The sequence below is a fragment of the Coturnix japonica genome, chromosome 6 (assembly GCF_054131305.1).
Source record: "Coturnix japonica strain WE chromosome 6, WE-NBRP24, whole genome shotgun sequence".
Taxonomy (NCBI): Eukaryota; Metazoa; Chordata; class Aves; order Galliformes; family Phasianidae; genus Coturnix; species Coturnix japonica.
Window position 1 is genome coordinate 34,505,222 of NC_140668.1, and position 250,336 is coordinate 34,755,557.

Genomic DNA, 250,336 nt, shown 5'->3' on the forward strand with positions numbered 1-250,336 from the left:
TCGGCAGCACGTGTCGGTCGAGCCCACCTGTCGTGGTCGCTCGAGACGCGGAGCTCCAATTTTAGCTCTTTTCGTCGTCCGTCGGGCTGTGAAATCCGGACCCGAACCCAACGCAGTTCTTCACCCGTGGCGCCCTTTTTTCCTTATCACGTCGAGGGTCACCATTTGTTGGAAGTAACCGCGGGAGACAAGTCTCATGCTATCATGGTCAACAAGCCTCGTTTATTAGGTGTTACAGCATCTTATTTATACAATCAGTAATAAGTTCATGCATATTGCAAAAGTAAAGCTCAGGATTGGTGAATTAGACATTACTTCATCTGACCTTTGTGGTTAGTCTTATAGATACTTTTTCTTTGCAGCTTTGTCTACACCTTGCTACACATCTTGCTTTTCCCTTAGGCCGTCCTTGCTTCTAGATACATATTTCATCTTTAGCTACATACCCTGTCTTTTCACATACTGATTTCTTCTCAGCTGCCTAGCCCGTGATCGTCCCTAGGATAAACCGTCTTTGTCTTTAATCACGTTCATTCTTTTACAATTTAACTAGTGGAATCTCTTCATGTCCTTTCTCATGAAGCCATTCTGCATAAACACTCTCCACAGTCTACAGCTGAGAGCGAAGTCAAATGTGTGATAGCTGGGGTAAGGGAGCAACATACATCGTTCCTCGACTGATTATTATTTTTTTGAATGAATGGAATGGTCAAGGAAAGCGCAGGGATTTATAGCACCTATTCATCATCTCAGTTTTTAACCAAGTTCAGCACAGAATAGATAATAATCACCACCATCTGATGGCTGTTGAAGCCATGAAATGAATACTGGTCCTAGAATTCCTGCAGCCCTAAAACTTATTAAAAGAATTTGGACAGATAATCACAGTGTGATAAAATGAAGCTATTCAGAATTCTGGAAATGCAGAAATGGTTTGCTGATTTGTCATATGTAATTGTCTGAAATAAATTTGTATGCATTTTTCTAAAGATATTAAACAGTTTGGTTAACTCGGTAATGATCAGAGCTAGGTGAGAATAAGGGCTGTCTTAGAGGGACAGGATAAACTGGATAATAAAGACATTATCCCTGGCAACTCTTTTAACTTTTGGCTACTGTGAATATCAGGAAAGAAAGAAAACCTGTCCCCACAACGAAGTATGAAATAGCTTGGACTGATGGTCTGATATTATAATTACTAAGTTCTGCCTTCAGTTCTGCAAATCCATTTTTGGTATAACTTTATGAATCTAAATAATCCTCTGAGGATCTGGGGTTGACTTGTATAAGTGAGACTGAACACGTGTGGTTAACGTACACATTGAACAATTTTCTTGTTTTTCTTGTTCCTCTATGTATGCGTATGCATGTATCTTCAACTGAATTACTTTCAGCATGGTCTGCCAGTACTTGATTTCAGATCATATTCTTCACACGTTTGAATTTTCAAGTCTGGGTGAACTGAAGGATATAGTATATAGCCTCTATGTAGTGGTCCATCCCATATTTGCCATAGGTGTGTTCTCTCTTATAAGCAAAGGGAAACCACAGAAGAACAATTCCTTGGCTTCTAGGAACAGAAACTGAATGCACAGGGCCCAAATAGGGTTTATATTGATCTGGCAGAATATGAAAAAGTAGGGACAGAAAATGAAGTAAGAAGGTTAGTTGCTCTGAACTGTGTGGTGTGTGGTTAAATTGTGGTCGGACGTTGCAATAAGTTACACAGAGTGACTGTATTCCAAGTAGCCCTCCAAGGGTGGCTATTCAGAATGGCTCTGAGTCACCTGCTTTTGTTGGTGCTGCTTCAAGCAGGGGTTTGGGCTGAACAAGCACTAGAGGTCCCTTCCAAACTCCATTCTTCTATGTTTTTTAAAATTGCAATAACTGTGGTTGAACAAAATTTTCCAGGTATAAAACACTCGTGTTCTTGGTGCTTTAGGTTCTGATCTGTTACAGTTTTTTCTGATGGTCTCTGAAGGTGCAGTGTTACACTCAGCTGTGCTGGGTAGGTATCCTCAGAACTCTGTTTTAGAGTCTAAGCTTTTTGCTGCGAGGATCAATTTTCATCAGTTTTATCAGCAATGTAGCCAGATAAAGATACAACCTTCTCTGTGTTAAAACCGAGGGATGGTAATCAGTGTCTCACTTGGGACTACCCTGTAGGCAAACTGGAACTCAGTGTCGTCAGCAAATAAAATTCACATGGCTGCAATTACATGTGAGTGTATTCAGATAACACATGTAAAAAGGATGTGCAGTTTGACCTACTCTCCCACATTCCACCTCTGTGTAATATATCTTAGAATAGAAATTGCAAAGGGCTCTGTCTGATACTCACCAACTGTGCCATCTGATGTGCTCTCTAAATGAATGCTTGTATTCTTCTCCACAATGCACAGTGTAGCAGGACCTCCAGCCTATGCCTAATCTAGTAGTCTGAGGTCAGAGTATTTGCCTATAAACCGTCTTTTTCAGTGAGGTGATTTATCATGACAGCCGTGCTCTTTAGTCAAGGGAGCACTTGACAGAAAGAATTACCCTCTAGAGAGTGGACAGCATTCTTTCTGCTGCTCTCCTGGGGCATTCCCAGCCTACCAGCAGAGTTCAGTTTGTGACAGGAAGGAATGTGGTTACAGTGCAGTACTTTAATCTTTTCATCTTCTCAGTGATCTTCCTGTAATCTAAACATGGAAGGGTGTGTTACTGGTGCTTGGAACAGGAGGAAAATCAAAGGTCATGTTATCTGTATTTTTTGTCTAATTAATGAGGTCTGAGGGTAACATACAGCTGTTTTGCAAATAGTAAAGAAGAGAGAAATGCTGTGGCTAAATGCCAAATTGAAATTAGTAACAAATTCCCTGAAGTGTGATGTTCTTCAATTCTTTGTCACTTAAGGAAAAAACAGAAATGGACAAAGACAAGGCTCCCCTGAGATCTTTAGGAAACCAATGGAAAAGTTACAGTATGATTTTACAGGGCAGAGATATTCTAACCCAGTTTACAAGCATTTATACTTAGTGGTCTAGTAAGAATCTAAGTTCTGCCTTTTTTTTCCCTTTAATTCAGACTCTCAAGCCACATTTTCTATTTTTGTGCAAGCAACTTATATTAAGATGAACTGTGAATAATTCTGAAGGCCAAGAACATAATGTAGCCCTTAATTCTACAATTTTTCATTTATACCCTAGCTTGAAGGTTCTGTTTATTTCCATTGTGAAAATACTGAAGCTGCAGCATTCTGGCCTCGTGCACTGTCTCTCCCTGGGATCTCATTTTGACTGCTGCCTTGAGTTTTCAGACATTGTGCGATTTCTCTTTGAAGCAGGTCGAGTTTCAAGGCTTTTTTTTTTTTTTTTTTTTTTGTGTGTGTGTGTGTAAGAAAGCACACTTTTCATCAGGGCCCAAAGGACACAGATTTCTTGATGTATTCTTTCTTCCAGATCCAGTGAGTGAATAGAAATGAATTGACTGGGAAACTGTTGGTTCCTGAATATTAAGTATTGGTGTGGTGGAACCTTCTGCAGGTTTCTACCTTGACAGCTAACTTCCAAGGACCCCATCTTTGCAATAGGAAAAACTTCCTATTCATGTTATATTAGACAGCAGTATAGCTTGTGATATTGCATGTCCAGCTAGATCCATTGTGCAGTACTGGACCACTGGACAAGACATGTTGGCTCAGTACATTAGACTTTCAGTCCAGTTCTGTTTCAGTAACCTGTCTCAGTAATGGCTTTCTACTGTATTACTTTGGAGAGCTAAAAGCCAGTTATCCTTGGGTTGCTTGATAAATCACTTTATCCAAGATACCATTAATAATAAGCTAAAGTCAGACTTAATTGAGTATATTCCCTGTTGGGTGTCTGTTAAATATAAAAGGTTAAAGCAAGGCATAGAGGACATTTTCATTTTGTATGTGAGAGAATCGTACAGGTTATCTACAGTCTTTTTTCTTTTCTGTCTTTTTGTGTCATTAGATTTCAAAGTGAATGAGCCAAGTTTGGTTCTCAAATGGACAGTGTTGGAAGGTTTTTAGTTTAGTGCATGGCTTATTCTACTTCAAAATTTTTCTGAAGTTTTTTTGTCTGTTTTTTCCTAGCTATGGGAAGCTGAGCTGACTAGACAGTTCATTAAATTACTCTGAGAGAGTGAGGTTTTGTGGTCAGCTCCCACATGTCTGTGAGTTTCCCATGTGACAAGCATTCAGTATATTTCTTCTTGATTATGTGTTTGTATTCTTGTGACTTTTTTTTTTTTTAAAAGCTGTTGCAGTAGCCATCCATCAATGGTGTTTTGTAGCATCTAAATAAAGCACAGACATGTTTTAATCCCAGTCATAAGGATATGGACAAAAAGGTTTAATCAACATGCAGAAGTACACAAGGGGAATCAGTACCAAAGCCTGAAAGCTGACCTTGACCTTAGTCTGAAGGCCTCAAACATACTTCGGTATCTCTTCTGTAATTACAAAGAAAGAAAACACAAAAGGACACTAAATATTTCCTCAAGTATTATTAAGAGTAAATCACATATTGAATAACACTAGTTAAACGTGTACCAGGATTTAGGATTTATTTATTTATTTGCAAGTCAGCATCCTTTTGCATATCCTCTTATATATCACTAAATCTGTACAACAAATTGTTTAGCAGTGAGCTTTCCTAATAATTCCAGGCTGTGCTGAAGCTTGTGAAAATTTTCATCCTGAGTTAGCAGAGAGGAGTCAAAGTATTATTATGTGTGAAGTAAATGATAGAGGTTTTCATCCTCTTCTCCTGTTTAACTCAGACTATAATGTTAGCTTCATGAGTAAGAATATGGCTGGTGGCTCCAGACACTGATGATGCATTTATTTCAAGTCACAAGAGCCAAGAAACTGCAAGTCCAAAACCCCAGTGGGATATTCTTTCATCCTAACTACTTGTGCAGTGTCTCTCTTTAGATACTAGTGACCTTGGGTCTCCCATTGGGGCCTTTCTAGCTGACAGTAGCAAGCCATATAGTTTATATAAAAAACTCTAACAGAAAAAAAGCGTGGGGGGCTGGCTGTGAAGAAAGCACATACTTTTTCCTTTCTTGAAAGCTCATGGCCCTTAAAAGTTGTTTAAAAAGAAGTCACAGTATAAAAGATTTGTTAAAGAATGTGATTGTTTGTTAGATAAATTGACAGAAAGTGGTACATTAGTGATAAATTTCAATGGACAAGAAACTTTGTGATGAAAAGACAAAAACAAGTTAGCACTGCTGACATTAACGTTCAACTGAGTACAGTGTTTTGTGAGTCATGTAACGTAATTGCTTTGCTAAGTTTAACCTTGACAACTTAAAAGACTAAAATTTTGTTTTAAACAAGATTTTAAATCTAAGGAGAAAATCTAAGAACAACCTGATCCAAATTCACTCTATATACTGTTAGCTTCATGCTGTTTGTTTCAGCATTATTTTTGTAACAGAATCTCTATCAAAAATTTTTCTCCTCATGGAGAAAAAAAAAAAAAAAAAGAAAAAAAAAAGGCTGATTGTTTCCTAGCAGAGCATAAAAGAGATATTGCTGTATTTTCTATTAGAACCACAACAGTTTGCTCAGAGGACAGTAAATTTTGTTCATGCTGTGTAGACATCTTGAACCAGCTGACAAGTCCAACAGCTTGGATTCTCTTGGAGGTGAGATTTCAGTGGCTCCAAATGAAAATGTAGAAGCAAGACTGAGGGACACTTAAATGAAAGCGACTTGGATGAGTGACAAACACAAATCAATCAACTTTATTATGCCCTGTTTCTCTATATAGAACCTCAGGGCCAGGAAGGCAGTGTGCATGACAGGTATATCCAAAAATTTCAACAAATCTACTGCCTTCAGCTCTTCTGTGTTACTACCCAATGCAAACATTGCCAGTAAATGGAATGTCATGTCTGACTCACTTGTGGCACATTCTGGGAAAGAAAAGGCATTACCCTGGCACCAATTGTCTAATTTTAATCTGATTTTTGCATATGGTGGCATTTCAATTTTGTGTTTAAATGCAACACTTGTTGTTTCTGGCACCATCCATGCACCTATTTGGGAATTATGGTTGGTGAAGAGAAGGCTGGAAATAGGAAAGACAATGAGAGTGACAGAGGTCTTAGTTGGGTACTGAATGAATTGCCTTGGCAATTGTATGGTATGAATGACTGGGCTAAGGAGTTTCAGGTGAAAAGGTGCAAGGAAAGTAGTGAATGTTAAGATTTTGCTAGATACCAGGAAACACAGGAAACAAAGGAAATACGGCTCAAGCGAGGTATAGGTTTCTCAGATATCTATATAGTTCTTAACTCAGTAAAATTCATGCCAGTCAGCTATTTCTTGAATACATTTCCTTCAAAATCCAACACCTTTTTCAGTTCAGAGCCATGTTAGCAAATCATGGTTTGACTCCCAAACAATACTTGTTTTGCTTTACTCTACAAAACTGTAAAACTTTCCTCCTCATTGGACATCTACAACTTGAGTCAGAATTATGTTCTAACCAGTATGACCCAGACTTGAAATTAACAGAAACAAAAGCTCCTGGGAGGTCCTTAACATTAAGACAGCATGAATTTCCTGAAATATACTTCATAAACTTTTCATCAGTTTGTGCAGAGGTCTTCTGCGTATGACAGAAAACATTCTACATCTCTTTACTATGTGTTGAGTTAATCTGTACAGTATAACTTAGGTATTTCCTTAGGCAGTACAAATTAAGTTATATTCTGGATTTGTATCAGATTGCTTTTGCTCTTTTGTTTAAGCAGGGAATAGTTATTTATATGGGATCGTGGTGGTTTTTTAGTCCTTTTCTACTGTGGCAAAGATGTGTCCTTTGAAGACCTCCATGGTGATTCATTTCAGGCTTTGGTACAAAAAAAAACAATAAATCTGTTGAGTTTCAGCCAGTTGCAGTGAATTTCATTTTATAATACTGTGCTGTCATTCTGTAGTTGCAACGCTATAACAGTGGGATGTTCCATAAAATTAAGTACTCTATTATCTATCTGGGAAAAAAAAAGAGCACTGCTTTTCCTCACTTTCCTTTTGAAAACAAACAAAAAACCCACTGTATACTAAAAGATAGTGTAAGTCATATCTTATACTTATTTCAGGAATGCCTGTTTGTTCTCCTTTGATTCTAAATAAATCTGTACATTTAAATAGTCCCTAAAAGACTTTGGCTTTTCTCTTCTGTTTAGCATACAGACTTAGCCCTGTGGTGGGCAAATAATCTTTTTTTTTTTTTTTTTTATGTGATAAATCTGCAGGCCCTTCACAACAAAAGATCTTCTCAAGCAGCAGGGACAATCCTTTAAGTTGAGAAACAGTATGTCAATAAAGGTCAGTGTGACAATGTGATTTATTGAAATACTGTGCTGCTCCTAGCAGTTAGTATTTTATATTATATGATACTCGGCAGGTATTTTTATTCATATTTAGGTTCCCCACTGAAAACTTGTTCAACCTGTTTTATTATTTATTGTTGCCTTTTAGAGATGAAAGAAACCAATTTATTCAGCTTTCATAATGATTCCTAACAGGTACAAAGAAGTTAAGAACTAACAGGAAAAATCAATTGGTTAATAAAATACTTAATTGACTAAATGCTTCTTCCGAGAGGCCTTGAATGCAGACTGTGCAGAACCAAAGGATGTTGGTTTAATTAAAATAGGATCTCACTGCAGAAAAGCTTTCTCTGCTGAGAAGGTTTTCAAATTTGAGTGTTCTTGTTCTTGTTTTTTTTTTATATTTTATAAATGCAGCATACCCAGGTACCATAATTAGATCTCTTCATGATTTTTAGTATCCTTTTTTCTCTGTTTTCCTTTTATGATGATGACATATGGCAAAATTAAAGTGAAAGCATATCTAAACATAGAACGATCTGTCAACATGTTCGCATCCCAAATTACTTTAAAGATAAATGTATCAGTCATTGCTGAATAAAATCTCCCAGTTTTGTCTTGTTCTGTTGTACTGGCTGGTGTTTTTTCAAATGGGATCGATGGTGCCATTGCTTATGAAATTCCTGAGTTTTGAAAAGGCAACCGGAGGTAGGAAGCCATTTCTTAACCTCTTCTGAAATCCTAGCAGATGAGTGCCAGAAATTATGTCCAGGCTCAGAAATGTTTGGTGCTGCATGTCTTTCACAGATACTCAATGCCTACAGCTCATTGTAGTGTAATCATTACTCTGCAGGCTGCTTAAGCATCTGAGCTCCTGGTACGTATAACTTAATTTTTAAGCATATTTTTGACAGTGGTATTCAAGAGACGGACACCAATAAAACCTTGAAGCATACTTAATGATAGTCAGACAGATTTTGTGAGAAGATGTTACACTATAGCTCCATAATTCATTCTTCTAATGTCCAATGAATCTTGCATTTGCTCTTGAGTCCAATAGGAAGATAAGGGATATAAGGCTAGGATATATAATAGTTGTGTAAGATCCTTCCCTTGGCTAACCATGCCCATTTCTACTTTAGCATCAGCAATCTGCTCACTTTGAAAACTGACCATATTTCTCTGTGATGAGTGCTGAGGTGGCTAGACCAAGCTTTGACAGGAAAAGGCCGTGATGAGGAAAGTCAGGCTGAAGTTATGGGGCTGATGAAATTACTGAGGTGATATTCAAGTAGTATATACAGTCAGTGGTACAAGAGGATTGTCAGTGCAAGATTTTAACTCTCTGGTTACAATTCCTTATCCATACTATTCTCTAATACAATTGTGATATAACTTTCAATTTATTAAGAGCTAAGTTAAAAAATATCAATGTGTTATTCAGTATATTACCTTCACTTGTACTTTAAGCTAATGTAATGGCTTGGGAACTGTTTGTCTGATGAGAAGGTATATGTTTGCTTCTGCTATAAGGGGCCCTTTCAGAATTGAAAGGTGAAGTAAACACTAGCGTTAGATCATCACTAAAGCTCCTGTGTCAGAGCACTTCATTTGTACAGCCATAAACATGGATTTATGCTAAAATGTCACTTTGCACTGTAATGGCTGAAGGCTGAGCATACATTTCCTCCTGCTGTGGGAGTGGTAAACGGTGGCAGAGGAGCAGAGTGCAGCTGGTGAAGTAACTTCTAAAGCCATTAGAGGAGGATTTGTTAGAGCTTGAATGTCTAGCCATTCAGCACTGTGATAGCCACCATTGTAGCACCTAATGCTTTTGTGGGTTGTGGTTCTGTAACAATGACAAGAAGTCAATACTAATTTTCATTTTACTGCTCTAAAAAGTACAGTGAAAAACGGCTGTTAAAAGAATTTCTAAGGAGATCCATTCAAATCTTTCCTCATGAAAACTGAAATCATGACAGGCTCTGTTGGACATGGTGCTTTGTTGCAGTTAAGCTACTCTGGCCCCAAAACTGAAAACAGTACTAAGCCTGAGATGTTAAACGCAAAAAATCTTTTGCTTGTCCCAGTGGCTTCATTGTCCACAAAATACATACACCTACATTCCAGCACGTTACTGGAAAGGTTGCTTCTCCCTTGTAAAATTTAGATCCCAAACAAACAGCTTAAGTTTTCATGTTGGATAATTGGACTCTACCTGCATTTTAAACAAAAAATCCTGGTCCTTTTATAAACTGCTTGAGTTGGGAGGCATGCAGAGCTTTTGCTGAAAGAAATGCATTAATCCTTTTAAGTTTGATAAAAGGTTCTTTCATACTATACTGTATAGTTTCCTGCTGTGGGACCACATTTGTGTAGAATTTCCATTTGTGGGGAAAGAAAGACACAGACTCTTTTTAATGGCTTGAAGGAAAGACTGGTAAGGGAAAATAATACAAACTTGAACTTAAAATTGATCACGATTCAGGGGAGTTTTATTACATTAATTGGAGTTAATGGACACGGTCTGTCCCTTTTCTTTGAACTCCCTCAGTGTGCTCCTAGGAGCTGTGGGTGATAACCTTGTCTTTGAGGCTGGCATTGCAGCAAGTCCAAAACTGATCTGTACAAGGATATGCAAGGCCCCATTTTCCCTATTCCACTGCTGTGTTCACTGCAGATGTTAATCCCGTATCTGATGATGACAGTGTAAGACATCACAATAATCCACTGCTGAGCAAGTGAAATAAATAACTAGTATCATGTGTTTAACCCCCCCACACTGGCCTGGATTTATTTTGTCAGCTCTGATATTTTGTTGTTATGACCAGCCTAGCTCTGGACGGTTCTCTGCAATGTAGTGTTCAATAGCCTTGTCTTACTGTATGCCACACATCAATAGCATCTAGTGTCAAACTACTTAGATTGCAGCTGTCCATTGATTGGGTATTATTAGCTTTTTTATTTTTCTATCTTGTTTTATTTAGTGTTTTTCACTTTTAACAGCCCAGCAGAATAAAATATTTTGACCATCCCTTTGAACAAGGGATTGTGTGTAGAGCAGCTACAGTAAATATGGTACTGATCTTCTGGTACTCCTGCTCGGAAGCCTTTGTGCTGCATATTGTGCTTGCATTCAAATCCAAACTCAATCTAATTAAACCTAGTACCAAAAAAAAACATACTCAAAACTTTTACAACTACACTTTTTATGCTATTAACTTAGCTAAAACAAAAAACGAAGTTGTTATAGCGCAACCAGGGTGCTTCCCTCTTGCAACACTCCTTTTGCTTTTGAGATGTTTAACAGTAGGCAGTATGTAAAAATGCTCAGAGATACACCAATTGAAATGCTGGGAACTGGTCCTGGCCACAAGGACCAGTCTGACAGTAAGTAAAGCAGTAAATCCTGAGCATGAATTTATTGATGAAATCTCATTTCTTTGAGTACTGCAGAAAGCTCAAATGCCTGTTGTTTCCAAGTATTTTGCAATCAGTTCCTTCAACCAAAGTCTATGAAACGTTCCCCGGCAATACAGAATTTTTAATTTTGTTATATAAGTAGTAATAAATTCATGTGAGCTGCTGGATACTATGCAGAAATAGTATGGGGGAAAAAGAAAAAAAAAAAGAATGTTTAAATAAGGTTAGTGTTTGAGAAAGGCGACATTACAGTCTATAATGACAGTGTTAAGAGTTTAAAACTGTAAAGGGCCCTGCAAGTGAATCTTGCCCAATACACATTTCAGGCTTTTTCAGATATCCTCAGATGATCAATAAGTAAATAAGTCTTCATTCCACTAAAAGGTAGAATTGCATGGAAAGATTTTCAAGGTGTCTCGTCGTACATTAAAAGCCAATAAAGCAGAAATATTCATAGAGAGTATTTTATAAACACCTGTCTCGTCAAAAATCCATGAAATCCACCTAACACAGGCATGCTCTTTTGCTGTTATGAGAAACATTAATTCTCCACAGATATTAATCATATCAACTTACATTTTTGGGGTGTTAAATTCAGGCCTTAACATCCCCAATAAATGTAGTCCTTTGGAGGCAATATCAGTAGACTGCTGGCCTTATCATTTCGATTGCAATGTTCTAGCTAGAGCTAGTTTGAGCATTTTTCCTTTACATATTGTCAGTGACTTTGGCAAAATAAAATTAAAAAATATGCATGAAAAGGTCCATTTTATCAAAATGTGATCCATTGGGGAACCTGAATGAATTTCCAAAGCAATAAGCTAGTTTGGTATTTAAAGGGTTTTTTTTATTATTTAAACCTTCAGGGATATGCATTTTTGCACCATTCATTGAACTGCAGGTGCAATTTATTTAATAGGCACACATTTTAGCGGGCAACTTATGCCACCAGAAAAGGATTTCAAGCCTCAGCCAAGTGGAAAATATATCCCAAGGTATGTGTGTTGCCTAGTAAAAGTAGAACATTTAAATAGTGAAGATACAAGCTGACTGTGAAAGCACCTTCCACTAATATAAAACTATGCAGTTCTAAAATGATGCTGACAACCCCCACAAACCCTTAAATAGCCATTTCCAAGCTGGCAGATCTAAATTGCAGGAAAACAAAGTAATCACTCAAGGAATTCTTTGCAAATTTAAACAGTTCCTTGTTGTTACTTTGTGTGCTGGAGCTTCACAAACAATAATTCAGTCTTAGAAGCCATTTTCCTATCTGATTTCTGTATCAAATTCTTTCCCTGTAAAAGTAAGTACTCTGTCAGTAATAAAAATAAAATGTTGATAGGTAATGCAAAGCACAAACAAGAAACTTGCCTTTTGAAAAGCTAGCTTAAGGAATACGATGTGCTAGTGTGTATCTTATTTATACATAAAATGGGGAGGTTTTTTTATTCTTGTATGGCTTCTGGCTCCACTGTCACTGTCTGAATGGCACCTTTACTGGGATCTATTTGTCCAAAGGACCAGTTCAAGGTTAGTGCTCCATGTGAGACACGGATGTGCTTGCAGAAGGCAAGGGTTTGTGTTGCCTCTCCACAAAAGGTGACAGAGAGTGTCTCTTCAAAATGGAAGGGGTTTCCCCTGAGTGAAAGAACCCTTGCAGAAGCTAATTCAACCTTGTACTTATGGCAGTTTTACAGATATTGCTTAACCATGGTACGTATCTAGAAAAGCAATGCTTATAAGCATTGTAATCCAGGATAAGAATTAGAATTTGGTTGGACAAGATACACAGCAATAATTAGATTGCAGTGTGGACAAACTGAAGTTCACAAAATCCAAGAGGTCTTTAGATGTCCTTCTGGCAAAGAAGCTGAACCCTGGCATGAAGATCATTGTGGTGACTATCTGGGTCTGAAAGTAGAAGCCATCTCTATATGAAGTATCAGTGTTTCTTGCACCTCAACAATGACATTTCCTTGGTGAAGCTGTTCAGTGTATTACCAGTTCTAAAGCTGGAGTGTTACTTGCTTCACCCACACAACTGAAGACCTGCTGGTGTCTTCATTCAGGCTGGAATTTCACTCCTTGTGTGAAGAGGAGAAGTTATCACACAAGTATTACACAGTATTTTGGAATGTCAACGTAATTTAACATTCCTAGTAAGGGGTATATTCAGGATTACCTTAATTCATGCAAGTGTATTGGAGGTATTGTTACATATTGAAAAGCCTCATATATTCACATTGGTAGTTGACAGGACCAGCTGTATGATTAATGGAAATAAAACTGGTTAAAACATTGAACTGGGATCAGCTGTGCTGGAGCACTACCAGGGTTACAATTACTAGGGCAATAAGCAGGAAACAAGAAGAAAGTGTCATAACTGAAAATATGTCCTGAGAAAATGTAAGAGTTGCTACAATCAGTGTCTTACAGGAGCTGGCTCTTGTAATTGCTAAAAGCACATGATCTGGGCTTGAGCAACTATCTGAAAATAATTAGGAATAAAGTAAAATATACAGAAAGCACAGAAGCTGTGCTTTCTGGAGCCTCACAGACGATGAGAATCCACTTGTGTCTGACAAAGAAAGAATTTTGTATACACTCTTTAACATTGTAATTTACTGACTTGTAACATAACCTGGACTTCAAAGTACCAGATAAATAACCAGGCATATGGCATAATTTGGTAACTTTGAGCTAATTTTTCAGAAAGCTGTGTGTATTCACTTTTTGTAGTAAGAAAAGGACAAAGTGTTCTGGAAGCTCCATTGTTCTTAAGCCCTGTGTGAGGCTGGGCATCTACCCAGTTTAACTGCAACAGCTAATAACAGTAATGTCATGATGACTCTGTCCATTTCAATAATCTCTTGCATTCCTGGCTGCTTTCAAAAGATTGTTTGTCAGAAATCTCACACTGCCAAAAAGATGAAAAACAGGGAAGAAGTGGTGGAAGCATTTTATGGTACTGCCTTCAGCCCTCTATTGTTGAAAGGATTTTTCTTGCAGTTTATGTCAGTTGGAGTTAGAAGTATGTTTTAATTCTGCCCTTGAGATGCGGTGCAAGTACTGATGATAGCAAATATTCATCTCTGGCAAACATTTCAATGAACTGAGGGACTGGCAATTTATTAAAGCTAATTTTCAAAGTCACTTCCAAATCTCTACCCATTCATTCAACAAAATATGTAGTAGTTTAAGATAAGTATTGATACAAAAATCCTTTTAGTATTATTGCTGTTTTCGCTGGGGGACAGTATAATGAAATAAATGGATTTTTAAAGATGTGCATTACAAAGAGTATGGTAGCATTGGTGGAGTAGCCTAAAAATAAATGTTTTATTGGTTGGCAAATCACAGTTCTGCCAAAGACTAACAGTAAAGGGACAGTTTAATAAATGAATAATGCTGACTAACTGCATCTCCTGATCTCTTTTCAATAGCTTTCAAATGTTGTTGGGCAAGATTTTATAATGGGGCTCAAGGCAATACTGTCTCTTTGTCTGGAATTTAGCCGGTCTGTACTGAAGATGATACTGTAGGTATATGAGCTGTTGGTATTTCATCTAGGATCTCTGTGGGTGACCTAAACAGCCATGCAGAGCTCAGGACAAGAAAATTGTTTGAAGTATGTATCTAGATCCTCACAAAGGTTTCAGAATCCAGGCTGAATTCAGAGCTGTCATTGCTAAGCTATGATTGACCCTCGGACTTCTGAGTTTAAAACTGTCTCAGGTATATATATTACATTACAGTACATTTCATTCTAGGTTATGATACAGGAATGACTGTCAAGCATTAGAGAAGCTATATGCTTGAAAGGTTTTTTTCAGCTGAGATCATGTGCTGGAAAGAAATTTGTTTTATTGCTGCATTGCTTTGCTGGAAGGGCCAGTACTTAAAAATCTGTCATCAATTTGGAACGAACAGAAATGAGAGTATTAGTTCTCCATTTGATGCTTGAAGAGCCATTTTAAGCCCCTTTTTTGACAAAGATGCTTGTAGAAACCCATGGAGATGATAGTAAGAGTGATGATAAAATGGCATTTTTATATAAATTGAGATACAACTTGACATGATCCATGTGGCCATCTTTATTCAAAGCCAAGAATGGCAGTAAAAAATGGGATGCTGAAAATGCGTAGTGAAAAATAAAACAGTAAGAAACTTCTGATAAGTGTATGATTTCTCACCCATGATGGCAAACCTAAGTTTATAAATTTTTCTCCTGCAGCTGACGCTTAAGTGGTCTGGCTGATAGTAAGGGAAGTTGGGTCCAATTGTTCCTTCACTTGAAATCACGTAATTCAGAATCACTGGAACCAATGAACCTGCTTAAAATTGCACTCATTTTCAGAATTACTTTTTGGAAAGTCACAATCCGAACATTACCATCTTAAGCCACTAATATCCATTATAAAGCCTCCTAGTTAAATAGCAGGCAGTCATCAGTATAACCATTCTGTGTATATTTCTATTGACACTCTACAGAATTTTTTTCAGCAAGTGAATTTAAACAAAGCATATATTGCCACGGTTGTTGTTGCCTTTTTTGGCTACTGAGAGATGTGGTAGTGGTTCATCTCAAATGAGAACAAAAGAACCATCACCTTAGTATCTTATCTCTTATCTTTCAAAAGGGATAAATATACTTACCTCTTCTTATTTTTTATTTTTTTTTTAAATGGATGTTCTTTCTGGGGATATAATTACCATCTCACTGAACTCTCCTTGGCATGTCTCTTGAACTTGTGCATCACATGAGGTAACACAAAGTGTCACCTGAACGATTGTGAGGCTGTACTGTGTGACATTCGAAACTGAGAAGGTTGAAGATGCATGGCTGAGTTTTTTATTTCTTGTCCTTTGGAAAAAGGAACAAAAATCAATTTACAAGAAACAAATATTTTCTTGCACAGTGAGGACACATCTGGCTTTAATGTGGGCAGCTGGCCAAACAGCAGCTACAAGCTGAGATTTATAGCTGCACTTTAATTTCCTTGAGTAGCATGCACACAGATTTCCTTGTATGAGCACAGATTCTGTTCCTGTGGGGTACTGTGGTTTAGTTAATTGGGCATGACTTTTGAAGGCAAGTGAGCTGGTCTAGTTCTGATTCTGAGACTTAACTACCTCACTGGGAAAGCAGCTTTGTTTTCATGTGTCTAAACTGGAGGTGGTAATATCAGTGTTCTTTATCTATACATGAGCAGTTAAAGTATTACTATCAAATGACTGTATGCAGTAATTTCAGTGTAGATGCAACTTTCTTTGAGTATGGCTAATTATTATCCTAGTGTCAGACTGTGATTCTTCTCGTTTACATTCACAGGCTCTGTCATTTTCTAGCTGTATTTGGAGGCTCTCACTCAGCTTCTATTAAACTCCATTTTCAAGTAGATTCAAACAGTAAACCTTGTAATACTTTGAAAGCAATCTGGTCTTGACTGGGATTTGGACAGCTAAGCAGGTGTGTTTTCTACTAGGGTGGAGTATAGTATTGTGGCTGTACTCTGTGGTGCCCAGGAGCTGCACTGCAAAGTGTTGCTTTCTCAAACAGTGGAACAGTTCTCAGTATCTTTAGCACCTCTAGTAGTATTTGCATAGAGACAATCAGAACTGGCTGATTGATTCTCCTGCTTTGATGTTGTTCAGAAAAGGCTTTGCTAATTAGGCCCACTTAAGCATTTTCATCAAGATTTATTTTTTTTCTAATAAGAATTTTGTTTTTCTTTTATCGATATCTTTCTGAAAGCTGCCCACCTTCCATATAAGACAAATTGTCACATAACTACACTCTCGTTGCTGAAGGCAATACCAACTAATCCATTGCCAAAATTAATATAGCTGTTACACTGACTAACTGGCTCAATCACAAATGTTCTTTGCAGAGATTTAGCATGTTTCTGCATGATTCAGACCTTTCTTGACAGTACATTCCAAGAGGTTTGTGTACGTGACAACTTTTGTTGGTTTAAAATCTGCCTTTCCAGGAATGTAATCCATTGTTTTCATAAGTGTTATAATTTCCTAAACCTGTATGCTTAATCGAAAAAGAAGTTGAACTGGGATAAATGGTGTTGTCAACTCCTCAATTCTTAAGTAAGTTTAATGCTCACTATTGTCATTGGTATTCAATATCACTAGATATTTTACCTTGAATAATTACTGATGGACATTGATTTTGTCTTTGCTCTTCACTGCACTGCAAAATTAATGTAAAAGTCAGAGTCAAATGAGTCCCAGTGGTATCCTCCTCTCTGCTGAGTACATTTCAGATACTGAAGAACTAGCAACCAGATCAAATGTACAATATCTTGTATTGCAACAATTAATGGATATGAATAGTTTTCATAGGGGGGATTCAGGTTACCTTTGTATCAACTTTAGAGGTTAGACTCCTGAAATAGATGGAGGGGTTAATGTATGGTACTTTATGAACAGATTTATTCTCATCTTTATGTTCATTTAAATACTGTACTCCTATCTTTCTTTCTGTGGATGATTGAGTTACTTGTAAAGTGTTAACAAATGCTGACTTTTAAGTTTAGGGTCAAAAAAATATTATGTACTATGTTTTTCTAATATTAACAATGTTTTTTGGCAAAGCACTACTTCCTCTATTTTTTTTTTCTCTTGAGTCTACAGTGTTAGGTGTTCGTAGACTTCGTTTATGTCACAGTAACATCATGCAGTACAATATCTATGGTGGCCACGAGTCCAAGATTAGCCATGTGGATACTGCAGCTAAACACATTATGAAAAATAAATGTGTAATTGAGAAAATAATTTGTTTAACAGCTTTAAAGTTGAAGTTGCGGTATATATGTATGCTATGGGACAAATTTCTGCTTTCCTTCTCTGCTGTAGAGGTGAATGGATCAGAATTATATCAACTGCAAGAGGTTTCCTGAGAGCAGACCAAAATGCCTTAGGGGAATCAAAGAGCAGCAATCCTTTGCAGAACTCTTTGCAGCTGCTTTGTAAAGAGCACCTGTTGTCAGAAGCTAATAAATATTCAGGGATAGGTACAAAGGGGTGCATGTGTGCAAAGCAGCTACTCTGCCTCATGTCTACCCAGATTCTCCAGGGAGAACTAAAAGTAGACAGGCTGCTTAGAACTGATTCTTGGTATTGCCAGCTACAACAGGTCAAAAATTATAAATCACCTCCCCAAAGACTTGAGATTTAGAAAGAAGAAAGATTTTTGTTCTTTACTTTGTCAACATATCAAAGTATGTGGTAATTTCAACCTGAACAATTGATTTTTAGGGCATACCAAAGTGCATACAAAAAGACATTTCAGAAAAATCTAAGCCTTCTGACTTCACAGTCCTCACTCCAAAACGTACACTAGGAAGATAAGTTGCTTGGGCCTGGAAAGAAAACAAAAGAAAGAAAACAAAACAAACAACAACAAAAAAACAAGTAGAGAAGAAAAGATATGGGGTTCAGTACTGCAGCTCTTGCAGCAGGTAGTCTCTGATTCTGCTCTTCCTGGCTTCATGGTGCTCAGAAATTTTCTTTGCTACTATCAAAGGAGCATTCCTTACACAAAAGCAATGACTCAGGATGGAGCAAAGACTCTTGCAAGGACTTTTGTCCAGCACAGGAGGCAGCCTTCGTTGTGAGCAAGCCTCTTTTGCAGGAAAAATTCAATTCAGTAAAAGAACTCAGATGTTTTCAGTTCAGACACATTTTTGTAGACTTGATTAAAAAATTTATTGAAATCCTGGTCCTAGGAGATTAGTGCACTTCAGTGTGAGATTATCAAGACGTGCTCCAGCAGAAAACATCCTGCCTGCAGGAAGTACAGTGAGCATTAAAAAGAATGCATGGGATATAAACTCTGTTTTCAAACTTGACTTGTTCTTGAAAACCCCCTACTAATATGAGGAGACAGGATATTTCTGTCACTGAACTCTGCCTACTGCCTGCACAGAGGAGAGAGAGCTCAGTGTAGCACCATGCCCAGCTTTCAAAGTTTCATTGATTCTCTTATCTTTTTCTTTTCTTTTTTTTTTTTTTCTTTTTTCTTTTTGTAAGTTTTCAAACTTCCCTAGAAATAAATGATTGGAAAGTTAGTGATATGTGCAAAGAACATTTTTTCAATTAGTGATGCCCATTAGCTAAATGAGTATGAAGGGCTGATATTTTTCCCCCTGAATTAGCAGGTACACATATGGAATTTGGGTTATAAATCATTACTTAATAATTTACTAGAAAATAAATATGACATAAAAGATAATTAGAGATTTGTACCACTTGCCTTCACCTTAATTATGAATGAGGGATATTTGGCATTGGCTGCAGGACTGTTAAATTTTGTTATATTGAGATGGGTCTGGAAAAGGAAGATACAGCAAAGTCATTTTATGAAAGAATATAGCTTCTGGCAGAGTGGTCTTAGTACATCATTGCAGGAGAGGTATCCAACAGTTATGATCTTAAAATCTAAATGCATTGTGCTGGAACAAGAATGGGAACAGGTTTGTTTTGCTATTTCAGTAATGACCTATTGCCTGGCTCACAGAAACACATATGCCAGCCAATTTCATTGGAACAAAATTAATATTATATCTCCATGCTGTAATAATAGTTAACTTTGGCAGAGCAGAAACAGTTGGATATGCTTTCCTGTTCTAGGATTTGCTGGAGATACCTGAAGATGTGTTGTGTTCTAATCATTTAAATTCACAATGCTTTTGAATAGAGAGTCATATAATTAAAACAAAAACAAAAACAAAAACAAACACATACAAAAACGTAGTATGAAACGCAACTTTTTTTCCTCACCTAAGCTTTGCTAACTTTAAAACAGGGGATAGATTTTCAGTCCTGTTCTGTTCTTTTTGGTATGATTAAGTTGCCAGATAAAGATTATTCTTGCATAGGTGGTGCTTTATAAAAGCATTAGAGTTAACATTACACTTTCTCTATTATTAGTCTCTACTCTTTTCAGAGGAGGGGTTACACAGGGTACATATCAGCAAACTCTACAAGCTTGTTGTACCCCAAAAAACTCTGGTGATGAAATGACTTCATTGCTGACTTACTGATGGAAGAAACTAGAGCAGCCTTCATCCTAAATTATCTTTCAAAACCCAAGCAACCCTACCTCCTCCAATGACTGGTGACTACAAAGGAACAGAGGTGCCAGGAGTCTGGTTGGGTGGTAGTAGGATTTCCAGCTGTGCTGTTCCACTTTATATAAACTAATACAGGTATGCTGTACACTTACAGTCCAAAATTTGACATTATGCATTGTCTAGGATGAACACAAATAAGACTGATGCATCTGCAGTGGTCTCTATACTTCCTATAGCTAATACGTGTGAAACGTAGAAAAATCGACTCTTTCTGTATGGTTCATTGTTCACTAATACGTTGCCTGCTTTCTTTAGTTTGGGAGACTTCATAGTCAGCACTGCTTCTTCAGCTTTGCACATTCATGGCTATGCTTCTCCAGTTGAACAGTTCTTGACAAACATAGCCAACTTCAATAAAGTGTCAGTCATTTCAGATATTGTCTTTCGTGTAGTGTCAGAACTTTGAAGTGAACCTACTGAATTGGGAGACACTGGGAGATGTGAAGAAGAAGTACGCTGGGCTACCTTTCACTCTTACTTCAGAAGAAATAGGCCACTGAGCTCTGATTTATCTGCAGTCTTCTAAAGAGCTTTGGATTAAACCCTTACAGGCTGTTTTAGAGTGTATTTGTCTGGAAAAAAGACAAGCTGGCCACCATCTGAAAAGATTCAGAAGAGCCTTTCTGCTGGCTGAAGATGAAGAATTTTCTTCTCTGATTTGGACACTGTGAAGGTGGTTTGGTGCCCAGCATGAACCAGGATCAATCATTACTTTAATGGCATCAAGCTGGATGGAGAATGGTGATACTGTGCACAAGTTCTTGAAAATGCATTATTTCCACCAGTCTTTGATTCATTTTGCTTTTCCTGATGTTTTTATTTATTAGTTGAACTGATTTTCAGTCTTCATTCTTATAGAACAGTCAGACTTGGATAAGAAAAAGATGAAAAACACATGAAAATGAAAAACAAGTGGAATGTCAGTGACATTCTGGCAGTTCTGGAGTATCCCTTGATGGTTTTACAAAGGTGTCAAGTAAGAGTAGTGGCAGGATTGAGCCATGACAGTTCTGCCTGTCAGGACAGATAGTGTTTTTAGAAGTGATAGAAATGATAGATGATCTGCTTCTCATGCAATCTGATATCATAACAGTAGCGGTGAATAATCCCTAGGTTTTGCCATTAATTGAAGAAATAGCTTCCTGTATTTATGAATACTCTTTCCCATCAAAATGCAAGTTAATATTTTACTATTGTGAAACAATAAGCTGTGAACCCAACTTTATTGTAAGAGACAGATATACTTAAAAAAAAAAAAAAAAAAAAAAAAAAAAAAAAGACACAATTGTCTGCTAAGGCAAGCAATAGTAATATTGACAAGCAACAGACAGTGAAGTTCCAGCTCTGTTTTCATTGCAGCTAAAAAAAAAAAATATTACTTATATATTTCTCAGTGACTGAACTTGCAAGTATAATTTATAATAGTTCCAAAGGATGAATACTTGAAGGCTACAAGGAACTCCTGACAGGTTACAGGTCTCAGTTTAGGCAAGATACTTAGGTATGCAGACTAATTTTAAGTATGCTAGTAGTCCCATTTTTTTCAGCTGGTGATGACTATGAAGCACATGCTTGAGTGACTTGCAGGATTAAGGTTTCAAGGCAGCTCAAGAGTTTAAAAGAAACTTCAAAACTCGGTTATGATCTCAAATTTTAATGTTCTTTCCAAATCCAACTATATTTATGATCACTTTCAAGTTTTTTCTCTCATTGCCAATGAGACATCAGAGTGATAAAAATATATCTTTTTTGAAAGGGACCTGAGCAAACATAGGCTTTTTGAGATGTAGATTGAATATATGATCTTTCTACTTCCACTTGCAGCCCCATAGCTCCCAGAAGATATTGCTGGTTCATAGGAGTTCTTTTAAGAAGAATTTAAAGAATCTGTTTTGGGGTTTTCCCTATGTTGTGTGGCTATCACTGAGGCACAGGAAGATTTCAGGTCTTTGTCATTTTCCTTGAGGAGATCGAACAACTGCTATGTAAACAGTGGTGGTTTTGTTCTAACTTCTTTGTTGCTCTGACTTCTTGGTATTGATTTCCACAAAACAAGAGCTGATAAACCCTGCATATTTGTGCATCTGCAGTCATCATTAATTTGCTTTAATTTGCTACATTTGGCATGTATAAGTGGATATAAATTTGTCTAAATAATTCAAAAAATTCCTACTCATAGGAATAGGTAATCTGTGCTTTTTAGTTGTCTGCATGAAAAGTTCTAATGCATGTTATGTGCAGTTCTGTATAGGTGTGATTGTACAGCTCTTGTTTGCCTTGGTGCCTGAGCCCTTATTTTCAGTTTTAATGTCTGTATGTCCACTTTGCTTGTGTTTGCTATGTACCAACTACATACACATATACTTAGCTTTGGATGTAGGTCTCAAAATGTATGTCAGTAAACATCCTAGGAGTATTCAGCATAAAAGGTTTTCCTTGGGGGAAAGCATGTGCTCACTGATAGGGTAAGAGACACTTGGATGTGTGATGTGTGTCTCACAGTAACAAACCAGGTTGCAATTCCCTCACTTGTACTGATAATCAATTACTTGTGTGAATACCACTATTGTCTAAGGATCCAAAGCATACCAACATTGCATCTCCAAGTACAGCATGCTTCCTCTGTGGCTTCACAGATTCATATCCTTTCTGCATTCTCAACCTGCCAGAGGCTTCTTTATTACCTCTAGATACGCTCATTAACACTGTTGTCCAGGTGGTCCTGTAGTGACTTACCATCTTGGACTCTTTTCACTGTGCCTGTTTCTCTAGGAAAGTGTGATAGCAGACTTTGTCACCCCAGCCTTTCAACTTCCATGTTTCTTCATTTCCCCCAGTCTTCAATTTATCCTGAATTTTTATCTCCTTCCCTTGCACGACATGACTCTTGTATCTCCTCTTTACCCTTGCTGCCAGTTTGCTTCTCATTATACAAGGTGTACAAAACAATGGACTTAAAAAGAAATAAAAATAAACAAAAAACCTCTAATATCAGCATGGTGATCTGGAAAGAGCTAAGATGTATTGGTCAGCATTCTCTATAAATCTTTGCTTCCTTTTTTCTTCTATTTTGCTTTCTTGCTTTTTTTTTTTTTTTTTTTTCCTTTTCTTTGCTGTTTCTTCCTTTTTTTCCTTTGTCTTCTGTCTTTGTTATTATATTTCATACTGTATGATCCCAATTGTTTCTGACATAAAATAATAACATGGGACATTAGTTGGTGTTGCAGCCTTCGATTTCTCTTTCAGTAAACTTATACCTTGTGTTTCTGACAGTAACCTACAGAAGCAGCTGGAGTATATGTTCTTAACAGGCAGAGCATATGTTTTTGCGTGTAATGACCAGCCTTCCTTTTATATTCCCTTCAGCACTGTGCATTTGCAACAAGTAATAAAAGGAGGATGGGAAAACCCATTCTATATTATTTGAAGTGCTGAAACACAAAAGTAGTAACTATCTGATTTGCCATCAGTAAGAAAGGGCTGCCAAAAAGACCAGGGCAGAAAATGATATATCCAATGATTTTTCCATTTCTGCATTGCTAAAAAGGATGCACAGTTACTGCTTAGTCCTAGCTTATGATCTCTTGCCAGTACCAGCTGATTTTCTGAAATGGAGGATAAGAGATGCTGACAGCTGTGCCCTGTACAGAAACTGCCAAACTGCAGCACAATCTTGTCAGGCTGCCATGTGGCTTTAGGCCAGGCAAGATACTGATGACACATATAATGAGATACTAAAAGAACTAGCACGTATCATAGATTCTAAGGAGAACTGGCAGAGCATAGGGATGGCCTTATGTTCCTAAACACCGTATACTGTAGTACTAGAAGGCTAGATCTTTATTATAATTACATTTCTGGATCTGAAAAGGAGAAGAGCGTGAAATGTTGTACCCCAGGTAAAATGAAAGGAACAGTGAGTTACACCAGTGTGATCATGATACAGTGACACCTGGCTATGATTTGTGAGTAGGGAAAATTGGCTGTGGAAAAGACAAGCTGTGGAGGGAACAAAGTGAAGGGTACAGGGACATGACAAAACAGCAGAAGCGTAGATTCAAGACACCAGAGTTAAAGCAAGGGGAAAACAGAAATTGCTGTTCTGAAGTGGATCTTGCCATCTAACCAGTGCCATAAGAAGGAATGAAGCAGAATGTGTTTTGGCCCATAAGGAGGAATGAAAACTTGCAAATGCTAACCGCATCTACTGATATCATTTATTAGAAAAAGCTCAGTTTTCTGTTTATATTCAATCTACATTGAGCCAAGTATATTTGCAGTTAGCCAACATTAACTTGGAGTCCTCTACTGTGCCCAAAAGGAGAGGATTTTATCTGCTACTATCCTTGCTTTGTTGATAGTCGTACCTGCTCCCCTTCCCCAAACACACAAAAATCTCATTCTAAAATGTCTTGGTGGCATATGTCAGTATGACAGGATACTAAGACAACATGCTTCATTTTATACCCTGGCTGTTTGGGTCTTTACTCTTAGGATTCTCCTGCAATATGCTTCCCTGGAGTGTTTTAATTTCTTACTGTCTCTTCAAGTCTGGATTCCTGCCTAGTTCCAGAAATTTATCTCTGAAACTTTACCATCTCCTGAGAGACCTACAAGAATTGTACGTGTACTACCAGTGTTGTAACCCCTGCGGTACAAGAGACTGAATTGGCTGTACTACAGCTCCTAGAAGAGAAAAAAAATGGAAACCCTGACTATATTCTCATTGGCAGGGGACCAGAAGACTTGGCAATGCTACTCAATCCAATGGGAAATACTCATGAAGGGAGCACTCATCTATTATAACTGAGTTTGTCTGAGCTGGAAAGAGGTTTAAATGCCATGGATTTCTTTCTGCTTTGAGAAGTTCAGTATCTATTCCTCATAGACATCTTGCACATATGCCAAAAAGTTACAAAGTAATCCAATCTCATGTCCCCTGTAATGTTTCTATTTCCCTGCTTCAAAAATCTGTACTGCATCTGGTAGGAGGAAACAGATCCAGAAAGCGTGCTGGATTTTCAGTTCCGCAGAGAACACTGTTTTTAGAAGATCTAGAAGTTTACCCCCAAGAAGTTTATTGCCAGAACAGATGTTTTTTTGTCTAATGATGCATTGATGCCACCTGCTCCTTCTGTTTTAATGCTACTTTGCTTGTCATGGCTAAGTTCAGATTATGTAATGTATTCATGGATAAATAAGCATTCCCATTGCAAGCCCTTTGCTCCCCTACTTCTCCGTCTTGGGCTAGGTTATTTTCAATAAGCTTTGACTGAGCTACTGAAGATGCCACATTTGTAGGGAATGTGAGCAAAGACTTCTTGCATTTCTGCATGATTTTCCTTTTATTATAAATAGGACTCACATGATTTTTGTTCTGTCAATGGAGCATATTAACATATTTCTCTGCTGGTGCCATCACCAATAAATGATGATATTTACATCAATAGGCTTATTACCTCTACTATACTGTGCCTGTGCAGCAGCTTCTTCTGTACAAGTGAAAACATATCCTGGGGTGACACATACTGTACATGAGCAGTGGAATCTTCCAGATGAAACTTCCTTTTGGACTCATGCCTTACTTCAGTAGACTCCTTAAGGCAGCTAGTACTGATGAAAGGAATAAAATTTCAGACTTGATGGAGAACTATTGTGAGGCTTACAGCTCCTATTCTGCATGGAATAAAATTGCCCAAACAGGACCTGTCTTTTTTTAAGTTTCCTTACTTTTACTTCCTTACTTTTTTTTTTTTTTTTTTTTTTTTTTTTGAGGCTGGCTGTAAATTTACCACCTCAATCAGCAAGGTTTTAAGCTTGGTTATTTTCTGCACAGTTATGGAAACAGTTAATGCATTTAATATTAATCATCCAGTCTGAAGGGCACTGTTTTCCAGAAGAGTAAAGAACAGAGGTGATAGATGAAGAAGATAAGCAGCAGGAGATGATGGTTGGGCTTAGCTCTGTGTGAAATGAGCACATCTGGCCACAGACTGAACTGCTGCAGCAATTCAAAAGAAATCTTTTGCTGTGATATTAAGCTATCTTTCATATAAAGCTATGAAAAGAAACATTAGAGGTACTACCCTGTATGTCTAACTTAGATGTCAACCAAAATACAGACGCATAAGATCAGAAAAATATTTGCTAGTAGAGGTTATTTGTTCCAGCCTCCTGCTTGGCGTGGGGCTGCTGCTATCACTCAGACAGGACAGCTGCAGGATTTTCTGGGCAAATGCTAAAGCCTCAACAGATGATAATTTTCTGGATAACTTTTTGGATAACTTGTTCCAAAGCTGCAGCACCCTTAGTGAGAAAATTTCTATTAATCTCTAGTTGTATCCTCCTACATTGCAGTTTGTGGCTGTTATCTCCTGTTTTTACCATCTAACACTGGTAGCAGGTTTGTGCCCATTGTCTTTGTAATTTCCTTGTAAATATTTGTAGGTTATAATAGTTGCAGGTCCTCTTTTATGGAATGTAATGTGTATCCAGCTGAAACAAAACAGGTTTTGGAAACTGACCCTCTATTCACAAACTAATAAACCTTCTATTTAAAATAATAGCTTTAATTCCTGTTGCCTCATGCTAGGAGCCCACTAACAAACTTGAGAGACTTTGAGAATGGGCAATAGAAGCTGTAAGTAGATTAACAGATTATGAGTACTAAATGTGCATTGCTTGGTGAAAGAGAATGACTAAGGGGCGATATAGTAATTTTCTTACAGAGAAAAGAAAGAATAGAAAAGCAAGTTGGTGTCAACTATAATGTTACGTGTTAAATTATTTCAGGTTATTTAAATCTCATGTAGCTGATATTTCTGAAATTTACAGGGCATCAAATAGTTTATAGCCATACATCTCCAGAAAAATATCAGGTTTAGAATGATGCTAGATAGCAAGCTTCGTTCATTAGGAAGGAGAAAAGTGAACTGCACTACTCAAGTCTGGACATAATGACAGCATGAACAAGAGTCTTGGCATCTGCATGTGAGAGCACACATTTTAATCTGATCACATCCCTGAAGTGGTAATAAGATATCTTGATGATGTGTCAAATGTCAGCCCTCAAGCTCAGTTCTTCATTGAACAGTACATCTAGGTGTCTGACCAAGCAGACAAGTGCCACCAATTGAAATGGCAATGTGAGAAGCATTTTTGAGTAGGTGATGAGAGCTAAGCTAAGCAGAAAGACATCAGACTTACAAAATTAAATCTACAGAAGTTAAAGGACATACCTAATTGAAGTTCCCACAGTCAGATAATGCTAATGTGAAAGTGTCTGGCATGGGCAACTACATCACTTGCCTTTCTCCTAACAATGACTGTTGAGAACAAAAGGCTTCAAATTGCATGAGAAAGCAGTGCTTTTCAGTATAAAAGCAGGGTGCTGAGGCCATTGCAGTAGGTAAGACCAGGAACACTAATGTTCTTCAGGATAATTAATGTAAACCTCTCTCTACTTCTTCAAACTGCAGCCATCCCCTATCAGCAATAACTCTTGCTTGCAGGTCTACTATAGAAGAAACTTATCTATTCTGAAATGGTGCTCCAGACCCTTTGTGTAAATGAGGAATAAGTACTTTAAAATGATGTAAGTAAAAAAACTATATTATGCCATGAGAAGAGCTAGAGCAAGGTTGAAAGAGCAACTGAAGGAAAAGCAGAGTAACAACTATGTAATGTTTGGTTTCATAGCCCCAGCTTTACTTAAATATATTTTGTTTATATGATATATGAGTATGCATATAAAATGGTAAAATATTTATCATAATGCACCAATGGTATACAAATCAGGGATATACTTTTACAATGGTGATAAGAAGTTATTATGGATGTTGAGTGTTTATGCATACATACATCACTTTTGATGTATAAACATGAAGCAGACCTGATTTTAAGAGGGGTAATAAAAAAAACATAGCTTAGCTAGTTGAGAACACAAAGAGCATGAAATGATTTAACAGGGTCCTCAAAAGTAAAGTAACGTGCTGCTTGCAAAAACATTCAAGTTGTGTTTAATATGTTGGACCTCTTGAGACTTTGGTTTTACTGCAGATGTTACCTTGCCAGTTAATAGACTATAGAAATGCTAAGCTGGTCAACAAGAAATTTCTGTTTCAAACCATGGTCTCATTTTTTGAGTGGATGGGATACACTGTCTTCTTAGGTGGAGAGATAAGTTGGGGAGGCAGCACTGATCATCCATACAAGTAGACTTCAAGTGAAATGGGAATATATAGATGATGGTTAAAGGTTTATGCATGATACTGTTGCAAGAGAAGATGTGCTCTTGTGCTGCTTTTAGGTAGGGCAGCTTTCAGGGTTTGTAGTAGTTTGTCTCATGAAAGGAGCGTACTGCAGGCACAAGGAGTATTACAGAAGAGACCTACAGATGAGTCACAGGTTGATTTATTGGCTGAGCATTGATTAGGAAATCCAGTTTTCTATGTGAACTTACAAATTGCTTCCACACTTGCTTCTTTTATGAAGATAATATTTTACTTGTGCTTCTGAAATGGACTAGCTGTCCTGTGAAATACTTCAATAAAAAGAATACTTATACAGTTGGAATTACACTGTGATATGTCAGAATCTAGGCATGCTGCCTGTCTAACAACATGTGTCAGAGTGGAATTGGCTGGATGAAACAGTTTCATACAGCTGAAGTAAAACAATAAGCTGCTTATGGCCAGAGCAGCTGAGCAATTCACCTGAATAAGAGCAAAATCTCATTAAGTAGAGATGGCTAAGAACAGAGAGAGCACAGACCATGTCACCTGGGCTTAGAGGACTAACACACCAATTTTGATCTGTCAGCTGACTTTTGCTTTGTTACTAAGATATCTAACTTCAGACAGAGGGGCAGCCTACAAATGGCTTCAAAAGTGGTGTAGTTATGCTAGAGCTTGTCTGTCTAGGCTAGTACATTCTGCTGTAAAGTAAGAGCTGCACTATACTGTGCCACACAGACGTACCCAACAAAAGCAGAGAAGCCTGATATTCCTATAAGACGAGGCATCATTCCCTATCTCCCTTAACCCCCCTGAGTTTGGCCCAGACATGCATAGTTTATAGTATTAATTTTCTTCAATGATTTGGGGAAAAATGAAAATTAGTTTTTTTATTTGTTTGAAAGGTGCAATAGTAGAGTTTAAAGTTGCAGACATTTATTTAAAATCAGATGGCTGATTTCTATCCAAACTACTCTATTGTTCTATACCATGCTAGCTGTATTTCAGAGGTTGTATTCATGTATAACATAAGAAATACGGTGATACCTTCTGAAAGAAAATGCTCTATAAAGTGTGAATTGATATCAAACATCAAAATGAACTCTCTTTTTACGGCAAAACCTTAAACCCTGACAAATACAGTCTTGCAGCTGAACCAGTGGCAGTTCCTTCACCGCTGTAATGGTGGCAACAGGTGATGAAATAGAAAAATGTAATGTGAAATTTATCATAAAACATAAAGCAGATAGGAAGAAGATAACCTGCAAGAACAGTTTTCAAAAATTTAGCACACTACTAAATGATTTGGGTCCTTCCATCTCCCTATCTTTCTAATAGTAGTCTCAGTAGAGAAAAGGAATATTTTCATCACTGGTCTGCTCTAAGCATAAATGGAAGATCACTGTTTGTAAGTAAATGCTGTCCTATCTTTCGATTTTAAGTGCAATGAATAGAATAGATAAACATCAAATGAAAATAAGGGGCTCATCTTTTTTCAGTATGGGAGCTAAAGCTGTAGAGCAGATTCTGCATGAGGTAAAAGGCTTTAGCTGTCAAAGATTTCTGACTTCCCACAATTCCTCTCACATTTCCCAAGGTTAAATGCATTGCCTCTAGGCAGCTGCTTAGAATGATAAAAGGGGCACTACAGGACAGCAGTGCTCTTTGTAATGTTAATAAACCTTGATTTTGATATCAGATGCAACCCTGGGAAAACCTGCCAGTTTTAGACTTAAAAATCTAACGCTATTTAGCAGAAGTTCATGTAAAGAAGTATTAGTTTGGGAATGATGATGGGCTAGTTTGAGTGACATATGAAAGCAACAAATACACTCTCTTCTCTTTCTTGTCAAATCTTACTTTTGTTTACCAAGAACAAAAGGAATTGCCCAAGTGCTAATTAAACTGAATGCCATATTAAAATGCACTGTGAAGTTTCCTACATAAATTCAGCTTTTGAGGCTAACTGTCAGAAGAGCTCAAATTCCCCCCAAAATGACAGGAGTGTGGTTTTCCCTGCTCTAGCTAACTTGGTCTAAACTCAGACTACAGCCAAATTAAAGGGAGTTTTCTTGTGCTGGTTAGCTAATAAACCTCTGACAAGTGAGCATGGAAACAATTTGTGCAATAAAGGTGAAGTGGTAGGAAAGTTGATTGGATAACTTTCAGAAATCACATGAACTTAATGAAAGTCTTATTTTCCTAATGTTCTACTAAAAATAGCAAATATCTAATGTCATACTACTATCATTAGCTAGATATTTCCAAATCAACAATAAATGCATAAGATAAAACTTCAGGGGAGTATCTCAGATGAAGTAAAATGAGACATATTTATGATCAAAGCAGCTGTAAATGAGCAATGCATTTTGGTCGTGTGGAGTTTGTCAAAATGGAACTCCAGCTTATCCTCACAAAGAAACTCTGCCTCTTTGAATCCATGACAAAACTCCCACCGACTTGAAAGAGGTTTGGATTTCACCCACTAACTTGTGCTGAAATCTGAACAAAAGAACAAAGGTCTCTCTCAGTTCATGTGATGTGAAGCTCTGTATTCTCCGCCTTCAAATTCACCAGCCAAGACCCATTCCCATAATGGGTGCCAAAGAACAGTGCCCCAAAATTGCAAAGATAACATATTAAAGAAATCCAAAACCGTTAGTAGTGCTCATTGTTAGCTGAAGTCATCATATTACCTTATAGCTACCATCCTGTTCCCCTTTTCAGTTATTCCCCATGTATGTCTGGGATATCTGAGACACTGCTGCACTTATCAGGTAACAAAAACTTAGGAAGTTCACTGCCTGTTTAGAACCCAGCCACGAACCCTGTGAATACCTCCTGAAAGTGAAGTGCAGGTGAGCTGTGTGTGCAGCTGTAATACTGGGCCTCAGAGTGTAAATAGGGTTTTATTTTTATGTTGATGGGTCTCATTTGCCTGGTTGGGATGGTGCTTTCTGAAAAATGTGGTTCTTGGCTTTTCATCCAAAAATACTTCAAATTGTTTTTGTGTGACTCTTCATTGTTCACTTATGGAGATATTTAAGTAATATGTGTTGAAATATACAACACAGAAAAATAAATCTTTAAAAATATTTTTTTGGTTGAGGAAGTTCCTGCCATAATAAGTTTCCTTCCTAAGGAAATAGTCAACAATAGAAAGAGAATGAAGGAAAACACTGCTCAGATTATGAGACATGCTTTCTGATTTGTCTTTCTACAATACTGAAATATTTCTCTCTGCTTGTCTTATGAATCTTCACAAAAGAAAGGAGCAATGGGGGAGGACCAAATATTCTGTAAACATTCTTAAAATATTTTCTCAAAACAAAATTCTGCTTTATTGTTTTCATTTGAAAAGCAGAGAAAACATTTAAAAAATCAAGCAGTTACTGCCTATGATAGGAGATTAGATTTATAAACCAGGTTATTTTCCTTTTAACCACAGCACTGAATATGACTTCATTTAATTGATAGTTTCATTGGATATATGTGGCAGTCCATTAAGGCAGTGTGTATTAGCTCCAGGTATGTATTAAGTATGTATCCAAAAATTGCTTAATCAAAATTTGTAGCATGCCTTCTTTAGAGAAACATTAGTCTGGGCTTTTCTATCTACTTCCTAGCACACGGAGAGATAGTGAGTTAGCCAGGAAGAGTAAACCATGTCTTGCATGGTTGGTGGTCTTTTTTAATGAAATCCATCAGGCAGAACTCAGTGTTACCACAACTTGATCTGATGTTCTTATTCAGGGATTGTTCTGGAATTCCCCTTTTGTTACTTCTACTACTTACCACTAATTTTCTCATCCATCACTACATGGATGTGGGTTTTGTTATTTTTGGTTTTATTTTGAAAACCTATTTTTCTTTTTCATTGGCATGTAGATTCAACTGCCTTTTTGGGGCTTCCCTCAGAATTGCCCATGGTTACTCTCTCCTTACTCCATTGGCATCCCTCTGTCAATACAGCAAGTCAGCACCTGGGAACTCACATGGAACTTTAATAAGAAAATAGTACTAGATGCCAACAAACACATAGAAATTAATGGCTCTTATTTGTTTCTGTGGAAGCTACAACAGATACAAGGAGCACAATAACACTGTTTGGTAGAGCAAATTCTCAGCTACAAAATGCCATTCTTCAGCATAGTCACAGCCATTTACTTGCATGCCTTGCTGATAAAGATCTGCATGGCCTTACAGACTGTGCCTTGTCTTTCACATCTCTGCCACCACTGCTGAAACACACCACCGACTGCACCACTATACTCTTGTCCATTCTTTAGTCTCTATAAACATTCAGCAAGTGTCGATTAATGTCAGTGGGGCAATTTTGCTACACAAGGAGTACAATTTCACACCTTTGTTTCATGGGTGATTCCATGTCAGACGCCATTTTGTCAGGCTTCCCCTCCGCTGCCATCTGTCCCATGGCAACAAAATGGAATGAAATACTGATGACAATGTTAAGCCTCTACTGCCAAAGCACCATCATTTGCCTCTGATGTCATAGGCCAACATAATAAAATAGGAGGCATTACTTGCAGAGCAGCCCTCGTGTTTTAAAATGAAAGCTCCTTTGTATTCTGGAAAACCTGGAGCTTTGCTGCATGTGAAGCTTATGCTCTCATCTCAAACTGTTTTCTAGTGTTGTAACAGCAGGACCCTCTGATTGAAGTTGTTGTGTTGTTTACACTTATCACAGAACAGCTTTTAAAGCATGATCAGTGCAGTAGTGTTGCCTCTCCTTGGCAATATCCACAGGTGAACTGCTCTTTAACAGCTTTTATGTCTCAAAAATATCAAAGCATCTTCCTCAGCACCCAGCAGTTTTCACTGAGCACCACATTTTTATATTACTGTGAAATGCTTTTTATGAGTGTCTCTATATATGTATGTATATGCATTTTGGGATGACTTCATATTTTTCTTCTTGAGTTTTGCAGAGTTTGTCACTGGAAGAGAGCTTTTATTTTCTAGGCAATATTAGAATAACGAGTATCTACAGTTTCATTACCCCATGTGGAAGATAACAGAGAGAATAAAACAAACCCCTTCTCTAAGAGTACAACAGTCCAGGGTAATGTAAGATGACTCTCTCCATACAAAAAGAACGAGGCATAAAAGTGAGATGATTGTGGTGCAATTTAAAGACAAACTGGGTAACGTTTAGATATGTAGGAAAACCTGCAGACATCAAAATAGAGGGAATACCAAAATCTAAATTATTTGTAAATAAAAATTAGGAATAGCTCAATTTTGATACAAAGGCATGCAGGACATTTCCACTTATAGAAATAGAGGCCTGCCTCTTCAAATGCAGTGTGATTAAATGTGGTGGCAGATTATTATTTCTTGTTTTAGTTCACTACTGCTATGCCTGTCTGGACCTCTGTGTAATGTGAAGCTTGGCCTCACTCAGCTCAGGCAAGGCTTGCAGGGTGCTGCAGTGAGAATTTAGGTCAGAATGTAAGATTTAGGAATGATCAAGTCTGAGCTAGAGCCTCAAGGTAATGTGCTATTTCTCCAAGCAAAATCTCTTTTCTTATGAATTAATGGTTTGTCTGGTCACCATCGATCTTTCTTCAGCTGATCTTCTCTTCATTGATCTTTTCTCAGCAAGAGAAATGCCAGCCAGCTGCTACACTGATCTCAGAGCTGAGTATAAATAGTGTCTCATAGTCTCTCTTTGAGGGTATTCAGTAGTCTTTTCCTTCAGCATTTGTACATCTGTCTTTTTTATGTAGAATAGTCCCTGAGTATTGTCATTGATTTCAGCAAAGTTATATTAAAATATCTGATACTTAGTTCTGATATTTTAAAGGGAAAAGGAGTGAGTGTCCAGTGTTACCCCAAGTATCTGCACCACGCTGTTATTTTAATGTGGTCTTTAGTTTCCTAGCTGTGTCAGACTATTTAGTAGGATGTTGTGGGGGAAGCCCTGAGCTGTTGCAAGTTCAAGGCAGTTATTTACTGAGCAAAGATCTCTCACTGATGAATCTTAAGGCTCTTTTGAGTATTCCAATAGGAACAAAGCACAACACCAGATATTTATCCACATACACATTTTTTCCTCATAAACTGAAAAAAACTAGAACAAATTTACACAATATTTTCTTTCCTTTCTAAAAAGATACTTTGCTTTTAGGAGAACTTTTAAAAATTATCTTCACGTGCTGTATTTTTGTGTTTATTGGATTTGAAATGTGGATGTGTGGAGGGCTACCATATGTAACACCAGTTACTAAGACAAAGTTACAATTGTTCATACATCTGAACTCTGTTTGACCATCAAAGGAAGAAAAAATGGTACAAAGTACCATTATAAGAGATCTCAATTTTTCTCTGCCATTCCAACCTTAGTACTTTAGTGCAGAGATAGCTCCATCAATCATTTAAAACCACTGACCATACCTTGCACCAGCTATCAGCCATAGTTCATACCGAGCTTTCTGTGTGCTCCAAATAGCTTTACATTTTATGTGGAAAGCTGGGTTGAAAATTTATAGTTACTTTCCTTCTGACACCTGGATTTCCCACCTGGAAAATAAACTCCTTTAACTACTTTAAATCTTCATGAATTTCTTGCTGCCTAGATCTCAAAGGGCTAGATCGTGACTGCGACTGCAAGCCCATGCCATGAAGTAATAATCCTATTCCACTGTGTGTGAGTCTATCTGATTCATAGGCCCCAGACACAAAGCAATAAGCAGGCGCTGTATCCCCATTTAAACCCAAGTTCTCTAAAACAGTTTGGAATCTAAAAACTCAGTTTTAAAGGGAGTTTAATGCCCAAATGCATCTGAGAGTCTGAGCTCCGCAGTCTGCCCCAAGCTGTCTAAGTGGGAACAAGAGGAAAATGCAGCTGAGTTTGTTAACATCTGTTTTAGCCAAATCAGGGGTTGTAATTAATACAGACCAGCAAGAAACTATTTGTTTCCTATTATTCACAATGAAACCATTTGTTCTCTTGTTTTCAACTGTTTTGTGGGTTATTTAGTTTCAGGCTCAGAGGGCAGTGTTTCTACCTTAGAGCACCTATCTATCTTGTGTGTAGCACTGTGAATGCTACTAGATCCATGGCAGCCCTCACTCGTACAGCTGTATATAGCTACATAGCAATCTTGAAAACGGTTTTGTTTAGAAGCTCCAGTGTTTGTCACCAAACTAAGCTAACTATCAGCATACAAAAAACCTCACAGACATCAGCGTGGGGGATGTGCAGACAAAAAAGTGCAAGGAGCCAGTCAGAACCAGTGAAATGGGGAAAAAGTTTCTTCAATAAAAAGCTGCAGATACCTCTGCATTTAAGTTTTTTTGTGCCTTATCCATTTCGGATTTGATGCTTGCACTGGCCCATTCTCAGCATTTAAGTGGAGGAGCTTGGCTCCCCAGCCCCTTCCATCTTTGAAGGCCAGCAGTTTTCATTTCCATGCCTAGGAACTCCTCTCACATTTGCAGAAGAACTGTAACAGAGACAGAAGGTTTCAGTGATGTTTTCAGAGCTTCCCTGATATACTGAGTGAACAAAAAATGGAGATTTTCAATTTGGAATAACAAGGTGTCTTAATCATCTCCATTGAAAGGCCATAAATCCAGCATGATCATTACCAAGAATTGATCAAAACAACTAGTTAGGTATTTGTTGATGCCTGCCACGTGCTTTGAGGATTTAAAACAGTGCTTCCAGAAGTACCTTCTCCAAATTTAAAGTATCATTTTGTAATGGCTTTAGACTCAAGGTGCATCGTTAAGTTCAGTTGAAAGTAAGCTCAGACCTAATACACTGGGCTGCTATCTCTAATGCAGTTTACCTACAGCTTCATGCCACTGAAGTTAAAAATAAACTGCAGCTATTCTACTTACTGAAATATCAGTTCAACATGTCATGGGGCTTATTAACAGACTGAATGTTCTTCATGCCTTAATGCTAGGGCATGACTCTGATGTAAAAATGAAATTGAACTATTTAAATTGACTTGGATACTTATTAAGGAGAGGGTTTCATTTAATTCCCTTTTCTGTTTTTTCTCTCCTTTATAGTAGCAGCCATCTGGGCTTGATGGGAGGTAGGGCAATGACAAGTCTATTCTGTGAAAAACACTGTAATTTTTAAAGCACTATTACCAAATGAGACTCAATATGCAGAGTGTGTAAGTGAAAAGTGATTTGCCTTGTAGAAAAAGAAATGCCCCCTAACTGTATGGTATAGGGATCTTATGACTCTAATTGGAAAACTCACATTTGTAGACATTTGCAAGTTGAACAGGTGAAAATATAACTGGTGATAACCAAGGACTAATTATCTCAGCTGGGAATTAGCCATCAGGTGTTCTGAGTCAAATAAAACGGGAGGGGACAGTTGCAATAGAACTGTACCTTTTTGGCGTTAAAAGAACTGGGGGAGGTGGATTTTTTGTGGGATTGAAAAAAATTTTTTATGTTGAAACAAATACTCTGTAGGCTAATAATGTGGGTAACTGCAGTGGTTCTGTTTCTTAAAGAATTTCGGAACTTGGACTGAGAGAAACTGAAGGAAATAACATTGTAGAGACGTATGATTTGGTTGCTAAATAATTTCTTTTTGTTTGCTTGTGAGCTCTGCTAAACTGAGCGTAGGTTAGCAGTTTCTAGAGCTAAAACGATTGCTTAAAATCATTATCTATCTTTCTAGATAGAAATGTGCTCTGTGGTAGAAATCTATGGTGAAGAAAGATTAAGTTATTACAGATTTATAGAGAAACCAGAGATAGATTTGAGAACTAACCAGTGGAAAATACACAGATACCCTGAGTTGTGTGTAGGCGGGCATACCTTCTACAGATTTCAAAAATTCATAATTGGATGCAATATACATAAAATGCACTCTATTAATTCCACCTTGCTTCTAACTTCCTTTGTTTTAATGCTTATTGTAAAACTTAAATCCTAATGAGTAGGGCTGAAACAAAATAGGGCCCTGGAGGTTAACAGAAAAAAATGATGAAAAAGCAAATGAGCTATAACAAACTGGTTCCTGAGCACATCACCTTTTTCCTTCTTTCTTACCATCAACACAGTTTTATTATTCCTTTATTTTCTTTTTCTGGCACAATATGTGAACAAAAGTGACGGCACATTAAAAATATCAAATTCTGAAGGCAAACAGTACCTTAAATTGGAATTTCAGTCTTTGACATTGGAAACAAACATACAAGACAATTGTTAGTATTCTGCCTTGTGCAGATAAAGACTTAGACTACTGGCAAATTCTTCTGAGAGACATGCCTGATAAGATTATAAATTAGGTTCTAGAGAGAAACTGCACTTAAAGAGAGATTTAATTGTTTGCCAATAAAAATCTTATATTGCATGGAGATTTCAGAGCTCATTTTAACAGTTGTTACTATTCAAATGCCTTGTTTTAACAGTTTGGGGTTTTGTTTGTTTGTCTTGGTTTAATGAATTCATTGTTCTAGCTCAAAACTTCACTGTTCTTCTGACTTTTGTATCTGGTTTAAGATTTTGCTTTCTTTGACTATGTACTTATTGCCATACAATAGAGAGTATGTTATGTGCAAGTAAACATCTTTTTGACTTGTTAGACTTAAACAGAGCATGTGTGTGAACATCTAAAACTGGGTGCCGATGTTTGCCTGCCACACACTGTTCAGCATCTTGTTGGTAGCTTGTTTGACTACTTGTCTGCACAAACACTGATGTTAATTCTCAGTATGTGCACAGGTAATTGGCAAAATGTCTGAATAGAAAGATGGCAATACATAAGAATGTATTAAACTCTGTTCTCATATAGAGGTACCTTGGCAAGATACCACGTCATTTCAACTAATTCTAAACAAGAGCAAAAAACGTGAATGAATCTGTGTTAGAAATCTGGAAAACATTCTGAAACATTTTTGAGTTAATGTTTGGGCAAATTTAGTGATGTATCCAGTGACCTTTAGCTAAACCATTCACTTTTAACAATATGATTTTTGATGCTCGATAAAAAATATTTGCTAAATTTTCCCCGCCTGAAGTAACAGTTGGTAACATATACGTGATCTTCAGGATGTATGAATGTACAAGCACAGGGAACACAAGTGCCCCTTTATTGGAGTTTAACATAGGGGACTTTTCTGAATCTTATTAAAGCAATGAAACGGCTGTCAGATCTTTTTATCAGATCAACTGCAAATGCCAATTCCTTAGGGCTCATATACCACAGGTAGCTATCAATTTAGCTCATAAATATAATTTCCATATACATTCACTGATCAGCATTGGTAATCCATCGAAACCTCTCTGTCTGTAAAGTCACAGTAAATGACTAGGTGGGTTTCTGCTAAGACATTAGCCCGAGTCTCTTCACGTCGTCACTTCGTCCTTACAGTTGCTATATATTTAACCTTCTGTTTCTAACAAACATCATCCTTTGCATAAGAGGGCTGTTGGACGTGCTTTTTTTTTTTGTTTTTTGCTGACACATTTGTGCTGTGCTGCTTTATTTATGCATCATCAAAGTATGGCACTGCCCAAAAGGTGAACAACCTCTCTCCCCTTTAACTCATTTCCTGAGCAGACCAATATCATCTAACTTCAAACTCTGACAAATGTAAATTGAGGTCTGGGAAATTAGAAAAGTGCTGAACTAGAGCATACAGAGAAGTGTGACATTCTCTTGTTATGAATAACAATCTAATATCATTTCTCCTATAATGAAAAACTTGGATGTTGGATATACTTCTCTTGTTTGTGATGTACATATTCAAACTGTCCTAATGCTCTTAATGCACAGAAGACTTTCACACCCTGAACTCTATTAATGCTACATGTGTTTGTCCCAAAGTAGTGAGAACAGACACTTTGCAAGGTTAAACTGATGGTCATAACATTCTTTTGAAGTTTCTTGCTGTTGCTTATAGTATGAACTACTCAGGTGGTGGCCATGTAGTTACTGGGGTATCACACTCCAATATATTTTCAGTGTTGGAAAAAAAAAAGCACAAGCTTCTCACAAGGAAGCTTACTAGAAGAAGAGACTTCCAGAGTCTTCAAATATAGCAGTTTCTTTCTGAGTTAGTAGATTTGTAGGAGATAATGAGAGGGGAGTTGCATCTTATATCCATTTCTGAGGATTCCTAATAACTTTTCAAATAGTTTTTCCCGTTGATTGTATGTGTTTGTGTCTTGATCATTGAGGAAGTATCTTTGTATTTGATTTGTTTTAATTTATCATATGTTTTGCAAGCATGCTCTGTAATGGTTGTAATTAGCTCAAGCTGAGCAGAAAAGTAAAATAAATGTTAAAGTAACCACTCTCATCTTTTTTTAGTCAGTTTTTTTCTGCTTCACTTCGCCTGAAAATGGACTGACTTTCACTTGGAGTTTATTAGAGATTACTAAGATATAATGAAATTTAAGTTCAGTTTATTGACAGCTCAAAACAGGAAAACACAAAAGAATCCAAATTATTTTGGTCTTATTTCTTATATCTTTGCACACTTCTGGTACAGAACTGATTAGTGCTATGCTCACACCAGCAAAACTTGCTGATAGAGCAGTCTCTTGTTTACTATAAGAAATGCAATTGACCATAACATGTAGATTAAGTAATTAAACACCCAGTATATGGTTCTGATTCTGGGAATACTTAAGCATGTCTGTAATTTGGTATGCATGAGAAGTCCTCCTGACTCTAGAGATACTACTCCCTTAAGTAAAGTTACATCTGGGAGATGTTTTGAAATGCATTCATTTAAAAGAATGAGGTGGATTTGCAAGGAAGTGGAATTGCCCACACACAGTATGTCTGCAGAGCCACAGACTGTTTGCAACTGTCACTCACTCATCTACACGCAGTTAGAATCTCTTCTCTCATAGACAGGTGGCTTCCATTTGGCCTTTCAGAGCATCCCATCAGTGGTCTGTGCTAGGCAGGATTGCAGGTGACTCAACACAACAGTGTTGTAACGTGAGCTGTATCATCTTTTGATGCTCTGGATTTTGGTCTTCAATGGGAAACAACAATAAATTCACGGAGCTTTACAGCCTCTGCCAAATGTGACATCTTTCAGAGTATAACATGCTGAAAAGCTTGCACAATCTGTGCCAACTGCATGATTTAGCTGCTATAAAATCCCTCTGAATCAAAACCATTTTGAAATAAAGAAGAACCAGCCTGAGAATTTCATTGCACTGTTGGATATCCACTCAAAGATCAATCACCTGTCCTCATTCTGTATTCCTGCTGTATTTTCCAGCTTAATCTTTTCTGCAGCTTAGCTATTTCATTAAGGCTGGAATTTTAAAAGTCTAGCAATCACATGCAGAGGCAGAGAGTGAGGAGTGAGAAGTGTTGAATCTGGAAAAGGCAATCTCTTTCTTTTCTTGTTTCTGTGAGACTTTATAATACTTAGATATACTGAATTCAAGCACTCTGTGGTTTGGCATCCTAATGTTCCTGAATTCCATCCTGCTCTGAGATGAGTTTGGTGTAGAAAAATATAGTTAGCTGTGAGAGAACAAGTTAGTTTTCCCTGATTCTCTAGAGTTTTCTCTTCCATATACCATTTATATAGCACTCCTCGTTGTAACACCTGTGTATGTCAGAGTGATCCATTGCTAAGATCTCTTAATCGTGTTGTCTTGCTTTGTAGCCACCGGGGAAAGAAAGAGTATGACTTAGTTCAAAATAGTGTGGCTTAGTTTTGGTTTGATTTGTGTTTCTTCCTAGTTATTGTAAATAAATGTACTGCCATATGTTTGTTGAATGAGACAATGTCAAAGAAATGTAGTTTGTATTAAAAGAAAGTAATGGTGAGAACAACAGTGGTATAAACTATCTGTGAGGGGTCAGGTAGTCTCTCTAAAAAGAGAGAAAGACATAAACTTATTTTACAAAGAGCCAGAAGGAAAAAGATGTTGCATGGTCTCTCTGGGACTTGAAGTTCCTGAATTTCAGATCATGTACACACTGAAAGGAGGCAGGAGACCTCAGGGGAGAGGAGAGGGATGCTCTCAAAGGGACTGAGAAACTGGAGGCGTGGGGGGTCCCTAAATCTCTAACATTTCTTCAGCAAGCATATGAAGCAATAGTATGGTGTGGATCAAGGACATTAATACTCTGCCTCTGCTCAGGCATGGCAGATATGTGTGTCCCATTGGGATATGGCTAAAAAAAAAATATCTGAATTACAAAGAAACACTACCTGTGGGAATTAATTAATCAATAGTGTATCAACAAAGGACTTAGTGTATAGGAAAGATGCTTGTCTGTTACACTGTTGCTTTGAAAGGGTGTCTCAACAGCACAGCGATGCATAATATTTGAGACATGAGAAAGCATTATATTTGTTATATTAATTTGTTGGTTCACTCTGTGAAACATTTATAAAAAGCCAGTCTGGAACAGCCTATTAAAATGATAAATTATCATTGCAACGTCTGATCAAAAATTCAGTAAGTTAATTAATGCTTCTTTGTCTTAATAGCTTATATAATGAGAGGGAAGTTTGCTAAATTAAGCATAGGAAAAAAATTGGTCACCGATTTCATGTAGGTTAGGTTCATGTATTCAGAAGTTGTTAAGAGATCTAATAACATGGAAAAGTACCTGTGTAAATTGTTCACGTGCATGTTTGTATGTGTGCGTGAAATTCTGATGCAAGTCTTCTGAGGTCCTATGACTGTGATTTTGTCTGCTAGCAGCAGTTACCTGAATTATTTGTCATCACCTGTTTAGAATATTTGATTGCAAATTTACATAGAAAAAGCAACAGCCTATAATGAGGGTATAAATCACCTTGGAATAGTGCCTTGACTAGAATGAAAGTGAATATCCCCTTGTATTCAACCTGAGAGCATACTAACAGTGGTGCATGTTTAATTTTAGGCCATGTAATTAAAATCAATTTGAAGAACTAATGTTCCAGCAAGTAGAATAATGTCTTGAGAGAGAATTAAGGAAAAAATATTTTCTTCTTCTTCATGATGAAGTGTTTCATTTTGACTACCCACTTTTTCTAAAATTTTCCTAAGTCTGTCTTGAGTATTTCTGAGGAACTAATTGTTCCTTTCCTCTTCATTAAACATATGTGCTGTTTAAAGCATAAAGTGTTCTCTCATTTTAGGCCACAGTGGAGAGAAAACATAAGTGACTAACATCAGTTAGTGGCAATAGATATCTACTCAGAAGCATTTATTATAAAAAGCCAAGGATGCATTTCTATTGAGATAGGTGCAACAGTAAACAACATTTGGAAAGCACAGTGTCAAGGGCAGACTATTTGCTTATTTATCCTTGTGCACCTCCTGCAACATCAGAACAAATCAGCTTCCCACTGACGTAAGGGGAGAATGAGTTGACATCAAGCATAGCCTGAGTGTGAGCCTGTGCTTCCAGTATGTTTGATCTTCTCCTGAAATACAGCTTCCATGGGAAGACTCACTGACTAAAAAATTGTGGTACAGACAATGATGATGATGTCACACATTTCTGGGGTTGCTAAGAGGAAAAGGAAAAACTTGTTACTATCATTTTGGTTGATGTTTCAGAAATGACTTTCACTTGCTTCCCACAGAATCTGGGAAGGTTTGTTGCAATACAGCTCATCACCGCATGTCTAGCAGGTTTTTGTTTGTTAATTTGGCTTCATTGCTACAGTTCAGCCTCAGGGCTAAAGCAAAGCATGTAAGTGGTTTAGGTACAGAGCTTTTAGAAATCTAAACACCAAAGCAACACTTAACTTCAAAAAGATGAGAAAGTGTGCAGCTACTCATAAATAACAATTCATTGACTAATTGAAACACATTATGGTCAAAATTTAGGCTGCATATCTAATTTGCTCTGATTTGTAATGTCATTCTGCTTTTACTCGCGTTGTGTTGATTACAAGAAAACATATGTATAAGGAAAAATGCCTAAGTTCTTCATTTAATCAAATCTGTCAGAAAATTCAGTGAAATGTTTAGCAAGATTCATTACAAGGAGCTCTGGCTGGGTTTGCCTCTGCTTCTCCTCACTGGGATCTTCCTGAGGCTGAGGCTGCTGCTGCTCTGCATGGGTGGATGAGGGACTTCACATGGGACTTCTATTCCTTACTCCTTATAATTGTGTCCATCTCTTAAACATTTTAAAAAATGTCTCCCTTTTGTTCATATTGAGCTGCTTTACAGGCTACTGTACTCCACTGGCACAGAATTTTTCTAGCTTTCTTTTTCATTTGCATTAGCTCTATCCCTCAATGAGGTTGCAGTGGTGTTGCTGTGCAGGGCTGTGCAGAGCCTGCCATAGCAGGTGGTGCACTGAGAGGGCACAGGAACATGGTGTGGGTTTGGGAGCAGGCTTGTCAGTCACAAACAGAGGGCAAAGGGGAGCAGGTAGAGCATCCCTCTGAATATGTAGGATGGCAAAGGTTATAGATATCTCTCCTTTGGTTTCTGATCCACTGTCTAAGACTTGTAGACATGGAGTTGCTCTGAGTTCAAACCAAAAACTGTTATTTTCTTCAGATTTGAAACCTGCAAGGCTCTGGTTAGAAGCAAATCCAAGCAGTTTTGGTGAAGGCTGAGCTTAGATTAAACCTTCCTTCTCCCGCTGGAGAGGGTTGTGAGGAGAAATAAAGTGAAAGACTTCACCAGCTGCCTTAGTGGATCAGTGGTTAAAGGTTTCCCTGTGGCCGATGTGGCTTTGTGTGTTGAACATTTTCATGCAGTATGGTCAAGTGGAATTACTGCTGCTGGTTTTACCTTGATTATCAGTCTTAGCAATTTCATAGGACCAGTTTTCTTTACTTTTTCTACTAGGTTTGGAATAGGTCTTAATCCAGATGCAGAAGTACTGTTTGTTTCTAAGCACTGCTAAGATTGTACTGTAAGCATTTCCTTACAGTACAATTTTAAATCTCTCTTTACAGATTTCTTTCTCCCTCATTTTCCCCCTCTAATAAAAAGAATAGGTACATTTTGTTCTGTCTCTTAATGGCTGTTTTTAGTCTGAGTATTTATGGCCTTTACAGGAGCAGAGTTAATGCTATATGATGTCAATATTCTTCCAACATAGTTATGCAGCCGCCTTACATTTATGACCTTTTCCCCCCCATAATTAGTTCCAGCTGAAATTAGATTCAGTGAGAGCCTAGCTCCAATTACAGCCAAATCTGAATAAAACTGATTCCACTGTGGTTGTCTGGAGGGAAAAAAAAAAGAAAAAAAAAAAAAAAAAAAAAGAAAAGAAAAAACCCTTTCCAGTTTCAATGTAGCTAACTAAGTCTCACATCTCAGCAGTACGTCTGCACTTAATAGAAGTGAAAAGGGCTTAAGGGCCAGCCCTGTAGAGAGCTGAAAATTCTCAGCACTGCCAGCCATGCTGGGCAAAAGACCCTTCAGTTCTTCATGCAGCCTCTTGCCTGTTGTTTTTCCAGCCTTACTCATGGAAGGACATGCCTTAATATACATTGCTCTACATCTCCTTTAGCTGAGGTGAGCAGAAGATGCTGCACAGCACTTGCATTTGTGCAAAAGATTTTTGCTTCAGTATGTGATGTAACTTAGGACTGGATTCACAGTCCATGTCCTTAGTGCAGGTGTGGGCTGCAGCCCATGCCTGGAGCTCCTGCTCCTGGTGAAGGTGGATTTAGATGGACATGGGGAAGAAACAAAGAAGTTCTCTGAGTAGTTCTCTGAGCTTCCTTCCTTCCTTTGTGAAGAAGCAGGATATGTGGGGACAAGAATAAAAACATAAGCTACAGAACCCCGCAGTGTAGACATAGCCAGTGGGATTTTGTCTCCTACAAGCCAAGTTGGATCTGGATATTAAGACTTTGAATGCAGACAGTAATGTCCAGAACAACTATCATACAAATAGTACAGTCTTCAGACCAAACATAAGCTTTGCAAGTGCAGACTGCCAGTAAGAATTATGTGAGAAATGCAAGGAGCTGCTTTGAATTCAAAGCTGTGTTTTGTATTAACCAATTGCATCAAAAATAACATGAAGCCTTTCTGCCATTATCTGAGATATTTAAGTGGGATTAAATGTTTGTTTACCTCATATGTGTTTGCAGCAAAGTTTATACTTTTATCACCTCCAGATTGGATTACTATAATCCTTTATTTGCACATTATCCTCGGGTTTTTTCTTTATCTTTTTCTTTTTTTTCTTTTTACTTTTTGGCAGCTGGGTCAGCTCAGAAAACCAAAAATTGATTTCTGGCACCCAGAGGAGTAAATTACCTCTTATCTGCTCTGAAATCATTGTCATATTGGGTTCTGATTCCAATCCAAATTGATCTTCAAATTAGATTTTGGATCGATAATAGCCTTATAATGGAATGACACTGTTAAGGTTCCTACCAGCTGCTGTGACCCATAGAAACTGATGAAAGAATCTCATCCTAGTGTATAATCTTAGAAAAATTAATGCACATCCAGTTCCATTAACTCGCTGCTACCTTTTCCATCAGGGCAGTAATGTGCATAGGGTCAGTACTGCCTTTAGCTACATTCGCACAGCCAATTCACCAGTTCAGCTGTGGCTTCCTGGTCCTATCCAGAAAGCTTTGTCGGTTTTGGCAAGGGATAAATGTTGTGTTTGTAATCCTGAGCCTTCAATTCCAATTAAGTGCCTTCTGAGATGTAGTAAAATGGCCCTGCAACATCAGCTGAAATGAATCTAGGGATTAATTAAATTTTTACATTAAAAAGTGACAATTTAAGTGGTAGCGATAAATATTTTAGTGAAGGGAAATAAGATCCAACCTCCTCCAAAGCCCTTCCAAGGAGCAGGAATTGTTACAAAAATGCAATTTCCCCCGAAGCTTTTCCAGACACTTAGCATTTCAGGAGTGATTTATCAGGAAATATGTGTGGGTTATTTTGAGGCTGTTATGATTATACCATTTGATGAGATTTTTTTTTTCATTTCTTTTCTGCACTGGAAACTTTAAAGTGAGAGAGACAGTCTAGAGATAGCCTGTGATTTGTTTAATTAACTTGCTTTCTTTTTATGGATGGTTGCTTGCAAGGCTGCTCTTTCACTTGGTGATTGTTTTTTGTTATTAATGATTTCAGACAGAGCTCTTCATGTATCAAATGCAAGATTTTGCAAAGCTGGTGAAGGAACCACACCAAAGTTTCCCCACCCCCCTCACCCCTTCTTCTTTTGCACAACTTATGTTTGTTTTCTGAGGTGCTACTCTCCGTGCTCTGCTCTGGATGTTGTTAGCACCTTAGGTTAAAAGAAATAAAACTAAATTAAAAAAAGCTTTCATTTCAAACTTGCAGATGGGTATTTGTTTTGCAAAGATGCCAAGAAACATTTTATGCTTTTAAAATTTATGCTTATATGTTATGTATTTTAATAATGTTCCTGATCTAAAATAAGATGGAGGGGCAACACAGGAGAATACATTTTACTGTCTTCTATACTCATGTGATATAGACAGTATTACCTCAGAGTTTCTTCCTGTTAGATCATTGTAGGAGAGTCTCTATGATATGCAGGAGAGGAGAATAGAAAAAAGTAGGAGGGAAGAAGGAAAGAGCCTATTTGGTTTTTCTGTGACTTGGGGAACCAGGAGGACTACAGGTTTTCAATAATGTAGGTGCTGATCAACAGCTGATAAATGTGTGAAATAAATGTTTTGGATTTATTTTATTTTTTTTAACCAAGAGTAACTGAAAACAATTATTCAAGTGAGCTCCTCTTGTTAGAACCATCCCATGAAGGCTCAAGACCCATTCTAATTGCCTCTTTTCACCTTCCGTACAAGTCCATAGTTACACAGCCGCTTTAGTCTGACTTAAATCCATGCCACAACTGAAAAAAACAATCTAACAAATTCCTTCCTCATTCTTCTCATTCTCAGGGGCTTTTCTTCTGCTGGAATTAATTAATTAATGCAGCCATATCATGACTCAAATAAAAGACATCTTTTATTTTCAGAAAAATCAACTCCGGTCCAGGTCTGCATGAGCAATTATGTGTTAGAATTGAGAAGAAGGAACAAGAAGATGAATGAGGCAGGACTGCATCTTTAATGGTAAGTAAACTTTTTTCGAAGTAGACATGATATATCTGAAGTTTAGATTTTCCCTACTGAATGAAGGCAAAGATGAAGGAAGTGCTGTTTGTACTTACCACAGTGTGTACATGTCCAGAAGGCACTGATGGCAACAGTAGTTAGTGTAAGAAGAAATGGTGTTTTAGGACCAGTACAGCTTGTTAGAATCATGGTAGGAATTTTTCACATTGCCTCTCTTCGGAGGTAAGTACTGTATTCTTAAATATTTACTTCCCTCTCAGCTTTATAGGAATTTGTCTCAGTAAGGCCTTAGGATCTCTGTGTGCAATGTATGCTGAGTGATATTTTCTTCTACCATCATACCTTTGAGTATTTTAACCATTGCACTTATCTCTTCTCCTAAAAATCTGTCCCTTAATCTTGTTAACTCAGTATATATGGGTTACAATTTTCAGGCTAAAGGAGGGAAAGAAAATACAAAAATGAGAGCGTAGGGACCATTCCAGGAAAATAGGAATGGTCAGCTGTTTTTATCTTTCCCTTCTGAAGAGAACGAGGTAAATGATTTCTGACAAGAATTCTTAATAGTAAAAGTTTGTTTTAAAACCACATCAAATTGTGTGGCTCTCTTGAGAAGTTAAGTCTCTTATCTCTTCTCATACGGCTGAATCACTCTGTTGTGTCTCTAGATTCTGGGCTTAAACATTTCTTTATTATGTGAGTGTGGAAGATCTGAATCTCAGCTGGTTTCTCATTGAAATGCATTATAAAATCTTATGTAAATTTGTGAATGTTCCTTGCATTTACAGGGATCCAGGGTCCCATTAAAATAAATAGAATACCCCAATAACTGTTGTACTGACACTCAAAACATCTGTTCCGTGATGTATTGTAGAGCTTGTGCTGGGGAGTTATTTAATAAAATTGTCTTGAATATGGAAACTAGCATAGAGGGTGAAAGTAATATTATTTTAGAGGCATCTAGAAGCCTTACATTCCTTGCTGCTGCTGGTAAAGAGGATTAAATTGTCTGAAATAGTAAAGAAGATGACAAGAATAAACTGGGACTGAAAACAAAGTACCTGGGCATTTGTGCTCAGGCAGTAATTTGAGGCAAAACTTCTAGGATACCAAATTTCACAAAATTTCAATGATTGAGGAAAGAGTAACAAAGCTTTATTTTTAATATACATATAAAATGTATTTTAATGGGACAAATGACCACTGACTGGACCAGTAATGTTTCACAATCCAGAAGATCTTAGAAACCTCTGAACTGTTGCTTGTTATTGTCATATTTCAGCATTAATTTATGTGTCTTTTGTCTACATTTATCCCATTATCTTAAAAAATCCTAGGTAAACCACTCTGCCAAAGTCTCAAGTAGAACACACATACAACTTGTTGCAGCTTGTAATAGCTTGGTCTGTGCCAACTCTTAACCAAATCTAGTTGATTTTACCTGCTGCACAGTCAGACTTCTGTTATATTTTGGGTCCAGTTTGTGCAGTGAAAACCATTCACATTCATTTTATGCTCTAGCTTTGTAAAAGTATTTTGTTACTAAATTCTAGGAATTTAATAAAATAATTATGTTGGTTGTGATTGCCTGAATTGAGGTATTTGAAGGAATGTTTTCAGATAAATAGGAGGAGAGACATATTTAATGATGTTTCATTTCCTTTGAGTGTCACTTTCCAACAAAGTGGTGGTTGTATTTCATTGTTTGTAGAGTGAAAGAGTATAATTTTCCATTTTGAAATTGCTTTTTGTTTTGTATGTCAGTTTAACAGATTGTTAGTTCAAATTGAAGACAAATTTGCTCAGAAATTAGTGGATTTCTTTCATTTTTAAATTCTTAAAATTATAATTTAGATTAGAAGGAAATGATATGCTGGAAAAGCGTGCCCAGTTCAAAACAGTGAATGTCTGTGAAAATAGCAGATGTTTTTTTTTAACATAGTTCATGAACTTGTATTATTCAACTTTGTTCCAACTGTCTGGTTTCTGTTTTTGTTTATTTTCAGCCATATCACTGTGCATAAATATGCGTAGGTATGGCATGAACTAGACTTAAACCTGTGCACAGCATCCTTTATTTATTTATAGCTAATTTATGGCCTGTTATTAGTGTATGCATTATAGAAGACCGGGAGAAACAGGAACAAAGTGCATGTGTGGCCTTGGGCTTTCAAATCAAGCTCATGGTAAACTCCAGAACATCTGGATATTTGTAAACAATCCATGGCAACATACCTTAGTAACAAAACTGAGCATTTCAGATGTCTACTATGTTTTCTGCAGTGTGTGATTCCAAATGTGTCATCAAAATATCATTCCAAACACTATTAGAAAGAAAACTTGAACTGATGCCCAAGGTATACAAAGTTCTTGCATTTGTGGTTTTCCTTACAAAACGTATTAACTGCCTTTGTTTTCATAAAAGCAATGCTGAAAGGTTACATACAGTTCTGTGTTCCTGAGAGTCAGAATGGAAAGAAAAAAAATCTAATTATTGTAATTATATGACTGAAAAAGAGAGGTCTGGCATACTCAGGGACTTAAAAGAAGGGAAGAAAACACCATGCAGAGCAGAAATTTGTTCTTCAGATTCAGAAGCAGGCTTAAAAGGAGGCTGCAATCAAAATGGAGGGCAATCAGAAAGTAACTTAATAGTTTATAATTATGCTTGCTTGTTGATCAACTTCATATTTCTTCTGCGATTCAGTGAATCATGCTATGAAAAGAAAATGTATGGTTGGAATAAATATCCCCCTTTACACAGATAAAGGACAGGGATAGGCAAGAACTTCACTCTAATGCATGAAGACATTATAAAAATTCTGTGGAATTATTAGCTTTGCCTCACCAATAATTTGATTACTGTCTTGGTGGCAGTTAGGAAAATAAAGCTTTAAAATCCAGATTCTAGACTGTAAATTACATTTTTGAATCACCCATTTGAATTAATTATGCTTTTATCAAAATAGGCCGTAAATAACAGTTGGGGCTGCCAGATGTGTGTATTTGAAAAAAATATGCTTCAGTTTTGATGGGTTTAGTACTGAAGAAATGTGCACTAATCATTGCTTTGAACCAATATGTGTTTTTAAAAATGAAAACAAAAATGTCTGGAGAAAATAAAGAAAAAATGCCCAGAACTGAGAATGGATGACTGCCACAAGGAGAGTTTATGAGAACCCCAACCCAGAAACTAGCCAGAAACTTGCTATGAACTTGAAGGACCTTTTCCTTAAAAAGAAACTTAAATCTCAAATATTTTTTCTACCTGTATCCAAACAAAAAATTTAGAATGAATTTAGAATCCTTTGTTTGGAGTACCCTAATCACTTTCAAGATTGCCTACTGAGCTACACTGTATGTACATCTACATTTGGTGTACATACTTCCCAAAACTTAAAATTACTTTTGCAGCAATATCAGTACAGCAAAAAGTTCAAAATTTTACAGCCAAAGGGAATTTTACACAGTATTTTAATGCTTAAGCATAATGATAAGTTACAACCATAAGCGTGGCTGGTAGAATGCAAAACGTGGTCAAATAGTTGTTCTGAAATTATACATTTTAATGTTTCTGGTGTCATAAGTCTTCCTTTAGTCATTTTCTACCTGATTTCCTGCAGCTTTCTCACAAATGCGTATCTATTGACAGTTATATTTGCTTTTAAGTAGAGTCAAGGAAAAAGAAAAATACTGCATGAAAACGTATCATTATTTGCTATATTTTTGTTAATGAGTTGCATTGGGCATGCAGGCAAGTTAAAAGATAAGCTGGTAAACTTTTTAAATTACTGGTAACACTGCCAAATTGACTAACTGCTGGTGGTTAATCACACTGATAGCAAGACCATTCTAGATGTCAAAACAAGATCTTTAGTATCAATACCAGTATTGGCAGTAGTGCTTTATTTGTGTAATGATCTATTAAACTTTGTTTTTTTTTTTCAATGAAATAAGAAATGGAAGAGAAATGTCAAGTTCTGACAATGACCTACTAGCTTGACATATAACATATCTCCGGCCTTGTTACTTGCACTTCCAAATCCTCCCTTATTTGATTTCAGACAAAGTATTTTCTTCATTCCCCACTGGCAGGATGACAAAAACAGTTTTACATTTTCATGTCATTCCTTCTATCAGAGTCCCAAATTAAAATGCTTACCATACTGTTAATGTCATAGAAGGCTAAGCCAGAAGACATGTTTTAAAGTAAGTGCTCTCTGATTTCAAAAGCTGTCACGTTCTGCTCATGAAGGGAGGGAGAGGTGACCAAATTCATAAATCTCCCCTGGTTAGATTATGGTGAAACTGACACTCAAGGTCCAAACACAGTCATCAATTTTAATGAAAATTTCTGTACTACAATTATCTTAAAAGTATTGGCATCCTTGCAGTTGTATCTACCTAAGCTGTGCAGCTAAACTATGTGACTTCATAACAAATTGAAATGAGCGTAACAACTTTAAGAGGGGAAAAGAAAGAATAAGAGATTAAGCGACTGTTGGCAAATCATTCTGAGCCAGATCTCCAAAGGGACTTGGATGTTGCGTTGGCTACTAGGACACAGTGCATAACTGACATATATACACAGAATAAGGCAACCCAGAATGGCCATTGGCACAGATATCGCATCTATGGGTAAGTTGTCTAATACAGCAAAAAAAACCTCAAAAAAGCTAAAAAGAGAAAACTGAAAGCTATCAGACATAGGCACTAAGTGTTTATCTATGAAGTAAATCTACAGATCAGTGTGTCACCTTCAGGCATCTCTTTTTTCAAAATCTAAAGGTGGACAGTATGATGCCCACCATCAAATTCCTTACCCTGTTTTAGATTCTCTTCCAGAGGTGAATCTTGACTCTATGCCTCTTTTTATCTATCAAAAATGGAAGCACAACTTCCTAACAGCACAAGGGAAAATGCTGCATATATTTCTAAATCTATCTGACTCTTAAGACGTGAAGTGAAATGTGGTTATGAGGTAATTGCAAGATTTTTCAACTCCAAGATTTATTTTCAATTTCATTTGAAAAACATAGCTATGGCTTACATACTAACATTAAGCGGCCCTTTTTAGTGTTCTGACTAAGACTAAAACCAATGCTCTGTCTTCTCTGCTCCCCAACTTTGCCCTTTGAAGTGTGAAGGATGAGTATTACTCTCAGTGGAGTCCAAACTGGAGACATTTTTCTAATTTTGTTAGGCACTTTGCTCACAATAATTAGGAAAAATGTTTGAACCATTTCTAATAAATCAAGTTTCCAACTTTATAAGAAGCATTCACAATATTTTAAGCACTGCTTCATTTCAGTGATTTTTCAAGTCTACGTGCTCCATGCTTTGTGCTTAGCATACACCTGCAGATTAAGTGGATAAAAGATGAAGTGGATATCAGTTCTAAATCAAAAGAAGGTTAATACTTTAAAAATGTAACATAGCAGTGATGCTGTGCTTATTCTATTCACTTGGGCCTGCTGAAATCCTTTTGCATGTATTAGAAGATAATGCTATTTTTTTTTTTTATTTTCCACATAAAAGTCTTCTTATGAACAAAAGAAGTGATGGTATTTTATTGCCTGAATGTTTGTTTGTCTGTATTAGAGTCTTGCTCTGTTCTAGCAAGTCCAAATACTATGTGTAAAAGTAAAAAGAAAAAGTGAACATAAACCAGTGGTTATTTACTTGAAGATAATCTGTGTTTCAGCAAGCATTTGGAAAAATAATTGTATTTAATCCTAAAGATGCACATTGGAAAGTTTTGAAATGCATAATGTGCAGTTATCCCCTTCATGAAAGCCGTAGTATAGGAGAAGCAATCACAAGCTATAAGTATTTGATTTAAGGTCTGAGATTCACAGCCGGACATCTGGAATCTCTATACAGCTTATTGTTCGTTTATACAAATCCTAATAATCATTGACAACTAATTCCCAGTTACTTCTCACCCCCATTGAATCCTATTGCTATTTCATTTATTTTGTTGTGCTTCATGGAAGAGAGGTCTTGTTTATCAGACTTTCCTCAGTGGCTTTTACAATATTTCCATTCATTTTCATGTTAAATAGGAAATTTTGAAATGGCTGCCAAAGCAAGACATCAAGCTGGAAGTGCACTGAAGATGATTTCCAGTGCTTGTATCTATTGCAGAGACAGATATATCTGTGCTGTAGCTCAGAAAGACAGAGATCTGTGATTAGCTGGCTACAAAGAGTATACACTGTCTCAGAAAGAAATCACCTCATATGGTGGTAACAGCATTTTTTCATAGTAGAATTCCAATGCTTTCATAGGAAATATATCATTTTTCTAGGGAGTACATGTGAGTTTTTTGTTTGTGTTTTTGTTGTTGTTATTTGTAATTTCACATTATGTCTTACATCTGTCTCTGAAATGAGAATGTGAGCTCCAACGAATGGTTAAAAACATTGTATGCCTAACTTTGCTTGACAGCCCATTCATCAAAATCAAGAATTTCCTTAAATCTTGCTGGAATCTTTTAGAGGAGACTTGATTAAGGACGTTGTGAAATACCATAAACAAGAGCAAATCTTCTAATCAATAAGAGATGCTTCATCATGCACTCTTGTTCCAGACAGTATTTGTATGGATCAGTCATTCTCTCCCACTGAATTTGTTGTTGTCTAAACTAATAGAAATGATTCATTTCCCAAACACAACTGTGATGTCTGAATACTCATGTAATGGGAGATTTTGCATTGCGTGGGCATTAAGGACTGATATTATCTGAAACAAACAACTCAAATAAGGAAAACTCTAAAATCAGAGAATGACAAGACTCACATGCACCATGAACTTTTTCTTTCTGCCTTGTCTTTGGCAGTGTATTTGTTGTTACTTTGTCATTAAAAAGTGCCATAAACAATTACATGCTGTGAGTGAAAATGCAAAGGCCATGAGCAAAAGTCAGTGTTTACTCTTACAGCTCTTTAGAGACCCTAGGTATTCCTGTAAGGCTTTAAGAACTAAAGTAAATGAGCTAAAGTTTAGGCAGTGAACCTTGCACTAAAAGCCTACTTGAGCATATTAATTAGAGGCTGCCTGTGTTCTAATGGTAGTTATTTTTCTTGTTTTACCTGTCTATAGAATAATTTGTGCTTTATACACTCTACAGTCTGGAAGCATGCTAGGGGACCAGCAGACTGGTTTGGAGGAATCCAAAAAAGCCAATACACCTAACTTCACCACACTCAGAATGTACTGGGTCTCTGCCAATCAACCAAGGTTAGACATCATTTTAAACTGTTTCCTTAGGTCACTTGTGCCTTTTGCAGGGTTCATTTATAACTGTGAGTTTTATAAATCAATACATACTTTCCTGAATAGGGGTCAAAACAGCAGTTGTGATCTCTTGGGACCTAGAAAAATTAAGTTGTCATTTGCTGTCCTCTGTGAAGAGAACAGAAACCAGTCTGAAGCAACTGCTGCAGTTTCAGCATTCTCAGAATGTAACCACTAGTTATCTATGGGAATATGAGTAGGAAGTTGAACCAGCTCCTTTGATTAGTGATTTCAATTTAAGATTTGGCAGGAGAGCAAGATAGTCCATTGGAAAACTCAAGAGGTTGACATTCACCCAGAATGCGTGAGAATTACTCATTCAGTTAGTGGAAGCCAGGATTGATTGACTGACTGATGATATTCCATTTTGTGTGCCCTGCTAATTAGCTCATTCAGTTTTCTCAAGATAATTAGCAAGCTGTAGCCAATATTGACAGTGTTGGTGTATTGAATTGTATATACTTTTTCTCATGCAGGACATCTGTATTTGTCATGTATCCCAAAAGATGGATAAAATGTGAGGAGGCTATACAGGCAAATTGAACCAGCTCTTTAGCTCATAATAACAGGCTTAGCTCTAAATGTGAACATATTTAATTATACTGATGGAAGCTCTTGGGAAACAGATTATGAAGTCAGAGAATGAGGTAAAAGTGTGTCCTGGGCAAATTTCTTTTATTAACCCATGCATGTGTACATCACTGTCCTGTTGAACTGCAGTTATTTGAAGTACAAGTCAGAGGTTTTACACAAACAAAATACAGTGGTTTTAAGAATTTGCCTGTCTTTATGAGGGATATGGCTTAAAGGACATATAGTTAGGTAATTTTTTATATGGCAGTTTATCAGTAGAGAGTTGAGACTGCAGACAGGTGACAAGAGAATATGAAGACGTGAATACATTTTATGTTTAGTGTTTGTTTCTGTTTAAGATTTGTTGGTGTCACTTTATAGTAGATACATATTAAATAGTTTGCACCATATGATCTGAACAAACTGATTACATACTCTTCATTTTAGTTCCTGACAATGTGTTTCAGAACTAGAGTCAAAACAGATCAGGAAACATGCAAGACATACAGAAGCAAAATACCGTAGTCATAATAATAAAATTTCATTTGTTAATGAGTTGCTACTCTATAGAATGAAGGCAAGGTAATCTGAGTAACTTCCAGAGGGACTTATTTGCCCTTCTTGCAAACTTTTTGTTGAAGTCATAGCAATTTTTTACTACTACTTTTCCTTTGTGATTTCAATGAATGTAACAACATCCCATAAATTCAGGCCTCGGAACACAAATAGATTCACCAGACATCCTCATTACTTCAGCATACATATCCATGGTTGAAATGCACAGTGCCTTATCAATTGGTTTAAGTCATTTCATTCAAACCATATAGCAAAACTCCAAAAGAGTAGAAAAATGCTGTAAGAATTGGATCTGTTTGGGTTGTTCTTTATTATGAAGGGTTCCAATCTTTAGTAGCCTTTGTGTAATTTACCTGTTGTCTTATCTGCTCCCTCTTCTCAGATATTTAGGTTCATACGTCTGATATCTTATTTTGCTTTGAAATTGTATTGTAGGCTGTAGCATCTTGTTTACTGGCAACACAGCGTACTTGTGCAATAGAAATATTTCAGGGTTTATCTTCAATCTTTCTGGCAATGAGATGATGCAAACTTGAAATGTGCCAGGTGTCACAATTCTTTTAGTACATCTTTTTAGCTGCAGTAGCTACTGTAGATTTAACATAAGGGAAATGCCTACCATAGTGGAACTTCCTTTGAGATTGCATTTGTCCATAGAAACTGAGTTGACAGCTCAAAGTACTTACCTTCCAAATGGCATCTTGCAGAGTTGATGTAAACTAACTTGAAGACCTAGCAGCATGAGCAATAAGGTTGGTCAGGACTGTCTGTCTCCCAGGTGATGTCTCATGTTTTCCAAGGGATCCTCTAGTCACGGTGGTTGCCACATTTGGTACAGCACTAACCCCCTTTTGTAAACAAAATCTCTGTTCTGATTGTAGATTGAGGTTAGCATATTGTTGTCTTTTTTTTTTTTTTTTTTTTTTCCTGCAAGTTGCAATATTTCCACAACTGCTGGAATATATAATCAAACATCTATTAGAAAATATATTTACTATACATATGTGACTAAGTTTGAGTTTCCCTTAATCTTTCGATAGAATCTGCAGGTAATATAACAAAGTCAGTGAAATGTCAGTGTATTTTTGGACATCCTCTTTCTTATGTTTTCTTTAGTTTTTCTTTAGATCCTCTTTCAGCTTTGTACAAGCTGAAGAAACTTGGTTGTTACTATGAAATAGTACAAGATAATTAGATTATATTAAGACTAAATATTAGCTGTTGTAACTGTACTATTCTGTATGTATGATTATGAACACTTGTTTTTGTTTTTCAGAAAATCTGAAATATTTTTGCTAAAACTATGGTACGTTTTTGTTTGTTCGTTTTGTTTTGTTGTTTTGTTGTTTTTTTGACACTGAAAGAGAATCACTAAGTGTGATAATTTTCAATACTTCATGTGGGTTTATAATTGATATTTCTGGAACACTGATGTTCCCAAAACTTTTTATTCTACTCATTAATCCATAACGAATGGTTCTTGCTATCTTTTCATCATCTGTCTTCTTTAAATGTTGCCATATTCTTGGATATGTTATGATATATGAATGATTCAAAGAAACTGATGCCAGGCTGCCCTCTAGACATAGAAACTGGCTCAGTGAATGAATATGAAGTGATTGCTCAAATAGAAGCAGTTGCAAGAAGGAGTAAGTATTATTCTGTTCATCTCATTGCTACTTGCCAGGGAACAAACTTGGTTGGAAATGAAACTGAGACATCACAATCACTGCTGTATGGGCTTTTAAGCCTGACTATCCATGTTCTACCTGGATGTTTCCATCATGATGGTTCCTACTACTCTTACGTTTACAGAGGATGAGCAGCAATTTATTCACTTTCACATGAAGATGAGATAAATTTGTAAGCCTGAAAGCAATTAAAGAGTTAAGCAATCAACACAAGTTTATTGTTATTATATAAAATTACTGAAGGCTTGAGAGGGGAGGCTAACTTTTGGGAATAGTCTTACAGAATGTATTAGTTAATACAGTAAACAATAGCTTAAAATAGATATCTAGGAAATATTTGATCCTTCATTAAAACTATGGAGAACAAAGGAGCTCTTGTAACAAAATTATTTCTTATTTTGGGCTCCCCCCTACATTTCATCAGCACTTCAAAGCCAAAACGTTGCTTTTAACAACAACTGCTGCCTCCCCAAGAATTTTTACAGATGTTATATGAGAGGGTAACAGCCGTTCTATATCCTGTGACTCCTTCTGTTGCTTTTGAATGGCAAGCACAAGACCTAAATGCCAAGTCACAAAAAAAAAATAAAAATAAAAAAAAATGTCTAGCAGGAGCAGCTGGCTGCTTGGCAGATGCATCATCACAGCAGCTTTGAAGCTGCCCATGGGTCTGTCACATTTTAGATACCAAGAGACTATCTTGGCTTCTTTGTCCTTTATAGATGCCATTTTCTATTAAACATTCTTTGGTTCTTGGAATTTTTGATGTTGTACTCACAACAGCTCTTACTTTGTGAATAGAGACTCAAAAGTTACATTTCTTTGCAGAAAATGGGACTTCCTTTAAGAGAAAGCTCCTATAGAGCAGAAATGTTGATGTAAGATTATATGCATAAAGTAAAATATTCAGGAAATGGAATATTCATATGAAAATAATTGCTGAGATCTCCATATTAAGTTAAGCTTTTCAGAAAAGCTTAAAATTATGAAATACTTCACAAAGTGGAGAGAAATAGAAGTTGTTTGTGGAAGATCACAAATTCAGAAGCCGTGAAAAAGAGTAGGTTGAAAGCATAGATGATTTCATGGGGTGCTAGGCTATTAATTTGACTAAAGAGTTAATACCAAGTTTACCATATAGGTTCAGTTGACTTAATTTCAAGGTATATGCACAACTAATAGTGGGCATTGTTGATGAAACAAAGAAAGATTGCTCCATCAGAGTTTGACCCCTACAGATTAACTGTGATTAATCCTGCCTGTCCATATGTGAACTCACAAGCCCATTTTGAGACTGATTTGGCCTGCTTCAGTAGATTCCCAGCATTGCCATCTGAATGTTCCAGAAACTCAGACTGAGGTCTGTATAATAGGGTTAAACTTTACACAGGTAAAGAGCTTTACTGAATGCTCTTTCTGGAGTGGAGGTAGAAATTGGGAAATCACGTGATAAAATGGTATTTCTTTGAAAGGAAAAGCAGTGATAACAGTAACATGACAGAAGGGTTCATGACCAGTGATGCAGCTGAGAGCAAATGCTTTATATAGTGCCTATGAATTAGGCCAGAGTAGAATTCATCTACCTTTACTTTTGTATCCCTGGTCCTCCCTCTAGTGACTTACCCCATCCATATACTGATAGGTATGTTATAAAAGAATATGCAAGGAACACAATAGGTGAAACTTAGATATAAGGAGGTCACCTTTCTTAGGAAAGAAGCCAGCTGAAATAAAAGAAGCTGGCTTTTTCTCTGTGTATTATTTCTTTAGCTGATGAGTGCTGTTTTAAGGATATGCTTTACTCTACTGTAATATAAATGGGAATTTCTGTACCCTTGTCTCCTGGTTTTGGGTGGTAACAGTCCTCATTTTACCTGAGGCTAAGGAAAAGTCAAAGGGGAAATTTAGGTTCCTTTCTATTTTTTTTTCACACAGACAAAAAAGAATGATGAGATAAAACACTGCCTGTGTTAATAGATAGATAATAGGTGATAAAATAGATAACAAAGAACTTCGTCCTTCATAAAATGACGACATGTACACTTTGAATCCAGATTTCTACCTTGCTTATGTCGAGCTTTTTGTGAAACTTTGGTTATTTGGTATTTGTTTTTGTACTGGATTTTCCAATCTTTGTCTCAGTTCTTTTTGTCTCTAACTGGTTACTTGAAGATGTTCCAAAAAAGGAATATTAAGCCACCATGTTGTACTGAATTCAGATGGAGTTACTCACTCAGACACAAATCCCATTGAAGAGACTCATAGAGAGATTTCTGTGGCTCTGACAATTGGAAATTACCAGAATAACTTACAATTCCACATGCTTTATGTTAGAGAAAAGGTTGCATGTTAAGAGGAGGGTGGGTGGAATCTTTGGCAGATCAAGGAGGGACATATGATGTGTTTTCACTTCTGTTCATTTTTGCTGCTCCTGTTTCTTAGGCTGCTGAAATTGAATCTTGATCACTGCTAATAGTGAAAGAGTGACTGGTGTTTTGTTTGAAATGACATCCAGGAAAGCCTGTTAACTGCTGTTTAAATCTCTGCATAGATTCATAGGGTTATAGAAGGTTTTGGGTTGGAAGGGGCCTTTGAGATCATCTACTTCCAAATCTCCTGTTATAGGCAGAGACACTTCCCACTGGACCAGGTTGCTCAAAGTCCCATCCAGTCTGGCCTCGAGCACATCCAGAGAAGGGACATCCAGTTTCTCTGGGCAACATATTACGGTGTCTCACCACCCTCACAATAATGGATTAGTCATACCACTGCTGAAGTTGTGATCTATAGGCAATGATTCTTTCGATTTCAGTTTAATTTGCATCTTCTTTCCAAAAGTGCATGGCAAAATGGAATTGGCTTGATTGCCCATGATCTACACAGTAGAGGTGAAAAGTTTTCAGTTTGAAATTGTTATTTAAATGTAAGCCACTATAATGTTTTTTTCCTTGTGATTGACATTTATGAATGACATTCAAAGGAGCTTAGTTTAGGTTCATTGTGTTATAACAATATAACCTTATTTATGAATGACAAGCATTGTCATTGGCAATACTCATAATTTGATGCTGTTTTTTTAAATGTTTAAGTACAGGAAACTATGTTGACTGCTAGCAGAAATTTGGCTTAGTTGATATGTTTCTTCATATTCTCTTGTAGCTCTGAAAGTGTTTTTAAAATACCACAGCTTGTAAGATTTGCAAGTACTGTTGTTCGGCGTTTGTGCCACAGATTTTGTATTTGCTTTCACAATCTGAGGTCAGAGGAGCTCCATCAGTGTCATAAAGGTACGGAAGGATGTGAGTTTTGTGCCTTTGTCCTATGCTTAATTTTTTTTAATAAACATATATCCACATTTCTAGAGTACAGTTAGTCACCAGCAGAGAAGCAGTCAGTATCACCTCAATAATAAGGAATTCTGCAGGTATTCAAACAAGGCTGCAAAGAGTACCAGCAGAAGGAAGTAGACTGCATACACAAAACAGTGAAAATGTTCTCTCAGTTACGTATTATTAAAAACTTTTCAGAAATCAGACTGTCTGCTATAGTTGTACATTGACTCTCAGGAGGTTCTGCTGTACAAGAATTCTGAGTTTATATTAGGAGTCCTAAATTTCTACCTAAGCTCTAGGCGAAAGTCTCTCTATGAGATATATGATTTCTATTGTAGATGAACACTGGAACCCTTTATAAAGCACAGTTTATAACTAACCTGCTTGCCTTGAAAGCAGAATTTTGAGAGCTTTCTCTTCAGATGTATAAGACAGTCTCTTCTGCGTGTTACTCTCCCTAGGAGTTCCTTTCTTTCTGCAGCAGGAAAAAAAAAGAAATGAAGCAACTTATTCATATTCATGATCCTTTCTGTTCTCATTGTTTTGTTTTCTTTCACTTGTATCCTATTAATATTTGTAATAGAGTACAGTAGTGTCTGCATGTAGCTTATTACTACAGATGAATGGAAGCTGAGTATATTATAGTAGTGAAAACAGTTAAGTACTGTAACTACTTAACTGAGCTTAGGAGGCATTCTTAGTTTACCTGCATTTCTTTGACAGCAGATAGACTGAAGAACAAAAGTGAAATTTTGGCTTTTTTTTTTTTTTTCTGTTAAAAAAAATATAATAATGCTGCTTCTTTTGTTGATGTTGTTACTATTTTTTATTCTACCTGTCAGTATGAATCCTAGTGTCAGTGAAAACTTGATTTAGACTGTGAAATATGAAATTATAATCAGGTGGTTGTAGACTGCTATTTTTTTTTTCCTCCAGTGAAAAGTGATGCTGTGAGTCTGTGATGCTTATATAAAACCATGATGGCGAGCCATTTCTAACTTCATTGCACCAGAGAAAGCTTTCCAAGAATAGCACATTGTGTTTAGTATAACTTTAGAATTCTGTAAGTCTTTTGTTTAATCTTTGTCTAAATTAGAAGAAATGGAATGAACTCCTAAGATTTTCTATGGAATGGAATGAAATTTAATAAGTGCCTGATAGTTATTTGATTGTGATTCACAGAACTTTCATTTTACAGGCTTAAACAATACAGACCTCAAAAGGACTGTCATTCAGACTAGGCAGGGGCAGGGAAATAAAATAATTTATTCTATTTCACTACAGTCCTTTTTTTTCTTGCTAAATCCATAATAGAAGTCAAAATGAAGTCCTGAAGTATTCTCAGATCAATTCTCTGTTTGGAGATAGTGGATTCATGTCTGGAACATTTTGGAGGAGAAAATGTAAAACCAGACATCTAAATGTCTTTCACATTGACAACCTTGACAGACTGTATGAATTTGGAGCAGAAAAGAGCTATGAGATCGTATGATGTGGGATGTTTCTCAGGGGACCACCTGGTGAATTTTGAAGGTCCCCAGAACAGACTGTGGGTTACCCAGAACTGCAGGAGGTCTTCCTATCCACTCAAGCAGAAAGTGAATGTTTTGAAATGATGTGTCCAATTATTTCAGCTTGATGCACAACAAAATAAGAAGACAATAAGCCTGATCTCTTCAAAAGTTTTCATTTGCCTTTTAAAGCTGCTTTTCTCACAGGCTTATGTAGATGCCATCTCGATTATTAAAGCACAATTGTATTAGTGATGAGGTACTTCTCTCGATTAGTTTTGACACACTGTGATTTTATATCTTCAAGTACACCTATCTTTGCCTCCTGATGGATTTTTCTGTGTCCTTGTTTCTTACCTAAGCCATGTTTTCTTTTTATATTTGTATAATGCATTGTTTGGTGTTTCAGTTTTAATCATAGTTATATATTTCTGTTTATTTGCCTTACACTAATATATGAATGTCAAGGCTCCATGACATTACATGCAGTAAAATATATTAAGTATCTTTAAATCATTTACAGGCACTGCTGCAATGTCACTGTGCATACAAGACCTTCATTCAATAACAATGAATGCTTTATTTTCTGTTTGTAGTAAAAGAAATGAAAGAAAATGCAAGAAGAATGAAAAATAAGTGGAAAGTGTTTCTTTTAAGTAGAGATTTAATTGGAAGTAGTGACTGGGTACTTGATAACTTACTGACTTGTAATAGATGAATATCAAAGAATATTGTGAGGACATGTGGGCATCCTCATAATGCAAAACTACCCAAAGTCTAGCTGATCTAATGCCCAGTCTCTGATAGTGGTTTGACCTCTCCTACAGTTAGGACAGTAGATGCATTTTTTTGGTCTACATTAGCAATAGCTGCTTGAAATAAAATTTAATTACTACTTAGCCTACTACTACTGAGGAATCTGCTTTTAAAAGTGATCTAGATAGTTCTGAATGTTTTTTAGTGCCAAATGATATGTACCAATAAATACAAAGAAAAATTTTCTGAAGCACCAATTGACCTTCTTATCATTATGTCCTGCATGTGCCAACATATCTTTGGAAATGTGAAGTTTGGTAACTTCATTACCAGTGACTGTGCTGGAAAACAGCAACATTAGAAAATGGGTATGGAAGGAATCTGAAGTGGTCTTCTTGTGCCATCGCTGTTCTTAAATTTGCAGTTCTAGAGGCTGCATTGCCTGGGCTTGTTCATTGAAGTACTTCTCTAGCCCTTTTTGTGAGACTGGTATTTTTCTCCATTTCAGTTGTTTGTTTTGTGGCAACTTCAGCCCATCATTTATTTTCCTACTCTGTATGGAAAATAATTGTATCCTTTTTTCCACACGAAATGTTTACTCATGTTTTCAAAGACGGTTTCTGTATTGCTGTCCTTCAATGCCCTTTTTCTCTAGGCTTAATCCTTCTTGCAACCTTCCCTCACAGATTATTATAGATCTTAGATCACTAAGGTGCTTTTGCAAATATTACCTTGTGTCCTATGAAAGTAGTATTCAGCTACCTTTGTATTCGTCTATTGTCTTATCATTTTCAGTTTATTGATGTTAAAGTATAAATGGTGCTGAAAGTAGCCAACTAGTTAGTAGTGAGAAAAATAATCTACAATCGGTGAAACAATGTACTGAGCAAAAATGGTACAGTTTGTCTAACCAACTCTAGGTTTTTATAGCCACAGTGACTGCAGTAACATACAGCCTGTATGTTCCATTACTGAGTAGAGATACAGGGTGGGCATTGAAATAACAAAAAGAAATGGAAGAGAGATTTACTAAAGTGTATGACAACCAACAACTCAGATGTTCTCGGCAGGAACTGCTGCAAGAATATTGCTTTTGTGAACCTAACCAAGAAAGAATGACAGTAACACAGTGTTACAGTGCTGAAAGCCTGGCTGATGGTGGCAGTGGTTCTTTATGGGATGAGAGGAAATATTGTCTTTTTTAAGTAGTGTTTTAGTAAATGTTTACATGATTGGAATGTGGATTTCTTTTGCTAGCTTTCTCTTGCCTTAAATCTGTTTTACCAGCCCAGAAATTCTATAGTCTCTCAAGTAAAACTGGAAATTGTTTTCTTTATGCTATGGAACTATATTGCTTGTGAAGGTACTTCAGAGAACAGTTTCTAATTCAAGATTTAAGAAGATCTTTCTATAGACTGTTCTGTTTTAAAGGATTTCTTTGCCTCATCTCTCTTACAACACTTTGAATGTATTCTTCACTTGTCAAAAACTTGTCTTCACCTCTTTGAGTCATGCTGCATCTGCTTATTTCCAGGGCTGTGCTGTTAGTTTGTCTGTGGTTCTTCTTAGCAAAATGAGAATGCCAGCCTATAATTCCCCAGAATTCTACTTATTTGTATTTCATATGCCTCTGTAGGCTTCCAAGTGGCCTGAATTTTGGGCAGCTGATTGTAAACAGCAGTAAGTTTTTTTAACATTTATATGAAAATCAACCATTTATTTTCATACTCAGTTAGGAGGTAATCAAAGTCTAAAATTTAGCAACATGTGGAGTTTTACTGTACTTGACAAAAACATGTATCCAGAAGTGAATCAAAGAAATGCTTAATAATAGTGTGTCTTGTAAGACTGTTTTCTCACTTAAGAATCTACTCACGTAAAAACTCAATCCTACGTAGTTAGCAAGTTGACAACCAGTATCACTGTAGCCCATTGTATTTTGAATCAAATTCAGAAGTCTCAGTGTTCTGAAGATGAAACTCAGTTCTCCTTTTCAGTGTATTCTTATAGAATTGTGTGTTCAGTTGTTATATTCATCAAAATATACTCTACATTAGATCTGTAAATATGCACATCCAATTGCCAATAACATTAGTAGGAATTGCACCTGTATTCGTACAAGAAAACAAATTCCTTTTTTTACTTCAGGTTTCTTATTTCTTAACAATGGTAATAATAATGCTTTGAGGGCAGTATTACTTTAAGAACAGAGTCCGTTTAATTTGCTTGGACTTTGAAATCTTCGGGTAGAGAATAATTGCCTGACACATAGCTCCTATGAGGTGAATTTAAATGAAAGACATTTTCCAAGCTGCAAAGCAAGATTACTAAATACCTGATTAGAAGATTTGTGTCACTAGTACTGCTTCATTATGAGAACTCTTGCCTTTCACAGTCCACAGTCTGGTGCCTATTAGAACACAGAACAAGCTGTATCTTCTTAACTGATATAAAATGGTATATAGATCGGTAGCGACCTATGTTTTAGCTGTACCAGAAAGCCACAGTGTAGGAAGGCAATGTCTGTGTCAAGGTCCTGGGAAAACACAGCAGAAGTGAAAGACTGTTACAACCAGCTTCCCTTTTCAGTTCAGTATGAGTATATCTTAGTTGTTCTTTTTTTTTTCTTTCCTTTATCCCTAAAAACACAGGAAATAAACTACTAAAATAAACTAGCAGGCGACTCCAGTTTTCAGATAAAGGAAAAGAAAAATTGCCAAATGTAAATTGCAGAGTAGAAAGTGATTTTTGCAAAGGAAAATGGCTCTTGCTTGTGGGATCATCTGTTAAGTTCCCTCATTTACTCTTGCTTCTCTATTTATATTGCAGTCTACCAATTTACCAAATAATTTTTATTGTCTGCTTCTGTGGTTATTCTTGTGGTCAGTCACCAAGTGTTTCAGATATGTAAGGCTGAGAGAACACCATCCTGAGCCTTGCGACAATCAAGACTGCCCAAAATTCAGGATTATCAATAAATTATCTGACTCAACATCCACATCTGATGGTAACTGTTTAGAAGTGAGGTTTAATTCCTCTTTCAGTAGAGCTGAGGCCAAAGAGTTGCAGTCAACTAATGAAACTGCAAATGAAAAGTTAATTAGTGATCACTTTTGAGCAATCAAATGTGATTTTGCTCTCCATAGAGCTGTGCTAATTTACAGTGAAAAAGACTGCTTTACAACAGCATATACAATTCATTTCTGATCATCTCTGAAGAATCTCAGTCGAGTGTTTCTCTGCATATATTTTGACAGAAAACTGGCTAATTAACATGAACTATAAGAGATTTTTATGCCTGAATCTCTTTCCTAGTTTTCTTTTGAACCTTTTTTTTTTTTTATAGGGTTAAAGAAAGCTGTGTTATATCAGAATGTAGAATTGTTATTTTCTTTTCATTGTTACATTTTTTTGTATTGTGACATTATACAGCAACCTCATTATATTCAGCTCTACAATGTGTTGCTCAGCCATGAGTTGATGACTTTTTGGAGCACGGAGTGAGTTTAATTTCTCTTCCTGAGGAAGATGCATCCTGCTACACTGATTATTTTCTGGACTTTAAAAGGTGCAGCTTTACAAAATATTCTATAGCTCCTACTCAGGGAGAAAATGACTTAATGAAAGACTGCAGCAAATGCTGTTCTGGGTTAGAGAATACCTTTCACTTCTCTAACCTACTCTGATAATTCTTTTCAATGAATAACTCCAAAAACCTCTGATATTTAAGTATCATAACAGTGTCATTCACAGTATGTTGTCTTGACGTTCATCTGTATTTCTTCTCTCATCTGGATTGTGTTCTTTTACTATGAATTCTTATGAATTGGGTTGGCCCTGTTAAATGACACTGCTAAAAACAATCCAAAACAGATGCTGTAGAGTCCCACTCTTTTCTCCTGCTTGTAACAGTTACTTGTACATACCCTTGACAGTGTCACATTCCCAGCTCACAAACTGCTGGCGTCCTCATACTGAGAGGGGTCTGGTGAAAAAATGAGACAACTTCTTAAAATCATGTCTGGATTTTGCAAGTTGGAAGTGATCTGCAGTGATGCTAATAGCAGTAATATGAGAAGAAATTGATACCAAATATACTAGCGTATCCAAAATGCAGATGTTCTCAAAAAACGTATTTGTGGTTGGACTACAGACATTTAATCTTTTTACGATATTTGAAATGCTACTGAATCACAGATTTTTATTTTATTTTATTTTATTTTTTTGTGCATATGTTGAATTATAGAGCTGTTTGCTAATTTGTTTTAATAGCTGGCAAGAAGCTTACTACAGAAGCAGCAGACCAGGAGACTGCAGGCTCTTGTTTTCATTGCCTGGGGCTATTCAAAAGGACATAGTTGAACCATTTAACATACTCATGGGATCAGTATCTGTCATGTTCCCAAGAGGAGTTTTCATTGACAAAGAAATGAAAATTCAAACAAAGTACGGAGTAGCTCTATTTAATAGCATTTTAATTTCCAAATTTACTTAGAAAGTGACAGCATTTATCAAAACTACTTCAGTGCTTTTGCTCTTCTCTGTTCTTCAAGGAAGTGGAATATCTTCCTTGCACAGCACTTCAGCGTTTGTATTTAAGGCAACAGAATAACATATTTCAAACCTGGCAATGCTGCGGGGTGTTTTTTAAAGCTGTTCACCGTTTGATCGGGAAATTGTCAGCTGAAGAAGGATTTGGAAAATAGCCTTCATATATTAAAGCGTGGGCTTGCTTACAGATCCAAAACCATTATAAGAAATTCCTCAGTGAATGAGTTTATTACGTCAGTGAGACAAGGCAGGAGGTATGGTTCTGCTTAGCACCACTATGGGTGTCAGAATTTACCCCTCGAGGAAATCTAGATTTCCCTAATAATGTAATGCCTTGAGAAAATATTTCAGTTATATCCTAAGGTATGTCCTAAAGTATATCAGTAATATCTGTGATGTTACAGAAATGATATTATGATGTTTGTTATGATGCCAAAGTATGCCTATAATTTCTATCACAATTTATTATGAAATGTGACAGATAAAAAACTTTCCTTCCCACACTGTAAGTGCAAGGTGACTTACTTCTCATATTTTTTAATACATGCTTATTTTTGTAAAGAATCCTTAGCATGTGTTCCTTTGTGAACTGTGGTTCTTGTTCTTTCCTTCCTGTGTGTCGTGGCTCTGTAGTATCACAGATAGTGATGCTCAAACACAATGTGTGAATAATACAGTACAGGCCTGAAAAGCCTGACAGGCTTTGTAAGAAGTTCATAAAGCTTACAGTGGACATATACTTCCAGGCTTCAGCAGTTCTAATAAGTATTCATCACAAGCAATGTTGACTGTGTCTTTGGATTTCTAGAACAACTCTCTATTACAGAAGAAATGTTCTGTGTTACAAAAGTATCTTCTTATTCTTGCTTCTTTCAGAAGTCAGCCAGTTTTTATTCTTGCTCTGTGGAATACATTTGTCTGAGCTGCTCCCATGAATTTACTACAACTATTTCTAAGAAGAAAGGCCTTTTTTAGGGTTATCTTCTGCATGTACCCTGTCACATACAGATGCGTTACTTACAGGTCCATATCTATTCAAAACTGTAGAAATATTGACATGTTTACGTTTTTATCTTACAGTACAATCAGTGGAACTTATCCAATTATGCTGGCTCAGAGCGCATCATTTTCTGTGGTCAGAATGCAAGATTTTTGAAAACTGCAGTGTGTTAAAATATATCAATAACCATTTTAAACAGAGAGAAATTTGTACATTTAATTTGTTTTAAAGTGATCTAAAGAACCAAAGACAATTTAAAGAAAAAGTCATTTGGAAGCATCAGTGACTTAATGAATACCATTGTAAGTTATGTGCCATTACTGAACAGAGTGAAAATACTTAACTGTACTTCTCTGTGCACTGGAAACCATTCAGTTAGTATCTGATATGCTGAGATTTGACTTAGCAAGTTAAAATAATTTTAGATAATTTTAAATTATTTTAAATTCTAATTTTTCTTTAAAAAGTTATTGAGACAAAATGCAATTTCAAAGGAAAATCTAATATTTAAATTAATATGTGTTCAGTTTAAAATCTATTAATGAGTTCCACTAGTGACTGTGTGCTCAGAAAGCATGCCAAGATACCAAACTTGAAGGAATATTGTTCTATGGAATAAGGCAAACTGTAATCACTGATATACATCTGAAGAATAACAGAAAATCATGTCATCTGCTTCCCCTCTGTTCTGAACGTGAAGGGAGGAATTAAGTCCTACTCTGCTACTACAGATCAGTTACTGAACCCTTAGAGGAGACTTGGTAATTAAATTAATATCTTAGATGCTATTTTGTTCAATATATTTCTACTTTTATTCCTTAATCTTTCAATCTGTCATTAAGTATTTAAGGATATTTTAAGTCTCTACTTTGAAAATTTAAGCCGATTTCTTTTACAAATGATGTTAAGCACTCAGAGAGAGCACAGTAAGCTATGGAGAGTGTGGGATGTATCATTTCTCAGCATGTCAAAGGGACTGAAACCCACCCTTTGATACCAGTTCTTTTTCCACTTAGCACCTCTCTGTTTTAAACTTCATCTGTAAAATGGTGCCAAGTAACACTTCTGACAGAGGATTGTAGAGAGAAAGTTAATAAACATTGCAGAGATGATCTAATTATTCACAGGATTTTATCAAATGCTGATTTTGAGGCATGAAGACCTTAGCATTTCTTCAGTTCTGTATTCATAACTGATAATATTTCCCTCACTCAAACCACGACTGGCACAGAACTATTGAGGTGCTTTTTGTTAACAACAAAACCTTCATCTGTCATACCAAGCCTTATATTTGTTAAGAAGTTTTACAGCTCTTATGAAAATTTACTTTTCTACACTTAATGTACTATGCAGAAGCAAACGCTAAGTCAGGTTACATCATTTGGAAGTATAAGGAGTTTCCTCTGCTTGAGGTCAGATTTCTGCTCTTATCAGTAGTCCAGGAAAGCCAAGGGTTTGGCTATTGCCACTGTTATTTGGCCAAGAGATAACAAGACAGCACACAATGAGTTATGATCAATACTACAACTCCTAGACCATCAGTACCACACAGGATGAAATGTCCCCAGTTACATGCATGCAGGGAAAATCCAGGTGTTTGTCAAGTAGAGGCTTCTGTCTGTACTTTGCCTGCCTTGGTGAAGGGCATCAGCTTCATATTTTGAACATTATTGATTTAAAGACTGTTTCTTCTCTGTTTGCCTCCACTTTTATGCCTTCCTCCTCTTCAGCCTTTCTGGACAAAGCACATACTGAGCGTATACCAAATATTTTCATCTTTGTTGCTGTTAACAATTTATTTATTTTTGGGAATGACCCAATGGTCTACAGATGTTAGAACTATGATACAACTTTTCACCATAAATTATCACGTATCTATCTTAGAAACCCAGTTTTTATCCTAACATAGCGTAGCAAGAGGTAGATTTGTCTAGTAAAAAGCAGACATTTTCTGGTACTATTATCTCTTGTTTCCCTAACATACAATTAATTGCCCATCTCATTGCAGATTTATAAATTTGTGTCCTTTTAGTATTCATATATATGCTTTTCTTTTCCTCTTGCATTGCCCCATAAAAATCAGGCATGCAGAGTTGTTGTACTGGGTCTCCATGTACAGCCTCATTGACAACCACAGTGCTGTAGGCATTTGAACTCAGGATTAGTGCCTTTGAGAAGGCTGATTGGATTCTATCTGTACTTTCCCCTCTATGTTATTTTATTTTTTAATATGAAAATTCAGTGGAACTTAAAATTTTTGTATTTCACAAAGTACAATCTTGGCAGATTATGAACGTGGAAAAAACCCTATTACAGTATCTGAAACAAATGTACCAGCATTTCTCTGTACTTCTCTGATGCTGACTGAACACAGTCAAAATTCCTTGTCTATAGTGTTTCCACCTGAGAAGTAGTTCATAGGTACAGGGGTAACAAAATCACTGAATATTTAATTTTAAATATATACTCAGTCAGTTGAAGGAAACTATTACCTTAGAACAGCACACTTCAAACATTAATCATAATTACTAATCACACCTATTTTTTTTCTTCTGTAAAGTTGAATTTTAATCCAGGCTTAGATTGTCACATTAACATCTATTTAGTGCATATGGCAAAGTAGGTCTACACTACAGCATTCTGCAACAAATAAGTGGTTTGCAATCTGATTTAATTTAGTTTCATGGCATTAAGTCATTCTGATTTTTTCTTAAAAAGAAACATTATTAGAAAAATAAGTGGTTTCAAGGTTATAGAAATCTCTCTTTCTCAATTGCTTGAGAAGGCCTTTGCTGGGAGTTAACTGACAATTACAGATTCTTAGGATTTCTCTAGTTCTTGAATGTGTTTGTTACGTACCATTAGTCACCAGGTGAAGCCCGTCAGTAATGGCAATACCCTTCAGCAATAGCTGAGAAGAATTTAACACTGATTGATGGCAGGTCACCCGGAATTGGTTGGCAGAATTTCCAATTTTCTGTTGGGAATTTGCTTATTTCTCGAAGTCTATTCCCATTTTTACAAGTGGACAGCTAGCTGAGATTATACATTATTATGTGTCCAACTATAAAATTGTGATGGATAGTGTCACACATTTAAATAGAGCTAAACATTTCATCTAAGGTTGATTTTAAGAAAAAGAAAGGGCTAAGTAACTTGAAAACGTAAGCTGTAACTTATCTTTGGCTTTCATTTGTTCATCTAGATTCAGAACAACAGCACTGCATATTAACTAGTTTTAAACAGAAAATTACTTGCTTTGTTATCATTCTTTATAGTCTTGAAAGGGTTATGATATCTTTGTTGTAAACAATTTTCTGTTTCTAAGCTTTATCCAGGGACTGACTGACTGAGCAGATTAATGTTTTACTTTCACTTATGGGACCTGGGTTAAAATTCTGGCAAAACTGCATTGACAGAAAATCAAAGGCCATTCTGCAAAGCCTTCCCACAGTTCTTCTTTTAAATCATGAGGGAGAGCAGCCAATAACAACTAGTCATTTCTTGTTTCCAGAGGGATGCATGTTAAAAGCAAGTTACAGGCTTTTAATTCTATTCGCATACAACATGTATTATCTTTTTGAAACCTAGCTGAACTGTTTTGGAACCAAAAAAACAACAAAAAAACTTATACCCTACCAATAATCCAAAGAAAATAATGATCATAGGAATAAAAGCTGATGCTGTAACTCGAATAAGGAGATACAATATATGTTGATGACATTAGTGAAATAGAAATGGCTACAGATTTAATTCTTAAAGCAACAGTTTAAGACTGGCATGATAAAAATGAATCTGGCAGTGTGGAACCTTGAGCTTTTTCTTAGACGACCAGGTCCTTGTACAGTGCACAAGAGCTAAATGCATTGAGGTGGGATTCAGGATGAGAAATGTGATGACTGGGCATCTATTCAGTTAGCCATTGTACTGAGGATGACAGTGGGCAACTTTACCTTCACATGTTAAGAATCATAATTTCATGTGCCTACTTGCTGACATATTTAAACTTGATTTCTTTCCTACATTGTGAAATGGCTTTCAAAAGATGTGGTAGGAATGACCTTCTCCTGTTCTTAAGCAGTCTCTATCTTGGTCATTAGGGTTTCTTGGAAGGTAAAAAATGTAAGAATTCAGCTCATCAGGCAGAAACTCTCCACTTCTTAGAGGGTGCCTATTACTGAATTGAGTATGAACCACCTCTTGGACTGCATCTGCCAAAAAAAAAAAAAAATAGTCATCATTTCACTTTTATTCTATAGCATATTGCCATACAGTCTGCATACTCTGAATCTGCCAGTAGACTTGAGTGCCTCAGAAAATCTCAGGCGCTCTGTTTCTGAAACTCAGGAGCAAGCAGGCATTGCTGAGCACAAAGGTGCCTTAGCTGTGTAAACATTGGGGTAAGTGGTCTCTCACACTAAGGTTACAGATTTCTGTAGTTTACAAACAAGGCTTCCGAGGTGAAATCTGTGGGTACTGAAGGTAAAGTAGTCCTCCTCTTTATGAACTTCAGTGCTTTTGAAGCACGTTTTTAGAAGCTACTTCAAGCGCACAGGAAAATGCCAGAAAATGGAAATTTGGCAGCATTACTTCAGAGACTTTTGCATTCCAAAATTTAATTAGATCTGCTCACCTAGGACTGTTGGAAATATGTTTACTGCTTATAGATCTTTCTATCTTATGAACTCCTATTATGAAGAAGCTATTAAATATCATATAATGTCAGACTCAAAACTCTATCCTGCTTGGAGAAGCCGAATATATTATTTACTGTTTTGTTGTAAGTTATACTGTTAAGTTGCACAAACAATTAGTGCCTTTTTTCATGAGCTGAAAATGCATTTATGATCTGTTTTTATTTTCAGTCTACACAGTTTGCAATAGATATTAACCTATTTTATAATACTGAAAATTAGCTGTTCCAGGATTCTTTTGACTACCTAAAGTAGATCCTAAACAAGCATCCTGATTATTTTTTTTTAATCCTCTGAAAGTAGAAGAGACTAAATATCTTTCTGCAATATTTGTAGTCATACAAGCATCGCTTTATTTTCTCAGACCTAAAAGCCAATACTTGCATAAATATGTGATGCTTTTTATCAGAAGCATTGGTGCACATCAGTGAGAACTTTCCACCACCTTGAAAATGACTTTTAGAATATTTCATTAGCAGACTGTCTTTCAGAACTCAAGTTGACATTCATGTTTCTTCACACCAGTCTTTCATCCACAAAACTCTTTGTTCTGCTGAACAGTTTCGAGACAATATGGGCAATCAAAAAAGCAAAGGCTTATGACCTATCTGCATCTTCCATTCCAACATTTGATCAGCCTTATTCAAATCTCATCTTTTAATACTCCTTTGAGAACTTTCTGAGAATTTTATTTCCTTTCTTTCATTATGATTATATTATTTCAAAACCTTCAAACTTAATGAAATGGTAGCTCTATATAAAGTGAGAGGCGGACGCCATTGGTGGCTACACATTTATCCATTTTCATCTCTTTCAATAGCCTACGTGAAAAGAATCTGAAATCTAGAATAGTGGAAAATCTCTTTTATATGTATATTTCACAGTCTGAGAGATTTGTAGTTACCTTTGCAGTTGTACATTTTCTTCTTAAAAGTAAGGCACAGGAGTCAGTTCCTTAGCAGTTACAGGGAACTGGAGAGCTGCCTGAAACCCCTGTAACTATGGAATGAAATACAAATGTATGTATTTAGAAAGACAAAATGTCTTTATCACCAATCATTAACTCTAGCTAAAATAAAGTGACATGATGCTTCTTCAAATCTTCAGATTTTGCAACTTCCTACTTTGTCAGCTGCCTGCATATTCATCTGTGTCAGTGAGCATTTGCTTTCCAAGTGGATTACTGGATGCAAACGCTCTGTGCCTGCTTAAGTAGGTTTTCACTCCAGAAAATCACCTAACGAAAAATCTGAAGAATCAAATTATGTGGTTGGTTTAGGAAGGTAACCCACGGCTGAACAAAAAAAGACCAAAAACAAAGGAGAACAAAAAACTTCAAACAGATACCTTTAAGTTAATGCTGGCCTCTCTGTTTCTTTCTGAGTACACCAGTCACCTTGGTTCTACAGCTTGTGGCAATAACAGTTAAGTATCCTTTTTTTCCACGTGACTGTTCTAAAAAAAGTAATTATTATATTGTTCATATTAAATTCTGCACAGTAAGGCTAATTCTCTGGAATTTATTATTGTTTTGGCTCCTGCTCTCAGATGCAAAGCTTTGCTTCTGTATGAGCCAGACTGGATTCTCAGCTGGTGAAACTTTATGACTCAGCTGGTAGTGAACTGATGGAGTCTTTTCCATCACACAGGCTTCATCAGCAACTACTTTTTTTCTTAGATTTTATCCTATAATGGAGAAAATAATGTATGCGTATCATCTGACAGAAAAAGTTTTATGTACCTCAAAAGTTCAGCTGCTGATGAGTGGAATCTTCTGTCAGTAGTTGCATTTCACTACCAGGTAAAATCTTTTCTGTTAGCAGGCAGATAAAATCTGCTTTGGCAGTATCTGTGCTTCTCCGCAGGTAAAATGTTCTCCATCAGCAACTATACTTTCCACTCAGATATAATTTTCTCTGTCAGAAGTTGTCCCCCTGTGGTAAAACTTTAGAAGCCATTTCAAAAATCTCTAGCTCCCGTTGACACAAAATATTAAAAACATGATAACATTCCCTATGTAGTTAATACTTCAAAATATTGTTAAATTAAACATTTAGGCTTCTGCCAATATTGTTCTTGATGTCAAACTTCAAATGCAATCACATTATTTTGTTATTTTATTTTCCCCCCTTTTCTACACATAAACACACATTTTATCGCTGACATAAATAAATATACCACAGGTTATACTGAATGTAATTATTTCTGTCTTTGTGATCATGAAGAGTTTTTCTGTGGAAGTCCTCTGTCCTTTCTTATTCCTGTATTATTGATGATCATTTCTTTGTTTTCATTGCCAAGATTATTTGTAGAATATGGTAACGCTTGCTTCCTTTGTCAGTCACTGATTACTGATCACACCTCAATTTCTGTCCATCTCATACAATGAATAAGGAAATGCATCACTGTTACTTCTACTTAATACATTAGTTGATTTTAAGAAACATTTTAGGGAAATAAAGGGTTTAAATAGAGGTGAAACAGCCCCTAGAACTGTAACAGCTAACAGGCTGATAAGTAGTTGCAAAGTGTCTCCAGTATATTAAACAGGTTAAACAAATTGAATGAATTACCACATCACTGACTCCCATGTCACTACTGAAGTAATAAATGCCATTTAAAGTAATGTGTACACACCAATATGTAAACTGAATAGACATTGTCATCTGTGATCTGCAAGACATTGCCAGGACAGCCAGCTTTGTTTTCTGAAACAGTAGAATACCTCTCCAAGTGCATAGTATAATTCAGACTCAAGTATGAACGATGGAAACTTAACAACTTTCTTCTACTTGCCATTCTTCATTTAACTTGCAGGATATTTATCTGCTGGTGATGAAGTCTGTCAAACTGGAATTGTTTGTAACCTGTTGTTAATTTGGTGGTAGCCAATGTCAAATGTCATGAAACAACTCACTGCTACAAAGCTTATTGCTTATTTGCATTTCCATCAGATATAAGACAACAATACTGACAACAATCATTGTATAGTTAACAGTAGTATCTGTGGATGGAGTTCTTCACAATTAAGCATGCTGAGTAGCATTTGAAGCATGCTGCGTAATGTAGAATACTAAGTGTTCTAAATCTTCTAATTAATATAGCCTCCTGTGGCTAGGGACCTTGGGTTAGTGCCCTTTTTCATTTCTATAGAATCTTTAATAGCAAAACAAAACAAAACAAAACAAAAGTAGAAACACAAAAATACATTTTCTATGAGTTATTTGGGCTGAAATAATTAATGGACATACTGAAGAAAATATATTTGGAAGTCGGTCCTTCCCATAAATGTCTACATAGGACGATTGTTTCTCTCTTCATGTTAGAACTTGATGATCCTTGAGGTCCTTTCCAACCCAAGCCATTCTCTGATTCTGTGAGTTTGGCCTGGAAGCTTAGAAACTGCTCTTTCATCCTGCTCTTTCACTGGCTCAGAAATATGATCTGATCATTACATACCAATATCATTAAAGTTTTATTTGGTGAGCACAGCCTTGATTACTTAGCTTCAGTGCTAGAAAGTTAAATGTTAGACCATGTCACTACACTGCTGAAAATTAAGAACAAGGAAGTTATTCTAGTACTTCTATCACAGAATAAACTAAATGTAGGAATAAAGTATTTCTAAAGTACTAAGTATAATGCCTTGCTTCATGCTGAAAAATGAAGCTTTCCTCCCCGCCCTCCTCCCCCCAGAAAAACACCTTTTGTAGTAGTAAAGAAGGGAAATGAAGGGCACAGTGAAGAAAAGAATTTCTAAGAATGTTACATTATGACAGTAAAATATTCTTCTTCATAGAATATTAACCAGATTTGCGCAAAAAATTAAACTGTATATTTTTTCCCTCTGCCCAAATGTTAAATCTGTTTCATCCAGAACTCTTAAAAGTGAAGGTAGACTAGCAATATTTAAGAGGAAATAAACACCTCATTCTCAACATAATGTGTCTTTACAAACTTCAAAATGAAACAATGAAAGATCACTGCTTACTTTGGACAAACTGACAATAGAACACATTGACTAAGACATTACAGAATTACAATGGAATACTTAGAAACTAAATGAGTAGATTGTCCCTAGTGTATTATCATGTAACAAGCTTATTAAATATCACTATTTTAACAATTAATAGAAACCTGTCTTGCTGCAGGCTATTTTGATAACTGTTAATTAAGTATCTGCACATTCCTTACAAAGTCCATGTGCCACTAAGAATGGGATTAGGCATTTCTTGCTTATGTAATTTTGAGCTAATTACATTACTACTAGATTTATCTTCTAAATGCTTAGTGAGTTCTCTTTTAACAATCATCTTATATTTAATTAAAAAGCAGTATCTGGCTTACTAAATTTGAATTAAATGCTTGCTGGAGACACTAAATTAGAAAGTGTTAGTAGCTTTTTACTAGTGAATAAAGGACTTTACAGAAATGTTCACAACTCAGGATAGTTATTGAGAAATCAAATACATAGACTGAGATTTTCAAAAGACTTTGACTTCCATGGGCTCTTTAGAAAATTCTTGAAAGAGAAGGGGACACTGGCTGCTGCTCTGCTACTTCTTAATCAAAACTGAATTGTCAAAAATATATATGGAAGGCACATGGAACTTAAATGGAAAAGAGCATTTCCTTTTATAAGAGTAAAAAAAGGAAGAGCTGCAACAATGGAAGTAATGGTTTTGAATACTTATTTATGAACAGTCTCTAAATTTGTGTTCTTACACCAATAAGAATGAAAAATGAATCCTAATTAAATTTTGTCTTTTTCAAAGAATATTAGCTTTATTATCATTGTATGTGATTAGACTTTAACAAAATATTTAAGATGTAAAGCTGGAGCATCCCAAATTGTCCACACCAACTTACTTTTCCTGCTTTTCCTTCACCGATCTGAATTTTAAGGAGTGTGTTGTTCATATGAAACTTATGTTATATCATATGAAAATTCCCTGCCTATATATATTCATGACAAGTTCTTTGTGCTCAGGCACTGTCTTGAAAAGTCATAGTATTTTTTGAATATGAAGAGCTTAATTGGAAGAGTAGAATACCAGAGAACCATAGAATCTTTGTAGCTGAGAAGTGTAAAGAAATTGAAAATAAGAGGCTGAAAAGAACCAGGTAGAACCATCTTATTATTATATAGTCTATACACTGTGATACAATTGGACCCCAATGCATCTTGTTTTATCTTTCACATGTGTACTAGACAAATCATTTTCTTGTTCTTCCTTGCTGTTGACTTTTGCATATGCTTTTATTCTGCCTTACTCTTCTCTGTTAGGCTAAAGTACCCCAATTCATTTAATTTTCCTGATAAGTCATGTCCTCAGTATTCCTATTAATCTTTTTGTTCTACTTTAGTTCTTGCCATACTGCCACCCTGTGCCCAATAAAATACTCTAACTAACAACTTAGCCTTACTGATACAGTCAGAAACAGTAGTGGCATCTTACAGTCTATACTCATCCTTGTATGGCATGCTTTTTATAACAGCATGTTGTTATTGATTTGTGTTCAGATGGTGATCCAGTAAATACACCTATATCTCCTGCAGAACTTTTGCTCAGATACGTGATTCCTATCTTGCACGACACTCTTACTCCTACTTCTGTACAGAGGTTTGTTCTTATCCCTCAGCAACTGTTCTTTGCACTTCTGGAGTATTTCTCCAGTTTGATATTTTCATTTTTATTCTTTCCTTGTCCTCCAGCATATTTGCTGTCCCTTCCACCCCAGTTTTAACTGCAAATTTAATGCCTGCTCCATTATCCAAGTCATTTGAAATTATTTAATGATATCTGGCACAAAGCAGATTGCTATGGAGACTCACCTGAAATATCCTTTCAGTAAGACCATGAAATTCATAACTAATCTAAAGCAAAAGTTTTCATTCTGTTTCTCCTCCTCCTATAAGAAATCACAACTATAAGATGCTTCTACAGGTTTAGAAAATGTTCTGTGAAGCAGTGTTTGAAGCTTTAAGGAAACCATAATGAACATGTAATGTTCTGGTGTATTGCCTTTGTCAATATCTTTTCCTTTTTTCTTTTGAATGTTATTACTACAAGGAAGAAAGGAACTGCTGCCTTCTAACTGCCTCTAGCAGTACCACCTGTAACAGCAATAGCATTCTTAAAGAAAAGAGGCTGACACAATGTGGCATATCTGCCTCATTCTTATGTTTATTTCTTCAGTGTGGTTATAGCTTAGGCCTTGGTAATATGAATTTCTTTTGCAATAAGTTTCTTGTAAGGAAGCTGCACAAATTTAATACAGATTTGTGAAGGCTGTATTAAATGCAGAGTTGTGCTTAGAGTCCTATTTCATAAAGATGGACACAAAACACGTCTATGAAACATTAAACTGATAATGAAACCAGATTATACTCAGCAAATAACACTGAGTTTATTCAAGCAAAATTATTTGTACTTAAACTTTGAATGAGTGGCTTTGAGTGGCTAACCTAAACCTATGCTAATCAGGTGTATCTATTAATGTAAATGTTAGTATGATTTTGTCCCAGTCTTGCAGCTGAATGCAGGAGTTACTCCAATGGTGTACCATTAAAGACAAGCATTATCTCAACTACAAGGTGAAGATAAGAAAAGGCTCTCTATATTTTCTTTATTTCTGCCTAGCTGTGCATGTGTTTTCAGTCTTTCAACAGTATTCTCTCCATCTGATTTATATCCTCACTTTAAGTGTTCTCACAGGTCATGAATTGTTCACATTTCATGTTAACACAGATAACTACTATCTCTCAAAGTCCTGTTTGTTTTATCTCTATGCTTGTGCATTTCAGTGCTACCTTTCATTATTTAATTTTAAGGTATTTCTACCCCTACAATTACAAGTGTGTGTAGTCTGTCTACATTCTTAACAAACCTAAAGTAGGATTCAGTGTGAACCATCTTATTCTTAGGTAGTTCACTCCTTAAATGAAATCCAGAATTCACAGGTGAGGCACTTAATAAATAAAACCTCTCTGGAAGAATTAGGTACCTCCTAATGGAATCCAAAGTATTTTGCTAAGGAGAAGTAAGCTACTGAAGGACAGTATATACCTGCTTAAAGATTTGCAGCTAACAATGGCCGTGGTTGAGCAAATGAGATACCAGCCCTGTCATGGAACTATGGGAAAGTATCTGTTTCACAAGCAGAATACACCTTCTGAACACAGATGCTTCACTTCTCTCAGAAGATTTAGGATCACTCAACCCTTGTCTGTTTCTGTGTTGCTGTAGTGTTAATGTGAGATTTCAGGTACAGTGCTATCAATCCACCACAAAACTGTGTAAATATGGAATGGTTTGATAAAATATGATATCAAGACTGATTTTTTTTTTGTTTGATTTCTTCAGTTTGTCACCGTAGGATTTGATATTAGCATGTGTTTTCCTCTTTTTGTTATAATACACTTCAGCCATCAGGAACTGTAGTAACATTTACAGACATTACTTATGTCAGCATAAGAATATTTACTGGACTGGACTTTTCATGAGACTGTCTCTCTACTTAAGAATGATTTGTCCTGAGTTACAATCAACTGTTAGCACATCTTTTTATTACAAGCTTTCAAACTGTGGTGCTTGTTCAGCTTTGCTTTTGACTGATTGATTATGAAAGTGCTGATAATAAGCTGAATCTCAATTTCCCTTTCTAGAAAAATAACAGGAACTTAGTGTAAGGAAACCCAGTTCTGCCATCAAACTGCTGACATGCTGTATTGCTTTGCTTATGACTTTCACTACAGTCATGCCTGTCAGTTCATCTACTTTAGAGAAGTCTGACATGTCTGTGACAAAGAGATATTTCATATATCGTTTGTTGTGAAAATCCCAGTCATGATTCTGTCTGGGTCTTGGCTACAAAAGCCACTGTTTCTTGGGTTGTGTTTTGTTAAGTATCTCATCCATTCACCAGACATCAAATATTGTTATTAATCTTAGTTCGTCTTCCTTTACCTTCCAGATAGCAGATTTTGTTCTAGATAAGTGTGTTCCTGAAAGAGGCATTGTATTTGGCTGTGTGAAAGCAGTATTGTGAATTTCCCACCTGTTTGTTGGAAACAGTTTGTATGTCTAAACAATTAAAGTAACTCTGATGCTGCACTTGGGTGCTCAAGTGTTTGAGCTCAGTGATGGATCACAGCACATGTAAATCTTTGTCTATGGTTCCTTCCTGAATTCTTTCCAAGCCCTGACTTGAACCTTGCACATAATTTACATGGACAATGTTGAATTTTCTGTATCTGCTATGCTTACAGTCCTGTTCTGCTCAGGATAAGCATCCAGACAAACAGAACCTGATTTCTTTCTAGACATGCTTGTTTCTGAAGATAATTCTTGAGGTTTCACTAGCAAAACTGAGGGCTTGGAGGAGTGATTAGCAGTATTGTCATGAAAGCCCTTGTGAAGCTATGAGTTATACTGTGTTCTCTTACAGTTTTATCTCAATCATATTTTTTCTTTGCTCATTTTATTGATTCATTCTCATAAACACATGAAGCCGCATTAAGAACCTGAGTGCACAGTGTTGTCTATTCTATCTTCATGCTACGAAGTAGTTTCCCTTCTAGGAGAACTGCTAGTCTTTTCCTCCTTGCCATAGAGAGCCTGTCCCTCTGCTGGTGTGTGGAGGGATTGCTGTTCACCTAGTATAGCTAGTAGCTGTCTGTAGAGAATAATTGGTTTTGTTAAATCAAGCAGGCTTATGTAGAAGTAAGTATTTGACAATTTTCTCAGCTTAGTATTCTGTTTAAATTACTTGGACCTTTGCAAATTCGCAGCTTGCCTGGTATGACTGCCTTGATATTTACTCAGCAATGACGGGGCTGTTTTGTTTTCCTTTGTTTTGTTTTTCCTCATTTGCTTTATTGCTCCCAATATTTTGGGGTTTTGTTTGTTTTAGTGCAATGGGTGTTCTGCAAGACAGGTGTTGTACAGTCTGAATTGTTCTATTTATTTCCAGGTGTAACATCCTTGGAAGACATCCCAGTCTTTCAGACACAGCTTAGTAATCTTTAGGAGTTTTTCTGTAGAGATACCATAGAGAATTTCCTGTTGTGAGTTTTTTGTGTTTTGCTCATTTGTGTAATTTATTAATTTTTTTTCTCCAGGTTTATAAGTTCACTTAGTTCAGCTGGTAGTTGTGTCTCATGTATTTTTACAATCTATGTACTTTTTTTTGGTATTCTGATTATGATTTGCATTATTCTCATATCATTATGGTTGTGCAGAACTAAAATTTTAATTTGGTTCAGCTTAGTGCAATTTTGCCTTTTCTGTTTTATTTCTTTATTTAAGGCTCAGTCAGTCTTTACAGGCCAGCAGAGTCTCCAGTGTTCTACTGTCTCATCGGCATTTAGCTTTCTGGCTGTTTCTGTGCCTGCCCTTGAATCTTATGCTAGCTTGAGCTTTATAAAGCATTTATTTGTTTTTGTGCTGCATTAATGTTGGACATGCCAAGTCTCATCCCCTGAGTCACTGCCTACTTCCTTATAAGAGATGTCTTTGTACTTTGCTTTTTTCTTTTTTCTTTTTTTTTTTTTTTTATCTGCAACCTTTGACATAATGTGTTCTCTTGCTACAATTACTGCTTATGACCTCATATGGAAGGCATTTTCCATTATCATATTTTTGCTCTGCAGTATCAGTAGGTCTTCTTTTGCATTTTGTTTATTTCCTCTTTGTGAATTTGCTTTTGCACTTATAGTTATGGCATATCTTCTTCTGTATTTTCATGTTTTCTCTGTGCCCTGGTGGTGAACTTTCTTTATGCCTGCGCTGTGCGGCATTTTGGATGGGACGCTGTATCTGTTTCAATTTATAGAAACAGAGTTAACACAAGGTCTGTGATTATTCTGATTTGAGTGCATAGTCATTCCTTAATACTAGTGCATCATAACATATGAAATATGTTTTATTGTGATGCCTATGCTTGAATTAGCCCTGCTATGCATAGTAGCTGATGTGCATTGAAAAATTACGCTCACAGATGATGCTCCAACACTTTTTGCAGAGTCTCTTGTAGGATTTTACACAGCCTTCTCAATCTGCAGCTGCTGTTGTTTAACTACGTGACGTTATTAAAAGATGTGATAGCATTTGTCTCTGACAGCTCAGAGTTACAGTAGCTCATAGTTTACTTCCATTTTTATCCAGATCCACTGCAATTTAGTAATTTTCTCAAAGTGATCACAAAAAATGTGCAATTGCACAACATATTTCCCTTGTCTTTCCTTGCATATCAGCTGCAGTAATGGTGACAGTTCTCTTTTTAGTTTAGGAAGGTTTTTCAAATATTCATGATTTCATATTTCACAGGTTTGTTGCAAATAACTCATTTCTGGTCCTAGATTCTGTTTTTTTGGCAAGAGAAAGAAAGCCACGTCAATACAACATGTAGTCTTCATTCTTTTATTCCTATATTAAGTCAGTTTCTTACATTTTCTAGACTTAATCCTATGCATGAAACATTTATCAACCTATTCACCTCTAAATGCTCATCTGTGAAACTATCATAACAATGAGGAAATATCACAGCATATATTATGGTGACTAGTATGTAGACTTTATCACGAATTCTGATGTTAGTAAGGAAAGGTCACGGGGAACAGATATATATTTTTTTAACTAGTAACACTTCAAATTCGTACAAATACCTGTCATTTTCTGTGAAAATTCTTTTTTTTTTTTTTTAAATAGTGTGTGTCTCAGTAGATATATCTGAGAGTATGGCAGATCTAAATCACTGGAAAATATAGCCACAGATTTCTGAAGAAAACATATTCTATGTTTTCTTCTTAATCCATATGGCTTGGATTAAAAGTCATTTTCAATATCCTAATGTTGTACAACTGGTATTATATCTTTCATTCAGCTTTACTTTTTGTGATAGACTGAAAAATAAAACAATTAGCAAAGCCAAAAAAAAAAAAAAAAAAGTTGCGATTCTTTTATTTATCATAATAATCTGCAATCTTTGGAGAGCTAATTTGTGTCTTGCTAGACAAAGATGGAAACTTTTAGGAATCATTCTCTCTATTTCCTTCCCTTAGGCAGTATAAAAAGGTGAAACATTTCTTCAGATATTGTTGGGTTGGGTCTCAATTGCCTGTAACTATGCATGGATGGCTGAGTATTTAATTCCCAGTCTCTGCAAGTTATTTTCCTGTTATCCTGACATGTAAATGAAAATTAAGTGTTTGTTGTAACATTTGTGTTTCGGTTCTCTATTGACTTTTCTGTGGCTTGCAAAATGACAAATGAAATGGTAACATATCTTAGCAGCCCTACTGAGAGGAAGGAATCAGTGTGACAGGTCAGTGTGGAGCACTTCAGCCCCATCTAAGGGAACTACTTGTGTTTTGTCATCTGAGGTAAGCAACAGATCTCTGATAGGCTTTATAAGAGTTGTCATTTCTAGGCAATCTAAAATAAATTACATGGTGTACCCTTGATAGAAGTTCTCCTAGATGGTTGATTTTCCTTTCCTTGGGCAAACAGTGTAATATATATAGATGAAAGGGTAGTCAAAAATGCAAATTTGCAGTCTGGACCCACAGATGTAGAAAGCTGATAATGAAACCTTGTGAAGTTGCTGAAAGTGTTATCATCAATTTCAGTGGAGGTGGCATTCCATTCTGTGCCTTTGTCATCCAAATATGTTGACCATTATGTATAGCAGTATCACTGGAACATATAATGCAGCATATGTAATAGTAAGAGAAGGTTAAGAGAAGGAAGTTAGCATATGCTAACCTCTTCTGCAATTTCTATTCTACAGTTCTGATATTTTCAATAGTTTTGTTCAAGAAATATACTGTACTACCTCCTGCTCTGCTGGTAGAGGACTGGATGATATCATGCATTTGTTTGTGATCAGCAGCACGTATTTTCTTAGCAATATTAGCACAACCTGTTGCAAACAGAATTTTAGAATCCTAAAGTTGGAAGGGACCCCTGAAGGCCATTCAGTCCAACTCCTCTGCAATGAACATGGATACCACAGCTAGATCAGATTGCCTTATTAATTGAAATAAAATCTTTTAAATTCTTGTTTTAGTCTCTTTTAAATATCACAGATTTCTAATCCGAAAACTGGAAGTTATTTATTAGATCAGAGTCTGTTTCCCAGTCTAGTGAGTCAGCTGGTAAATCCAGTTCATCACTAGGAAAGACTTCCTCAGCTTGTTCTCAAAAACTTTTGGCGAAGAAGTTATTTGGGGCTGCTTGCAGTTATCATAGTTCCTTTGACATCTAAGTTAAGTTTTCTTTGCTGAAAATTAAGCCTATTTCTTCTTGCATAAAGTCCAGTTTACATAGAGAACAGATCTCTATCTCCTTTGTAATAGACTTTTACATTCTAAACACATTAATCATGTCACCCTGCATCTTTTTTTTTTTTTCTTATTTGAGCAAATCAAATTACTTTAACCTTTCATCTTAAGTCATGTTTTCAAAAATCCTTGTAATTTTTGTTACTATCCTCTAGTGTCTTTATAATTTGTCTGATGTCACCTACTGTGAAGACAAGGTATTCTGGATGAGATTTCCTATGGACTATAGAGTGCAATAATTATCTCCCTGGTGTTCTGTATGAGTGCCTTATAATTACATATTGGAGTTACATTTGTCTTCTTCTTTTTAGTCCGAAGTGTTATTTTGGTCAGCCTTAAACAATTCATGGCCTGCTGTAACCTCATTCTCTTATTTCTCCATTTTGTAATTACAATTTTGTTTCACCTTCCTATGTATAATACTTTGTGCTGATCTTTACTGAATCTCATCTTGCTGATTTCAGGCTGTCTGTCCAATTTAGTAAGGTCAAAATCCTTAGGAATTCTGATCCTGTCATCTAAAATGCTATGCATTATTCACAGTTATTCAGTGTACTCTGACTTCCTTTACACTATGGTGTCAATGAATATATTGAATTGTGCTAGACATAGAGCAAACCTCTTTAAATTCAGACTTTTGTTTATTGTAACTTCCAATTCTGTATACCCTTTCTTACGCATTTGCAAACTTGTTGGATTAAGAACATTTTTTTGCAGGTTTCTTTGGTTTTCTTTCTTCATGATCCAGATTTTCTTTAGCTCTGGAAGAGGGTTGTTCATCCCATAAGTGTGTGTTTCTGCACTTGCTGTGTGTGGGAGTGAGCTGCTCACAGATGCCAAGGGGACCTTTGCTGCCCTGCCATCTCTACTATCAGCCAGCACATCACAAGCTTCTGTGGCACATCAGCTAGGTTGGCTAGCTGATTTGCCCTCCCTTCTTCTAATGTCACTGAGACATCCGCAGTTACATGCAACAGTTAAGATAAAAAAAGAAAGCCATGTGCTGGCAGGGACAATCACTGTGTGTTGTTATCATCACTGCATGCATTTTCTGCAGGATGTTCCTCAGTATACTTTGATTTCATGATGCCACAAATCAGTGTAAAACTGAATCAAATTTCTTCTGAAGCACTTAAGAAAAATAAAGCAAGTGACTTATCTCCCCTTCTCCCATTCTATCCTTATACACAGAAAAGCCTGTGTTCTCATTCCTTTTTGCACTTCAGCTTTCCTGAGGCATTGGGAACCAAAGTATTGTATTTCCATGGGAACACAACCTGAAGTTGCTTTTCCTTCTGTATCTCTCATTGTCTTCTCCTGAGGCTTCTTCTATTCTATTGCAGCCCCAAGATGTTGGAATAGTTTGACTACAGCCCTGAGTATGTAGGTGATTATTCACTGCTGTTTGTGGAGACATCTGGAGGACGTATACCTGTATTTAGTCAGGGAAGCCTTGCCTTAAGCTGGAAAATAAATGGACAGGATAGGAAAAAAGAATTCAGCTCTTCCTATTTAAAAGGATTAAGTACGAGATATTTTATAGACATTTGGGCACTTAAAGAGTCAAATGGCTGCTGTGATGCCAAGTAGGATTTTCAAATGTATGAAGGTGTTCATTTCCTACACAAAGTGCTCACGGCTATTTATTTCCTTGGGCATGTAGGTACTTATTAAATCTGTCTTGAAGGGACCTGCCTGAAGCCACACATACATCCTGTGACAAGGCAGAGACATAAGTTCAGATCTCATGTATTCTTGTAATGAATCACCACATGGTTTGCTTGAAAAATGATGGAAATCTGAGCTTATTCAAAGTTTTCTTTATGTAGTATTTCATTTTATTTGTCTTTGCAGTTATAACCTGTTCATCTAGAAGTGCCTTAAACATCTGTGAGATGAATGCCAAGGATTTCTGCTTCCTTCCTCAATTCTTCCTTTCCTAATGATTTATGTATTTTAAAAAAGGGATAAAATACTGAATTTTACTTTTTTTTTTTTTTTTTTTCTGAAAGCAATGAGATCTGTGGTCATTTAATCTCTCCTGGGAAGAAGCTTCAGAATGTGTCTTCCCAGTCTGATAAATATTTTTTTCGGGTAGAAAGCAATATATTTGTATGAATAAAGAATTTCAGAGAAAGAAGAACAAAACTATTAGAAGCTGCAGATTAATCTACTTCTCTTACAGGTTTTTTATTATACAGTAGGCACTTCCTCAACTCAGCATAGGGAGAAAGCTTGATGTTAAGTGCTATTAAATGCTTCACCGTAAATATTCACAGTACAGAACAAGCATCAAATATAGCAAATGGGTGACAGCCCTGAGTTTAATACTCAGATCTTTACATTCACTGTACTTTCTCCCATATTACACAGTGTTCTTCCTTGGAGCCTCTAAGCAACTCCCATTAAGGAACCTGTTGTAAATGAGATACTGTTTGCCAGAAACTTGCTTTTTCTTATGATCTTATCAAGTGGCAAGGTTTGACCATTTCCTCTATGTTTTCTCTCTCTCTCTTATTTTTTGTTTTGTTTTGTTTCGTTTTTTAGTATATACAAGATGCTTTCCTTGTAGGCAGAATCAGAATGTTCCAGTGATTAAACAGGGAGCTGCTCTGTAGTATGTTGTGATTCTTGTTCCAGGCTTTCTTAAGAATTTTGTGCTCTTTGCTGTGCCTGTGCTTTTAAACATAGCTGAAAACACCATGCTATTTTATTCATCTCTTATATTGCAAACAAAAAGGATGAAATTGAAGTTAATTAGGCTATCATTCTGAGTAGTCAGATCTATGAAAGGAAAGGCTATGATTAAAGTTCTTATCAAGAATCCAAGATGAATGAAACATGAACAAGAGCAAAGATCTATGAGAAAACAATAAACAAGCAACTAAGATTAAGGCTAAAATCTGAAATTTCTTTCGCCTTTAACTACACTTGCTAAGTCTGTAACTGGGCTCCATGTCCCTGTAAGGAGGCTACCAACTTGGTGGCAACATCAGCAAAATGCGAGCTGTGGGAAAAGCTCAGTTGCAACAGTTTGTAGTCTGGCATATTAACTTAACCCACCGTCTGTTTCAGTTTATGTTAATATACTAGGTTGTGAACTGCAATGTCAAAAGAGCAGACAAACCACCTGCTTTGCTCCCTTTGCTCTGGGGGAAGTAATCTCCAGCAGAAGGACAGGGTTGACAGCAGAGATAGTAACCTCTTTGACCAAGAGAAATAAATCTAAACTGAATCACAGTTCAGAGCCCAGACAGTACCAGGCTACTTATAGACAGTGAGCTTGCACTTAGAACAGCTGCCATGCAGAAAAGAAACAAAATCTCTAGACTGTGTGTTTGTTCAGCTCCCTTAGTAGTGCCCAAGAGGAAAAAAAGAAAAAAAAAGAAAAAAAAAAAAAAAGAAAAAAGGAAAAAAAAATAAAAGCTATAAATAAACTTGTGTAATAAATTTAAGAAAAACAAAAACAAAACAAAACTTATATGACCACAGAATCTCAATCTGAACAACTTTATTGCTCAAATATCTCACAAAATAAAAGGGAAAAGAAGTCATTTCAGATGTTGTTCTCAAAGGCTTAAGACAGCTGAAGATTTCACAGAAAGTGTTGATTTAGCTTCAAGTTACATCTGTCTACCTTTGAAATTCCCCTGAGAAGCTGTAAAAACTACAGTGGAAAAAAAAATATCTGGGAAAATACTTTTAAGATTGTAAATGGTTGAAAAATAAGGTATCAACCTCTTTTTTTAGACCTCTGTTTATAAATAAAACATAAATTGATTTTTAAAGTATGACTGTCAAATGCTAAAACATACCTGAAATAAACACTCGATACACTTCGTTAGAATGCCGCCATAGCACACAGAAGAAGTAGAGTTGTATTGCTGGCATATCAAGATGGTCCCACTGGCTACAGGTATACCTAGTGCTATCCTATACTGCACAGAAAATTCTGATTTTGATTGTGTGCTATTGATTGTAAGTGCAAGAATGACTGGCATCCTGCTTCCATTGCAATAGATGGAGGATAACCAGGTCAGTGGAGTTACAGCACATAAGGAAGAGAAAAAAAGACAGGGCCGTGGTTAGAAAAGAAGTTATTAGTGACATAACAATAAATGAACTTCTCCTTTTTTTTCATGATTTTCTTTTGGATGTGTTTCTGTGCTGTGGTTTTGTTTTGTTTCCTAGAAAATGCAAATTAAAAAGAAACAAAACAATTTATATTATTTTGAGTGTTTCTCCATCTACCAGGTGAATTTATATACCTCAGAAACTAATATGACTCTTTGATGGGAATTGCTTATTTTCTGTTGACAGCCTTTTAGTGAAAAAGATAGAAATCAGATTGAATTTCGACGGTGAGAAATTGAGAGCTTGTTCTACCAGCAGGAGTCTCAGGGCCTCTAATTTTACCTCTGTGAGCAAAGATGAACCAAGAATATCAGCAACCTACTTTTCTGCCTGAGAAAGAAAACAGCATCCTAAAAGTCACACAGACAATCTGAAACTGAGATTTGCCAAACTTCAGTGATATTACCTTGTTTAAAATACAGCAATACATAAACATAGCAGAGGCACTGGACTTTATTATTTAGGACTCAACAGTGTTTCAACTTACAGTGAAATAAAATAGACCGGAACTTTCATATGCACATCTTCTCTTGCTCACATAATTAAGGGTCAAGGGCTGCTCTCTCTCATGATCCTAAATCTCAGTCACACATCAATCTTGTCACCACTGAGAGTTACACCACACAGCACTGGAACGTGATATTGGTGCTTGGAGAGCAGAGTATTTCTGCTGGCTGCTACTGTCTTTGATAAGACCTTTAGGTTATCTATATCAAATGAATGCCTTTAATTAATTTAATGTCTCCATATGAATACTTCTATTGATTTCAGCTTCTTAAAAATAAAATAACATGATTAAAGCATAAATAACAGAATGTTTTGACCTATTCCCAGAGTGGTTTTCTGTTTTGTCCATTTACACACTGTCTGTTGTGTAGTCCAAAAGTATGTTTTGTCATTGTAATGTATCCTCATAATGCTTCTTCCTATGCAGCATCATCAGAAGACATATCAGGCTGTTTTTTTTTCATCACTTCTCGTATTATCTCGTGTTCTAATGCTATTACTTCACGCACAGTTCTTGTCACGTTTTTGCTGTATCACCATTCATCTGTATTATATTGTTTTACTTCCTTTCATCTTGTGGTTTTCTGTCAAATTATTGTGTTACCTGGCTTGGTTGCTTTGCACTATGTTTCCACCAGAAAATAATAATAATAATAATAATAATAATATATTCTAATCTTCTCACTGATTTATGATCAAACAGTGTCATTTTACCTTGCAGTGGGGAGTTAATCTTGTGTTGGTATAAAAAAAGGCAGTTTTTGTTATAAGAAAAATCTTGAGAAAAGTAAAATAGTAATCTCAAGTACCGTACAGCAAGGAGAAGCATAGGGATTTCTCTTTCTTTCACCATTTCTATTCTAAAAATTTCAACAGAGCTTAGCTACTTTCAAAAAGCCTTTATGTAATTCAGGTGTAAAGTTTTCAGAAGTGAGTGAGCTGCACAATGGTGAATCAAATAAAGATCTGTGGCTGCTGCCACTTGTGCTGCCCAGGGAATATGGAGGAAATCTAATTCTGGATCATAATTGTGCCTAAATGTGACTTTGAACAGACCAACCCTGTCAAAGCCAGAGCTGCTGTCAATATATTAGGTGGCTATGAATCTGTATATAATTAAACGTTATGTAAAGTACCATGGAAGTCAGCAAATGAAATATCTAGGATTATAGTGACAGATGAAAATGTTACTGTCCTTTGTTCTTTGTCCCATCCTTCTGCAGAATTTTTTCCCTGCAATAAAGGGGAGTGAATGTCCACATGGTAGTGTGCCTACTTCTTTGGTTATGTGTCTTATGAGCTGCAGCGATTTGAGTTGTGCTTGTTAAGGAGGTTCCCTTCTTCACCTTTCCTGGATGGCCAAACAAAAATCAATGTGCTCCTTCTGGATTTAAATGTACACTAAAATACTGCAGCTGAGAAATTAGGCAGACTACTTATTTTATTCATTATAAATCAGTAGTCTCTGGAAGACAAAAGGCGGATCTATTAGATCCAGCCATAGAGATGACTGGGACAGATTTTGAGAACCAGAAAACTGACCATGATGGAGTGGAGCAACTGGCAAAGCTGAGCAACCAACCCATGGTCTTCTGGTGTTGTAGGGACATAAGTTTTAAATCAGAGAAGCAGTAGCAGCTTAAGTCACCCATAGAAGGTTTCTCCAAGACTTACTGGCTGATGTCACTATTCTTCCTCTGCCATACTCTCCGAGATGGAGGCATCTCTGAAGGAAATCTGGAATTGCTCAGTATCAGCTTCCATGGTACCTCTCCAAGCAACAGCAGCAGAAAATTGGGTTCCAAATTTACAAACTTAGTACACTAACTTAAATCAAAGTCAGCCTTGTTCTGCGGACAGGTTTTCCCATGTTCTCACACCTCTACTTTTAATTAAAATGCTGACAATCAGGGATAAGGGGAACAAAATACAAAGGTAATCATGTACAGAAAAACATATTTCACCAGAGCATAAGCTATTAGCACTTTCTCGGCTATCTGATCATCTGACAGGCTTAAGGGTAAAAGTGATGTGAATTTCAAATCTCTGGCTGTTCCCTGAGGAGGCTTTGTCTCATACAGTTTGTTGTGAAGTGAGACACTGGAATGAGAAAATGAAGGAAAGGAAAAGACGTAGTGCAGTGGGGTGTATAAATGTATAAACTGGGCCAAATTCAACTCTATTTTAGTGCCACTGACTTCAGTGCTTTTGAACTGTCCCAAAGTAGCATAATACTCCACCTAAAATAGCATTTTTCTTGTCTGTATGCATACTCTGTAGGACTCATTTCATTCATTTTAATTTTGAGCAGATGAGAGTTTTCACCAAAGTCAAAACAATTACAACTAGCAGGGGTACTGGAACTAGATGATCTTAAAGGCCCCTTCCAACCCAAACCATTCTATGACTGTAGATACTTGCCAAAATCCCTCTTAATTGGGACCTCGATGGAGTTAACTTTTTTTCAGATGCTTATAGAATGCCTCAACACATTACAGAACTTTCTTTTTTTACTAAGACACTCCAAACCAGCTATGTACTTCCTCTCCCAGGTCACTTCTGCATGCTTCAGAACTGTGTATAACTTCTGGATTTTTTTCTCTTTCACATAGAAATATTCCTGTCACTGAACTAGCCAACCTGGTTACTGGGTATTGGCATCCCTTGCAAGGGCCTGTGCCCTGTTGCTTTCTGTCACTTGTCTTCTGCTTGTGCAAGAGCATAGAAATTACTTTATACACAGGGAAGTAGCAGCCTGAAAAACAGAATGAGAATTACTGTTAGAATAAAGACACTTAGGAGAAAACAATATTATAAAATATGAGTGTGTCATGCAGTTGACTGAATATACTACAGCTTTTAATAAACTTTTCAAAGGCACTGAGAAGTAGAAAGGTCAAAAAGAGGAAGGATTTTGCAATAGTTCTCTATGTATTTATAGCGAACTACCAAGCATGGGGTAGCATGAACTCCTTCAGTAACAGAATTGAATACAATTGTAGGTTTTTATTGCTCTGGAAGTTTCTTACACCTAGTCCAAGTATATGATGCTTGCATCATCCAGAGAGTATATCAATCTAAATTGAGCTTAGGTCAGCTTTAATTGCAGTTTTTATGTTTGCTCCCTGCCCTAATGTCACTAGTTAACTACGATTTTCTCCACGTGGAAGTAATTTCTACATGTTCATTCCTGAAGCAAATTGAAACAATGTATTAGCCAATTTTTTTTTTATTGTTATTATTTTTTTCTTAGGCTACCTGCAGTCTGGCTACCTTTCATTACATCTGTAAAAGTAACCTGGTAATTCCAAGCAGACACATTCAGGATTGATCTTACTATAACTTTCTGTTCTTTGTTACTGTGCAGATTTGGATATGCTACTGGCTCTTGACCCCAAATCTTTGCTGCTGAGTTAATTGCATATGGTTCAGAGTAAAAACTGCTACATATCTCTTCTGCACATCAAATGTGCGAAATGCACTGCTTACAACACACTGCCATTCTTTTCTTGCCTCAGTCCCATCCAAAGCTTGTTTACAGTGAATTATGTAAACTGTACATTGATCTCTCCTAGGTTCACACGGGAGTGTGTATCGTTTCCACTTCAAGCATATCTCTATAACATCTTGTTTTGCAAAAGATATATTAGATAAAGACAAAAGTTACTTTCATTAGGCTTGTCCTTTCATGACATAGTCTGCACAGTGTCAAATGAGGAAGCTCAAGAGACTGATAGGTTAGTTCTAACTTAGTCTCTAAGTAGGACAGCTTCCTTTCTTTTTTTTTATAATATTCATCATTTTTCATGCCCTGCAGTTTAGGATCTGTCTTTGGAAGGAGGGTGGGTGGGATGAACTCTTCTAAAGGCTGGCATATCAAGTGGTATTTATCATAAAATATCTCAGGTATATGGCATTTATGGCTGTAATTTAATTATACCTAATAGGTTTCCCTAACTGTGATATTGACTATTTTATAGGAATCAGAATAAGCCTTTTGATCATCCGTGGATACAGCTTCACTAATAGGCATAAATCAAAATGTCTTAGATCAACTTTGTACCCCTAAGGCATAATGTAAATGATGAAGGGATGGGACTTCATTTTGTCATATTCTCTTCAAATATCAAGTTATATTAAAGAAAACACTTTTCTCAATCACAGGTGCGTGTAGGAAGAATGAGTGACAACTTGATGTCATCACTTTGATAAGTCTACTCCCTTGGCATTTTTAGATGTACTTTCATAAATGAGCTTCAATTTGTCTTGCACATAGTGGAGCTGTATCTCAGTGTCTGCAAAACTGTACTTAAAAATGTGCTTACTTCTCCATAATTCACAAAGGAGAGGGGAAGGTAAAGAAAAAAATTCCTCATACATTTTGCTTGAGGCCAATGGGAAATGTGCATATTTGTTCCTAAAAGTCAAAGCAGTGCAGGGAGGAAGGCAAACATGAAGCCTGTGCTGTTCCACCATCAATTTGGCAATTTTTATATTACATTTTTACGTGCACTACTCAGGGGATGATCCTGCAATACCAGGATCTCTCTGCCTACCAGAAGAAAAAGGCAAGAATAGAATATTTAATAGCTAAAGTATTATGTGTAGCAAGGTGCATGTCATTGCAAGCTTACGTCAAGCTCAAATACATGCGTTGTCTCATACAAATGTACAATCTGGATTTCATTGAAATGGGATATTTCAAAACTGTACTGCTTAGTTGAAAAAAAAACGAAGTATTTTGACAATGTGATTATAGGACCATCTTTCAAGACTAAGGAAAGATAAGTAATACAGCATTACCTTTATGCTTATATATATATGTGATATACATATATAAATACGGTAACTCAAGGTTGATCTTCATCTGATGTAGCTTGTCATCATCAATTTGACATTTTGCTGGCTTTGGAGGTTTTACATCCACAGAGAATTTGCCCCATTCAGACTTTCAAATGACCAAATATGGCAGATTTTATAGCACCTATAGAATCAGACACATCATTTCTCAGTCATTTGAATCTGACAACAGTTGCCTTCCATTATTGCATCTTTGAATTGTAATCTGACATTTAACCTAGCTGGAAATGTATTGCCTCATTTACTTTTTGTGTTCTTCCTTCTTCCATTTTCTTCTAAATAACCTTTTTCTTTAGATGATTTTCATGAAATTGCCACTAAAAAGAGTCCTGTTTGAGCTGCCTCATTTGAGAACTGTAAGATAGTGAAAGACATCTAAAGATGTCATTGTAACACATGAAAAACACTTCAGCTAGCACATAAACACTATCAAATAGAATTCAAACTGAAGTTATAAGCTAAGCTGAAATGATATTTTGTTAATAATTGTCAAATATTCCACAAATAGCACAATTCTAAATAGCACTATTCTGAGCAATGAGAGCAGTGCATAACATACTGAATTTTTAAACAGAGCTGAACAAAATATAGATTTTCTATTCAGGAAATGTGGATATTTTGAAGTTCAGTTTTGTTCAGAAGTGGAACAAATAACTTTAATACAAAAGGAAAATTCTAAATAGCATCTTCAAAAAGTGCATTTCAAACTCAAAGTTTAGGCTTAAAATTGTCTTTTTATTTTTGTTATTTTGATGTCATATTCTGGTGAAAGAAGTGGCAATATGGAAGATTTGCTACAAGAGCATTACCAGAGACTTAGCTGATTGGTACAGTAGAGTAGGAGCTGTTTTCATTAACATTTTATAGGGTAGAGTATTAAATTTTCCACTGATAGATCATGAAACTGCAAATAAATATACAGAACATTTAAAGTGGATTATGTTGAAAGAAGTAATCAAATTTGATAAATTATTAGAAACTTCCAGTAAGGAATTTTAATGAATGTTATTGAGCAATTTTAATAAGCAATAAAATAAGAGAAGCTCAATTTCTCTGAAAAAGTATTTTCCAACAGAAGATTGTTTTGTCGGAAATATATTAAACCAATTCATTTGTTTATAATACAAGAATTCTTTATATTCAGTCTCCTTCATGCAGACAATGCATTGCTGTTACAATATCCCCCATCATCTTTGGCAAATACTTTACTCAGCAATCCTGCTTCCAAAGCTATTGCATGTCCTGTTGTGTTACCCTGTGATACAGTGACGATGTACCTCTCATTTTCCTTGAGTCAACTAAGTTACAGATGAGACAGTTCCACTCACAATGAGTTTGCAGCTCAGCTAGTTGAGACGGAGAGGAGAATTACATATAAGACAGTATAAGAAAAGCAAAACTGAATCACTTGGCACTTTGTCCAATACCACTTCTAGATATCCATTTCTGTTTTAATCCATTTTTGTAAATGACTTTTTTTTTTAAATTTATTTGATTTCCTATACATGCAAGAAACTTATCTTTTCTGTGTGGGTTGTCAAGATCTGAAGTACAATTACACAAGGGAACAATATAGGAGTCAACAAGCTTGGTCTTTTATGCAGACATTGTGTTGCCCAGAAGGGTCTCTGATCTAAGAATGCAGGCAGGAAAGCAGGAGAGAAGGCATTATGTAATTTCTTTTAGGTGTGACTAGAAACAGAAGACAATGTTTAAAGGTTTTTCATTTAAGATTAAGGAGGGAAAGAAAGCACAACAAAAAATCTTGTGAGATTTTGTTTCCCAGGACTGTTCTGGATAAGGACACTTTCACATGCCTGCAAACCAGCGCACACCCAGGCACTCTGTTGGCTCAGAGCTACGCTTCCAGATACCACAGGGCCATTTCCTTGGCAAACTGTCACAAAAGATTCTTTTCTTGCTTTTCTTCCTTTTTTTTTTTTCTTTTTTTCATGATAGCCCAAATTGAATACTTGCATTGTCTTGTATCTGTCATGTTAGCTTTTTAGATAGTACATGTTATATTCTATACTCCAGTGGCCTGCTGTCCTTCTGTAAGAGTCTGCAAGGTTTATCAAGTGCCTCTAATGGTGGTGGCCTGAGGGAAAACAGTATAAAGTTTGCCTTTTACATTTCTTCTCCACTTTAAAAATACGGAAGATATTAATAGTACAAAGAACAGCTCCCCACTGCTTTGATCTCTACAACACTGCTGCTCTTTCAGCCTTCATATCTCTACTGCTGCCATGTTATATTACTATTTTCATTATTGTTATTTCCAGCCCATAGTCCTTACTCTTTTCCAGTCTTATTGCCTGCTTTAACCCCTACCAATCTTCCCTGGAGGAGACAGAATGGGGAGAGGACTGGATGTGCTTCAGCAGGATCCCTTGAGAGTTGTGAGTGATTGAGGAGCTGTATCAAACCCCCTGGGACCTGTGGGCAGATTTATTTTCAAAGATAGCTGTTGATCAAAAAAGGGCATAAGCTGCTATCCCTTTCTGGAATAGCCTCAAAGCAAATGTGCCTCAGAGACATATTCTCTGCTTTCTTCTCCTTTGCTTCAGGGCAGAGTAATTTGCTGTAAACCAAAGGTGGCAACAAATTACACTACCAGTGATGCTAGGTCACTTTGTCTGCCTATCATGTAAGATAGAAGAGAAAGCACAGCAATAACTCCTGTGGCTTCTCAGGGTATGCAGGAGTATCACGCTATAAAACTCACTGATCTTGCATACCTATGTTCCATGTTGTTGACATTTGAGGTGAAGAAGGGAGGAATCTTAATTTTATTTGTCCCTGACTCAGCATGAAATCAAAGTCATTATCAAGTTTGAAATGTCCAGTTTTTGTGACAGCTTACTAGAAGTTCTGCTGTTTTCTGCTTTCTTGATTAAAAGAGCAGCCAGTAGGAAGACATAGACCTGTTTTGAATTCTGCTGCTGTATGGTTAACACTAATTTCAGTATCATAGAAAGCATTACATATGGTGTTTCTATTCACAAATGATTACAGTTTATGGTAAATCAGAGTGAGATGTGAGGTCCTGGTTCTTTCTGCATTGTATGTGCCTTTGCATACAGATTCACACCATTTGCAAACAATATGACATCCTGGCATTAGACACATTATGCAAAGTCAATTATGAAGAAAAGTAGGTTTCTCTTTTTAATTAAATAAATCCATATATAAATAAAATAAAGCAGTAGAACAGGCAAATCTTTCCACTGTTCCTAATTAAGATGTTATTTGGGGGGAAAAAGCAAATATAATACAAAGTAGAATATGTCTTCTCATTTAAAAATACTTTATATACACAATGAACAACTTAAAATGTTGTCTCATTTCTTTATGGAATGCTGGGCATAATATAAGAGAAAATGAACAATGTTACCTAAAGAACAGAGTGCTTGACTGGATGCAGCAGCCCTTGGGTCTGCCCAGGGTTTTGGATTTGCTCGGGTTATTGTCTGTAATGGTGGTAGCTGCATCAGTAGATAAAAGCTCCCGGAGATCCATCTATAAATTGCATTGAAGTTAGGTGTAATTATTATTGTTTTGTAAGGAAATAAATCTTTCACTGTCTATGGTGCAAGTAGTTGCACATACAATGAAAGGTGAAAACAAAATTCTTTGCCAGTGGCTGACTGCTGAGAAACCTTATCTAAGGAAAATGAAGTCGTGTCAGATAGGTGGAGGACTCTCCCAAGCTATTAATTCATTTTGAATAATTCATTAGGTAACACTCTTAAACTCTGATAGTCCCAGGTAAATCCCAGAGAGGAGTTTTGTGGTCCCTCAGCCATGCTCTTTATCCAAGGCATTGTGGCTTACATATTAAGAGGATGTGTAGGATGTGTGTGTTTTTTAAGAGATATTTATTCTGGAGCTTGTAATTAATGCACAATGTCTAATTCTGTGGTGAGGGTGATTGTGTATGGTAATAGAGTGCATTCTGTGTAGAATGGCATAGGAGACTGTTGCATGACTTCTGTTGATAAGTTAATGTGTCTTTGCCGATTTAAAAGGGATACTATACTTTTTGCTTGGCACCCACAACTCTGGAGTTAAATGCAGTATTTGAGGCCAGCTGATAATACCCCTCTAAACAGGTGAGCAATGCGAGACTCACCTATACCTGAAGTAAACTGATATATATCCACAGAAATCAATCACTTCATATGCATTGTGAGCCAAGTGTTAGCAAAAATCTTACTGTGTAGCAATGAGAGAAGATCAGTCTTTCAAAATGCAAAAGAAAGATGCGAATACAAAAACCTGTTGAACAACGTGAGGTGCCTTCTGAACTTAGAGAGATTAATATGCTGCAACCAGATTGCCCAAAAGTACTTACACTTTCTCCCTTTCATATTATTATGGGAAAACTAAATAACTTGCAGTCACTATTTTTCCTAACTTCTGATTTAAAGTAAAATGGTCATTGAATTAAATTTAACAAATAGATCTTTTTAAAAATTAATTAATAAACTTCCTTATTTCTCAGCTATCTAAGTTCATAGCCTTTACTTAATGATGATGCACTTGATTAAGTAAAATGAAAGAAAAATGAAAGTTCTTTTAGACATGAAAATGAATAATGAGTTTAGACTTAATCCAAAAGCAATTTAACTTTAAACATTCATATGAAATTAAATGAGCCATTGAATTTGCTATATAAGCAAGCATTAATCTTATCAATCTATGAAGTCCAGAATGTTATATAGTGACTCATTAATTTCAAAGCCTAATACAAGGCCTGTTTAATGCCTGCAGTCTATTAAAAAGTCCGATCCTCCAATATAACTGCTTTTTGATAAAAGTTTAAACCCCAATTCATATTTTTATTGCTTTGATCATTTAATAATCTGCTATGACAAGATTATGATTTTCAAAATCCCAGTTGTATGTTTCCTAAGTGTGAAGAATATCTGCTCCAAGTTTGAACTTTAGCACAAAGTATTTATCAGAAAATTTAAGAATGTAAACAGTTGTGATACTGGTGTGCACATCTTTGCTGTAACAAACAAAAAAGCAGACTTGCTCTTACCAGACATTATTTAGACTAGCAGTCTTACCAGTATTTTGAATACTTTGTCCAGTATGTTAGGGAGAGTTGTGGCACAAAAGAACCCCTTCTTACTCAAAATATTTATAAAAGAAAAACACAACTACTATAATGAGAGATGTTCTTGATGTTTTATTTTTAAGTGTTATATACATGTTGACGGTAGCCTCCTGTGCATGCATTGATTCAGGACAGAAGTTTTACTTACTTTACATTTGTTCAGAACAGTACGAGTCATGCCAATCTGAAAAAAAATAAAAATAAAAATAAATAAAAAATAAAAATAAAAAAAAAAAGCTACTGAAAACTGCCCTTTTCTCTTAATGAGATGATTCAATAACAGAATTTAATGACACCGTACATTAACTGCTGTCATGGAAGGTCATGGTTTCAAATTTCTTGTTTCTAATCAGTAGTTGCTCATACTAAAACCAATCAGAGGGAAAGGTTGATATTTAAATATGTTTATGTTACTAAACAGGTGTTTCTTTTTGACATACTATACCTAATTCCACCTAATTTTCACAAGTCTAAGGTCAATGAGAAATTACTCTTCTCAAAATAAGGCAAAAGCAGTTCTGATATAGCTGTTAAATGTAAAAAATAATAAGCAGCTTGCTGAATACAATTTTCTTGCTGTGTACAACAAGCATAAATTTTAGAAATATTTGCCAAATTCAAGCATTTTTTTGGTGTGTGGGAGTATCCTTCCATTGCCTGTACTGCCTTCTTTGACTTTTATATCTTCTCGCAGAAGTCTGTGAAAAATGTATCTGTTAGTGCTGTGTCCTTGTTCAAATAAGTGATTGTTATTAACTTTTACGAGTCTCAACATTTGGTCCTGCGCGCTAATTAGAAATGCAAAGGCATGAGCAGTTTATTCGTGCAAACTCATGAAGCTCATTGGAGCATTTCCCGATTTACACTGCAGAGTGTATTGAAGTCTGCCCTGCTAAGTGGGAATACATTCCTTTCCAAATATATTTGCTAGCAGAACAAAGATATCATGTATTAGAGGACAGAAGGGAAAAAGGACAGGCTGCTAGCACATTTTTGTTTTACGGTACTACAGTTTTAAGGAGAAGCAATGCTATACTCAAGTGATTACTCAAGCAGTAGCTGAACTCAAGTACTTGCATATGTAATAACAAAATCACTGATTTTCCTACAAATATTCATGTCAGGATGATGCGAAACAGACTTCAGATGTCTTTACTTCCTTACAAACCCAGTAAGTTTAGGTGAATGGAAACTGCTCTTCCAGCCATAGAAAAAGGAGGTAATGGGTTTGTTCCTTTGAACAGTACCCTGCAGAGGAGAGGGAGGCATAAAGTACCTTAACGAGAGGAAGTAGCTGGAAGCCTTTAGGTTCTGTTAGCTCTCATCACCAGGGATGGCTCCAATCAGCTGTGCTGCCTCTTGTAATCTTAGCCAGGATTATGCTGGAAGCAATCTGAGTTGAAACCAACTGTCTGACAGTAAATCTAAAAGGGACTTTTGCCTCTGATTTCCAAGAGGGCTTATATCAGGAACTAACTGATCTTTAAGTTTCACCTGAGATTTTTTGATTGTTTATTGAAAAATGACTTTGAAATTTTATTGGGAAGTACATTTTCATCATAACTAAATGCTTTTAAAGATGTTTAATGTTGTTGATACTATGAATCATCTGTTGGTAAAGCACTTTCTGATTTATCCTGCTTTCGAACTTTCTAACAAAATATTTTAATTTTTCCTTGTTAATGTAATTTTTCCTTGCAAATGGGGCTCTTGTTTAAAAAGTGTAAAAAAGGCATAAACCACCTTGACAATGTTTATCTTCAGAAAAACTCTAGTGTAAAAACAGTAGCAGGACGTAGGGTTGGATTTTGTTTTAGGCATTTGGATTCTTGACTCAGAACCTAAGTGTAATACAGGTCACTAGGAACTGGTGTTATTCTCATCTCACTTTGATGATTGTAAATGGAGAGTAGTAACATGTAACCAGCAGGTGATGTAGTGCAACCAAGTAATAAGTGAAAAAGAATTTTTGTATTTAAATTTGCATTCAAGATTTTGATTTGGAGTCTGTAAAAATATCTTGGTCTAGAATTTCTGTTTTGGGTAGTGGCACCATTCCTTTTGCTACTTCTGGTTCCCAAAACAAATACCAGATCTGTATGTTATTCTCATCTGTCTAAGGTAGGCTGGTATTACTATAGTCTGAATACTGTACTTAAACTGCAAAAATGCCTTCTTCTCAAGAATAGGTTGTATCAGCAAGGCTATGCAATGAATCCTGTTTTCTGGAGGGGTTGTGCAAAATACTGGTTGCAATTTGCCTGTGGCATTGAGCTGAGTCTTTTACATACAAAGGAACTGTAAACTTATTAAAAACGTGCAGTTTTATCATTTTATAATCTTTCAGCTCCCAGAAAACTGAGTGTAGTTCAAACAGTACATCTCTCAGGATTGTAACCCTGGGGCTTTACTATTCATTTGCTTGTTCTTTGTCAGTTTTTTCTGTTTCAGGGGTGGGTAGGCCATTACTTACATGGTTTGTATCCTCTTGTTCTGAAAAATTATTCAAAGCAGAGCTAAAAGCCCAAATCCTGTTCTTTCCAGTGACTCTCGGTGATGCTTTATCTGCATCTCAGAGAATGAGGGAAAGAACCTGTCTGGGAGGAACTGTAAGAGGACTTTTGCTCCAGACTCTAAATTCAGACCAAGACTGTTGGAAAATACCCTGTGGAGACTCCCACAGTTCTATCTGACTCCTGTTACAGCATTTAATTATCCTTGTTATGATGATTCTTATCCTATCTTGACAGAATAGTTTATGAACATTTCAGCTATGTCTTAATGTTTCTAAAACTATGTCAGTAACTAAGAAGTGCCTCAAAAATACGAGTCACAAACAATGGAACAGAGTTCCCTGCTACCTCCTGTGGAATTCTGAATAGTAATACATACCAGGAAAAAAGTACCATCACATCACCAAAACCAAGTTCAGGACCCAGTCTGTCATTTTCAGATTCCAAGACATCAGTCACTGCCCATCTACATTTCTTTATTGTGAATGATCGTAAAGGGGGTGATTCTTTTCCCTCATGACCTGAACTACTACATAAACTACAGAAGCAGGATAAGTAGCTAATAGAAATTTTTCCTCATCAGATGCCACAGCAAGAAAACTTTTCTTTTCTTTTTTTTTTTTTTTTATAGTTCTAACTATTAGGATTATTTGTTAAAACAGTAATTTTCAAACATATTCCTATTACTTTCTGTAAATGTATTTGCATAGCATGTAAATTTGATAGGTGAATTTGGGGAGTTTGCTCTGCTGTACAAAAAAAAAAAAAAAAAAAAAAAAAAAAAGAGCATTTTAGGAAAACACTAAAATGAGAGATTTTTCTAAAATAATTGATTTCTAGTCCAATAATTGAACTCACCTAATAATTATCTTGAATACAGGAGGTAAGGCTTGGTAACTGTCTATTATAGTTGATAATACAAAAAGCTTAATAGAAGATGGTCTTTCTAACAGGAAAGTGAGAATTATAAGCACTAAAACCCAGCATGGGATGTAATTATCATGAGACAATAATATCCTTGGATATTTTGCTATACAGCTGCTGAATGCTCCCATAAATATGTATATTTCATAATAACCACACCCCTACAAGTTGCATGATTGATACTAAGTTTTCACTTATTTTTCTTTGGTTTACATTGTGATTCATCATCTTAGTACATTACTTTGGACTGGAGTGTTGTAGCCATGAGATACTAGAGTTCTATCTAAGAGATGCTAATTGCTTTGTTTCTGATGGGTGATATTTAGATCAACACATCCATTTTCAAGGAAGTAAAATGTTAGTGGGCGTCACAGTGGGATAAAGTGAATCAATCCCTTCTGAAGAATAAGCAATAAATCAGAGTTTAGAACTGTGGTAGTACTGATGCTGTCTCTCATTTCTTATTTCATTAGTTATATTGCCAATATGAATAAGTTAATTCTCTTCGAAAAACAACAAATAAAGTGGCATTTTTTCTTATTTTAGTTCCCAAACTATAGCATGACTAGCGGGTACAGAAGTCCATCATGATTTTTTAGGAGGCATAGAGCAACATGAAGACCTTTTAAGAGGAGTATAGTATGGACATTACCCTTGTATACATCACCTGTCATCCTTTGTCTCATTTATTTATTATGTTTTGTCCCATCTGACCTACCTCTTTCAATGTTACACCATTCTTTGTATTCACAGAACACTCCAGGCTTTCCCTTCACGTGCATTTGCCTAAAGAAGTGGCAGTGAGGAACAGATTGTATATTTTATTTTTTTGCATGGTAAGGACTAAATTGAAATATTTAGCTTCTCTAAGAGAATTTATCCCAGAGTTTCTTCTAAGAAAGGAGATTCTTCAATCTGAGTACAGATTATTCAGACTTTTAGCCTGGTCATCCTTTCAGTACTAAAAGAAAGGACATGTATATTATTTTTAGCAAAAGTCACCCAAGGCAAGGTGGAGACACAGCTTACTTTAATAGCAGACAAGTGATGTGTAGCTTGTGAAGAGACATTTCATGATTTTTGCTTGAGGTGTTTTTTTTCTTTCAGATGAAGTACTACTAGCAGTCCAGAAATTTGTCTTCTTTGTTTCTTAAGCTGGAGCCAGAACTTAAGGCAGAGCCAAACCATAGATCTAGTCCTAGGCACTATAGGACAAGGTTGCTGAATAACACAATTATTTGGGACAACACTGTTTCCCAGATTACTGCACACAGGACTAAAAGAAGCTGCTTTAAGAATATTCTCTTTATTCCATGCTACTGATTTTTCTTCCACTGAGAATCTGACCTGCCAGATACCTAACATCTGCAATTAGGGCACAAAATTCCAACAGTATTATGTCACAATAGGTATAATTACAGCTGAGTTCAAGTACCTGCTGTCACATTTGTTGCTTTGTGCATGTTAATTGGTTAACCTACTCATGGCTGGTCAAATTCTTTCCTAGATCAAAAGGTACACTGAAACACTTAGTAGCATATTTATAAATGGTCTTTGTTAATACAGCATCAGTAACTCAACTATTCTTAGAGAAAAAAAAAAAAAAGAAAAAGAAAAAAGAAAAAAAAAATTATCTTACTGTTAATTAAAAACATTATAGAATAACAGCTATCAACTCAGATGTTAACTAGCAAATTCCCTACTAAGTATGTCCATTATTTAAACTAAAGAAATTCAAAAGTTCATTAACCATATGTTTTTTGTGCTGGTTTAAAGTGTTTGGGAAGATTAGGTGGCCGCCATCCTAGTGCACATATAAAACTGTGGTATAGTAGTACATAATCTTTGTAGATTATGTAATTCCTTGGGTTATAAAAGAGCTCAGAATGCAAATAAAGAAAGCATTTTATAGATTATCACAATGATATACAGTACATTAATGAGCTATGTGGAAAATTATTTACAGTGGACAACCTCCAGCTTTCATTGTATATCCATAAAATCCATAGCATTCTCTTAATGAAGGCTTAATTCAAAATAGGGCAGCTGATGGAGTTATTTAGTCACAAGTTTAGTCACTGTAGTGGAATCAGTGATGTACACAGACATGTAATGCTGGGTGTAGCATCTGGCCAGTATCTCCCATGCATGACTTCAGTCACTGTCTCTCAACCTGAATTGTTGAAGCTATGCTTGTAATTTTACCCCTGTTAAAATTTTTTGTTATGTACATAAATATACTGGGAAGGAGAAACACTTGAAAATCATCTCCAGGTCTTTACTGCTCATTCTGTTATTATTTGCTGTTGTGTCATTTTCTAAACTTCGCATTTCCAAGTTCTTCCCATCTATTACTAGTTTCAGCTAGCATCACATCACATACCTATAGCAAATACCGAATGAACTGTTCAGAGTATTACAACAGGTCCACAAGAATAATGGTGCTCACCTCAAAAAGTGCTGCACTTTCTCATAATATACAACTTTGTCAGGCTCAAGTACGTATTCAGTTCCATGGCCTGTTGAAATTCTTGAAGGTAGCATGTAGCAATGTTAATTTCATTTCTATTTTAAAGGACAAAAAGTTAACAGAATAGACTAAATAAATGTTATACACAAAAATGTCTCACTGTGCAATTTGAGGAAATGTTCCAGCTGTCAATTTATCAACACCACTGAAAAAATGTATATTCTGGATAAGGGCGGTAGACATAAGTGACTTAATGGGGACTCTGAGAAGTTACATTTGCACTCTGGGGTTGTTACACTGATGGAATGTGTTCATTTCCAGCTGGGAAAAGAAAGAAAAAGAAGAAAAAACAGTAAATAATTATAAAGGGAAACAACAAAAGTTCGGGTTTTTAGGACAATACATTTGTTCCGTCTACATGTAGACAATCCATCAGCTTGGAAATTACACAGCTGTGAACAAAGGCAGCAATTTCTCAACAATGACATTCACCTATTGTCTTCCAGAAATTTACCTCAAGCACATACTTTAAAAGAAAGCAGTGGTACATTGCTCATATGTTCTTTGCATTACTTTGACAAACATTGTATCATATTTAATGGCAAAATGCACATGTAAACATGTACAAAAGATTGTCAGCTGCTCTCTTTGTTGAACGATTAGGTAGTTTGTACTTGTCAGGGCTTTCTGCCACTATCCTCAATCATACCTTTCCCACCTTGCCAGTTCTAACATAGTGGTGTGCCTGGGCTAGATAATAGGAGCCATGGGAGTGAGTATATAAAGCCAGGAAATCAAAGGCAGATGTTAAATACAAATTGTACCAATCAAATGGAGGTTACAAAGGAGTGGAATTCATTCCTGTATTTCTGTTTGAAGACGTGTCAAATTCAGGATGTGGTAGAAAGAGCATCTTCATTAGGTCTTACTGTCATCAGCTGCCCTGTATTTAATCCTTTCCATGCTGCCTTAGTTTCAGCTGGGATGGCGTAGTTTTCTTTGGAGTGTTGATAACACACTGATGTGCTGTTAAGTTTGCTGCTGCTAAGCAGTGTTATACTGAGCCAAGGCAGTTCTCATCATAGGGCCCAAGGAAGGCACTTTCTGATTCACTTATGTCATTTTTCCCATGTAGCTCTAACCAGCCAGTCAAACTACAAAATATTCCATATTTCATAGCTGAAAAGGTTAGAGAGAGTGCATATTTTTCAGATGGGTCCCAAAAACTTCCTGCTAAGACTTGTTTAGTGTGGTAGGGGAAATTTTAAGGGTCAGTTCTGTTCCGGAGCTGCACATATACCTGTACTGCTTTCCTGGTGGGCTTTTACAAGCTGTATTGTATACTGGCTACTTAAGCAGCTCTCATTTCTATGTATATTTCTTGAGCTACGTGGGTTAGCAGGAGGCTTTGCCTACCCAACATGTAACATGGTGTCCAACTTGGCATTTACTAGTTTGCTGGTTTGTCTTCTTTTGTTCTAATACTGCTGTTTTTGCAGTGGGTTATTAGAATATTAATCAGAATATTATTTCCCTATGAAATTTAATTACTTTATTTCAGCAAAGAGTCATAACTGAGCTGACATAGCTGACTTTTTACTCAGTGATTGAATTAGTGCAGTCTTTAAGGGGCTGGTTTAAAGACCAACAAAGTCAATAAAAAGATGGGCATTACACCTAAACAAGCCAAACAGTGAACTGTGCAAACCAAAATATTGTTAAACCGTTATATGTTTTAGTGATTCCACCTGTTTTGTTTACTATATTTCTGGGAATTCTAATTGAGCCTGAGAAAGCTGGATTAAAAACCAACAGCTTTTTGGCTGAAGTACATTAAAAATGTAGGAGTTTTGCTTAACCTGAAGAGTTAGCCTTAATGTTGAACAAAAGGGCTTGGCTTTAAAAGCGTGAAAATAAAAGAAAAATGAATTATGACTGTCAGCAGTATTTACCAAGCATAATGCCACTTGGGCACTATGTAATAGAAGAAAGCCTAAGCTGTTCTACATGTGTAGGACTATAAAAGAAAGATTATTGTTTTTTCATAGCATTACATTGCACCCAGAACTTGAATTAGTGCTCCTTTAGTGGTAATAAAAAGAAATTGTAAATCCAATTGGTTTTGGTAATATGAATGTTGCCAATAAAGCACTTTTCTTCTATTAAAACACTTACTAAACAAATGAAAGGAAAACACTTTTCCAGAATGACCATAACAGGAATCTGATTTTGAACCCTCTTACAATAACTTTGCCAAAATGCAGTTTAGTAATGCCTGTTCTGAATCTACCTTGATTCTCCACAAGCTCCAATTATTTCAGTGGAAGCATCTCAGGCTTTCCTCCTTATACAAGTCCAAAATCAAGTGAGACAGAGAATTTTAGATCTTTATTCAAAGCTATTTCGAAGTCAATGAGATTCCACCCCTTGACATAAAGCAACCCAAATAGTTTCAAAATTGGTTTTAATGCCAGTTACGCCAAGCATATGCCTACTTAACTTCACTGTTTTCAAATACTTTACTGAGATTAAGCTATTACTGTTAAAAAGCCTATGATGTTCTTTACATCAGAAAATTTTACACCAAAATCTTAACAGTAAAAAGTAAAGATTTTCATCAGTTCAAAATATGTCATGCCACACATGGAGGGAGGTGTAATATTGGCCCAGCTTCAGGAGAAACTGAGTGAAGCTAATGCTGTGCATTTTTTCAGCTTCTGTAAACAACACCTACACATGTAACCTTGATTCTTTGGGCAACTGCATATCTTACCTCTCTAAAGCTTTTGTAGCTTTTCTAGTAAAGAATCTGTAGATAATGAGGTGGGTAACATTTTCTTCCGTGTATGAATGTTCTTCCTTGTAATTTGATGAAGGTAAACATTAGGTTGACCTATCTAAGAGAAAAGAATGAGACCTTCATAACCTCTTCTCCATCTGCCGGTATAACTTCTCTTGACTTTAGAAGCTTTTGTTGCACAGGAAACTTGGGATTTGTCCTCAAACAACAAATTGTTCTCTGTTGAATGCCAATTAATGATACTAGTATTGTAATAACATATATTCAAATTTTTTAAATTTCAAATATGTCATGCTGGTGATTCAAGATTTACCAGGCAGATAGTTTAAAGAAACTACTTTGTATGCAGTGATTCATTTAAATTATAAGTACACATTACTCTATATTTCATTTTTAACAAGATCTTCATCCACTCAGAGAAATACCAGACAGCTCAGGTTGGAAAAATGATTCATCTGGCATATGCAAAGATGGACTCAGTGTAGTCGGGGATTCATAATCAGAGCAGAAGCATATTAAGGGTAGGTGTCATATTCCTTGATGTCTGCAAAAACTGTCAGAAGCCTGCATGCATTATGGGCTCTTTTTTTTTTGTTACATTACAATCTTGCAATTCCCAAAGTAATTTATGTGCATATACAGGTCTGGTTCCTGAGGTCTTTACTCAGGTAAGCCTTGTGGATTTCTGCAGAAGCTTACCTAAATAAGGGCTTCCAGACACAATCACTGAAAATGAAAGGAAAAAATATATGCACTTAATATCTTTTACAGTAAATAATTACTTAGGGTTTTCAGTGTTAAAGATATTGTTTTTCGAACTATATGCACTACTGGAATATCAAAACAGGATCTGGCCAAGCAATATTTGTGCTACCTTAGCACTGCTATTAATATGCACTACAGAGATAAGTGGTATAGCTTCCATTTCTTTGCTTTCCCAATTTTTATGCTACATCTCAGCAGAGCTTCACTCAGAAAGCACTAAGATGAAAGGTATTTGTCTTAATCTTTGATAATATGGTCCTAATGTTGCAAGTTTACAGAAGTCTAAAGCATTAAAGGGAGATTTGAAAAGTATTCAGCCTCCAAGTAGTGTTGCTGGGCTCCTGGTGGGGTTTTCAACTGTTCAGAGAAGCCTAGCACTCAATGGTTTTGACAAAAAGCCAGTCTTCACTGATTTCTTACTCTTTCCAAAAGCCACGTTCATCCCTGCAGCTTCCAGTTGATGGTAGGGTAGGTTCTGTACTTTCTCCACTGGGAGGGATAAAGGAACAGAGTGGGCTGACTACAAGAAATTCCAGCTGCAAGTTTAGCAGCACCTAATAACATGCAGCATTAATTGCGCATCAGGTTAAGAAAGTAGCTTGTTATCTCAGTTGTACCAATAATAGTTATTGTTGTTTTCTTTTTTTTTTTTTTTTTTCTTTTTTTTTTTTTTAAAAGCAGAATCTGTGTTATATTTTCAGTTGTCACAGAGAGGGATCAGGGCCAAAATTAATACAAACCTCCTTTGGCTGGGGTAGCAGTGTTAGAAGAGTGGCCACAAAAGCAATAGTAATCACTTTGGGTTTTTTTGAAGAGGTTATTGAAATAATATATTATAATGTATGTTTTAAATACAGATCCCAAAAGCTTTAAAATTCTGATCCTGATTAAGTTCAGGCCTAATATTCTCAGTCATAGTTGCTCTAGTTAATATAGTTCCTGGTTTTCCTGTCAATGCTTTCGATGTAGCTGGCAAGACATATACTCATCCATGTGTATCAGTGTCTCACTGTTCAAGTTAATGACCTATGCCAATTTTCATTAGCTGAGGATGATTTTTCACAAGTAAAAGCTTACCTGGTATTTTAATTGATTCAAAACCCTCCTAGGAGAGAACTAACAACAAACTCATACGGTATCCTGCTACCCTTGGGCAAAGCTTCCCAATTCTCCCTCTCCAGTTTGCTGTTCAGCCATGTGCAGTCTGGCCTTAAATTGGCAGTGCAATCCTCATTTTTCCAAATTGGAGGACTTCTGAAATCAGCAGCTTCTGTCTATGTTGACAGTAACAGACATGATCTATAAATAACACTTAGGCTCTCTTTTAAAACATATATATTTTCAGATGATGTACAAAGAACTGCGTGTTGCCATTCTTCTTGTGCCTGCCAGGAGTTCAGCATTACCTAGACAGACAAAAAGCAAGAGGCAATGGAGGCAGTGTGAGCTCATGGCAGCTGTCCTGTGTATGTCTGTGTACTACTTTTGGTAGGAAGTATTTACAGAGCCAGACACAAATTTAATGCAAAAACTGCACAGACAAAGAAATAGAAATTCAGCAATACTGAAGGAGAACCAGATGCGTTTTCCACTCAGGATGTATTTAAGATGCAGGTAGCAGTGCAGTATTAAGATACTCAATTAGGTTTGAAAAGCTGTGAGTCAGATACCAGAAACTAGTTTTGACTGCAATGAATAGTTTTCTAAAGAGTAAATTAATCTTGTAAGGAAGATAACGTATGTACCTTTGCATCACAAAGCAGCCACAGTGTGAATGTGTATGTTTCCCATGACAAGAACTGTTATCTCTTTCTGTGATTTGTATGAACGTAAATGACAGAACAAATATACTGTAAACTTATAGATCTACTGGTCTTTATCTATCTATCTACATCTCTCTCTTTCTTTCCTCTCCTACAAGAATAACTCCACAATGCATGCAGTCTTGCAGAAGAGCTGTAGTATAATTTCCTTGTTTTACAATTATTAACACACGAGACAATCATTGATTTATGTATGAGAATGATGCAGAACAGTCAGAAAGTACATGCCTGAAAAATCCAGATGGTGTTCATATTTTGGTAGGTGTGAGTCCCTGTTTAGACCCATACTGAATTGATTCAAGATATGTCCAAAGCACGTACATAATTCATTCTTCTTCATCTTACATCTTCAGCTGCTGAGTGACTTGTCAGTTTTTATTCTTGGTCAATATATCAGGAATAATGATATTCAGTGCACAAGATTAAAACACGATAAATGATATTTAATGATAATTTTAAAAAATGTGGATACAGCTTTGATTCCAATCTGTTCTGTTTTAGCTTTTGGCAATAAAATGCTATTTTAGCTTAGGATTCCTCTTCTGAAACAAATATCCTTATTCATCTTCACTTCTATTGGCATCACCAAGAACAAATTCAATGGCTAATGCAAAAAGTTTGTTAAAATGAAGTTATTTAAAAATATACCAGGTAGAGATATACATTAGAAAATCAGTCCCTTGTCAAAGCCTTTTGTTGAAAACCACCATGCCACAGCAACTCCAGAGTCATTTACAGCGAGTAGTGCTGCTGCACATCTGACACAGCTGGCTCCGTACCAGTCCTTCTTGTCACTTGGTAAAAGAGACATTTTCTGGTATCTGAGTTCAGTTATAGGACAGAGAGTCTTAGGCTCCACCCCAGGTAGGTGGTAATCTTTTCGGGTTTGCCATAGGTTAAATAGCAAGAGGACTTCATTAAAAAGTCTTGCATCTGCAGGCTGCCTCTGAGCCTGCTCAGAAATTTTCTCAGCAGACTGAGGACATTCAGGCTTCATCAAAGAAATCAATATAATTTCATAGTGTAAGCAGAAATTCTCAAAAATCCATATAGCTTTCTGCATGAACATTTAGGAAACTCTTAATGATCCATTTGTGATTCTTCCTGATTGATTTAGTTTAGTTTTGGCAGAAGATTTTGCTCACTTCTGTTACTGAATACCTACTCTCCATATTACACTTTGTGGGACATCTGTTAACATGATTGCTAGCAAGATATGTTCGTTTTTCAGTGTCAGTTTTTCAGGGAAAGGTTGGATGCTTGAAAATTATTTTTATTTTAAGTCTTTCTAAGGAAGTACAAATTAATGTGAAATCAGATGAGGAAATAAAGAGGAGTGAAGGAAAGTGAAGTTAAATGTGCTCACAGTAGATTTTCTTTTTCTAGCAAATAAAGGTGACAGCTACGAAGGGAATAGCTCTGGGATGTGATACCTACAGGCTGTGTTGCAATACCTGCATGTACATGAGCACACAGAGATCATCTTGAGCAGCCTGAATAAAGACCAGGCTGATCTGCAGCCTCTATGACTGACTTCAGTTTGTGCTATTTATATACCATTCTTTCATTCTCAACAATGCTTTGGCTGGAACCAGAAAGGACAGAACTACTGGCAGACTGGCCCCTTGCCTAGTGTGCTGTGACTGACATATAATCTGTCACTCCCCATCATCTGTGGGGTGGTGATAGGAAAATAATGCTCCTCAGTTTGCCTTAGATCACACATTACTCTCCTGAATACAGCTCCCTAAAGCTGTGAAATGGCCTTTAGGAAGTGTCTTTGTTCATTTTTTATATAGGAGAATGGGAATAAATGATAAACAGGCTGGAGGGAAGGAAAGCAAAACACACATTAGAGACCTGATGAGAGAAATTGGCTATGACTGAGATTTCAGTGTGATCCGATGACCTTTTTGTGAAGAATACCCATGGCACATATCAGAAGCATATAGGGTGCAAGAGCTGGGTTGTGTACTGACTAGGTCACTGGCTGTGAATGGTGATTCCCAAGCTTTAACTCTGCTTTAACCAGCCATGTTCAGTACATCCCTGGGAAATCTCCTTCTATTTCCCAGCTCTTTAGAATATAAAACACCAACTGTGACTTCCCTCTAGCAAACTTGTGCGGCATTACAGGGTCCCACTTTCATCTGATGACTTGGGAGTAGCAGTAATGCAAACACTGTAACAGTAGTAGTGTAATGTAATGAATAACTGTACCTTAGTTACACAGACCTTCTGCTAAACTTAGAATTTCTGAATGAGTTAAGGATCATAGTTTTTTGAAGAAAAAGGACAGTAAATATTTTTTCTTAGTACATTTTATTTTGATGATTTGTTTACATTCATTTTATGCTCTGAAAACTCTCTAAGATTTACACAGATAACAGATTAAACTTCTTCTGCCTCAGTCCTCCTGCACCCTCAGGTTCCCAGGCACCAGTCCTTGCTTCATGGTTTGCATGCAGTGAAGTTGCTGATGCTCTTTGCAATATTATAATGTTCTCCCTGAGGTCTAACCTTGCTGCCTCGAATGACATTTATGTAAATTGTCACCAGAAGTTTAGGGCACATCTCTTTTCTTCTTTAATAACATGTCATACTGATGTGGCTTTGTTTGTATTTCATAAAGAGATGCTTGATTAAAGAGGCCAAAATTAATCTAGATTGATATTCACTGGACTTTTTGTAGTGACATTGAAGTATGACTCCCCCATATTTTGCATTTTAATTTGCTTTTTGATAAACTTTCCACCTCCACAATCTTAGTGACCCTTCTTAAGGCTTGCCAAACATATAACTGAATATAGTCCTTCAGTCCTTCTACCACTTCTCTCTCCTACCAAGTTGGAATGCTACAGGGTGAAAATATGAGACGATGCCCTATTTGCACCAATCTACTGAAGCAAATGCTCTGTAGGTGCCAGCTCCCTTCTTCCCTTTACAAACACAGCTGCTTTGCCATGGACTGTAATGGAAGCAAAATCAAGACCATTCCCATTTTATTCATGCAGATAAACACTGTGTCTACTGAAAACCTATCTCAATTAATCATGTTTTATTTTGCAAATCCTCTGAGCTGCTTTCACATTCTTTACTGTTCTCCCTGTGCAGTTAGGAAATATATTTTATCTCAGATTTCTACTGGCACAGACATCAAAGCACTGACCCATGAAGCCCAATGTAGCAGGTTGTTTCTTTTGTATCACAATAAAAGACCCTAATTTATTCTCAGTTTATCTACTAGGATAGAAGAAAATACAAAGGCTAGAGCTACCTGGGTGCTATCCAAAAATGTGACTGATTTTACTCAGGTCAATATTCAGAAGCAGTGCTTCAGATACTGTTATTTTATGGTCAACATTTCTATAACCCTGCACAGAGCTGTAGTATCTCAGATGGTAAAAACAATTTCCAAGATAACCAACACCTTGTCATAAAAGCAGAGCTCCACAGGGTGGCCAAGAAAAGAATAAATTCCACATTAAAACGGTTTTGAATTATCAAAAATATTCCGCAGAAATAAAACGGCCTTAGAATAGAGTTGTAAACATTTTGGAAATTATTTATCTTCCTTAATTTTCTAGAAACCTTGAATTGCTGCTGTTCGCAGATAGAGAAGGCAGTACTTCACTATAAGTTTGAACTTATGTGTCTTTTCCTTTTGTTTGCATTCAAAAAAACTCTAGTTGCTTGCTAAAATTCTTTCTCTGTTCCCTTAGTTTTAAGGGTCAATCTGTCCTTCGTGCCATCAGTCCTTTCAAATACTGGCATTCCCATATTCCTCCAGGAATCCTCAAGTACTCTTTTCACTACCATTATCACATGTGAGGTAGAAGGACATATGCTCTTACTCTGAACATATAGATGGCTGCAGTAATTCATAGCAACAAAACTCATCTTGAAGAGTGCGAAAATAGCTGAATAGTTCGATGATAATGTTCCAGTAGCTAGCGTGCAGGAGTATGCAGCATTTAATCCATTATTTGCAGGATAAATCAAATAACTTGTTGGATATTTCATTGTAAAGGTCTTCTTTTGTGTACAGATCTTCACACATAGCTCTTAGCACTATTTATGGATTATCTGAGGCTACTAACCACCTCTGAGTAAGGTAATGAGTGAATGATAGAAATTCCTACACTACTGAGCTCATGTATGACAGAAATAGGGTCAGCTAGGTTACTGTAGAAGGTTCCTTTTGAAAGAGAAATACTGGTTGTAGATTCAGGATGGAAAAGAAGCTACCTACATTAAGTTATACATTTTCTCAAGCTCCTTTTATTTGAAGAAAAAGACAAAGCCCAGCTCTTTCCAGACTCATCAAGGCAAAGGTCCACCAATTGTCACTGGAACCCAGTGGTTTGTATGGAGCTGCTTCTCATGGAGGATGATTTTCTTTCAAGTCCAAAAGAATAATTTGGAATTTTATCTTCTTTTGGAAATGGAAATAGAGGAAGTGATTTTGCTTACAGATCTATGTACCAAGTGTTGGCCTGCTTATTCAGGACTTTTCTATGCTTTACATTTTTCTCCCTGCATATGGTTAACCTTTCATATCCACAAGAGAGCATCTGTACCTACCATGGAACACAGCTTTTCTCACCCTGGGATTTGTTCCCATGGATGTCACAGGACATGATTGCTCCTGATATACAGCTTTCAGCAAGGACCACCCACATTCTCCATTTGGGCGATGCATCATCATTCACTTTGACAATTTCATCATAATCACATGGGCTGAAAGCGAATATAACTCTCTTGGTGTCAGAATTTGAACTGTATCACACCTGCAGCGATAGATATAACTTAGTTTTTTGCAGTTGTAGGTCTGAACAACAGATTCACAGCACTCACACAAGGACAATGCTGACTGGATGTGCTGCTGAAGCATTGTGAACAACAGTCTGTCATACTCTATTATTTCCTAATGGGGATGTTTTAATTGCATATTTCATATTTATGACCCTATAAAGAATAATTTTGACATTAACATCTGAATATGATTGTCTAAAAGACAAAAGCAGCAGTGACAAATACTGATATAAATCAAACCAACTGATTTTCAATTTCTAATTAAAGATGACACTGAAAGCTCAAGATAAGAGGCATATGGAGAGAAACACATTTCTTTGCAAGGGAAACCAAAACCATATGGGGAAAAAGTGCAAAGATATCAAACTAAAATCTGAACTTCTTGGCATCTGAAATGTCAGTAAAGGGAATCCTAAACTGATCATCTTCCTATAAAAATCATTTATTAGTCTCTATCACAAGCCAATGAGTAAGATGTGAGACATCTCAAGCTGTTCAGAACAACTGGGATTTGATTGTAAGTAACCTAGGAAGCAATAGTTTTACCAATTGAGACCGTAAGACAGATGGCATGAATATATTTAAAGATGGGGACAAAACTGATGTGACACCCAGCTGGATTCCTGAAATGAACAATGTGAGTCACAGATTTGTTATCGGATGAAAAGGACTTAATTCAGAAAAAAAAGGGGTGCCGGTGAAGCCAGTGGTCTCCAGATGCTGTGGATGGGGAAGATAGACTGCTACTCCTGGAATCAGCCCCACCATCTGCAGTCCCAATAATCAAAACTTTTAACTACTCCCTTTGTGCAAATAAGCCTTGAAATAGGTATGGCTTTCATCACAATACAAAGGGTCTTTAAAATATTCACAGAGGACCAATAAGAGGCAACCTAGCTATGGGCTGCTGATGCAACTGTTATATTCTAGGCCATTTCACAAGTCAAATATTGGGAATTGCCTTATTAAAGTGCTAGTGAAAGGAGAGAAATTTTAAAGGTTTTTAGAGGCTTTAAATGATCTTGTGTAATACTGCAGTCTTAACTTGCCTGTTTGTAAGGAGCTTATACAACCTCAGAGCCTTATTTCTCTTGCGCTTCAGCATAAAACTATTTGCAATATTCAGATTCACTTTTGCTGTGTTTATTGTATTATCAACTTCTTGTTTATGTGAGATGGAAGATGAAATGGTTAGTGCTCCTCCTTGTTTGCTGGGCAGGAAACAACTCTGTCTGTAACCCAGTGTCTCAGTTCCTTCCTCTTAACATTCCTTTCTCTCTAAGGGCCCTTATTTTTTGCTTTAATGATGGTTTAGCCTGCAGCTTTAAAAATGATTTAACTTCACGTTTAGATTAGCTCCCATAAACCTGATTTTTAAAGGGACTTGATTATCTTTTTCATTTGTAACTATGATTTTGTTATGATATCTGAGGATGCAGATTTTGCCAACTCAAAGCCTAAGGACCTAAGAAAAAGAAGACTGGAACAGAATGGCCAGGATACTGGGCTAAAGATAGAGGTAACTGAAAACTGTAATGTAGTATGCAGGAAATCAAATGGACCCAGCTGCCTTAACTCCTATGAGTAGCAAGAAAGGGTAAGAATTTGGTTGTTGTAGTAAAACTTTATCTTTCACCAATGTATGATTTTTAATAAACCCTAAATATATATTTTTGCATAACTACAACAGATTTTTCAGTAGTGTACTCTGAAGCAGCCTTCAGAGTAGAGGACTGAAAACCAGATGCTTGCTGTATTTGCTCTATTTTGCCAAAGGAGGTTTCTGCTATAGGAAGGTAACTATCTTAAAACAGAACATCTAACTGAATGCAAATTTAGCATTAGGCTACTTGACATCTTAGCTCTGCAGTGTTGACCCAAGTCCTGTGTTTGTTCACATTCCAGTTTACTTAATGACATGCTGTGGGACACTTTAAGAGATATCTATAGTTTTATTCCCTCTCATTGTTTGAATCTAGTCTCTGTTGCAAAAAATGGCCTACATCCTACCACTTTATGAGGTTATGACACTGTATTTGTAAACATTTAATGGCATTCAAGGCATGAAAGATAGCACAATTACCATGGCTAATTACTTACAAGTATCAACAGTGAACATTCTTAAACAAGCACTCCAACAGAGCTCAGGGCACTTTTAGAAGAGAGAATGAAGAAGGAAAAGTTAAGTAGAAGTTATCCATTGCTTTTATTATGTGCTAAAAAAGAGTTTCTATTTATTGCTCAAGCAGTTAAGCAGACTGGCGTCACTCCACTTGTAACATGACAAGTTCATAGCCTGAGGTAGAAAGTCTGCATCATACCATTCTGTTATATCTTACCAGAATAGTCTTAATGACCTGGCATCCCAGATAAAACACATCCAACTCTCTTTTTCCTCATTTTAGTTCTCAGCAATTCCAGGGTCAGTGTTATGTAATCTGATGGGTGAATAAGCATCTGTGAAAGAGTTTGATATGTGTCATCCTCAGTGTGGCTGGAATCAATCTCTGCCAGCTCCTCCTGGGGCACTACAGTAGAGTAATTTAGTAAATCTAAGTCACACTCATGGCTAACAACTTTTAACGATGAGAGAAAAAAACACCTCTTTTTTTTTGTTTTCTGAAAACCGAGGTGTGCCAGGGAGGGGGCAGTGATTGCCCTGGATGTGATAATGGCAATTATTTGATGGTGCTAGGTGTTACTTCTAAGCTGACAGATCTCTAGAAACATTGAGGTTAGGGCTTTGAAGACGGATTTCATAAGAAAAAGGCACTTCAATGATCCAGGACTTTTTTTCTTTACAAGATGAAATCCAGATGAAGCCCCAGATGAAGGCACATCATCATGTTAATGTAATTACAGAGAAATAAGGACTTGCAAGGGATTGTGTCAGATGTTTTAGAAATCACACCGAAGGAGTGAGAACAGGAGAGGTTAACATTTCCTTGTACTATTCTACATTAAAACCTGACAGAATCAGAAGAAAGTGACACTATTTAGTATGCCAAATAGTATTATATTTCCACAGACCCATCACGGCAAGATAAATCCTGAAAGCCAGTACAGATGGGGAAGGTACAAATCTCTCCAGGACCCTTTTTTTAAATCTGGGTAAATTCTCTGCTTTTAAATTGTATCATGGACAGGAATATAATTCATATTGTTTTTACAATTTTGACCTCAGTCTTGTACAAATTAATTTACGTTTATTACTTATTTAGGTTTCTTTCTGAATTAGAGCAGTGGTATCACAGTGGAAGGGAAGCAGGTTAAATGCTGTTGTTACAATTAGTACAAACAGTATAAGGAAGAACTGAAAATTAAAACCTTAAAGACTTTAAACTAGCACGCAAAGAAAGACCTTACTTGTTGAGAAACAAATTCAGGCTATAGGATGAGAAGATAAACTGTGCTAAATGCCCACATGCAGCATGAACCTATCAGATGCAATGTGTTTCTTCCAGTTCATTAGGAGATGAAGGTTGAGCTGAGAATTTGCATTGCTGAAAACAAAAGATTTAAAGGCAGAAACTGGAAACTTTATTGGGAGATACTGAGACTGTAGTCAGTCAGTTTGTAATGGGAGAATACTGGAAGCTCCTGGAGGACTGCATAGAATCTACAGAGGGCTGGATGTGAACCAGGGACTGAAACTCTGAAGAGCTGCCAGCAAAAATAAATCAAAAGCAAAAGACAACCATTCTTGTCGGAGCCTTTCATTAAAATATTGGCAGCTGCTGATGCATAACAAAAGCTCTGCTTGTGCTGTTAGATATTAGAGCTGAAAACCAAGGAGGCAAATGTTCTCTTCAATTGCAGTGCAGGAGTAAATGGCTCCCAGCCAACACAAAACACCTAGAAAAAGAAAAATTTCAACATCGTTCTGTTAAATTATGCTAAAATTATATTTCTCCATTTTATCAAGCAGCTATGCTTCCCAGTTTCTAGATTGTGTGCATGGATTTTTATGCCTCTCAAAAGTTCCCTTTTTAGCTTTTATTCTTAAATTGTTGTCTAGCTTCCTGTACAGCTTGTAGGAACCCTCTCTGCTATAATGATTACTTACCATGTGAAACTGGTGGTAACTGCAGTGTGGAAACAGGGTGGGCTTGGCACCTACAGCAGGAATTCAGCCTCTTCATTCTACTTGAAATACAGGGAAATGTTAAGTTTATTTAATGACCTTTACTGGCCTTAGTATTTGCAGATGTCTTTTAAGTGTTATCTTAACACTGGTATTCTTAGCCTTGCAATGTATGGCTTTGGGAATTTACAATATGCCTCTGATATTTTATATTCTTAAGTATTTGGCACAGATGAGTCTGGATTTATCTCTGCGTGATTTTTCATCAGGAAGTAACAGAAGGTTATAAAATAAAATAAAAACTAACATGGATTTTTCAAGATGAAAAATACTTCTCTTAACAAAATTGTAGGAAAATGTAAAGAGTTAGTTTTCTTTTAGACATTACTAATTCTTGCATTATGGTTTTATGAGATCATTTCCTGCCCTGACCTGTTAAGGAAACAGAATGCAAAAGCCTTCTCATACTTATTCTCTGCTCCTTTTGTATTAGGTCTCCAAATCATGGTAACTTAATGTTTCAGATAGACAGGGACCCCCTCCATGTCAGCAGAATACCTTTCCATTTTATTCTACTTCTCAGAAGTGTGGGAAAAAATCAGTTTTACAGTGATGTCAGCTGGTTTGTGCTAGGGGAAGAGGACTGGCAGCAGCAAGTAAGACTGTGGCAAGTAAGCAGGGAAGAGGACTGGGAATGTTGCCCATAAGGTTTAGGGATTTTATTTCAGGAAAGCTGGAGGACAGAGGTCTCTCAGAATAATTGTTACTAGTGAAAGTCGTGTAAAGGGGTCCTCAGTTCCCGCCTTCTTTCTTTTTTTCCTTTTTCTTTTTTCCATTTCTCTCCCCATAAAAGGTTTAAAAGGAAGCAGCTTTACATCAGAGCACTATTTAAAGTGTTTGCTAGGTTTCTGGAAAGGAAGGATGCCAAGCTTGGAAAGAATATGGCAAAGTGGGACTTTCTGTGGCAGCTGCAGTGAAGCTGGGAGCTGCAGGAGGTGGCTGCCAGTACTGGCAGGGAACCTGGCCTCTACCTGGAACAATACATCCCATGCATGTGCCATAGCAGTGCAGCATCAGCTGTAGCAATTGAGGTTGATTCAGGCAGCTGCAATGTCCTCTGCTGCTTTGAGTCTGTTTTCCTTGTACCTGGACCAGTACTGCTGAGAACTGCCAGAGGCCTCCATCTCTGAATCGGGTCTCTTGTGAGGTCAGGCATTTTCCTTCAGCCTCACCCAAAAGTGTTTGAAGCCAACTTCATCTTGTTCTATTTCATTTCAGATCATCTTTGTTTTTCTTTTAATTCTCAGATAAAAAATAAAGAAGTGAAAGTGAGATTATGTACAATTTAAAGAAAACAAGCAGTTTCATTATTCACATATATTACTAAAACATCAGCTAAGATATTGAAATTATGATATTTTAATGACATCTGCAGTATTTACTTTGACATAGAATGTCAGAAAGCATCCTATAAATGATTCACAGTTTTTCTCTCCAGAAATCAAACATTCTTTTCCATAGATTGCTGATCCTGAATATTTTAATTCCTAATAGAAAAATTTCATACAAGTGGTTTTCATTCAACACTTTTGACAGGATGTCTCATGAGATGCTCTTGTAAAAACAAAGCTGTCAAAGCATAAGAGGGAAGGTCCTCTTCTGTATTTAAAAAATGGTTAAAAGACAAGGGTAAGAATAAATAGAGAAGCTTTCCATTGAAGGGGGGTTACTAGCAGGCCTTGAGCTTCTGTTTGTACTAATCTACATTATCATAGATCCTGGAGAGGATGTTCATGTTTATTGGCAATAGGGAAATAATCAGAATATTCAGGTCAAAACTGAAAAGCTTGGGTGATGCAGATCATGGAAGCTCATAAAATCATGCATAATACAAGGGAAAAGTATTGCAGATTACTGTTTTACAAGATTGGAAAACAGGAAAATAACTGGGTGATTATTTCAACAGAAAGAGGAAGTCCTTTTTCACAAGCTGTATAATTCATTTCTGGAACTCATTGCTACGGGGTTTTTAGAAATATAAAATTAGATGTAAATTAAGGGCAAACTTATTAATGGCTATTGAAAATACACTGAGTAAAAGTGACATCATTCAGGTTTGTTACAGTGACTGAACTGTTGAGCACAGAGAGGACACCATTTTGCTGCACAGTCTTGTTTTTTGTACTCTCTCCATATTCATCCTGAATGCAAGTGGACTAGGTGGACTTTACATTTAATCCAGTAAAATAGCTTTTAATATCTGTTGAAGTGTGCAGCAGAGAATAACTTATCATTGTTTTTTCATCATTTGGATTTTTTCGATGTATCACACATCAGCCAGGTCTGTCAGTGTATGCTGATTAACTCCTGGTGAGCTAGGGAAGCAAATCAAACCTTTCTATTCGCAAACGTGTACATATCTGCAGAAGAGACAAGCAGTCACAGATACGGATATCAATTTCATGGTAGTGCCCTTTATTCCACTTTCTGAGCTAATTATTATGATCTCATAGAATTGACAAAGAAAGATTGGATTTTAAAGAGCCAAAAAACTAGTGTCCTAAAATCAATCACATGTGGAAAATAAAAAGTGCAGAAGGAACTATTTCCTGATGTGTCTTCATCTCTGTCGATGAAAACAAGATTGAGGCATTAGTGACTGAAAGTGTGCTGTTTTGTACATGATGTTTACCCCTTAGATCTTACTTTTCTCTTCTGTGGCAATATATGTTTCTGTGATCTTATTTTTAAATGGCTTTCTGGAAATTGTATTTAGGGAGAATTAACTTTGATGATCATCCTCTGAGTTAGGGATTACAGTAAAGGGATTTTTTCTGTGGTTCAAAGATGATGCTGTATTTGCCACTGCAGTGATTTTGTTTTTGTCTACCTTCTGCAGTACTAGCCAACATTTACAGGTGAAGCAAACCCATCCACTAACCCTTGAGACCTTGAAATGTAAAGGCATTTGGGAGAGTTCCAGGGGCTAGGAGCAATGAAGCCAAATGCTCAAAAAATGGCTTAGAAATAGGAGATACTGGAAAAGAAAAGGACTCTGCCAACCTTGCAAATGACTGGATATTTAGCCTGAACTTAGAGATTTTCTGGTTAGGGTGTTATTGGGTTTTTTGTGTTTATTTTTGCTTGGTTGGTTGGTTGGTTGGTTGTGGTTTTGCTTGACTGTGGAGTTTTGTTGTTTGTTGTTGTTGTTGTTGTTTTCTTTGTGTCTGATTTTATCAGTAATTTCCATGTATGGATTCCTGAATGTGCAGCTAATGTTACTGGCTTTGCCGCACTCCTTTCTGACAGCCTTCTGTAGTAACATTTCCAGTGTCCTTTGCAGAAACAGGTTGTTTGGGGCAAAATCAGAAAGGTGTCTGTTGGAGGGCTGGTCGGAGAGCTGCCCATATAATAACAACCTGGGCTGCAGATTCAATGCAGACGGTGTGGGCTGGCAGCAGCAAGGCTGCTCCCTGTTGTGTGGTTTGAAGCATGCACTACAGAAACAGGCTTGAAGGAGAGCAGGAGGCAAGGACAGCCCCCCACATCCTGTCCCAGTCTCTAGGTGTATTTTCCTCCTTTCTTTTGTTACACAAAGTTTACCTCATTTTCTTCAGTTTAATTAAATCCTTTTCTTTGTGTAGCTGTCAAAATCTGTCTTTGTAGCTTCAAGAGAATGAAAATCACTGGCTAAAAAACCCTTTGTAGCTTCCAATTGTAAATAGATCGGCTGATTGTGTTTGATTCCTCTCAGGTCTTGTGTTTGTTGCAGCCTTATATAAGGTTGGCCACTGTGTGTTGAGGAGGTTCACACACTGAAATCCTAATTTCCCTTCTGATTATGATTGAACAAATATTAAGCATATCAGTGCTTCAAACAGAGCATTATCAGCCAAGCTAGGCCTGTTTTCATCAATCAGTTTAGCCACCTACTGCTTTGCAATTTCATCCTAATTCTGCGGAAAGGAGCTGTCATTGTTTGAAATCAAGTGACCCTCACTGCTGGTGAAGGTCATGTGGGGGCTGGTACAGCAAAATGAATGTTAATGTAGTGTTTGGGGGGGTTTTACTTGCCTCAAACCAGGAAACTGAACAAAATATTATACCATGAATAGTTCACAGAAAACAAAGGGGAGAAGAGATGACAAGATGAAATGGCAAGTCCGAAATCACTGGGCAGTGACATTTCCAGGTTTCCTGACGTTCTGCCCTGAACCACCTGCTTCCCTATTCCTGCCAGTGATGTTATTCTTATTAATGGTATTACGAGTGTGATTATTGTAATTATTTTTAGTCTGTGCTGCTGTGTGCGTGACAATATTTCATTTGAGAAGAAAAAAAAAAAAAGTGAATTATTTAAGCAGATATTTAATTGGGACTTATGGTGACATAGAAACTCCAACAATTATCTACAGTATATGTGGATACATGCAGCCTTCAGCAGAAGAGAATGGGCCTATCCCCAAATTATTCCATCTGGCAGAGTCAGTACCTGCTGTAGTTCACACATGAATAGCATCAATTTGCATGTAAATAGAGGCCTACATGCTTCCGTGGAGCTAAAAGCTGTATTTCAACATTTCACAGTGGAATTAGGCAGTGGGCACATCACTACATGATGGTTCAACCTTGTAGTGACGTGCCAGCTAAAATCATTTTAAATGCTCTTCTCCATATTTCCCGGTAGGATTATTTATTGAAGTAGTGTGTAAGAGCTCAGAAGAATCCTCTATTGAAATGCTGCCAGCTCCCGGCTACGATTCTGACACTGATGTTGTCAACCAAGATTAAGCATTGGTCTTAATGAATGCTGACAGTCATGTTTCTTAGGTATGGTCCTCTACTTCCTTTCAGCAAAGAACCAAAATAGAAAGGCCAGACATGAAGAGAAAGATTTAGTAGCTGGGATGTTTACCTGCTCCTTGTGTGGTTATTACATTTCTCCTTCTTTCTCTGAGAGATGTGGCACTAGGAATTAAGGTGTTCGCATCAAGATTTAACAGCAAATGATCCTGTGAGTTTTAGATAAATGAAATGCATGGGCTGTGTTACTCCAGCAATGTTTACAGAGAAGCTGAGTAATTCTAAACTGAGTATGCAGAATGAAACCAGATCTTCTTCCATTTTGTTGAATCACTATTTTATTTTAGAGACTGTTTAATAGCTACTTCTTTCTTGCCCACATAAAGCTCTTATATTTATCTTTTGACCCTTTTCTAATGTACAGAACTGTGCCAGCCCCAACATGATTTTGTTTGGCTCAGAGAGCATGTACTGTTCCTGAATCCTAGTGATATTGAGGAATACAGATGCTTACCTGAGATTCCATTCCAGTACCTGAACACTCATGTGCTTTCAAAGTTGTCTGCTTTATTTAAATCTCTTTTTTGGGACATCCATAGTCTAGAAAGCTCCTTTGTCTATAATTGCTTTCCTCTGTCATTGTACAAATGCTGCTGTGCTGCATAAGGAAGGTGACACTGTTAAATTCAATAACATCTCCTTCATGTGAAAATCCCCTTGAGCAAAGCCTCGTGACCAACTTCTCCAGTTACTGAATATGAAAAAAAGGCATGTGGATAGTTACAGAGACTGTTCTTATGGAAGCAGAGGGCTACAACTTATCCCTGGGGTAAAGATCAAGGCGAACTGTTTCTGTGCTAGAGGGGGCAGGCAGGGCCATTGCCCCAAATGCCAGCAGTGAGGCGGTCATATCCTTCTAAGACAAAAGGGCAGACAAAGAAGATAGCAGTCAGGAGCACATCTATTCGGCTTGACTGGCAGGGTGGGACTGAATGTGCAGAGGGATCAGTCTGCAGGAACTCATGCAGCGTTTCCACCTTTTCCTGCACTGGAAAACTTGAAGCACATCTGAGGCACCAAGGATGTGTTTCCTTTTGACATTGAAGTGTCAAATCTGAGCTATCTCTGTTTTTCCAGTGAATGTAAGTGACTCTATTTACTGGTGTTCTTCAGCCTCATGCCTCTTTTAGTGCACACACAGCTAAGAGAATGTCAGGCTGTTCCCTGAAAAAAAAGTCTCTCTTAGGTGATGGAAAGTGTTGTTTTTTCAATTTCTTTCTTTCAATGTCTTTTCCCATCATTTTATGGTCAAACTCACTAAGATTTTATAAATCTGATCTTTCTCACCTGACAGAGAGGCTTAGGGCTGTTGCACTTCATAAATCTATTGTTATATATTTTTAAAAATATTTCTTAATGCAACCTTTTAAACACATTTTTAAATCACTGCCTCTTCACAGGTAGGGTGTATATTTCTATTCAGAAAATAAATCTCATCACGAAATGCAAGAAATAGGGAACAGAGGTTACATCTTTGTGCTGAGTGTCCTACTATCTTCCATAGCTCTGACGGCAAGATTTCCAGGACTGACCCTAACAAGCCGAAGCGGCATCAGCTTTTACCACTAGAGCATGCCCACCCTGCATATGGAAGATTACAGCTCTTGCAAAGTTAGCAGTATTTTTGGTAGCTTGAATGTCAAAAGCAGCCTACTTGTACTGCAAGTGCCGTGCATGCGTTTGATGGCCACAGGCTGTAGGTGTTCCTGTCTTGCTGTTAGGTCCAGGTAAGTAGATTAAGATCACACAGAGCTTTATCTGAATAGTGTAACCAAGTATATAATTGACAGGTCTGGCACTGACCCTTCTTGGCATACCTTCAGAAATCAAGGATTTGAAAAGTACAGTAGCATGCTGGCAATTTGCTTGATAGTTTTCCAGCTCCCACTCTATTCTACTCCAAAGACCTCTTTAGTCTAAGGGAGTCTCAGCAGCACAGTCATGGCTCATTTCTAGCTAGATTGCACCAGTGGCACAGTGTATAGCAGGCTCTAACAGAACTGAGCCTCTTTATTGATGCAGTACAGTAGCCTTGGAGTCTTGTTATCTTCCACTGAAATTTAATCAGAATTTCAGTGTTTCTAGTCTACTTCTAGTACCCAACAGTCAAAAGAAATAGAAAGAAGCAGATTTAACTGCTGCTTTTTCTTGCTTTTAGATTGGGTGTTTTCAGTTGTGTTGACTATTAGGAACCACTCAATTTCCTGTCAGTGAGAGAACAACCCCTTTTGAAAATTCCACTATAATATTATGACCATACAATGAAACCGAACCTACATGAAACAATGTATAAGAGTAAATGCAGTAGCAGTGTGTTAGGACAAATATGACAGGGCAAAAAGATACTAAAAATTGCTTGGAGACTGCATAATTTTAGAAACTTACTTTCCTAGGTCTCTTCAGAAATATTAAGCTTCATGTTTAGACATTCTTTCTTGTTATTTTGATTATTTTATTTCTTTGATCCCACATCTACTCATATTCTGGTGGCCACAGAAACATAAATGCATAAACTTCCCTTGAATTTAGGAGGGAAGACTAGTACCCGCAGGGTGCTGCAGGCTGCACAAAAGGGTAATGGTTTGTCTAAACTAAGTAGGCATAGTTTCAGCTTTGTATCTAACTTCACTGAAGCCTTAATGAATCATCGCTGAGATAACCACCTACTTTCCACCATTATTGAATATAAATGCTGCTGATTGGTTCAGGTTCTGGCTTGAGGGATATACTGAGTCATGTGTAACTGCCTGTCCTTACTGATATCTTCACTGACTACAAATCCATGCCCCACAGCTACCAGTTTTCACTTCCCTCAGCAAGTCTCATTGTGGCACTCCATAGAGGCATAAACACACTAGCAAACCCCAAAAATCTTCTGCCCTCCTAACCATTACTTCTCTAAGGAGAGGAAAAAGGTGTTGTGTGTAGCCAAACGGATATTTATATCTGTCTGTATACCTCACCTGGAGCCTGTCAGAAATGAACCAGTAGAGCATATCAGGTTAAGAGTGGAGGGGGGCTGTCTTAAGTGCTACTACCAATAGGCAGTTATCTCTTGTACTAGTCCTGGTGCACAAGTACGTACTTGTGACTGGTATAGAGTGCCATACATCTTTGGGGACACCTTGAGAAACAAATACCCCACCTGCAAAGCTGCTACTGTTCCTGTTTACTGTCACTGCCAATTGCTTTCAGAAGATAAATAGATCAATAAAATATCCTTATCGACACTTATCTTACGAGAATGCTATCAGGTTTTCATATTAACAAGGCACCTTCAGATGCAGGACAATTATTGACAGCTCCTTAATATATATCTTGGAGGCAAGCTCCTGGTCCTTACTTTGTTTTGTTTAAATATACCGTACTATTGCTGAGCCAGGCTATTTTCACAAAGAAATGAGTTGTATCTTTATAGCAGGTGCTGTTAAAGAGGATTATAAATAGACTTTAGACTACAGACTATAGGTTTGCTTTACAGTTGAAAAAAAATATCAATCACCTGGCTGAGACTTAATCCTAACATCTCACCTTCCTAACAGATTTTAAAGGTCACAGATGTACAGAAATGTTCAGCTTAATCTTAAATGCATTGACTTGTCTGGCAGAAGCTTTTTAGGATCTTTTCCTTTTTATTTTCTGCCAGCTATTTAAAATGTGAAAGAAGTGTCACTTATAACTAAAGAGTGGATCTTTAAGAGAAGGCAGAGAGTATCAGAGATCAGACTTGAATCTCAGAAAGGTCTCTGCAGCTCTGCTCTGCTTTTCAGTCAATCTGATTCGTAATGTTTGCAGATTGCACTAGTTCACCCCTACTCCCCCAAACGGGTTATCAGCAATCAGCTACATGCTGGGGACAGAGAACAACCTCAAATGAGCTCTAGCCTAAAAATAGCCATTTTCAAATTAAAATCTTGAATCAGAAGGGAGAATGGGTTGCAGCTGGGACATCTTTTATTTGCTTATGTCACCAATGGCAAACATCTACTAGAAAAACAAAAATCTCTCCCCCACCCTGGAGTTGTTGGGATTCAGCTTATTGAACACATTTTATTTTGCAGTGATATAGCAGAAATACACATTAAACTGCAAGATGATTTCAGATGCCTGCCAGTGAAATAAATATAGGACCATTTTCAGTTTATATTTATCTAGACACTTAACTGCAGTTCATGTTCAAATTTACTCACAAAACCTAGGTAAAGAATATACCCATTCGAGCACCTGAAGTTGATTCAGTTCTTCTCTGTAGGGATGTAGCTCTCCCTGCTGATAGGAAGGCCAAGGATAACATTCCTAAGTTCGATGTATTATTTTCAAAATGTTTCCATTGAGGCACACAGGATAAATCTGAGATGTTTTCATGTTCCTTCTCTTGTTCTTTTTGTCTTTTTCACTCCTCCTTCCAACCTTTTGTTCACTTTTTCAATTCCATCAAGTATCTCAACAATTTGTGAAAAGACCCAAAAGGGAACTACTTCACCTTTTGTAGATAGTGGTCCTCCTATTGACAGATTTCTTTCACTAGTCATAAGGGAAGAAATATGTATCTCATAGAGTGAAGACAGAATTCTTGTCAAGAGTTAAGGCCAGGGGTATATAGAAGTGCTACATCACAGCAACATAAGTTTATTTTCACATCATAGAAGGATTAAGTTCTAGCATTATGAAATGGAATGGAAGATGGTTTATTAGGCTTCATGCCTGTACTCATAAGCATTATATGTTGGAAAGAAGCTGAATGCTTTCCTGAAAGGTGTGCTATAATTTAGAAACAACTTACGGGATCTAAAGGCTGCTTACATAGAAGGAAACAATAATTCTTTTGATAGCAGTATTTACTGTATGAAGTTCATAGTCAGCTCCTTCTCTTTGATTTAAAGTCCATGGATCCTGGCACTTCAGCTCGTGTTCTTCAGACTTTGGTGAGGTTGCATTAGTTTTCTTACCTGTAAGACTTGCTCAAGACTTTAGAAAATGATATCTGATATCTTGTGCTACATTTATTTTAAAGACTCTGTAACTCTGCATGTTGCAAAGATTTATCTCACTGTCTTTATCCAGAATTTGCTCTCCCTACCCAGTGTTATTTTAATGGTAGCATCATGTAGTCGGTTGGAGTCCAAATGAAAATATTCAGAGCCAAAATATATCCCATTTAAAACCAAATTATGGAGTGTAAAGTAACAACAGACAGATTTGTGGTGGTATTGGTCTGTCTATTTATCTAGGACTGTGATAGAGTTATCAAAATGCTGTTCAGAAGTTAGGCTTGTTCAGTGTCAGAGATGGGGTGTCACCATTGAAATTATTTTTTACACGTTATTACCCAAACACAATGTCACTTAAACCATTGGAATGCAAAAATAATGGTGAAATGATCATGTGGACATTGTCATGGATGGTCCATCTGCCTAACTGGAGAATTAACTAAGAACAAGCTGTAGTTTGGGGGTTGGATTAGTAGTTTGGGTTGGGTTTGGATTTGTGTTTTCATTGAGAAAATCCAGCTCCCTTGAAAAATAAAGCCAGACTGGGAGAGTCACTCACTGGGCAAAACAGTGGCTGCTAAACAACGATCTCCTTGACTTAAAAAGATCCATCTAAGAAATAGGAGATCAGCCCTGACATTGAGTAGATGCAGTCACAGAAGTCAGTGAGGAGACAAGGGCAATTAGTGCTGTGTCTACCATGCTTTACCAGAGGAGTATTTACAATACATACATAAACAAGTAGTTGCTTAGATTCCCTCAATTTCTGTAGTGGCCTCCTGGCTCTGCTAGTTCCTGGTACGCTTGTGGAATAAAAACGGATATAGCCTTGAGCTGCCATCAGTTGACATTACATTTGTAGAACTGGCATTTGCTTTGCAAAACAAAAACAACACTGCAGTGCCCTTAGTTTCAAAATTACCCTTATAATCCTTCTAGCATGCCTGGGTTGAACATGGAAGAAAAGCTCCTTTTCAGACTTCTGTCGTATATTATTGTGTATTGATTTCCATAGCTGCTAATCTAGTAAGTGATAAGTCTATGTATTGGCTCAGGAAGGATTGATGCTGTCAACGAAAGGAGAAAAACACTTGGATTGAAGCTTAGTCTTCTGGTCATGATGCAAGCTTTGTGGCTATTGTTTGCTGGTTATATTACACATAATTAACCAACCGTTCTGCAATAAGATGTGATACTTTCTGCAGGAACAAAGTCTTTAAACCTCAGATGAGAATCTAAGAAAAAATAAAAACAACTTATTCCTTGTAAATTTTAGCTTGTTCTATAACCCTGACTGCACTGAAATGCATAATTAATACCCCTTTTTTCTGTTTTTCTTCTCAGCTGGAGTGGTAACTTTAACACAAACCCCTTTCTGTGAAATGACCTGCCCCTAGAAGGGAGCAAGGTGAAAGATAAGGATGGTGTTTAAGGAATACATGTGTAACAGTGAATTTTTCTCCTTATCTGACAAGTTGGGCTTGCATATTTAGTGATTTAGTAATGGACCACTCGTGGTGATCAACATTTTTAAAGCCTTCTTTTGAAGCCATTTTTTAACTCCATAAATGCATATTGACTTCTGTAATGTAATTAGACATTTTGTTAAAAAATAGTTACAATTTGCATAGTCTTACATACTGCTGGGTTAGACCATTACTCATCCCAGTACATGGTGGAACAAGTACCCAAGTTTTCAGTTCCATTCCTGGCCCAGAAATGTTTTGAGTAGTCCTTTAATAAACTTCTCAGTTTCTTTAGACTCTGTTCCCCAGTTGGAGATAATAGCACATCCTACAACCAAGTTTGTTCACTCTGAGGAACAATAAGCTAGATGACTGCCTGAAACTTAGCTATGAGGGTCTTCAACAGATAAAGGCATGTGCTAACTTATCCACTTAACACAGTCAAATTCTAGACCCATGGCAGTGGATCTTAAGGCAGATTTTAACATTTTTGGTCTAATCCTAAGCATTTCACTTCTTTCCAATGACTGGTGATAAAGGTGATATGGGAAGAAGAAAGGAGGTCAAAATGGGACAGGTCTCTGCAGGAGGTAAGAGGAGAGAGCCCGTTGCTGCGCAGTCCTGCATAGTTCTGGCTGCAAACTCAGAGTGCTAGAGGCCTGCAGCTCCTGCAATCAGTAATACATTGCAGTGGAGGAGAGGGAGGAATGGCTGGAAGATGCAGCAGCATTATTACATAGGTTAATATAGAAATGATGATGGTGCTGAGGCAGATCCTTATGCAGACTCTGACAGGAGTCAGCCTAAGATGCTGTGTTTATTACAAGGGAAGGAATTTCTGTGCTTCAAGGAGCAGGTGCTCTGTTGATAACACTGTTTACTGAGTGCCATCTGAGTGTGCAGGACAGGTTTTCTAAACGTGAAAAGAGTGTGAAAAATGCTTAATAAACCAACCAGCTGAGTGGAAAGAACTACAAAATGTAAGACAGATTAGTTAACAGTAAACTGTGCATTAGCTAGTGGAGTGATGCATGATTCTGTTAAAGTGATACAGATAATGGACATCTCTGTTGTAGCAAAGTGGCTTTTTGCAAATCCTGACGCAGCTGGAGTCAATATCAGAAGTCCTGCGGCCTGCAATAATTCTTGGATCATGCCTGAAAGACTAATGCTATCGAATCTCTTTTAACTTTGCATTACAATAGTGTCGTATTATGTAGAGGAAGAGAACGATCTCATTTGCGCACTTAGAGAAATCACTAAAGTTAATTGGCCCATTAAACAATTAATTCAATAAGTGGGTGTTACACAATAGCATTCAGGTTATATAAGGTAAATTGTCTAATGCATAAACAGTGGTCCAAAATAAGTGTTCGTATACAAGGACTCCAAAAGAATGAGAAATTGCATAAAAAGTATACAGGTTTAGAGAGACCTCTAGTGTTCCTTAACAGAAGGAAAGGTATTCTACAGTGCTGTTCTTCCAATAATCAGAAGTACTCAGGATACAAATCATCCATTCTATTAAATCTGATTTACCAATTCTATGGTCCTTCTTTTAATGCATTGTATAAAAAACGTTATACATTTGCTAGTATATAAACATTAGCCTGAACTCATATTTCTGCAATGCTGTATAAACAGAACAGATGATCTCAGGCTGTTTTATCAGAGCAATCCAAAGTGAGCATAGGGTGAGAGAGAATCAGTCAGATTTTTTCATTAAGTTCTTCAATGCAGGATCTTAGCAAGAATACATTATTAAGGCTTGTTTCTTTTAGCAAGCCATCAAACTTTTCATCTCACTCGATGTGGAGGTTTATTTAGTTCAAGTAATTGCAGTATCGTAACGATTATAACAAATGTTTCTCAAAGTATTTTTTTTTTAAATAGTAAAGCTGCATACTTTTGAGATAGCTAAAGGGCATGATCTTCATGCTGCCTAGAAATGGGGCTGATTTTCTGTGTGCAATTTGTCTCTGGGTATTATCTGCCTAATAACTTGCATATGTTCCTATTATAATAGCCTGGGTGGAAGCTGTTAGGACCACCTTGCTCTGATGGACAATAATGAATATCTCTGTGGTAATTTTCAGAATTAGTAAGCCTGCTACAATGATCTTGTGTAAATTAAAGGTCTGATTTTAGGCAATCAGGTACATACAAATTAGGTGTGTACAAATAGGGTCATTTTGTGTATAGGAGCAAGTATTATTAAGATAATCAGTGTGTTTATTCATGTTCAGAATGCACAAAGGAAATCTACATGAGTCTTGAAAAGATACAAGTTACACTGACCTCCTAGCAAATTGCTTATCTTGTGCTTTCCTTATTACACTAAGCTGATGGGAAGAGAAGAGAGCAGGTCTAGCTGAAGGATGGGGACCCCTTAAGATAGCTTGCCTGCAGGCCCTATGACAAATGTGCTCTGCAGGGCACTGCAGGGATGCTTTGAAACACAGAGCAGTATCTCCTGCTTACTGCAGTGCATCGGCAGCAGTGCCCTGCTTGGTGTGTCTCCTTTGCTCCAGAGGTTCACCTGTGGATCTTCCCATGCAAACAACACTTCCATGTTTCTCTGAGCACTCAGTCGCTGAGAGCAGCTGGCTAGAAGAGATTAGGCCAGCTTCCCTACATGTGCAACCTGTATCTTGATAGCTTCATATTGCTGAGAGTGATAAGAAAATATATAACAAACCCCTTGTAAAATGGATAGAGGTGGAGAAGATGAAGAGTGTCTTAAAAGCAAACAGCACTCCAGGATCCCTGTTAGGGCTGGGTATTTGTTATCAGCTGCAGCAGTCTCTGCTAAAATTCACTTACTTCCACAGCTGAAGTTTCAGATTGATTACTCAAAACACCTTCAGGTCAGCAGAGCATCTCTGTTGGTCATGTGCTGCAGTCTTTGGCAAATGCTTTGTTGGCCATCTGGGTTGATTATACTCATGTTAGAATAGAGTCAGTTAATTCAATCTGAAGGTGAAAAATCCTCTTGTGCTCTAACTCCTTCCTGCCATGACTACCCTAAGGATTTGTTTCTTATCCTTCAGAGATAACTACATTTAAATAAATCACTGAACAGGAATGAAACTTGCTTATGATGTAGTTCCAGGGGATTTTCTTAACCTACTAATGACTGAGTGTTCTGCTCCCTAGAAATATGCAAGTGTGTAGTAACTGAGAGAATAAGATCTGTTCCCCAGGGAGATAATGCCATCCTTATCTTTTCAGTAGACAACAGGTGTGTCTTAGAAAATGAAGGTGATTTTTTTCATATTTGTCCAATGTTGATGCTGCTAAACAAGGGACTGGTCATTGTCAAAGTTCAAAAACAATTGAAAACAAAGACAAAACAGGAAGATAAATTGATCTGTCTAAAATTAAGCTTAGTCCAGGTTGTTTATATTTCTAGGAATTATACTGTGTTTTGGTTTGGTTTTTCAATTTTCCTGTTAAGAGTTATGGCTTTTGGTCTTTTTATCTACAATCTATAAGGAAGTGTTCAGAAGTGGGTGGTGGTATATGGACAAGAAGGCATGTGACATTTCCAGCCAGGTATATGTCATATGCCTCAGTGCCTCAAATAGCCTGCTGCATTTCCTATGTTCTTAAATATACTGTTTTTAGTACATCAACAATCAATTGTGAGAGCGTAGAAATGTTTCAGAGAACATGTTGAGGGCCTTTTTCCTCAGTCAGATGCTTCTGGTGGGTTAATAACTCCATCTACAGTTCATCACTGAAATAGTTTCAGAAGATCGGGAGCTATGAGCTTGAACCAGGTCCCTAATATGATAAAAGACAGGTTTTACTTGCATTTTAAACAATGGACTAAGTAGGGTTAGTGTAATGGTAGAAGTGCAAAATTTTTTTTGTTGTAACTGCTTTTTTCCATGGCATAAAGTAGACATATAGTTGAGGCTGTTGGCTAATTTCTTGTTTGGTGTTTGAGACTTCAGAACCTGTTGTCAAATATCAGGGGAAAAGGTTCCTCGAAGTGGGGTAGTAGCTCCCCAATACCACACTCAGAATGAGTAGACCTCATCCCAATGTCCACAACAACTCTGGAGGGAAAACATAGAAAATATGATGGGATGCAGACAGATACACAACTGCTCTTCCCATGCTTTCAGCTGGCTAAACAAGGCAGTTTCTCTCTGGCCAGGTTTCCGCTGGCTGTTGGATGTCCGGGCCACAGGGCTCCCAGACCTGCCTGAGGTCTCAGCTCAGGATGTGCAGGAGGGATTTGTCTGAACCCATTGTGCTGATACAATTCCAGCACTGTGATCTCGTAAAAGATAAAACAGTTTCTAGTAAAGGTCACAGAGATTCCTATCTTACATATAAACCAATTTTCACAGATCATTCTTCTACATTTATCAGTGTTATTCTTGGCAGTAGGCCTAGGTGGCATTAAACAAACAAAAGTCTTTGTACATGAACCTGACAGGTAGTCTAAATGGAGTGTTCTCATGTAAGTGCGTTTACTTGTTTGTGACCTGCTTTGCCAAGTCCAAAACAGTTACATATCAAAAATTACTTAATGATGTTTGTGTAAAATACCTAGGCAAACCTAATGGTAATGGAGCTCCAACTCCAACTACTAATAAACAATTGATATACCTGAGGTTATAAATTTTGCAGGCATCAGTTTCAGCATGTGTGCCCACATGTGTGCAGATCTATTAAATGAGCTCTTTTTTCAGAGAGGTTTAATCTTTTTAGCTTTCCCTGCCTTACTTGAGAGCTGTGGGAACTCTGTGCTTCTGAGATCATTATTATACTGCAATCTAAGTTGGCATTCTGCTGTATTAATTACTAAAGGGTCATATGTAATTCTTTTCTTAGATTTATCAGTTAAATCAGCAATAAATTCATTAAGAAATTTATGTGGTAGGTGAGTTATGTAAAATAAAATATTAAAAATAAATCACTGTTAATAGATTAAGGAGAATACAAATATGAAAACAGTTTTCTAAGCCCAAAAGAGAAATAGGAAATAGAAGTAGAAAATAGTGGTACTGATATATTTCTTGATTGTTGTAGTTTTTAACATATCACTGATATGAATACTCTTTCTGCCACAGTAGATGTTGCTATAAACTAAATTGTAGACATAAAGGTGAGACCACTGCAAAAACTAGCAGCCAATGTTTTTAATCTTTGCAGCAAGTGAATTCCCACTGGTGCACCATATTATTCCTGTGTGGCTGTCATTCAACACTTTGATGGCAACTCTGGCAAAATTTTACAACAAAATAACTGAACAAAAACCATCTTTGAACTGTGCATTTAAGAAAATAACAATTTATTTTACAGTTCTAAATGATAGTGATGGCTGAACTTTTTTTCCTGCATCAATTATTTCCTTGCTTTTAGCTCTTGAAATCCTTGGGAATTATGTTCTAGTGACATCTGTTAACACTGTTGAACTTTACATGTAATTAGTAAGGGGAAAATAAAGGAAAATAGAAAACAAAAGCCCATGCCAATCTAACTGTACTTGAAAGGTGCCAGATTGATGACTCTGGAGAATTGAGTCCTCTGTTTATCCTCTGAATTAGCAGAGGAAAATCAATGGCAGCATAAACTTGCTCATGTCGCTCTGAAATGTCTTGTGCTCACTCAGCTGTGAGAGTAGCCCAGGCTTCATATCGCCTGCAGTCTTTAGGATCCCAGTAGGAATCAGATGAAGGATGTTGTCCTGTGGTGGAAGAACTATACTGAGAATGCTAAACTTCTGTCTGATAAACTTCTGACCATACATCCAAGGTCAAGCTTTGTAGCTCCAGCATAGATTACAAATGGTGATTTTGAATTAAAAGCTTTGTAGTCCATTCCCATTCTTTTAGCTATCTGATCCCCTGGTGTGTTTTATTTAATGCATAACGTTCCATTGACATGACAGAGCCAGAGGCATTACAATCTATCATGTCAAGACTTCGTACATTAGCAGTTCTTGTTAGCACACATTGGCACAATACACTGTAATAGTTCTGAATTATACTAATGATCCATGGATAATGGGTCACAAGGAGATTTTTGAACCGTACCTTTAAACCAATGCCACAGAGCTTTTAGGATGTGTCAAAGAGCATGGAGGTTTGGCACTATAACATGCTTTAATGCATCTTCAGAGCACCTTATCTTGTATGCTTTGCTTTAATTGAGATTAAATGGCTTTGAAGGACCTAACATAATTTCAAGGACAATGCAATATCTCATATTCTCAGTGAAAGGTTTCAAATGTATTTCCTTAAAGCTGAGACAAATATTCCATACAAACACATTATACCAAACTGATGTTAAAGGTCTGACTCAAACTTAGAGGAGCTGATACAATTAGAATTAAAAGCATGGCATACTATTCCTGAGGCTGTGACTAGGATGGGGATGAGAGAATTGCATGGAATCTTGGGTTATGCCACAGCACCAACTAACAAAATAGTAATGGAAGCAGCAATCTGGAAAGGAGACTAGTTTCATTTCTTTAAGGTACATAGATTCTGTTAAAAGTAAAGGAAAGACTGATGAGAATGTTCTACCGGGGATGTATATTCCAAATACTTTGGATGATATAAGGGCAGGGACAGAGCTATCATGGAAGTTAAGTGTGGTTTATACTCAAGTCTTTAATACATTCCTATAACTGTGATTTAAAAAAAAAAAAAAAAAAAAAAAAAAAAAAAAAAAAAAAAGAAAGAAAGAAAGAAAAGAAAAGTTACTTTTTTTGTAACTTTGGTTTCTTATGTAGTGATTTACTTAGTTGCAAACTTGTCCTCTCTGGCTTGTTTAGGTAATGATAAAAAGGTGCTGCAGTATCTCAGAAGGAGGTGTTGTATTCCAGTAATGGTAACTGTGGAGTTTCATGACCCTCCTGAGCTTACATTTGAGGACTCTCTAGAAAAACTGCCATCGTATCACAAGAATGTGAGGTGTAATACAGCCATTTTTTTTGAATTGTTCATCAGAAAAAGGGAGGAAAAAACAACAAAGTCATAGGGTTTCTCTTTTTATTTATAGTTTTACTACGCTTCATATTTTTTAAGTGAAGGGAATAAAATTCTCCCATCTTTTCCACAACCACAACTAAAAAAGAAAAAAAAATATGTATGCTTGAAAAGTTGGGATTTCTGGGAATATATTTCCCTCTTTTAACTTGCATTTTAACATAAGGTAAAACATTTTTTTGACAAGGTAAGTAGAGTAAACAAAGATCAGTGAGAAAGCAGAAATTATTGAAGTACTGGAAAAACTGCTGCAGGCTACTTTTTCACACATTGCTGCTCAAGTCAGGATTATGCTATGACAGTTCTAACTCTCCTGCTGACATCCTTATAGACTCTATTACATTATTTACTTCTTGTAAAATAACATTCTATTACAGCTCCTTCATGTCCTGCTGCTATCTAAGTTCAAGGGAAAGAAATTCTGCTCAACCATAATTCTTTGCTTCCAGCTCGTTAATATGGCTCTGAGGAGATCATTATTAAAAAGGCTGATATGTGGCTTCTATTTCATGCCTCATTTTCTGCTGCAGTAACAACTGTATTTCTAGAGTGTTGGTCCACACTTAAATCAACAACAGAGCTGCATAAGATGCACTGGCCTGCGTCTTGGAGTATGAGATGAAGCATGCCCCACCCTGAGCTGAAGATGTAATGTCATTTTAATGTCAGTAAGGGGTAACGCTTTCAGACATTTCTCTTGCTCTTTCATTGCAAGGAAAAGTGAAGCCAGTCATGCAAGCAGATGTGATTTCAAAAGAAAAAAAATTGGTTCTCAGTAGACTTGCTGGGAACATCTGTGGATAAAACAGGGTTAACAGTAGATAGGTTGCTTAAACACTCTGAAAACTGGCTTAGATCTCTGTCAATGTCAGGAGATAATCAAACACATATCACCGAGTCCCACATCAGGAGTCTGTTGAAACTTGTTTCCTGCGAAGGCATACTTATTAGGGCCCAGAAAATTAATTTGCCTACTGTATTTGAATTCTCATGCCTTTCATCATTGTAAGGCCAGTTAGCAGTTAGGTGTAGCACTGGCAAAATATTCCCACAGTATGGTAGAATGCTCCCAAAGCTCCAGCCTTTGAAAAGCGGTACTTTCATGACTGCCTGAAATCACCCCAGCAAGTCAATCATCAGCCCTGCTGCTTGCAGTGCAAATCTTGAAAGCAGAACTCAACACTTGAAGAACTGGCATCAAACCAAAAAGCAGCGACCACATGCTTAGAGGTGGTCAGAGGACAGGGAACCCCTGGCATTACACACACTGTTCTGAGCAGAGCGATTCAGCTGCTTTCAAAACCCGTTTGGATAATCCCTAATGAAATTTAAGTTGCATTTTATCACTACTAATACAGACAACATAATAATTATCTAGTTAGCCAGTCATTGGGAATAGATACTTGAGTTTCCCAGTAAAAAGCTAATCATATATACTCTTTCTCAAGGTAAATAGTGAAGCAGCTAGGAAATCAGCATTGAGCATAGAGGCATTTTGCCATGTACATGGTGGGTCTTGATAAGAGAGTGCTGTTGGTCTCTGGTGTTTAGCAGGGGTTAGATGGGAAGGTTGGGTGAAGTTTACCTCTTAGTCTGCACCAAAACTCCAGAGCCTTTCTCTAGTGTTTTCAGTTTGCTGCACAGCTTGAAGTTATGGCAATGAAATTGGGGATGAAGTTCTATACATGACTTTGCAATATTACAAGCCATCAACGGCTAACTCTGTCTTCCTGGTAATGGATATAGCTAATTACATACCCAGTCATCATGAGAAGATTCTCTGGTGATCTTTCATAGAGGCAGTGTGAGGGATGAACTGCAGGGTGGTTGAACATTCTACTAGAGTAATCAAACAGTATAGGTACTTGCCATTTCTTTCAGATATCGGGTTATTGATCAATCTGAAATAAATATTTTTATTCCTGGTATTCTGATTTTGGTGGCATCTGAGATAGATTCCCATTATCCTGTTCACAACTTTCTTGGCGGGTTTCTCTGTGGTATCCCTGCATGGGTCACACAGATGTAAGCATATACCAGTACACTGGCAAAAAAATGCAGGTTACTTGTTAGTGCTGAAGATTTCACCTCCATCTGGTATGAAAAGTGATCCTCCTCTTCATCCTATTACTTTTCCAATCCTCTCCCACCCCTAGTCTGACCTGCGCCTCCTGTAGGAAGTGATGATTCTTCTCTGGAAAACATATTTCTGATGAATTTCAGTAAAAATACCAGGAATATCTGACCAGCTGTTAAAGTAATTTAGTTCAAGTGCCTGTGGAATGTTTATAAGATCTAACATCATAGTTCAGCTTGCACTAGCAATCCAGTCTGTGAACCAGGGAGTCATTATACAATATCTGTTTGGGTTTGAGTTTTTTATATCACCAATTACTGTTATCAAAATATGTTAAATGAACTGTGTTCTAGGAAAGCAGATAATTTCACTGTAGACTAGCTAATATCTGATTAAAAATGAAGCTACCTTCTATTTATTGCAAAGGCTAGCACATTCATCAGCATGCCTAATTAAAATTTAACAATTAATAAGCAGTGGCAAACCCCATACGAAGGTCAGTAGCAACCTAAGCAAACTTATCAAAAATGCAGGGGGGTTTAGAGTTTTTAAAAAGTTCATTCTGTTCTTAATTAACAGATCTAATTACAGCTCTGCCATAGCAAAATGCAAAATGGTCTCTTTAAAAGACAAGAAGTCAAAGGTTTAATAGCGGAGATAACCTTCCTCTTCAGTACATACTGACCCGAGTTTAGAAGAGAATTTTATGTAGCAGGCATCAACACTGTTGATGGGATGGCTTTGATAGAAATTAAATCTAAGCAATACATAGAAACCCCAAAACAACAAAGGGATTGAGAGAGAATAAAAACTATCTTGTGTTCTGGGATTTGAACTAACACCAAGTCAAGACTTTGGATAATCTCCCTTCTTAGCGAGTTGTCAATGTATTTATTCTGTGACCTTTGATGGTTAATTTTGAATAACACTTTCTGTTCTATAGACTGCATGTGTTTAATTATCACCTCATTCAACCACAATGGTCGGTGCAAAAATGAAGGATAGTCTAGTACAGTAGAGATAAATACAATAGAGTAAATCACTTAAAATTCCTGAAGTTAACAGTCAGCATTTAGGAGATGAAGGGCAGTATTCCAAGTTTCACTGAAGGTTTTGTTTATACATTACTTCTTCAAGAAAACTAAGAAAAAAATCAGTGTAATATTCAGTGTTTTGGTGGACGAGCCTGGAAATGAACAGAACAGCGTTCATCAGTAAGCGGATAAAATCTTCCTGCCTGATTTACATGGGCAAGGGTCATTACATGTGGCTAATATAAAGTGCCCTAGAGAAAACTTAGACTGCTTAAAATTAATGATATATAGCTGAAATGAATTGTTGCTATTCATCTTTATGTTTGGATTCACTGAAACAACACCTGCATCAGAGGCAAGGCCTCCTCAGGGAAACCTGACCAATGTGAACATCCTCATTGTCCCCTTTCATACCCTGCCAGTGAATAAGTGAATGTAGGCCTATGGAACATAGATAACCTAATGGAGAAACAAATGAATGTCAGTAATTATTTTGGAGAAGCTCAAAACATAGGAGCCATATTTGTCTTATACTGGACACAAACTACCTCATAACAGTTATTTCAACCAAGAGGCTTATTACATGCTACACAAAAACCAGAGTCTGTTCTGAGCAGTCCCCATGAATGGTCTGATAGCTCTACAGTTACGCTATCATGACCTGAATTAATTTCGTAGGGCATGATAATTTTCTTTGGGCTGTAGGAATTAAAAGATGAAGCCCACTTTGACTGATGAGCATTTAAGACAAACAGATAAGGAAGGCAAAGGGGAACATTGTGATGCTGTCTGTCACATTTTAGTAATTCCTTTGTTTCTTTTGCCTTGTTAAAAGAGCCTTGCATCATGTCTCCTCATCTACAATACTGCATCACAATATAAAGACTACTGTGATGTTGCAAGCAAGCATTAACAGAATATTGTTGTGTAGTTATTTCTTCAAAGCTCTAGACATAATAGGATAAAATACAAGATTTTTATTCTCTTCAAATTCACAGAAGTTGTTCAGAAAAGTTTTCTAACCTTCAAGAAAGTTTTGAGCCAAGATCAGCAGATTAAAGTGCTTTCCTCAAACCATGTTATGATTCAGGGAAATCAAATCTCAGAGTGATTTGTGTCCCTCTTTTGCTATGGTTATAACTTCATAGAATCTTAGGATGTGCACTAGTTGTTCTTTACATTCAAGGGCTGTTTGAAAAGGATGTATATCTGAAGCTTAATGTGTGGATGTACTGCAGTTTGCCCAGTTTCCTAGTACATCACGATGCTAATGTTATTCAAGTATAAAGCTGAAGTGAGAAGTTTTCCACAGAGGTCTTCCACTAAAGTCAAGGGGACTTCAGATCAGCAACAAAACGTCTGAAGATTTACTTCATAGTCCACAGTAGCTGCAGCCATCACAGCTATAAGCACTGGTCTCCATAAAGAAATCTTTCAGGGCAAACACAGAATAGAAGCTGTATAGCTCTGTGTTTGTTAAACATTTTATCAGCACAAGAGGAGAGTTAACACACCCCAACAAAAGACAAAAGCAATGTGGAAATAAGCTCTGGCAATTAACTTCCTGTTCTCCTGAGCAGAACAGCAGGGCTAACTGATACTAATGAAACTGCCAGCACTGATCTCTGAGCAGAGGAATGGAACACAGTGCATAAGGTATCTTCATCTGTTGGCTCTGGGGCACAGCTGCCTTTGGGCTATAGAGTTGATGCACTCTAGAGTTACTATTAAGCCAGTTGCTATTAAACTAGAGACAAAATAGGTATTTCTCATAGTCAGAACGCAGAAATGAATTAATTTGGGTGTTATTTATTTCATAATGTTTTGCATAAGCAACATAGACTGGCAGGTAGTCTGCAGGAGAATGTGAGAAAACTGAGTTCAGAAAATCTAGTTACTGCTTGCGACTGCCTGAACAGAATTTTGTCCCTGTGTTCCTTCTCTCCTTTGGGAGAAGAGTGAAGCTAGATATAGTGTCCCCTTCACACTCATTAGATCTGCTCCCTGTATGTGTTCTTCCTTTAAGATGAAAAAAAAAAAAAAATCTCCAAGGTTGTCTTATTCTTGTTCATCCTGTACAATCAGACCTGTTGGGAAGGAGTTTGGATGATTTTTTTCGTTTTAAATTAACAATAGTTTTAACTAAGATGCCACACCAGAAGAGCAGTAATGAAATGCATAGGCTAAGAGCACAGCTGTGACTTTCAGGTTTTGCAAGGCTGTCAGCTAGAGAAAATATATCTTTACCTGTGAAGTGGGGAAATTTATTCTATAAGACTTGGAGAGAAAATAAATTTGGAACTTCACAATAATACTTATTCAGAGTCACTTCTCAGTGTATAACCACTTAACGTACTCACAATAGTAGGAATCTCATAAGCATCTCAATGCACCTTAAATTCTTACCTCCATCAAGAGTCAGCAGCAAAGTTTATAAAAAGATCTGGCCTCTTTTATTTTGCTGGAGAGATTCTTTTAATCAGTTCACAGTTTCTTGGTATATGTCTAATTTTATGTAGCAAGAAGATGAGCATATCTGCACTGACTTTGTAAGTTCAGAGATATTTTGCTTTGAAATTTACAAACAGATAGGATCCATGACCAGAATTACAAATGTATATAGGCATAACACATTTAGAATTGCATTTCTTTCCTTCTGAATTGTTTCTCCACACCTTGTCATTGCTTGTGGAACATATCAACAAACCCAGGACAGACACAGTAACATAAATGCCATTATGCCATATTCACTGTAGAATGCAGGCTCTAGTTTTTTATTTGCAAATATATATGCCAAGACTATTCATAATTTAGAAGTAAGCTGTACATGAGATAATACAGGAGAATAACCATAAAAATTCAGTCTTAGATGCTTTCCTACTGCTATACCTGGAGAACCTCCACTGCATTCTGTGGAGTTTAAATGTGAACCTCTGTTCTTTGTGTTTGTAAGGTTAGAATGCACGTGTGTGATGGTTTCTTTATGTTTGGATTTTACTAATAGGAAGCAGGAGAGGAGCCAAGATGTAGATCTGTCTTACAGTAAAGACTGGGTTCAGCTGCTCCAAATTAATTTGCTTCCAGGTGGTACATGAGTGGCAATGAGTGCTTAAGCTCATTTAGGACCAGGACCTCACTCTACTTGCAAAACAAGCTTGGCACTAATTAGTTCTTTAAATCACTGCCAGGTGGGCATACAAAATGAACAAACGTTTATCTTCAGTGTAGTCATTTCCATATTATGGTGAAACATTTACTGAGGACAGAAGACATCTTAAGTACGTTGTACTTTGACTCTTCCTGCTCTGTAACTAAGCAGAGAACTTGTAGCTCTGGCATTGCTCTTGGACTTCACAGTGTGTTTGCTTTCAGTTTCAACCAGCTAAGTGGTAAAAGGTCCTTTCTTGGAAATAGTTGCAAGTATCAGAATTCACACTGTGAGAAGACATTGAAATATTCAGGAATTCTTTCCCAAAGCAACAGTTGAAAATCACTGTAAGAATTTCTGCACTCATCTTTGTGTTTGTCTCAAGAAGAAAAACAAACCCACAAAACCTTAGAAATGAAATCTGTCTTTGACTTTATTTCCATGCCTGAATTTAATATATGTGTGTCTGAAAATCAGGCGTTTTGTTAGTTAGCGACTTGAATGTGTTTGCAGATTTAATGATGTTGTGTTGTGGTGTCCAGCTTTTTTTAATGGGATAGGAGAGCTTAATTATACAAATAACAAGCTCCTACAGATCTTGAAGCTGTACTCTGCTAACGCTGCTAATACTTTTCTCTTTACCCGCTACAGTTCACTTAGGGTATCTGTAAGTTTTGGCAAACCTGAGTTGATGTTACCTTACGTATGGAAGAGAAGACCACAGCTGTATGCCCTAGCTGTAATTCCCAAAGAACCTGAGCTGTGCCATCTATTGATAACTAAGTAATTCTCTTGGTCTAGTATGAAAGGCTCTGCTAATTGCTGCTCTGGTTGATTGATTTAATGATGGAAAACTTTTAGGTAAAAACACTGTTGAAGACATTCTTTTAGAAATTTGGAAGATGTGTATTGTGAATTGAAGAGAGATTTCCCCTTGTTCCTAAGTTTTAAATTTTGACTGTTAAATATGCTTGTCTTTGTTACAAGCTTTAATTGTAGGCCTTGAAACTGTAGTTGACTTCACGTGTTCTTGGCTTGCTGACTTTGCTCTACCCTCTTAACAGAATAAATGATCTCACGTAATAACAAACCTGACAGTTCTTCATAATTGATCGCTATACTTCACAGAAGAAGGGCATAGGAAGCAAATAGAAGAAAGCAGTGTAACTATTGTGAAATGCAAGTATTGATTCTTTTAATAGCAGTACTGCTTGTCTCTGTAAGTGCCCACTTCAGCAATAAGAAATTATGTGGAAAAATAGAAGTGGGAAGTAAAAATTAGAATCAAGTTGGGAGGAGGGAAGTATTACAGATAACTCAGTGAGGGCCTGCTGAGTGGCCTTTTTGCCTAAAGGTTCAGCCTTATGCAAAGTCTTTAACTGTATCAATAGATTATTTTTGAGCTTTTGAAGGCTAAACAAGTGTAACCGAGGTAGGGGTAATATGTCAGCCCTGCTGGCACTGAATACAAGTTAGTGGTGTTCAAGATCCCTTTAAATGATTGGAATGATTTACAGATGAGTGATTGGTGTAGATTGAGAGGTACTGTGGGTAATGGATGGAATGATGGGGGGGCTGCTTATAGCTCTTACAGCAAGCTTGCAATCTAGCAAATTGTGCTTTCAGAGCCCGATGTCCTTGATAAACAAGAAATGGCAGGACTTATTAAAGTGCAGTCCAATCATTGTTATACCCTGATACCGGATGAGATAGGTGTCAAGTTCTGTTACTGCTGAAGTTTTCACAGCATCTGAACAATCTCATTTGAGGTGTGTGAGGAGGCACACTGGCATAATATGTGCACACCTATTCCCAAACCTGCAAAACCACTGCAGGAACCCTTTAACCTACTCTTTCATCTTCTCTTATACATCAGTGTTGTCTCACAATCTGCTCCCACTGAGCACGCTGCAGTTGTCTAACAAATTTCACATTCAGATGGTTGACTCGCATTACACTCCACAGGGTCATATGAATGTTCTGAAACTGACAGCTGTGATTACAAGTTAGTTGGGAAAGAAGAGGACCCCTGGGCACAAATCTCTGATGTACCTGAAAATTTTTTTGGCAGCAGTGACTAAATCTATCCCAAGCCTACAAGGTCAATTTGCAGCTCAGTTACTATCCATATTTGTCTGCCTCACACATGAAAATTTTGTTATGACAGTGATAGGATCTCTAGGAAATACCTCAAGTAGTTTCTGTGGATAGCCTGTTATGCTTGTTCGCTTAAAACAATCTTCCAGAATATTTCATTCCCCTGATGATGATCTCTTCTATTATTGTTTTAAAAAAAAAAAAAAAAAAAAAAAGTTCTTGGAGTAATATAGTTCACCTTGGTTTCAAGTTTCAGTGGCCTGTAGCTTGGCAAACCTTGGTTGCACCTCTGTAACAGAATGTATTGTTCTACTAAATAATGGAGGGAATTGCTTGTCTGGTGGAAGGGACAAGAGTACAGTGTGATCTCATTAAGCTACCTGAATTTTGTATGTTAGGTATGACATCTCACATCACCGAGGCACTTAGGATTTTCTCTCCATTCCATATTTTTCCTGTTTCTGTTTGCATTTGCTATCTCTTTTCTCCTTAACGCTTCCAGTTTCTGATGATTTTTCAGTAGGCATTTGTACTGAAATCTCATGTATTTAATCACAGCGTCAGTGTGACAAAAATACCTACAGCTACAAAAGGGAGGAATTGTTCCTGCATGTCTTGGAAATTTTAGAAGTAATAGTATCTTTTGGACCAAATGGAAGGGGCAAATGCCTGGCTGCTGAAACTGGTTTAAGTGTATGGTGAGACTTAAAAAGTTTTGAGCTTCATCTCTTGCCTGAGTTCAGATGTTTCAGTCTGTAGAATCCCAAGCAGTGAATGGCATGTGTGATATAGGTACATGCCAGACATGGAGGAAGTTTTTTACTATGAATTTGTAATTTACTAAATGAAATGGTTGACTCTTCTTAACTCCCAGGGCAGTCCACCTTTGAACTGTTAAATACTGCTAAAAATAAGAGTTTCATTGCTCTGAAGGAGCTGTTTAATATTAAGACAGCACAGCTTATATTTTTCTCTGACCTCCTTCAAGAACAAAATCATGTAAGGAATGTTTCACAATGGCTGAGAGAAATGGTGATATTTTTCTGGTAGGCTGTAATATGGGCACTGAAAGATGCTGGGAAGAATAGCTTCCTCTAGGACAGTCTTATATGTGTTCTGTAAGTTGAATTATATCTAGGTAGTTTGAGAGTTCAAGAACTTCAGCATTCAAACACTGTCACTGCAATTAATTGCACCAAAAGCCTAATATACCACATGTTGAAGCCAACAGGAGTATTTTCATCAGCTGGAATGAATTTTGGATCAGGTTCAACACAAAAGAGTTGCAAACTCTGCAGTTCTTACTGTCAGAGGAGCTCTCCACTACATCAGCTAAAAGAAAACTCACTATTAGCTGAGGTCATATTATCATCTGAGATGCTGAACACATAAACAATTCTATCAGCAAAGAAGGTAGCATGCTAGATATTGATAGGTATAAAATGTATGTTATTATTTTCAGAAGCAGCAGTTCTATGTTCTGTATACACACTGTGATATGCCTTACACAAAGTCAAATTAGTCTTTTTAGTCTAGTAGTTAATCATAAGACCACACCTTAAAGTTACTCAACAGAGAACATTCTCTAAGGCAGGAAACTAAAATACAGGGCATGGAAATGCAGGGTTTTTTTTGACAGCTATATGCAGTTCTTCCTTGTGACCTAAAGAAAAGTTGCTGTAGCTCTTTCTCCATCATTATTCAATTGCTAACATAGCAGTTAGACTTAAGTAGGGATCGCAAAATGCTAACAATGTTCTATTGTGAATGTATGCTCTTGCTGTTCACAACCTGGAATACTAGTCCTGCAAATTTTCACATTTATTTACGGCTTTCTAAGCACATTTCTAGAGGGAAATGTTACAGTCTCTGTCAGGGATACAAACAATAAAATATTACTACATAGAAGGCAGCTCTGAAGCTACAATACGATCCAATCAAACTGACACAACTGATAAAATTTGGTGCTACAACTCTTGCAAAGTCTTTACAGCACCCTGAAATGCTTGAGTACAGCATGGTTCTGAAATCAGTATGATGTTTTTGCTATAAAAACGTACTACATCAGTGCCAAAGAAGAATAGTGTCCTTCATTGCAGTGATTTAGTGCTCCATCCCAACCCCATTCTCATCAGGAATAGGCCACCAGAGACAGCTTGAAGTGTTTTGCTCCTTTTAAGTAAGAAATCTAAATTAGTTGAAGCTTCAAATAGAAATGTATATTTTCTTTTGCTACCAGAGAACTCTCTGTCCTTTGCATTGATAACACTGATTGATTCCAAATTTGCTAATCTTGTTGAAAATGGTTTTATTGTGCTTTCTCTGAGTCTATTAAATGTGGATGGAAAGTGATAGTTACAGTAGATATGGTGTTATGCAGCTGGTGAGTCAATTCTTAAATTCCAGCATGTGGAAGGTATATTGTTTGAAAAGGTAGTGTAGGGCTGGATTACAAATGTATCTTTAACCATACTGTGTGCTTTACTTATCTTACATGGGCCACTGCAAAAGTAATGCCTCCTATTTCATTTTGGTGGCTCTGATATGAATCTTGTCAAAGATTTCCACTGACTGCTGCAGCTAAACCCCAGAAACTTGTTCAATAACTATCAAACTCTTTAACACTTTTTGTTGCTGTTCTCTCCTCTTCCCCTAGGAGCAATGTAAATTTAAATGAAAAAAGCCATACCATGCTTTGAAATAATTTGGTACATGTTGACTTCTAAGTGTCAAATACCATTATTAGACCTAGTGGGAAGGATGAAAAAGACTGCATTTTTGCATGGCATGGAATGTGCTGTTCATAACACAAGCTCAGAGCAAGTCTCCCACCCCAGCACATTTCCTACTGCTTTCCCATATTGCTGCAAGTGATACCAGAGAGCTAGACAAAAAGAAACAGATTTTAGTTTTTCAAAGCTGCATCTTTCCTTCTTTCATCTTTTCTCTGCTTATCTCTTGCTGTTGTTCAGACCCCCTCTAGGAGGAAGATTAAAGAACAATATGGAAAAACAAAGGGAAACAACAAGAGCATTTATTTTTAAAGAAGCCTTTCTCAAGAGCCTCTGCTCTCAAATACTTACAGTCAGGTTTTAATTTTGTTGTTTGTTTTTGTGTTTAAACACATTCCACTCTGTCATAAACACTCCTTGTGAAATTTCTATTGTCAGGAAACGAAACTTGGGGCTTGAATTAATTGTATAAAGGTACAGCTACAAGGAGAAGCAGATGGCAGATAAAATAGTGGGTGAGATTTTTGTCTGTCTAGCCATCCGTTCATTTATTGTTCATTTCCATCTGTCTTTGCCTTGCTTCCAAGATTGCATTGTGTACTTTTCTAAGTACTGTTAAGTGCCAGAGATTTGACTGAGTGCAACGTTATCTTACCTCAGCAAGAAGAAATAGTATTTGGTTATACTGAAATTATTGTTCAGATTTTTTTTGAAAAATATATTTATTTGTGCCTTTTGTAAGGTTTGTTGTGTAGCCCTTCATAACTGGAGATATTTTACCTGCGATGTAGATCATGCTTCAGGGCTTTTCTTTCCTTCACTGCTCACATTGTATTAACATTGTCTGTAAGACTTATTCAGCAAAATACTTAAAAATACAATAGACAGGATTAAAGTAAAACTGCTAAAATGTCACAGAATCCACATATGATAATGATAGAAGTATCCAGTGAACTGGATGATATGATGTTAACGATTCCAGGATGTAGAAAACGAGATGAGTACTTTAAGTTAGACAGCCAGAGCTAATGGCCAAGCACTGATGTCAAGACCTGTGGGGGGAAGGCCGTGGGAACTGACCCAGGTCAGATCTGCTACTGAGAGGTGGTGTATGATTTGAAGGAAGGATCAGGGGCTGGAGGTGAGGGTACTTAACTTCAGGTCATCAAAGCAAGATGGTAATTTTAAAGACTTAAAAATACAAATTCTGTCATCTTTGAACGCCTAGAGGTGGTTACTGCTTTGTTCTCACTGTGGTTCTCTTCTAACTGTGCGTTCAAAATTTTTCTGGTTTCTTGTCCTGAAATAATGATGGTGTGAGTTGACTGAAAAATTCCATAATGTTGCTGAAGATTTTAACAAATTCTCAGCCATAGCAGGGGAATGAATCCTTTCTCCTTGCTGTGATTCCAGGATCCATGTCCTCCCTCCTTTTACTTACATGCATCCCAATTTCTTGTGTTAGCTGTGAAATACTTAAATGTTGCTGGACATTGAACATCACTGTAGAATCAGCTCATCCTTGAAATGCCACACAATTCTATCAACAACTGCTGTGCTATTATGAAAAGAAAGATAGGCAACTTATTTCTTCAATTTGTCAAATGCCTATTTTGTTATCAGCTTAAATACATTACTGTTTTCTTCATTATTACTTTTTTACTGAGAATATTTCATGCAGTAGACTTCAACAAAAAACATTTGGGTAAGAATTATAGGATTAAGAAATGTAGGATTAGAATCTCTTTTCATAAGAAAAATATCTTTTTTGTCTGTAAGCAGTTATTTTCTTGCACTACTACTGGAACTTCCCCAAAACTCTATGCCTGAATTTCTGAAAGGAATAATCCCATCATGATGATTCCCACATGTTTTGTAAAGAGGAAAAATAGCTGTCTGTATTCAAGTTGCTCAAAAAATACACATTCAAAATATTTGCTATATATTTATGGTGGACACAGACACAACATATCTTGATGTCTTGTAAATAAGTGTTTTTTCAGTTTGATGGCCATTTTCATGTTTTGAGCCTTTTTGAGATACCATTCTGTTGAAATCTTAGCTGACATGTTTTGTTTCCTGCCTTTTTATGACATCTCAGTGGTTTGGGATCTGAATTCTAATACCTCTCCAAATCTGATTTATTTTGTTGTATTATTTTTGAAGTTGCACGGTCACCTCAAGGCTGCTGGGATGTTGAGAATGAAAAGAAGCGAGGGATGTTCAGTCTGTTTTATAAACCTGGCAGCACCATGATGTGAACTGTTCTCTGTGTGCTCTCACGGGAGATTCCTGGTCTGAGGAGTCTCCAGTCTTTGTAAAAAATACCACAGCCAGCTCCTTTGCCTTGTTCCCTTAGAGAATGTGAGGACATAGGTAAATAGTGCTTAAGTCCTCAGAATTCCTTCCTGACCATCTGCCTATGGGAGACATCATACTGAAAGTCACCAATTATAGATTAGACTAATAGCTATGAATTCACTGCCTATTTAGATGCTGTGATGATGTTACTGATTTTACCAGCATAGTCAGTCCCACCTGTAGAAACATGTTATACTCACATCAAGCTATGCAATAGCTAACTTAAACACCATTTTCCTTGGCATCTCTATGTGTGCATACAGAGAGAAATGCAGTATTTAGGATATACTTACGAGACTCCTAAGGGTAGTACTAATTCCTTAATGGCTACCACAATTCATTCCAGTGAAATACTGCTTGCATTTTGTGATTCTGTTTTCAGACAAAGGAACATTTCTACCATGACAAATAGACTAGATTTTCCTTGAAGTGTTTATGAAAGAGGAAGAGAGCTGTTACAGTGTCATTTAGGCTGTCTTTCCAACCCCACAGTATTTTGGCAATAAATACATGAATAGGAGAGAGATGAAGCTGTGAAATTGAATCATGATATCTCAACAGATGGTCATAAGAATCCTAAACATGAAGTGAGTGCATTGCATGTTTAACTCTGAAAAGATTTTCATTTTCATGTTTTACCTTAAAAGGAAATAGCTTTGCTTATCTAGAACTGTACTACATTGATTTTCAATATCTCCATTGAACTCTATGGTGGATTATTAGTTATTCTGAGCCAGGAGACATGTAAAAAACAATGAAAGGGAATAGGCTTCTATTGAATTTATCAGAATAAGTTTATGAATTGTATGTGAAAAGGGAGGTTGGAAATATAAATATGTTCTACATCTTTGCCATGACAGGCTATGGAATATTTATTAGACATGGAGATGTAAAGCAGGAATAATCTTCCCCGTAACCTCACTGTGACAAACTGGCTTCCTAATTCTTGCTGAGTGCTGATTATTACTTGGCTAACACTCTCAGCTGAAGATGAAGCATGTGCTAAATTGCAGGAATTCTTACAAGCAGGCTGAGCTATTTTCAGAAGGGCAATTTTAAAGACGCTTTCTTGTTTCTACTTGTGAGATTATTTGTTTCTTAAGCACACAAGTAGATCCACATGTGGAAAACCATCAGGAAAACAATATGAATGCAATTGCTCACTTAAGTATTCTGTTTTGTGCTTTCAATGAAGTAGACTTGTGAAGTGAGTTTAGAGAGCTTAGTGACATGCTATGAAGGGCTTTCCCCTTAAACACTTTTCATATATACAAAAAAAAGGAACAGGTGTAACATTAGTAAACTCGCTTCCATTTATAGCAACTTGAATAGAATGCTACCAGCTAAGGTAGCTCAGAAAGAAGTGGATATAGCATGAGAGAGCAGAGTTAAGTAGTGTTTTATTGGGTTTTGTCACTTGCTGGAAAGTTTTGAAATATATGTGTACTTCCTTATAAAATGAAGGAAAGGTACAGCTTTTTGTAGCAATTTTGCCACCTGCTTTCAGAACTTTGGAGAAGAGGCACAATGAAACGACAGAACTAATGCTACTAGTCATGATTTTCCACTTAAATAAGCTTTGCGCCATTCATTATATAAGATTTCTCCTATTTAAAAAAAAAAAATTTACTGCAATTTGAATTCAGATAAAATTACTTCTAGGCTGTGCTTTGGCAGTGGTCAACCTTAAGCAAAGGACAAACATCTTTTTGGACATACCTAGGCCATCTCCTCCCCAGGCCTATAACTGTAGCTTAGCCAACTGTTCTACTGTGCTGACAACAGTGTAACTAAAACTTTGTACTGTTTAGATTTAACCGGGATATGTGATTTTAATCAGATGTACTCATGCGCTTGTCTTCTTGTTCCATCCTCCAGGATGTGCTTTTCCCATTCTAGCACCAGCTTCTAATCATTTCCTTTTGTATTTACACAGCAGTGGGTGGTAGACATGAGCCCTCTGCAAATTCACTCTTCCCTTATTTTCAGAGCCTTGTAAGGGTAGTCTCTCTGCAATTTTGTTCCACAGATCTCTTGATCTATAGATACAGGGACAAGTGAAAAAGTAAAAAGTGCTTAGGTTTTGCTGATGCTGAGCATCAAGAATAGAACAGTGCTGCATATGACATGGGTTTTAGCGTTTCTATTAGCAATGTCCATGAAGTATGTATACGAAGTGCTGATCATTTCATTATGAATTAAACACCTATAATTTGCTTTTAAAGTTTTTCCCACCTAAGAGTTTCTCTAAACAACTGCTTCTATCATCTCACCATGCATTCCACTTCTATGACACAACACTTCTCTTCCGAAATTAATACCATCAGGGGGATCAGTAGTGAGAACTATCTCACAAGGACAGTGTAAAACATCAAACGGTATGAGTGGGCATCTTTTAAGTTCTAGATGAGCTGAGGGAAATTTTTGCTTGTATAAAGTCTCACAGCCTGTCTGAATTTAAATCACACAATTCTGTGAGAACATAGTATTTTGGATCAGAAAGAAATAAAAATATGAGATTTTTCTCATACTATATGCACTCAAAGGCACAGAGTAACACTGACAAGAGAGAGAAGCTATCACCAAGCTCAGTGGTTTCTGCTTCCTCTGTTGTCTGGGCTCTGTGGTATTATCAGTATAAGCATACTGGTAATCCATGCAATGTTTTTAAATTAGGAGGCATATCTTAGTTTCTCAAGTGGGTCAACATTTCTCCTGTTCTATAAAAATATGATAACTTTGTCTCCAAGGTTGATTTCACTTGAATGTAAACTTTCAATTGAAACTTTACTACATGTAAGAATCTTCGGGCTGTCTGAAGAGCATCTTTTGCAGGTATACACTGCCTTGTTGATTGCAACTCAGTTGACCTTGTCAGAAATCTCAAGCAAGTCTTAATAGTGAGATTTGTGTTCTTATGTATCTCATTTTCACAAGATAGCATAAACTTTTGCATAAAATATACTGGAAATCTAATCATATCCTTTCCTAATAGCATGGGTTATCCTGCCATCTCTCTGCCAGAGAGATGTTTGCTCTTAATAATTAGGGATTAAAGCTATGATGGAAGATCTTCAGTCAAGTCCTAGTATTACTTTCAAATCAAAGGAACAGGTGCAGCATTGTAGTGAATTGTATCAGAAGTTGGATATTTTTCTAGGGGCTGCAGGAAACTGATCTGCTTATGACTGAATCAAAGATTCTGCCTAGACGTTTCAGTTAGCTTTGCAGAGCAACAGTATTGAACAGGCTGTTGAATGAATGAAAGTCCTAGAACAGAATTTCGGGCTATGATATGTCTTGTAGGTTCAGAAGCTGTTCACATCTTTTTGTTATTACAGGCTTAAATTCTGTGATGTCTTATGGCTATTGTCAGTGCCACAGAGGGTAATTCTAACCACAAGATTGTGTCAGAACAAAAGGTCACAGAGAGGGGAAGAAAAAAAGTAACACCAGAATGAGTGTTCATGAGAGAGATGTTCTTCATATCAGATATCTATAAACATGCAGAGCTCATCCACTTTGCAGGAGCAGAGGTCAAATACTTGCAAAAAGTGATCTCTAAACATGATGGAAACACAGAATTAGAAAAAAATGCTGAGGGAAATTCAAGTGCTCAGAAGGACCGTGTTTAGGGTTTGTCACTGAAAAGATGTTAGATACATAATGTAGAAGTTTGCGCCATACAAATAATACCTAAAAGAACATAGACCTTTACAGATGTAACCAAAAAGAAATATATTTTACACTTTTATGAGTGTTAAGAAGTATTAGCTGCTATGTAGTTTGATAGAGATGAATTTTACACTTCATGTGAACTGAATAAAAGCCAGAATGTGTTATGTATGTAGATAGAAAACTCAGTACCATAATGGCTTCAGGACTAAAAGTGATTCTTAAGGTTCAAGTACTTTTGTAACTACAATCATTGGTTCAATGCCACCTTAAAACGGTAGTAGGTAGCTATTTCTTTGCCTATATGTATAAATATATATGTATTAAATACTTAGGACCAGGAAAGGAGAAATCACACAAGAATGAACAACAGGACTTTGTAAGCTATGATAATTATATCTATTGTATTGAAGCAGATGAAATAGTTGTATTATTTGTAAACATCGACTTATGTTCCAGTTGCTGGGGCTGATGGAAAATCTGGTTGTGTCTGTGGGAGGGCAAAGGGACTGTAAGTCACAGAAGTATAAAATATCTAGACCCTTTGTCATTTTTGTGGCCCTCCTTTGGATGGTCTCTAATAGTCTTATGTTTTTAAGTCTGCCCGAAATAAATACATAAACATTACTTCTTCTCTTCTGTAGATTTTGTGTGGAACCATTGTGCAGAGAAGCTTGCTGTATGTGTGAGCTAGCTCTTCTTGAGGTATTAAAAATATATATATATAAATAAAATGACACAGCCCTGCGTGTATGGGTAGTGTCAGAACCAGAGGTCTGAGGGCTGGATGACTGTACATTTCTAAGGAACAGGTTGGAAATTGGAACAGAAAAGCAGTAACCAGTATGGGAAGGAAATAAGGCCTTGACTGCAGCATCCAATTTCTAGGTGACTGCCATGTGAGGAGTGCAGGAAGACTTTTGAGTGAGACCTAATTAAAATCATCAGGCCTTCATGAGGGAGATGTCTTTTTCTTTGCAGTTATTATGTGTGTGTGTCAAGGGTATTTAATTAGGCATGTAGAACTGGTGTTTCTGAGAGGGATTCAAAGCATGCTATTTTTAGTATATTATCATATTGTTGGATTTGTGGATTACAAACAAGTGTGTAAGAACAAAGAAACTGTATTTTCAAGCTCCAGCAATTGTTTAAGAGTGACACAATTTACAGCTATGGTAGTTCTCTGCATCTGATTTTTGGGAGATAGGAAGTGTCTAAGGAGAAACTATACAGCATCCCAAACAGGTTGTAATCCATAGTGCTTGTTTCTTCTTTGACCTACTCACCTTCATACAGTTATCTTGTGGCTTATTAATGTTAAACTTTGGAAAATGGTGATTTTTATATATTTTTAATAATATTTTCCATTAATGTCTTAATGTTTTATTTCATCTGAACTTTTCATTTTCTTTTCAATGAACACAGTTATAATAGATACCATCTGGGATCTCTTTGTAAGTGGTCTTCATAGCAAAAAGTAATTTAGCAAGCAGTGGTTAAAATGTAACCAGTGGACTGATGAGGTGCAAGCTCTGTCTGCTTTGCTATAATTCCACGCCTTCTGCATCTTTCTAACGTGAGGATGAAATTGCATGTTGTGCCTTTGTGAACATCCAGAGCTCTCTGCAATTTCCCAGATACAAATCTAAGATCCTTTCCCTCTGACTTTTAACTTTTTTTTTTTTTATTATTTTTTTTAATGTGGTGTAAAGCTTTTCTATCATTAGTCTTCTGGTCTTATTCTGGTTTAGAGTTAGGGGTATAACATATAATGAGATGAAAATACACATATACAGACGCACATGCACACTTGTTCCTAAACACTTTTGAAATTCACTTAGCCTTGACATCTTTTTTTAATACTTGAGCTCCCACCCAAATATGAATTTATAAAATTACTAGGTAATAATGAGTCTTCTCACAGCTGTTCAGTAATTCAAGAGCCTTTCTCTCCTACTGCATTTACTGTAAGGATAAAAATTTATAAAGCTCATTACTAATTTTAGCACAGTAACTGTAGAGTAACTCCAATCTCTCACAGTTCACTGAATTTTCTTCCAGCCCTTGATTCCCCACTAAGCTCACTAGGTGGCTGTCTAAGAACGCTTATTCTTTCACTTGCTGATATACAGTTCTTTCACTGCCGTGCCGTTTTCTGATCTCACACTGGAGAGCACCCTCTCATCAGCCATGGCAGGTACCAGCTGCAAGGTCTGGGCTTAAAGTACCCCTTCCCCACTAGTACTGGATATCAAGTGCCTCTAATTAAATATGCTTTCAGCCTCCAAGACCATGAGGAAATCTGAAGTGCAGAATTAAGTATTTATATGAACTAAGTCCAAGCCTTGCTTGAACAGCTTCCTTGCAACACCTCCCCAGTGCAACTTGAGACTATTTCTTTGTGTCCTATTGCTTGTTACCTGAAGAAAAACACCAAAGCTGCAGTGTTCAAGATCTGATTTTACCAGTGCCATGTGCAAAGGGGCAGTCACTTCCCTAGTCCTGCTGGCCTGCTTTCTTGGCCACCTGGGCACAGTGCTGTCATGTGTTTAAGCTGCTGCTGACCAGTATACCCAGGTCTTGTTCTGCTGGATAGCTTTCCAGCCACTCTTCCCTAGGCCTGTACCATTGCATCCGGTATTACCTTATTGCCAGATGTCCTTACTATCAAATGTGGTTTGAGTTTGGCTTGTAAGTGCTGATTTTGTATGGTTATGAATCCTTTAACTTATGGGAAATTACATCTGATTGAGTTGAAAATTGGACCCCAAGGCTCAGACTGAGCTGAACTTTGGACATGTATCTCTGTTTTCCAGTGCTTTTCATTGGAAATCCTGACTTATGAAGGAAAATATGCACAGATCTCTCTCTAGTCCATGTGTCATCCTATTGTCTTCAATACTGGAGAATATAAAGCATGGAATAAGACCACACAGGACTGCATCTCTCTAGAGCACATCTGAAACTTTCTTACATGGTCTGTGTTACTCTGTATTACCCCAGAAAGATGACATATGGAATAAGCAGTATCTTGTCTTTGCCTCAGTGTAATTGAAGCAAAGCTGAATCAGCGCATGGCTGGGAATGATATTAATTGTGCATGCATGCATAGGGAGAATAGTAGGGAATATTAATGTTATCTGTACTTGATCAGCTTTTTCCCATCATTGCATTTTCAACAGGATACTTACGTTCCATGAAACAATAATTTTTCTTTTAGTGTAGTCTTGTTGAAAACCTTAGATTTACCTGATGCTTTAACAATATTCAGTTGGAAAAACTAAAAGTAGATACTTCAGGCTGGGGTTGGGTCAACTCTGTATCTTCCAGAAAATCTTCAACTGTGAAATAGTTTGTTTCCTGTCATCAGAACATGAAATGCTGATGTACAACTCACCAGTGCCTTCTGGGAGTTATAATTCGCTTGTTCACTGCCAGCTCTCATATTTTTTGGCACCTTGCAAAAAGGTGATGCCTTTTCCACATGAAGATAAATGCATAGATTTAAGCCTTCATTTACCATAAATCTTAATTTGCATATTGCAAGTTTAGCTGAAATAATAACAAATTGCAGAATTGTTTTTGCATGGCCATCAGGAGAATAGAAAGCTTGCGTTCTTGGCTCAGTGTCTGCAGGACTAACATGAAATGTTAAAATATGATACTGGAGCTGATCAGACTATGTAGCCTACACCTGAGGGGAATTTTTCTCATGGAATTCATAAAACTGTCCTTATTTTCTCTTGATTAGATGTGACTGTTAAGATCTAAATAGAAAGCAGCAACTTATACGTGAACAGCAGTGGGAGCCTTACTGTTCCAAAGCCATAACTTGTAATCAGCATAGTTCCCTGTCAAAGCAGATTATCCTAAGACACTTCACAACCAGCTCTGCTCCCACCTCCCCCATGGCTTCAAGGGGGGAGCTTTTAGAGTAGGAGAGAGAAGCAGTGAAAAAGGGGATGCAATTGTCTGAGAGACAGAGCTATGTGCCAAAATGTCTGAAGGTTTTGAGACTGTATGTTTCTCACATTATTGGGACTTTATTTTTAATCAGCTGCTGTTTTCAAAAAGACAAATACACTGTTTTTCTCCCTCATATATATAGTTAGTATGCTACAGTAATACAGTTTGGAAGCTGAGGTGTAAACTTTGCTTTCAAAGAGTTCTTTGGTAGTTGCTGGCTGGGATCCATCCAGTCGGCACAAAGTTCAGAAGGTTAATGAGAAGATCAGGGAAGAGCACTTACAAAAGCCACCATCAAGAATAACCCAGTTCTTGAAGTACTCTGTCCTTAAGTGTGATTGTGTCATCTAAGAAGCTTTCTTTACTTTGGTTGTTTCCTGAATAAGAGCAGATAGCATATACAAAATAGTAATTTTTTATTTTTTATTTTTATAACTTAATTTAGTTCCACATATAAACAAAAAGAACTACCCTGGAAGATTTTTACTATGTATGTTGTATATATGTAGATAGGAACAGTTGGGTGACAGATCATAAAACCTGCCTTGGTAGAGGAATCTGTATTCTGGCCTAAGAGCAAACTAAGTCATGATCTCTCAGAAGAACAGTATTTTACTGTCAATAAGAGGACCGCATTGCACTTGGTTTCAGGCAGATGTGAGGTGCTAGCTGCAACCGCCCCAAATAAGAATGAGCAATTAACCAAGCTAATTAAAGAGAGTTACTTGCTACACTGAATTAGGGATGGATGGTCAATGGGCTGAAGGCAATGACTTGTTGTGCTCAGATCTGATCTGACAAAACAGATGACTATAACATAACTGTAATGTCCAGGATGAACCAGAAGATTAACTGCTCTTTTGTTCTCCATTCCTTCTTCATTCCCCGGTACAAGTAACAAGCTGTAAATACACTGTCTACCACCTTATAACAGACAATGAAGCATATTGAATACTCAAAACCTGGTAATCCACAGGAAAATTCTTGAAGAGGTTAAAATAAATGCAGAAATATTGGAATGTATCTGAAAATGTCTGGATGTTCTTATGTGGGTGAGAAAAAAATCCCCCTTGTTGTTCACAGATATAGCAACGGGTATAAAAGGAATGCACCCAACTAAGAACAAGAGAGTATCATCATATCCTACAGAATATCTTCTTTCTGCTTGTTGCCAGTCAGAAGATAAATTCCCTACTGTTTTGTATTTTCAAGTTATGCTTCAGGGTGGAAAACTGATTTTTGGCCCCCACTGAAATGTGGGTCAAAACTCAGTTCAGTGTGCAAATATGCAGTATGCACAGTATGCAAATACTGTGTAGCAAACACAAAGCTCTTTAGCCTTACATTTAGTGATCACAATAGGTCAAAACTCAGGACCAGTGTAATTTCAAACTGTACTTTATAGGTCTAGAATCAACCTTCACCTGTTAGATAATCAGTTCTGTGAACTATTCACTTCTCAGCTGCTTAGCTCAGATGAAGTTCTTTCACCAATGCTCACAACCAATCTATAACACTGTGGCTTAGCTCTACCTTAGAAATAGCAGTGTGACTGGTGAAATCAAATAGGATTCTTAAAATACACAAACTCCAGCATAGAATTACTGTACTAATAAATAGAATGACTAACAAATGTGCTAGATGTTAAATGTCTCTTAATTATGTTCTTTATGTTAGCTACCTGAGAGTTGTGCTGATATCCTCTTGAATCAATATGTCTGATATAGTATGTCTAGTCTAGCTAGAGGCTAGCAGACTGTTTATGACACTGAGCAAGCTGTATACCAGAAGCTTATAACCCGTTCATAATTTTTATTGTAAGTTCAATTGCAGTTGAAACAAAAAAAGAGTCAGAATTAGACGTTAACTGGCCACAAGACACAACAACAATTTGAGTTCAGAACGTGTAATATGGTAGATGTGTATCACAGTTGCCCATATATGATCTTAAGGCCTTACTCAATAGCTGAATACCTTCCAAATTAGATGTTACAGTTTGTTCATAAGCAATTTTGGTTTATAACTAGTATTTTAGAAGTGGACACCAAAAACCTCAAAATTAAATTGTGGTAAATGGTACAGTTTGAAGAAGTATATAATTCATTTAATTGGAGCTGTGTTTACAGCCTATTATTGACTGCTAGTTGACTTTTCCCCACACACCAGCAAAGGCAGTAATCAGTAAACCATGCTAGTGGTGGGCAACATAGTATTTGAAATATATTTTTACAAAGTCTCAGCTGATGAACTTTCTGCTGACAGGCAGTATCTGTGTCTAGAAATGAAATGTTCTGGTCTGATTGAAATATTATCTATCAATGGAGAGTGGCTGTACAGTTAAATTCTTTGAAAGTTAAACTTCTTTTAGTGGTCTTAGAAGTATAATATTATTTCATCATTCACAAAATGTGATTTCCATATTGAGTCACTGTATTAAACTCTGATGTGTAAGTGATGAAATATCATTAACAGCATGGATAATCTAGAAGCACTTTCTATGGAGTTTATCTATCTGGGAAAGAGAACAGTGCTCTGAAGAACACGTTGCCTTAGAATGGCTTTTCCTGCAGAATGGGTCATAACTGCATCCAGGAAAATCATTAATGGGAATCCCTCTTATCTTTCTTCCTGGAAGGAAAAATTGTCTGTTTCTGTGCTCAAGTGCAGCTTCTGCACGAGCCCTGCAGGAATCCTGGCTGCTACTACAGTTTCCTGCAGTGCCCCAGGTAAGGAGTCATGATGGTTGCCATCTCACAAGCACTGTGAAAGTTGGTCGGAAAGAGCATTATAGATAGGATTAAGTATTTTGTACAAGAGCAACTCTTGAATCCTGTAGATGTCCTGAATATCTTCAGCTGTAATCTAAATAGAGTTGTGAGAGGGCCAGTATTCCCATGGAAACACAGGAGTGCAAGCAGGGGATTCATGCCTTAGGGAGATGGTCTTTGGACAAATCTAAGGCAGATATTGCATACAACGATATAAGGAATGGAATTCTTCTGTATGCTTTTCTATGAATCCTGTTTACTTACTGTAGGGAAGAATTTCCTAAGTAAATATTCATATCATAAACCTTCTAATATGATTTTTGAATGAGCTTTTGTGTCAGTTCTCCAGTGTTGTTACAAAAGGATTATTGAACATTATCACAACGGAACATAATAAACTAATGCTTGGCAGCCCAACTCACCTAGAGGGGATATTAAGGGTCTGTCTGAAGTCGCTGTAAGTACCCAGTACTTAAGAAGTCTGAAATGTATGGTGGCAATGGCTTGATTTAATGCTTGGAAAGTAAGCCAAAAACTGAGGGTTTCGCTAAAGGTTCAGGCCTCTGTTGTCAGAGTTGGGAAATTAAATCAGATACTGTTCATGACTGAATATTTATTATTGAATAGAAACTACATAAAATATTTTTTAGTTTGGAGTATAGCTCTTGCAATAGATTTTATTTATTTATTTATTTTTTCCAGAGAGCACAAGAAAAATTGCTTAGATGTTAACACATTCAATTTTGAAGTCAGAAAATCAGGTTTCATCTTTAGTTCTGGGACATTCAGACAGGGGACACTGAAAATGAGCCAGCAGTTATTTCCTTTAACCCTATGCAATGTGCTGACTGTTAGGAGGTGGGGTTTTTGGCCAGATTGATCTAATTGCTCCTGTCCAGGGCAGAGACAATGACTTGCCATGGGCAATGCTGAAGACAGCAACCAGTATTTGTGCAGTCTGCAGTTCATGCCAGTCAATACAGCCCCATTATGTCTATCACCGCCTGTTCTCATGGGAAGCAAGTGCTTCTTGTAAGTTGCAAGATAAAGAACTCCAGAAATATATACATCAAAGAGCACATTTCAGCCAAACCAGGGCCTGAATTCATTTAGAGGAAAAGAATAGCTGTGCTAATGGTGCGTGATGTGCAGGAAGTAGACAGGAAGGTCAGCTTGATTTGGCTTGTGTTCACATAAGATTGGCAAGGGAAAAATTTAGGGTATTTTTTTTAGCAGCCATATCTACTTGTTTCAGAACACTTTCTGATGGCAAGATGACTTACTTTCTTGCCGTAAACTCACATTTCTACAGTCCTTGATAACTGCCAGTCTAACAAGTTGAATGATACATAAATATTGCTTTCCTCTTATGATAGTCACTTTCTTGGTTAGGACTATTATTGAACAGTTTCCCTACTAGCTCTGCTTTCCTCTCAGTTCTTAGCAATGCTTAGTTTTGCTTTCAAAATGCAGTCAAGATTGTTCATCAACATTTTGCTTTCAGATCTCATCTGCAGTGTCCAGACGGACAGTGACCTATGAGTAGTACTTCTACTGATAACAATGAGCTTACTGTTAGCACATTCTTTCCCTATTGCTTCTTGCTGTATATTGGGACAGCAAGCCCTCCATGACGCGCAAAGTGTGTTGTATGCAATAGGGCCTCAGTGACTTGATAGGGATGGGACTCCTTTACAATAGAAATAATAATGGTAATTTATTTTATTGATGCGTTTGAATAGAATTTACTGAAAAGTAAAGGAAATAGGGGTTGTGGATTGTGTTACTATAAAACCACATACGGCAAAATATTCAGCTCTCTCCAACATTTCATGTCTTCTGGGCATCCATGTAGTTGAGTTTGATTTACACAATCAAGCCATTCATTAAATATCTGTTTGAGTTTTAGGCAGATGCATCCTTTACCTGAGTGATGAAATCTGAGTACAGGAAAGAGAGCAATTCCTTTGTGAAAAGACCCCATTCTGCTTTATAAAGTGAGCCTTGCAGCAATATACTTCTAGAAAACTGCCAAGCTTTGTATACCAAATACCGTTGTGACGGCTTAGCAGCAAAGCAGTTGTGAACTTGGGGTTGATCCAACCACACAATAGCACAAGTTTAAGCAATATTTCCTCTTTCAACATCCATCTACAGCTCTGTAATTCACTGACAAATGTCAGTTCATTTTAATTCCAAAATTCTAGACTAGAACACAAAGCAGTTTAGAATCTGAATTCTTCTGTGTGCTTAATTGATTCTATGATTCTATGATTCTAATAATTACTTAAATTGCTAGACCAAGTCACATTCAAAAGAGCACTCGCTGGGTGTCTTTCAGGAGCAGACTGAGCTATTGTTTATTAGTATCTACTACATTATACTGTGAATCAGAAGTAAGCTTAGTATTTTCTATCAACAATATTCTATATAGCTTGCTATTGTAGAAGTCCTCAGTGCTAATGAGTGAGTGGACAAGTGGCAAATAAATGTTAGAGAGTATATGTAAAATATTTCAGTGAACAAATGTGGTCCCTATTAGTCAATACTGGGTAATGGTTGGGAAACTTCTTAGTTCCCATCTTCCCCAGACAGGTAGGAGACACTGTTTTAAAAACAAAAACAAGACAAAAAAAAGAACACAGTACTTATTTGTGTAAGGCTTCTTGTAAACCACCTTGCAGATAAATACATGCAGGAAAGAAACATGCTGGTTCTATGACATACATGTTTGACATACATGTTTCTGCTATCTTTAGCAAGTGAAGGGTAGATGGATGGTTCTGTTTTGTGTTGCATATAGGTATGCATCTGTACTTTTGTGTATTTTTGCTTCTGTGTTGTTATGAAAGTAAAACTATGAAGTTATGTCCATTTTACCTTTTTGTGTCTGAAAGGGGCAGAGCCCATAACAGCTGCTTCAGTGGTAGGGTAGCCATTGTAATGAGAACTACCATCTACTCTTGAAAGACAGCTACAACATACTCACTTTGTTGAATAGTCAGTCATACATTCCACACTTACCAGTATAAAGGAAACTTCAAAAGTGGACAAGTTTCACATGACCTTACAACATATGCCTGACTTTGAGTCCCTGAAAGGAATGACCTCCCCACCATTCATCATAGTGGCTTGTTAACACTCAAATCCGCTGTTTTGAGGGCTCCCTACCAATATTAACCCATACAAAACTGGAATGTCAAGGGCAGGGTTAGACAGAGAATTCATACATAGCTGTGGTGGCTAAATTTCCACTACCCCAAAGAACACACTCCTCTGGGTGGGACAGCTTTAGTTGCTGTCCCTCCACAGAACTGAATTAGGTTCAGAATCACCGACATTAGACAATTTAGTAGAAGAATAAAAGAAAATGTTTTAAAGATATTAAGGCACAATCAGCATAAACAAATTCAAACACCACTTATATTACTTGATATTTATTTATAACCTCCATATTTTATTCATGAATTTTACAATTCCAAATATAATGAAACAGTTAAAGTACTTTATTACAGAGCTTATAAAATAATTAAATAATACACTTATATGTTTTGCTTTTTTTTTTTTTTTTACATCATATTTTGTGACACTGCCATTTTCTTTTCTCAGTTTTCACTTAAGGAAGTGAGCAAAGAAATATAAAGGAGAAGCTATGTATTAATAAATTAATTATTTTACATCAAATAATAAAAAAGACACAATTATTAAAAACAAAAACAAAACAAAAAACCAGAAAAAACTTGTTGTTTTCCTAGAGAAGAGTTCATAATTATGCAATGTCAAATATCAAGACGGAGCAATGTAGACTGAGATATGTTTCCAATCATCATTTCTTGAACTGTCATAGAATACATGTTTTTAATTTAAATTGTTGCGAAAGGAACTGATAATTTTAAGTGACCACTGTCTGGCATTAGTGCTGAGCTGGCTAATCTTATGCTGAATTGATACTTTAAAAAAAAAAACAAAACAACACAAAACAGTAAAATGCAGCTACATTCATCAAAAGAAGTTGTGGGATTGGGTGGAATTAGATAAATATGTCCCTCATAGCCACTCCCCAGAAAATTACAGTAGAACACAGCTCTGTCTCACAACGGTTTTGGCAAATATGTTGGGTTGAATTTTTTTAATTCAGGAACTTTTTAAGTTGTACTATTTGATGTACAGTGTCACATAACATCTTGATATGGAACGATGAAAAGTATTGTTCACATTTGTTTTGTTTGCTGATGGATTCTGAACTAAATGTAAGTATTAAGAGAGTGTATAAAAATAGAAATGATTTTTATTTGGTTAGAGAAAATAGTCTGCTTAGTATTTGCAATTTTTTCTTATCACCTGTATGAAAATATAACTATTTAGAGAAGTTTAGCGTGAATTAATGGACTGTAATATTCCTGTTATTTCCTTTGGGCAACTGATGAAACAAAATTTGCAGAGATTTGAGATTAAAAGGAAGACATTCTTCAGTATCTTGGCATTTAAACAACCTAGCTTCTGAAAAAAATCTACTTTAATATATCAAGTTTAAATTTTAAATTTACATATCTTATGAGCTTAGAAAGTTGAAAACATAACATTGAGCTCAACAAATCTGAGTTCCTTGAGTTAGTTGAAATATGAAATTCTATTTTACTTGTAACACAGCAACGTTAAAAGTCCAAATATTCTAACGCTGAATATTTCTAGGAATACATTTCAAGTTACTAGTTAACCACCTCTGAGTTTCTACATGAAGCAGAAAATGAATTCTTCAAAACAATAAAAACATAAGCATGATGCAAAACTTGCTTTTCCAGCAGCAAGTACAATAGAGAAGCACCATATATCTTTGTAGTGCACTATTTACTTCTCATGGTCACACGTGTGACACTGGGTTCTCCAAACAGTCATTTGAAAGTCTTTCTGTGAAAATGGCAGTAAACAACTTCCTTACCCTGGGAAGATGTTATCATAGAAGATAAAAAAGGAAACACTTCTGATTGCGTGATCTGTCATGCTGCCATGCTGTAACCTTATTCCTTGAGGTCCCAATCTCTTTTGCTTTGCATTCTGGTAAATTAGCCACAAAAAGCATCCTTGCCTGATTTTCTTCCTCATAACGTGTGACAGTGCAAAGTGACACTTATAAGGAAAGAACTGCCCCTCGAGTCTCAGTGTTCAAGTGATCTGTAGTACCCTGTACTTCAGTGAGGTCAGCAAATAAAAAAAAAAACAAAAAAACATTCATTCATTTTTCAACATATATCCAACAATTACTGTACCTCAGACATTCCCTTAGAAAAAAATGTCTCTTCCATCAGTGGTTTATGTGGCACCATGTCTTGGCTCAAAGCAAAGTTAATTTCAACATAAATTGAGGAAGAAAATCTTGTCAGTGAAGGGTTCAGATAACGTGCTGCTATCAGTTCTTCTTTGTGCATGATTTACAACACTGCTTGCCATAAAATTTGTGGTTACAGACACCGTGCTGGGGTACCAGATGACACCAGCTGAAGAAATCCACACAAGAAGGATCATCTGCGAGAGAGAAATCCAAGCAATGTTTTAGTATTTCTGAAAATCACAGTAGTTCCACCAGCACCTTCCAAAGTGACTTATTTTCCTGCATTTAGCTCTTTAGGGAATGTACAGAATCACTCTTCTAACGTTGTCTGCATTCTCAGATCAGCCATTTGGTTTTGAGAATTATCTTGAGCTCTGTGTGTGAATTTCTTTTGATTGGTCACTGCTACTCTTTTTTAACTTCTTTGTTTATGACAGCAATGGTGCTACTTTTGTACCTTTATCCCCCTCAGATTTACTTGAATGAATAGGAAAATAAAAAATACTGCCATTTTATTGCTCAATTTTTAAAAACATAATTCCATCTGTAAATGCTAATCTTATGTAAAGAAAACACTGTCCTTGAACAAACAGTTTTATAGGAATGAGGAAGCTTAGTGTCATACTGCATTTTGCCTTAATCTAGTGTCAGGACAAACGGATCTTGTAGTTTAGCACCAGCTTTCACTTTGCTTCAACTACTGCCCACCACACAGAATGTGGCAGTGGGGAACAGACAGTGCCACTTTGCCAAAGGAGTCAACAGATGAAAAGCTGCACAGCTCCCAGTAAGGAAAGCTGTTCTGAGTTGGGATGATCACCAGTTTTCAGTAATTAGGGATGACTTTTTGTTGTGGTTTGTTGTCATTTTGTGTCATTGTTTTGTTTTGTTTTGTTTTTTTAACTTTATATGCATGGAGGAGGTAATGTTAATAAATCTTTATTCCCTCTTTTGAAGACCAGAATGCATTGCTAACATTACAGAGGTGTGGCCAAAAACTTTATTCTTGGGGCCTAATCCAAGGACTATTGGAATGAACACAAAGGCTCCCACTAGCTTCAGTGAATGCAGACCAGGCTGTCAGCTCCTTATTTCTATTTACTCAAATATTTACATGTTGTTTTAATTTTGATTCATTTCAAGCGGTTGGATTTGTTAGGAGTTATGGTGACCGTAACTGCATCTAACAGATGGAAGTGACCCAGCTTGTCTAGGAAAGTGTGCAAACTTTCCCTGAAACATTAATTTCTCAACTGTGATCACTGAGCTGGAGCTGCATGGCTGATAATGGAGACTGATTTGCTTCGATGTGATTCCAGCACAGCTGGTTCCTTCTCTTTTTGCTGGTTTAGACAGAAAGTTAGAGAGCAGTGAGGAGATAATTGATCTCTAGAGCCTGACGACCCAGTTATAACAAAGGTGAAAGGGCTCCTGCAGATGTGAGGCAAGAAAGAAACAGGCCAAGGCCAAAATTAGTAACAGACATTACTTCAGACATGAAATATAGCAGAGGGAGGCTGGGGTGAAAGAAGAGTTCTTGCTGTATCATGACAGAAGAGGACATAATACAGAAATTCTGAAGTACAGCTGAACTTCTTAGGAATGTTAATTAGTACTTGAATAGTTAAGAATATTTGATTATAAAAATAGGAAAACTGCTCATGTATCTCTTTTAGGTATATTTTATCAGAATATCTTAGTTTGGATTCAGGTCTGTTTGATACTCTGCATGTCTTGAGTTACTACAGTGGGATGGTCTAACTCTTCAGACACCACTGGGTTCTACAGTGAATATCATGAATCAGTACAGATGAGAGGGGTTGCTGTCTAATGTCAAATTACAAGATGCAGGGCCAGAGGTTGACCGTTGTTCCCAACTCCATTTCTCCAGCCTGTTTTATAGATGTTACTTTCAGCATCTTGTTTTAAAATAAAATACTCATAAAAGAGTACCAGCATAGGACATTCACAAAAACAGAAACTGAAGGTGCAGCTCAGAACCACACTGTGTTAACTTTTAAATATATATATATATGTATGTATATATATATATTTCAAACATATCTCTATTCTTAAAATCTCTCTCAGTTATACTCGTCTGCTGTAAGAGAGTTAACTCTGGGAAGAGAGATACTGTAGTGTTGAAAGTAACTGAAAAGCTTCAATTACTGGAAAAATTTGTGGAAGAACATGTCAAATATAAATATGTATAATAATATATATTATGTGGCTGTAACCAAAAAGGTGATTTTTGCTGGACATGGAGTATATCTGTGTATACCAATATAAGTTGCTGCAGAATGTAAAGCTGAGTTTTACCTCTTTTGGAAGGGGCTGGGCAAAAGTTAGTATTGCAGGCTCTCAGGACTGCTGGTTTCTGATGGGGCAAGCACCCAGAGGCTGGTCTCCCTTGGCGTAGGCACTGTACACTCCGGGTTTGCACTCCCCCACCACATGTTACTGTACACTGTAGAGAACAACAAAAACATCTTAAGAGAATCCTTCAAAGCCCATGAAAGCCAAAGGAAAACACTATGAAGGGCTTTAGATGAGACTTTCAGAGAGAGGTCAGGATCAGACATGTCAATGCTCGGCAATCCCTATCAGGACCAGATTTTCAATGGTGTGTGCATCTGTTCTCCATTCTCGAACCCTTTCGAAAGTATGGTTATTTAAGGACTCAACTGAAAATTTGGTTCCTTACTTAGGCATGTAGACAAACTGAATGTTTTAGAAAACCCACTCCTGATTGGCTGCATTGACTTCTTTTGAACTCTAAGCCTCTGGGCCCAATCCTGCTGTCGGAGCAGAGATAAAGCTCCCACTGGAAACATAATTATGGCAGTGTCTGGGGAAAAGCAGTATGCATTTGCAGGAAGATCTATGAAGTATTTTAGAATGAATAAGCCTTTTACTTGTATGTGTTTCGTGAAAAGTTGTCTTTAAGATAAATGTGATCATTTTCATCTGATTACAATTGTCAGGCATACATTGTTTCATGTAAATGTTATTAAATGAGTGTGTGGCTCATTGATATGTGACTCATAAAGTAGATAAGTTCCAGAAATACAGAAGCTTATTTGCAAGAATGTAGAAACAAATACAGACTGATCCTCAAATTAATCATAGCATTTAGGGAATTCCAGGCAATCTATGCAGATCCTTAAATACGCTGTGTGTATAGCTATGTAATAGTTCAATCACAGTGCAGTTAGAACACTGAAAAGGAAGTACTGAGAAACAATAGTGGAATCAAGTTGCTCTGGTGCACAAGTAACATTTTAGGGCAACCTTCATGAATTTGAGGAAAAAGAGGTTAACTAAACCAAAATACATCATGGATAGGAAGGGAAGGACAAGAAGGCTTTCCATTCCTACCTGCTGCCAGGGTGAGGAATACCAACCAGACACCATGTTATACAACGTTTGAGATGGACAAGGTCCATTGTTACAAGCTTCTTCCAGGTCTATGTTAGGTTTCTTGATATTTCTACATCTTCTCTGAGGAAAGGTGATTAATTTTCCATGGATGCTTTTCTCTCCACATTTTAGTTCTCGCTTGCGTACAGCTGGGCCACAGGAGGCTGAGCACTGTAAAAGCAAAGCACACCTTTTAAATCTATAGAAACACATTCAAAGGAGGCTGGGCTATGCTCAAGACAACCTAAATTACATGAAACTACAAAAGCATTATAAAACCCCAAAGACCATGGTCCATATGTATAAACAGAAATATGAAGCTAAGTCACTGGAAGTCCAAAAAAGCAAAGACATCAGAATATATCTAACTACATCTGAATGTAAAGAACTGTGCTTTTATAGTGGTTTGCCCACAGCACCAGATTTTCAAATATAAGGTCAGCTTTTCTTTTTTTTCCTATGTTGGTTGTGTGTGCGTCCCCAAGTCACCATTTTCAAAATGAGAGAAGGAAGACTGTGAGCCCCACTTTACCTCACTCCAGGAAGCAATCACCCACTGGAGTCGGTCATTTTTGGGGCAACGTCCTAGCACACAGGTCTGCTGGGATTCAGGTTTATGGTCTTGGCTGCACATACTTTCAGGCAAGATTTTCAGCTTGGGAGAACCAGTACTTGTGCAGTAGACGTCCCGTTTCTTAATGCCTCTCCCACAAGTCTTGGAGCACTGTGATGGAAAGAAATACTCATTTGAGCTAGAAGAAATGTAAATTGACATTATTCGTATTTTACAGCAGAACACAGAAACCATTGTTAATGTGTTCTGTAGCTGTCACTGTAATGCAAGTAAACTTGAAATTCCATAACAGCAACATCTATTTGTCAGTCTTACAGCGATCTGCTGAGTGCTTTCTTTTTCTAAACTATGAACTCTTAACAGCCCCCATGTAGGACAAGCAATATCTTTTTTTTTTCTTTCTGCTGATGAGAGAAGTTGGACTTGTGAGCAAAACTGTTTTTTCTCTGGACAGCATAGTTAAAAGCTACTTCTAACCTCCCACCTGAAAATCTCCAACAGCAAGATGTTCTCAGCTATTTGTTATCTTGTCCTCATGTTAGACCGGAGGGACAAGAAAGAGACAGAGAAAACTACCTAGGGAATCTATACATAACTCCTTCACAGGAACCTCTTAAGAAGATAGAATCTGATATAGAAAATGGCTAAGATGCTTGACCAAAGTTAATTGCCAAGATTATGACAAAGCTTAGGACAAGTCACTAGTGAATAAATATGTATTGCGTGAACTGTGGTTCAGTTGAAAAGACATTCCAGAGCTTTCACTGCCTCAGCCTGCATCAAAATGCACTAATGAGCCGTTTCTGATGAAATGAGGAAATAGCCCTGAAATAATGCTGTGGACTTTCTATCTCGTTGCATCCTCTTCTAAGTGTTTTTACAATAACTAATAGGCACATTCCAATGCAGAATACCACGTTATCACTGCACAAATTAAACCATAAATGTTTTCTAAAGATTTCATGAAACAGGGTGCACTGAAATAGAACAGAATTACCTGTTTGCTGAAAATCTCTGGTTGTAATCTTATCCCCAAACAGATGGAAAAGCCTTTCATTTAAAATGATTCTCAGATTTGTGAAGAGAGACTGGGTAGTTTGCATTTTTGTCTTTTAACTATTTTGAGCCTGTGATATAGCAGCTTTCAGCTGACCCTTAAAATCCTTGCTAACTTGTTCAATGAGCCTAGTAACAGCTTGTGGACTTTGTTCTTCCCTTTTAAACATCTAATTGTCATATCTGTTTTTCACAGCCTTTTGCCATAGTAGTGTTTCCTTCACATACACTGGAAGACAAAGTTACTTGTCTGTCCCAGTACATTACAGAGCATTCACATGGAGAAGCAATGTGTGCTTCTTAACCTGGAAGGCTTAGGTCAAGATGTTCTTGAACATCTAAGGAATAAAAGTACCAAGAGGAGTACACAGGAGTAATAGCATTTTCAGTAAATTTAAATCCACCTTGGGTCTCACTAAATTAATATGGAAAAATCAAAATAATTCTTTCTTATATAGGTTTAGTGTCATCTGCCTCTTACATCTAAAGATTTCCCAATACTTGATTTATCCTTGAATTCACAGCTCACGCCAGCAGCAACAATAGTCACAGACAGAGCAGGGACGAGTTTTGTATAAGCATGTGTGTGCTTTTTAACTCAGACTGGTTTAATGTCAAGCTTTTCATAGGTTTGTGAAGCAGGGTGTGTACACACAGGAATCTGCCTAGGGGCCTTATGCTCCTCATGGAGATTAACTGCAGCAGTGTTCTACTTGCTGAAGAAGAGTTACTCTAACAGATGCAAAGTAGAGAAACAATTATTATATGTGTAAATCACAGCTTTACCAATGCACAATTCAAAAATGCATGTGCATTAATAAGTCCAAATATTTCTTTATTCCTTGGCTGCCAGTCATCTCTAAGAAAAGTTAATACTGCTGTAGGAACTGACCTCAAACAGGAGTTAATGGCTTTGAAGAATTCATCGAGTTATGAAACCATCTGTTTGTATGCACCAGAAGGTGTCCCCTCCTGGAAGCCCTCCTTTCTGACCACAAGGCTCATTAAAATATAGCTTACAAGTTATCATTACGAATAGAACTATTTGTACAATACTGATTCACAGTTTACACTGTTTCTTTCTGCATAGAATTTCTGGCATAGTTTTTATTATGTCAGCAATAGAAAACACAGGTTTTTCTCCAGATTACCTGAGACCATGGTCCAGGGCTCCATTCAGGTGGGCAGTCTTGACTATTGCATATCTGCACTTGTGTAGGGGTGCTAACAGGACACAGGGAATGGGCCACTACCTCCTCTCTTTGGAAAGTCTTTTTCTGCACACACTGAATGAGACGACTTTGTTGCCCTCCTCCACAAGATTTGCTGCATGCGCTCCATTCACCTGCTGACCAGCTTAATGGAGAAAATGTATATTAGATACATAAGAGGCCAGTTAACTTTATAAAATCAACACACGAGTCACCTATGAAATGTGAATTATTCAGGGATTCTGCTTAATCTACTCTACTGATGTACTGATATCAAAAAGCATTTGTTACTTAATCTTTCTTGAAAAGAATAGTTTGATTGGGATTAAATATATCTAATACAACTAGAAAATTAGCATTAATTATTTACAGCTCACACATCTACCAGAACTAACTTGCCTATGAATCTAACCTGGAATCAGGAATTCCTTGGGGACAGAGAGAGACAGTGCCACTGAGGCTGGTGGAGTATGTAGAAAATCTAACAAATCACCATTCCTTTATAACCATATAACCATGCCAGTATTTGAATTGAAACTAAAAACCAACCAAACAAACAAACAAACAAAAAAAAAACCAAAAAAACAACCCTCCCTGAAAATGGAAAAGAAAAATATTCCCTAAAGACAGAGTGAATGATCACTTCTGTCACTTCAGCTGCTGAAGAGACATCCAAATAGACTAACAGAAGAGAGAACAAAACAAAAGTGTGATGCATAGACAGGTTTATAAGTAGATGAAATTGTCTCACTGGACAGTTCTGACCTTTTGCTGTTATGTTGCTTTCCTTGTTACCTTTTCTTTCAAAAAAAACCACAAACTCGAAGAAGGTTCGCCTAAGCTGAAACCAGGAAAAAGCTGGCATTGCAGGGAAGGAATGGGACCAACTTAGGTAGGCATGAACAAATGCTGGCATGGTAGCGTTCAATGATATTAATGTCAAACCTTAGCTTGCCTCTATTTACAAAAAAGAATAGACTTGCTAAAATCAGCAGTCCTGTCAATAGCATTTGGAGGATTTAAATCTCCTCAGACTAACAAATTTGGCAGACAGAAGATGTGGGATCTAAATAAAACAGTAAGAATTTAACCAGCAAAAGCTGTTGGGCAAATGTACGCTCCAGTTGCAGGCAAGCTTCAGTTATGCATACTGTCACTAAAATTACACAAAGACTGAAGAAACACTGCCAGTTGCTTAGGCTGAATTCAGTTTTGAAATGTCAATAGCTGCTTAGTATTTCTATTACTGAAGCACTGGGTGGGTCCCCAGCCCTTGTGTAACTCTTCACAGACACACATCCAAGCGTCTGTCCTCAAAAGCTTCCAGTGTAAGATCATAAGGAGCAACTAGATGGGAAAATGGGTGAAGAAAACAGAGGAAATTATGAATGATTAAATGATTACTTGAAATCTCTTATTGAAATATGCAGCACTGAATTTAAGCATTTTATAGATTTTTAATAATTTATGTCACAGAAAATGTTGGTTTATTTTTTTCCTTTTTTTTTTTTTTTTTTTTTTTTTGTCTCAAATCCAGCTTCTTGGCTTATCCTGCTTCTATGGCTTCTATGGTTTCCTACAGCATTCATTCCGTGATGACTAGAATAGCTGCTTACAGTTTTAATGACAGGAAAGGGTTTTTTTTCTCTTTTCTTACTGTGTGAAAGATGACCAACATCCCATTTGCCTTTCTGATCACATCTGCCTGAAAACAAAACTAATTAAATTGTTTAAAAATATATAAAACTCCTATTCTGGTAAAATCCCTTCGGGAACAGAAGCGAACCTAACACCCAATCTAGTAACTTCAATAACTGTCAAACGTAGTGAGAAATATAAAAAGGCCTAGTGTTAGGACAAAGAAATATTAATATTAAAGTCAGTATTTATGTATTTCCAGAACACATTATGTCTGATTTAGAAGTATGTGGACCTCTGCAATACAAATATCTGGACAGAAGTTAATAGTTTTAATCCATTCAACATCCTTTAATTAGTTTCCCTTGATGCTTTTGACAGCCATGATTGGCAGAGCAATCCAAAGCAATTTTAAGAGTCTATTTGCACTAACTGTCCAGAAAGTTCCCTTCTTCATAGAGGAGAGGGCAATAAACTTGCTTTAATGTCCTCTAGTAAACTTCCATTTTCCAGAATTATCTGGGCTGCGATCCAAGAGTATCTTTCATTAGCTCAAATAACATAAGTAATTATGAGCAGATTTGCCAGTTCTGAAATCCTACAACAGTGTGCAGTTGTGATGCCTGTGTTCTTACTGTTGGGATGGTAGTTTTGTTCTCCCTCGGTCTTTGTTCCTATGCAGTAATTATTCCACACTGACCTTTACAAGTCTGGAGTCTTCACTTTCAAGTCACAAAACAGACACACATGTATTCATCTGCTAGTCACTTTCTTCCCTGCCTATTATACCCACTATATTTGTTTCTTCTTTAGTTGCTATTGTTTCTTCCATGATATTTATTGATATTTTTTAATGTTGTCCCACGTGGTTTTAAAAATAATTAATTAGTGAGTTGAACTGTTTTTTCCCTAGATGTGCAGATTTGGGAAGCTTGGGGCTTTAATAGTTTTTATTTCTGTACTCTATTTCTGGATCAAGTTATTAATTGTGTTGCAGTAATCTAAAACCATCAGGGCAATTTTAGCATGACAATATTGCACTGCATTTCAAAATGGACATTCAAGCATTTTCAGACATACTTATACAAGTGGATCTTGAAAACATGCCATTATATCAGTTGAACAGAAATAGGAATTTTCCATATGGAAATATGCAAAACTGATTTTCCATATTTTCCGAGAGAGAAAATAGAGATGAAAAACATTTTGCTGAAATTTTATAGCATAACAAAACTACATGAAAATGGAGGTGAGCATAAGATGTTGTAAAAGGATCCTGGGAACATCACAGAGACTATATTTCTGCCTACATGATTCGAAGCTCATTGGTTAAAAATAATTCTGGCAGGAGATAAGTCACATGCAAACAGATTGTGTTTGGCTACAAAGATTATGTGAAATTAGTATTCAGAAATTCATGTGGCTAAAAGCAATCTAAAGAAACTGCTGAAGCAGGAACATGGGGCTCTGATGTGACATGCTTCCATTACTTAAATCTTATCTCTATCCTTTTGTGGTTGTAATATATAATTTACCATTTGGATTCTGTGCTCTTTGCTGTAACCTTTAAATTTTGCAGGAAATTCCAAACTATTACTGGACTATTTTTTAGAATGCTTAACATATTGCAAACTATGGATTTTGAAGCAAAAACAACACTACCATGAAGCATATATGTCTTTTTGCTTTGCCCCATCATCCTCTTCTGCACTGGGACAGATAGGGAAAACTGACTAAATGTGTTATTTTTATCAAGTATGGGAGTGGGATTAACTGACTGGTTTCACACTTACTGCATTCATCAGCACACAGTAAAACCAGGAGATGACACAAGGACTAGAGCTCCTCACTTCTTCTGCCATCTGCTGTTTGTGCACTTGAACTGTGTTTTCAACAATTTTCCTATGCAACAATTAATTTTTTCCACTGTATCGCTGTAGAAAATCTCCTGTCCTGGAAGTCAAAAGGTCTTTTTTTTTTTTTTAATTTGTAAAATTAATATAAAGCTCAAGTTGAAAAGTCAGGAGTCCAAATGTGAAAAAACAGCAGAAGACAGACAGTCAGCGTACCCTTAAATCTCTCCATTTAAATTCTAAGCCACATGATACTGTGTTTAATTATATGAACACAACGGTTTTTTTTCCAAAGGACTCCTACCACAGCTACTATAAATCAGCGTGACTCCTTTGTTTTTAAAGGAGCTCTGTAGATTTATACCAGCTGGATTCTAAAGGCTTATCTATATGTCATTGTCTTCCTTTGAATCTCACCTTTCTTATGTGTTAGAAAATAAGGTTGTTAACATAAGAAATGTCTTCATATTTATTTCTGTGGGAGCAGGAGCATTGCTGACAATTTATTTGGCTAAGATAGTCCTCTTACAGGTATCAAAATACTGTATGAAGTATTTTGCCCAAAAGTCACTAATTGCACTTCACAAGATTCTTTTAGCCTAATCTAATATGTGGAATCTGAGTCAGAAGGCCAAGCTTCCACATGGGGAGTAGCACTTTACTCAGGAAATGGTCTTATTGATTCAAGGTGAATAAAGGTGGCAGAATGGGCCTCTAAGTAACTTAGATTTACTCAGTGTCACATAGCTAACCCCAGCATGGTGACAGAGCTGCAAGCAATCCTCAGGAGGTCTTGCTTAGCAACATTAGAAATACTGCTTCTATTATTATCATTGGGCAGAAGCCTACACAACTAACGTTTTTAAACCATTACTGTTTTAAATTACAGAATAAAAACGGGTTCATCTAGCGGGCTGTACAGTTCTGTGTGCCTATTGCAGAGAACGTCCCTGCTAGCTAACTCAGTCATAAGGCACAATGAAAGGTAGAAAAATAACGAGAACTTACTGTGCTGGGCAAGGATTAGTATTGCATAGTTTTGTTTCAGTTAAAGGCTTCATCCTTGGACCACAAAAAGAGGAATTAACTCGTGTACGATGATCTTCCAAACAAATTGCTTTTGCTGTAATGTGTCCTATGGAAGTATTAGGAAAAAAAAAAAGTAGTAAGATAAGTGTTTACTCAAAATTCAAAAGAAAAAGAAGTAGGAAAGAAGGAGCATAGCATAGCATGGCATTTACTTGGGTCATCCAGTCCAATTCTTTGACATTATGGACAACTGCATCATAGAATCTTCTTTATATGACCCACTTACAATTTAAAGGCTACTCAAATTTTTGTTCCCTTTTTGTTGTTTTTTGTGTGTTTTTTTTTTCTTTTTTTTCCCATGTGCCACTTTTCTGCTTTCATTACATCCTAGAATTACTTCCATTGACAGAACATCCAGGATTTAAAAAGAATAAATACACGTCCTGAGGAAAGCAAATACCTAGAGGAGTATGGTAATAAGAAGTCTTTAGCTTATGTAGAATTTCAGAGTTTAAGTTTGCTGAACTCAAATATTTGTAATTAAGCAGTGAGAAGATCAGTGTAGAGCTGTCAATAAAGTTCTTTATAGTATTTTAGTCTTCAATTACTCTCTACAGATAGATAAAGTTCACTCATTATTTGTTATCTTTCTTTGTTCCCAGGTTACAACTACATCAAAGCACATATTTAATTCCCATGTTACTTCAACAGCAAGATACGTGCAGATTGACCTGAAGAAAAAAGGACTGCCACCGTAAGTGATATGAATTGAGACTGTCATGATTATTTCTTTCTACCACAGAGACGCTATGAAGGTACTTCATCTATATTGTAAGCTACCAGTTTGAAAAAAAAGGGACCAGGTGTTCAGTGTATGTATTATTACACATGCTTGCAAAATTAAAGACAGCTGAAATGTTTGAGATGAATGTATAAAGAAAAATGAAAACAAAGAGCATCAAATATTAGTAAGTTACCTACCCCCACCACAGGTAGCTGAGCACTCTGACTGCACTGTCACCCAGGAGTAGCTGTGCTTTTTGATAGATGTCTTGTTCTCATTCAGTTTGGAAAATGTGTATTCCCAAGCAATCCCAGGATTTCTGCCTTGTAGCAGGATCTACAGATGGGAAATTGGAGTTTGGTTTCAAGAAAAACAAACAAACAAACAAAACAACAATGGGGGGAGAGGTGTTAAAAAAAGGGGAGTGGATTTTGTGATTTGGAAGGAAGATGAACTAAACATGATACATATATAATTTATTTATACACACCATGAAATAATTTTCCAGAGACCTATTCTTTGTTGTATTAAAACTCATCAAAGCAATTCCTAAACATCAAACTTGCAGGACATACAAGCAGAATGCAGAAATGGCCTGTCTGGTCTTTTAGTAATTCATGTGTCAAAGGAGGAGGAACTTTTGTTCATACCTCAAGATCAAACATAATGCTGAGCTCTCGCCTGATCTAACAACTGTTATGAAGTTGTGGTATTTAAGTGGCCAAAATAAGAGTATAGCTTAAAACGTCTTGAGGATACTCTTGAAGTATTAGACTGTGAATACTTGTCTTCCAAAACTGTTCCTTACTTCCTGATAGCAGATGTAAGAAACAAAGCAAATGCATCCTAAATAACATAATACAGAACACAGAAGAGAGAAGATGAGAATATATATATATATATATATATATATATTTATGTAAACCAGCATCTAGCTCTACTTCTGTGAAGCAATATTATCCTGTTGCTTCAAGACAGCAAAGGGAAAGAGAGCAAACGATCCCTGGCATGTTGGAACAAGAGATGTTAGTATCTATCATTCAGAGAACAATCTCACTGTAACGTCAGGAACTTGCAGCCTCCAGCTGAGTGAGTGCCTCTGTGTAACTCCTGTACCTCATGCAGGCTGCTCTGTACATGTTTTAAGTCATTGGGCTACACTCTTTTCTTCTGCACTGGGAAGTAGTTACACTTACAACAGGGAGCTGAAATCTTTAACTTCCTCTCCTCCTAGCCATGAGCCAAAGCTAGAGCCCCTTCCCACCCTTGAAACCACAGGAGGATATGTCAACAAAGCAGGAACTGCATCACGTTCAGATTTCTTGCATCCTGTATCATCCCAGCTACAGAATAAAAGGGCAAAAATCAAACTCTGGAAAAGTACTGGACGCAAAATATTGTACAGCACAAAACCACGTAATTTAAAGTCCCTGGCAATCAGCTGAAAAATGTTGTACAATGCATAATGTTCAACCAAGTTTTCATCAGGAATGCAGTGCTATTGCAAGGTTACAATTTTGCCAAAGTAATGAGCATATAAAAAGTTTTCTATCGTATTTTCAAACATTCATTATAAAGCCCTTCTTTAACAACCCAATAACTGAAGTCTGCATATACAGCCAAGTTATCAGACCTACAAATTTGGAAAGACCTCCAGTGCTTGTTCTACTTAACTGGATACATTCCAGCATCTTTTCAGCCAACTGGCATTTGCTCCCAAATTTACAGCTGGCAAAAAACCTCCTTAAACATTTCCAGTTCCTCAATACTGTTTAATGTCTACCTTTAACACACCAACCACCTGACTTCAGACACAACACTCAGCAGCTCTGACCGCAGGGCGCAGAGTTATAAAATTTACAGCTTCTTGAGTTTGAAAACCACAGACTCTATGGCTGGAATCTGCCAGATCTACTCTGAAGAAAAAGAACTGTGGCTTTTGCTTAGGGCATAAAATGTTAAAACAATGGATAAATTGAATTCTCCTGAGTAAAGAACCTTTTCCTTTTGCTGCTAATTTTGATTTCAAAGCTAAACCAATAAGTTTTCAAAACTAGCTGTGCATCTGCCCCTTTCTTTGAGACTCCTTTTTTTTTTTTCTTTCTTTTTCTTTTTCCTTTCTTTTATTTTTTTCTTTACTATGGCTATCCTATGTCCCCTGTGCTACATTTTGCAGGGCAGAATTCTGAAGAGCCTGTCAATATGCCTTTTTATGATTGATCCTTTGTGCTTTTGAGTTGTTATGAAGTTACTCGCAATACACTGAATTAAAACAGATTAAGTTACACAGGATAAACTCCTCTTTCTCCCATAATAATCTGTCTAATGTGCAGGAATATATGTAAGTGTCTGGCAGGTTAGCCAGATGTAAAAATGATCTAGTCCCTGTGAAGGACAAATGGGTAAACTTAGTCAAGCTGATCTTAAACAAAAAGCCAGGTAAAGGAATAATTACTGTTTATCTGGATGTGCTTCCCATATGTACTAAAAGCAAATGTATTTTCATTTTTAACTCACTCTGCATATGCATCATTTACAAAATGGGCATGAGCCCAGTCTTTAAGCCCCAGCATGCAAATTGCATCTACATTTCCTGGGTCCATCCCATGTCTTGTAGGCCTTTGATAATTTCTTGAGGTGTGTGTTAGAGCTGAGCTGCCTCCAGTGAGCTACATGTTACACTAAGGGCAGGCTAAGAAGCTTGTTGGTGCAGAAAACTAGTGTCTGGCTGTTATTTGGATTTTCAAAAAGATGCCTGTGAGACTGCAGCTTTTATCCACTCTGAGTCTACATGCCATTTAATAAATGTATTAACATCAAACATACTAACCCAGAGTCTGATTTCTTTGATCAGTCAAAATTAATCTCACTGGCATTCATGAATTCAGCTTGTTTTCAGTAGTGTAAATCTAAGCATGGAGTATATGATGCTTGTGTGAAGCTGTTGCAAACAGTTAAAAAAAAAAAAGGATCATTGCCTCAATGGGCAGTTACATAGGATCCTTGATCATGGCTAACACCAGGAGTTTCAAAGGAAATTAAAGAACACCTGTAGAGAAAATCATCACTAAAAGAAGAATTGCATCTATATTGGTTGCTTAAGCCAAACCTTAAAACAAAAGAGTTTTTATCCTTTCAGTATTTCTAAAGTCACTTTAAACAAAATCTTAACTAAAAGCTTATGACAAACTGTTGTTTTTCAGGAAAGTCCACTAAGGTCATTAAAAGGGGGTAAAAAATAATAAAGAGTATCCTTGAAAGGTCCTGCATGATCTCATTCCTACTTCAGCTGTTTCAAATTTATCTTATGTTGTTATTGTGTCTCCATTTTTTTTTTCTTTATTTTTTTTTTATTTTTTACTGTTCACATGCCAAATGCACAACCTTCAGGGATGCTGTCCAGCTAGTCTCTCCTCACTAAAGGAGAACCCTTTTATCCGTTGTATTGAATCAACATCTGTATCTTATAAGCACATCTTAGCTTTCTTTAACTTACTTTCTCTTTAGGGGAAATCAGTACAAATTTATCATCTAGTAGCTAATAATAAATGTAATGTTTTATAACTACAACTTGGCTTTCTCCCAGTGGCAGCTCTACCATCAGTAAAGTCTTTCCACCTGGCCTTCTTTCTCTTTTTTTTCCCCCCTATTGACAAAGAAGAAGTGATTTACTGATTTTAATTATACATTTGCCTGCTTTGAAGATCCATTAGCCTTCCTGTGAATATTTGCCTCTTTGTAAAGCATCCTTTACATTTGTTACTTACTGTTGTCAAAATAAACCACATTTTTTCACCGGTATTTCACAATTCCTTGATCAGATATTTCACCAGGTCTGAGGTAAACATCAATGAAGACACTGATTGTATCTCATCCTGAAAAATGTTACAGTGCTTTCTCAAATCAGATACAAGTTCATTCTTCATTCATTTACTGATAGAATGGACAAATAGATCACCAAACTATTGTGTTTTAAGTTAGTCTGTACAATATTCTTGGGGTTGACCTAGTAGTTCAATTTCTTTTGCACTGTCAGAGTCCCTCGATTCAAGTCAGTGGTGGAGGGTGACTGAATATTTCAGCAAATGGAAGTCACAAGTCACCTTCATACAAGACCTGTGCCAATGGAGCCCTCTGATGCCCATTTCCCAGATGCTCTGTTAGCATCTTATGGAAAGTAATTTCAGCATTTAGATGTGATGACTGTCAGCCCTCATTTCCTAAGCTAGATGAATGAATGATGAATGTACTGTTTGTCCCTCCTCAGGTTAAGTATTTTTCAGTCAAGACAAAAACACTGTTGATGTCTTTAAATTGGCAGCGGTGACCTTACATGACCAACAAATAAATAAGCTGAATATATTCAACTACTTAAAAAAATATCCAGTATGTTTCCATTTAAGATGAAACAGTTATGCTACAGAAACTGTATTTTAAAGCCTGGTGTTGATTTCTGATGATTTAACTATCATGTTTCTACCATGTTGATTTTTGCCTGAATTTGGACATTTGGGAACTGCCTTCTCAACCCCTGAATATTTCTCATTTAGGCTTTTACTGGTTTCTACAAACCCACAGTCACCAAAGTATCAATACTAAAAACAGCCATTTCAGAAAGATATACAAATTTTGAAGGGCACTGGTATACAATGCTTTGCTTTCCCTCCATAGAATCATAGAATTCCCAAGGTTGGAAAAGAACTAAAAGATCATCCACCTGTGAATTTACTTCTTCAACAATCCAGAAAGTGCTTTGATGAATTCTTAAAATCTCATTTAAATCTGCATTTACCCTTCCAGAAGTTGCACTCAGGAAACACACAATACCTACAATTTGAATTGTGCATTCAGTTCAAAGGAGAACACAAAGTTCTCCTCCTCAGAAAATATTTGGCCACTGAAGTTTGTATTTTCAGTCCCACAACCTACTTTAATTACAGAATTGCTGCTCTTTGTCTTCTTTGGTCTGACTGGTTCCCATAATTACACACACATAATATATGTAAATATATATATGTGTGTGCATTTGGGGTTGGGTTTTTTTGGTTTTGTTTTGTTTTATTTTGTTTTGTTTTTGTGAAATTCCAGGACAGATAAAAAGCACTTCGTGATTTTTGTCTCTCATCCATTACTGAATAGGACTGCAAAGTCTGATTAGATGACATGTGTCAGCTTAGCTATTGGAAAACCTGATAGAAAAACACAGATGCACAGGAACATGATGTACAATGAGACATAAATATGAAACACAGTATGACTGTAAGGCTGAACTATTACTTGTGGTATGCAAGACAATAGGGAATTTCAAGGTTTTTACTTATTTAGGATTCATTCTTCTTTCTTACTAAATGCTTCAGATGTCTCTTTCAAGAAAATATTTTGGAGAAAGACTTCATTTCAAAGAAAGTGATTGCCTTGAGCACAGATGTGATAGACCTGCCTGGACCCATGCTTGCAAAGCACTGCTCACATCCTGTCCTGTGAATGTTGCTCAGAGGACATGCATAACCTCAACTTTCTGGATGCAGCAGATTGATTTGCATCCAAAAAAGCAGTTGAAAACCTGGGTTGCTTGGGTCACAACACAACTGTCTAGCAAAACTATGACTACAAAACTAAGCACAAGCTCTGCCAATCTGTCTTTCTGATCATGATTTGGTGCCCACTTGAAAAATTCCTGTATTTACTCGTGCAGTTTATTCAGTTTCTCAGTCCCAGAAGTGTAAGTTTTTACCAGGTCTTCCACTGAATCCTTCTAGAAAAAATCTAATCCAGAAAATAATTATTAAATTGGTGTTGAATATAATATAATTAAAATGAGAGAAGAAAATATTTGAACCACAGAAAAAAAATTGAAGTCTGGATGCTGGAAAGCCTCATCTTACTGAAAATCAACTGGATAAAAAAATTGCTGGTAGGATTTATTTTGTAGGATTCTTTGAAAATTACAAATAAGATAAAAGCCAATCTACAACACAGCATACTTAAATATTCCATCATTCAGCCTTCTATCAGCTTTTAGTATTTATTGGTAAGTGTTATTGGTTTCACTATTACTGTTGCCAGTAGGTATTCAGCAATGTGTGTTTTCACATAGAAGTGTGTTCTGTAGTTTTCATTGACGTTTTTGCTGCTTACTTATTTATAAAGCATAAATAATGGAGTTCTCTGAACAAATAAGATTTTACATATTTTCCAGAATTCAGCTTGTTGCTTATTTAATTATTTAATGAAATCTTTATTACAGCTTATAGATATATTTAATTCGGGAATATATACATTTAACATTTCCAGTTGTTAGAATCCCTAGTTACCAAAGTCAGTGGTGTAGGTAATTCAATAAAAATACAAGGGAAGTTTAACTAAGCTTTTTTAGGAAGAATAGCCTCAAGATAAATGCTAAATCTTAATAAAACTGTTTAGCATACTGTGATAGGATGAAAATAGAAGTGGTATTTGGCATTAAGCGTTTTTTCTTTAATCTTTATTCTGTGAAGTATTTGCATGATATGCAGCCAAGTAAGTCATCTACAGGAAATTTATTATTCATACTTTGGTTCCATAATAATACTGTTCAATTTACTTTGTATTATGACAAATAAGATTCCTGAGAGTTCAGATTAGCGTTTCCTAACAGTCATAAGTATGCTTGTTTCTTTGGTGTGAGGCTATTTTGGAAATGATTTGTGGACACGGAAGCATGTCTGTAACTTGTAGACCAAAATTCTTCTTTCGACTAAAATATTCTTACTAACATTTAGAAAGGGATTGCTAATTGTGATAACTTGCTGAAATACATACCTTTTTTCTATGTCAAACTGTCCATCCTAAAGTACTTTAACATATGTTCAAGGTCTGTGAGCTTCAAAGGAGCCTATGTAGATGTTTAAGTACATTACTCAGTATGAATAATGGTAAGGCTCTTCAGTATTCAAAATAAAACTTTACTGAATAGCTGTGAAAGTTTAAATAATCCTTGAAGAATATATTAATATCACAGTCTATATTTGCAGTGTTTCTAAGTTTAAAGGAACAAAGCTGTGTAATGGAAACAGGATGCAGAGTTCTTGGTTAACCACTCCTGCTAAACTTGTGCAGAGAGCAGTGTTCAGTTACGGTGTTACGTGATGGGATGGAGAACCACCAACCACTGCCTCAGAGTGGGTACAGCCCTCATGCTCCCCAAGTACTCTTCAGAGAATGGGGTGTTTGTTACTGAGTTGGACAGGGTATTGCTGGAAGATGTGGGAAGGAACTGAATCTCTCCTGTGGAGTGCTTCATCCTTCTCCCATGGAAGGATTCATCAAAAGAGACATAACAGACAAGCTAAAAAAGCAGGGATTTGCTAGAGCCTTCCAACAAAGCAGGATTACTAATGTGGTGAATGATCCACTTAGGTGATTCAGTCAGACATTGACCCTCAGACGTTCTGATACACTTTAACAGAAAATCTAGTAAGACAACCCAATGCAGAGATGTTTCCCACAAAAGAAGTACTTGTGGCTCATTTTCTGTGACACCGTATCAAACCATCTATGTACCAAATTTACTTTCTACTAAACATAATCTCAATGCAGGACATCTGCCATACAAAGTGGTACAAAGTCAACTGGGAGATGAATGTATATGAAATTCTTTATTCTGGATGCTATCACCAATAAAACTGAATCAACAGAAACTACCCAGGAGCCTGATTTGTGGTGCTCAGACCATCTGTGTCCCAAGGTAGATGAATAAAAGGCTACGCGTGCCTGCAGTTTCTAAGGTATTATTTGAAACTGTTAGTTTTAACCTCTATAGCATAACTGAGATTTATTTTGTTTTTTTTGCATTGCTAAATTTTGTAGCACACCAATTGTGGGACGTGCATATAATGTCTGTTACCATAGTGCAGCAATGGAGAAATTATGCTGCACACTGTGTTCTGTGCACCTTTCTTTTCACTGAATTTGTGACAGTTTTGTAAACTTCAAACCTTGATGAACTGCTGAAAGGCCTTTCAATCTAGCATGACTACACAATTAAGTCTGAATACTATCATGACTCAGCGCCATTCTTTAATCTCTCTGAGAGCTACAGCACAGAGCTAAAGCTGTCGTTACTAATTCTGTAATAGTCATCAAGGGAAGAATAAACAGAAGAAAGCTTACTTCAAAGACCAGCGTCTCATTAGTTGGCCCAGCTGCATATAGACTCTCTGGATGGTTAAAGGAGCGCTGATAATCAAAAACTGTTCCAGCAAAAGGAAACTTTCCTGGCCAGTCAATTGTCCAGTCTCCCGTTAGATAATACTTCTTACTGAGATTGCGCACTGCAAGATAGCTGGTTGAGATCTGCATTTCCTGGAGGTGTATGCTGCGTGCTCCTGCTGGAATGGTGACCACAGCATAGTAGTCTGAAATAAAATAAGTAAAGCAACATTTTTGCAGTTGTTGTATAGACAGAGAAGGCTTCTCCTTCTTGAGCCAATTTGAAAGATACTGAAGGCGACTTTTCTGACCTACCAAAGTTACTCCATTTCCACAAGAAGAAACCAGTTCTAATTTTAACCCCCCTATGCAGTCTGTAATCAGAGTAACTCTGAGGTATTTCAATTCCTGGAATTTTTGTGTCACTGAAGACAAGAAGCAGCAAGTTCACCTTAGAAAAATGCAGAACAGAATAACGATGGTTTCACTGTAAACGCTTTACCATGTGTTCCCTGTATTTCCCTACAGTAGGGAAGATCCTACTTCAGTCATAGACAATCTTTTTGAGGTCAGAGGCACTGGGATGCACAGAGCCCCCACAGTGCCCCATATAACCCTGGATCACCCTGTTGTGACCCATTTGCACTCTTGAGCATTTAGAAACCTATTTCATTCTACAGTCAGTTGAGACAATGCTGACAGCCTCCAGCACTCCCTGCACACAGCTTATTTTGCAAAGCACAGTTAGAGTATTCTCCTAGCATACTATTGATATATAACTATATTCTAAATAATTTCCTGGTACATCTCCTGTAGTATTTGCATATCTTATGATCATCAATTAATGGATTTGCAAAAAACCCATGGGGGTAAAGAGATATTTATCATCTCCATTTTATGCCTGATAAACTGAGGCACAGTGAGAGGATTTTATAGCAGACCTGTGACAGAACACTAAAGAAAAGTCTTCATCCTAACGACTGGCTCATCATGAAACAACTGGATTGCTTTCAGTCAATTTAATTTGAAAATGGGCATGGAAATACTATCCTGTTTGGCATTATATGTTGTGCTTCGCTTTTTATGATACACATAGTGGGAACTTCAATTGTCCCATTCCAGTCAGAACTGTTTATACACTTGCACAAATCCTAAAATCTTTCTAAAAAGGAAATTCATACATAAAAGGAAAATGTTTTAAGAAACGAGAAGAATGCCTTCAGATTAACAAACCAAGACTTATGTTCATAGCTTTCTTGTTACCAAGAAACAGGAGAAATGTGAACTCTTCTCTCACTCTCCTTGTGATTTTCAGTTCACATCTGGACTTTTAACCACTGCCCTAATGAGCAAGGAATCATATATATTACATGGGGATACAGCAGAGCAATGAGTTGATGATCATGTGGAACAGCTTTCCTTACCATTAGCTTTGTGCTGGATCAAGTATTGGCCTTTAAAGAACTTGCATGTTGAATTATCTCCTTTACAAACTCCACAAGCATCCAGTACAGCTTTGGAACCAAGTCCATGATCACACCCTACTTGCTGCAACCAAAAGGCAAAAGTGAAGGACTCAGACACAAGAGATTTGAAGAAACAGCTGCATTTTCTATAAAGGAACTAATCCCCCTCTTACTAAGAGAGAGAGAGAGAGAAACAATAAAAGACATTGGGTTTGTAAGAAATTGATATTATCTTACTTCACAAATTCCATCAATGCAAACATCGTATTTATTAGGGGAACACAAAGTTCCATCCTTCACTTTGCTGGACATTGCAAAGAAGAAGTCAAAGTCTTCAGCTGTGCAGTACAATTTACATCTATCTTCCTCTGAGGGGAAAAAAACAAAACAAAACAAAGTATTAGAAGACCTGAGGCATACCTTGAAAACAAACAAAAAAGCAACACAAAGCACCCAGCTGCTTCTTCCTGCATCCTAGATGACATTTAGCAGCTACATTGATTAATTGTGTCATGAAATATTAGGATCCCAAGACAGGTGGAATTACAGCCAAATACAGTTTAAAACAATGTGTGGGTTTAATGGTCCACACACAGAGAGACTAAAGAGTTCAACACCAGTGTAAAAGCAGGCATACTCTGTTACTTTGCTGATGTGGCCATGATTTCAACTCTACTTGTCCTTAGTTTCAAATCTCATTTTTTATTAAGTGAAATTGGGAATTGTAATAATTATACTTAATGTTTATTAAAATTTTAAAAAGATAAGATTGCACAAGTGTTCATCTGGAAGCTTGTACTGGGAACAGCTTTTCCCCTAAGCAATTCACGTTTCCTCTAAAAAGCCCAAGCCACTGTCAATCAAATTTCTTCTTGTTCACAGACAGCGTACTGTACTTATAAAGGACTGATAAATTCTATGCTGGCCAGTACAGTGATGCTACTGTAATTGTTGACATGAAGCTCAATTTTAATACAAATAGAGCAATATAGAATTTTCAGGAACATGAAATCAAATTTGAAACAGTATCCTTTCATTCATAATTCAGATGGATTTTCAGCTATTCTTAGCACTCTACTTTCTACAGAGGCAAAGCATCTGTGGCAGTTCTGAGAAAGAAGCCATGTTTTTGAGAGTATAGTGATGAATCTGATGCCAAGTATTTACAGAATTAAGATGCATAAATAAAAGTAGCACTTAATTCCACAAGAGATTGCTATTGACACCCGAACTTTAAATAAAGATCTCTTAGTAAAAGACTACTTTAGAAGATGTATGTCAGTACATTATTTGTTTTTCTGATTCTTATGGGACTGTACCAGTAGAAAAGTGAGAAGTCTGGTTTATGGTTAGATTTTGAAATCTGAGAACATTCCATAGGAAGGAGGATTCTGGTAGTATTACTGTGGGAGCTCATATTACCCATGCAGAAAAACTTAAGGAATTTTTTTTGTTGTCTATTATTTTAGTTTTTTCATACTAAAATATATGTAATATAAAATTAAATAGCTAGGAAGTCATGCTAAGGACAAAGATTTATATTCTCAACTGAAATGAACTCTGCGTGTTCATACAGATGGTATCACATAAGAGGACGGATTCAACTATGCTAGAAAGCAAACATACCTCAAATAAGCCAACTGAATTTCTGTTTGCCTACATCAGGGTGATATTTGCCTAAGGAATATGGATGAATTACAGCTGATAGCTTGCTTCCTGCAATTGCCTTAGTCCATCAAAGCTGTGGCATAATTACCTTCCACTTTAGTATATGGTTTCCATTTGTAGTACCATCCCCGGAAAGGTTTGCTGTTGTATTCTGCACACTGCTGGGCACGGAAGTCCAAACTACTGGCTGGACATGGCTGGTTATTGCAAAGTTCATAAATACGACTGGAACCTTGGCAGAATTTGCCACCATACTGTGGCCTTAAAAAGAAAGAAAAGAAAAAAAAATCATTGGCAACATCTATTTTTTATGTGACTGGCATGTTACACACACATTAACAGAAAATGAGAGGACACACTGTCTTGGGGAATCAGTATTTCTTACACAAACCATTAATTTTCATAGTTGCTAAAATGCAGCAAAGCAGTTGCCATGAATTATCTTCTTGGATCACTGCAAACTCAGCAAAGATACAAACATCTAGGGGTGAATAATGTTTTCACTAATTAAAATTTATAGAGCTGTTTCTATTGGCTGATTTCAGTCTTTTTATATAGCTATCCTTACTCTGCTGTAACGCAAATAGACACATGCAAAAATTGCCTGTCACAATAGGAGTTAATAAAGGATAACACAAACCTGATCAAATGAGAACAAAATAATCACATTTGGTTGTTTTTATTTTATTTTATTTTATTTTATTTTATTGGTAAATCGTTTTTTTAAAAGCTTGGTTTAAAACAGTGAAAGGAAGTAGGAAACTGCATAGCTGCCTCCTGGAGGATACTGCTGATGTTCATGGATAACTTAAAATGTATCATATCTGCTGCAACAAACCATAATTTCCCTTAATTTGATGAGGATGAAAACAATGTATTCTGTTACTTTGCCCATGTTTTGTGCTATCAGAATATGTGTGTGTGTACTTGTTACTACTTGATTTATGCACACAGCTGTAAGCCAGTGTGAAAATGTAAGAACTGCACTTTTAAAAGTGACTGAAGGGTTTCATAAGCTGCTGAGAAATGTACTCACTCACTTTTTTATTCCCTCTGGATTTCCTAAGAATCCACTGATGTTATTTTTGCAGTTCCACTGCTCTCAGATATATATCTGCAAGCACTGAGCCAAGTCTTCAAAACCCCAAACTTGTAAGAACTTTGTGATACTATTCTATTTCTTGTATCAAGGAAAAAAGAAAAACAACAAAAACAACAGTTCTGCACCTGCACACATCTATACTGTGATTTTTAGAATGAGGAAACATACATACTTGGAAAATAAGCTATGATCTGTCAGTGGTTGCCATGGCCATATTACAACACACACACATTAGGGAAAAAAAATGAGAATAAGATTTCTGAGATAGTGAAAGTTCTTAGACAAATTATTAGTTATTTAATAATTATTAGTAGTTAAGATAATTTTAAATATAAATACAATTAAGTATATATTTAAATATAAAATACTATATAGAGATGATAGCTATTGTTAATATTAAAGGGATGGGTGCAGCAAGTATGATCACGATTGCTTGTTTAAAGCCTTAAAAAGCATAGTATAACTGTAAATAATATCAAGTATCTCATGCAACTTCTGATTGTGGAGTAATACGGACACAGCCTGGTGCAACAAGAATGAGAAAATCCACATGCATTTTATTTTTACACCGTTTACTAGAAATTTTAATTCTGATACATCTAATCCACTAACCAAGCTGGGGCTTGGTTCTGATGTTTTGAGTCAGCTTGGAATTTGCACAATATCTGAATTTTCCATAATTCTGGGCTAGAAAACAGTTTCACAAAGGAAGAGGGAAACACTTTTCTACTTCATTTAAAACTGAGTTGAAGCACCACAGAAACATGCTGTGGAAGAAACACTTTAACTGACCTTGCTTGTAGTCATCCACTAACTACGCTGATAGCAGATATTACAGCAACAGAGGTCCTAGAAAGAGTCTGATTTTCTGTCCTAGGTCGTGGCAATTCATTTCTTGAAGGGCAGGAAGGATGTGCAACATCCATGAAATCAGGGAGTGTTTGTGTTGACTCTGCAACTGGGGGGAGCTTGCAGTTAAGTCAGCCAAGTGTTGGGTTCTTACTCAAGTCTCTACAGATTTTCTTTCCCACTTCAGCACATGTATGATTTTTTGACCTCTTCTACCTCAGAGAACATATTTGCTTTAGTGTACAGAAAAGAAGCAACCTTATTCCAAGTAAATGCCACCTAATAAATAATATAATAGATTTATTTATGGCTAGATCATGATTTCTAGCCACAGGCTTGTATTTGAGGATGGTATAAAATTCCACCAAACTAGGGAAACACTGAAACAGGCATTTTGTTCTCCAACCCTGTCACAGCTGTATTTTGATCTTACATTACGCTCTTATTACTGACACTGCTGGCCAGAGAATCCATAGAAACATTTCCACTTTTCTTTCTTACATCACGATGTCAGGAAGTATTACGTAATACCCAGGAATCATGAGGGCTATACAAACAGATTTCAGAGAAAAGGCTATTATCTACACTGATAAAATCATGCTTCTATTGGTTGGTTTATACCAACAGGTTTTAGCTTCAAAATGTGACTTGGGTATTCATTTAAATCTCTCACTCTTCAGGTTCTTTCTCAGCAAACTATTAAATTATTTAACATATTTGTATCTTGGAAAAGTACCTTGATTGTAAAATGTGATCTGTGAAAACCAGATCCGTGAACTGGGACAATTTAGAGAAACATAGTGATTTTAGCAAATCTTCCTAGCCCCGTGTTCTACAGATGACCTCCATATGTGTTTCTTATTACAAATTAACACAGAACTGAGGTGATAATTCAGAAGCCAAAGCCAGAGCTGTTTGGGTAGAGTCACAGCGACCATCTTGTAATTATCAAACAAAAGGAAATTGAATTGGTTGGATATCATTTTCAGGAGGTGAATTTCACATACAAACACAGATAATGAGATTTTCATAAGCAGCAGCCTGGAGCTAAATTCCTCACCTGTCTTTAAGCGCTTAAGTAAGGTGTGTTACCATTGAAATCACTGGAAACCTAGAAATTTCCCTCAGTGTTCCTAAGTCAGTTGTTCAGAAAAAAATGGAGTACTAATCTTAAAAAAACATGTTAAGAGTCCAGTCAGTTCTTCGGAGATCCACAGCCCCCATCATAATCTCTAATACAAACACATATTATTTATTGGCATTCTCAGAATTTTGCTATCCAAAATCTTCCATCAGGCATTTGAACAAAACAAACATTAGCTCCTACACAAACCTGGATTAAGAAAACTGAAATAAATATCTTACGTATGAAATAATATATATATTGAAATGTATAAACATCTGAAATACATTTCAGAAGTTCAGAAAGAAAGGAATCATTATTCTTTGTTTATCTGTAGATTTAGAAGTGAACAATGAACAGTCAGTAGGCTATAAATCTTTCCATATGGTTTAACGTTGAAAATGGGTAGGATCATTTTTCTAATGATTCTACTTACATACGAAAGTTCTGTGATGTGAAATACAGTTACTTGAATATTCATTCACTGTTATAAAGTGTTGTGTAGGTGGTTTTTATTCAGTCCCTTCATTTAATCACTCTAACTCTGAGAGAGATTTGCAGTTTATTATCTTTGCTCTGGATAAGCTGGAGTAACTGGTCTAATAAAACTAAATTTTGTAGAGATACAGTCCAGTTCTGACATCCAGTTTAGATCAGGTTTTACAGAAGTTAGAACAGACAGATGCTCCAAATGCATGTTAGAAATTCAAAATGCTACAGCAAGACACATTTCAAAAAGAAGAGCTTTTGCATTAACATCATTTGAAATCATTACTAGTTATTACAGTGAGCCAAACTGAAACATTCCAACTAATGTACTTTTCTCTGCCTCACAGGGAGAGTGACATCCATACATGCAAATTTAGCTGGAAAAACAGGGACTAAGGTAAGAAAAATATTTTGATATATATGACGAAATCAAGACTCTTCATTCTCTTGCTTTTAAAAATGGAACTAACCAACTAGTTTTATGCATGTAAAACCACAGAGAAACAACAGAAAAGGTTGAGAATGCTCTGCTATGGATATGCAAAGATGACTGACTGAGGACTTATTAAAGACTATTTTAACTAACTTACATTTTTGCATTTTCCCTTAACATAACATATGAAGCTTGGATATTACTGCTGTAGCGCTCCATAATATGTATGAGGGTTCCTTACAGCTTCATATAAACCCTGCCATGTTTTCTTTCTTTTTTTATTTTATTTTATTACTGTAGCTTAAATGCTGTTTCTATTGTGTGCAATGACAAATTCATCTGAATATGCCTGTTAAAGTTTTGTATGGAATAGTGAAATCCTTTTTTTCTAGTAAGTTGCAGTAAATTGAGTACTTGGAAAAGATTTTGATCTGATAACATTTTATTTCTACCATGAAACAGTAGTGTATCAAATAGTAGTATTTATAGCAATAAGACATTCAGTAGAGGAACAAACCAGAAATGTTTTATGAGTTACCATACAATTCTATGGCTCAGCAACTTTATGACCTGTGAAACATAAAAGAATACAAAGAACATGGCAGATATACAAAGTCATCTGTCTACAACCATTTTGATATCAACTTTAAACAACTTCAGTTTATTATACAAGATAGATGATCCCATCAGGAGTCATTTAATAGCTTATAAGAATTATTTCACTTACTCTTAAGTTATTAGGTGTGAATGTGTCTGTGTGGCATTTCTCTACTGCAGCAGGTGTTTGATAAACTGCAGTGTCACACAGTAAATTCAGAAAGCTGGGCTGTATAGATGTGCTGCTGTTCTAGAAGTCTTCAGTCAGCCACTAATTTCTACTAGCAGAACATATACCTGTCCTTCAGCTACTGACTGGTCTTACTGGACATGGAAAAATAGTCCTGAAAAGCATTTCACACATATTATTTCTCTCAAGAAATTGACTACATTCTTTTTGCTTTCTTTTGTTTTAATAACATAAATATATAATATATAAAAACAATACCTTTTCATATCTATGTCTTACTTTGGATTGTTGCAGTGTCTTTCTTGATATGTGACCCCACCTCCACAAGTCCGAGTACACTGTGACCACTCAGACCAGGCAGACCAGTGGCCATTTACAGGCTTGGGTCCATGATCACCATATTTGACGCACTGTCCTCTTCGACACCACTGCCAAAAGAATGCCAAAAAATATCCCATCAGAGTTAGTGGCACCTAATAGGTGCAAAACAGGAGGGAAAAAAAAAAAAAGACATTTAAAAGCTCCAGTGCTTTAGACTTGTAAATCAAATGTTTCCAATTGAGATCTGTGAGATAGTTAGCAGTTTGACAAGAACTCTTGAGCAGGACAATGGTATAAATAGGCAGTGCACAAAAACTTGTCCAAACTCTGAGTTTAAGATCTTAAAAGTACAAGTCTTCAAAGCTGTTCTTTTGGAGAATACATTTTTGGGTAATGTTACCCTAAAAATCCACATTAATTGATGGTCCTGGGCTGTCAGAACCCCAAAACTTCCCACGTTATTTAAAAATTCTGCTAAAATGTTTCCCCTTTTGTCATTCACTTACCATATTTATACCACAAGCTGTACCTTCTGCTGCTGGCATGAATTTTGTTTCACATCTGTGACCCACTTTATGGCACCAGAGAGATTTGCAAATATCCTGAAAAGAAGGAGAAAAAATACTAATCGTTCATCACAATTAATCAACACAAGGACAAAGTTCCTTTTCCTTTTTCTTATATAACTATAAATCCTTACCAGACCTCCAAGTTAAGGCATAGTAGTAAAACAAGAAACTTCCTCCTTTTGCCACCTCCCACATCCCATGAAAGTTTTCATCAAAGCTGTATTGACTGTTCATTTCCTTAAGCATAGGAAATAAGCATAAGTAGGCAAGGACTTGGGTCTTATATATTCAACTGTACTCCTTATTACTCTTGGAAAGGAGAAATTTTCTTTGAAACTCCTCTGGAATAGTGACATGCCTTAAAGGAGGCAAAAAGCCTTCAAAGCAAGTTGCCAAGCAAGGTATGGTAGATAAACAGCCCCGGCCCCTGGAAACCTCATTGTTATTTTTACGTATTTATAATGTTACAAGAATATCAATAGGTACCTTTACAAAGCTGAGGTTGCACACTTTTGCTCTCATTCCAAATTGCCATTTGCACTGTGTGTCAGCATCATACATCTGCCCTGGCAGTTTGTCAGGGTATTTATACTGTCCAGTTTGCTTAGGTTCATCAATCAGGCAGGCAGCTTGAGCTGTACTATAATGAGAATGTTTAATAATGACTATGATCTTTATATCAAAACAATTTGTTACAGAACAGTAAAAACACATAGTATGGTATACAGTACTTTTAACAAGCTTTATAGTCATGTAATGAAATAAGAGTATCTAGTTGCAGGAGCCAAAAGATCTTGACACATCTTGTTGGCAGCCTGACCTGCAAACTTTTATGGAGGCAGGAATTTCCAAGCTCTGGGACTGTTGTGACAAGAAAGAATTATGTCACTTTTACAGTTCTCTTTATTTGCATCTAACCAAGCACATGTTAATCTGTTCTGCTTCTTTTCTGAATTGGGTTCCCAAAATCAGAGAACAATGGAGACAACATAGACATTGGCTCATTTCAGCATTCACTTAGTGTATTGACAAACAGAAGCCTGCTGCAGCTTGTGTGTTTTAGGTTGGCTGTATCCAGCAAATGCCAAAGGTACACTATGGTCTACTTTTTTTCTTTATACATGATTGAGAAACCATATATTTGGAAGGTCACTCTATGCTAGATACATCGTCCAAGTGTAAGTCTGTTGGACTATACTGCACACTGGAGTATATGACTTCTGAATTTTTGAATATGCTGCATCATTGAGGAAGGCAAAATCACGAGAGATCTTTTTTCTTTCCTGTTCGCTGCTTTAAGATACTAAATTGGAATTCAAGGATTGGATCCACAGAACATAGGTGCCTGATTCTTACTTTAAGGAATTAACATCTAAAACACCCTTATTGGATCTAGGTCTCAGTACCTGTTACACATTTTTGCATAATGAAGTATAGCCTACCTTTAAGACAAACTCAACAAAAGGCAAGTTTTACAAGAAAAGAGAGCAGTTCTGATGACATCAAAGATAAACTAAAATACAGCTTGCTTAAAAGCATCACTGAATAATGCTAATGCTCTGGAGAAATAAATAGCATCTTTCTCTCTTTTTCTTTTTACTCCAAGAGCAGTGTATGAAAAACTTAAACATAAAACAAACCTAGCTGCTGACAGGAATGCCTGGAAAGGAATGATATGCCAGTCATGAATGTAGGATATTCATAGAGGGTGAAATTCGTTCTTTTGAAATGAGGCAGGACAAAGGCACTTAAATACCACACCACCTATATGCCTCAAAAGTCCACATGTGAGAGCTCAAATAATACACTGGTTTGAGTACATTTTAAAAGAGGTACATTTCACACTTAAGTAATTTTTATGTCTGTTCAAAAGTTCAAGCCTGGTTAGTATGATACATTCCCTGGCTCTGGCCCAGATATACATCTGACCTACCTGAGAAATTTGTTGAGATACTGCCTGCTGCATACAGACCAAGAAAACACTCCATTGTTTCCTGTGAGTGTGGGAGACATAATATTTCCCTCAGCTTTTCTACAAGGATTTCCTTCTCCATCGTGAATCATACCAAAGCTGAAAAAGAGCCATACATATGAGTGAAAATGTTGATTAATCAGAAGCCAGATACAATTTGAGGCAGGAGAAACACATTACAGGCAACACTTCTATGACTGAAATCCATAAAGACTTGAAAACAGGCACAAATCACCACAATAATGAGAGTTATTATGAAACGAGCTCCATTTAGTAGCAGTCAGATTTTACTGCCTTCAGTCTAATTAGAAAAATATAGTAATTTTTCAAGAAAGACCCATATTGGTGATGAATAGGAGCTCTGTAGTGTGATCCCATGACAAGGCAGTGGCATCTAATTACCAGTTGTGGACTGTATCAGAAGATTTACATTTAACTATTTCTTATGTTTTCATGAAATCCTGCTTGATTGTTTTTTCATGAATTTCAAGTGAAAGTTAATAACATCTCTGTATGATGCATCTAAAAAGAGTAGAATGAAAGTGTTTCCCTGTACTTTATAAAAATAACCATTGCACTTGGCCACCTTGTTGGATATTCCATAACAAGCCAACTTATGGTTTTTGAAGCTGCCTCTTGCCTCTAATGATATTGCTCTTTGAAGGAAGACTTAGGGGCAATAGAGTGGAGAAATCTACTATATCGCCTTCTTTAATAAGCGTCTTTGCATTCCTAGTAAGATGAGGCAAATCAATACCAAAATCAGGCTTATACTCTAGACACTCTGAGTTCACATCTCCAAAATACTAAGTACTTTATAGGGAAGAAAAAAGGTCAGTCAACCAAAAAAAATCTAACAAACTGCATCTGATGAGTTGTGCATATAACTGTGGTATAGAAATTACCGCAGAGCAACTATTATTACTAGTTAAGGACAGCATGTAGGGCCAATTGAGTAAAACATACATAGTAAACAAAGAAGCATTTAGTATCATTAATAAGCAAGCAATAATAAAAGCCACACTGAAAATGATAAATGATGTGGAGCTTATGATCATAATAAATTTAATTTTCAGGTTTTGTTTCACTACTTTATATTTACTCATTGTACAGGACAGCTGTGAATTTCAGTATGTTTTGAATAGAAATTTCATAGCCTGTTACTTCAACATTGTAGCATATTGGCAACTTTATAAATGCAATGTGTGCATGTGCAGGGAATATCCAATTTACTGGGCTCAATCCTCTATTATAAATCATTGCAGGCTCATCAGTTACTGAATGTGTTGCCATCAACTGTGGCTCCAAGCATGCTAAAATATATGGTTCATTCTACAAATGGATAAAAAAAAAGTCCCAACTGAGCTAATACTTTATAATCCTTTATAAGATACAAGCTTTGTTCACGTGCACTGCTGCCAAAGAATCCAGTTTTAATATCCACTAACATAATGGGCTCTGAACTCCCAAAGAAAATATTAAACTTTCAGGTAAAGACACAAAGTACTTAAATGAAACCATAAAAAGTGTATAACAAAGAGGTGTGTAACTTTCAAAGACACACAGAGAGAGAAATGAGAAAACTGCAAGAAATGTCCTGTATGCATCATCTTGTCAGAAGTACTTTTTACCATAGTATGAACCTTTATTAATTGCCACAGAACATCACTTGCTCTCCAACACAAACACACAGCATAAGAGCACTCCTTAACCTGTTATATAAACATTGATCAGTAGACAGAAATCTTGAATGTTCATAATTGCACTCAAGTACCTCACACCTTTAGATGATGAAAGCGAGTACTCTTCCCAAAGCTGCATTCTACATACTGTGTGATTGCTAGGATTTCCTGGCAATAGTTTTGAGGACGTTTTTTTTCCACACATCTCTGTATCACAGAGACCAAGTTCTGTCATTTTGCACATCATACTAGGTAGTCGCAGGAACATGAATATGAACACGGGATAATAAAGCCAGGTTGTATCTGGGGTAGATGTTTAAAATGTAAGATGCATATCATTAGACAAAGAATAAATAAGTATACCAAAGGCTGTGTAATGTATGAATCAAAAGCAGTGGTGGAAAAGAGAAGAAAAATCAAGACTGAAGATATTCCAAGTGTAATCTCTCAAGTCAGTAAGAAGAAAACAAATAAGAAGGAAGGAGATTAGTCTACTGAAAGGGGTAATTCTTGAAAAAATGAGCTATGGGCACGATTCTCTCCCTAATACTGATTGAAGGGCATTAAAAATGTACTGAGGTCAGTGAAATTGCATTAGTGTGGCAGGAGGTTCAAGCCCTATGCATTTTACATATTTGGTCCTACTGAATGCATTGGCTCTGTTCCCATGGACTTCACTAGTAGCTGGATTATTCTTTAATTCCTTGTTTCCCTTCAGATGTACAGTAACTTGTGAAAGGGTCACTCATGTAGACATTAGGTCATAGTATATACTGTAGAGCACATTTGTACAATGAAAACTAAATAGTCCTGATTCAGTCATGCAGAATCAGAAGGATTCATGCCTTGAGCAAACAGCAGAATACAGTAGCGCTGCTTTTGAAAGATACTATGCACAGAAAAGTGACAGTACGTCCACGCTTTCTCTAAGCCTTGATTTCAGATTTGTTCCACATAGAGTAGTGATGCTACCATACTGCTAGTGATTAGCCAGAATTCACAGGATCACAGAATCCTCAGGGTTGGAAGGGACCTCTAGAGATCACCTAGACCAAATCTCCTGCTAAAGCAAATTCCCTAGAGTACATTACACAGGAAAGTATCCATTCGCATACAAATTTTGCTATAGAACAAGCAGGTAAGACTCATGAAAAATAACTTACTTGTGTCCAGATTCATGAGCAATTGTAAAAGCCAGTCCAAGGCCCGTATCTTCATTAATGGTACAACTACGGTATTTGCTGCACATACCACTGATAGGTGCAAATCCTGAAGGAAGGAAACAGTAGAAAAGTTTGTTCCTCTGCAGAATGCTAAATACATATGTCAGCAGCACCGATCTATCGTGGTGCATAAAGATGCAAGATGGGTTTCTTCTTCATTAGATTTATTATGGAAAAATTAAAGCAGACTGTTATTTTACAATAAAGGAGATCCTGAATAAGAAGTTAATGCGAATCAAACCTAACCGCCCTAAATGTGCTTTATTGGTAAAGATTATTCTTTGCCCCTACATGTCTCTACTGTTCCCAAAAAAGGGAGGAATCTCATTCAAAAAGGACAAGTAGTCACAATAGAAAATATAAAATATATAAAATAAAAGAAGTCCAAAACAAATCAGATCAGAATGGCTCATAAACATTTGCAAATATTCCTTCAAGAGGTGATAATTCAGATAGTTTTCTGGTGATATCCAGAAGTTCTCATATCATACCTAAAGTATCGCAGGGCTCATTTTTCCAAGAGCAGATATCAAAACCTGTAAGCAAGATGGCATGGTCGTGGCGCTTTCCATTCTTCCCAACCAGAGCAGACTGCCATTGACAAAAGCTATTCAGTGACTGGTCCGCATGGTGGTTAATCAATAATCCACCCTGTAGGTATTTCAAAAACACAGAAATAAGATGCTTCCATCAATACTTGAGAAAGATGACTGAAGGAAGAAGAGATAGTTAGAAAAAAGGGATTTTCTTTTTGTATTTTTTTCTATATGAACTCATTATATGCATTCATATATATACCAATATATATGCATTCCTATATTTACTGTTTGTGAGGACCAGCTGATGAATGCATATATATTAGAATTATAGAATAAAACTGAAGCATTCCCCAGACACATAGACATTTTCAGACTCTACAGTTGGAATTACAACATACAAATACACTTGATTCCCAATGAAGCTGAATACTGACACATTTTCAACCTTGTGATTAATATCTGTGATTCTTCTCTGGAGGACAAATATTTTCCAGGTAGATGAATCCTTCACAAATTTCCTTTCATCAGAAAGGTTTTTTCTTCTCTTTCAGGACCATTGCCAAAACATTCAGCTCCATTCCCACTTCTGCTATATGCTGTCTACACTGTGGGGATTTTGACTCTTTCCGCCTTCTGATTACGACACTGGAGAGCTTTCTCTCTAGTTCAAAACCTTTCTATGCATTTAAATAATTCTTAATTAGATTTCTCTTTACAGCTCTCTCTAAGAGAATGCAGGAAACTGTTAAGATTTATCCTAAGTTTCTAACGAACATTTAAATGAAAATGAAGGTTTAGTAAGGAAAAACAGAGGAATGTAGAAAACATGCTTTTTGAGGTTTTTGTTATTTCAGTATTCTTCTTACATTTTATGTCCTAACAAACCTCTAATGAAAGTTCACGTACATCACATGGGAATATCCAGTGCTCCCTGTGAAGAATATGGAACAAAACACACACCACAAAAATTCTGACACAACTTACAGGCTCTTGTTCCAAAAGGAGGAGGCTCACAACGATAATGTTTATGTCACTTCCAATTGTTCCATCTTTAAACAGACTAGAAACCTGCAATGATTATTGAAGAAGAAACATTAACTACATATATAAATTTTTTTTAAAGTAGACTAGACACATGTATTGAGTTATCACATTCAGCTTCAATTTTCAGTACATTAATGAAATTATATATCTTGTTCGATTAACCCAAACCCAGAATTATGCCCCAAACCACTCCACTTATTCAAAAAACTTGAAAACCTTCTACTGATTCCAATGGGCTTTGTTCTGTCCTTGCTTTGTTATATCAAGTGTAATCAATTTCAAGTTCTGCAGTACAAAACTAAAGAACAAACCCACAAAGGAAAACATATTGCTAGATAAATTATATTATTTTTTCTCAAAATAAATTGGTAGTTTCTCTTTTTTTTTTTCTTCCAAATTTTCAAGGAGTAACGTCAAACTAAATAGGGTAGGACTTACTTACCATACTAAATACAAGTTTCTATTTTAGCATGTCTGACTCTTTTGTACTATGCAATACACATTTTAGAATTTAACATTTTTAAATATTCTCCAAACATTTATGTTCTTTACACTAATGTTTCTAGAACTGTGATAATCTAAAAACCTATTTCTAAAAAGCTTTTTGACCTAAGTAATACACTAGATGAGACCTGAAGAAGAGCTCGTGTAAGGTGTGCGTTCTCTTTTTGGTATCACCATTTGTCTAATGAAAGATACAAGTCTGATATGACAATATTCCATGGGAATAGCATCATAATATACAAGTACATCAGATCTTACCATATTCATAACTGTTAAAATGTATGTTGTTACATTTTCCTTGCCATGTTTCTCCACCATTTTTTTATCTGCCACAACAAGAGTTTCAACATTTAGGCTTCCATTTTTTTGTATTTTAGTAGATGATCTCCTGAACCTTGCAGAAGTCCCATATTCATCTGAACGAATATATGTCTCTTCTGTGGGTGGCTTAGGTGCATCTAAAAGGAAATAAAACTCAGTTTGGGGAAGGGTTCAGATCAATTGTGAGCAGTTTTCATCAGATAAGGAAATAACAAAGATTTAGAGCCTTAGATTATTTTTACAGTATGTAATACATATGGATAGGAAGCTCTTATTAAGATTATTAAGATCTGATTCCTTCCTCAGGGTAGGATGATTACAGGAAGAGAAATAAATAAGAAAACCACATGTATATGTAGTGTAAAGTAAGCAAATAATTAAATAATTGATAGAATAAATTGGCAGCATCTGTGGCAAGAAAAAAAAACCCAAACCAAACAAAAAAACAAAAAAACAACCAAAAAAAAAAAAAAACAACAACAACAACCAATATAAAAACTTTAACAAAATACCTACATTTGTCCTGTCCTGAGGTGTTTGGGATGTGCTACTTACATAGCAGGGTTCATAACAAAGCTCCACAAAAGATGTCCACTACCAGCACAGAAAGAAAACACACACCACAAAAGTAAGATTCTTGTATTCCTATTTACATGTCCTGCAGACTAATCTACAAGCAGTAGTTTTGCTCCTGGAGAAGCTTCACCGCTGCTAATAGAACCTAAACAGAAATATGTTTCAAGAATGATCTACTGACTACAGGCACTTCTGATGTAAAGCCACACAGATTGTGAGGAGGAGTTTGAAAGATGATTAACCTTTCTAGCCCTTACAAACTTCCAACTCATGAAATTTTTAAATACAGTGAGTTGGTTAAGCTATCTTTATGACACTAGAAGTGGCAGGGTGCTCTTCCCACCTGCTTGCTGTTCAGCAATCTTTGATTCATTCCTAGGTTAGGATAAATTAACCTTGAATACAGGCAGTGTTAATAGAAGGGAACTGACTTCTGTTCTGCTGCATACTCAGTGCTTCCACATTTGTCTATACAAGCTAAAATTTTCTGTTCCAGGTGGACAAATTAGATGTTCTCATTTAATACAGGAACCAGCACTGTGTAAAAGCTGAGCAGGACATGAATAATTCTGAATTTGGACAGACAGTTGTAGAGGATAGAATGAATAAGGTATAAGACCAGTGAACAATGCAAATAAAATAAAACACCACTGAGCATATGAGCTATTCTAGCAGCATTTCATTTGCTCTGAAGCAGTCAGCAGGAAAACCAGACAGGAGGGAAAGGTCTCCTGTATGCAGTGAGGTAGCTTTGACCTACCTCAGAATGCACAGGTTTGCAGTTTGAATCACAGACTTGTGCATCTGGCATCTGAAGCCTAGATTTCAATTCACAGAACAGGGCTTTTGAAGAAGCAGTCAGTTTCTAAAAAGCAGTTTTCAGGCTTCAAATAGGCCTTAGTCTCTGACATCCATCATTTCTACTAACTCCTTTCTCAATCCTTCCCTTCTATTTGGTGGGTTTTTTTGTTTTGTTTTGTTTTTTTCCTTCTATATTCCCTTTATGGCTTTTGGAAAAGGAATCTGCTCAAGTAGGAAGTTGGAAGAATATAACTGGATTGACAATGTCTTCAATACTGTGTGCAATCCTAAATCCAAAAGACCCTTATTAAGAAACTCAAGTCAGAAGCAGATCGGCTTTCAGGGAGAATCAACCGAACACTCTAAGTACACATATAGAGTCCAAGGGGACTCTAAAATGCTTAGAAATCTGGGGGCCTAATGAAGGACTTTGAATAGACTTTGGCGGGATAATATGTTTTAAAATGCTTTTTAGGAAGTGGCTCCAAAATTTTATTTAAACCGTTTACTTAGGAAGTTCTTTCTGAAGATCTAAGTTGCTGAAAATTTCATTATCATGTGGTGAGTTCTGAAAGATTTATTCTCCATCCTTCAGAAATGAATGATTCAGAAGGCTTCTCCTCCATCTTTAAGCCTAATTAATTATATTTCCCCAAGCTAACTGGGAACAGTTCAGGGACTATCTGTGCAAAAGCAGCAACCTAAAACAGAACAGCTTACTGAAAACTATGTAAATGTGAAAAAAAAAAAAATCAGGCAAGGGATCTTTCATTCTAGATAAACTAAGCAGTGATTCTGATTGCTTCGTAAACAAATTATGAAATCAATTTAAAGGAATAATCACATTTCCCACATCCATTTCCCTTTATAGCCATGCTAATTAAAATTATTACATCTCCAACACAAAGCTGACTACAAACTGCAGGTAAAGCCATACAGTCTCTAAGAGCCACTACCTCAAACAAGGAGAGAAAGTTTCCTTACATACATTTCTTGCGACGTCCACAAAAATGTTGCTTTTGAAACCTTCCATGGTGGTAACCATTCTCTTGCGCATGGTACTTGTGGTAAATGTGAGTTCTATGATGGCCAAGAGAAAAGGATTTGGGATTGGACTCTACTGTGTACCGGTGCACCTTTTCTTCTGCTGTTCGTTTATATAAGACGTGGGGATGATGTCCAGCAGGTGATGTGTAATTGTGCTCCTGCGCAAGCTGCTGAGGTAATGGAGATATAAGGAATTCGATCTTCCGTGTCCTTATCAAACCTGACTAAAAAAAGCAGCACAAATTAGAGGAACATTGTCAAGGTTCACAGCTGGAACATGCTAGCTCTGAAGTTGATCTTCCAAAGCTTCTCTACAGACTGAAACGTGCTCCTCTAAATTGGATTTACTCCAGATTTAATCTAGACAGACTTCTCAATTAAATATATATTGTTTCACTTTGAAGATGGCCACGTTTCGTGTTAGGTAACACAGAGAACAAGAATGCTGTACCCTGCCGTATTTGCATAGCACTTTCACACAATGATAAATTAACTTTTTAGGCAATATTATTGGGTTTTCCTAAGTAGAAATCTAAGCATGTTATGGCACAGCAGTGCAAAAATAAAGCATCTAAAAATTATACCATCATTCTGTGAGCAACTCCCAACAATTTAATCAACATAAAGCAGTTTTCAATATTTGCTCATTAAAAACAAAAACAAAAGAAAACAAAACACCTGATCAGTGAAATCAAGTAAAATCAAGTCGTTTATCGTTTTTCTTCTTGGAGCCTAAAAGACAGAAGTATGGGAAATCTATGTTGTATTTTTCACATAGTGTCTACACATAAAAATCCACATGTGATGAAGTGTTTCCAGGATCAGGGCCAGAGAAATGTGGGTGGCACTGAGGAAGTATTTCCATGCAGCTCATTAATCAGTTATGATTTTATTTCATTTCTTGGTTTTGTAAAACATGTAGTAATAAACACTCCTTTTTACCAAGTCAAAACCCAAGAAGTTTCATCAGGTAGTTCTATTACATTACATATGTAATACTAGATACAGATTTTTGTTTTACACCAATGAAGCTCTACCACATGCCAACACTCTCCTGCCAAAAACTGACATCCCATGAGAACTACATATCACTAATGCTTCAGAAAAAATATGTGCAGACAAGCAAATGTCAATTACAAACCATCTTGCCCAACATCTCAAGTCCCAGCTCACAATTCCATCTCCTTTCTCAAGAGGCATTCTCTGAAGTGTGCACATTAGACAGGTATTGTCTGATTTCACTTCTGAAATCAATGCTTGTCTTTAGCCAAACTTCCCATATCCAGAATGCCAAGGATATCCAAAAGAGAACAAATTAATGCCTAATACAAGCCCTGTATTTTTAAAGGATTTTTGAAATTTTCTGCACTTTCAGAACTGTATCCCATGGGGGAAAATCAACAGAAAATGTAAAGCAAGTGAAAATGAGAAGTTACATGCAAAATCTTCACGTCTTTAACTGTCTCCTAAGTCAATACTAAAACTGAGTTCAAGTGTATTCCAGATAAAAAAATAATTCAGAGACATACAAGTTCTCCATAGACTATGTTCAGGTGCTATGCATTCTGCAAGGAAATTCACTTCTATTTTACCAACTCAATTGCATCTTCATCATGCTCCCTAGTATGGAGTCCTAATGATAGTACTCTTAAAAATCATATTGTGTTCTTCATTTTGACAACATAATTGATGCCATACTATTAATTGGGGTGGTCTGTTTGCCTCCTGAAAATTCATATGAAAATAAAAATAGATCATATTATGATTCACAATTTACCCCCTCTCCTTTCTTCAACACAAATTCATAATAATACATCTACATCTACTTGACATTCTAAATAAAGGCTAAAATTGCCTGTGTTGATAAAAGAGAGGCAATGCAGACAAGAATTTAGTTTGTCTGCTCAATGCAATAAGTCAGCATATTTCAAGTGTCAGTTCTCATTTGGTAATGGTAAAGTACTTTTCTGTAGGAAAGAAGACTAATATTTTAATCCTCGTGATGCCATTATACAATTTAAAAGTGGTTCGGAGATGCAGTCTTTATCTTCTGAAGTGTTCTGGTAACTGTGCAGTACTATTTTTTTTTCTTCCTGCTGGAAAACAGAAATGTAGTAAATCTGTTTTTTATTTCCTCATTTTAAAGGTTTCCACATCTGAAATTGTTCCTGTAGGATTCATTTTGTAAATGAATCAAACCATATGGAACAAAGGGTTTTCTGCATTTTCCTACAAGAAACCATCCTTGATGTACACCAACTTGTACCAAATGTAGCCCAAATGTAATTTCTGTACTTAACAACATAAAGGCAGATTAAGAACTGTGGGATGGAAAAAAAGAAAAAAGAGAGAAAAAAAAAAATAAAAAGCCAACTGAATTCTGTCCCCTATACTTCTTACATATTGCTGTACCACTTCATAGGCTGTAATCAACAGAGTGCCTTACAAACATATTCATCTTTTTTTTTCCAGCAGAAATGATCCTGAATCTCCCATAAGACTTATTTTTGGGGGCTTTACATCAGACGCATCCTTCAAATGGTAACAAATGGTCTTACTAAGTTGTCAAGAAGAAAGGAGATGTGCCATGCAGCAGTCTGGATGCTCAGTCACAGACCATTGTCCATTTCTTTCCATTTTTTCCAGGTATGTGATGGTTTCAATGAATCACATTAAAATAATCTCTTTGGTATTTCAAAAGCAATGCTGAGAATGCTGACCTGGCTTCTGACAGAGGCACTCCTTTGGATTGGTGCAAAGTGGGCAGCTGGGCAGTAACTGTCAGATACCTTTCCTGTAGGTTCTTGAATGCCTTAGGTAAAGTAAAATGGTCTATGACTATGGCCACACTGGCTGGAAACTATGCCAGCTGAGAAATACTGGAGCACAAAGGCATGATACTAGCACAGACTCATCTTTTCTAACTTCCCACTGCCAAGGAATTTCGGCTCCTTGAAGCAGACTGGGTTTTGGCTGGTCTGTACTCCTGTGCAGTGTCAGTGTACTTCAGAATTTTTACTACACATACATGAAATATCACTGTAGTCATTAATTAGATGCAGTACATTTCTCCACCTCAAGTAGCTCAGTAGATGAACAAATATTGTCAAAACTGTCATAGAAATTTTAAGTATCAGATTTTTATATTGCCAGCGTGGTTTTAAGAATACACGTGCTCTTCCTTGAATTAGAAGTCAGTGATAACTTTCCATTAACTTTGATGGGTTTGAGACCAAGCAAGAAGGGGAACAGATAGGTCCAGCCCCCTTTTTTTTCTTCAGATTCTCTGGACTTAGGCCACTGTGAGAGGAAGCAGTATGGCAAAATTTAACATTTTTAACAAGTCTAGACAACACAGCATGAAATTGACTGGGGACTCTCTCTCTCCCACTGTGGCTATCATTAGCAATAGCAGTGACTGTGAGAATATGGTGGGAAGGAAAACCCAAGAGACTGCTCAGTTGGAATCTACTATTCTCTTGTTCTTTCTTCATAATACACATTTGCTGTCCTTCTGCAAGGCATATTCCACACCACTGGAAGTAAACTGAAAGACATACAATAATCTGTGTAGATAGCATATAATTCAGAATCAATACACTGGAAGAACTTGCAGTTTTCAGAAAAGCTGAGAAAAGATGGGAAGGCAACATTCTTCTCACTCATTATGTGTTATGAAATGTTTGCTCAGCTTTGGGCTAAAGAAACTTTCAGACAAGAGTGCATCTGCATTAGATTCCTAAATAATGGGATTAACATCAAGTTAAGGCACTTGTTCCATTTTCTTGATGTAGTTCAAAAGAAAGACAAATATCAAAGAGAAGTTTAGAGATGGAAAATGATAAAATTTCAGCTTCATGTTATTTTAATATTGTTTTAGAATAAAAACTGAAGAATAAGGGAAATTCTTTGAGCCACTAAAATTTCAGCTTAGCTATTAGAAACTAGAATAATCTTCCATTGATCTCAAACTCACACAGAGCAGTTTTGATGGAAAAAGGCAGAACAATGTATGTTAGAGTCTGTTCTCTTCCTGCCTTTTAGTAGATCTGCAAGTGGTTGCTTCCATTTGTCTTCCTCTGTGTTCTCAGTCTTGGTGAACAGTGTTGAAGCTTACCAGCCAGTAAATCTAATTCATTTGGAGGTTTCAGCATCTCTAAGAACCAGACCCTCCGTAAGAAATGCAGTACTGTCAGTGAGGGATACACCATGTAGAGGAGCATTTTTAGAACTTCTACTTCTTTCCTGTATTTAAAAACAACAGCAACAACAACAAAAACCCTACATTCTGAGATACTAAGGAAACTCTTGCTCCCAACCAGAAGATTCTCATGGCTATCAGTTCTCTATTTGCATATAAGGCCCTTTTATTAGACGCTAATAACATTAAATGCAACAGCTAGGCTACACACATAATGAAGTAACAAGAGTTTCATAATTAAGATGAAAAATCCAAGTAATGAGGTAAGAAGCATGAAGAAATGAAATGGAAAATTAAAATTTGAATAAATGAACTGTGATGTCTTTGCTTATCAAAACTACTCAATTTTGACTGATGTAAAATTGAATTATGGTTCCTATGACCAGGAATTTCTCAACTAAACCAAGTGCTAAAAAAAATCTGCACAAACTATTTAAGCAATATCACTCATTTCCAGAATGCTCCATTCAGTGTTATGAGTACATAATAAAATTAAGTGTTAAAAAACACTCCGTCGTAACGGGTGGCCACTAAGACCATGGCCAAAGAAGTTAATGAATCCTATTCTGCTAGGTGGGTGTGCACGTAATCAAGATGAAAAATCTCTCAAAAAGGAAGAGTTAAATGTAGTTACACCCATTAAAATTGCTCCAGACATTCATGCAAAATTTTAAGAGATTTGACACAAGGCCAGTTGAAATTGGAATAAACCTTTACACAGACATCAGTGGACATTGATCCAAGACTTCTGTTGTGTTATTTTCCAACTGTCCAGCTCTCAGAAAACACGAATCATCCATTCAAACATCTTAACAAGAGTTACAGCACGTATCAGAGGCACAAAGTACAACTTTTACTTCCACTTAAATAAAAGTGTAAAAGAACTTTCTTGAAATAGACGGAATAAGAACAGATTACCTAAGAATGGTTTCTGGTTATTTAAAATTATTGGAGGTCCACAATCACAAGTTGTCTTTTATCTAGTATTCACATTATAGTATTTCTGGAACCGTCTAATGTCACAGTATCCTGGAGTCTTTTCTCATCCTTTTTGTAGTGAAAACTCATGAAATCATCTTACCTGCAGTTTTAATCAAAGCTAAAAATGCTTGTTTTCTCTCCTGAAGTGCTGCTAAGTTTCTGGTCATTTAGCATCACAAATGAAACATCTGAGACCTAACTCTGCCACCAACTGCTTCCCTTGCTGGAAGGAGAGACTGCCCTCATTCACATGTACAACCAGCGGCAATTCTCTGCAAGACCATTTCACATTGTGTAATAATGAGCATCTCTGAAACAGAAAGAGGATATGATGGAAATCCACAGATCATTAAGCTATTCACACAACTTAGAACTACCAGCCAACAGACATATATTGCCGCAGGGCCCAGAATTGCCTCCAAAACTGGGCAAACATCTGTTTTCAAAAACCAACATACTGTACTGAGTGCCAGAAAAAGGGAGAAGTCCCCCAGAACACTTGTACTTCTGCTCAAACTTCACCAGGATGGTGGAGGGATGAGTCCTTTCCCTCAGTTTTTATAGGTGGATAATGGTGGTCTTTCATGAAGTACAGAGATGATCTTCGTGTGTGAGATCCAATTCTACACACGGTCCAAGGCCGCTGGTGGTGAGCCAACCCTGACTAGAAGCAAAGTAGCTGCTGAGAAACTGGATTTATGAGCTCAAGCACAGCATAATGTTTATGCATCTACATGTTATTTGGGAACAGAGATGGTACTTGGCCAGCAGTTTGGAGTACAGCAACAGTCATTTCATATCCACGTCAAATGCATACACAGACCTGACAGTCCCCTATGTATATAGCAGCAGCCTGATACAAAATTCTCTCAAGACAGGGGAAAGTTGCCCATTGTTTATCATGGGTTTTGGGTCAAGCCTTGAAAAGGGGGTAGAGATACAGTTTTCTCACACATACCACAGAATTTTTGTTTCTATAAAGCAAAGATATTCAACCAACAAGTGCAGAAGGTTGTTCAAAGAAATCACACATCATGTAATCAGTACAAATAATTATTTATTTAGAGAATGTGTAATGGAAGTAGACTCGCCTCTTGGGATGGGTTAAATTGGTAGCCTGAAAAACACACAAGACTACAACCTTACTACAATGATAAGCCAAATTATTTCCAAGAATTATAGCCAGCAGTATTGTACATAGTGACCTGGAATTAGAGATACTTGATATCACTAACTGAGTTTTTGAGAGATGGGTAATTGAGTACCTCTCAGGTTAGGGTCAAAATGTCAGTGCTCTGGAAACTATAATAAAAATGAGCAAATTAAGATGTAAAATTGGGTAGAAAAAATACAAGCTACATATCAGGCAAAGCAGAATGAAGGAGTTGAATTGTAGCAAGTGTAGCAGAGGTGAAAGATATCTTTACCCTCGGGAAGCAGCATGAGCAAACAGCCAAACCAAAGGCAGTATATCATGGTAATTAGAGAAGTTGGTTCACTCTCTGCTATGACCTACAGCCCTCTGGGTTGTAGCTGTAATGGGGACAGCAGCAGCTAACAGAGCTAAGGCATATTTTGCCTCCGTATGTTGCTTCTGCTCCCCTCACAAGGGCATTTCACCCATGTGCCCATGTTGTTGAAGCACTGGGTGAATTAAAGAAGGTTCGGAGGTGCATCAACAGGGACACAATCCATGATTTTCCGTCAAAGAGTGAAAGGTCTAAGTACATTTACTACAGGCTGTTACATGACTGACTTTTAGAGTGCTAAACATCCAGGAGCTCCCGTTAAACAGAACACTGTCTCTGGACTGCAAGCATTTTCAGGGTGCATTTATACCAGTTTGGGAAATAAAATGTTCTGGGAAACTAGTGAGAATGGACTCTCATGAGGTTTCCAATAATATACAGGCATTATTGAAGTCAGAGATCCCATGAGTAAAACTTGGAGCATTTTCATTTTTGATCCTATCCCAAACCAGGCAGCACAAAGTCATGCGAACATACTAAACAAAAGAGAATTTAAATTAACTAAACTTTTCCCTAGCTTTTATATTTGCCAAACAAATTAATCCATTCTCCAGAAAAGTATCAAGTCTGTACAAGGGCAGTTTCTAATGATTATCCCAGTCAGGCAAATACAAATGTAATATTTTATTGGTCTCAGTCCTTGGCTAATGAGAATAACCTCAGCAGACCTCTCCTGATTTTCACCAGATTGCTATATCTGGCTCTGTACCACAGCAAATGTTTAGGTTAAGTTAATGGACTTTAAACATACTAAAATATTTTTATCATCAAAGAAGCATTAGAATCACTGGTTGCCCACTTCAACTTAAGAATTGTACAGAAGATCACATGTTTCTTTAGGTTGTAAATGAGTCATAGAATAACTCAGTTTGGTTTCTAACATACTGTAGATTTCTTGCAATGTAAAATGTTAGGAATTCTTAACAACATAGCATTTTATTATCTACGGATCTGACAAAAGGAAAGTAAGAAGTTGAAACTGCAATCTGAGATAGACATTAAAGACTCTGTATGGCTGCTCAAAAGAAGTGCCATGCAGAACATTCAGCAATTACTAAAACAAGGTAACAAAATTGAATGTCTTTAATTATTCCCAAATGAACAGAGACAATGTTATCTCTGAATAGTGCCTTTGTATTTATGCAGTTGACTGAACTTGTTTAAAACATCTTTTTGCAATCCTCTGTCAACATATGGCAAATAAGGAAATCCTCTTATTTTTTCCTCCATTGAAAGTAATTGAACCACTCACGTTGGTATTTAGATGTATTAAATTGGTATTTATTGCAAGTAATGAGATATTCTAGAACTAACACAAATTTGATCGCTTAGCCAAATTAAATACATGCTCTTAAGTACCTGAGTTTCCTCGTTTCTTATGTTAAAATAAAACAAGACAAACAGCAAAAAAACCCACATAAGCAGGCATCTTAGACAGAAGAAAAATACTAATGTAGACTACAGCATTATGACACCATGTTCAGACTGTTAAGATTTAAGTGCCAAAGGTTGCCAAGCAGCACTCAAGATCACTTCATTAACAGTTCCATCAGTGTGGGTACTGACTGAATTTTTGGCTTGTCATAATGTTTCTGGAAAGCAATTAGCTAAAACCAACAACTTGAATTAAGGTTTGGTGGCTGTACAAGCAGTTGGGTACTGCCTGTTTAAGCAAATCCCTGCAACTGTAAGATAAAATCTAGATGTTTTATTAGTTATGACAGTTCTGAAATCCAACACAAAGTAAACAGGAAACAGCAGGATTGTTTTATGAATACACTTATGTTTCACTTTTCCTAAAAAGAGGCAGCCCATATTTGTCATGTGCTGTCTCACAGTTGATTAGTTACTTACGGCACACCAAGAGTAATAAACAAACTGACTTCAGAAGATAGCTTAGGTAGTCTCCTAAACTAGCATGTAACAAAGGTCAATGCTGGATCAGGACTTATAGGAATCCTTTGCACGTGAGAGGAGCTCTACCTTTTAGAACTGAAGCATAGAGGCACAGACCTCCTTGTCCTCTTGCTCTGGGTGACAGCACAAAATAAAAGCACCATTCACGTTCTACACAAATCTCTGAAATGTGACTTCAAGATACCTTGATCATTAGCAAGAATTGTACTGCTCTAAAGACTAGGTGCAATGAACGTGCTCTGGAAAGATTCTCCTCCTTCATGTGCAGCTGATCAGTTTTATGTTGATGGGATTAATATGTATTAATATTCTAGGGAAACTGTATGGCTTCTGAATGAATCTTCTGATCCTGCAACTGTGATCAAGGCAAAAGCAGTAACATTATTTAAATAATAATGACACTGAAAAAGGACTGCCTAAAGAAAATATACAAGTGATGATGATAGATAAGTAAAACCAGTGCTTGGGAATTCTTTTCCATAGGTACTTAGCATTAACAGATGCTTGCTTGAGTGTTTCCGATCAACAACATTCCTTTCTATTGGACATGCAACTCCAAACACTACAAGTCATAAATCAGGCTTCACAGGAAACAATACTGTAAATTGTGAGATTTTAAAACATACTAAACAATTTTTTATTTATTTATTTATTTTTTTGTGTGAAAATTCAGCTTTTCCTGTGATGTTAGGATTTTAGCAGCTATTCCTTTCAGGAGAACTTTACGTATCCTGAGTGAGAGTGGCAGACAAGCCTGAAACACACCTTGTTGAAGTTGAAGCCAAGAGACACTGAACACACTCAGCACACTGCTAGATGACAGCAGACACTTCACTCTGCTCAATGACTTACACTGACAACACCAAAGATCCACAGGGAATGCTCTAGACAGTAACAGTTTGCTACCCATGCCTACTTTTCCCCAGTGAAGATCTTCCAGATAAAAGCTTTGGCCTGGCAGAGCTGATGCAAATGCATTTGAGGGGGCAGAAGATCTGAGCCTGTCTGACCCGGGATAATTTGCATTCAAACAAAATAAATCCAGTTCAATTCCCATAGCAATTTTATTTTGCTATGAATAGCTCAGGCAGCTCCAAAAGCAAGGAGCTCGGGTTACATCTGATTGCCAGCTGTATTGCTTACTAAGAAGTTAGGTCAGTGGTTCCCAACCTTTTAATTTTCCTTGTTGGAGTATACATTGCTATGGATTAGTTACATGAGAGAGTGGTCACAAGGAACTCTGTAGGGAATAAAGTATCAGCTTTGCTGATATTCCACATACACAGACATACATATGTTGAAATATCTACGTGGGAAGGAGAAAGGGAGTGGAATAAAAGAGCTTAGGCCATTGAGGGAATGGAAAACAAGAAGCAAAGATGGACCAAGGGTGAGAATGTCAAGCTGGCGCCTGTGTTATCTGGCTTCAGCTCCCAATTCTTCATCATACAGCTTCTCTGTTCCTTATTTCTCAGTTTTAAAGGCAGGACAGTATAATCTATACTGTAAATGCTCAAAAAAATTTCAAAGACTCGCATTTGACCAGTCAGATTATTATGTGTCCTTCACTATAGAAGCTCACGACCTTTCTCCTGCTGCAGCTCCAACCTTCAGGGTGCTACTCAGTAGTTTGATCACACAAACCCATAGTAGCTAGGTACTTGCCACTTAGCAGGACTCTGCACTGGTAAGTGAGTGCCCTGTCTGACGACACACCGCTCAAATACAGCTCTGAACACCATCTGTCTCTCATCACATCACTGGATAGACTTCTTTTTGAAGTTTTAAAGGGAGTGGGAGTTCATCTCTTTCTGCTGCTTGGGATGTTAGCTGGGCATGAGTGGTGGTGAGCGACTGCTTTTGCATCACTTGTTATACACATTTTTATATATGAAGTCATAACTATTATCCTTTTCCTTCTCTTTATCTTATTAAATAGTTTTATCTCAACCCACAAGTTCTACTTTGTTCTTTTCTGTTTTTCTTCCCCATCCCACTGGGAAAGGAGGAATGAGAAAACGAGTGTGTGGCACTTAGCCACCTGCCAGGTTAAATCACAACACATTTTCTTTCTAAGAAAAGACAGATCAGTAAAACTTTGAAGGCAGTTCATACTATTAACCTGAAATAGGACAGCAGCATCCCACCAAATTAAAATTAGGCCTCATGGTTTTCTCAGTTTGTTATAAGTATTATACAGTTATAAGTATTATACAGGACAACCCCATGTATAAGTCAGACACACAGTAAGCCATATTCTTAGTCTCCAGGTCTTAGTTTAGAATGGTCATTTGATTAAGAAGTGAGTTATTTGCTAAGCTAAATGTAGTAACTGCCATCTATAGTCCATATCATGAAATATGCCCACGTATTTCTGGGCACAGCTTACAACCTGCCTTCACGTTGTATTGTCAAGTATACTATGGGTCCAAAAATTTGATTCCTTAATTGTAGTCAAATGCAACAAGCTACCAGACAGTGGTGCCCACATATACTGCTTCATCCCTGTCTTGCTTCAGAACAGTGCACTCATTCACACTCCTCTCTCCCACAAATTACACTATTTTTTTTTATTGTAAGGGAACAGTGCACCAAGGTGAGCATGCCAACTCTTTTGCTGGTTTAACCAGTGAAATTAGAAGCAGAAAACCTGGGCCTCTTGCTGGAGATCCCTGCTCACCTGAAAACTTCCAACAGTAAGCAGGATTTTTCCCCCCTTCATTTCTGTGTCTGCTGCATTTGGCCTTGTTCTTATTTGTTGTAGCTAAAGACTTTACCTCCCTACTATTATCATCCCATTATAGCATTACAACATCCTATCTATTGATGGGGTAAGAATACAACACAAAAGTCTAAGCCAGTATTTGGGCTGCTAACATAATGTTTTGCAGGTATTCAGATCTGTATTCAGCTGAGCCTTACTGACTAGGTCTGCAGAACTATAATGGTTATGAAAGGTTACACTGACTTTTCTATAAGCCTATGAATTATGTGATGCTTCAGTTGAGATGAGTGTTTAAAAAAAAGTATAAAAGGCTGCGTAGAAATATTTGTGTTAACTAACAAAATTAGCTTCATTATGTACCTCTGAGAATCAGAGTTAAGATCAGAGAACAAAAGAGTATGAGGAGGGGGAAATAAAAACTTTGTTTCTACAGGGACCTACAGAAACTGACTTAAAAAGAAAGGTCTTTGATTCCTGTCTCAGCAAGCACACAATTGTGATTTTTCAAGTAAGCGAGTAGCATTCATGAAAGTGTTTGTACAGTAGAGTGTTTTCAATGTACTACTTCCTATTATAGTTTGTGGAGCTCCAGAGATCAAAGTAACCTTCCGAGGATCTTTGAGACCTCAAGAAATAGGGAAAATAAAATAGTGAAGGAAAGGTGGTACTTGAAAGTAACTTTTCATTCTGTGAGATACTGTCTATGTTAAATTGGTCCATGAAACTTGGAAATCTATTGACACAGATGCTGCCACAATGGTAAGCACAATCGGCCCTCTAGCTAGAGCAAAAATGCAGGGAAGTCAAGAGAGATAAAATCATATGGAGTGTCTTGACAACTTAACATGTTTCAAAGTTATAAAAGGATGGCTTAAAAAAAAAAAAAAAGTCAACAGAAGATTTAGCAGGCAAAATTTCCTAGGCAGCCTGACCTTCTTTCTGCAATGAATCTACTGAACAGTAGGTTAAACAAAGGTCAGGTTAAATACAGGTTAAGAAAAAAGCTCGAAGAAGAGGAATGTGCTGTCAGGTTTACAGAGGCTTTGGGACATTGTGGAAGTGAGTGAGAGTTATAGACACTTCAGTCTCATATCTATCCTAGGGCTTGTGTGCACTCCCTGCTCCAGCCTGACACCACAGAACACAAGAGCCCCACTGAATGCTTGTGCAGGTGCTGATTTACCATTCTCACATTCTAACTTCTCAGCTGTATCCTGTCCCAAGCCTGTCTCTCGTATTAGCGTACCCCTGACTTGTCCCCAAAATCATCTGGCTGCTGAGTGGTCTCTTGAGCTTGCCCTGGCTGTGGGGTCTCTGCGCTGCCTGCCAAGATACCAGTGACAGGAAGGTAGCCAAGTGCTATTCATGACTACATGTTTTCCTACACAAGACTTGCGTTTCTAGGAATTAAAGTGCAATTTTCACACTTCTCAGTGTGAATTCACCTGGCTTAAGTGTTATGACTAAAGATAGGATTGTTCATGCAATCCATGTGGATCATTGGTCATTTACTCCACCTTTCCTACTTTCCAGGTGGTAACATAAACAGAGGAAAAGCCAGAAAGACCTCGTGTTGTGAAACATTTCCTCTCTTCACAGCATGTTACACTATACACCTCTCCCACGAAATAACACCAGCCGTGTTAATGTCCTATAGAAGTAAATTAGTCACAAATAGCACCACAGGGAACTATTTTGAATGTATACCATATAATCAGGAAATGCCCACCCTCCTTATCTGCCAGGGAACCAGGAAACCGAAAGCTTTGTAATTTTAAACTGCCCATCAGTTGCTATGAATCAATCACACATCTCACTTTGGAAAGCTAGTGTACATAAGGAATGCTGTTAAGATAAGAGAGGGCTGAAACTACACTCCCACTCTTGTTGAAATAGTTTCAGCCCAAGATTTCATGCTTGATGACTCCTGTCCTGGGCTCCTCTTTGTGCACCTCCACTGTGATCCACAAAAGGACTACAACAGGATACTGGACGTATTTTTTCAAACTATTTATGCTGTTATCAATCAATCCTAAATGTCACTCAATTTTTTTGCATTTGTAAATCAATTGTATAAGATACTTTATGAACTCACAATAAGGTCTTCCTTAAACATATACATAATGATTGGAGTAATGCAAGAACAGTATGTAACAGTCAGTTTTTGCAGCTACTTTACATCTAGCCACTTACTATAAAAACCAATTGGAGATGAATCTCTTCAACTCTCTCTTTAAAATGTGAGTCAGTTCCCTGGAAGAAACATGAAGGAGTTCATTTAAATAGCTAGAACATGGTATCGCTGTTTAATGGCAGAGAAAGCAACAGCTCTAAAAAGCACTGCCCTGTGCAACTTTATGTAAATAATAATATATTAATATCTTACTGAATTTCACTGTCTTTTGTAAAATCAAGATCACCAATTCGGTGCTTTTGTATAGATGTGTGTATGTATACATAAATTTCTTTTCTTATTGGCTAGTGAAATGCAGAGTCAGGCCCAGAAGGTGAAGTGCCACAGAGTCTAAATGCTACGTCTGACTTCATCAGGACTTGATCATGACTACAGCAGGTAAGCTCTTTCCACTTATTTACCTTTGAGTATGCTGCTGGTTTTCTGGGAAGCTGCTTGAATTCCTGCTTCATTTCACTTCTGGCTGTTACTAGTCTAAGTGGTCCATAAGAAAAAGATAAGGTCAGTCTGCAGATTGGTTTCTTTGCCTTCCAGGTAGGCCATTTTCCTCTATCTTCTGATTCACTGTAACCTGATTATACAGCTTGGTCTACTTACAAGATGTGTTTGGGGATTGCCAGTAGAAAATGACGTGCTTTGCTTTCTTTACAAACCAGCATTACCTTCCTTCTGAAAAATGTATTTCTAAACCAAACAGAAATTGTAATAATTTTACCAAAAAGGTACTGTGTGCCTCTTGATTCAAAGGCCAGGATGGAAGAAAAAGGAACCCTTTTAGGTCAAGTTCTGATCCAAATAGGTATAGAACATATTACTCATTATAAACTTTAAATGAAGCCCCTAAAACAGCAGGTATTTGCCAATGACAGTGGAAGATACCATGCTGTAGGGATCAGAGCTGTTCACTTCTGTCTCAGCTTGCAAAGTTTCCTTTTTCCTTCCCCTCTGCTGAGGTTTTAGCTGCTAGAGGCAAGAAAACAATATGATCATCAGTATGTGTTGTTGGAAATGCAAAATATATCTGTACAGCCTTCAGCATGAAGAATAGGCAGCAACCAGAGAAAGAAACTGGGGACTGGAGATACTGTTGTGGTAGGCTGATGTCTAGTGTTTTTACAGACAGTTATTGTAAACAATGTAATGTAGAATGATCCTCTGTCAGATGAAGTAGCAAAAAAGGGCAAAAGTGACAGAAGTGTTTTTCATCCATATTATAATCATTCACAGCTCCACAGGGGGCTGCAGAAAATTCAGGCTGGCCTTAGACTAAAGTTTGTACTTCAGTCTTTAATTTATACTTGCATCAACCAAAATAAATAGCACAATCTTCTGTTAAGTGTTAGCAGGAAATGAAACTGGGTAGCCACGTATTTAGAAAGGTTTAAACTTTCTACTCTCACAGCCATTATACCTACCCTATACCATTACCAGGTAATACTTTAATAACTAAATTTAGTGAAAATACTTCTTGAGGTTTAGTCTAGCCTGACTTCAAGAACTACTATTCTGATGAATTCTTTCTAAAGAGTATGACAGAAGACAAGCGTACTCATGATGATTGTTTTTAAACATAGAATCATAGAATGCTCAGTCTTCTCACTGAAGTGCACTGACTTGCAGAAAGAGACAGCAAATTTGCTTTTAGTTTTATTATTTGAAAAAATCTCATTGTGTTTTGGTGTTATGTAAATTTTATATCTCATGGCAAAGTAACTGTCAACCTGAAGAGTAATCCCTGTTTTGTTAGTTTGTGTACTCTGACACAGTTTATAGTATTGCATTCTTAAATTAGTTGGAAGCCACACTGTGCAGCAGAGTATAAAGACAGAAGTGAGAGCTCAAACCAGGTCAAGTGTATTTTGTACAGGTCCATTTAAAAAAAAAATAAAATCTCATTCTATTAATATTAATAAAGATGTTGAGACACAAAAGTCTTTCAATTAACATATTAGGCAGGCACAAGCTGTCAAGTGATCCCACTGTGAACAGCAAGAATCCAGTCCTCACAGCATAAAGCCATGAGTGTGCTGTGTACATAGTAGTGCGGCTAGAAATGCTAATTGCATAGAAGAGTGAAAAGGCAATGCCCTATTGTCTCCATAAGTAAACATCACTTTATTGCTTCAGCTTCCTCTTCTAATAAATGTGTGTATGCTGGATCTTGCTATTCCATTAAGAATAACTTCAAGACCTGTTATCTTTGTCCCCATACTTTTTTATTTTATTACTCGGTGGCAGGAACTAGCTGGAAGCTACATATAAGATTCAGGAAAATGATTTTTATCTGACTACAGAAGTTGTTTGTAGATTTCCCTGGCCTATGAACGTTGTAAGAAAGAAATTAACTTGAACGTTCCAGAAATTGCTTTGGACAACAATGGTTCCCACGGTACTAAGCTCCAACCATTAAGACTCATTCACTTGCATATGACCTGATTATTTGACATTTCTTCACCTCATTCTTAGTGACTTCCGAGCATGATAAACAATAAAAGGTTACTGATGTCAACCCATTATGAGACTCTAACACACATTAAAGCTCGTACTGAAGCCTAATACATTTGTAAATTGTGTTGATCTGCAAGGCATTATGATTTCAGGTTTCTGTAAATGTTTACCTCGAAGCTTTAGTCAGTGCTCTGCTGTCTGAACCAAAGTTCTGCTTCCATCAGCTATTCACATAGCTGGTCGAATCACTGTCAGAGCAAATCAATAGGAAATTCCTTTCACATACTGTAATTTATGGTAGACCTGCAGCAACAGAATTGGGATTAAAATGGGATAAGAAAAGGCAAGAAAGAACCAACATTTCTGCTCCCAGTGACGTGATCAAAAAGACAGAAGAAAACCTTGTTTGTAATACAACTGTACATTAAAGTTCAATTCAGATACCATTTAAGGGCTAGTCAGAGCCTTCCTAATGCAAAATGAGTGGGTTTTAGGAAGAAGATAATGAAGTCTGAGATTCAGTTGATAGAACCTTGCTGTAGGTTTAGCTCTCATTGCAGGTAGCCAAGTTTAACCGCTCTTCTGCTGTCTCACAGACAGAAGACCACTTAAATGTGTCTCATAGACCTAACAACTTCTGTGTGCGACTGGGAGTCAGGTTAGAGGAAAAACTAGTGACTAACAAAGCTGTTCAATTCAATGAGACTGTTGCCAGTTTATCATTGGGCATTGAGATTTCCAAAAAGAAGACAGGTATTTTCTAGAATCCTCATGGAGAATTATAAATCCATAAATGAAATCAGATGAAGCTCTGAAATTGTCTTATTGAACCAACTGGTAAACTGTTGGCATAGCAGCCAATTGCACAGCATGGCCCCAGCTTTTATTGTACCCCATCCAAGAACTGCAAATTTCAAATCACAGAAGGTGATAACAGACTTCAGGCCTCTGTCCTTCTCTCATAGCTGACACTACCAGGGATGAAGGTCAAGTTCCCATTTCAATGCAAGTGTGCAAATCACAAAGCTGTCATACTCAGGACATCGGTTTCACAGAGAGGCTAAGAGTAATCTTGGAGGAAAAAGAAGAGAACTTACAAATAATTTTGATGCTATTGTTTGTTCAAACTAAGTGGGCTGTACAGCACAGTCAGGGCACAATCAGGATACCCCTCTGCTTTCCACTGCCTCTGCTGCTGTGTGCTGTCTACAGAACTTTGGGAGTGGGCTGCTTGAGCTGGACTTGAACTACAGTCTCACAGACTGTTAATCATGTTTTGATTGAGTAAACAGCTTTAGATTCTGAGTCTGCAAACCTGGTATTTTCCTCAAACACTTTTTAAGTGGAGGAAGAAGGTAAAAGAAATAAAACCTCGTTTATTAGTAACAAAAAGCTGTTACTAGTTTTTAGAATCTGTCTTTAAATAGAGAGAGATTTTTTGCATGTTCAACAGTTCACTGCTGTGGAGAAAAGAATACGTTGCATCTCAGCAGCAGAAATGGTATGATCCAAACAAAAATAGTGGCACTTAAAATAAAAATCCTCATTTACATCAAAGACATCCTGTTATGAGGAGGTCAAGTCTGTGCAGACAGGTCATCCTCTCTTGACCCCCGTGGAGGCATTTGACTACTTGTTTCTCTCTAACAGACTCACTCTCTAAGGGAAACTGTGGGAACTAAGAGTTGTGGAAAGACTTTCCTACAGAAAGAAAAATGCTCATGTTTCAAGGACAGATGAAGTCTACTGATTCCTTTAGAAGTTACATCACTGCTTCTTAAAGCAGAAAGATAAACTGCCTATTTATCAGACAACTTTGTTTCTGGAACTGTTTTTAGAGTGCAAGCAGTGGTGTCCACTATAGGGTGGAGTTTGGTGTGAGATACACCGAAGAACAATTTCCATGCTCTTTCTGACAGTTAACAATAATGGAGCAGGCAAAAACAACTGAGCACACTAGCTCTTGTGGGCAGCCTTGAGACCTGTTGCATGCTTGCAACACTGTACTCAGGCAGATAGGGCCAACTGCTCTTAGACAGCGACATAGTATTTCCTCTGTGTGTCCAAGGGCTACAGGTTTGGTTTTTGTTTTGGTTTCTTTGTTTTACTATATAATCTGGGAAAAACAACCACTATTACCTGTCCTACCCAGTGTGGGCCAATTACTTGTCAAGCATTTAACTTCTTGAATTCAGTTTCAGACCCAAGAGGAATCAGTTGGCTCACAATGCCTGGAATGACATAATCCTTGTCTTGCAGAGGAGTTGAACATAAAGTTTATCAGACAGCTGTAGAAAAGGGTAATCAATAATAACCTTATCATCATGTAATTCAGTTCCTATCAGAGGTCAATAGAAGGCTGAAGCCAGAAGTGTTCTGTATTTCTCCAGTATAATTTAAAATATCTTGAAGAGTATGGCTTTTTCGCACTGTTACTTCAATTTCCTTGAAATAATTTTGCCCTTTTCCTCTTTATTGTGTTAAGGGAAGAATAATGGCACAGTGTCCATCAAAACAGTGGACTAAATGATGACCTTGTGAAACATAGTTTGAATTTTGTAAGGGATGGAGATATAATGGTGTGTGAGTATAAAGAAAGCCAATTAACATATGTTCCAATGCTGTTCATTTTGTTCTCATGTAACAGCAAAAATATGGAACTTGTATATTGACTTGTGGAAGGCCTAAAAATAGCATTGGGAAGGAGTCAAATTGTCATTTCTGTACTTGCTTTCTTTTCAAGGTCCTAATGGGCCAAATTTTGTCCTATTTTTACAGCTGTAGTTTTCTAAAGGACTCTCCTTGCAAACAGCAGTTGTTTTGTACTTTCACCAGCAGTCTGGCTCACTGATTTTGATGGGAGTTTGTCTGAAAAAGAATCTTGGGATTTGTCTCAACATACTTAATTGGACATCAAGTGTGAGCTCTAGGAATAAGAGACTGTTGTTAGCATGAACTTAAGTAATGCTAATACAGGGTGCAATTAAATGACTACAAAGAATGGGTACATGAGTTGCCTTGCCTGCCTGCCTCTTAGGTGGCCAGACTGCATTAAGAAGCTTTAATTTTGTGGCTTCTTTGATACTTTGAGCAAGTCCTGCCCTCAGACGTGCACACACAACTACCGTTGAATTAATACATCTCCTGTTTATCTCTCAGTAGTACATCTAACCCTTTCTCCAGTCGTAGACTTCTCTGACAGCTCAGTGAGTGTAACATGATTCATCCTTCCCTCCTCTTTCTCTTCCCTTGACTAGACACTAACAAACACAACAGAACTTGAGACAAGAGGCCCCTTATAATGAAAGATTCAATCACATCTTACCAAAAACAAAGGAGGGCACCAGCTAGTGCATGAAGCTGACTCCACTCTTCTAATTGCAGTACATAAATACAAGGGCCAAATGGCACATACTCTCTAGTATAAGCAGGGGCAGTCTGTCAGGTCTCCACACTGGTGTGCTTGTTTAGGGTTGAATTTGGCTTCAACAATAAAACTGTGTATTTTACAGGACTTGAATTGTTCCATTGAACTGATTATCCCTCTGACTGAGTAGACACGCATGTCTACTCGGCGGTGTAAAGCTAAGAGTATTCCTTTATGCTGTCTATATATTTTGTCTATGTGTTTGCCATATACTCTAATACCTGTCTCCTCCACCAAACAGCTGCAATGCTCCCACAGATGTTCCATAAAGCCAACTCATTCATTATGATCAGTATTTTCTATGTTTTGTGCTCTGGACTATGCTATAAACTTCCTTGACTCTTTCAGTGAGGTCTTGTTCACAAGGGAACATGACTTCAGTTTCTAAAAGTACATTTTAAAATTATTTTTAAGAATGTCTCAAGAACATAAACTGACTGCTGACAACTCTGCAGTTTCTTTGTATTCTGCCCAATTTACTGTGTAAAGTGAGTTGTTTCCAGTCACACAAGAGACAGAACAGAGACAAAAAGAGACAATCAAACCACAGAGAGTTGAGTAAAGCGTTTAGGGACAATGTCATCCTGAAGTGGGTTTAAAGATGATGAACCTGACACAAGTATCTGTTTTTAATAAAGTAGTGAGAATGTAATGCTTACAGAGATGGGCAAGGAGAATGCAGAAATCACCACGTTGAATACTTCCTGAATCTTTTTTTATCCGAACAGTGGCATACACCATCTCCTTCAGAAAACCCCTTCATAAAGTGCGTTCGGCATAGTCACCATTCCAGTTCTATAACTAAAGGCAATTGCAAGTAATTTTATATTACTGAACAATAGTGGGAATCATACATTTTACTTTGAATAAATAAGAATTAAGTCAGGAGGTCAGAGAAAAAAAAATATTTAAGTTTGGGCAGAATGAGAAGCTTGAATTGAAAATGAGATGAAGTGGCAGGACCAAACCAGCAGCCAGGATGTATACATTGGGATAGCATGAAAAATTGAAGGAAACTCCCAAAAGTCATGCTTGGCTACCATAAGAATTTTATTAAAAGCAATTATGAATATCAGTGGAGAAAGGAGTTGAAGATTTTACATGATTTTCTATTTGGGCCACATTATGATGATGCCAGAAGAACAAACTGCTTTTGTATTTACAAATGTAAATGAACTCACTGACCCAAAGTTAAAAGAGTTAAACAAACAGAAACAGCCCTGAGAGTAGGAATGTATTAGTGAAACAAATGAAAATGAAAAATAAAAATTATCATAGCTTCTTTAGAGGGAACAAATCTTCTCTACAGACAGACCATCATATATATATATACATAAGGTATATAAAGTACCTCTTTTGAGCATTCTTTATAAACTGAGTGAACCTATGCAATGTAGAACATGAGCCTGAATTTTACTAAATGTGACATGCTTTATTGCTAGGTAAGCATGATGCTGTTACTCAGTGTCTGATGGTGAAGCAGGCACGTAAAAGATCTAAACAAGATTCCTGCATACAAGTTAATTTCATTAAAAACAAAAACAAAAAAACAAAAAAAAACAAAAAAAAAACAAAAAACAAAAAAACAAAAAAACCATAACAGATGGTACAGCATATGCTGAATGAAGAAAAAAGGGCAGGAAAAAAAGGAATACCTAAATATTTGGATGACAAAAAGGCAAGAGATATTACTCAAAGTAAATGTGTATGCATTATCCTAAAATGCTAACTTAATTTACACCAGACAAAGAGCATGGACCAATGTTTGCCTCTTGACCCATCAAGAAAGTTATCTCAGTGGTTGGAAACTTGGTTTCCAATCAGCAATTCAGCATGAAAATGTGAGGCCTCAGTATCAACTACACTATCAAAATGTTAGATACACACATATCTTAATAGATGATACTGAAGCAACAAATTCTTGCTCCTTTCCAGTGTTAAGTTAAGGTCATCCTGTCTAACAAACCATTTCATATAGACTCTCTCAAAAGTCCACTCTGCAGGCAATGGAAGATAACAGACAACTGAATGACTGAATACTCTAGGTCATCCAAAAAATTAGATCAAAGAGTCCCTGTAGTCTATTGAAATGCAATTGCTTCCAAATCACATTGTGGTGTTCCAGGCCTGAAAGAATGGGTCACTGCAATTTTATTGTAGGGAAGCTATTGCTAATGAAAGGAACAATGGAAAGATTAGTGCTACCAACCATATAGAAGAAACACCACTTTCGGTTTAATTGCAGTGAACAAAGCAAATAGGAAAGAAGGGCAACCAAGTGACAAAAGTAGTTGGTGCAAAGAGGATATAGAAGCTATTCACAAGGTTCTCTTGGTCAGGGCACAGCGTCCAGACTTAACATATGATTACTGAATTTGGATCACAGTAAAAAGCGACGCGGTTGTCATTACAAACAGCTGACGACACACTTTTAAGGAAGTCCTGCAAACGGAAAGACTAAGAATTCTGTTGATAATTTTCCTGCTGGCCATCAGTTGCACAGAAATTAATAAAAGCATAGGGAGAAAGGAACAATTATACGTTGTGATACTGACTCTGCAGGAGATTATTAAAAGTTGTTTTAAACTCATAAATGAAGTAAAACAATTTAAGGTGAACTGTGTTAAATCTTGGAACTGATTAAGGAAGGAGACAGATTCTAATTGATGACAGCATAGATACTGAAAAGCTTCTGCCTTAATAAATTATTTGAAGCCACAATATTTATTCTCTTTTGATCGGTTTCTGGATCTTTTGTAAGTAAAGCTTACCAGTCATAACAACCTCTATGTCGAGACAGTGGTAAAAGATCCATTTCAGTCTCAGTTAAGATCACTACATTCTGTTCCTCTGTGACCCGAGGCAGACTTGAACCTTCCTTCTCCAGACAAGACACGACAAGCCCAGCTCCACTTAGCTCTTGATGCATGTTAGAAAATAAAATGTGACCAAACAGGGAGATCACCCAAAATCCAGCTGTTGCACAGAGGCAGAGCGCTTCCCTTAGAGGAAATGGCAAACACTGCAATAAGTTAAAACAGCTTTTGTCTAAATAAAAATGATAAAACCTGTTAGATTTGAAAGTTAAACTTCCACAGAAATTCCTAACTAAAGACATCTGATAATGACAGTTCAGTACTACAAACATAAAAACAAAAAATGAAATAGAATTCATTCCAGCTCCTGCCATCTGCTTCAAAGTCGCATTTTCAACTGTTCAAATGAACTGGAAAACACTAATTCATCTAACTGCAGTGACCAACAGGTAAGCAGAGCATTCAAAACATTACCAGACTACTTCAATCAATTATCAGTATTCAACAGCTCTTCCCAGTGAACCACCCTCTTCTCAAGTCACTGATTACTATTTCAAAAGAAACACTGGACGTCTGAAGTGCCCCTCTTTTGGTCTCACTATGCAGTTTAATAGCCCTCATGATCAAGTACCTTTGCAAAAGAGATCTCTAGAGGGTGGCCCAACATATCCTTTGGACCTCTGAACCATACAGCATAAAGATAGCTTCCTATATCCTAGCACTGTCGAATGTCACTGTTCTAATCTGCATCCATATGAAATTTGTGAAGTGCAAGATCTTTTGCCCTAAAGCTAACAATAACTATTCTGAATTACATCAGTAAAGACTCTTCTGAAGGGAAGCAGCACTATCAAATACATCTTGAAAAAAAAACAAAACAAAACAAAAAAAAAAAACCACCACCATTTGTGCTTAATAATAACTATTCATGAACTTGGACAACAGCCATCTATAGAAAATATGCAAGGACAGTATTTAACACATTCATAAGAGATCCACTCATCAAGACTTCTAAACTAAGGTAGGCTGGAACTGCCACAGGAAGCCGAAAACTGGTTTATAATGGCTGCTGAGTAAGGAAATTCACCCTTCCTTAAAGTAGTTGACAAAACTAGGTATATGTTTTTTTCTCATTAGCTTGTGGTTTGATTCTTTATTCACAGCAGTTCACAATAGCAGGAAGAACATTTATTTCAGAGGAAGCAAAACAGGTAGAAACTATCACCAACTATAACAAATGAAGACTTCTATGGGCTAGTTACTAGGCCTACCAGTCTTCTGCTCTGCTGTCCTTAAAGATACCTTCCTTAAAGGTGTGATACAATTCATTGTAACTATACCTCTTCTGTTAAATGCAATAGCAACCAGTGGTATTAAGAAAATCATCAAATGGCACATGGTACATAAAGATCTTTGCCAAAACAGCCACAGTTCCAAGTATCAAAACAGTTTGAGTATTGATTCGTTTGAAACACTTACCAAGCCTACACATGTAGATATTGCTACTGACGAGGTACTATCATTCCTTATAAATCCCTGGTAGAAACATTGCTCAATTTCATGTTCCTGAGAATTTGAGACTCCATCTTTCCCAAGTACCTGGACAATAAAACTGTTGCTTAAAATGGTTGAAGGCTTAAGTTCTAAGTGAAGCTCCTGTCCAAATGCTGAAAATTTGTAGTGCAAGGAACTCCTTGAACTGTGAGTTGATCTCTTTTTCCTAGTACTGTGCAAAACATTGTGTGAAATGAACGATCCACTGGAATCCACTTTGACAGGTGTCACAAAGACATAATCTGTAACGATAAAGTTAGCCATCAGCTTTAGCATCCAGCAAATAAGGTGTCATTCTAGCACAGTAAGCAGCAGGCTTTTGTTATGGTATGAAGAATTCCCCCATTCAGGGAATATCCTGAAAGCTCCACAGGCTATGTGTATATAGGCTTGGCTGCATGTATTCACCCTGTAAGTCACACAGCCTCTCAAACAGTGTTTGTTTCCTTTCTGCCCCACTGAGAGGTACAGACTAAGTAGCATAGCTGTGAACATTCCCACAATCACTCTTCTGAAGACATTTGTCATCACCAGCAGATCTGTAGATTTTCCCCTCCCCCTGTATTAATTGCTGTCAAATGTGAAGGCTGCTTTGGTTTGAGGGGTATTTTTTTTCTTCCCTAAGAATGCAGCAAATATTGTATCACTGTAGGAGAAAACCATGACTGGGACTTTGTAGAACTGTACCACTTGTTCAAATGGATTAAAGGATTAATTTATTAATGCCTTAACTGAGGGAGACCTCATCTCTTTGTAGTGACTTGATTAGACTGGGTTTCAAATTGTAACTGACCTTCAGAAGAAAGAGATTACATGCTACCTAATAACCTTTAGCCAGCCATTGCTAATTGCATGTCAAAGAAATTTATTGTTTTGGATAAAATACATGAAAAAAATTACAAAACTTAACTGAGATCTACTAGCAACAAACTATGAAAGGAAAAATCAGGGGCCCTGATTCAGCACGCTGCACAAGCAAGTGCCTAGCCTGAAGTCCATCACCACTGCTCTTGATTTGTCCATACAGGGACCCTGGAAGCAGGGTCTAAATTTTTGTCATGTGCTGAACTAGCACCTAATCCCAGTGCTGTAAGTATGCTGAATAAACTGCTTCCCAGTCCCACTGAACTGTTGGGTTGTACCTCTGTGCACCCTTAAAGATGCCTGTATATTTGACAGCTAGACAACCCACTCCTCTCACTAAACTGAAATGACACCATTGCAAAAGAAGAAAAAACCTTTCTTATCTTGTTAAAGGTGTTACAAAAACAATCAATCTCCTGGCCTGAGTTGATTTTATTGGGCGCACACTAAGCTGAACACATAAGCAGTGATAAGCTGTTTCTTCTTAGTGGAAACAATACATCAAGAGCTTTTACTTTCCTGGAGTAGTGTTAATCAGCCTCAGAACTCAGGAGGCTAAGCAGGCTAGTGGCCAAAAACTGCAAGCAGCTGCTGGAGTGAGGGAATCCCCTGGTGAACAGGCAATGGGTGCAAGAGGGTTTTCCTTCTGGCACCCTGGTATGGTTTTCCATTGTACTTTATTTCCGCTCTCATCCAATCAAAAGCACATACTGCACTTCAGCCTTCCCAAAGTCATCAGCATCTAAGTGCTAGTCTCTGCAGCCTGGGAACAAACAGCCCCTGGGCTCTCATTCACACAGCCTTTTCTCTCCAGGTTTGCTCTCCCTTAGCCTGCAGTGCTCTGCTTCTTCCGCTCTCCCACCCAAATCTTTTTACTACTTTTGTCTCCTTGCTTCCATAACAAACACATGAGGTTTTGATGTTGTGGCTGTGTACACATTCATCTTTCTAACTGCACATGTATATATGGATGTATTTAACATCTCATTTATTCATCCTCTTTGCCTGTAGACATCATTCCTTGTTGTCTTTGCACACAGGGCTGAACAAGTCAATCTCTGCCCAGAGTTAGCTGTTCTACAGCTATCTACTCGCTTTCACTTTATGCTCCCCAAACGCTTTAGCTTCTCCACTTTAAATGCTCATTTTACCAAGAAAAAAAAAGCGTCTACACAAATGTTCATATACATAGATACAGAAAGAGCGATACAAACCATGGTTTAATTCACTGCTACTGATGCTGTCACTGGTTAAACTTGCTGCATGAGACATGCAACAGAGGCAGCACAGCTGCAGGGTCTGCAAGAGAGAAAAAAAAGAGAGAGAGAGAGAAAAGGAGTATTGGGCGAGATTCACTTGACAAGGGAAGGCAGAAAGACAAGACATCAGAAACTGTGCAGTAACCTGCTATGCAAGTACACTAGGCGATTGCAAAAGAAAGTGCTCTCGACCTGCCTTTACAGCGTTTCCAAGCCACAGGAAGGTCAGGAACTGCATGGAGCTGCAGCTGAGAATCGCGGCAGGTAAAGTCCAGACGACCAACAGGAGACAGTCCATGTTCCGCCGTGCACCTGGCGTGCATTACCTGCTCCCCGAAGCGTGCGGCGGCCGAGCCCGGATCCCCCGCATGGTCACCTGGGCTCTGCCCCGCAGCAGCTCCGGCGGCCGCCTCGCAGCGCCGCGCCCCCGCCGTGCGCGACGGCGGAGCCCATGGAGCGGCACCCAGGTGAGCGCGCCCTCGCCGCCCGACGGCGCGCACGCTTTAAGCCTCCGCAGCCACCGCCGCCGCGGGGCAGCGCTGCCTCCGGCGCCGCGTCTCGGAGCGGTCGCCGCCCGGGGGGCGCCGCGGAGCGGAGCGGGCGGGACCAATAGGGAGGCGGCGGGGCCGAGCCGGGGCTGGAGCTGGGGATGGGGCTGAGACCGAGGCTGGGCTGGGGGGCGCGGGGGGGGGAGGCACCTGGGCGAGGGGGAGAAGGAGGCGGCTCCTCCAGCGTCCGGGAGAGAGGAAGGGCAGGACAGAAAGGAGAGCTGAAGTGCTGCACACCTGCATTCTCTCTGAATGGAGAGCTGAGACGCAGGGCTTCATCAAACAGACGAGTGGGTGATGATATAGGAGAAAACTGGGAAAAAAGGAGAAGAGTCCAGTGTAAGCCATCCAGCGTTCGAAGTGCCATTCAATCGGAGAGAATAAGCTGTTATTTTCTATTGTTTTCAGCAGAAATAATCAATCATAATCAAGGATTAGATTGTCTGTGGAGGAAACATGTTTGTGATAGCCAAGACCTGTTACTGAACATTGAACACTGAACACTGATGTCCGCAAGGGAGCTGGCTTCGTGTGGTGTCTTACAGGTACTGATCCAAAAGCAGCACCAGGCTTGACACATCCAGTCCACGCTTTTAAGTTACAGTTTCTTTTCTACCAAAAAAAAAAAAAAAAAAAAAAAAAAAAAAAAAAAAAAAAAAAGTCAGTAAAGGATGAAAGGTCTAAATAACCAGGAAGGAAACTTAAGTAGTGGAGTTAATGGGACAGACCCAGGTTGGCACACAATACAGAACTTGTTTCTGATGGTTTTGGCTGCAGGTAGAGAAGCGTCCCTCACCTGATGATCTCCCTTTTGTGCTGGACTGTTTTCCTGTGTGCATCTCAATGCAATCTCACTCAGAATCTCCCCTGTCCTGGTGTCACACCATGCAAACAGGCAGTGGCTGTGTCACCACCAGGTGCCTGGTGCTCCACTTGGCTCAGGATACAGCACAGCACGGGGCGGGGTGAACTGGGGGCCAGCTCCATCCACCTCCTTCCCCTGGGCTTCCTGGTGGCTGCTGTGGGGCAGTACCTCACACAGATCAGAAATGCTTTCCCTTCCAAAGCATTGCTGTCCCTAAACCTTAAAAAATGTCACGTGTGGAACTGCACCTTCACTTCTGTCTATTTCCCAGTGGTTTTACACTATCACCTTGCTGAATACATCATGATAAAGTTTCAAGATCTTTTTGTGACTGTGCAACTCTCACCTCTCACAGAGCGTATTCAAAAGGAATAGCTGGCTGCAAGTTTGTAATGGTCGCAAAACACATAAAATGTGCTCTGCATAAGAGATAATAGGAGAAAAGAATAAAACCACAGGAGCTATAATTTTATTATCAGCCCTCAACACGGTGAACAGGCAGACTTAACTGTTTTCAGTAGACTATCTGGCTGGGAAGACTGACATTTTCTTTGCTGGAAGGGGAAGGAAATACATACAGACCTATAGCAATCGCAAGAATGGTTTAAAAAAGAAACAACAAAACTTCCATCACAAACCTAGCACTCCCTAGAAGGGAGTCCTGCTCTTGATTTCTGTGGAGTTAAGGCTTCACTCCAGGGATTTGTAGTTTCTGAGAGTGATCAAAGAAGAAAAGGAAAAAAAGCGATACTCTTTTGCATGACTATAAATGACATGCGCCTAAATTTGAGTTGGCATTAGGCAGGGGACCCCAACCTTCCTTGGCCTGTAGGTAGCATCACTGATAAGTTAGCGTGCTCAGACAGCATCATACTTTGCTCTCTGAGTCAATCACAGCCCCAGCAGTGACGGTCATAAACATCAGAGAACCCTGCAGACGGCTCCTTACCATGCGCAAACAACGTTACCATGCAAACCACAAGCAAATTAAAGCTCCACAGTGTGGTAAACAACCTTGTGTCAGAGGGTTGGCTTTCTCTCCCACTCCTGAGCACTCGTCACCTCAGACAACCACATAGGATGTATCTCTTCATTACCATAACATGGTCTGTTCATGGATTCTTCTCCTCACCAGGCCACCAGGTTGGACACTGCTAACACTTTTTCATGCTGATCCATTTTGTCATATTTTTAGTGTACTTGTTTGTATCCACCTGCTGTAATTCTCTTCTATCCACATGAGAAACTCTTCCATTACAAGCGAACATAAGGAAATGAAAAGTCCCAGTCCTTGATTATTTTTCTAGATATGTTTGTAATAGAAATCAATCTGATTAATGTGTATCATATTTAAATCATATACGATTGACAGATGGAAACAGAGTACTTCCAGTGAGAAAAAGCAGCAGTGAAGGCTTGTTGATATCAAGTACTTTAGTCACATTGTATTGACCGAGTAGGAATAGTAAAATCAGACCAAAAACAGGTTTTTGCTATCTCTGCATTCACTTTCTGCAACTCCATTCCTCCTTGACCATTTCTGTAACTATTTCTTACCAGGGAACATACTTACTGAGTTGTTCACAATACTTCCAGGCTAATCTTGATGCTCTTTCTGTGCTGATCCTTGTGAAGATTTTTCACTCTCAGCAGGCTTTGGTGCAGACTAATCACATACTGGGTGGAACTCCTTGTGAAGAAGTGGATGACAACATCCCTGGTGGTGTTCAAGAGGCATCTGGATGAGGAGCTACGAGATATGGCTTAGTGGCTTGTGGTAGCAGTGGTAATGGGAAGATGGTTGGACTAGATGATCTTCTAGGTCCTTTCCAATCTTATGATTCTATGATCCTATGATTCTATGATCCATATGTTACCTAAACTCATTCAGCACCATGCGGTTAAATAAGAGGACAAATCTCTCCAGCTGGCACAAGTAGCCATTGCTCCTCTGCTTGGCTGGCACACAGACTGATACAGTCTTTCCTGCTGTGACAATCCCCATGCAGAAGGGAGGCTGCACATGCAGATCTCATGGCCTCTCTGCTGTAGGGAGCATCTGAAGTATGAGTAGGTTACCACTGGGACACGACACATCCCAAAACACTGATGACCTAAGGGCAATGGTTGCCTCCACCCTCCAGCTAGAACAGATGCTCTTATCTTAGTTGCTCTTACCTCCACAAACCACATTTGTAAAGCACTAGACAGTATTGTGACTCCTGCTAACAGCAGAGCTTCTCTTATACCGTATCCTCTCCTCTCTCCCCATGTTTTAAAAGCTACTCTAATGAAAAGAAACAACAAATCCTTCTTTGTTTACTTCCGTGAAATTTGAAGCTGGCCACAACGTTCTCAGGAATGGGAAATGCTAGACTAGCGTATACCCAAAAGCACATGCAAAGCACACTCCAGCATTTCTAGCCAGTGTATAGCTTACAATTTAAGCTACTGTAATAAAGTTGCTTTTGCATGATGGTTAATTGCATTCTTCAGTGACACATGGCATTTGCTATACAGCATCACTGGTTATTCTGTTTATAGGTGAACAAATTTCAGCTGACATAGAAACTGTATAAGTAGCAAAAACATCTACTGCTTGACTTGGTGTGGTTCCTCCATTAATTCGTGTTCCTTAAGGGCCTGAAAGTTCACAGAATAAAATTCCACCATTTCTCCAGTTTCTGTATTAAATTCAGCTTTCTGCAGAAGCCTCAAAACATGGTGTGAGGACTGAGGTTATTTCCTCAAATGGTCTTTAAACCCACAGTTTTCAGATTGCATCCTATAAATTCTGGCAAATTCCAAGCAATAAAGAGTAATCTCTGTGGAATAGGTTTTCACCACCATTTACAGTAATATTTTCTGTCAATAAGTCCCTAAGTTCATTTCACATAGCTTTTTAATCACCACCACTGGAAAAGGAGCTCAATCCAGCATTCCTCCTGCACCCTGACTCCCAATGAAATCAAAGAAACAATGTTTACATTTTTTTCCTCACCCAATTTGCACATAGCACTGGGCTGTTACAGTCCCAAAGAAATGCTTTTGATTACAAATATTAAACACAATTTTCTGCTTACATGCATTTCTCTGTGTTGCACAGCATGTCCATCCTAATTTGATTAGTTCTACACATTTACTTGTGCTAGCTGGACATCCTACTTTCTGGCATGGAGCATGAAGTTCCAGCTATCCTGCTGACTTGCTCCTATTGTACATGCTCTGTCCTGCCACACCAGAGATTTGGGCTCAGGAGCGGAACTAAATCCACCTCCACGCTGGATGCTTACGGCTGACATGCAGAAACTTCCCAGAGCAATGTTCTGCATTTCTCTTGCAGTCAGCGCTGTAGGCTAATGCTTAGATTTTAGACAAGATTAACTGACTTGCATTTCCAGTGTCACCAGTGATTTTTAGAAGGGGGAGGGGAGACCAAGGCAGCAAGAAAGACAAGGTAAAAACTCAGCAAATTGCACTTACCTGGCTCCAATCCAAATGTCAAAAGTTGCTGCCTTGGCATCCCAACACACTCTGTGGCTGAAAAGTGAACAGGGGGAAGCTGCAGTTCAGAACACGGGGGCTTTGTCACACACCCACACCAGAATTAAATGAAAATGTCCATCACTGATAGAAGAAAAATAAAAGCTGTCATTGTGGGTGGCCCGACTATGGATTTGCAAGCTGTACATTTTAGAAGCCTTTTCCTGGATAATTTCCAAGTGTAATTAAAGAACAGGTACCTCCAAACTCACAGAATTCTAATAAAAACAATTATGCAGTTTATAATGTTGTGCACGTGCCAACATTTCTATTTATACAATGGATCAAAAATGGCACGGGAGAAACCGTTCAGTCCAGCAGGTTCAAAGATCCACTTTGAAAATGCTTTTTGTAAATAATGATTTGCAGTATACCTGGAAAGAGATGTAGCCTATGGAGTTGCAAAGATAAATTAAAACTCCTGCAAATTACTTCTAAAATGCTAGTATTTGTTTCAGACATACTCTGGCATAACATGCGAGAAGGAAAGCCCAGCCTCTGTTACAGTCAGCCAGCATCTGCATCCCAGAAAGGGGTAAACCAGGCCAAGAAAGAAAATTAATATGGAAGTTACAACCTCTTTCTTCCATGATAGGAATGTATGAGCTTACTCAGCCCAAAACTAATGGCATTGGGATGAAATGGTACCTCATTCATTTCTTTTTGTGTACAAAATGTAATTGTTTCATCTAATCGTGGCTAGATGTTCTTCCAGCCTGCTCCTAGTAGCACTGCTTCTTCTCACCCAAGCTTGATATACTATCTCCCTCTTTAATTTAAGTTCTGTATCTAGAAAGATAAATCCTCCTGATGTGGCTTGTTCTCTTATTTTAACAGCTATCATGTGATCATCAGTTTGGGTTGCTGTTAAGACCAGATCCAAGATGAAGGTTTTCCTGCTTGTATCCAGTTAGTTTCAGAGCGGGACTCTGAGTCCTGGGTTGAAAATTTCCAGTGCACTTTGGGGAGTTAATTTTCCAGAGTACTAAGAATTCAGAGCCCCATTTGAATCAATAGGAACTGAACCTGCTCAGCCTTTCTGATAATGATTCCTCGTACTTTTTTGAATAACGTGCCTTGAGAAGAATATCGATGGAAAGATTTTGTCTCCCATCCTTTCTACATATGTTTCTTCTTTTATTTGGTACTAATTTCATGGGCCAAGCAAAGAAGAAAATTGGCTTCTCTCTCCTCTGAATTTCATTATTTGCAGATTTTTTTAATACAAGATAATGCTTCTCTGGCTGGCTCCTGGGATTCTTCTATTAAAAACTTCCCTCCTCTTTTCACATCAATAAACCTTTGTTACTTCAGCCTTCTTGCTGGGAACATAGACTGCAAAGAAGTTCACAAAGTTTTTCAGTCCTTTCCATGTAACAGTTACTGTGTACCTGCAAGCACTTTATTATAACATTTTCAATTGAATATCAGCCCATTTCCTAGGAAAATCAGGTGCTTTTACTTCAGATTCCAAGTAGGTTCATCCTTCCTTTGCAGTTGTCTGTCCAGACCTACCATCTTCATTTCTTGCTTACACAAAATTGACCTCTTGGTGGGATTTAACTACAGCTTGGAAACTGAGTAGGAAAATATCTCCCACAGAAATGGAGCTGTTCAGTATCTGCTTCTGTAAGGGCTTACAGCACCATGCAGTACTCTACAAAGAAGGCGTTGTCTAAAAATCTGCATAGATATTCTGTTTGCTGTGTATTGAAAGACTTCAATCTCTTTTACCATAACAAGAGTGGGATGTGTGTTAGACATTGGAAAGCTATATTATTTATTTATGTATTTATTTTGGAAGACCAGATTTGAATTTCCTCTAGGCTATTTTGTACCACAATGGCAGCAAACAGTCACCTCACAGCTTTGTATAGAAGCATGAACTCTAAATATTTTGCTTACTCTGTTGTCTTTCACCAGTAAAACAAGGCCTTTACTTCTTACCTTTCATTTTTCTGCAAAGAAGGGCATTTTTTACCACTGTCTTTCTTGCCAAAAGATGACAATAACCCATGAAGAATATGGTAGTGGTAGTTGTACTGGATCCTGTGAGCTTGATGCTGAATACACACAGAACAGAAAATTGGTCCCTATCCCAGGAGCTCAGCTTACAGTATTTAATTTACCACAGCTTTCTTTGCATTCCTAATTTGCAAACAAAACTATTCCCTGACTGTGGTGTTGATTTCCAAAGGTAGCTCAGCATGTTTAGGAGTCAAACAGTTGTTTTACAAACTCAGTGTTATACTGGTTGCTGTGACAACATTTAATAATATCTTACTATGTGTGTGTACTGAGTGGAAAGTGTTTGATTTTGTCTATTTTCAATAGAGCCTGATGTTGGGAAAAAAAAGGAATGAAATAATTTTAGGCTGTATGCCTGTAACATTGAAATTAACAGACTCTCTTCAGCTGAAAGCAGTAATGATGGACTTGGACCTAATGGTGGCAATTCTGAACTATTAAGACAAGCACTTTGATGAGGAAGAATGTAAAGCTAACTGGTATAGTTAAAGAAGTGATTTTTAAGCATATTACAATAAGAGAAATGTGGAAATTCATGGAAGTCCTAATGACGCAGGATAAAACCCTACTCAGAAGACCCTCACATGCCAGTCTGTTATTTATGCCCATTTCTACTGAGAAGAGCCTAATAAGCAAAATCCTTTCTTTCCATTATGAAATACCAAATACCATGAAAGTGTTGTTGCTTTACTATGTGAATGATCTTTTTAACATTAATAAAATTGATTTCATGCCCTTTTCAATCATTTCCCTTTAATGAGAGCAGAGTGATAGGGTTTTTTTTGGGTTTTTTTGTTTTGTTTTGTTTTTTCATCTTGAATTGAAAAGAGATTTAAAATCTTCTTCTTGGCAATGCTGACAACAGCAACATTGTGCTAGAACTTCATAACCAGAAACTGAAACCGATTAGTCCATTTGAGAGTAACCTGATTATTTTTCACTCATGCTCTCTGGATAAGTTTACTGAGTTGCATCCAGCAAGAAGAAAAGTGCTGATTTCAGTTCTGCCAGGCCAGCAATAGTTGCCTGTGTCCTTGTGGTATGAAACTGCAGTCACACACTGCACGGTGTGTGGTGGAGCATTCATATAATCTTGTAGAGGGAGATGGAAGGCCTTGTGTGTCTCAGACATAGCCAAGCAAAAACTATTTGCAGTCAGAAATCTACACAATATAGTATACAACTTGAGTTACCCTGGCCTATTTTCATGATTGAGAGCAAACTTGAAAGTAAAGGGAACAGAAATGTGATGCATATATATGAATTAGATTGACAAATTACCTTTTCTTTTTATGACCTACAATAATCTAAGTCGTAGGTACTTTTTTCAGGATCTTTTATGTCCTTTTGATTATATATCCATTCCTTTGCAATCACATTCTAAAGGTGTCAGGAGTAGTAACACCTAAAGGTTGTTCTCATGAGTAAACATCACTATTTGCAGCTGCACTGCAAACTGAGAGAAATAGGCAGTTTATTAGATATCTCTTTTCCAAATACATTTATTTTTTTGAAAATCCTGCTTCATCACAGTATACAGACAATGCGATCTAAAAGCATATTGCTTTGGATGAGGTCCAGCCAGCTGGGATTCCTTTCCAAGGACCTGAAATAGAACCAAGGCAGGGCATACTGAGGTGAGCAGCTTCCAGATTTTACCTGCAAGCTCTGTAGGTGGCCTAAGGCCACTTGAATCTAATCCAAATCAGGCACCTGGCCCTGGCCTGGATGCCTGCCAGTTTCATAGCATATTCTAGCCCTGAATTGTTGTGTCTGGACTTATTTCATGGCTTATTGTTGTATGTCTTTTTAAACTAATTCCTCACTGAAAGACATTTGAAATTCAAAGCTTTCTTCAATTTCCCACTTTATTCTGGAGCTGCAGACACTTGCCTTACTAGGTCCAGGGAAAACCTGCTCTAAGAACTCACTAAATGGAGCTTAACACTTTAGTAGTGTGAAGGCTGTTGTTCTTGGGAGGAAGAAAGGGGAGGATGGGTGCTTGTGTGCTGGCTTACTTTGTTGATAAACATGATGAGATACATCTTTTGTAAGTTTTCACCACAGAGTTTTTAGTGCCTGTACTGTTTAATTTTCAAAATACGTTTTTTTTTACAGGTGTGAACTGAGTGATCTCTTTGCAGAGATTAAAGCTGGGTTGTTTATTAACTAAAAGTGTGGCTTGTATATGCTAGCCCTTGAATTATTGTAGAGCTTTTATTATGGCTCAGTCTTTCATATTTTAGGGAGAATTTTCTAATTTCTAATTTCTAATTTCTTCCTTATGTGCTGCCTAGAAGCAAATCTAGTCTGTAGCTTCATGACCATTGGACTTTTTCTTGTAGTACCATGTCAGACTTTCTCATGCTCCAAAACTCCTAATGGAGAAAAGAAATCCCCTAAAATCCAAATGTGAGCATTTTAGTCAATGTTTCCTCTACAGAGGAATAGAATACTTAAAATACTTAAGGGAGAATTTAGTAGTGGATGATATGTGTAAATATGTGAACTTTTCCCTTAGAGCCAAATGTTTTGCTTTTGATGTTGAAATATTTTAAGTGGAAAACACTGCAGGATTTCTCAGAGCTACAAGGGCAGCTAAAATGGTAATGTATTCATCTTTCTTCTCCCTATCAGATCTGTCAAAATGGTTCGTATCTTAACGATTTCGTAAAACCAGCAAATCTAATCCTTACCAGACACCTGGACTTCATACTGCAGTGTTGCATATTCCTCATTACGCTGCTATCTGGTCATTTTAATACTTGATGATCACTATTACACTAAGCAGTCTACTTAGCTGAACTTTTAAATGAACAGAAAGGTGATAAAAAAATTCAGCAGAGCTCTGCAATCTTCTTTCCTAATTTTGGTAGCTTTACTCCCACAGAAAACTTGTTGCTGTTTAAACAGCCCAGAAAAGAATTACCTGACCAGAATAAATAACTACTGCCTTAGGGCATGTTCCCTCTTGAATGTTGATTTGAAATTGCTGATCAAGTGTTAGATTAACTAAATTATTTACAACTCTCAATTAATAAATACCAAAGCAACTTTGCTAAGAAAACCATACAGAACATTAAACAAAGAGAATAATGGCCATGTCTGCAAAAATCACTTGGAATGGTTTGTGAGATATCAGGCCATTACACAGAGAATCATCTTCAGGGCTAAATCAAGGAGAGTCTGTTATTTCCCACCTAAAAGTCTAGTAAATGACTCAGAAGGATTTAAGGACTGTTGGGCCTACAGGAAAATCACAAGTAACTTCAAAGTCAAGAGAACACTTAGCCTGAGATTTATGTGTTGTATCAGCAATAACGGAAAGCCCAGGAGAGAACAAGGGTTCAAGACACAAACCTATTACGTGTGTGTATAGAGTGTGGAATGTGGGAAGCTTAGGGCTACCATATTTCTGTCCACATTTTCCCAGACAAAATGAAATGCAGTGAAACTAATGTGTCTGGGATGCATCCCTGATTTATACACATGCACTAAGTCCAGAGTGAATTGAACTTACTGTGCTCACACAGATCACCTATTTAGTGCACTCACATTCGATCCCGTGTATCTCAAATGCTTGATATCCATTGTTCATATAGCCTAGAGCAGATGCAACAATGTGCAATATATGTATCTGTGAATGACCTCGGTCACCTCATGAGAATCCTAAGCAGACATCCCAATACCTCAGAAAGCATCTAGGTAGAAGAAAAGGTTAGATGCAGTTCTTGGTATATGGCATAAATACAAATTTCATCTACTATGCTGACTGGTATCATTAGAAAAACATCTGAGGATATCACTCACATTAGGTCAGAAATTTGAAATAGAAAGTTCCATTTTATTGCCCAGAGTGCTTTGTGAGAGAGATAAGAAAAATACATTACTTTCCACTGTTGTCTGAAAAGGGGCAGAAACAAATGGTGATATTCAGGAGGCAGAGATACTTCTTGAAATGTTAAAAATCCAATAAGCCATATTCTCTCCAGTTTAGTAGATGTGTTTGAGCATTAAAAATCTTGACCTTAAATACAAATTTGATGGATTTTCATCACTTTTGGAAAGTTTATTGAAGCTTGAATGGGCTCTGAAGCCCCCAGATAAAGAAAGACTGGGCTTCACATTCAGCATAATTGAAATGTTTGGAACTCCAAAATGTATTTTAGAGAGTTTTCAAGGCTCCTTCAAACTCAAGCCATTCTATACCCATTCATGCCTTGCCTTGAACTGTAAAACTGGAAAGTCAAATATTGAAGGAATTCTATTCTCCACAGTATACCACCATTATTTTGTATACTGGAGTACAAATGCATTTGGAATGCATAGTGCAACATGCTTCTATACTGTGGCTGACAGCAACTCAAAAAGCTATGTTGTCTGTAAACTAGCTTCTTTGAACCCTGTCTAATGTCACTGTACCATGACCCATGTTCTGCAGCTACTTAGTGACTGGCAGTTAAGAAACTCTTTAAGACAAAAGTCTGATTTGACTTGGCAGTATACTACTATGGTTATCAAGCCAGGATAGCTCATGCAACTCCTATTCCTTTGGATTTTAAAAAATAAATAAATATGGCTAATTTTCCCAAAATCTACTTCATTTCAGCAGAGAGACACTCAATGTTCAACTATAAAGTATTTGTCTAAGTAGCCTAACTCATAGTGTGCCCACAGATATTTTCCAAAGAAGTATGAAAATAACACTCAGCAAGTTTTCTAAATTCCAAGGGCAGGACTCATGAAATCACAAACCCTAAGCTACTTATCTTATGACTTTTGCACCCAGTCTCTCTGCATGCCGTAGCCTGAAAAGCTGACAGTGTGAAATGGACTTGCTACACAACTCTGAAGGATACGCTAGACCTAGTGTGTGCGTAAAGGAATTCTGTTCTACACTACCATAACATCTTATACCCTGACTTCTGCAGGTCAAGACAAATTCCTTCTGTCAGTAAACCTGAAATTCCATCCAGCAGATGTCAGAAGTGAGCCTTGCACACTCATCTTCATATTCCGGTGTTCTGTAGTTCTTTCCATGGCATTTACTGAACTTAATATACATATCAAATGCATATGACATAAAGACATTGAAACACACATAATTCAAGTTATATTTTGAAAAAACAATGACAATTTCCATTCAAAGGGTGATTGTGTGGGAGACTTTTTTTAAATGAATTTCTGACTTCTGTCTTTTGACATTCAAGCTGATATGCTAATTAAAGCTTGTTTCAGCTTATAACTTCCATTTTTTTAATGTCCTGTTTCCTTAGATCTGCTGCTATCATCGATATCTGAGTTTTGTAGATTTTTTGTGCTGCCATGTAATTCTGAAACATGGAAATTTTGTAATACCAAGGCCTATATCACCAATTACAATCTCACCATCACTATGTCATGACAGGCTGTTCTCTACAGTCTCTACATTAGTTGCTCTACTGAAACTGAAGCAAAAGTCTGTAAATGGCAAAAACCAAACACTGCCTTTCTCATTTACAGAACCTTCCTAGAGAGAAGGTTTAGGGACTCTATGCACATAAATGACAACTGTTACAAAATTCTCTAGATCTAGATGTTATGGCAATAGTCGAGTCACAGCCTGAATCACTGATTGAGCATCTGGGGAAAGGACCCTGTCAGCCCTGTGAGCACAGGTGAAGGCAATTCAGCTGTGTGATTGGAAGGGCTGCAGCCTGGCTGCACCTCTCTTAGACCTCATTTAAGGGCTTACTGCCCCTGAGATGGGAGCATTTTCTGGAGATCCCTCCTTGAAGCTTTTACCTGTGAGCCTGGACTCTTCTGATGCAGGTGAGCAACCTTCTTCCCTTCCTTTATAGTACTTTTCTATTGTGCTGGTTCTTCTGCCATCACACCTCTGCTGGGACCACCTTCCCACTGTATTGACTTGTCTAACTGCTACACTCATACCATTTCTCAGCAAAAGTAGTTGTAGTAAAGCTGATCATTGGTTTACCAGACAGAGACTTTATGGGCTCCTTGCTGTGTACAAGTGGTCAGATTCCCTAAGAGTCTGTGTTGGTGAAAACTGGCATAGCTCCCCTGCAGAGAATCACTGGAGTGACTCATGGGAGGTCACTACAAAGGTACCTCAGTACATTTAGGAACAGCTTTCAGGAAGGTTTGTAAGTAGAAAAGAAGATAACAATCTGAGTAAGAATATTATTTATACACCTACCACTTATGCTATGGCATCCAAACACTTCTGTTTTCACAGGAAGATTTTGCTGGAAGGAAAAAGAACTGTTAGTGAGGATTTTGTCTTGCACTACCTTCCAAAACTGGAGAATACTCCAGTGTACAGCCCACCACAGCCTTTCTGTTGCTCCTAGAGAAGGAGAGTTCTGCGGAGACATTCCAGGGGAGACCTGATCTTAGATGACATTCCAGAGGAGCATTCCTTCCACAGAAATGGCAAAGTGCTTTTCTACCACAGTAAATCTATGTACGCAGGTTTAGGTCTGGCAGTGGTCTCAAGATCAGATACATGATTAATGTCTGTTGAATTCTTTAATTGGGAGCAAGTCCACATGTACAGACCTGGGAGCCTTACTTGAGTATCTATGTTGGCGGTAGTTATTGTAGAAAAGGAGGAGAATTTGTTCAGTTATCTTGGCTTCAAAGAATTCTGCTTGTTGATTTCTTGTTTTAAGAAAATCTCATTCTAAATTCTAATCTGTAATTAGCTGTTGCAACTCTGCAGGTTAAATTTATAATTTAAATTCGAGAGACTTTAAAACTGTCTGGACAAATTAGATACGTACTTAGAGTACTTGGCACTTCTCCAAGACAAACAGTATCTGTTATTATCAACAGTGCTAATGTTACCAGAATAGTTAAGAAGCTTTACAAATCAGCGTGACAAATTAAAAACTGGAAAAACAAAATCTCTGAAGGCAAGGAGTTTTTAGTACTCATTTAAATTTAATCTTCGTGGCTAGATTTGTTTTCACAAACATAGGTTTGTTGTAATTAGCTACTGAGACTGGAGCTTAATGAGTTTAATAAATATTTCAGGCTGTTAGGAGATGGAAGTGGCACTGTGATGACTGGAGATTTTCTGCAGTTCAATGAAATATAAATGAAGAGTAGAAATTAATAATTAAAAGAGAATTGCAGTGACTGAATCACACATTCCCTAAGGGCACTATCCAGCTCTCTGTGGAGTGGAAAAAGTCATTAGGAACAAGGCATGGACCATAAGCTTTTAAACACTTGTCCAGCACAAGAACAGAAGATCAGGCCAATGGAAGTACACATTAAGGAAACATAATAATTATGCATAGTGCCAGCAGAATATTTTCCCTGAACAAGAGATTGAATAGTGCAGTGGAGGTTCTGTCACTATTTTCAAAGCCATGTTCATTGCCAATGCTTGTGATTTTAACACAGTGGCATGCTGCCCTGTGAAGAAATATGTCAGTATCAGAAGCTGCAAATTGAGCTACAGGATGTGTAGATCTTCAGACAACATCCCTCTTCTCCTAAATTTTGAACAGTAAAACATTTTTCCTTTTCATTTGTCTTAGAATATGTCATTAAGATGCTATAGGAAACGTTAATTTCCACAGCTTGGCATTTGTAACTTTGGGATCTGATTCAAGTATATTTCACCTGTTTGGGAGTGTTGTCCCTTTCTTTGATTCCCAACAAATAGTAATGTAATTATTTTAAAGTGGTGTGACAATATTTTGTCAAAGGACACTTGCAAGGCTTTTCCTTTTCTTCCTTTCTGGCTCCTGGAACTATAATGTTAATTTAGCCTGACTCTCAGGTCAGAGAAAAAAGGTAAACAACCTGAATTTTCATTTATAGTGAGGGGCTTTTCTCCATTCATTGCATCATTCCATTTTATTTAGTGGTTTTAAAAATTGAGCAGTGTAAAACTTGTTTTCCTGATTTGACTCATTTCTTATGCAGATGCAGAAAGAAAAGGGGATTTCTACATAGGTTCAGCATGTCCCAAATTATCTTTATGTAGTTCAGACAGGTGCTTCCCTTGGTTTAAATACTTCATGAAGTACATATGTCTCAAGCAATAGATCATCGTGTTAACCATGAATACACCAACCACAATAATCAGCTTATCTCAAGTTGTTCATGGAAACTAGAAATAGAATGAATGATGAAATCAGGAATCGGCTGTCATCACTTTGCAATACTTTCACCCCATATCTTCGCAGAATTTCATGTGGTTATGTCACAGAACTCTTTAATGATTGTATGAGTTGTGTGTTATGAGGTGGAGAGTTTCAAAATTGCTAGGGAGAAAATGTTTCCTTTTTTTCCTCATGATTTGTCAAGTTTGCTTTCCTATTAGCACAGGGTGAAGCAACTGAAAGCTTCTAAACAGTATATTTCAGTAATTACTTGCAAAGAATATGAACATGGTTGAAACAATATAGACTAATTAAAAAAAAAATCAGAAGTGCAAATAACGAAAGCAAGCCAGAAACATGCTGGACATTTTGCAAATAGATGTTCAAAAATCAAAGCTCACAGAAGTACATTCTCATGCACTCGAGTGGAAAAAATGTGATCTCAAACCAAATGTTTATTTTTCAAACAAAGGAAGAAGTAACCAGTCCATTTTATTTCAATGTCTTCACTGTGGTCTAATTAATCAAATCAAAATGGGAAAAAAAATGGTAACAATTTGCCAAACACATAAAAGTGATGTCTGATGCTGATGATTACACAAACAACTCCTCCAGACAGTCTGAATTATTTCTAAAGAACAGAATTTTAGGGTCTTATGAGCTTTCTGAACTTCTTCTCATAAGTTACTTTCAGAAGGTAAAAAAAAAAATTACCATCCATCATGTTACATACAGAATTTAAAAGAGAATCTCAGTTCTTCATCACATGATTTTCTGCATTTACCTTATTAAAAAAGAAAATCTCTTTTATAGGAAGGCTCCAATTATGAATAACTTCACTAAAATAGGTATGACTACAAAGTGAGCACAGATGCAGGTGTTTGATACCTCATTTATAACATGCATTCCTGATGAACTCAAGCAAGTCATTTCTATTCGTCTCTCAAGTAGAAAGCAAATACCAATACTTTTATGAAGTGCCTTCATTATAAGAATTCAGCGTTTAACAGATGCTTGTTTCTTGCCACGTTTCCAGCAGCTTGCCAGGGACATCCTTTGTGCCTGATGGCAATGTACTTAACATTATTTTACACTTATGGTGACTGATCTATCCAGTGACATTCTCTATTTTTATATTAACGCCATGTTAGAATTACACTCCTACATTGCACACATGTGACTCAGAGACATTCCTGAACAGGCTTCCTACAGCTGAAAACTAAATCTATCAGTCACAAAATATAAAACATCCCTGAAGCAAAAATGCTTCTCAATAAATAATGAAGCAAACATAAATCACTGTTATTTTGTAAAATGGCAGCTTATTCACTCCAACCAGTCAGAGAGAAAAACTGTAAATGTAAGCATACTGGAAACACTGCATCAGAAAAACAATGAGGATGTGCAAGTGAAATTTCTTGAACAGTGCAGCCACGTGTTCCCACTCAGAACACCATGTGAACTGTCTCCCTGGGAATTTTAAACATCTTCCTTGTGCCCATCTGCAGTATGTAGGGACAATTTAATCTAGGTGTTCACACATCCTATGTGTGGTCTCGCTTCTGTTTCAGCTTCCTTGCTGGTTCCTGGTGTTGTGTGTACCTTTTCTCTGCTAGGCTGAATTAATGCACTGACCATCTTGCAAGGCTCTTGCACTGGAAGCAGCTGGTGCAGGACCAAGCCTTGCATGCCCTTCTACACCACAGTGGGCTTTCAGCTGTTCCAAAAATTGGTGATAACAAGCATCAGAGAAAATAATCTCAGTGTGCTGTGACTGCTGCTATGTAATGGTAGATGCTGTGTTTCAGTCAGAGAAGGGTATAAAATATTTAACATTTTATTTGAGCTTTAGTCTGTATGCACAATAGGTCAGAGCTCTAAGCCATCTTTGTGCTTTTCTAATAACCAAAATCAAATGGACATTTGCATACTTATTGTCAAAAAGCAGTCCCAATCTTAAAACCAATTTAAACAAGAGCTGACAATCAGCTTAAAAGACAAAGCATGGAGAAGATGCACAAGGGCATTTGTGGAATGAGCAGATGACTATCCCAAACAATACTATCTACAGAAAAATGAACTGTGTAGCCCTGAACGTGCAGAGTACTAATAAAGTTTTGCCATGGTACAGTGAAAATACATTTCTGATAGCATAGATACTATCTGAAAGACTTTCCAAGACGTATCAACACAATTTTTCTTAGTTAAAGTGTTAGTGCTGTGTTGTAGTATCCCAGGTTCTGAATTGTTTGTATTTATGGTCTGTTTAGTAATAATTGTGGACTCTGTCTTTTAGTGAATTGATCACTTCTAATATTTGCAACCTAGCACATGATCCTTTACTAACTATAACTAAACCTGCCACAAAGTCCACTATAAGATCATATATCCTGCAAGCAATCCATTCCCAAATAACAAATCACAGAGGAGTTTTTCTCCAAAGACTTTAACATTAGTTACAGCAAACAAATCAGTTTACTGACTTAAATAGTTAGTGGTTCATCTCAGCATGCTATGGCTGTAAAGGACATGAAGAATGGAAGAATTTCTTAAATCAAAATCCTCTCTAAACTTCAAGAGATTTGCCTGGGCTAATTTGCAGCTTTTATGGGTTTTATGCAAAGTTCTGAAAAATTCACTTTTGAGGGGGGAAAGAAAAAGAGAAGAAGAAAAATGGCTTTTGGACATTGACCTGGCTGGCTGACAAAGGCTGAAATCCACCTGCCCACAAAGGATTTTCAAAGAACATTGAAGGCTAGGAATGGTGTTGAGTGAATCTATAGTTGCAACATGCAAGTATATAAAATACTTTATATATTCCACTCTACCTCTGATTTTCTTACTATAAAATAGAGTTGTTTTAAACTGGCATGGAAATAAAAGCTCCTTGGCTGAGGGAACTGTTGTCAGTATTACGTCATTCCTTTTACCCAGGGTACACAAATGTAAAGGATTAGTGAATTAGAGGAGACTACTGAAATCAGTAGGAGACCTTTTTGTTCAGCTGTGCACTTGTTAGATCAGGCTTGTATATATTGCCTTGCTGTAACAGTATTCTGATAACATGCAGAGAATTGTGTCTCCTTTGCTTCTGTGGTAGCAAAAGAAGCCTTTCAAACTCCACATAAAGAATCTACTCTGGTCTGTAGTTGGAGGAGCACTTGGGATCACCTTGCTTTTG

The 250,336-nt window shown here is 37.1% G+C and overlaps 2 protein-coding genes and 1 long non-coding RNA gene across 12 annotated transcripts in view; 1 reads left to right on the forward strand and 2 right to left on the reverse strand.

The window, feature by feature from the left end:
* Positions 1-604, reverse strand: part of LOC146760570 (uncharacterized) — a 5,372-nt gene extending 4,768 nt beyond the window's left edge. Inside the window, exon 1 of the mRNA XM_085551839.1 lies at positions 1-604. This exon is cut by the window's left edge and continues 2,707 nt beyond it. The gene's annotated coding sequence lies outside the window, so the exon portion shown is untranslated.
* Positions 605-47,065: 46,461 nt separating this feature from the next.
* LOC107319412 (uncharacterized) lies at positions 47,066-220,466 on the forward strand. The gene is made up of 5 exons (XR_001557807.3): positions 47,066-47,196; positions 179,309-179,400; positions 194,665-194,714; positions 208,612-208,782; positions 219,972-220,466. It is a non-coding gene; the product is annotated as an uncharacterized LOC107319412 (long non-coding RNA).
* On the reverse strand, positions 165,958-232,611 carry ADAMTS18 (ADAM metallopeptidase with thrombospondin type 1 motif 18). Of its 10 annotated transcripts, none has more exons than XM_085551846.1 (24): positions 232,248-232,611; positions 232,007-232,091; positions 229,854-230,170; positions 222,302-222,434; positions 206,078-206,360; positions 203,650-203,849; positions 202,828-202,911; positions 201,796-201,955; positions 201,245-201,350; positions 198,361-198,498; positions 196,914-197,067; positions 196,365-196,460; positions 195,817-195,965; positions 190,843-191,015; positions 189,324-189,454; positions 189,045-189,168; positions 187,582-187,826; positions 179,628-179,766; positions 178,626-178,752; positions 174,067-174,271; positions 171,818-172,009; positions 171,244-171,456; positions 170,185-170,332; positions 165,958-168,059 (listed from the first exon to the last, which is right to left on the reverse strand). In XM_085551846.1, exons 6-24 carry the CDS (start codon positions 203,707-203,709, stop codon positions 167,944-167,946), a joined length of 2,760 nt encoding a protein of 919 aa, XP_085407972.1. In that variant the 5' UTR covers positions 203,710-203,849; positions 206,078-206,360; positions 222,302-222,434; positions 229,854-230,170; positions 232,007-232,091; positions 232,248-232,611; the 3' UTR covers positions 165,958-167,943. The 10 variants fall into 10 exon arrangements, with proteins under 10 accessions (XP_085407972.1, XP_085407971.1, XP_085407967.1 ...); XM_085551845.1 differs by having other exon boundaries at positions 206,074-206,360; positions 232,197-232,611; XM_085551841.1 differs by lacking the exon at positions 222,302-222,434 and having other exon boundaries at positions 232,378-232,611.
* Positions 232,612-250,336: the final 17,725 nt, after the last annotated feature.

Excerpts from the sequence above, each read along its gene's own strand:
- ADAMTS18 (XM_015874172.3), bottom strand. The coding sequence starts at position 232,349 with ATGGACTGTCTCCTGTTGGTCGTCTGGACTTTACCTGCCGCGATTCTC. Across the intron at positions 203,850-206,077 it reads TTGTGGACGTCGCAAGAAAT|ATGCACCTAAGCCACCCACA; the intron begins GTATGTAAGGAA and ends ATTTCCTTTTAG. Across the intron at positions 179,767-187,581 it reads ATGAGACGCTGGTCTTTGAA|ATCCTGCTACAAGGCAGAAA; the intron begins GTAAGCTTTCTT and ends TCCCATCTGTAG.